General features: G+C 37.7%; 2 protein-coding genes across 8 annotated transcripts; one reads left to right on the top strand and one right to left on the bottom strand.

Annotated features, from left to right (window-relative positions):
- Positions 1 to 40,644: 40,644 nt before the first annotated feature.
- Positions 40,645 to 97,634, top strand: OSMR (oncostatin M receptor). Of its 3 annotated transcripts, none has more exons than XM_081230397.1 (18): positions 40,645 to 40,755; positions 55,368 to 55,453; positions 64,609 to 64,781; positions 70,132 to 70,303; positions 74,336 to 74,611; positions 75,923 to 76,052; positions 76,601 to 76,752; positions 79,277 to 79,419; positions 79,724 to 79,877; positions 82,664 to 82,740; positions 83,821 to 84,043; positions 86,717 to 86,896; positions 87,944 to 88,048; positions 89,520 to 89,696; positions 90,325 to 90,492; positions 93,951 to 94,032; positions 95,023 to 95,095; positions 95,418 to 97,634. In XM_081230397.1, exons 2-18 carry the CDS (start codon positions 55,381 to 55,383, stop codon positions 95,991 to 95,993), a joined length of 2,934 nt encoding a protein of 977 aa, XP_081086523.1. In that variant the 5' UTR covers positions 40,645 to 40,755; positions 55,368 to 55,380; the 3' UTR covers positions 95,994 to 97,634. The 3 variants fall into 3 exon arrangements, with proteins under 3 accessions (XP_081086523.1, XP_081086525.1, XP_081086524.1); XM_081230398.1 differs by lacking the exon at positions 40,645 to 40,755 and adding an exon at positions 40,790 to 41,121; XM_081230399.1 differs by lacking the exons at positions 89,520 to 89,696; positions 90,325 to 90,492; positions 93,951 to 94,032; positions 95,023 to 95,095; positions 95,418 to 97,634 and adding an exon at positions 89,186 to 89,312.
- Positions 97,635 to 101,460: 3,826 nt separating this feature from the next.
- RICTOR (RPTOR independent companion of MTOR complex 2) lies at positions 101,461 to 223,489 on the bottom strand. Of its 5 annotated transcripts, XM_081233209.1 has the most exons (40): positions 223,409 to 223,489; positions 223,190 to 223,237; positions 190,625 to 190,722; positions 175,294 to 175,358; positions 174,326 to 174,457; positions 168,266 to 168,329; positions 163,291 to 163,417; positions 159,216 to 159,385; positions 154,146 to 154,213; positions 151,200 to 151,267; positions 143,545 to 143,627; positions 142,384 to 142,471; positions 141,757 to 141,847; positions 141,578 to 141,644; positions 141,353 to 141,433; positions 139,593 to 139,693; positions 137,559 to 137,724; positions 137,160 to 137,261; positions 136,992 to 137,038; positions 135,334 to 135,469; positions 134,742 to 134,941; positions 134,325 to 134,451; positions 133,773 to 133,937; positions 133,524 to 133,600; positions 132,992 to 133,070; positions 127,000 to 127,109; positions 126,197 to 126,284; positions 124,891 to 124,983; positions 124,425 to 124,531; positions 123,722 to 123,951; positions 122,135 to 122,296; positions 121,288 to 121,375; positions 120,930 to 121,001; positions 117,291 to 117,468; positions 116,433 to 116,517; positions 115,411 to 115,644; positions 107,952 to 108,107; positions 107,491 to 107,614; positions 106,083 to 106,221; positions 101,461 to 105,959 (listed from the first exon to the last, which is right to left on the bottom strand). In XM_081233209.1, the coding sequence occupies exons 1-40, from the start codon at positions 223,455 to 223,457 to the stop codon at positions 105,885 to 105,887; spliced, it is 4,440 nt and encodes a 1,479-aa protein (XP_081089335.1). In that variant the 5' UTR covers positions 223,458 to 223,489; the 3' UTR covers positions 101,461 to 105,884. The 5 variants fall into 5 exon arrangements, with proteins under 5 accessions (XP_081089335.1, XP_081089333.1, XP_081089331.1 ...); XM_081233207.1 differs by having other exon boundaries at positions 115,411 to 115,530; positions 121,288 to 122,296; XM_081233205.1 differs by having other exon boundaries at positions 121,288 to 122,296.
- Positions 223,490 to 234,594: the final 11,105 nt, after the last annotated feature.

A 234,594-nucleotide genomic window follows, 5' to 3' on the forward strand; every position in this document is an offset into this window, starting at 1 on the left:
CTTTTCTTTTTCTTTCTTTCTTTCTCTTTTTTTCTCCCTTTTCTTCTGAGCCATGTGGCTGACAGGTTCTTTGTGCTCTGGCTGGATGTTACACCCAAGCCTCTGCTGTGGGAGAGCTCAGTACAGGACTTTGGTCCACCAGAGACCTCCCATCAACCACTTAATATCAAATGGCAAAAGATCTCTCAGAGATCTCCATCTAAACGTGAAGAGCCAGCTCCACTCAACGACCAGCAAGCCACAGTACTGGACGCCCTATGTCAAACAAGTAGCAAGACAGGAACAAATCAGCAGAGAGGCTGCCTAAAATCACAATAAGGTCACAGACACCCCAAAACACATGACCGTATGCGGTCCTACCCACCAAAAAAACAAGATCCAGCTTCATCCACCAGAACACAGGCACCAGTCCGCTCCACCAGGAAGCCTACACAACCCACTGAACCAACCTTACCCACTGGGGGCAGACACCAAAAACAATGGGAACTATGAAGCAGCAGCCTGCAAAAAGGGGACTCCAAACACAGGAAGTTAAGCAAAATGAGAAGACAGAGAAATACACAGCAGATAAAGAAGCAAGGTAAAAACCCACCAGACCAAACAAATGAAGAGGAAATAGGCAGCCTACCAGAAAAAGAATTCAGAGTAATGATAGTAAAGATGATCCAAAATCTTGGAAATACAATGGAGAAAATACAACAAACGTTCAACAAGGACCTAGAAGAATGAAAGAGCAAACAGAGATGAACAACACAATAAATGAAATTAAAAATTCTCTACAAGGAATCAATAGCAAAATAACTGAGGCAGAAGAATGCATAAGTGATCTGGAAGATAAAATAGTGGAAATAATTACTGTAGAGCAGGATAAACAAAAAACAATGAAAAGAATGGAGGACAGTCTCAGAGACCTCTGGGACAACATTAAACACATCAACATTCGAATTATAGGGGTCCTAGAAGAAGAAGAGAAAAAAAAAGGGACTGAGAAAATATTTGAAGAGATTATAGTTGAAAACTTCCCTAATATGGGAAAGGAAATAGTCAATCAAGTCCAGAAGTGAAGAGAGTCCCATACAGGATAAATTCAAGGAGAAACACACCCAGACACATATTAATCAAACAATCAAAAATTAAATACAAAGAAAAAATATTAAAAGCATCAAGGGAAAAGCAACAAAGAGCATACAAGGGAATCCCCATAAGGTTAACAGCTGATCTTTCAGCAGAAACTCTGCAAGCCAGAAGGGAGTGGCAGGACATATTTAAAGTGATGAAAAAGAAAAATCGACAACCAAGATTACTCTACCCAGCAAGGATCTCATTCAGAGTCGATGGAGAAATTAAAACGTTTACAGACAAGCAAAAGCTAAGAGAATTCAGCACCACCAAACCAGCTTTACAACAAATGCTAAAGGAACTTCTCTAGGCAGAAAACACAAGAGAAGGAAAACACCTACAATAACAAACCCAAAACAATTAAGAACATGGGAATAGGAACACACATATTGATAACTACCTTAAATGTAAATGTATTAAATGCTCCAACCAAAAAACATAGACTGGCTGAATGGATACAAAAACAAGACCCGTGTATATGCTGTCTACAAGAGACCACCTCAGACCTAGGGACACATACACACTGAAAGTGAGGGGATGGTAAAAGGTATTCCATGCAAATGGAAATCAAAAGAAAGCTGGAGTAGCAATTCTCATATCAGACAAAATAGACTTTAAAATAAAGACTATTACAAGAGACAAAGAAGGACACTACATAGTGATCAATGGACCAATCCAAGAAGAAGATATAACAATTGTAAATATTTATGCACCCAACCTAGGAGTATCTCAATACATAAGGCAAATGCTAACAGCCATAAAACGGGAAATCAACAGTAACACAATCAGAGTAGGAGACTTTAACACCCCACTTTCACCAATGAACAGATCATCCAAAATGAAAATAAAAAAGGAAACACAAGTTTTAAATGATACATTAAACAAGATGGACTTAATTGATATTTATAGGACATTCCATCCCAAAACAACAGAATATACTTTCTTCTCAAGTGCTCATTGAACATTCTCCAGGATAAATCATATCTTGGGTCACAAATGAAGCCTTGGTAAATTTAAGAAAATTGAAATCAAATCAAGTATCTTTTCTGACCACAATGCTGTGATACTAGATATCAATTACAGGAAAAAATTTGTGAAAAATACAAACACATGGAGGCTAAACGATACACTACTAAATAACTAAGAGACCACTAAAGAAATCAAAGAGGAAATCACAAAATACCTAGAAACGAATGACAATGAAAACACGATGAAACAAAACCCATGGGATGCAGCAAAAGCAGTTCTAAGAGGGAATTTTATAGCAATACAATCCTACCTCAAGAAATAAGAAACATCTCAAATAAACAACCTAACCTTACACCTAAAGTAATTAGAGAAAGATGAACAAAAAGTCCCCAAAGTTAGCAGAAGGAGATAAATCATAAAGATCAGATCAGAAATAAATGAAAAAGAAATGAAGGAAACAACAGGAAAGGTCAATAAAAGTAAAAGGTGGTTCTTTGAGAAGATAAACAAAATTGATAAACCACTAGCCAGACTCATCAAGAAAAAAACGGAGAAAACTCAAATCAATAGAATTAGAAATGAAAAAGAAGTAACAACTGACACTGCAGAAGTACAAAGGATCATGAGAGACTACTACAAGCAACTCTATGCCAATAAAATGGACAACCTGGAAGAAATGGACAAATACTTAGAAAAGCACAACCTCACAAGACTGAACCAGGAAGAAAGAGAAAATATAAACACACCAATAACAAGCACTGAAATTGAGACTATGGTTAAAAATCTTCCAACAAACAAAAGCCCAGGACCAGATGGCTTCACAGGCAAATTTGATCAAACATTTAGAGAAGAGCTAACACCCATCCTCTCAAACACTTCCAAAATATAGCAGAGGGAGGAACACGCCCAAACTCATTCTACAAGGCCACCATCACCCTGATACCCAAACCAGACAAACATGTCACAAAAGAGGAAAACTACAGGCCAAAATCACTGATGAAAATAGATGCAAAAATCCTCAACAAAATAATAGCAAACAGAATCCAACAGCACATTAAAAGGATCATACACCATAATCAAGTGTGGTTTACCCCAGGAATGCAAGGATTGTTCAATATATGCAAATCAATCAATGTGATAAACCATATCAACATATTGAAGGAGAAAAACCATATGATCATCTCAATAGATGCACAAAAAGCTTTTGACAAAATTCAACACCCATTTATGACAAAACCTCTCCAGAAAGTAGGCATAGAGGGAACTTACCTCAACATAAAAAAGGCCATATATGACAAACCCACAGCCAACATCATTCTCAATGGTGAAAAACTGAAATCATTTCCACTAAGATCATGAACAAGACAAGGTTGCCCATTCTCACCACTATGATCCAACATACTTTTGGAAGTTTTAGCCATGCAATCAGAGAAGACAAAGAAATAAAAGGAATCCAAATTGGAAAAGAAGAATGAAAACGGTCACTGTTTGCAGATTACATGATACTATACATAGAGAATCCCAAAGATGTTACCAGAAAACTACTAGAGCTAACTAATAAATTTGGTAAAGTAGCAGGATATAAAATTAATGCACAGATATTACTTGCATTCCTATACACTAATGATGGAAAATCTGAAAGAGAAATTAAGGAAACGCTCCCATTTACCACTGCAACAAGAAGAATAAAATACCTAGAAATAAACCTACCTAAGGAGACAAGAGACCTGTATGCAGAAAACTATAAGACACTGATGAAAAAAATTAAAGATGATACAAACAGATGGAGAGATATATCATGTTCTTAGATTGGAAGAATCAATATTGTGAAAATGACTATACTACCCAAAGCAATCTACAGATTCAATGCAATTCCTACCAAATTACCAATGGCATTTTTCACAGAACTAGAACAAAAAATTTCACAATTTTTATGGAAACACAAAAGACCCTGAAGAGCCAAAGCAATCTTGAGAAAGAAAAACGGAGATGGAGGAATCAGGTCCCCAGACTTCAGACTATATTGCAAAGCTATAGTAATCAAGACAATATGGTAGTGGCACAAAAACAGAAATATAGATCAATGGAACAGGATAGAAAGCCCAGAGATAAACCCACACACATATGGTCACCTTATCTTTGATAAAGAAGGCAAGACTATACAATGGAGAAACGACAGTTTCTTCAATAAGTGGTGCTGGGAAAACTGGACAGCTACATGTAAAAGAATGAAATTAGAACACTCCCTAATACCATACACAAAAATAAACTCAAAATGGATTACAGACCTAAATGTAAGACCAGACACTATAAAACTCTTAGAGGAAAACATAGGAAGAACACTCTTTGACCTAAATCACAGCAAGATCTTTTTTGATCCACCTCCCTAGAGTAATGGAAATAAAAACAAAAATAAACCAATGAGACCTACTGAAACTTAAAAGCTTTTGCAAAGCAAAGGAAACTACAAACAAGACAAAAAGACAACCCTCAGAATGGGAGAAAATATTTGCGAATGAAGCAACTGACAGAGGGTTAATTTCCAAAATTTACAAGCAGCTCATGCAGCTCAATATCACAAAAACAAACAACCCAATTCAAAAATAGGCAGAAAGCCTAAACAGACATTTCTCCAAAGAAAATATACAGATTGCCCACAAACACATGAAAGGATGCTCAACATCACTAATCATTAGAGAAATGCATGTCAAAACTACAATGAGATATCACCTCACACCAGTCAGAATGGCCATCATCAAAAAATCTACAAACAATAAATGCTGCGTGTGGAGAAAAGGGAGTCCTCTTGCACTGTTGGTGGGAATGTAAATTGATACAGCCACTATGGAGAACAGTATGGAGCTTCCTTAAAAAACTTAAAATAGAACTACCATATGACCTAGCAATCCCAGTGCTGGGCATATACCCAGAGAAAACCATAATTCAAAAAGAGTCATGAACCACAATGTTCATTGCAGCTCTGTTTATAATAGCCAGGACATGGAAGCAACCTAAGTGTCCATCGACAGATGAATGGATAAAGAAGATGTAGCACATATATACAATGGAATATTACTCAGCCATAAAAAGAAATGAAATTGAATTATTTGTAGTGAGGTGGATGGACATAGAGTGTGTCATACAGAGTGAAGTAAGTCAGAAAGAGAAAAACAAATACCATATGCTAACATGTATATATGGAATCTAAAAAAAAAAAAAGGTTCTGAAGAACCTAGGGGCAGGACAGGAATAAAGATGTAGGCATAGAGAATGGACTTGAGGACCCAGGGAAGGGGAAGGGGAAGCTGGGACGAAGTGAGAGAGTGGCATGGACATATATACACTACCAAATGTAAAATAGATAGCTAGTGGGAAGCTGCCGCATAGCACAGGGAGATCAACTCCGGGCTTTGTGAGCACCTAGAGGGGTGGGATAGGGAAGGTGGGATGGAGACACAAGAGGGAGGAGATTTGGGGATATATGTTTATGTATAGCTGATTCACTTCATTATACAGCAGAAACTAACACACCATTGTAAAGCAATTATACTCCAATAAAGATGTTTAAAAAAAAAAGATCCAGGCTTCCCTGGTGGCGCAGTGGTTGAGAGTCCGCCTGCCGATGCAGGGGACACGGGTTCGTGCCCTGGTCCGGGAGGATCCCACATGCCGCAGAGCGGCTGGGCCCGTGAGCCATGGCCGCTGAGCCTGCGTGTCTGGAGCCTGTGCTCCACAACGGGAGAAGCCACAACAGTGAGAGGCCCGCGTACCGCAAAAACAAAACAAAACAAAACAAAAAGATCCAATACAGCCATAAATAAATAAATAAATAAATATCAAGAAAAGAAAAAAGGAAACCAACTGACCATAGGTGTATGAGTTTATTTCTGGACTCTCTCGGGCCCATGTAACTGTGGTTGAGTGAGAGAAGAGTGGTGGGAGATGAGGTCAGAGGAATCAAACCTGGATTGTTCAGGGTCTTGAAGGCTGTAGAAAGGATTTTTAAAAAAGTAGAAAATGGGCAATTGTACAAGAAATTAGAAAAAATACATAAATTAAAGCTTCCGTGATCAGATAACATTTTATAGTTACCATACATACAAGAAGTAAGAATCCTGGCAATACCCAATATTACTGAAAATACACAGCAATAGTTACACCACTTGGGAAAATAATTTGGCATCATCTAGTAAATTAGGAAAGTAGCAGAAATCTCGGACTCATTAACTGCACCCCAAGGTAGAGTCCCTAAAGAAACTTTTGCACGGTGTGCTAGGAGACATACAGAATAATGTTCATAGCAGAACTGTGTTTGTAATTGGAAAAAAAATTGAAATCAGACCAAATATTAATAAACAATAGAATAGATAAATAAATCATGGTGTTTTCCCAATGAACAAATCAAAAAGCTACACTCACCACTGACAGAATTCAGAAAGGAAACACCGAGTAACAAAGCAATTCGTAGTAGAACACAAGCAGCATCATTACATAATATTCAAGAACACTCAAAACTAGACAACATATTCCTTGGGGATTTAAATGTATGAGGTAAAACTACAAATAAAAGCAAAGGGATAATGAATATAAAGATCAAGGTAGTAGTTATCTCTGATGAGACAGAGGAGTGGGAGGAAGAGAAGGAGTCCAGAAGGAGTGCTTTGAAGGCTTCCAGAAACAATGGTAATGCTTTCTTGCTTAAAGTGGGTGGTTGATAATGGATCTCTCTTGAGTTATTAGTCTTTAAACGCCCCCCCCCTTTTTTTTTTTTTTTTGCAGTGTGTGGGCCTCTCACTGTTGTGGCCTCTCCCATTGCAGAGCACAGGCTCTGGATGTGCAGGCTCAGCGGCCATGGCTCATGGGCCCAGCCACTCCACGGCATGTGAGATCTTCCCGGACCGGAGCATGAACCTTTGTACCCTGAATCGGCAGGCGGACTCTCAACAACTGCGCCACCAGGGAAGCCCAACGCCCCAATTTTTAAAAGCTTTTTCTTTTTATACTCACATAGAAATGTCAAAAAGAGCACAGAGTTCCTATGTATCCTTCATCCAGCTTCCTCCAATGACATCATCTTACATAAGCATATTTCAATGAGCAAAACCAGAAAATTGACCTTGGTGCAATACTATGACATAAACTGCAGACCTTATCCAGATCTCACTAGTTTTTACATGTACTCTTTGTGTGTGTGTGTGCATGCATGAGTGTGTGAGTGTCTGCATGTGTACACTTTATGAAGCTTTATCCCATGTATAGATTCTTGTAATCACAACCACAATCAAGATACAGAACTGTTCCATCACCACAAAGAAACTTGATAGTTACAACCTCCCTCCAACACCAAACCATGGCAACCTCTTGTCTGTCTTCATTACTATAATTTTGCTACCCTGCACATTTTTAAAAATATTATTTTGTATCTATTTAAAATCTTTTAGAAACTTATCTCAGATGGGGAAAATCCTTAGTACCTATAAAGGTGATCCCCATCATTTATCCCTGGCCTATGTGGTAAAATTTCCCTGGGATTGCTGAACTGTTCACCCCAACTCATTTCCGTCACCCCTGCCAAAGGGATCAAGGGGAAAGATACGTACAATTTTTTCTCCTCATGAGAGAGCCGTATTAGAATCAGGAGATTACCTTGTCTTCCCCAACCTGCCCCTCCCACTTGACCTCAGGCTACTGCTACAGGTGGCAACTTTTGTCAGTCTCTGTTTCAAAGGATGAAGTTAGCCCAGCATGGGGAAAGTTACCAAACAAATCAAACACAGAGGGAGAAGTTACAAATACACTGAGAGTCATTTGATCTTGACTGACAGCCTTAGGTGTTACTAAATCATGCTTCACAGTTTTCATCCCTTTCCCCCAGTCTGGCTCGTTCCTTTGGAAGCAGAGTCCCTGGCTGATCTCAGACTCCTGTTGTCCAGCTTCTACAGGTACAGCCAGTTTAGTTTGAAACAAAATGCTGTAATCCACCTGAACCCCAGTCTTGTCTCCTGCCTCTCCTGGAGGCTACCTGACCTGTCCTTTAACGCACCTAATTTCCCTCCACCCATCCTACTGGGGATAAAGCCATCCCCTACTCTATTCCTTTCTATGTAAAAATGAACAAAACTGTTTTCCATCTGGACCCTTGTAATACCCCTGATGTTTACTGCATCTTTCAAACCTGGTTCTAAACAGCCTCCAGCCCCTCCCTTCTTTCTTCCCCTTGTTTTCTTCTTTCTAGTTAGGGGTGTTTTGTTTTGTTTTGTTTTGTTTCCATTTTACAGCACTCAACCAGGCATGTATAGGCAGACCTTGGTTTCGGCCACCATCAGTCAGTACTTGGAATTGTCCTCCTAAAGGGAATCATATTTCCTTTCAAGAACAATGCTGGAATTGGAAGTTGCATTCCTGAAGAAAGCCCAGCCACAGTTAAATAGGTGTATTAAAGTGTATTCTTTAGGATATTATCATGTGATTTGAATGTTGTGGACAAGTAACTCTGGGAAAGACAGGACTTAAAGTTAACCCCCAGCCCCTGTCACTAAAAGAATGCTCAGATCTTTTGGGGGTAGAAGGAGGAGTTTCTTAAGGGCAGGCTACTTGAATGTAGAATAGCTACCAAATTATAGGAGAATAATGTATCATTTTTTTTAAGGCAAAGTTAAAAGAGCCGAAGGCACTCTTCTCTAGCCCCTGTAAAACGAGCATAAACATGCTGTGTGTGATGATTAGTCCTGCCTGCTTGCAGATCCACCCTCCACCTTGCCATCTCCCTGTGGGAGCTGACCTGTAAGAGCAGGTCCCTTTGCTCTTCACTCAGCCCTCTTCCACAAGTTGTTGATCCAAGAGCCATCCCAATAAATGAGCTCCAGAGAACTCAACCTGTAATAAGAGCTCTATTAATCTTACCAGAAGATCTTACCCTTCCCTCTCATTTCCAGAGGCGATTAGTTTCAACTCTTTTGATATATTCTTTGCATATCTCTGGAAAAAAATGCTTATGTTGCTACTTTTTGATAATTTGTTTTGGACATTATTCATCAACTTTCCTCTGTAGAGACTGAAGATGTTGTTCTTTTTTATACACACACATACACATACATATACACACACAAACACACACAGTACATTTTCCATTCACCCATGGTCCAGTAAAGTTAAAATCAATACTCAGTAAATGTATTATTATGACTATACGTAAATGATAAAGTTCAGCAATGTAATATACTATGATTGCTTTTTTCTACCCACGTTTCTCTCTCCCTAAAGTTAATATATGTCTTTCTTTTCCATTTGATTATTTTTCTATGTATTTATTACTAATTTATTTCCAAACACTCCCCCTTTAAATCTCCTTTGGATATATTCAAACAAATTAAGTACTCCATCAATTTCATCTTCTTGAAGATGACTCTTCTAAAGCCTTCTGGCCTGCAATTATCTGGGTGGATTGATTTCTAAGACTACCTCCTGTTTTCTTGGAATATCCCTTTCTTATCACCCGGGGAATTTCCTTTATATCTCTTTTGGATTGGGTTTCTTGCTTTCCTCTTTATTGGTTTACTTCCTTGTTTTGGCAGACCATACTCTTCAGTAGTTTCCTTAGAAAGAGTTCATGGGAGGTAAATTTTTTGAGATCTTGCTTATCTGAAAAATAGGTTATTTACCTTTGCATTTGGTTGATTTGGGAAGGTGGCTGATCTAACGCCTCCTCCTTCTTTAAACAGATAACTCTGGTAAAATCTTATCAACTCTGGTAAAAATCTTATCTCTTATACAGATGAGGAAACTTATACGGATGAGGAAACTGAGGGCTGGAAATGTTGGGACATGCTTAGTGATAGAGCTGGTTTTAAATCCAGCAGAGTTTCCACTGCAGAGACAAGAAAACTGAAGATACCTTTGGAGTAAAGTACACTAAGTCCCCTACATATGAACCAGTTCCGTTCTGAGAGCACATTTATGAGTCAAGTTTGTTCATAAGTGCAACAAAGTTAGCCTAGGTACCCAAACTGACACAATCGGCTATATAGTACTGTACCGTAATAGGTTTATAATACTTTTCACACAAATAATACATAAAAAGCGAACACAAAAAATAAAGAAAACATTTTAAAAATCAATTTTTAGCTTTATTAAGAGTGATAATTCACACGATTTAAAAAATAAAATGATACTACAAAACTTATAAAAACAGCAAAACCCAGAAGCTCCATGCTTCCTTCTCTACCCCCATTTACTCCCCCCAGAGTCATCCTCTACTCTGAGCTGTTTCTTTTGGTATTTACATTACAATATTTACATTCCTGTAGGGCTTTAACTTTGTTGGGTTTATTTTCCCCACAATGATTTCTTCAAATTTTCTTTGGTTTAATTGTTTCATTTCTTCCATATTATTTAACAACTATAAAATCCCACCCCATACTGTTTTCCACATAATCAAATGTATCAGGAATCTATTAGATGTACTTATGTTGTTTTTGTTTGTTTTTGAATTTTATTTTATTTTATTTTTTATACAGCAGGTTCTTATTAGTGATCCATTTCATACATATTAGTGTATATAAGTCAATCCCAATCTCCCAATTCATCACACCACCATCACCCCCCCCTGCCGCTTTCCCCCCTTGGTGTCCATATGTTTGTTCTCTACATCTGTGTCTCAATTTCTGCCCTCCAAACCGGTTCATCTGTACCATTTTTCTAGGTTCCACATATATGCAATAATATACAATATTTGTTTTTCTCTTTCTGACTTACTTCACTCTGTATGACAGTCTCTAGGTCCATCCACGTCTCTACAAATGACTCAATTTCATTCATTTTTATGGCTGAGTAATATTCCATTGTATATATGTACCACATCTTCTTTATCCATTCGTCTGTCGATGGGCATCCAGGTTGCTTCCATGACCTGGCTATTGTAAACAGTGCTGCAATGAACACTGGGGTGCATGTGTCTTTTTGAATTATGGTTTTCTCTGAGTATACGCCCAGTAGTGGGATTGCTGGGTCATATAGTAATTTTATTTTTAGTTTTTTAAGGAACCTCCATACTGTTCTCCATAGTGGCTGTATCAATTTACCTTCTCACCAACAGTGCAAGAGGGTTCCTTTTTCTCCACACCCTCTCCAGCATTTGTTGTTTGTAGAATTTCTGATGATGCCCATTCTAACTGGTGTGAAGTGATACCTCATTGTAGTTTTGATTTACATTTCTCTAATAACTAGTGATGTTGAGCAGCTTTTCATGTGCTTCTTGGCCATCTGTATGTCTTCTTTGGAAAAATGTCTATTTAGGTCTTCTGCCCATTTTTGGATTGGGTTGTTTGTTTTTTTTAATATTGAGCTGCATGAGCTGTGTGTATATTTTGTAGATTAATCCTTTGTCAGTTGCTTCATTTGCAAATATTTTCTCCCATTCTGAGGGTTGTCTTTTTGTCTTGTTTGTAGTCTCCTTTGCTTTTCAAAAGCTTTTAATTTTCAGTAGGTTCCATTTGTTTATTTCGTTTTTATTTCCATTGCTCTAGGGAGGTGGATCAAAAAAGATCTTGCTGTGATTTAGGTCAAAGAGTGTTCTTCCTATGTTTTCCTCTAAGAGTTTTATAGTGTCTGGTCTTACGTTTAGGTCTGTAATCCATTTTGAGTTTATTTTTGTGTATGGTATTAGGGAGTGTTCTAATTTCATTCTTTTACATGTAGCTGTCCAGTTTTCCCAGCACCACTTATTGAAGAGACTGTCTTTTCTCCATTGTATAGCCTTGTCTCCTTTGTCATAGATTAGTTGACCATAGGTGCGTGGGTTTATCTTTGGGCTTTCTATCCTGTTCCATTGATCTATATCTCTGTTTTTGTTCTAGTACCATATTGTCTTGATTACTGTAGTTTTGTAGTATAGTCTGAAGTCAGGGAGCCTGATTCCTCCAGCTCCGTTTTTTTCCCTCAAGACTGCTTTGGTTCTTCGGGGTCTTTTGTGTCTCCATACACGTTTTAAGATTTTTTTGTTCTAGTTCTGTATAAAATACCATTGGTAATTTGATAGGAATTGCATTGAATCTGTAGATTGCTTTGGGTAGTATAGTTATTTTCACAATATTGATTATTCCAATCCAAGAACATGATATATCTCTCCATCTGTTTGTATCATCTTTAATTTCTTTCATCAGTATCTTATAATTTTCTGCATACAGGTCTTTTGTCTCCCTCGGTAGGTTTATTCCTAGGTATTTTATTCTTTTTGTTTCAGTGGTAAATGGGAGTGTTTCCTTAATGTCTCTTTCAGATTTTTCATCATTAGTGTATAGGAATGCAAGAGAATTCTGTGCATTAATTTTGTATCCTGCAACTTTACCAAATTCATTGATTAGCTCTAGTAGTTTTCTGGTGGCATTTTTAGCATTCTCTATGTATAGTATCATGTCATCTGCAAACAGTGACCATTTTACTTTTTCTTTTCCAATTGTATTCCTTTTATTTCTTTTTCTTCTCTGATTGCCGTGGCTAGGACTTCCAAAACTATGTTGAATAATAGTGGCAAGAGTGGACATCCTTGTCGTCTCCCTGATCCTGGAGGAAAGGCTTTTGGTTTTCCACCATTGAGAATGATGTTTGCTGTGGGTTTGTCGTATATGGCCTTTATTATATTGAGGTAGGTTCCCTCTATGCCCACTTTCTGGAGAGTTTTTATCATAAATTGGTGTTGAATGTTGTCAAAAGCTTTCTCTGCATCTATTGAGATGATCATATGGTTTTTCTTCTTCAATTTGTTAATATGGTGTATCACATTGATTGAGTTGTGTACACTGAAGGTTCCTTGCATCCCTGGAATAAATCCCTCTTGATCATTTTTAACCTTACAGTACAGTACCTTGAAAAGTACAGTAGTCCAGTACAACAACTGGCAAACAGGGGCTGGAATCAAGTGAACAGGCAAGAAGAGTTACTGACTGGAGGAGGGAGAGGAGGTGGGAGATGGTAGAGCTGAAGGATTGTCAGCAATAGGAGACAGAGGGCAAGCTGCAATTTCACTCACACCTGATGTTGACGGCACAGATTCTGGTTCCTTGCTGGACTCAATTCTATCTACCCTCTTGAAAAAAATGACCCAGTGATGTCTGGGTAATTCTGTACCAGCTACATCACTACTGCTTCTATGCTCGCTTCTGCACATCCTGGCTTGAGATAAAGATACTGTACTACTGTACTCCCTCTATACAGTACAGTAAAGTAAACAAAAGTGCTACCACTTGTAAAGGATGCAGGCACGTGACAATGTATGCCAGACACATGAACTAACTTACATGACTGGGCATGTGAATGCACACTCGCATCTTTGAAAGTTCACAATTTGAAGGTTCGTAGGTAGGGGACTTACTGTAATTTATCTGGAGGTGGGATGGTGTGAAGCATTCGAGGAGTGCACAGAGCAGACAGATGCCAAGCCTGAGTGTCCTAATGGAGTTCTCTGGCTGGCCTGCTGTCTAAGAGCCACTTCTGAAGTGGCTGCTGCCTGGTCTGTGAGCAGCTGAGATGGCAGGTGTGGACTCTCATCATCTTCTAAGAAAACCAGAGAGACCATCTCTTTGGGAAAGCACTTGAATGATGCCAAAGGTACCAGTCAAACCGGACCTAGATACGTTCAGTTGTGAGCCTTGCAAGAACTGCATCTGCTATAGTCACCAGCACGCCCTCTGGCCACCAATATTCACTTCTCTCTGCCTGTCTCTGCCTCTGCTCTATGCTTCAGGCATGGGACAGTGAGGCTGATCCTGTCCCAGAAAGTCACCTTGCCTTCTTGAGTGACTCCTTCCTGCTCTCTCTTGCCCCATTAGGATTATAAAATGTGCAGTGGTCTCCAGCGGTCTCTGAGAAAGCCCTAGGAGGGTGATTCTAAACCTTGTTTTTGCTTCAAGATATCCGAGAGACAGGATACACTCCTGGAGTGGGGTGTCCTGGGGAGCAGAATCCTAGAGAGAAACTACAAGTGTAGTCAAAAGCGTCCAGGACACTGTGACTGTGATTCTTCTCCCTTCTCCCCACTTCTCATTCCCCTCACTCCACTCCATAGCATAGGGAAAGTGGATGCAAGCAGGGAAGTGGGGAAAAATGGTAAGACTCTGGCTGGGAAGGGTTCACCAAAGGACTGTCCAGGGTTCACCAAAGGTTCATCCAGGCCAGGGTTCAGCAAAGGACTGTCCACAGACCACCCATTGTTCACAATACAGTTTCAGGGAAAATGGGGATTAATGTCCTTAATTTTTAATATTATTGCAATATTCACAAGCTTACAGAAAAACTGTAGGTACAGAAGGAAGAACATTTGTTTCCTGAACTATTTAAGAGTCAGTGGCCAACCTGAAGCTCCATTACCACCAAATTCTTTGGTATGTTTTCTACAAAGGGCATTTTCCATGTAAACAAATACAACCACCAAAATCAGAATATTGACACTGATATGTTATTACCACTGAATCCTCAGACCCTATTTGAGTTTCACCAATAGACCCAAAAATGCCCTTTACAGCAGAAGGATCTAGTCCAGAATCATGTGTTGCATTTGTCATGTCTTTTTAGTCTCCATTATATTTGCAATAGTTCCTGAATCTTTGTTTGATTTTTATGACCTTTACACTTTTGAAGATTACTGGCCAGTTATTTTTCAGAATAGCCTTTAGTTTTGGTTTTCCTGATGTATTCTCATTTTTAAGTTCATACTTTGCATCTTTGTCAGGACTATCACAGAAGTAATGCTTCTCATGGAATCCTACCCATGAGATGGACACACAATTTCCATTTGCCCTCTTCTTTATATCTGCCAGGTTCCTCCACCATATAGTTACACTTTTCTCATTTGTAATTCATAAGTATTTTCTAGAAAGGTATTTTGAAAATATGTAAATACATCATTCCTTATCAAACTTTTAATCTATTCATTTATTTATTTACACTCATTTTAAAAATTTTATTCTGTGGTTTATAATTGACGCTATCATTATTTATTTTATTTTTCAGATTATCCCTGATTTGACTAGTGGAAGCCTACTCAAGCCTATCATTCAAGTGTTTTCTAACTTTTTGGTGCAACAAGGTGTCCCAGGTTTACCTTTTACTCTCCCTCCAACCACCATGAGATTAGTTATTTCTTCAAAGAGTCCTGGTTCTATTTAGTGAAGATGGTATTTAGAAGCCAAGACCTAAGTACTAGGGGTGCTCATTGCTATTGGGATATCAATGCTCCTGGGCCCTCTGAGTGGTTAGAGCTAGGGAATATATATCTATCAATGTATCGAACACCTATTTATATATAGAGAAAACCATGAGTTCACACTGATACACTCATTTCCAATCCAACACCGTAGAGTTCATTCTAGTTTGCTCCCTTTCCAGATTTTTAATTGCTTCCCCAACAGTGAGAAACATGGTTTCTATCATCCTTGATTTCCTTATTTGATCAAAATATTTAACCAGTCTCCCATTTCCACCACACATGGGCATCTCCCTCACCCTGATATGGCTCTTACTCTCCATGCAAGATCAAGGCCGTCCCTTAGAACAGACTCTCAACTCACTCTGCTTGGGCTCTGACTCTCCATGCCAAGCCAACCTTAGTAAGAACACTTTCCTCACCCTGCTGGAGCTCTCACACCCCACATCACACCACCCTCCCTGGGGATGCCTTCCTTACCCTACCCTGGCTATGACTCTCCCACTTCAGCCTTCATATGAACACCTTCTTAACCCTACTTAGACCCTGACATCCCACTCTGAACCACCAGGTCTCTCCTGGACCCCCCAACCATGGACTGTATCTTGCTCTGTCATATCTAATCACTTTAGGACTGAATTGTTTAGGAAGGAAAGAGGAAGAGAATGAAAAGATGGATTAAAAAAATTTAATGGTTATGTGTTTATATCAGTGTGTATGAAAGTATGATTAGTACATCAAAGCAGTGGTTTCATAGATATTATTGCTTAGGACAAGGCTAAAGTAAGTTTTTTTAATCATTTAAAAATATTAATATTAACTCAGCAACTCCTATCTGTTCCAGAGGATAAAAACATGGCATTGTTATCATTCTTAGTATTTTACATCAGGGTGTTTTGTCCCCAGAAGTAATCTGTTGGGATGAAGGTATTTCCAAGACAGGCAACCTATTAAGCCACTATCACCCATTAACCTCACAACACAACTGGCATATCAAGTATTCCACTTTAAGTTTTGGAAAGCAGGTTGGAGGTCTTTGAGGGAATAGGAATGCTATAGACTGAATGTTTGTGTCCCTCCCAAAATTCAAATGTTGAGACCTAATTCCCAAGATGACTGTATTTGGAGATAAGGCCTTTAGGAGATGATTAAGTCATGAGCGTGGAGCCCTCAAGAATGACATTAGTGCCCTTGTAAAAGAGGCCCCAGAGAGCTCCCTTGTCCCTTTTGCCATGTGTGGTTATAGTGAGGAGACAGCTGTCTATAAGCCAGGAACTGATCCTCACCAGACACTGAATCTGCCAGCACCTTGATCTTGGACTTCCCATCCTCCATAACCATGAGAAATAAACGTCTGCTGTTTATAAGCCACCTAGTCTATGCTATTCTGTTATAGCAGCCCAAACAAACTAAGACAAGGAATTAAGTACAGCAAAAGGCATGGTGTTAGAGTGGACCAGCAAGGTAGAGAGAGATTCAGAAAGCAGTGTTAAGACATATTTCTTCATTATAAAGGCACATGTCAACCTCTTCATAATTTCTGAAAGGCTATTGCAATAAGGGTCAAATAATTTTAAAGAAAAACAAGAAAGAGGTATCATGGCAATGAAAATTTGCAATGTTGATTTTTTAAACTAGTTGGCAAGCCTCTGATGCTTAGGGCTCAAATGGGAGTGCTATTGATCACCCTGAACCTCTCCAACTATACACTCACACACACCACCACCATCACCTTATCTTCGATAAGCCACTTGGGAAATGCTGATGATAATAGTATTAAATGGCAAATTCCCTGGTGGTCCAGTGGTTAGGACTCAGCGGTTTCACTGTCATGGCCTGGGCTCAATCCCTGGTCAGGGAACTAAGATCCTGCAAGTCCCGTGGTGCAGCCAAAAAAAAGAAAGAAAGAAAGAAAGAAAAAACAGTATTAAGTGGCTTGGAGTTAAAAAATTTGAAACTTGTTGGAAAGGCAACAATAGAATGCTACAGCGACAGCCCTCAAAGTTTGATGGCTGGCTAGTGAAACCAGCGTGAAAATGTATCCTGATGTATAAGGAGAAAAGAAAGTTGATTTGCAGGAAAATGTAGAGCTCAAAGGACATTTCAACTAAGATACTGGGGAACACACGATTTTCTCAAGATGGATAATTCCCTAGAAAAGTATTCAAGAACAATAATAGGTAGAATTTAACAAACTGGCAACTGAGCAGGAAACCTCTTGTTTTGAATTTATTTAAAATAAATAGAATCAAATGGTTCCAGTTACAGTAGCTGAAACAATATGTTCAGTGCTAAGTTTTATAGATTAATGCCTCTGTGGTTTACGCTCTGATACCCATAGAAAATGATTGTTGTAGGTATTTGAAACAGTTGTAAATAGTGTCTTACCAAAAAACAACTTTGCTCCTTAATAGCAATTTATACATTATGTTTATTTATTTTTTAATTTCTTTTTCTTTTTTTATTTTTCTTTTCTTAATTATTATTTCCTTCTTTTTTACAAACCCATGTGTCAAGGGCTGACTTTCAATAGATCACAGCAAGGGAGCTGCTCTGCTACGCATTATGCTTACTTAATCTATAATATTGATCCTGACTATGATATTGGATTTTTTAAGGAACCCTTGTCTTTTAGAGACAATACTAAAATATTTGCATTTGAAATGATAGAATTGTTTCAGATTTGCTTCAAAGTTGTCAAGTAGAATGGAGGACAGTGACTAGACATAGAAATGGTGTAAGATTGGCCAGGAGTAGATACTTGTCTCAGCTGGGTGATGACAACATGGGTTTTGGATATCATTTTTCTTTAATTTTGTGTGCATTTGAAATTTTCCATAATACAAAGCTTTAAAAAATAAGATTAGATCCCTTAGGTAAGAAGCTGGGGACTTTTGGTGGTTTTGATGGACGTAGTCTCTAGAGAATAGAATTAAATTCATCCCTCTGAGGGGTGGCACATGAAGTCCCTTGAAAAGGTAAAGACACCAAACTTGGCCACAGACTAACGGGCCTTCATCCTAGATATCTTAACCCTTGGTTCACAGAAAGCTCCTCCATGACTTCTAATTTTCATGGGCATGGGCTGCTCTCACCTCTGAGTCAGGGGTTTTCCTGATTCAGCTTAAGTGGTAAGACTGATTTGGGAAAAGTCAATTGTATAAGAAGGAATACATCTATTTTTTTAATAGATTGTCTAAAAAGAGCTTATTCCAGAGGCTTCATGTTTTCATCTAAAGCAATTATACACATTAGCAGAAACCCTGAGAAAATGTTGGTGGGAGCCTTCGGAACTTCCTTATTTATCTCTCTCTTCAGAAAAAAAAAATACTCAAAATCAGATGCATTTCCAGATGAAAAATTCATCATACTTTAACATTTAATTTGGGTGATTAATTTGAAAACATAGTAATATAATAAAAGTTATTTCAGGCTGCTTGTTGACTTTATATCTTTTTAAATGGCAAAAGAGATTTAATTTCTTTCCAACAATATATCAGTATTCATACAAGACCTTTCTTTCTTTTCTAGTGGGGTTTGTTTTTGTTTGTTGTATTTTTCATAGAGTTGAAGGTTCAAGAGGGGGAACTGTGAGAGAGAAAAGAAAAAATTAGATCACCAAAGCCTTTTTTTTTTTTTGGCTGCACCTCACGGCATATGGGATTTTAGTTCCCCAACCAGGGATCAAACCCCTGTTCCCTTCAGTGGAAGCATGGAGTTTTTAACGACTGGACCACCAGGAAATTCCCAATCACTAAAGGCTTTGATTGTTAAATTTCCATCCCCATTTAAAGGAATCTTTAGTCGTCCACACACATGGGTCCTAGCCCCTCTCTAGAACATCCTTTCTCTGCAGAAGTCAACTCAATCTTTTTAGCTTTTCCTGCTTTATTTTATGAACTGGCAGTTATTAAACAGTAGGTAGGACATGGTCATCTTTGCGGGCAGCCTTGGAAGCAGCATCAGCACAGAAAAGATGTCTCACATCTGGAGCCCAAGAGCAATATTCTAAGCTCAGTATTTACATTGGAAGTTGAGATAAATTTGATTAATTTTTAGAAAGTATGAATCCCCTTTCTTCTCCCCTGGAGGACAAGTATACCGCCCTACCACACAGACTTTGGGCTTGACCAGGTGAATCTCTTTGGCCAAAAAATGTGAGCAGACATGATGAGAGCAGAAGTTTTAAATGTGCTTGTGTGATTTGGCTTCTCTTAGGCTTCTGTGATCTGCCATGGGAAGAACATACCCTGAGTAACTGTCTATCACAGAGAATGTGAAGACACACAGAGCAAAACTGAACCCAGCTGAAGCCTGAAGCCAAGCCCAGGTGACCAGCAGCCTGAAGCAGAGCTGTGGGCAAAAAAATATAGAAGTTCTTTTTGCAAGTCACTGGACTTCATGATGGTATGATATGCAGCATTATTGCCTCAGTTGGTGACTGACACAGAAATCATCTACATACACAAGGAAATTGAAACCTGAGAGTGGATGCATTTTCTAGGAAGACTGTAAAGCAGTGACTCTTAACCTACTTTAGAGTTATGGACTTTCTTAAGATTTCAATAAATACCTTGATCTGATTCTTCTCCAAGCTTCCTTGATTCCTTATGTCTCTCCCCAGGCTTCCATGTGAATCCACCTGATTGGAAAAATCTAGAACATGTCTGAACCACTAGCTGCACAGGACTTGGGGACATGTCATATTAGCCCTATTTAGCTATCTAGCCATTGAAACCTAGGAGGAGGTTGCAGTGAGACTTGAGGGGGCCAACGTACTCTTTCTAACACATCAGCCTGAGGAGGAGTTGTTTAGGGAGAAGGGGAATGAGAAAGTGAAGCCAGGGAGAATTAGGAGAACCTGGTATCCCAGAAATTATGACAAGAGGCAGTATGAAGAAGTGAAGGGCCAATCACTTAGATTAAATGATGCAGAGAAACACTATGTAAGGTTGTAAAGAATCTGTTGAATTGGGCAATAATGATACCCCTAGAGGCCAGAACAGCGACTGCTTCCCTGGGATGGTGAAAAGCTGAGAAGGTAGAGATAAGGAGTCCCACAATAGAACTCTTTCCAGAACCTTGGTTGAGAAAGAAAAAGGAAAGTTGTGGTTACCATCCATGTGTTCTTGTGTAATAGTAAATCATTCCCCACTGAGGGACTGGTAAAGTCAGAGACTAAAAAAGTCTCAATCTCTCTTCTTTGTCATTTTCTTCACTGTCTTCTCCTCATTCTCTGAATGAAGGGGTCTTTTCTTGGGTCTCCCAAGTCTTCTTGTGAGTCAACAGAAATGACTCTCATATGTATTCTCTGTGCATTTTCTTGTCATCTTATCAGAGCCCACAACTGTGGGAAAGTTCCCTGAAACAGCTGCCATTGCTGTATCTGTGCTCCACTCTCTCCTGGCCCCGTACAGCCTGTATCTCATTACTACCTCCTGGTAATGTCTGTCCCTCACTCTTGCTCACCTTCTTTGCCCTGCAGTTCATATTAATTCTCACACTGCGCCCACAGATCTCAGGCCTCACAGTTTTTTTTAAGTCAAACCCTTCTTGGCCTCAGGGTGTTGGTAAATATTGCTAATAGTCTCTCAATATCCATCTTCTCTTCTTCATTTTAGTAAAAGAACCTCCAGGTTTTCCCTGAGCCTAAACAGAGACTAATGAGTCGGCTTCTCAAGCAGCTAGATAGGACCATGTGATTACATGTGAACCAAAGGGAGTCTCACTCCTCCTTCCTTCCAGGTGGAGAAAGGTGATGGCTGGAGCACTCCTGGAAGCCATGCATTTAACATGTCAGACCTGCCTTCTACCCAGACCACTCACCTCTAGACTGTCCAATAAGGAGAAGATAAAGTTAGGTTTTAGGCAGACCACAGTGTTTGGTTTAGACTGTGCATTAAATGATACAACAGGCACAAGACCTATCACTCTCCTTAGTCACAATGACTGCATGGCCGGGCTGCCAACCTCTAGGGATGGCTTCACAGTGACCACTGCATCTTTCTGGTCTGACCTCTGGTCTGATGGTTTGTTCTCTTCCTCTTATCAGTCTCCTCTGACTAAAATAACATCTAAAGATGTTTCTCATTTATTATGATATTTGGAGAATTGGGGGCAAGAATGAATAGCCACTGGTAGGATTCCCCTGGAAGCTTCGTTCCCTTGGGAACAATATACACATTCTCCATGATCCTCTGGCATTGGCATCAGTCAACTTGCAACAAATCCAAGCTCTACCACTTAACAGTAATGCTAATTAACCTTCCTGTGTCTCAGCTATAAAATAGAGATAATAATTGTACCTGTCTATAAAAAGTTGCTATGATGATAGTTTTAAGCGATTACAGTTCAATGACCTTATTATTGCAAATTTTGTGGCAAAATATGACCATATGAACCAGTGCTTGAACCCCTCCCTGGATCTTGGGAAAGATTAGCTTCACAGGAAGCCCATCTCTGCCTACCTTATAGGGTCATTAGAAAATGACACAACGTAGACCCAGGGCCACTAGCACATAAGGCACATTTGTGCTTCTTACATAAAGGTAAGAAGCTCCAGACACATGACTCAGGGCTTCGCCAGCAAGCCCTCACTCTTCCCTTGGCTGGGTGCCTTCAGCATCACACAAACGCAAGGCTGATGGTACACTTGTGAGGTGGGTGTATTCCCCAAGGTGCCCGGACAACAGGGCCGGGGGTGACTGGGAACTAAACTGAAGTCCTTTTCTCTTGCCAAATTGTTATGTCTCAGCACGCAGGTACATATGCTTGAGAAGAGACCATTTTTGCCTTCACACAAAGGCTCTGTCTCTCTGCCAAGCCCTGCGCCCACTTCTTGGGAACGTGCAGAGGTACCGTCAGGCTGTGGGTGGCCCAGCACATTACACCAGCACCTGTGGCAGCCCTGATGCCTGGCACCAAATAAGCACTCTGCAAATATCAGTGCTGCTCTCTGGGGCCTCTCATTCTTTCCAGCCTGTGTGATCTTTTCCTTACTTGCTCACTCTTGCATAACTCAAGGTCAAGTTAATTTGCATATTTTCAAGGAAGCAATCGGATACCTAAGTTGCTCCAGGGAATTGCTTTACCAGGGAATTTGGAGTTGCAGCACCCGGGGAACACCCAGAACTCATTTCAGGCAAAGCCAAGCCAAAGGGCTGTTCCTGGCCAGTACCGGAACCTGGAGGTAGGGGGCGTGGGAGGCCAAGTATCAATGCCCTGCGACGTCAGATTTGTCTTTTGGTGCCTTGGTACGAAAGCTTGAAGCATTTCTTAAAGAGCCTGTTCTCTAAAAAGCAGCCACTAGAGGGTACTTTAGGGTCTCTTTCTCTGCAGTCTGTCCTGCTGTGAACTGACAGGTTTGCTGAGCTGCTTTGGACCTTACCAGGCCTGCCAAGGGATTGAGGAGTTTTACCTCACAGGTTAGGGTATGAAGGTGGACAGCAGGACAGCAGAGGCCTTGGGCATCCACCTACATTATTTCTGTCAAGTGAGTTACCCTTAGACGTTCAGTTTCTCCATCAAAGGAAACATACATTTAAAATTTTGAGGGCTTCCCTGGTGTTGCGGTGGAAAAGAATCCGCCTGCCAATCCAGGGGACACGGGTTTGATCCCTGGTCCAGGAAGATGCCACATGCCGCAGAGCAGCTAAGTCTGTGTGCCACAAGTACTGAGCCTGCGCTCTAGGGCTCACGAGCTGCAACTACTGAAGCCCGCACGCCACAACTACTGAAGCCCTTGCGCCTGGAGCCGGTGCTCCTCAACAAGAGAAGCCACCGCAATGAGAAGCCTGCGTGCCACAACAAAGAGTAGCCCCGGCTCGCCGCAACTAGAGAAAGCCCGCGCACAGCAACGAAGACCCAATACAGCCAAAAAATAAATAAATAAATAATTTAAAAATTTTGATAATACAAAGGCTAATTTATACTCCCAGCAACAGTATTTGAAAATTAACTGTTGATCCACACCCTCATTAACGTTGGACATGATCAATCTTGTAAATTTTTCTAACGTGATGGATTTAAAATACATATGGAGCACATTTTCTTGTTTTTAACGAGTATCTCTATTTTGTCTGTTCCTATCCTGTCAATATTCTTTGCCCTACATGGATATTAAAAATGATATGTATTTTTTAATCCACAAAGTCTCCCTGTACAAAGGAAATATGGTTTCCATCTAGCTCTGTCCTACTGGAATACGCTGCCACCTTAGCCCTGTCCTCATTCTCTTCCAAACACACTTTGTCCTTCTTACAAGGACAGTGTTTGCTGTGTGCAAGTGCTCTCTTCTCCTCGTTTTGTGACTGAGCCTGTGGATATGTTAGTACTGTCTGCTGTAGATGAAAACCTCCTGGAAGGCCACACCTGGTTTGCTTACTTGCTCTGTTAAGCAAAATATATGCTACTCAATAAGTGTTGCAATTGACAAAGATAGGTTTCAGACTTGGCTTCTTCCCAAAGGAATAAATCGAATACGTGATTCTGGCCACAATTAATGTGTAAAACAGGGAATTTGGCTAGCATCTATGCCAAAGGAAAAATAAGCACTGAAGCAGGGAGCTGCCCTGTGTTGATTTAAACAAACAAACTTATTAGCCTAACTTCATAGTCTATAGCAACTTATAAAGTAATTGTAAGTGTCAACTCTAGTTTCAGATGATCTAAGGATTTCTTTTTCACTTAAAAAAAGTTTTTCATATTATATGTACTTCTTTTCAAAAACAAATGTGATCACTGAAGAATTTTAACAATTTCTGGAAGCCACGTGTTCCAGAAGCGAGGCTGTAACATGGAAGAAGCCTCCATCCTAGACTCACCACTTAGAAGAGAAAAGATAATCCAATTGGCATCGGACTATGACCTGAGTGAAAAACAAACCTCAGTGTGTTGCTGCACAGAGCCCAGGGATGCGTTAAGTAAATAAGTGAATGGAAGACCCACAAGTTGCTTCCAACTTTCCATTATTGTAAGGAAACAGCAACAATTTGGTTATTGTCAATTATGTTGCTAAAACAAGTAAGAAGTATAATATTGGGTTTTTTTTTCCTCTTTTAAATAAGCAGAGGGCTTCCCTGGTGGCGCAGTGGTTGAGAGTCTGCCTGCCGATGCAGGGGACACGGGTTCGTGCCCCGGTCCAGGAGAATCCCACATGCCATGGAGCAGCTGGGCCCGTGAGCCATGGCCACTGAGCCTGCGCGTCCGGAGTCTGTGCTCCGCAACGGGAGGGGCCACAACAGTGAGAGGCCCGCATACCGCAAAAAAAAAAAAAAAAAAAGTTTAAATAAGCAGATAGTGCTTATTTTCTTCTTTATATTTTCCCATCATTTTATAGTTTTCTACAGAGAACTGTTCTTTTAAAAAAAATAAGAATATTTGGAAAGACATAAGCAGCATTATCTGGAGGATGACTCCTGAAGTTGAGGCTGTTTGGCCGTGGACTTCCTGGAACAGGGCTTCCTCTTTCCCATGGGAGGGTCTGTGCCCCAACCCAGCCCCCTGAGGGTTAGGGGCTCTAGTTCTCCCAGTTCTATGAAGCCAATGTCTAAAACAGCTGCTAGGAGCCCACATTCTCAGACAAGTGCTACACAACCTGCATTGTAACTCAGATTACATGGAGCCTAGGTCTGTCTGTTCACACTGGATGAAGCCCACTGGTTGACATGCTGGACTCATGCATACAACACTTCAGATCAATGTCTCCTTTTTTTGTTGTTATTCATCATGTTTTTTAAAATTTTAATGTTTTACTAAGTAATATATTTATGTGGATAAAAATTCAAAAGATACCAAAGGGTAGAGTTAAAACTCTCCCCTCTAGGAACTTCCCTGGTGGTTCAGTGGTTAAGAATCTGCCTGCCAACACAGGGGACACTGGCTCGGGCCCTGGTCCGGGAAGATCCCACATGACGCAGAGCAACTAAGCCCATGTGCCACAACTACTGAGCCCACGTGCCACAATTACTGAGCCTGCAAGCCTAGAGCCCATGCTCCACAACAAAAGAAGCCACTGCAATGAGAAGTCCGTGCACTGCAATGAAGAGTAGCCCCCGCTCACCACGACTAGAGAAAGCCCACATGCAGCAATGAAGACCCAGCACAGCCAAAAATAAAATAAAAAACAAACCAAAACAAAAAATTCTCCCCTCCATCCCTCAGTTGTCTTCCCCAGAGGCAATTAATTTTGTTTCTTTCATATCCATTAAGAGGTTATAATTGATTATAATTTGAGCATAGCAACCAAAGTAAGTAACAAATGAGGTTCCTTGTATTCTTTGAGTTTTAAAGGTATTTCTTTAAAAGATAAAAACATGTGATAAAAAAAACTAATCTGTAAGACAAAGCTAAAATGAAAAGTACAAGCCTCCCTTACACATTACCCCCCATTTTTATCCCTTCTCCTCAAGAACATCCACAGTCACCAATTTCTTGTAATCCTCCTCAAAACAGGCTCATGCATATATGTCATAAACATCAACAAATTAAACAGATACATGGACGTACCAAATACACATTTCTGACTCTTACATTTTTCATTTAATTATATATCTTGGATGTATTTCCATAGCAGCACATAAAGCACATAATCTTCCTTCTTTCTTTTGAAAGGATGAATCATAGTTTTCAGTATTCTATTGGATGATTTTAGTTTGTTACTAGCTTTTGCTATTACAAACAATATTTTTCCTACCATCTCCCCCACAATGTTTTTCTAAAGAGAGTCTGTGTGTGTGTGTGTGTGTGTGTGTGTGTGTTATAATTTTGCAACTGTGAATGTTTGTAAGCCTAAATTTCCAGGTAAGTGAATATTCTTTATTATTTTTTTTCTTTCTAAAAAGAAGGGGAATTTTCAAAAGAAATTGTCTATTGTCATTCTTTTCCAAAACATTTATACCTTCATCTTTAGGCATCATTTTCCAATTATTTCTAGGAAAACGAGTTTTTATGATTATTTTTGCTACAGAATCTACTAACATTAATTTAATAACGTTTCTCTCCTTCTTGAGTTTTTCATCTTATTTTAGTTTAGCTCGATTATTTTGTGTTGAATTTGAATGAACATTTCTCCCTGGCCTGTTTCCCACAAAATGCCCTTGGAATGTGGAAATTACCTGGGCATTATTCCACGGTGACTACGCATCATCTGATAATATTTGATAATGGACAAAATAGTTGCTGTTGTGTTAGAATTAAATGAAAGAGGCTACATTTAATAAGCTGACAAGATCGAATATAGAAGTGTATAGAAGTGAGTGCCTTTAGGAAGTTTTCATTTCGGTCTAGGTAAAATTAATTTAAACACAAATGGAATCACTAGATAAAGATATAGCTTACCGTAACTCCCTCAAATAAATTTCGTTTTTGGCCTTTGAACAAAGTTCACAGGAAAGTCAAGGACAAGTTTGACCCATCCTTTTCTTGTTCCTACAATTCTTTCCTTAGTAGTATAATGTTATTAATACTCATAAATTTTTATCCTAAAGTGATGTTTAAGATAATAGATTAACCTTACATGATTCCAGTAGGCTTTCATCAATTTCCAGATTGAAGTCTAAGGCAAATATATTTCAATCTTTTGAAAAAATTGGATTGTTTCAGAAGAATATTTTATTGGAGAGAAAACTAACCTAGCAAATGGGGGAAAAAAAAGAGCTCCTACCATTTTCTCCCAATAACCTCATCACTTAGCACTTCAAAATATAACTGTAGGGAGTGCCCTTCCAGTCAGAGCTGAGTGGCTCCTATTAAACTGCCCCTCCTACATATGACAATATAAAACATTAGGAAAAAAAATAAGAAGCACTTAAAAGCAGTGGAGAATTGACAAAAACAGGAAGATTCTGGAAGGGAGTTAACATTTCAAAGCAGGGAAAGAGTAGGGAGGGAGTTTCCCACATTTTATGGCCCTTAGCCTGAGACCACACAAGTCTGTGCAGCATGGGGGTAACTAGAGCTCTGTTAGAAAGTCTACAACATTTCTGGCCTGAAGCACCAGAGGTCAGAGTTTGAGGCAACCACATCCTTTGGAAAATGAGGTGGGAAATGGCAGAAAAGAGATAGCTAGAGAGGAAGAAGCTTATATTCTGTGTTTAAACTTACATCACGGATAGTCTCTGAAGCATGATTGTGCAAGGCAGACTCAAAGGAGCCCAGCTAAAGCCAAAAAAACAACTGAACTCAGATTTGAGCTTCTACTACTGCGATCAATATCATGTTTGGAGTTTGAGTCTCACCACATTTACTGCCCATTTAAAAAGAAAATCAATACCTTGGAGGAATGTAACAGAATCCAGTTTTCATAACATAATATTTACAACATCTAGGTTGCAGTCCAAAATTACTTGGCAATCCAGAAATGAATAAATAAACAAACCAGGAAAATGTGATCCATTCCCATAAGAGAAACAATCAATAAAGACAGGCACTAAGGTGTCTAAATGTTGGTATGAATGAGGAACGCTTTAAAAGCAGCAACTAGAACTATGCTTAGTGAGGTAAAGGAAAATATGCCCATCATGATCTAAATGATAGTAAATATCAGTAAAGAAATAGAAAATGTATATAAAAAAGAAAAATTTGAGAACTGAAATTTGCACTATCTATCTATTTAGAAGATGAATTTGATAGCAAAATTAAGATTATAGGATAGGAGTCAGTAAACTTAAATACAGTTTGATAGAAGTTATCCAGTCTGAAAAACACAAAGAAAAAATTGAAAACAATTAATAAAGCCATGTGGGTATTTGGGACTATATGAAGGGGCCTAACATATGAGTAATTGGATTCTTAGGGAGAGATGAGAAAGGTAATGGAACAGAAAAATAAAAAATTGAAGAAATACTACCTGAAAATTTCTCAAATTTGTTAAAAGACATAATTTTGCAAATTCAAGAAGCTCAACAAATGTCAAACCTGATGAATAATGATAATAATAATTTTTAAATCTCTAGGCACATCATTGTCAAATTATTGACAACCAAAGGGAAAGAAAAATTTTGACAGCAAACAGAGAAAAATGAAACATTATATATACAGGGAAACAATGATTTGAATAATTGATCATTTCTCATCAGACACAATGGAGGCCAGATAACCACGAAACAACATTTTAAAAGTGTTGAAAGGAAAAAGCTGTCAACTGAGAATCCTATACCCAACAAAAATATCCCTCAAGGATGAAATGAAGTAAAAACATTAAAAAAAAGACAAAAACAAACAAAAACAACAACTAAGAGAACGTATCTCCAGTATACCTGCACTAAAAAAATGCTAAAGGAAGTTCTTCAGGCTTAGGGAAATGAGATAAGATGAAAACTTAGATCTCTGGGAGGACTGAAGAACATTGGGGTAAAGGTAAATATGTGGGTAAATATAAAAGACAATTTTTCCTCTTAATTTCTTTAAAATACATATCACATGCCAGTTTTATCTTGTCATAAAATAAATGCAATACATTTTACTACTGTAATGTAAAGGACAGGAGGCATGGTTAAATGGTAAGTGAAATGGTACAATATTATCTCAACCAAACAGTAAAAATTAAGGATGTATATTGTAATCCATTAGGGCACACACCAAAAAATCCTGTCAAGAGGAATAACAAAAACTCAAAAGGTAAATTTAAAATAAAATTCTTTTAAAAGTCATTTAATGTAAAAGAAGGCAGCAAAGGAGAAACAGAAGAACAAAAAGCAGAGGGAACAAAACAGAAAACGTATAGTAAAGTGGTAGGTTAAACCCAACCATATCAATAATTACCTTAAATGTAAGTGTGCTAAACACTCCCTATCAAATTAAAATGCAGAGAATGTACTTTTAAAAATGTCCCAACTACATGCTGTCTATAAGAGATGTTGTTTAAATATAAACATGACTATAGACTTATTTTAGGTCAAGCTTAGCAAATCGTTTTCAAAAGTTCTCAAAGTTCCCACTTAACTCTCCCCCAAAGTACTTCCTTCCTAACTGGATTAATGTTCTATCCTGTAGCATTAATTATTGCACTCATTTTTATTAATCCCCATAAGCATAGGTCAAGAGAATAAAAGCAGCTATCTAAGCAAACACATATTCAACATTATCTCTAAAGCCCATGGAGCAAAAAAAAGATAAAGATCCAAAAAAGTTCTCCCCACTGTCTGGTTTCTGATGATTCTGGAATAAGGTGTGAACATAACTGCAATATCCAGGAGAGGGTGGAATATGTAGAATCAATCAATTCATCACCCAATCTTCCAGTAAGATTTAGTTCAAGCAAGAAACTCCTTTAGAACTATTAAGGATGATGTTATCCCTCACTTAAATTCACTTAACAGACATTGAAGGAAAGCAATTCTCAAGTATTGAGAATTGAATCAAAAACTCAGGTACTTATAGGGCATCCTCTGAAATTACAAAATATGAAAGCTCCACGTGGCCCCCTAACACACAACATCTTGCTTTGTCATTGCCAGCTCCCTTGTTTTACTTGCTTTTGGATATATATATATATATATATTTGGAAATAATAGCTATCTCTTAACTAACCAAGCTTTATGATATACTTTAGATTAGAAACTTTTCAAAAGGCCTGTTTTTCACAATACAAGAATACATTTACAAAATAACATTTTAATTTCCATTAAGTTTACTTAGAAATAATGCCAGTATCACCAATATGATCATAAACACAGCAGCATGCTTTAAGACCTAAAAGTGAATCTTTACTATGTCAAATGTGATAACATGCCCCCCAAAATAGAGAATTCTTATCCATGAGGGTAATTGTAAATCATCATCTAGTACTTACTTGATGAAGCCACTTTCTTCAGAAAACTCCCAGTTCCCTCAAGTTGTATCAGTTTGGTTACCAGATACTGCCAAACATGTAATTACAGATATTTGTAGCAGTTGAAAAAATAGAATAATAATTATATTTCACAATTTACATAGCTGATTTTATATACCTATATCTATATCCATAGCCATATGGATATAAGTTACTAACATTTATAGAACTATATTTCCCCTGAGAAATTTCATAGGGTAGGGCTACATTCCATTCATGCCTCCCCTGTCATAGTTACATATATGAGACTTTCTGGTGGAAGATGGCAGATGAAGGAGGATGGATGAAGGGTCATTCCCAGGTTTTTTGATTTGGTACCTGAATTAAAGTGTTGGCCATTCACTTAATACAAGAGAATCAAAGGGGGAAATGTGAAGTGTTTGAACCTGGACATATTGATTTTGAAGTACAAATAAGTTGGTCTAGAAGTTCAGATGTAATAATTGCAGTGGAGAGGAAGATTCAAGGGTCATCAGAGCACAAGTGACAATGGAAATCAGGACCATGGACGTGATCGTTAGGGAGACTGTGCAGATTCAGAGGAGAGTGCCGTGGATGGGGCCCTGGGACACGCCAACATCTAGGGGACACATGGAGAACAAGAAGGGGACAGGGAAATGATAAAGGAAATTTTCACATATTAAGGTATGAGGAAGTCACTCTGGCTTATGCATGAGTTAACTTGAATTTTATTCTAATTAAAACAGCCTGTTTGTGGCGTATCAAACATACATTATACATCTGCTTTAATTATGAAGGAAAAGGGAGCACTGACCAGAAGTAAAGAATGTCCATGTTAAAAATAAAGATTAAATGCCTTCCTTCCTGGGAGGCCAATGCTGGTACTCCTTCAATGACAAGACTCCCTCCCCAGATGCCAAGGCCATACTAACTTCCTGTGTACGTGCTGATATGGGCTTTTTGAAACCTTGAAGGAATGTATCCCTGACTTGTTTAATGTTCTTTGTTCTGACAACATATGAAACTGTGTTTAAAACCATGCTTCCCTGTACCTTTCTTCTGGGCTCTGCTGGTGGCCAGCAATCCTTGACATTCCTTGGCTTGATGCAGAATAACTCCAATCTCTGCCTCAGTAGTCACATGGCATTCCTCCTGGGTATCTGTGTCCAAATTTCCCTCTTCCTATAAGGATAGCAGTCATTGGGTTAATCCAGTCTGACCTCATCTTAACTTGATTAAATCTGCAAAAATGGTATTTCCAAATAGGGTCATATTCTGAAGTTCTGGGTGGACATGAATTTTTAGAGGACACTATTCAACCTAGTACAGCATCCTAAGGGTATGATCACAGATTTACAGGTGCTACAGTAACTAGTCTCTAGAAAGAGGAATATATTCAAGAAATTAGAATGGTGCATAAAATAAATGAATTTTATGTGGGCACCTGTTTGAGGATGTCATTTAGAGGACATCACCTCCAGTTGACCCTCCAACCCCAGGCAATTAGAGCCTCTTTATCCCCTCCCCTGTCCTTGGAATGTATGTTCTGACAACTGTTCCTGTACCAGGAGCCATTTTCAAGGATGTAGCCTTGAGAGAGCAGTGTGTTGTTGAGATCATGTGGTCTGTACACTGGACTGAACCCCATTAAGTCTTCTATGTAAACTTTTAAGATTCTGGCAGGCAGGAGAGGAGATGTATTTATCTTGCTGCCTCCTGAGACAAGCCTTCTATGTAAATTCCCTGCCTATTAACACTGCCATCTACCAATCTGAATGGGTCTACCTCACCTTGACCTTTGTGTAAGGGGGCAAGTTTAGAATTTCACTAGGGGAATTCCCGGAGGTCATGAACCAACAGCACCGATTTTTTGTAACTCAGTTTCTTTCAATTGTTATAGGAGCCCAAAATAAGTGAAGACTCACTTTGCAGAAATTCATCACACTCAATATTTTTTATTTGGCATCTCATCTGCTCTAAGAAACACCCCTCTGCATTTTCTGTAAAGCAGAAATTAACATTTTTTTTTCACTCAGTGAAACAGAGAATCAGAAAGCCTTCCTAATGCTTTGGGACCTGGTCTGACAGAGCTTCAGTAGCCACGCAGATGGCTAAACTAATGGACTCTAAAAAAACTCTTGGACTCCATTTAAAAAAAACTCTTGGGGGGACTTCCGGGCAAGATGGCGGAAGAGTAAGACGTGGAGATCACCTTCCTCCCAACGGATACACCAGAAATACAGCTACACATGGAACAACTCCTACAGAACACCTACTGAATGCTGGCAGAAGACCTCAGACCTCCCAAAAGGCAAGAAACTCCCCATGTACCTGGGTAGGGCAAAAGAAAAAGGAATAAACAGAGACAAAAGAATAGGGACGGGACCTGCACCAGTGGGAGGGAGCTGTGAAGGAGGAAAGGTTTCCACACACTAGAAGCCCCTTCGCGGGCGGAGACTGCAGGTGGCGGAGTGGGGAAACTTCGGAGCCACGTAAGAGAGCGCAGCAACAGGGGTGTGGGGGGCAAAGAGGAGAGATTCCCGCACAGAGGATCGGTGCCGACCTGCACTCAGCAGCCCAAGAGGCTTGTCTGCTCACCCGCCGGGGCGGGCGGGGCTGGGAGCTGAGGCTTGGGCTTCGGTCGGAGCGCAGGGAGAGAACTGGGCTTGGCTGCGTGAACACAGCCTGAAGGGGGCTAGTGCACCACGGCTGGCCAGGAGGGAGTCCGGGAAAAAGTCTGGACCTGCCGAAGATGCAAGAGACTTTTTCTTCCCTCTTGGTTTCCTGGTGCGCGAGGAGAGGGGATTAAGAGCGCTGCTTAAAGGAGCTCCACAGACGGGCGTGAGCCGCGGCTGAAAGCGCGGACCCCAGAGATGGGCATGGGACGCTGGGGCTGCTGCTGCCACCGCCAAGAGGCCTATGTGTGAGCACAGGTCACTGTCCATGCCCCCCTTCCGGGGAGCCTATGCAGCCCGTCACTGCCGGGGTCCCAGGATCCAGGGACGGCTTACACGGGAGAACACACAGTGCGCCTTGGGCTTGTGCAACGTCACGCTGGCCTCTGCCGCTGCAGGCTCGCCCCGCACTCCCTGCCCCTCCCTCCCCACCCTGGCCTGAGTGAGCCAGAGTGCCCAAAGTGGCTGCTCCTTTAACCCTGTCCTGTCTGAGTGAAGAACAGACGCCCTCCGGCGACCTACACGCAGAGGCGGGGCCAAATCCAAAGCTGAGACCCGGGAGCTGTGAGAACAAAGAAGAGAAAGGGAAATCTCTCCCAGAAGCCTCAGAAGCAGCGGATTAAAGCTCCACAATCAACTTGATGTACCTGCATCTGTGGAATACATGAATAGACAATGAATCATCCCAAATTGAGGAGAGCTGTGTGGATGAAAGGTTCTTGGTGCTGCAGCCAGGAGTCAGTGCTGTGCCTCTGAGTTGGGAGAGCCAACTTCAGGACACTGGTCCACAAGAGACCTCCCAGCTCCACATAATATCAAACAGTGAAAATCTCCCAGAGATCTCCATCTCAACACCAGCACCCAGCTTCACTCAACGACCAGCAAGCTACAGTGCTGGACACCCTATGCCAAACAACTAGCAAGACAGGAACACAACACCACCCATTAGCAGAGAGGCTGCCTAAAAGCATAAAAAGTCCACAGGCACCCCAAAACACACCACCAGATGTGGACCTGCCCACCAGAAAGACAAGATCCAGCCTCATCCACCAGAACACAGGCACTAGTTCCCTCCACCAGGAAGCCTACATAACCCACTGAACCAACCTTAGCCACTGGGGACAGACACCAAAAACAACAGGAACTACGAACCTGCAGCCTGCAAAAAGGAGACCCCAGACACAGTAAGATAAGCAAAATGAGAAGACAGAAAAACACACAGCAGGAGAAGGAGCAAGATAAAAACTCACCAGACCTAAAAAATGAAGAGGAAATAGGCAGTCTACCTGAAGAAGAATTCAGAATAATGATAGTAAAGGTGATCTAAAATCTTGGAAATAGAATAGACAAAATGCAACAAATAGTTAACAAGGACCTAGAAGAACTAAAGATGAAACAAGCAACGATGAACAACACAATAAATGGAATTTAAAATACTCTAGATGGGATCAATAGCAGAATAACTGAGGCAGAAGAACGGATAAGTGACGTGGAAGATAAAATAGTGGAAATAAATACTTCAGAGCAGAAGAAAGAAAAAAGAATGAAAAGAACTGCGGACAGTCTCAGAGACCTCTGGGACAACATTAAACGCACCAACATTCTAATTATAGGGGTTCCAGAAGAAAAAGAGAAAAAGAAAGGGACTGAGAAAATATTTGAAGAGATTATAGTTGAGAACTTCCCAAATATGGGAAAGGAAATAGTTAATCAAGTCCAGGAGGCACAGAGAGTCCCATACAGGATAAATCCAAGGAGAAATACGCCAAGACACATATTAATCAAACTGTCAAAAATTAAATACAAAGAAAACATATTAAAAGCAGCAAGGGAAAAACAACTAATAACACACAAGGGAATCCCCTTAAGGTTAACAGCTGATCTTTCAGCAGAAACTCTGCAAGCCAGAAGGGACTGGCAGGACATATTTAAAGTGATGAAGGAGAAAAACCTGCAACCAAGATTACTCTACACAGCAAGGATCTCATTCAGATTTGATGGAGAAGTTAAAACGTTTACAGACAAGCAAAAGCTGAGAGAGTTCACCACCACCAAACCAGCTTTACAACAAATGCTAAAGGAACTTCTCTAGGAAAGAAACACAACAGAAGTAAAAGACCTATAATAACGAAACCAAAACAATTAAGAAAATGGGAATAGGAACATACACATCGATAATTACCTTAAATGTAAATGGATTAAATGCTCCCACCAAAAGACACAAATTGGCTGAATGGATACAAAAACAGGACCCATATACATGCTGTCTACAAGAGACCCACTTCAGATCTAGAGACACATACAGACTGAAAGTAAGTGGATGGAAAAAGATATTCCATGCAAATGGAAATCAAAAGAAAGCTGGGGTAGCAATTCTCATATCAGACAAAATACATGTTAAAATAAAGACTACTAGAAGAAACAAAGAAGGACACTACATAATGATCAAGGGATCGATCCCAAGAAGAAGATATAACAATTGTAAATATTTATGCACCCAATATAGGAGCACCTCAATACATAAGGCAAATACTAACAGCCATAAATTGGGAAATCGACAGTTACACATTCATAGTAGGGGACTTTAACACCCCACTTTCACCAATGGACAGATCTTCCAAAATGAAAATAAATAAGGAAACACAAGCTTTAAATGATACATTAAACAAGATGGACTTAATTGATATTTATAGGGCATTCCATCCAAAAACAACAGAATACACATTTTTCTCAAGTGCTCATGGAACATTCTCCAGGATAGATCATATCTTGGGTCACAAATCAAGCCTTGGTAAATTTAAGAAAATTGAAATTGTATCAAGTATCTTTTCCAACCACAACGCTATGAGACTAGATATCAATTACAGGAAAAGAGCTGTAAAAAATACAAACACATGGAGGCTAAACAATACACTACTTAATAACGAAGTGATCACTGAAGAAATCAAAGGGGAAATTAAAAAATACCTAGAAACAAATGACAATGGAGACACGACGACCCAAAACCTATGGGATGCAGCAAAAGCAGTTCTAAGAGGGAAGTTTATAGCAATACAATCCCACCTTAAGAAACAGGAAACATCTCGAATAAACAACCTAACCTTGCACCTAAAGCAATTAGAGAAAGAAGAACAAAAACACCCCAAAGTTAGCAGAAGGAAAGAAATCATAAAAATCAGATCAGAAATAAATGAAAAAGAAATGAAAGAAACGATAGCAAAGATCAATAAAACTAAAAGCTGGTTCTTTGAGAAGATAAACAAAATTGATAAACCATTAGCCAGACTCATCAAGAAAAAAAAGGGAGAAGACTTAATTCAATAGAATTAGAAATGAAAAAGGAGAAGTAACAACTGACACTGCAGAAATACAAAAGATCGTGAGAGATTACTACAATCAACTCTATGCCAATAAAATGGACAACCTGGAAGACACGGACAGATTCTTAGAAATACACAACCTGCCAAGACTGAATCAGGAAGAAATAGAAAATATGAACAGACCAATCACAAGCACTGAAATTGAAACTGTGATTAAAAATCTTCCAACAAACAAAAGCCCAGGACCAGATGGCTTCACAGGCGAATTCTATCAAACATTTAGAGAAGAGCTAACACCTATGCTTCTCAAACTCTTCCAAAGTATAGCAGAGGGAGGAACACTCCCAAACTCATTCTACGAGGCCACCGTCACCGTGATACCAAAACCAGACAAGAATGTCACAAAGAAAGAAAACTACAGGCCAATATCACTGATGAACGTAGATGCAAAAATCCTCAACAAAATATTAGCAAACAGAATCCAACAGCACATTAAAAGGATCATACTCCATGATCAAGTGGGGTTTATTCCAGGAATGCAAGGATTCTTCCATATACGCAAATCAATCAATGTGATGCACCATATTAACAAATTGAAGGAGAAAAACCATATGATCATCTCGATAGATGCAGAGAAAGCTTTCGACAAAATTCAACAGCCATTTATGATAAAAACCCTGCAGAAAGTAGGCATAGAGGGAACTTTCCTCAACATAATAAAGGCCATATATGACAAACCCACAGCCAACATCGTCCTCAATGGTGAAAAACTGAAACCATTCCCAGTAAGATCAGGAACAAGACAAGGTTGCCCACTCTCACCACTCTTATTCAACATAGTTTTGGAAGTTTTAGCCACAGCAATCAGAGAAGAAAAGGAAATAAAAGGAATCCAAATTGGAAAAGAAGTAAAGCTGTCACTGTTTGCAGATGACATGATACTATCCATAGAGAATCCTAAAGATGCTACCAGAAAACTACTAGAGCTAATCAATGAATTTGGTAAAGTAGCAGGATACAACATTAATGCACAGAAATCTCTGGCATTCCTATATACTAATGATGAAAAATCTGAAAGTGAAATCAAGAAAACACTCCCATTTACCATTGCAACAAAAAGAATAAAATATCTAGGAATAAACCTACCCAGGGAGACAAAAGACCTGTATGCAGAAAATTTTAATACACTGATGAAAGAAATTAAAGATGATACAAATAGATGGAGAGATATACCATGTTCTTGGATTAGAAGACTCAACATTGTGAAAATGACTCTACTACCCAAAGCAATCTACAGATTCAATGCAATCCCTATCAAACTACCACTGGCATTTTTCACAGAACTAGAACAAAAAATTTCACAATTTGTATGGAAACACAAAAGACCCCGAATAGCCAAAGCAATCTTGAGAATGAAAAATGGAGCTGGAGGAATCAGGCTCCCTGACTTCAGACTATACTACAAAGCTACAGTAATCAAGACAGTATGGTACTGGCACAAAAACAGAAAGATCAATGGAACAGGATAGAAAGCCCAGAGATAAACCCACGCACATATGGTCAACTTATCTTTGATAAAGGAGGCAGGAATGTACAGTGGAGAAAGGACAGCCTCTTCAATAAGTGGTGCTGGGAAAACTGGACAGGGACATGTAAAAGTATGAGATTAGATCACTCCCTAACACCATACAGAAAAATAAGCTCAAAATGGATTAAAGACCTAAATGTAAGGCCAGAAACTATCAAACTCTTAGAGGAAAACATAGGCAGTATACTCTATGACATAAATCACAGCAAGATCCTTTTTGACCCACCTCCTAGAGAAATGGAAATAAAGACAAAAATAAACACATGGGACCTAATGAAAGTTGAAAGCTTTTGCACAGCAAAGGAAACCATAAACGAGACCAAAAGACAACCGTCAGAATGGGAGAAAATATTTGCAAATGAAGCAACTGACAAAGGATTAATCTCCAAAATTTACAAGCAGCTCATGCAGCTCAATAACAAAAAAACAAACAACCCAATCCAAAAATGGGTAGAAGACCTAAATAGACATTTCTCCACAGAAGATATACAGACTGCCAATAAACACATGAAAGAATGCTCAACATCTTTAATCATTAGAGAAATGCAAATCAAAACTACAATGAGATATCATCTCATACCAGTCAGAATGGCCATCATCAAAAAATCTAGAAACAATAAATGCTGGAGAGGGTGTGGATAAAAGGGAACACTCTTGCACTGCTGGTGGGAATGTGAATTGGTACAGCCATTATGGAGAACAGTATGGAGGTTCCTTAAAAAACTACAAATAGAACTACCATATGACCCAGCAATCCCACTCCTGGGCATATACCCTGAGAAAACCATAATTCAAAAAGAGTCATGTACCAAAATGTTCATTGCAACCCTATTTACAATAGCCCGGAGATAGAAACAACCTAAGTGTCCATCAACAGATGAATGGATAAAGAAGAGGTGGCACATATATACAATGGAATATTACTCAGTCATAAAAAGAAACGAAATTGAGCTATTTATAATGAGGTGGATAGACCTAGAGTCTGTCATACAGAGTGAAGTAAGTCAGAAAGAGAAAGAGAAATACCGTATGCTACCACATATATATGTAATTTAAGAAGAAAAAAATGTCATGAAGAATCTAGGGGTAAGACAGGAATAAAGACACAGACCTACCAGAGAATGGACTTGAGGGTATGGGGAGGAGGAAGGGTAAGCTGTGAGAAAGCGAAAGAGAGGCATGGACATATATACACTACCAAACGTAAGGTAGATAACTAGTGGGAAGCAGCCGCATAACACAGGGAGATCAGCTCGGTGCTTTGTGACTGCCTGCAGGGGTGGGATAGGGAGGGTGGGAGGGAGACACAAGAGGCAGGGGATATGGGAACATATGTATAACTGATTCATTTTGTTATAAAGCAGAAACTAACACACCATTGTTAAGCAATTATACTCCAATAAAGATGTAAAAAAAAAAAACAAAAAACTCTTGGACTCCATTAGTTTAGCCATCTGTGTGGCTACAGAACCTCTGTCAGACCAGGTCCCCAAAAGTAAAATAGCTAGTGGGAAGCAGCCACATAGCAGAGGGGGATCAGGTCCCTGCTTTGTGACCACCTAGAGGGGTGGGATAGGGAGGGTGGGAGGGAGAGAGACGCAAGAGGGAAGAGATATGGGGATATATGTATACGTATAGCTGATTCACTTTGTTATAAAGCAGAAACTAACACACCACTGTAAAGCAATTATACTCCAATAAAGATGTTAAAAATAATAAACTCTTGGAGTAATGAGAGGTGTGGCAAAGGACCATTCATTTATTTAGACAAAAGTACCTTTAACTTCATTATCATCAAACATTTACTTTATGGAGCATAGTAATGCTGTCTTTGTGGCACCATTAGATATTATGTGTATTTAGGCCTAAAAAGAATTCTTTCCCTGGGATGGCATTGGGAGAGCAAAAAATGACATAAAGGAGCAAAAAGGACAAACATAAAAGTAACATTTGGGCTGATTTTGGCATTATTTTGAGCCATCCAGTCAATTCCATAAGTGATTCTAAGATGTGATTCATGGGCGACCCTTCTTGATTACTCTTGGCTCCCCCAGTCCCTGCCATCTGTGGTACTTTGCAGCACCTGAATCCCACCAGGGTTAGCTGACCGGAACTAGGCCCCATGGACAAGCCTCCGGAGCTGCGGGTCATCCCTGCCCGACACCTGAGTCCCTCACTCTCCTCTCTGGGTTCAAGTCTACCACCATAGCAACCGTATTCAGTTGGTTTCCATACCAGCTCCAAAGTCGATAAGCCTTTACAGAGTCCATCATATAACTACGAGGAGAGGGCAAATATGCATGTCAAAGGCCCTGTATTTGAAATACGTATTTCAAAGTCTGGATGGCGTTATTAAGAGGAAATGTAAGCCATGCTGCAGCACACACAGCTCTTTGTGAAACTAAGGTTTCAGGACAGTTGCTGCAGGCGAGACTGTGACAGGGCGTTTCTAGAGAGGAACGCGAAGCAGGATCCTAGAACTCTACTTTTAATTTGTATTGCTCTGAACGCTAAACGGAAACACAGTAAGAAGTTTGCCTGGGGCGCTTGTCTTTTACCCAAAGACTTTCTGCCCCGGAGCCCAGGGGTTCTGCCTCTAGGTTGGGATAACAAGTGGCCCCGCGGGAACCCACCGGCTTCGCTCTGAGCCCGCGGGGTGGACGGCCGGCGGGGCCCGCAGCGCGGCACGGGGGCGCGATGCCCGGCCTTCCGAGTTTTCGGTTTCCACTTTTCCTTTGCAGGCCTCTCCCACTTCCTTTCCCCCCGGTCCCCACCCGGCCGCCGCGTCCGGGGGCCCGCACCTCTGCAGGCTCCCGTCCGCTCCCCCCGGGGACCCAAAGGAGGCGAATTCCTGTGGGTCCCAGGAGTGCCAAGAGTGCGCAGCGAGACGGGAAATTGCAAAAGTCCTCGGCCCTCTGCCCGCCCCCGCGCCTTTCCCGTAACTCCCGCCCCTGGGCGCGCGCCCCGCAGCTGATTCATAGCCAGGGCGCGGGGCCGGCCCTGCACGTCCACACCCGCGCTCGCCCCCGCCTCGCACCCCGGCGGCAGCCAAGCCGACGACTCAGCCCGGCTCGCGGAGCCTTACCGCCTGCGGGGTGAGTACCCACCCGACCGCCCGTCCCGCTCCCCTCCGCGCGCCCCGCCTCCCTCCGTGGCTCTTCCGACGGACGGACCCGGGTGGCGTCGGGAAGAATCCGACCCCTTTGCTGCCCCTTCCCGGGTGGACGCGGCCCGGAGCTCAGCCGTCTTCTCCCCTGCTTGGCGCCGCCGAGGCCCCGCGTTTGCTTTGGTTCGGGGTTCGCTCTGCTCCGAGACGGTGCTTTGAGGGGCCCTCACCTGTGGCGCGCCGGCCTGGTGCGTAACACTGGAATACTAATTCTTCCCAGAGCTCACGCTGCTGGGGACACCGCGACGACTCCTACCCTGCTTTTACGTTCGCCATTCCACCGCCTCTTTCGCAGGTAGTTGGGAGTTAAAATTCCCATTTGACCCACTTTTGCCTCTCTCCCAGCACTCCAGAGCGAACTGCTGTCTCCAGCCTCCCCTCACGCTCCCTTAACTCCCACCTGACAGGCATTTCTCTCGCAGTCCGCGATCTCCCTCCTCCCGGTCTCTGTTTACACCTGGAAGCGGGAGGCGCTCACGCGCAGGTGGAGCGGGAAATCCCGGGGAAGTGTCTGGGGTAGACGCTAAGCGAATGCAAGGAGCGCCGAGGTGTCTGGCTGGGCGGTGGGGGCCGTGCATTTGTAACTAACCCACCCCTCATCCTTTTATAGACAAACCTTTCCTAGGCAAAAAGCACGGAGGGGTTCAATAACTTGTCCAAGACCGTAGAGCTGGCCGCGGTGGCACTGACGTCGCGAAGCGCGGGGCTTCGCCCCTGACACCGAGAGCCCTTTCTTGACAGTCCTTGGCCCTCTCACGCATCCATCCGTCCTGCCTGCCTGTCCTATGGTGGGAAGGACAGTGGGCCGTGCCACTGAGCAGGGATGCCTGGTAACTGACAAGCCTGAAGACTGAACAAGCTTATTCTCCAACTCAAGAGGGGTCGATATAAGCAGAGAATATGATAGAACTGAATGTAGTGTATTTCATTTGAGCTAGAAGGAAGGAAGCTCTGGGTCTTATTCTCAAGTCTAAACTGACTTTGGGACTTGGGTCAGGTTAACTTTATGGCCTCAGCCTCTGTCTCCTCGTCTGCGAAATAATACTGGTTCACACTTACTATGGGACCAGGCACTGTTCTAAGTACTGTACATATGCTAGACGATTTAAGCTTCGCAGTGAGGTAGGTAGCAGTTTTCTCATTCTGATTTTATCAGTGAGAAAACTGAGACCCAGAGAAGTTAAGTAACTTGTCTGTGGTCACACAGCTAGTGGGTGACAGTCAGGATTGGCTTTGGAATCTGCTTATAACGACTGTGTTGTGCCTCAAACTCTAGGACCCTTTTTGGAGTGTTTCCCACCCCATCCCACTCGTGGTGCTTCATTATTGTCCTGCTTTGTCTCTCTCCTGGGCTGCTTTAAAATGCACTCAGAGAACCTTGAAGCTGAAGGGCCCCAAAGGGTCATAGTGGCCAGGGTTTCCCAAACTTAGCTGTGTCTTAGAATCATTCTTGAAGCTTTTCAAAGCGCTGGACTCCAGCTTCACCTGCCTACTCAGAATCTTCAGGGCATGCTAAGTTTGGCATCTCCCAGATAGCGTTCAGTATTGTTAGAATGCCTCCAGTGTCAGGGAGCTCTCCAGCTAATGTGATTGTTGGACAGAGCTAATTCTCAGCTGTAACTTGCCTCCTTGTGGTACCTGTTGTGTCTCCTGTTGTCTCAGCAAATGTGTCTAAACCTTCTGTAACAAAGGCCGCCTTGAGAGGAAAGGGCTGGTCTTAGGTGTCCAACGGGGACTGGAGCCACGCTGGGGAGAACACTTACACGCTGGGTCTTTTCCTTCTACCCTGTTCTTTAACCTGAAAGAGCAGGAACATCTACAGGGGTGCAGAGAGGTGTTCCAGAGTCTCTGTTGTTTTTTGTGACCCTTTGTCCTGAAAAAGGAACCAAATCAGGAAAACTATCAGGGTGTTGAAAGAGGAATCAGTGGTGCTGTGATTTGACAAGAGGAAGGTGTGTGTTTTCCTTGTGGGAGGATTTTTGGCTTGGGTGGAAGGAAAACTGAGTGTCATCTTGCTCATTTACAGGAACAGTGAGCCCTGGCTCTCTTTTCCCTGGGGGAGGAAGTCCTCCTTGATTGAAAAAAATATATGAAAGGGGGAAATATAAGACAAATAAGATTTTGTGAGAAATACCTCTCCCTCCAAGCAGCCTTCCTTGCTCTGTAAAGCACAAGTTTCTTCTCCAGCGGCTGTGTCCTTGCTTTTACAAGGTTGTCTATTTTATTTTTGTGTTTTAAAAATAATGCAAATAATAAGTGAATATATATACGAACTATACGAAATGAAATGCAGAACCTTGGTCATTCCTACTCCCACTCAGAAGAGGGTAAGTTCAGGTTGGTACCTACTATTCCAAGATTTCTTCTTTTCTATACAATTGCATAATATGTATATATACACTTATGTTTTTTTAAAGATATTTTTTCTTTTTTAAATTGTACAGTTATCTTTTTATTTATTTATTTTATTTTACTTTATTTTTGGCTTTGTTGGGTCTTTGTTTCTGCACACGGGCTTTCTCTAGTTGTGGCGAGCAGGGGCTACTCTTTGTTGTGGTGCACGGGCTTCTCATTGCGGTGGCTTCTCTTGTTGCAGAGCACAGGCTCTAGGCGCGCGGGCTTCAGTAGTTGTGGTGGGCGGGCTCAGTAGTTGTGGCTCCCGGGCTCTAGAGCTCAGGCTCAGTAGTTGTGGTGCACAGGCTTAGCTAGTCCGTGGCATGTGGGATCTTCCTGGACCAGGGCTCGAACCCGTGTCCCCTGCATTGGCATTTTTTTTATTATGGTAAAATACATAATATAAAATTTACCGTTTTAATCATTTTAAGTATACAGGTCTGTGTCATTAAGTACATTCATATTGTTGTGCAACCATCCCCACCGTCCGTCTCCAGAACTCTTCATCTTGCAAAACTGAAACTGTACCCATTAGACAATAATTCCCCATTCCCCCTCTCCCCAGCCCCTGACAGCCATCATTATACTTTCTGTCCCTATGCATTCAAATACTCCAGGTACCTCATATAAATGGGGGAATCATATCGTCTTTGCCTTTTTGTAACTGGCTTATTTCACTTAGCAAAATGTCCTCAAGGCTCATCCATGCTGTAGCATGTATCACAATTTCCTTCCTTTTTAAGACTGAATAATATTCCATTGTTTATGTATACCACATTCTGCTTATCCATTCATAATGCTTTTATTTATTTTTTAATAAATTTATTTTTTATTTGTGGCTGCATTGGATCTTCGTTGCGGTGTGCGGGCTTCTCACTGCAGTGGCTTCTCGTTGCAGAGCACGGGCTCTAGGCATGCAGGCTTCAGTAGTTGTGGCGCACGGGCTCAGTAGTTGTGGCACACAGGCTTAGTTGCTCTGCAGCATGTGGGATCCTCCCAGACCAGTGATCGAACCCATGTCCCCTGCATTGGCAGGGGGATTCTCAACCACTGTGCCACAGGGAAGCCCAATGCTTTTATTTTTAACTGTCTTTTGCTGCACAGATGTTTTAAATGTTTGTATAATCAACTCTACAATCTCATGCTTTCTGTGCTTTGTCTAGCTTAGAAAGGTCTTTTTCACCTAAAAATTATTTTAAAGTTTTTTTTTCTAATACTTTTATTATTTTGTTTTTACATTTAGCTCTGCAAAATTTCAGATTTTTGTATAAGGTGAAAGGTAAAATGTAACTTAACTTTTTTCTTAAGTTTTAAGCAGTTGATCCAATACTGTTTATATAATCATACAGCTTTTTTCTAACTCATTTGAAATTCTATTTTTACAGTAAAATAAATTCCTATTTATATAAGGCCCTGTTTCAGGATTCTACCCTATTTCACTGATCTATTTTTGTCTCTTCTTCTGCCAGTATCACCTGTGTTAAATGCTACAGCTTGATGGTATACTTTTTTTTTTTTTTGAGGTACGCGGGCCTCTCCCGTTGCGGAGCACAGGCTCCGGACGCGCAGGCTCAGCGGCCATGGCTCATGGGCCCAGCCGCTCCGCGGCATGTGAGATCTTCCCGGACCGGGGCACAAACCCGTGTCCCCTGCATCGGCAGGCGGACTCTCAACCACTGTGCCACCAGGGAAGCCCTTGATGGTATATTTTTATATCTAGGAGTATATATTTGTGTTTTTTTCCCTCAGAACGTTTTTGGAAAGTGATTCTCATACATTTTCATTTTGTATAAACTTTACAAATAACTTGTCAAGTTTAATAAAATCCTATTGGAATTTTTCTTAAGATTTTCTTGGCTTTCTAATTATCAGTAATATTTTTATGCCTTAATGTCAATTGTCGTATGCCCTTCACACATGCAGGAAGCCGTGTGATGTGACTGGCGGGTGACTCACATGGCTCAAGCTCTGAATTGACTGTGTCAACCTGGACAAGTTACTTTTAGCCTTTCTTAGCCTTAATTTCCCTATCTTTGTATGGGGATAATAATTGAACCTCCTTTCAGGGGGCTGTTATAAGGATTCTATTAATGAATGCATGTAAATCACTTAGCAAAGCACCTAGCAGAGGGTTAGCACCCAGTGTGTGCTAGCTGGGATCATTTTCACATTTCCCTTCCTATCCTGCTGTGGGCACTGCAGTGTGCCTTGTCAGAGCTAGAATTGGTAAATCTTCTACTTCATATATCCATAGTGTCCTAGGAGACAAAAATATGTAGTAAATATTGAATATAGTAGTGCTTCTCAAACTTCAGTGTGTATCTGCATCACCTGGGGATCTTGTTTAAATGCAGATTTTTATCCCACACTTTGCATATGTAGTCTCTCACTGATATTTAAAATTAAGCCGCTAGTGACAGTATGTCCTTTGGGGATAAATGTGATTGACATGACTTGTAAATTGCTTTCTTTTAACATTATATGCTAAAGAACTAAATTATATTTAGGTTGTTTCCTTTCTTCCTTCCTCCCTTCCTTTCTTTCTTCTTTTTCTTTCTTTTTCCTTATGAAAAGAGAGTTAGTGAAGGTGCTAAATATAACAACAAATTCTATTCTTAGACCTGAAATCACTGAGACAATTAACTATGTGGATTATTTAAAACTGTTGATTTATGATGAAGACAGCCTCATAAAATATATCCAGTCTGGGGCTTCCCTGGTGGCGCAGTGGTTGCGAGTCCACCTGCAGATGTAGGGGACACGGGTTTGTGCCCCGGTCCAGAAAGATCCCACATGCCGCGGAGCGGCTGGGCCCATGAGCCATGGCCGCTGAGCCTGCGCGTCCGGAGACTGTGCTCCGCAACGGGAGAGGCCACAACAGTGAGAGACCTGCGTACCGGAAAAAAAAAATATATATATATATATCTCCAGTCTGAGTATGAAATGTAAGTCAGCTGATAGGAAAGCCAGAATTACAAGTGTCTTAGCAAAGAGAAAAACATAAGACATAAGGGACACTTGGAAAAACATAAGATTAAATGTAAGATTAAAAAGAACTCTTGGAAAGCATGGATTGAGGTTCTGCTGTGTGAGAACATTGTGTGACAGATCTTGAGAAGAGGTAAATCAGCAGGAGCTATACTCTCATGGGAGTAAATTTCTCACACATCACATTATCTCTTAGTCAATTCTCTCTACTCCCAGTCTTCCTAACAGGGGACTTTGAGCAAGTTAACCTCAATCTAGTGTGCCCATCTGTCTAAAGAGGATGGCAGTATTTTTTTCTATCTGGGACATTGGTTACTTTCTGTTTGAAAATGCATTACTAAAGTGCCTGCATTTTCTCAGGACCTGAGAGATCACACTTTTTTGTAGGGAAATACATGACACCCTCATAGACTGATCCAATACCTAAAAAATATCAACCTTTTTTTCAGGTCTGTTTGACAGCTATGGGCTGGATTTGAATCACAAAACACTTTTGACTAGTTTACCCCCCCTGTTGGGATATATGTGTGGAAATAATGGAATTGCCAGTACTTGCACAAGACTGAACCCAATATTTGTAAAACACGCATACACACACACATGCACACACATGTTTTAAAGAATGCTTTATGTTGCAGAATTACATAACTTGAGAGAGGTCTATAATTTCTCTCATCCTACTCACTTCCCTTCCCCCACACAAGCTCTAAATTTATAACTCTTAGTAGTTGGGTGTGTCTTTTGGGGCCAGTTTGGATCCTTCAAGTAGAAGACAGCAAGGCAGAAATAGATGTGTAGGAGATCTTTTGGGAAAGCATTGTGAAGGATAAAGGGAAAAGGGAGCAGGAATAGGCAGAGAGCACCTCCAAACCCACTGCAGGTCTGAGCCCTGTGAAAGGGGATAGGGAAGAAGGAAGATTGGAAAGGAAGAGCTTCCAGCTACAGTGCAGCTCTGAGAAAGTTCCAGCCAGGGATGGGGAGGCTTTGATCAAAGGTTGTCTATTACAGGAGCCCCGTGTCGGGTGGAGAAGACTTGGTTTGATATATGATGGGAACAGCCAGGGAGGACTGTGGGCTTGGGTGTGAATGTGCAGTGGATCCAAACGTGTGGCAATGGAGGCTGTCAGGAAGCTACGCAGTAGGTTCCTTCGAACGGAGCTCTGAGTGGCATAGCCGTACGATTGCCACACTTCTCTTCTAGAGGTGGTTTTCTGCACACACTCTTCTGAAACTTGCTTTTTCATTCAGTATTTTTTGGACATTCTTCCATGTCAACACATGATTCTAGTTCATCCTTTTTAACAGCTTGATAATATTCTTTTGTAGAAATGCACCATAATTAAATTTTCTACTTTCTTTGGATGGATATTTAGATTGTTTCAATTTTTTCCTCAATAAAAACAATGTTACAATGAACAGAGGACAAAATTCCAGAAATAGTATTTCTGCATCAAAGATAATGCATACTAAAATTTTAATAGATATTGCCAAATTGACCTTGTTCAAGTTGTGCTTTTTGACCATCAGTGAGTAGCAATGCCTACTTTTTCAAACTCTTACCAGTGCTAGGTATTAAGACCTTTTTAAGCTTTGCCAATTGGACACCACACAGACACACACAGAGATATACACAACTACTGCTTTAATTTGCGTGTATTTAATTATTAGTGATAGTGCCCAGTTTTTCTTTTTTATCTTTTTGGTTATTGATAGTTCTTTCTTTTCTGTGAATTACATAATCATGTCATTTGCCAGTTTTTCTATAGAGTTTCTTGCCTTTTTCTTATTGATTTCTAAGATCTCTATATATATTAGGGATAGTAACCTTGTGACATAAGTATTGAAACTATTGTTCCCAGTTTGGTTTTGGACCTATTATATCACCAAAAATTTTCAATATTCAGTTGATTGGTATAGCAGTCTTTACCTTTTTTTTGCTTCTGGTTTTGCATCATGCTTGGACAGATTATACAAATATTCACCTATGTTTTATTCTAGTCACCTTTTTCTTCCATTTTTACTGAGATATAATTGACATACAACACTGTATAAGTTTAGGGTGTACACATAATGATTTAACTTACATACATCATGAAGTGATGATTACAATAAGTTTAGTGAACATCCATCATCTCATATAAATACATAATTAAAGAAATAGAGAAAATATCTTCCTTGTGATGAAAACTCTTAGGATTTACTCTCTTAATAACTCTCATATGTAACGTACATCACCATTAATTATCTTTATCATGCTGCACATTACATCCCTCATATTTATTTGTCTCATAACTGGAAGTTTGTACCTTTTGCCTGCCTTCCTCCAATTCCCCCTCCCCCTACTCCCTGCCTCTGGTAGCTACAAATCTGATCTCTTTTTCTAACAGTTTGTTTTTGAAGTGTAATCGACCTACAACATTATGTTAGTTCCTAATACACAACATGGTGATTCGGTATTTCTCTACATTTCCAATGATTGCCGTAAGTCTAGTCATCTGTCACCATACAAAGATATTACATAATTATTGACTATATTCCTCACACTTTACATTTCATACCTGTGACTCATTTATTTTGTAATTGAAAGTTTATATAGCTTAATCTCCCTCCCCTATTTCTCTCCTCCCCCCACCCCGCCCCTCTGGCAACCACCTATTTGTTCTATCTATAACCTTGTTTCTATTTAATTATATTTGTTCATTTATTATAGTTTTTAGATTCCACATTATAAGTGAAATTATGTGGTATTTGTCTTTCTCTCTCTGACTTATTTCACTTATCATAATAACCTTTAGGTCCATTCATGTTGTTGCAAATGCCAAGATTGAATTCTTTTTTATGGCTAAGTAATATTCCATTGTGTACATATGTCACATCTTCTTTATCCATTTATCTTTTGATGGGCACATGTGTTGCCTTCATATCTTGACTCTTGTAAATAATGCTGCAGTGAACATAGGGGTGCATACATCTTTTAAAATTAGTGTTTTCATTTGTTTCAGATAAATACCCAGAAGTGGAATTACTGGCTCATATGGAGTTCTATTTTTAATTTTTTAATTTTTAAAAAATTTTTTGAGGAACCTCCAAACTGTTTTCCATAGTGGCTGCACCAATTTACATTCCCATCAACAATGCAAGAGGGTTCCATTTTCTTCACATCCTTGTCAGCATTTGCTATTTGTTGTATTTTGATGGTAGCCATTCTGACAGGTGTGAGGTGATAACTCACTGTGGTTTTGATTTGCATTTCCCTGATGATTAGAGATGTAGAGCATCTTTTCGTGTGCCTATTGGCCACCCGTATGTCTTCTTTGGAAAAATGTCTATTCAGGCCCTCTGACCATTTTTTAATTGGGTTGTTTGTTTTTTTGATGTTGAGTTTTATGAGTTCTCTGTTTATTCTAGTAAAGCTAATGGTCTTTCATTTACATCTTTGTTCATCTGGATTTTATTTTGTTGAAGGAAATGAAGCAGTAGCAATAATGATCAAATTAACATTAATTGGATTTACTGTGTGTATATTCTCATAATCTTATTTGATCCTCATGGCAATCCTATGAGGTAGGTTACTTATTCTCATTTTACAGAAAAGAAAATCGAAGCCTAGATGGTTTAAGTAACTTGTCTATAGTCATATAGTTATTAAGTGCCAGAGGGGGGATTAGACCCTAAGTAGTCTTATGTCAGAGCAGCTGTACATAACTGTTACAGCTTCCTTTTCCCATACATGTCTGGGTTAGTACATTGTTCCAGTACCATTTGGGTGAATAATGTATCTTTTCTCAAATGAAGTATCACCTTTAGCATTTACTAAATGCCTACATAGTCTTTGCATCCAGAATATTCCTCGGATCCAGGTTTTCCAGTTCTTTCTTTGACTTCACATACAACTTAGAGACTCAACTTTACTCCTATCTGGAATCACAGATTCCAAGAATCATTAACTAAACATTGCTTAAAAAAGAAGATGAGCTGTGAGTCAATTCAGTCTCATAAATCAGGATTGAGCTTACAAAACTAGTAGAAACACTTAAGTGGGTAGGTTTAGAGAGCGGGGAAGAAGTGCTTGAACCCTGAGCGTGCCTCTGAGTGATGGATACTTAAGGAGGAAGGGGTGGTGGAATTGGGGTGAAACCTTGTGGGTAATCAATCCTATGCTGTAATGGTGGAGGCCCTTTCAAAGGGGCTCCAAAAGACAAATGGCAGTGCTCTTAAAAAAAAAGAAAAGAACAGAACCTGGAAGATGTGGGCATCCTCCATGAAGTGGCATGCAACTCTTTGTACTGCCACATAGAACTCTTTCACAAGGTACACACACGGAGCACGTGTCCTACTTGAACAGCTTCTTCTTTAAAATAGTATTTGCATATGACATCATTGGGGCACCCAGCCAACTGTGAAGAGTTTGGCAACACACCCATGTTCTTGGGAAGCAAGTGATCGATTAAGCTGCTTCCCATGGAGATTATTTGCGGTGGGGAAACTTCTCAGGAATAAATATTTCAGTAATGACAATAAGAAGTGCTGGTGAAGAGGGGCAGATTTTTCCAAAGCTGTGTTTTCATTACACGTGTAGTTTTTATTACACATACAGTAGATATTAGAATATCCCTCGTGTGTAGTATTACACACGAGGGATATTCAAAGGCATCTTCTTTTTGCAAAGAGACAAGGTTTGAATGAGGAGTTCTACAAAAGGAGTGGGTAATTTTTCTTTTCTTTCCTCCCTTTTTCTTCCAGAGAAGGAATGTCAATGAAAGACTATGAATTTGGCAACCTTTGGCAACAGAAAATGTAGAAGGGCCTGAAAAAGAATCTATTTTAATTAAAATAAAATTGAAAGCAAGGAAGAGAGAATGCAAGAAAATTGGTACAAGTTTTTGTTCCTTTACTGGATATTGACTGGGTAGCAACTGTGTTCTGGTACCGTGATAGACATGGGGAATAAGATCTGGACCTGTCCTCAAGCAGCTCATAGTCTGGGTAGGAAAAATGGAGATCTGAAAAATTTTAAAAAAGAACAGATTTTGTCTGGATTTGTTAATCCCATAATCCTAAAAGCAGATACAAACTACTATATATAAAATAGATAAGCAACAAGGAATTACTGTGTAGCATAGGGAACTATATTCAATATCTTGTAATAACCTATAATGGAAAATAATCTCTCTCTATACACACACACACACACACACACATACAAACACACACACATAAACTTACTGTATGCCTGAAACTAACACAATATTGTAAATCAACTGTACTTCTTTTCTTTTTTTCTTTTTGGCCGCACTGTGCACCTTGTGGGAATCTTAGTTTGCTGACCAGGGATTGAGCCTGGGCCCTGGCAGTGAGAGTGCTGAGTCCTAACCACTGGACTGCCAGGGAATTCCCCCAACTATACCTCAGTTTTAAAACACTGGGGAAATTTTTTTAAAAAAGAGAGAGAACAGATTTGGGAAAGGACAAAGTCATGCGGATGAGGCAGGAAAGTATTTTTCCTTTCTGAATTCTGCCACTTCGTACTTCCCAGACTTCCTTTTCTTACTGGAAAGTGGACGTGACAATGCTCCTTGCTCATGGTCGTGGAGAGAGAAAGCCTGTTGAATGAATGGGAGAGCTGGGTAGCCTCTCTCGGGTCAGAAGCAGAGCTTCAGAGGAAAAACCAAACCCTGCTTGGTGCACCCTGAGCATCTGTAGGGGATCGTGCCAAACAGCCGCCTGATGCTGAAGGACTCACCAGCCCTCATCCTTAAGGTGATGTGGGAAAGCCTGGCCTAATCTTGGATTTTCATTTTGATCTGCATAAGGGGGCGTAGTGTAGGGTGTAGGGCACCCCAGAGCTATGTGCTCGGACCTCTTTCTCTTTTCTGTCTGTACGCCCTCTTGGAGATCTTCCAGTCCTATGGCTTTAAATTTGTATTTGTATGCACCAAGCATGCCTGGATTTATACCCCCCACCACGACCCCTCCCATGGCCCCTCTACATGATGTATCCAGCTAGCTACTTGACATCTCCACTTGGCTATCAAGTGAGCATTTCAAATTGAGATGTCACAAGTTGGGTCCTTGATACAGCCCACTGAATCATTCTTCTGCTTCTCCATTAATGGTGATTCCATTTTCCCAGGGACTCAGGCCAAAATTCTTGGAGCCATCCACGATGTCTCACTTTGTCACCACCCCGCACACCCTGCCAGCTCTATCTTTAAAATCTCTCCCATTTCATCACCGTTCCCACAGCCACTGCCGTCCCCCCCGTCGCCGGGTCTAAGCCAGCATCAGCCTCCCCTGGACTATGGCCGTGACCTCCACCTGCACTCCCTCATGCCACTCTTGCCCCCTTCAATGTCTTCATTACGGGGTCCTTCCTGTACAATATAAGGTAGACCGTGTTACTCCTTTGTTTAAAACTACCCAGTGGCTCCCATCTCAGAGTAGAAGCCGAAGTCTCTAAAGCGTTTTCCCGCATGCCCTGTGATTGCCCCGGTCACTCACCTCCTCGGCCGTGCCAACCCCCGGCTCCGTGTTGTTCCTTGACTCTATGCCCAGCGCTCTGCCACCTCAGGATCTCTGCACAGGTCGCTCCCTCACCCCAGGCTTTTCACTCTGTTACTGGGAGGTCTCACAGGGAAATAGCTGATGCACTCAGAGTCCGATAACTCGAGGAAGATTGACGTAGGAGGCGTGGAGGGGAACCACGTGGGCTGTGCAGCAGTCACCTGAGGCTTGGAAGAAGCTGGCCCAGAGCCCTTGGTGTCTGTGTTTTCCCAGCAGCATCAGGCTCTGTGCCTACAGGAAATCTGTTCATAGGGCATTTCCCAAAGTGGGTTCCACAGGGGTCTCTGGGAGGTTCTCCCATCTGCTGACTCTTGTTCTGCAGGTTTTGATGAACTGTTTTGATTTTAGGATTTCAGACAAGGCTAGGACTTGTAGTCCTTCTTCAAAAGGTCCCAAGGTGGTCTGGAGCCTGAAGTATCGAGATGGTGGCTGCCCGGTCACAACACTGGAAATAAACACTTTGCTCTGTGCAGACAGTGACCACTGGGTCACGGCTACCACCTGTCCAGCATGTGTAAAACCATGCCCATCAGAACTGATGAAAGGAAAACCAGGAAATCTAAGTGGCTGCTGGAATTAAGGTCCTCAGCTTCACAACCTGCCGTGTGTGAGATGGTGGGAGAGGGCAGGGCTTCAGACAGGACTGTCCTGGTGATTCTCAAAGACTGTCCTGAGATACTCAGACCTTAGAAGTACATCCCTTGTAAATACTCTTATCTTTCAATTTTGTTATATGACAACTTGTATTCTTTAGTTTCTGGTTACCCTTAATTGGTAGGTGGCCTCTAACTTCTAGTTTTAAGTTTCTCTGCCCCATGACTTGCTTAATTTTTGTGACATGTAAAATATTTGATTTACTAAAACTCCGCCTTTTTACAAACATCTTAAATAACCCTTTCATGCAGAGGACACGAGGCAGCGTGCATCTCACCCCTGGAATCACCTGCTTTTTTTTTTTTTTTTCACTTGGGGTATAGTTGTTTTACAATGTTGTGTTAGTTTCTACTATACAGCAAAGTGAATCAGCCATATGTACACATATATCCCCTCTTTTTGGGATTTCCTGGAATCACCTGCTTTTGAATTGCAGGGATGAGCTGTCCTCATGGTGGTGGCTCCTGTGTTCCTTGGGTGACATAAATGCCGGGAGGATGGGACACTGTGCCGTAGACCAGGATTGGATGGATATTTGAATGAACAGTGAGTGTCAGACACTTCACTGTGCCATTTTCCTTTGCCTCCCCTTTGGTTCTCAGCAGAAGATCTTTTCTCTTGAGTCAGTTTTCCCCTGGCTTTGATATGCAGTTGTAATAGGAACCTATCTGAAGTTGCCAGTAGAGACTTTAGTGCGGTATGGATGACCTGTTGCCAAAAATTGAAGTAGCAGAAAGCAGTGCTTAAAGAATCAGGAAGTAAAGCTGTCATTTGCAGACTTGTGCTCCTATGTAAGCAGGTTTGACCACCCCAAAGTAATTGAATGGTTTGGTTTACCCTCTTCCTGTCTTCACTGTCGTCCCCATTTCTTGTAAAATGCCATTTAAAGGAAATAAATGGAGGGTGTGGGCAGTGAAAATGAGTGATCTGGTTCATGGAATTTTGAGCTTTTGATGAAGCCCAAGAGGACTAGATGGAGGCAAAAGATGATTGAATTTTTCTTTGTTTCTCTCCATGATAAGTCAGAGTTTGAAGAAGAAAAGTGACATTCAGTACTTCCCCTGACTAAACATTTATTATGAAATGAAGAACATATTAGCCTTCTTGAGGCCATCCAGGCTTATTCTTTGTGCCCTCGGATTGTCCAATGGTCTGAGGACCTGATGAGTCAGTGAAGCTCCTTGGCCTGTAGTTCACAACCCTATTCTAAGGCAAGGAAAACCGGAAATTATCTTGAACAATGAAACTCTGCCTGTCTCCATCAGTGGCAAGTGCTCATTTCTTTCAGGTGACATTTTAAGGAGGGAGACAGGGAAGAGTGGAGATGACTCCCCCATGAGGAATTCATTCCAATGTAGCTCTTCTGAGACTGTGACCGTTTTTTTAATATTTAACTTTTGTTTCTCTGCTTTATCTTTCTTCACCAACCTTTGCTTGGTTTGAAGAGATTGGTGGATCGTTATCTCTTGCCACACAGACTCATGGCACATCTGGGAACAGCTTCTCTGGGCTGGGGCATGGCCGGCTGCTGGCTGACCGAGGCTGGCCCCTGCTGGAGCAACTCAGGGGCTCAACTCTGCCTCATGTTGCTTGTCCTTCTCCTAGGTCTAATAGAATAGCCCAGAAATGCTCTTTTCATGCCAAAGGTGGAAACACAAAAGAGCAAGCAGCAATACATAAAGTCTCTTGAGGCCTAGGCTCCAAGCTGTCATACCATCACTTCTGCCTCATTTACAGGCCAAAGCAAGTCAGATGGAGCAGGGAAATTGACTCATTGTGGGGCGAGGGGGGACTCCAAATTCACAGTGACGGGCGTATGGACATAAGGAGGAGAGAAGAACGGGAGCCTTAATGCCATCATCTTCCGCAGGTGGTTCAAAGAAACTTGCTCACAGCTAAAATTAAATAAAATTTCCCTTCTTTGCAATTTATCTTTTTCAGAAAACCAGAACCTATGGCTCTCTTTGCAGTTTTTCAGACAACATTCCTCTTGGTATTGCTGTCCTTGAGAACTTATGAAAGTGAAGGTAAGAAGTGGAAGGAACAGTAAAAAAAAAAAAAAAAAAAAAAAAAAATCACCTAGGGGAAAAAAAAACAAGTTGACAGGTACTTTGGAGAAAAATCAACAGGTCATTTTTCTTTGAAAATTACTTGGAATTGGTAAGTAGCAGTGATTACCTTAGTCTTGAGCTTCCTGATCTTGATGGCTCATTGTAGTAAGCTGTACCTTAACCTTGATTTCCCGGTCAATGGAGTAAGCTATACCTTAACCTTGATTTCCCGGTCAATGGAGTAAGCTATACCTTAACCTTGATTTCCCGGTCAATGCAGTAAGCTATAACTTAACCTTGATTTCCCGGTCAATGGAGTAAGCTATACCTTAACCTTGATTTCCCGGTCAATGGAGCAAGCTATACCTTAACCTTGATTTCCCGGTCAATGGGGCAAGCTATACCTTAACCTTGATTTCCCGGTCAATGGGGCAAGCTATACCTTAACCTTGATTTCCTGGTCAGTGAGATAAGCTATACCTTAACCTTGATTTCCTGGTCAGTGGAGTAAGCTATACCTTAACCTTGATTTCCTGGTCAATGGTAACTTGTCAGTGAATCTAGTCCCAGAGAATGTCATGATCAATATATGGTCCATGGCCATTGCCAGAGGAGTTCCTTCTAAACTTGCTGGGTAGAGATAGGTTATGTGTCCAGTGTCGGCAGCAAGGTTAGAGCAAGTTGGGATGTCTCACAACTATGTTTGTTGAGAGGCTGTTACCTGCAAGATAATATGCTAAGTGCTGAAATGCTGTTTATGGGTAAAGAAATAGTATTTGTCTCTTAGCTACTCCCACAGTGAAGGTATTTGGCCATAAATCAACTTTGTAAATAAAGTCAATAAGAATTCAATACCATTAAAATGTTTATGGATATTTTATCACTTTGAGCCAATTTGAAGACAGATTCAAACTTGAGAGAGTTTCTATGGGTTTATAAAGTTTGTGTTGCTTTTACCTGTATTTTATAAAGCTTTACCTTTTCCTCTTTCTGCATTTATTCTTTGCTGTATACTCCCTTTGTACCAGAGGGCACAGGCATATGCTCTTAGTAATTACTCACACAATTCCTGTCCATGGATTCATGAAAATGAAGTTTGCAAGAAATATCCATAGAACTTTTCCATTTCCCTTGAAACTCTGTGATAAGCTATTTGGAAATAAAAGGAAGATTTTGTTCTGATAAGAGCTCAATTATCCGTCTGATATTCTTTAGGCCTGCGTTGTTTTTTATTAGGTTCAGGGCACATGAGAAGGTGCTACTTTTATGGGTTCTTAAAAATCATAGTTTGGGGCTTCCCTGGTGACACAGTGGTTAAAAGTCTGCCTGCCAATGCAGGGGACACGGGTTCATGCCCCGGTCCGGGAAGATCCCACATGCCGCGGAGCGGCTGGGCCCGTGAGCCATAGCTGCTGAGCCTGTGCATCCGGAGCCTGTGCTCTGCAATGGGAGAGGCCACAACAGTGAGAGGCCCACGTACCGCAAAAAAAAAAAAAAAAAAAAAAAAAATCATAGTTTGATTGTTGGTTTCTTCCATAATCTGGAGCTGAAAGGTGGAAATGAGGAGGACCCCTCTTTTGTAGTATTGATACCCCTCACTCCATCGATCTTACTTGCTAAAATCTAAGCATGACACACTGGGGCTGAGTGGGTGGTCTGTACCCTAAGAATGTCTAGGCTCAGTTACAGCTCCTGATTCCCAGACAGACCCAGGGCCCCACCTCCAGGCTCTCTAGAGAATCCGGGTGTTTAACCCTAAGCTTTTGGCCCAGCTCACTTCCCTAGTGAAGTCTCAATGTCTGATCTGACAACTGTTTACTGTGAGCCTTCTACTTACAAGGGACTCTGCTCTCAGGGCAAGCTCTGCTGCTCACCCTTTCAGCTTCCTTTATTTAGATCAGACTTGCATTTACCTGTTTTTCTCTCCACCAATCTTTGTTTCTGCTTCCAGCTTTCTCAGTTAAGCATGTCCGCTTTGCAAAGTGATCCTGCTTTGTCCTCACCTTAACTGCTTGGATTTCTTGTCTCAATTTCTGCTGCACCTGACCCAATACCTACTAAATGTCCACTCAAACCAGTGGGCTTCTCATTCAATCACCCAGCCAGGCTCAGGCCTGAGACTTCCTTTCAGGTAACCTAGCTTCTCCTGTCCAATGAGATAGAGCCAAGGCTCACTTCCCGTCCGCCCTAGGCTTACTCTCCATCAGCCAGAGATCCTGACTAGCATTTGGATGTATTTTCTTCCAGGCTCTTGTGTGTATGTATGCACAGACACAGAAAGAGATACAAATGTGTAGGGTTTTTTTAATAGAGGTAAAATTATACTATATGTACACTGGGAGTATTTATACTATACATACTTTAATAAGTGTATATAGTATAAAGTTTATATATAAAGTATACTTATTGAAGTATAACTAGTGTAAAGTATATATACTTATTATAGTATATATGGTATTATAGTATATCTAGTATAAAGTATATATATTATATGTAATGTAATATATATACTACGAAGTTATACTATATATACTTATTAAAGTATATACAGGTAAATCATTAAACAAGTAAAGTATATATACTTTAATAAGTTTACTTTCGTATATACTTATCAAAATAATTAATACAATATAAGATGAGAGTTTTTACCTTTGATGTTAAAAGTTTTTCTAGAAATAACATTATATTTAATGGCTGCATGGTATCCCATCTTACAAATGGGCCACGGTTTATTTCCTTAAGTAGCGTTGTTGGGACCAGACAGAGAAACAGGTTGGGGAAAATAGGAGGAGAGTCTGTGACTAGATCTAGGTCCGTCTGATTCCAAGCCTGCCCTTTTTGGCCACACTCCAGAACAGCGTTATAAATTAAAGAGTTGGGCCAAGAGCCCTGGATTCTGGTTGGGTTGTGTGGCCTTGGGAAAGTCACTCCCCTTTTCTTAGTTTCAATTTCCTCATCTGAAAAACATTGGGATTGGACTGACTAATCCCCGAGGTCCCTTTATCTCTCTGACTTTCCCTTGGCATTTCCTGCTATTTCCCAAGGATGCCCTAGGTTGCTTTCCACCCAGTTATTTCTGACCGCTGTCTCTCAAGTACCTGAGTCACTCAACACTCACCAAGAGCATATGTCAATATAAAGAATTCCCCTTTTGTCTACAGCATCATATGGCAGCCTTCTAGAGCTTCCAGAAGTAAAGTTGATCCTTGTAGGTGACTCACTCATTCAGCCAGCAGCCACAGAGTGTCTATACCGTGGGAAGTACGTTACGGTTCCAGCGAGCTGAGTAAGACTCAGTCCCACCCGTGTTCGGCTCATAGTCTGTGGAGAGACAAACACAGAACAGGCTATGACAGCAAGCTGAGATCAGGGCTCACACGCTGGGTGGGAAAAGCAGCCCTGGGGAGAGGAGAGTGCAGGAAGGACGAATTATTAGTGAGGGGCTGCTGGTCAGGCAGGCACTTGATATCATGGTGATGCTGGATCTCTGTCATTTGAGATCCGCATCTGCTGCGGGTAAGACGTCATGCCAAGTTCTGGGGACAAGAGTACGTTCAAAGGTGCATAAGCCTCCGTCTCTGTCCTCCAGGAGATTTGAATCTAGAGTGAGACTGACAGCAACGAACGACCATACAGGCAAGATGAAATGAGGGCTAGGAAAGGTGGGGTGACTTTGCATGCACCCTGCTTCCCTGGTGCTGATGGCTCCATGGCTACTAAAAAAACTTCCCCCGTTCCATAAGGGATCTGCCCTTTCATCTCTCCCCATCTCCCTCTAGTTCACTGTATTAGGCTTGGAAGACACAGGTTTAGGGAGAGGATGAATAACAGCTGTTGCCTCTAACTAGAGAATTGAGACATTTTATTCACAAAGGAGATAAAACCTCTAGCCAAATAACAATAGAAGGTGACCACCATGTTTGGGCTTTGAGCATTCAGGAATTCCAACTTACTTCATTTACCTTTGAGTGAATAGGGCCTGATAAATGATTCACTCTGCCCAAACTCGTTAAGAATCAGAATGCCAATTTATTGGGCTTCCCAGGTGGCGCAGTGGTTGAGAGTCCACCTGCCGATGCAGGGGACACTGATTCGTGCCCCGGTCTGGGAAGATCCCACATGTCGCGGAGCGGCTGGGCCCATGAGCCATGGCCGCTGAGCCCCCGCGTCTGGAGCCTGTGCTCTGCAACGTGAGACGCCACAATAGTGAGAGGCTCGCGTACCACAAAAAAAAAACAAAAAAAAAGAATGCCAATTTATTAACTTTCAGTGGGGAATAAAACTGGAAGATAACTGCGGCTCAGCCTTTTGGTGTAAATTTAGAAGACTAAATTATGCATTCTGCAGTGTCATCGTAGCGAAGTGAACCAGATATCTTAATATTTCTTTTAAAATCTAGCATATTAAGCTCAATATCAAAAAAACAAACAACCCAATCCAAAAATGGGCAGAAGATCTAAATAAACATTTCTCCAAAGAAGATATACAGATTGCCATCAAACACATGAAAGGATGCTCAACATCACTAATCATTAGAGAAATGCAAATCAAAAATACAACAAGATATCACTTCACATAGGTCAGAATGGCCATCATCAAAAAGTCTACAAATAATAAATGCTGGAGAGGGTGTGGAGAAAAGGGAACCCTCTTGCCCTGTTGGTGGGAATGTAAATTGATAGAGCCACTATGGAGAACAGTATGGAGGTTCCTTAAAAATCTAAAAATAGAACTACAATATGACCCAGCAATCCCACTACTGGGCATATACCCTGAGAAAACCATAATTCGAAGAGTCATGTTGGGTTTCCCTGGTGGTGCAGTGGTTGAGAGTCCGCTTGCCAATGCAGGGGACACGGGTTCTTGCCTTGGTCCAGGAAGATCCCACATGCCACAGAGCGGCTGGGCCCGTGAGCCATGGCCGCTGAGCCTGTGCGTCCGGAGTCTGTGCTTCGCAATGGGAGAGGCCACAGCAGGGAGAGGCCTGCGTACCGCAAAAAAAAAAAAAAAAAAAAAAAAAGAGTCATGTACCACAGTGCTTATTGCAGCTCTATTTACAATAGCCAGGAGATGGAAACAACCTAAGCGTCCATCAACAGATGAATGGATAACGAAGATGTGGCACATATATACAATGGAATATTACTCAGCCATAAAAATAAACGAAATTGAGTTATTTGTAATGAGGTGGATGGACATAGAGTCTGTCATACAGAGTGAAGTAAGTCAGAAAGAGAAAAACAAATACCATATGCTAACACATATATATGGAATCTAAAAAGAAAAGGTTCTGAAGAACCTAGGGGCAGGATAGGAATAAAGACGCAAAGGTAGAGAATGGACTTGAGGACACAGGGAGGTGGAAGAGTAAGCTGGTATGAAGTGAGAGAGTGGCATGGACATATATACACTACCAAACATAAAATCGATAGCTAGTGGGAAGCAGCGCATAGCACAGGGAGATCAGCTCCGTGCTTTGTGACCACCTAGAGGGGTGGGATAGGGAGGGTGGGAGGGAGATGCAAGAGGGAGGGGATATGGGGATATATGTATACATATAGCTGATTCACTTTGTTACACAGCAGAAACTAACACACCATTGTAAAGCAATTATACTCCCATGAAGATGTTGAAAAAAACTAGCATATTATATTGTTCTGAAAGTAATACATGTTTTCTAATGAACATTCGCAAAGTACAGAAAAGCATAAAAAAGAAAGTTAAAATCACTCAACCTCACCATCCAGAAATGACTGTTAACATTTTAGTTTTACTTCTCTTTATAGCTTTTTAAAAATAATATAAGTACTTTAAAAAATATAAAATGGAGTGCATAGTTCAATATGATTTTTTTAAGTGTATGGAAAAAAGTCAAGAAAAACATACATGATTTGAACTTGGCAATGGAGAGTGGAGTTGGTAGGATGCTGGGGATTCAATTTCTGTATTATTTGAACATTTTTATCATGATCATGTGTATATATATATATATATATATATATATATATATATATATATATATATATTTGGTTTTTTGCGGTACACGGGCCTCTCACTGCTGTGGCCTCTCCCGTTGCGGAGCACAGGCTCCGGACGCACAGGCTCAGTGGCCATGGCTCACAGGCCCAGCCGCTCCGCGGCATGTGGGATCCTCCCGGACCGGGGCACAAACCCGTATCCCCTGCATCGGCAGGCGGACTCTCAACCACTGCGCCACCAGGGAGGCCCAATCATGTATATCTTAAAAATAATTTTTATTGAGGTGAAATTCACATTACAGTATTAATCAGTTTATGGTTAAAGTGGACAAATCTTTGACATTTAGTACATTTAATATGTTTTACAATTACCACCTCTATATAGTTCCAAAACGTTTTTATTATCCCCCACGGAAACCCTGTAATCATTAAGCAATTATCCCCTATTCCTCCCTCCCTCAGCCCCTGGCAACCATCAGTATGCTTTATCTCTCTATGGATTTATCTATTCTGGATATTTCATATGAATTGAATCATACTATGTATATGAAACCTTTTATATCTGGCTTCTTTCACTTAGTGTAATGTTTTCAAGGTTTGCCTAATTTGTATCATGTATCATTCCTTATTCCATTGAATGTATATACCACACTTTGTTCATCCAGTCATCTGCTGATGGACATTTGGGTTGTTGCCACCTTTTGGCTATTGTGAATAGTGCTGCTACAAACATTTGTGTACGAGTATTTGAGTCTCTACTTTCAGTTCTTTGGGATATATACCTAGGAATGGAATTGTTGGGTCATATGGTGATTTTAACTCTTTGAAGAACTTCCAAAATGTTTTCTACAGTGCTAAAGCCATTTTACATCCCCACCAGCAATGTACAAAGGTTCTAATTTCTCCACATCCTCACCAATGCTTATTTCCATTTAAAAAATTATAGCCATCCTGTGAGTGTAAGATAGTATCTCATTATGGTTTTGATTTGCATTTCCTTAATGACTAATGATGTTGAGCATCTTTTCATGTGCTTTTTCATCATTTGTACATCTTCTTTGGAGAAATGCCCATTCAAGTCATTTGCCCATTTTTTAAATTGAGTTGTTTGTCTTTTAGTTGTTGAGTTGTAAGGGTTCTTTATATATTCTGGATGCTAGATAAGTGATTTGCAAATATTTTCTCCCATTCTTAGTTTTTTTTCACCTTCTTGACAATGTCCTTTGATGCACAAAAGTTTTTAAGTTTGATGGAGTTCAATTTATCTATTTTTTCTTTTTTTGGCTCATGCTTTCATGTCATATCTAAGGACCCACTGCCAAATCGAAGGTCATGGGAGTCCATACTGAGATTTTAATTGGTACCCCAGCCATCCCCAGCACTGCCTTACAAAATATTACAAAGGATGGGTATCTTTTGGGGAAGATAGTCATTGATGGCTAATAACTTGGATTTTATGGACACTCTTGTTAACCTAACTTTCATAGAATGAATTTTCTGAGATTTTTAAAAATAAATTCTGAGGCTAATGCTGTGCTTGGATCATGAACCTGTCTACCATGTGGACCATTCACCTGAAAAACTTCATGCTTATATCTACCATGAATGCTTCTCAGCTTATCTGGCTGGGTCCAGAGCCCCATCCTTATCATCTGTATCCTGAGTTTAGCAGGACATGGTGGGAGCCATGAAGCACAAGTCTCAGACATTCCATTCCATGTGACCTTTGATTGGGCAAGATGCTCCTGCCTTAACAGTTGGGGGGCAGTGCAATAAAGGGGAGCAAGGTTTTGGTATTAGAGAGATCTATACTTAAATCCCATATAGCTTTGTGTGAATCATTTAAGCTTACTGAACTTTAGTTTCCCCATCTATAAAAAATCACTGTCTGAGTTTTACAGTGGGCATTACACGAGACAACGTATGTAAAGCACCTAGCACTGTGCCTGGTAAATAGTACGTGTCCAATCTTGTTGTCGCTGTTATTTTTACCTCTCTGTGAGAAAAACAGCACATGTAGAATGGCAGTTTTGGAACATTTTTTCCAGTATTAGAGATTCTTTCCATTTTTATTCTCAAAAGAACATACTCTCTTGCCTTTTAAACTAAGTGCCAGAGGGTCTCAGATCACTAGGGGAAACCCCCAAAGAACTAGAAAAATGAATGCTGAAAAGATGATATCTGCTTCACCATGGACCATCAATTACCAGTTGTTTTTATCTATACAGTCTTAATCTTTTCAGTACCTTTGCACCATTCCCAGTTTACTTTAGACTCCCTCAGAAGGGAGTGAAACCAGTTGATTCGGCAATACACAATTCCTTTTGAATCTGTACGGCATTTCCTCTGCTTATGTAAAAAGTGGTGCTTTGTTCTTCTCCAAGAATTAGCAGTGATCTCACTCACTCCACCAGGCCCCATCCTGTCTCTGGGCTGTTTCCTAGCTCACTGAACTCAGCAAATCTGTTTCATGTTTGAATCTCTACTCTTTGACAGACTCTATCACACCACTAAATATTCTAAACTTGCAATGACTCATTACTTCTTACGACTCTGTTGTATCCCTCCAGGTAGGTTCCTTCCTTGAGCTAGAGACCTTGTAACAATTATTTTATTTCACACTAAGTGCCTAGTCTCATCTGAAGAGTCCAGTGAATTCTTGCCAGAGGTGTTCTAAGTTCAGTGCATTGAGATTTAAGCAATAATGTCTAGAGATGGAACTTGCTGTCACTTTATAGCTACTTAATAAACTATGAAATATTGACTTCCAAAAAGAAAACTTTCGTTTTAGATGTCCAGAACTATGAAATTTATAGCAAAAAGTCCTCTTTCTTTACTCAGCCTTATTACAAATTTCTGAACCATTTAGATTGTTCTATAGAGTATCCTTTTGTCTTGTGAAACTCTTTATCAATTTATTAATTTGCTGTGTATCATTGAGCAAGTCATTTCATTCATCTAGGGCTTAATTTCTTTATCTGCTGATTGATTTCTGAATTCCCTCCAGGTTTTCAAAGTGTCTAATTCTAGAATGTATATGTGAGCAATAATTTCCACAGCTAAACAATGATGATATTGAACAGTTTAATTATCTGTGACTATTCAATCATACTCCTATTAAATGTTATTTCATATCTTATTTTGGCCTTTCAGTCTGGTCTGAACCTTTACCATTAACTCCTGAATCGCTGAAAGTTTCTGTCAATTCTACATATCAGTGTTTGCATTTACAATGGACTGTCCACAGCCTCGCTTATCATCAGGAATTGAAAATGGTTTTTCAGATACAGATCAGTAGATTTAAAACATCCAATGTCATCTGGGTGGTAAGTATTTTTCTTTTTGGCTCAATATTTAAAAAATCCTTTTCTGACACTGTGTTTTGTCTTTTATAACATCCCCCGAAATCCCAATATGGAAATATTTGGGCAACTCAGAATAGTTGTCCTAAATAATTGCATTTCTGTGTTTTTAGTTAAGAGGGTCCAGGACAAAGTAACATGACAATTTTGGTTTGGTAGGTTGGATGGGCTATGCTCTGAATCAGATCATTTTCTCAGTTCTGCTCTGTTCCCTGTGGAAGCTGTTGGGGTCTGTCCATGTGAATTCCATGATTCCAAAAATCCATGAAGGTCAACCACCTTATTCCTCTTCCTTCTTCCTTCCCTGTCCACCAGAGATCTTCCTAAATCAGATGTAAGAGTTTGGCAACATTTTTCATGCCACTGTGGCTCGCAGGCAGTTTCTTTACTAATGCTATGCTGAGATGCAAGGAATAAACAATTCTAGCATTTTCTGTCCTAATCAGCAAAGAGGTTCTCCATGGGCCATGTTGGACAGTAACTTACAGTATCCTTTGTTGCCTCATATGTGGCTTTTTCTACAACAAATTACATTAAGAAAGTCTTGAATTTCACACACTTTTTGCCTTTGAATTATTTGGGATTGATTTTTCACTTGTCTGGTTTAAATCATGGTTGTGTCTGTTTTGCCTGATGTTTCCCCATCTAGTGCATTGGGGCACTTTGGTAGTTTGTTTTTTTTTCCTAACATCTTTCTTGGAGTATAATTGCTTTACAAACTTTGGTAGTTTCTTTCAATTACCATTTATGGTGCAGGGAACCTTAATGATCTATGCCCACATCATGATCCTTTATTAGCATGGGATGTTCAAGGAGAGTGAAATATTTTCCCGCTGAAGGGAACAGAGAATATGCATGGAGGGAAGGACAACACAGGGCTGTGTCATTCCTGGGGACCTCCGTTTGCTAGTGGACGGCCACTCTTCTCTCAGGTGCTGGAGGCGTGAGTACAGGGAGCCAGGTGGTTAGTTCCTTTAGTGAAGCATAAAGGCTACTAGCTTTAAAGGCTCCAGTTACTTTCCTTATCCATCACTGCCTTTGAGATCTGAGTGAGTGGCCTACATTAAATATCATTCTGACTGTTGATTTAGGATTGATACCAGGTCTAGAATTCCACCCCTCAAAGGGCAGCTTCCCACCATGAGAGTTGTTCAGTGTTGGTTTTTGTTTTTTTCTTTTTTTGAGGCCAAAAGTAGTTTATTTGGGGTTTGTTAGTTCTGCAGGCCAGGAGACACAGATCCAAGAAGCACCTGCATTGTGTTCCCTGGTGTTCTGACTTTAAACAACAGCAATGCTTATGTATAGCTGTTCCCTCCCCACCGCCAGCCCATCTTCCCACCATCCCCCTCATGCTAATAATTTTTGTATTTTCATATTTTTTGTATTGTTGATGGGTACACTGGTTGTTGATTTGGACCCAGTACAACATCGAGCAGAGGTCATATTGAGGCTAAGAATTATCTAAGAAAAAGAAATTTGAGAGAAGAGCTGGAGGAGTTCGTGGAAAACTAGCACTTAACACCATTAGCGAAAGTAACATTAACCATAGACCAAGTTGATCCCATTCTTTATTTTTCTAAAAGACAGTTCTTTCTGCTTTCATAGTAGAGAAAATAACAAGAGCAACATGTGAACAGACAGTTGTTCATATCTGTTTACACCTTTGATTCAGGTAGTTCTCTTTTCAAGGTAAAGCCGCTGGTGAAACCTCCTTGTGTAACCTACCAAGGCTGGAGATGTTTGAGGGTAGAGTTTTGCCTTGTCGGTTATACGGTCCCCATAACACCCAGGCCAGCCTGATCCCAACAGAGGAGAAAACTAAGTCACAGAGAGGTTTGTGGTGCTGCTTTTTTTTTTTTTTTCTTCTTCTTTTTTCTGTCATTTATTCATTTGACAAAAGATGATCATACCTGCCTATGCCAGATGTCAGGAACAGGAAAAGAAAAAACACCTTTGACCTTGAATTGTTTACAGCACAGTTGAGAAAGTCCAGGACACACACAGCAACACTCAGAGGACAATTTAAGAAACACTGAGACGGCCTCACCCTGACCATGTCCACACAGAACTCTCCCTTTTCCTGCTGGGGTTGGGTGGTGTAGGACCTGCCACACCAGAGGAGGGAACTGCCCCTCTCAAGGCAGCTCTGTTTCTGGCTGGAGCCCTGGGCCCCCCACAGGGGTGACAGCCACATGCAGTCTTCCCAGGTCATCAGTCTCCACGTGTCCCAGAACAGATGACGCCAAGAGAAGCCCTTGTCTGAACCTCTCAGGCCTGAAGTCAAGGACAGGCATAAGGTCCCCCTCCAGTTAAGGGTCAGACAAAGCAGCTGAGAGGTCGCTTCCGTCTGGACCGTAATCTCCCTTTCAGAGGGCAGGTTCCTGTAATGCACCCTCACTCACGCTTCAGACTTGTTTTGTTCCCAAACAAGCCAAAGGAAAAGCATCTTGACCGAGGCTGTCACAGCTGGACCAGGGACTCTGAGCTGCCTCCTGGCCGGCACTGGCCACTCAAGCTGCACTACGCGCTCTCACCCTGGCTAGGGTTCTGCCCGCAGCCTTTCCAGCCACTTGCTAAATTTATGGTTCCATCAATGGCAGGAGAAGGCAGAGTAGAGTAACAGCTCAAGCTTGGATGGGGGCCTGGAGCGTGAGTCAGCGAGGGATGAGCTCACTTCTCAGGAACCAGTCAGTGACCTCAGTTGGACTTCTGTGTAAATGCCAGTTTTTTATAACATACTAATGTCTGCCAGGGCCAAATTAAACTTGCCACTTCGATGAATGAAAACAGCCCAGACACAGTCATCACATTTTTAAAAGTTGCTGAATTGATGCATTCAGCGCAAGTTTTATCTCCTCCACAAGAGGCCTATAAAGACCACAAAGCACAACTTGTGGTTAGACAGAATCCACACAAAGGGTGTCTGGGAAAAACAGAGCTCACTGCATATTAATGAACTGGTGAAATCCTTTAGCACATAGTTTTAGACTGTGGGCTCAGGTCCAGGCATTATTCCAGGCCTGGGGCTGTGAGCACTGAGCAAAAATAAGGAGAGGATCACACAGTTCAGAGCATCCTAGGCGTGAGGAGTGCAGGTCGCTGACACGGGGCTGTGGGGTGAGATTAGGCCTGACCTTCTGCAGCACCTTGGAGTCAGGGCAGTTGGAGCCAAAGTAGGAAAGAAGATTAGAAGCTAATTTAGCATGGAGCGTGAAGAGGAATGTCCCAGCAAGATCCAGCTGGGGTGAGCAGAGGCCCTGAGTGGAAGGGGCTGGGAGCTCTCAGGCCTGAAAGCACAGGGCATGTGGGGTGGGCAGGACAGGGCTAGACCACACACACACACCGAGGGTCGTGCCCAGCTGCTGTTTTCTATCCAGGGAGCAGTGAGAAGCTGAGTGATGAGCTCTGATTGGAAGCCTTAAAGAAAGCTCACTCCGGCTACACAGTGGAGAGAAGTTGGGAGAACTGGAGGAGGTGAAGTGTGACCAGTTGGAAGCAAGCAGTGGGGTTGGTCCAGAGGAGAGGGGCCTGGAGTGGGGGGTGACCGTGGTGACAAGAGAAGTGGCTGATTCCCAAGAGATGGGGGAGGCAAAATCCAGCCGGCGGCTTGTTGACATTACAGCGAGGTCACCAGGACTGACAGAGTTCCTTTTATTTATTTATTTATTTTGGTATTGGTTCTTAAATAATAATTAAGAAAAGGTACCTGCGATCGCTCATATTAAATAGTAAAAGTTGCATGGATCAGGACCACAGAACTTGCAGTTAAAAAAGTATGTTTTGTAATCTAGGGATAAAGGAATACAATAAGCTGAAATAATAGAAATGTTTTACACATGGGAGTTCTGCTTAGCGTGAGAAAGGACGTGCATGACTAGATGCCTTTCAGGTGGACGAAGTGCTTCTCCTTCCGGGGCTGTGTTTGGTTCGGCCAAGGCCACTGTTTAAGGTTGGCGGCCTGGGGAGGGGAAGGCACAGGTGGAGGAAGGCCTCCGAGTCTGGTTGTGTGTGACGTGTGTGCTGCCCCCCTCCTCTTCACTGTAGGACTTGCCATTGGCCCTAAGAAAAATGGATGCAGACTCAGTTTTCCCCAGGAAGGGCAAAGCTTTTTTTGTCCCTGTCTCCCAGCTGTGGGTGCAGAAAGCAGGCGTCCTGGAGGGGCCCACTGAAAGCATGGGTGCCTGGGGCTATGGTCCACGAAGAAGAATGAAGCCCAGTCCCTGCTTTCTGGGTGCCATACTTGAGTCAGTGGCATAACCACAGATGAAATGCCACCAGCTACCCCCAGTATGCAGGGGAGCTCGGGCAGGGGTGGGGATGGGAGGAAACCAGAGGAAAGAGCAAGAAAGACTTCATGAAGAAGATGGGGTATAACAGGGGCTTGAAGGTTGGGACTGATTCCCAATTCAGAGGGAGAGTTGGGGACACGAAACCAGGTGCTGCGTGAGCAAGTACTGAGGAGTAAAGCATACAGCTCTTCCAGAAGTGTGGGGCGGACCACTGTGTCTGGAGACAGGAGTCCTGCAAAGGAGAGGCAGTTGGAGTCATACTGTAAATGGCCTTGGACAACAGGGTCAGGTGTAGAAGGAGCTGTTGAAGTTTATTGCGTTAAAGAATGACGATACCACTGTCTTAGAAAGATTAAGACTAAAAGCTGTGCAGGAAAAACAAATTACAGTACAACTTGGACAAGCTTCCCAAGAGCACGGTGTAGGGCGTTGCCATGTGGTTGACATCTCTGGGACTAAAGATTCTGAAGGTTGGAGCTCAAGGGAGGGGGGATGGTCCATGTGGCCACCGTATCTGAAAAGACAAGAGACAAAAACCAAAGCAATCATTGGGAGCCATCTGTTGACTTCTGGGAGACAGTGGAATTCCTGGGAACCATGAAGGACTGCCAGCTCTACTGAGATTTGGCCGACTTGATCTGATGAATATTAGAAAATTCTCATCAATCTTGCTTATTTTTAAAAGGGTGCCTCAATTAATTCTCTAGTGTGTAAGAATCTTCTTAGCACGCTCTTGTGACCAGCACTGTGTGCACAGCTTCTTTCTCTGATAGTTTCCCCCAAGTCTCCAGTAGCTTCTGTTTTCTCTCTCACTGGAGCCCTCTGGAATTGGAGGGCAGGAGGCCAAGGCTGGTTCCTTGCTGGGCCGTCAGAGCTCAGGAGCTGGCTGGCTGGGAATAGACTGCACTTGTCCATATCCTGGAGTTACAGTGGACTCTTAGGTGTGTGCTTTGGGATAAGTCCAGCCAAGCCATTTCCCAGGACTGCACGGCTATGTGTTTCCAAGTTTTTCTCTTTATTTCTAGGAGAACTACAGCACCTCTGTGAAGTGGAACCAAGTCCTGCATTGGAGCTGGGAATCTGAGCTCCCTCTGGAATGTGCAGCACACTTTATAAGAATGAGGAGTATGGTGGATGACGCCAGAATTCCCAAGCCAGGGATCTGGAGCAACTGGAGTTCATGGGAGGAAGCAGATGGTAAGAAGTGAGGGGATAAAAGAGTGAAGGGGTTTAGTATCTAATATTTCTCGGGGACCAGTAGTCAAATAGTGGAAATCCCTGTTGAGAAACTCTGGGTAGACACCAGCATTATTTTTCTTTGGCTCCTATTGGGTCTAAAAAGCATGGGTGTGACACTTGCCACCAGGAGACAGAGGTCTAAGGATTTTCCCTCTGAATTTATTCATTGAGGTAATTATGCAAATTCAGACAATTTAGTGTTCATTTTCCATAGGTGTGAAGTGTGTGCATTATAGAATGCTAAGTGAACAAAGCAGGACATAAATTGTACATATGTTTTTATTAGAACAACACAAAATGTGTATTCATCTAGAGCAGAATTTGGGAAGCTTTTTCTGTAAAGGGCAAGGTAGGAAATACTTTAGGTTTTACAACCCTACATTCTCTATCGTGACTATTCAACTCTGCCATTCTAGCATGGGAGCAGTCATAGGCAGAGTGTAAATGAATGAGTGGTTGTGTTCCAATAAAACTTTATTTACAAAAACAGATGGTGTCTGGAATTGGCCCATGGGCCATAGCTTGTCAACCCCTAATGTAGAGACAAGGGAGGGAAATATGGAAAACTGGAAGCAGTTCTTCATTTGAGACCATGGATAATTATGAGAGAGATCGTGGATAATGAGATCATGGATAATTATGTTTAATTATTAAAATATCTCTTAATTTTGATTATTTTGTTATCAAAATTTAGCATTTTGCACAATTTCTTATGCTTCAGCTAAGCTATAGGTTAGTTTTAAAGCACTGGCATTTGGTGCTCTCAACTATATACGTTGACAGATTATCTGAAATTCCTGTCAAGAGAACCATCCCTTAGCTAAGTGTTTATGCAAATTTATTAATTCAAACTGATAGCATGTTAACTCATGAGAGGCCCAATGATTAATTTAATACTAATAATAGAATCAAATCTGCATTCTAGTCACTGCTTTCAGCACTATATGTATTAATTTCGTCCTCACATCAGCCCTATGAAATACATATAATTCTTATCCCTACGTCACAGATGAGGAGACTGAGGCACAGATAGCTTTAAAAAAATCCCATGCAAGGTCATCAGGCCACGAAGTGGTAGAATCAGAATTCTAACCTGGACAATCTGGCTCCAGGGGCCATTCTCTTAACCATCACATCCTATTGCTGAGAGACACACTTAACAGAAAAAATAGAGATTAAAAAAGTAGCAATAGAGAAAGAAAGAACAACATTATCAACAACTTTGGTACAATGGACTAGGTTTATCAAAACTATAACCTCCAAACTAACTCAAGAATTGATAGAAAAGCTGATTACTCCTTAAAAATTTTTTTTATTGAAGAATAGTTGATTTACAATATCCTGTAAGTTTCAGGTGTACAGCACAGCAATTCAGTTATACATACTTTTTTTCAGATTTTTTCCCTTATAGGTTATTACATAATATTGAGTATAGTTCCCTGTGCTATACAGTAGGTCCTTGTTGGTTATCTATTTTATACATAGTAGTGTTTATATGTTAATTCCAAACTCCTAATTTATCCCTTCACCCCACCCTCCTTTCCCCTTTGGTAATCATAAGTTGTTTTTTTTTTTTTTCCTGTATCTGTGAGTCTCTTTCTGTTTTGGAAATAAGTTCATTTGTGTCTTTTTTTTTTTTCTTTTAGATTCCACATATATGTGCGATCATATGTTATTTGTCTTTCCCTGTCTGGCTTACTTCACTCAGTATGATAATCTCTAGGTCCATCCATGTTGCTACAAATGGCATTATTTCATTCTTTTTTATGGCTGAGTATTATTCCATTGTATATATGTATCACATCTTCTTTATCCATTTATCTGTCAAGGGACTTTAAGTTACTTCCATGTCCTGGCTGTTGTAAATAGTGCTGCAATGAACATTGGAGTGCATGTATCTCAAATTATGGTTTTCTCTGGATATATGCCCAGGAGGGGGATTGTAGGATCATATGGTAGCTCTATTTTTAGTTTTTTAAGGAACTTCCATACTGTTCTCCATAGTGGCTACACCAACTTACATTCCCACCAACAATGTAGAAACGTTCCTATTTCTCCACACCCTCTCCAGCATTTATTGTTTGTAGACTTTTTGATGATGGCCATTCTGACCAGTGTGAGGTGATACCTCATTGTCATTTTGATTTGCATTTCTAAAATGATTAGTGATATTGAGCATCTTTTCATGTGCCTTTTGAGCCATCTGTATGTCTTCTTTGGAGAAATGTCTATTTAGGTCTTCTGTCCATTTTTTGATTGGGTTGTTTGTTTTTTTGATATTGAGCTGCATGAACTGTCTGTATATTTTAGAAATTAATCCACTGTTGCTTGCTTCGTTTGCAAATATTTTCTCCCATTATGAGGGCTTTTTTTTCATTTTGTTTATGGTTTCCTTTGCTGTGCAAAAACTTTTAACTTTTAATTAGGTACCACTTGTTTATTTTTGTTTTTATTTTCATTACTCTAGGAGTGAAACCAAAAAAGATAGTGCTGTGATTTATGTCAAAGCGTGTCTTGCCTATGTTTCCCTCTAGGAGTTTTATAGTATCTGGTCTCACATTTAGGTCTTTAATCCATTTTGAGCTTATTTTTGTGTATGGTGTTAGAGAATGTTCTAATTTCATTTTCTTACCTGTAGCTCTCCAGTTTTCCCAGCACCATTTATTGAAGAGACTGTCTTTTCTCTGTTGTATATTCTTGCCTCCTTTGTCATAGAATAAGTGACCATAGGTGTGGGTTTATCTCTGGGCTTTCTATCCCTTTCCATTGATCGATATTTCTGTTTTTTTGTGCCAGTACCATACTGTTTTGATGACTGTAGCTTTGTAGTACAGTCTGAAGTCGGGGAGCCTGATTCCTCCAGCTCCATTTTTCTTTCTAAAGATTGCTTTGGCTATTTGGGGTCTTTCGTGTTTCCATACAAATTTTTTGTTCTAGTTCTATGAAAAATGTCATTGGTAATGTGATACGGATTGTAGATTACCTTGGGTAGTATAGTCACTTTGACAATATTGATTCTTCCAATCCAAGACAGGATATATCTTTCCATCTTTTCATGTTCTTCTTTGATTTCTTTCAAGGCTGATTATTCCTAATCCCCAAAGCACTGATTCTCAACCATGGCTGCACATAGAATCACCTGGGGACCTTAAAACAAAATCCCACACCCAGTCCACTCCACTTGGGTGACCTTAGTGATGGCAATTTTAGAGCCCTGTTGGGCCAGCAGCCAGACTGCAGGGGCCTAGGTAAGCAGGGGGTGATTGACAGCTGAGCGATGGGCACAGGCAGGTCCTGGGGGAGGCTGGCTGTGGAGGAGCGGGTGGAGAGGAGGCTGGAGGGAGGCATGGAGGATGGTGAGTTTACCTAAAATGGCAGAGACCTGAGGATTCTTATGTGCTGATGGGCCACACAGAAGAAAGATGGAAATGAAAGGAGCTCTTTGGGTGAATGGCATCTGAGAAGGTGGAAGAGGAGTGATCTACAGGACAATTTAGAGATTATGAGGGACATGTGGCTTGGGAGCTGGGCAGACCTGGTGGGTGTGAATGTGGCTTTGCCACTTGCTGGGTGAGTGAACTTGGGCTCAGTCCTGCCCATCCCATTGCTGTAAGGTGGTAAGGATGACAAGAGAGAATATACATAAGCACTTAACACAAGGCGTCCCACAAGGCTGGGATTAGTACAAAGCAGCTACTGCTGCCCTAATAACCTATAAGCAGGAATAACACGATCATCCACAGAGCGACAGTCATGGTGCAGTCTCCATAGTAAGAACAAGAGCAGTGGTATTATCGCAACAGTAGGAGTGATGGTACAGAGGATTGTTTTGCACACACCAAAGTTTATAGATTTGCTGTAGAAATTTTAGGTTCCTGTTTTCTCCAGGAGGCAGAAAAAGCTAACGTTATCTGTTGAGAGTGAGGCAGGAGGGGGCTGGTTTGACTTTTGTGCCCAAGTCTAACTGAGCTGTCTTCTTTTATCTTGCAGCACAGACTTTGCTTGGACATGATCCATTGTTTGTTTTCCCTAAAGATAAGCTGGTGGAAGAAGGCTCCAATGTCACCATTTGTTACGTTTCTAGGATCCATCAAGATAACATATCCTGTTATTTGGAAGGTGTACAGATATATGGAGAACAGCTTGATCGAAGTGTGTCTGCATTCGAGTTGAAGAACGTGTCTTTTATTAGGAAAAAAGGGACAAATGTCTTCTGTAAGGTGGACCAGGGAGGTATTTTGGGAGGCATCGTTCTCTTTGTCTCAAGTGAGTATACACATCTCTGTGCCCCCCTGTCCCATTTCCTGTGGAATAGATCAAATTTCCTTTCCCAGAAGACAAGGAAATGTTTCCACTCGTGGCCTCAATTTTCTTTTGTTTCCCAAGTCTTCTAGGAGAGACTCTGGCAAAGACAGTCTGAAGCAATACTTGTCGGATTTCCTGTTGTTTTCTTGAGTTTACTGACAGTTTTATTCCTAGGAAGCAAGAGCGTTCGGGAGAAAGTTCAGGTCATGACCTGGGAAGGTGTCCTGCTTTGCGTTAGCCATGCTGGAATGGCTGCAGGCTGGGAGAGGGAGGAGAGGGGCTGCGGGCTGGATGGCCCTAGAGAGACAGCCGAGGTGGTGGCCAGAAGACCCAGGTTTGACTCTGCTTCCCATGGCTGGGAGTGCCTTGGCCAAGTTTCCCAGCCTCTTCAGCTCAGTGTCCTCCTTTGTGAATGGGCCCAGTAACGGCTGTTGTGAGGGTTACTGCATATGGCCAGGGCCCCGCCCCGGTACAGTGGCCGCACGCAGTAGGACTTCCGCAGATGAGGCCGCTGCTGTTCTTAACTGGGTGCAGAGGTGTCAGGTACCTCCATGGGTGATGGCGAGGGGAGAGAAAGCAGCATTTCAGTTTCCCTGTAGGTCTCAGTGTGCTCACCCAGTGGCCTCCCTTCCCCTGCACAGTGAGGCGGTATCTGCAACTCCTCCCTCCCTGCTTCCCCTGCCAAAGGCTGTTTCTGGTATCCCGGACGCTTGGTCACCTGTGCCTCTTGGTGTGGCCCCCAAGAACTGGGGTGCCTCGGACACTTGGTGGTGCTGCCCGTACATTTCTTGGAACTCTCAGCCTCCAGTTGCTGAGTTTAGCAGGGTCCCCAGCTCTGGCTTCCTGGCATCCCAAGCACAGCCCAGGTTCCCTGTAAGCCACGGCATCTACAGTGAAACACCAAGCTGACTCCATTCATTCATTGTTCTGTTCACTCTGTCTGCATGTAGCAATACTGTTGAATGCTGCTAGCAGGCACTAGGGCTACAACTTTCATCAGGTAGACAGAATGCAGACCACATGCAGTACACGCCTGCCATCCTCAGTGATACCCCAGCAAAGCACCAGCGAAGGAAGGAGTAGGGGCCAAGATGAGGTACCCACAGGGTGCCTTTCTGGAGCTGCTGATGCGTTGGCCCCCATTGAAGTAATCTTTTCATTGTTCAGAGCAACTCTGTGGCCTCAGACCCCAAAGAGAGTTTTCCATTTCACTTGTCTTTCAATAAAGAGCTTCAGCTAGGTCTTTCATCTGTTTTTTCCTTGTACGGACAGAAGTGCTTGAAGAGCCCAAGGACTTTTCTTGTGAAACTCAGGACCTCAAGACTTTGACCTGTACTTGGGATCCCGGGACCGACACTGGCTTGACTAAACAGCCTTCCCAAAGCTATACTTTATTTGAATCGTAAGTGAGCTTTGGTTACATTAGTGACGGATTCTTCCTTGTTTAAAGTACTTGTGACAGTGTTACAGAAAATTTGAACAAATATTTTCAAACCACCTGCCAGGGTCAGGAAGAAATCTTTAAGTGGTCTCAGGTATACAATACTTTCTACCTGAGTTTTGTTAAAGGACAACGTAGCATAAAAATGATAAGAAAGGCTGTTAATGGTGAATCTTGATATGAAAATAGTTCTATGTGGTGATCTAGGTCTACCTAATTTCTACCTTTTTAAGAGTATCCAAAGTAAACTAAGGAAAGTTTTCACCACCCAAGAGGAGAAGTCAGCAATTCATCATTACACATTTAACCACATAGGTCAAATTTCTTGAAACAATATTTTCATCATTGGTATTTGTTGGTGACGGATGGATGCTGTTGTGTGGAACATAGTTTGAAAGCCACTGAGTGTGTCTCAGGAATACTCAGTGGATTCAGGGATACATATCTGCGTTGACAAAAATGTAAACCCTGAAATTGTTGTGTGGTGTTTTGTTTTTTTTTTCTTTAAGATTTTCCGGAAAAAAGACACTTTGTAAACACAGAAACTGGTGTAATTGGCAAGTAGTTCAAGACTCACAAGAAATGTATAACTTCACACTCCTGGCTGAAAACTACTTAAGGAAAAGAAGTGTCAGTATTCTTTTTAACCTGACCCAACGAGGTGAGACTTGAGTGTAGCCCACTGTGGTCACGAGCATATCTTTGTTTGACACACTGTGTGATCAAGTAAATGTGCCGTAGATTTTCACCTAATTCATATCCTAAGTGAAGGTTTTAGTTTATAACTTGTTTGTGCCACACTTCTCTTCATGGGTGCGTGCATGATCTGTGGTCCCCATTATTTGTTTATTTTGATAATGTAATAAACACCAACGAGCTTACCTCAAGTTCAAAATAGAAATCTGACAATAACTTACTTCATCTCCCATCCCACAGCCCCCCACTCTGCTCCTTCCACTAAGATAACAGATTTAAATCATGTGTGTGCATGTGTATGTATTCTCATTTTCTTATGAAATCCCCAAAATACTGTTTTTATTTTGTTTTAATGTATATGAGACATCAAGCTATATGTAATAATGCTAGTAATTGCTTTTATACAATATTAAATTGCTAATATTTACCCATATTATTGAGTGTTGTTATAGTCCATTTTCACTGCTGTAGAGTATTTCATTGCATAAATATACAGTGTTTTATTCATGCATCTCTTTTGGTGGATTTTCAGATTGTCTCAAGGTTTATGCTCTTGGATACAGTGTTAATAAGAGCATTTTGATATACATATCCAATACACACCTAGAGTTGTAGTTGTTTTTCTTGAGTATATACCTATATACCTAAGAGTGGAATTGGTGAGGACTCAGAAAATGTGAATGTTCTTCAACTTACAAGATATTACCAAATTCGCTTCCAAAGTGGTTGTACCAATATATTCTCTCCAAGTTGGTTTTGTCACCCTTTGCATTTTTGTCAGTTAATGGATGTTAAGTGGTATTTTGCAATGGTTTTGATCTACACAACCCTGAAGTTGAATATCTCTTTCTATGTTTTGACCACACCCCTGCCTCTTTTATGAAATGCAGCATCTTTAAACACATTCATTTTTTCTGGAATTCTCGTACTTCTCCTTTGCCTTCTTAATTCTACACCTCATTCAGATTTCAACTTAATGATCACTTCAGTCACCTAATTACAGGGTGCCACCAATGTAGCAGGCACTGGGCATCCAGCAGTGAACAGAGTTGAGTAACTGCCCCTAATGTGTGTACATGCTAGTGTGTGTTTGGAGAGAGGGTTGAGAGTGGGGCATGGAGGCACACAGTAAATGTGTAAACAAGTTAATAACATAATTTCAAGCATCGCTAAGTCCTGGAAAGAAGATAAAATTCAGGTGAGGGGTAGAGAATGCCTGGGGTGCTGCTTCATTTGGGATGAGGGCACTGAAGGATGAGGAGACAGAAAACATCTAGAGTGTTTGGAGCAAAAGAACAGGATTTGTAAAGGCCTTGAGGTGGGAACATGCTCTGGGTGTTTCAGGCAGGAAAGAATATCCTTGTGTCTTTCCCGTGAGGGAAAGGAGATTGGAGTGGTAGGCAGTGGTCAGGTCACACAGCAACTGTGGAAGTGAGTAAGGTGGAAGGTTTTTTTTTTAATTTCAGATATACTATTTTTCGGTTCTAAAATTTCCATTTAATTCTTTTTTTAAAAAAATAGTTTCTATTTCTCTGCTGAGAAGTGTTTTCCTTCTATTCATTTCAGATACAGTTACTTTTTGTTTTTTTAATAAATTTATTTATTTATTTTTGGCTGCGTTGGGTTTTCATTGCTGTGCGCGGGCTTTTCTCTAGTTGTGGCGAGCGGGGTTTCCCCTTCGTTGCGGTGCGCAGGCTTCTCATTGCGGTGGCTTCTCTTGTTGCAGAGCACGGGCTGTAGGCACACGGGCTTCAGTAGTTGTGGCACATGGGCTTCAGTAGTTGTGGCTTGTGGGCTCTAGAGCGCAGGCTCAGTAGTTGTGGGGTACAGGCTTATGTAGCTGCTCCACGGCATGTGGGATCTTCCTGAATCAGAGCTCGAACCCATGTCCCCTGCATTGGCAGGCGGATTCTTAACGACTGCGCCACCAGGGAAGTCCCTGGATGCGTTTACTTTTACCTCATGGATCTGTTTTAAACTCTTTATCTAATTGTAGCATTCTAAGGGAGTCATATTGAGGCATGGGTCATCTCAAAGTTGACATCTGCTGATTGTCTTTTTCCTCGAAAATTGGTGACATTTTCTCTTTTTTGGTTTTGTTATGTATGTCTAATAATTTTGGATTGTATCCTTGACACTGTTAATGTTACTTTGGTTAGACTCTGGGTTCTGTTATATTCTCTTTGATGGGTCACTTCTCCAAATTTTGACTCCCCTCTACATTCTTGCCTGCTTTTGTTTAATTTTAAGAGTCCTCAGTTTCTTTTTATATTTGTTCAGAGTTTCTAATATAATCAGTGAGAGAAAAGGCTATACTTGGCTTACTCCATCTTGGCTGCAAGTCTGGTTTTGTTTGCCATTTTCTCAGAAATAAACAAAAATGCTTATTGAACAAATCAATATAAAAATGAACTGCCTATTTACCAGTCTTTTTGGATCTGTGCTTGAATTTTTTTCATTTTTTCTTTTTCTTTTTTTTTTTTTTGCAGTTCATCCAATGACTCCCTATAACTTATTCCCTAAAAATGTTGGTGCCACAAATGCCACCATGACCTGGAAGGTACACTCCATTGGAAACAATTCCACACTTTTGTGTCAGCTTGAACTCCTTGCTGAAGGAAAAGTGATACAAGTAAGTGTTCAACTTTGTATTTTCAAAAATTTCTTTGTGTCTAAACAGAGAGACTGGTGAGTGAAATCTCTTTAAACTCTTATTTCTATGTGTGTTCAAATGATATGGGTCATCTGTTTAAAAGGTCCAGGAAATTAATCATAAACTTTTAGAGTTTAGAGATTTTTTTTTTTTCTCAAAGAAGAACTAGTCTTACTCCAAATCAAGTCTTACTGTGTGTGTGATTTGGCTTTGCAGTGAAGTATGCTCACCAATACTTCTGTCTTCTTCTCCCCCCAACCTTTTTTTATTTTTTTTAATTAAGCAACACAATGTTTCCATCAAGGTGAATGGTGAGTACCTCTTAAGTGAACTGGAGCCTGACACAGAATATGTGGCCCGAGTACGCTGTGCTTATACCAACCACTTCTGGAAATGGAGTGAATTGATTAGCCAAAAATTCAACACAGCTGAAGCTGGTACGTTCGGCTCCCTGACATCCCAAGGATCCTAACTGACTGACAGGAGATGGGTGGGCTTCTCTGAGAACTTTTGTTTGTACCAAAAACTCAGGGGAAAGTATAACAACAGAGGCTTGGTACCACCTTTAAAAAAACAACACCAACAAAAAACTAAATTAAATGCCTAATGAAATGTGAGTGGGAAGATAGATACCTCAGACATTTGCCATCTGAGTTATTTCTACTGAACATTTTCTCTCTGATCTTCAGTTTGCCAAAATGGCTTCTAAACTAAAGGTATTGCTGGATTCCCGTTGGATCTGGGGCTATGTAAATTAGTATAAACTTTTAATTCAGGGCTGGGGACAAACAGTAGCGTTTGTTCTGAGGAAAGCACTGATCTCATACTAAACAGCCTCGGGCTGTGTTTGGAAATGTAATGGTATTTGGAAACTTAATCATCATTGTTAAGTCGTTTGTTCCCACGTGACAACAAACTGGGAGCCTTCTTATGCTCTCAGGGGTCGTTTCCTCAATAATGACTGAACAGACTTTTTCCCCCAAATAACTGTGTCTTAGACCTCAGATAAACCTCAGGAGATGAGATGGCCCAGCCTTGCTTTCACCTCCTTCCAATCCCAGATGATAAAGTCTTACTGTTGCCCACTTTACACATGAAACAACTTGGGCCCCTAAACTGGGGAGACAGGCCTGGTTTGCAGTTAATGAAAGGCAGAGACGTGACAAAAGTAACCAGGGCAGTTACCGTTTATCTAGTGTTTAGTATGTGCCAGACACAGCTCCAAGTGCTTGCAATGTTTTCCCCTCAAATCCTCCCCCCATGCAGTAGGTCCTGTTATTCTCCTCACTTGATAGATGAGGCCGTGGAGGCACAGGGAGGGTGAGGACTTTAACTGGCCCCGCTAGCAAGGGACTGAGCTGTGACTGCAGCTCAGGCCCAGGCCGGCTGACTCCAGAGCTCCACCCTGATCTGACCCAGATTGGCATCTGCATGGTCTGTCTCTCGGGGGTGTCATTACAGCCTGGAGATCTTTTTGATTCAAGTCCTGGCTATTTTGCTGCCTAAGGAAGGATTATATATATTTATTTTATTCCATCTTATTATTTGTGTTTGTAAGCTGGTGAGTTCTTTCTGTTTCAGCCTGGGGGGAACATTTTAAAGCAGTGACTCTGATTGGCGGGCTGGCGAGGGCAGTGCATGAAAACCCACAGCCAGGGCTGGTCACCAGAGGTGCTCAGCAGGCCTCCTCCCCTCATCAGCACGCCCCAGCTCCCCTCCAAGACTCCAGTCATTTTTCATAGGGGTGTAGTCCCCTCCAGAGCCCTGTTCCTGATGGTAATTTGGTTTATTCCTCAATTGTGTTTCATTAAAGAATTTTTACTTTATTAATACTGCATTGCTTTGGGATTTTTTTGCAAATTTATTCCAACATTATACCTAAAATTTAGTGCAATGAAAAATAACAGAAAGATGGCATTTTTAGTAAATAGGTTTTTTTAGATTATAGTATCATAAACCTGAAAAATACTTAACTTTGCTTTCGATGATGACAAGAAAATGAGATGAATCTACTGATGGTGAATCCATAGATTTTTTTTTCACCTTGGATAACACTTTACTTAATGCTGGCAAAGTCAATGTTTATGTGTATTATAATCCTACTTAAGCAGAATCATGGTGAGCAGAGCTAAATGACACCATGGGAGAAATTATTTTGACATAAAGATGGAGCACCATCAACTGTGCTGCAATTCTCTTTTCTTGCAAGTAGTCATGTACAAACCAGCTGAAGATTCTGCATTGAGTTTGGGGGTCTCTTATTGAGTATTTCAATATGTTTTTGATTTAATATTGGCTTCTCCGACGGCTTGTTGAAAAAATTGAAATCTGCCTCTAATAGATCTTAAAAATATATGATCACCTTTATGTTGAGTAGAAAGTGTCAGCAACTAAGGGGGAAAAAAAGGACTTTCTTATATTTCAATTATTGGGGACTGTAAACTATATTTTTATGAAACAGAGAACTAAATTTTTATGTGTTATGTTGCAAAACAATGCTTCTTGCACAGAGATGTGTTGAAGCAAAACATAAATCACTGGTCCTACAGTTTACTGGCAAGAAAGACAAGGAAGCAAGCTCTTCTAGAACAGAGTGGGGAGAGGCATGCCGGGGAGAGGCGTGCAGCCAGTGCCCTGAGGGTCCACATGCAGGCAGCTGGCCCAGGCCAGGAACTTGGGGGGTGGGCGTGCATGGGGAGGAGGGTGACAAGGAAGGGGTCCCAGGCTCTGACTGCAGCGACAGGCCAGCCTGTGTGCAGTTAGGAACTCGGGGAAGAGTGCAGCCTTCCCCTGGGGCTCTCTACTTGAGTGTGTCCATTGCAACCTTCGCAAGTGGGGCAAGGAAATAGCAACAGTCTGCTGCTCCTAGAAATTCCAAATATGGGAAATTTACCTAACTAACCTCCTAGAATTGGACTGACAAAGGATTCCAAAATTCCTTGGTGGCTTCCAGAAGCTCTGAGGCTTGAGTTCACAAAGGCCCCATGTGATGTCCCATTCAGATGTAGCAGCCCTTTTGTAAAGCACCTACTGTGTGCCCCTTGTGAGGCGAGACCAGTATGGCTGCGGCCAAGTGGGTAGAAGTCACAGAGAGTGAAAAAGCGAGAAGCAAGCTCAGGCAGGACAGGCCGTGGTCACTTCTGTTGACGAAACTAGAGAAAGGTTGAATGTATTGTTGTACGTGCCTATTGTGACCCTAGAGCTTTTCTTTGATTAATTTTAGCTCCCTCAGAGGCTCCCGATGTCTGGAGAAACATGAAGATGGTGTCGGGACATCCTACTGTGAGTTTATTCTGGAAGGTGAGATGCAGACGTTCAAAGAGACAGATTTTTGCTTGGCAGTTATCTTTCACTGAAACTAGACATTGGTGCATTCTTCTGATTGGGAGGACTCTTAACATGAATCCAGTAGAATTTGTTACCCAGTGGAGGAATCGCCGCTCCACATCCGTGTCCCCAGCGCTGGACCAGTAACTCCTTCCTCAGCAGCCTCTTGCACAGGTGGCCAGTTCTGATTGTTAGAACTGCATCTTCTAACTTCTCCTCAGGCCTGCCCCTAACATCTGCAGGGACCAGTTCATGAGTATAAGAGGAGAAATATATACTGTAATTAAAAGTTATAAATATTTAACTATTCAGAGTATTTATATTTAAAAGTTATAAGTCAAGCTAAAAAACTGCAATATAAAATTAATCTTGTCCTATCTTAACTGACCTGCCTTCATGACAACGTGGAAAGCCTGGTTTGTGTTAAGAACTCTCGGATTCCTCAGTGTTGGATGCTAAAGCATGGCCATGCTGAGGGAGCTGGCCCCCGGCCACAGGCCACCCCACTCTTTTTCCCATCTCCACTCCGGTCCTACCCACCAGGGAGGACCCCCATGCACACACATGTGGACATGCCAGTCTATACGTCCAGGTTTTGTCCACACCCCAAGCTAACAGGTGCCCCAGCCCAATCTCAGGTCTGGGGGTGCACACACACCAGGGGCACTGTCTGTCCTCGGGAAGGTAGGCCAGAGGTTCAGGGCCCTCCCGTCTGGGTCTCCTCCTGTCTTTCCCACTCCATACTCACTGAGTGTGTTTTAATCCAGGCTAAAGAGTCCCCCTTTCTCTCTGTTCCTGACTTGGTCACTCCTCTCTGGACACAATATACTCTTGATCTCTCCCCCAGATGATCCTATTCTCTGCTCAATTTTAGTTAGAATAGAATGTCTGATTTCAAGCTTGGTGTAGAAGGTTATTTTCTCTCTTAAGCTGTTTTAATTTGACTGGTGTGTGTGTGTGTGTTCAATCAAGGGACAGAAAAGATGAAAAAAATTAAGCAAACTCTTTTCAGAGGAAAGCCCATTTTGAAATGATTGTCAATATTTTTTTCAGCCACTATCAAAAGTGCATGCCAACGGGAAGATCCTATTCTATAATGTAACTGTAGAAAATCTAGACAAGCCATCCAGGTCAGAGGTCCTCTCCATCCCTGCTCCCACCAGCAGCACAGAACTAACCCTCAATCAGTGCTCTTACCAAATCCATGTCACAGCTCACAACAGTGTGGGCCCTTCTCCTGCTTCTGTAATTGTCGTTTCTGGAGACCCTGAAAATGGTGAGTGTTTTTGGTTTTGTTTTTCTTCTCTAGAAAAATGTTGATGGTGTTATTAGGCAGAGATGGATAAATCAGAAAGGCAGTAATTTGGGGAGACCAAAGATCTAGCTGCCAAACACTGTCCGTCATTTTCTTTGGGTTCAGGCATGTCAGCGGGTTTCTGGTGCAGTCCTCCTTTGTGTGGGAAGAAGATTTCAGCCATAGCTCAGGGATTCTTCCACCAACTTGGGAAATTGTCTCAAATTTATTCAAATAAATGCAACACCAACAACCAGTCCCAACTGAGAGTTAGAGCTGGTATGAAAGTGCTTTGCGGCTTATGAAATACGAGGTGCGTTTATTATATGGCAGAATATTTTGTCAGTCTTGGCCACCTATAAAGAGCCCAGGAACATTTCTGGACATCATGAGGAGAGCTAGCATCATCTTTTGAGAAGGGCTTTGTCAAAGCTCTGGAATAAAATGGTGATAACTGGCTAAACCCTTAGCCTGTGAGAGACCAGAGAAGGTGGAAGTGACCTTACATGTACAATTAATAATGGTGTAAATTTCCTTCTTGGAAGAGCTGTGCAAAGAGGTTGGCTGCACTAACCCCGCCTGTAGCAGTACACACTCTGAGACACTGCACACTTGGACATGACCCAACAGACATCCTAAGGTCATTCCTGAACCTTGCAATAATGTCACCCTTCAGTTACTGCTATAAAAATGTTCAGACCCTGCTTGTAGGGTTATGTCACATTGCTTTATACCTATCATTCAAATTAGGCTTAAATTTAGGTTAAGTGGGCTAGATTAGAGGGTATTATTATTTTGTTTTATTTATTTTGTTTAAGAACTATCCAGTGTGTCAAGTAAGAAAAAGAAATTGGGATTGTGCCACAGGAGAAAAACTAAGGAGTTACTTAACATAATCTTTGCTTGTCAAGAACTGTATTAGAGAAGGAAGTGAATAGTTGTATTCTGTCTTTATTAGCGCCAGAATGGGAAAGGTGGGCATTTCATTCACCCTGGGGGAGCTGATAGATTAAAAAAAACACTGCCTCCAATGAGGCTCAGCTCAAACAACTCTGCTAAACACTATTATCTGTTTGGGGTCATCCCTATCTGTGGGTTCCTACCATACCTTCCTTCCCCATGCCCTGCCTTTAGAACCCATTCCTTCCCCTTGTGAGGCCCTATCCAGCTTTCCTGATGTGGTCCACATTCTTAAGTCTCTAGAGTGGATAAAGGCACTGATGTGCTATGAGACAGACCAAGGAGGTTTAGCCAATTCACACTAGAGTGTGAATGGCTGAAGAAAAAAAAATAGATTCCCTTTCTCTTTCCCTCTACCTCCACTCCTCAAAACATATTTGCAATTTTAAAGAAGCAGCTTAGTAAGAGTCATGCTTCTAAGTTTGGGGTGAAATTTTAGTCAGTGTGAATAAGTGAAGTAGAAAATGTCAGTTTTAATCTGAAAGAGATTTGTCTCTCTGATGAAGGTTTGGGGAACCTCTCGCCTCATACCTGGGGGCTGCACATTCCTTTCGGTGCTCCCAGCCGGGTGGTAATTTGGTGCCCTAGAAAATGTAATAGCACCCTGCTTTCGCATCAGTGTTCAGCTGTAATTAGAATTGCCAGATAAAATAAAAGATGCCCAGTTCAATATGAATTGCAGAGAAGCAACATGTACATTTTGAGTGTTAAGTCTGTCCCGTGTAACATTTGCGCCACACTGGCTGCCTCTCTGAACAGCTGCTTGCAGGTCCACCCCTTGATCAGAGTCTGCTTTTACTCAAGTGACCACCAGGGACCACTGCCCTCTGAACAGTGGCAGGCTGTGGAGACAACCTCGGAAATAGGAGAAATTCTCATCCCTCAATATCTAGGCTGACCCACTTGAAATCAGTAGAACTGTAGTCCATTGAGACCATATCACCTTTTTCCCAATTGTCAGACCTTAGGACAACTACCCTGGTGCATAAAATATGTTGAGGTGGTATCCTAGGTCATAAGTAGTGTGCACATCCATTCATAATCTGGCTTAGTACATACCTGAATTGTTCTTTCCTTTTTTCTCCACACTCACCTCAGTTTCTGCCCCTAACATCTAGGAGACCGTAGTTAGTTCAGGGGCAGCCAGCATTATGTGGGACAATTAAGCCAAATTATTCATCCATTCAACAGATGATTTTTGAAAGCAGATCAAGTACCAGACACAGTTCTAGGTCAAGGGTCAACAACTTTTTCGGTAAAGGGGCAGAGAGTAAATATTTTAGGCATTGTAGGCCAGACAGTCTCCAATCTATATTCTGTATTCTTTGTTTGTTTTTAAAAACTCTTTAAAAATCTTAAAACCAGTCTTAGCTTAAGGGTCATATAAAAACAAGCTTCCAAGGCTGGATTTGTCCTGCTGGCAGTGGTTTGCTGATCCCTGTTTTAGGGGCTGATGTCCCTTTGGGTCTCAGAAGATCAGGACAAGGGGCATCTGAAGGGCAGGTGTGAATATTTGTTGGGAGTGAGAGGCAGGAAAATATCCCTCCTGCCCTAGCCCAAGCCCCATAGCAATTGAAGAGGTAGGGCTCTTACCTGCTAGATACGCTGCACGTTCAAGTTTATTTTCTTCTGTAGATATTTTTGCAAAATGTATGATTAATTAAATCTGAAGCATTGCCCTCTTTGTATGTACAGAAGAGGTTGAAAAAGGAAGAGTTAATGGCACAGGGGATGGATTTTCTGTGTCTTGGAAGCCCCAATCCGGAGATGCCACAGGCTACGTTGTGGAGTGGTGTGATGGTCCCCAGGACCTGCCCTGTGTTCTCCAGTGGAAAAACCTAGGCCCCAATACAACAAGCACAGTCATTAACTCAGGTAAGAAGAACCTTCTGTATTACCACGCTGCTCCATTCACCTGGCAGCAACTTCAACAGGGATTTCTGGATCATCTCAGATACTTTGTGCTCAACTGATAACTACAAATCCAGCGTGGGTCTTGGAGTTCAAATTTTGCAGTGATGTGGTCTAAGTTTTGACCTTTATATCTACTTTTACAGAGACCATCTGGACCGAAGGCTGGAACAGGTGTTCATGAGTCTCATGAATTTGTTCAGCAGTGAGTCAGCAGTCTCAAATGAATGGCAGAGGGACATTATAACAGTTGTCCTGAGAGTTTTTACAAAAGCAAAGACGTGTGTGGATTGGGGAGACATAAGAGTAGAGCTGATGGGAGTCGATTATCAACTTCAGTTTCAATGGAACATGTAGAACTTGGTCTCTTTCCTCCCACACTGGATTTGTCATTTCGAGATTACTAGTGTAGCAGTTGAAGGAGCCTAGGTTTGTGGCTTGATTGGGGGGGTTGGTGGCGCCATCTGCTGGGCTCAAGATAAAGATGTGGGAATTGTCGGGGTCCAGAGGGTGATTGACGAGACTCCAGGAGGGCATTCAGTGACTGGTGGGGAGTGAGGAGGGGAGTCTTCCCTCGGCTTGAGCAGTGTCAGTGGCATGGTTCAGAGCTGTGGGGTGAGGGGAAAGTGAGGTACTGGAAGCAAATCTTCCAGACGCTTGCCCTTCATGGGCAGAGAGAAGGCCAGTCGCTGGCAGGGGATTTGGAGTCAAAGGAGAGTTTTACATGGTTTTCTGTGTCTGGTTGAATTCTGCGCCCAGTTGCATGCACGTGGATAAGGGCATGTTTGCGAGCTCTTGATCAAGAGGAGGATGTAGAGGACAGTCGCCCAGACTTCGTGGGAAATGCTGGAGGACTCAGGGGAAGGAGGGAAGATGGTGGAGGTGAAGGGCAGAAACCCCGAGGAGGAAACTCTTAAAGGGACACACATTCATTTTTCATTCTTCTTCTTTTCAGAAGTAAAGAGAATGGCATCCTGTGTTATTGAAAATCTGTTGACTTTTCTTCTCTAGGTGCTTTTAGACCAGGGGTTCGATACAACTTCAGAATTTATGGAATTTCTACCAAAAGGATGGCTCATTTATTAGAGAAAAAAGCAGGATACTTGGAGGAACTGGGTAAGTTTAAAGCATTTAATGTGTCCATTGTTCAGAACAACCCAGAAACTCTTCACTTTGGGTTTAGGAAGATTACAGCACCTTTCCTAAGTTTCAGTGTCCCGTTTATTCTGGCAATGGGGTTTTTTAAAAAGTTATTTTTTAATCATATAAATATAAAACATTTTCATTAAAGACAATTTATAAGATGTTATGCAAAAGAAGACAAAATCATTGCTAATTTTACCACCCAAGGGCAAATATCGGGAGTTAATATTTTATGTGTATCCTTTCTCAGTACAGATATACACTTTTAAATAAAAATGGGATCTTTTTTATTACTACTCTATGCAGTTTTATAAAGTGCTTTTTGACTCATGTCACTAATATTTAACTGTATCATTTTTTAGTACTGCAAAGTGCCTCATGGTTTGCATATGTCAGATCACCTGTCGTTGGACTTTTATGATGATTACAAAAATATTTCTCAATTAAAAACTATAAAATTCACCTTCAGTTATCTTGCAGTCTCAAATACCCAATGTCTCTCTTCTTTCTTGGCCAAATCTCTTATGCCCTATCTGACTCACCATCATTTTATCTGAATCTTTGTCCATTGCTCTGATAATGGTTTTTCAACAAAGTCCCGGAAGTAGAATACTTGAGCCAAAAGGTTTGAACTTCTTAAATACAATTTTACAATTTTTAAGACTTTTGGTAGATATTGTGAAATCGCTGCCCCCCCCCAGAAATTGTACCATGATCCCACCAGTAGTGTGGGGGAGTTTTGATCCTCCCATGTGGTTGCTAATTCACCTTCTCGGCATCCAGGGTCTCACACCCACTGGAAGCTGGGCAGCTGTGTCCTTGATTGCCTCTCACCAATCAGACCAGCTCTTGGGGTTCTCCGTTGGGTGGGAGCTGCCCCAGAAAGGCGGGAGGGGTGTGTTGTGTGTTTTGGCGGACATAGGTCAGGTGTGCACCAGCGTATGTGCTGAAACAGGCTCTCAGGGAAGCCTCAGAATAAACGCTTTCCAATTCTCCCTGTGACACTTGGACAATTGTGCATTGCTACCACCTGGGAACTAGAGTTCTTCAAAGTTGCCCATACCTCTTCAAACATAACCCTTCCTCCTCCTCCCTTCCTCCCTACTTCAGTTCATCCTCCCAAACACTGTTGAGAATTCAGACTCAGAATGAAGTCTAGGAAAGCCTTTCTTTTTTGCTGTGTGACCTTGCCAAGTTACTGAGACTCTCTGGGCATCCATTTCTACATCTGAGAGAGGTAAGGCTTGAACAACATGATTGCTTAACTCCTTGCCAGCTCTCACGAACTAAGTCAGGGCGTACATCCTCTAGAGAAAAAGATGAGACTCCTTCACTTGGCACACGCACCTACAGAGTGGGCCATGCTTCTGCTTTCAGTTTACACCAGTGCGCTGAGACTCTTTCTAAATCGTAAATCTTACATTATCCCAACTTCCTTTTCTAGCTCCTTCAGACAACCCTCAAGTGGTCATGAGTAACTTGACCTCCCACTCCTTCACTCTGAGTTGGAAGGATTATTCCACTGAATCCCAACCTGGCTTTATACAAGGATACCATGTCTACCTGAAACCCAAGGCGGGGGAGCAGTGCCACCCGGCATTTGAAAAGACAGTTCTTCCAGGTGACATTTTTTTGTTTTTGTTTTTGTCTGTTTACCGTTTCAAGGTCTCATTATTTGAAATCATTGGAAAGGCTGCCGGCTGTCTCTGACTGTGGCCAGGTTGAATTCTGTGCTCATGTGCTTTTATGACGGAATGGTGTTCTTAAACAAGTTAGTAGGGTGGACAAGACCATGGGGGCCAGGATTTTAACTTACTTAAAAACAATGTGGCCCAGTATTTTTAGAAGCACCTGAAATACCCTCAGCTCCTTAAGAAAACCTACCACTTAGGAAACGTTCTTGCTAACCTCATTTTCTTTTTTTCTTTGACGTCATTAAAGTTTATTAAATGTAGATCTAAGTAGCACGGGCAGGCTCTTACTCTCTCTCTGGCAGGTTTGAGTGCTTCCCCTGGGTCAGGAACATCCCTTGTTTAGCAGGGTGCTTGCTTTGCCTGCCGTCTCCCAAATATTTTACCAGTGTCCCCAGTGTGATGAAATTATGATTTCATTTTTGGTTGGTTTGGAAATGTTGGCAGTGCCAAGTCAACAAGAGTATTAGTGCATCACTGTCTCACAAGATCTTTATCACGCTCTTAATAGTTTTTTCTTCGTGGAAAAAAAAAATTTTTTTTTTTTTAAACCCACAGAAGATTCAGTATGTTGCAAATACACAATTGACAACCCGGAACAAAAGACATTTGTTGTGGAAAACCTACAGCCAGAATCCGTCTATGAGTTTTTTGTCACTCCTTACACAAGTGTTGGCGAGGGTCCCCTGGATGCCTTCACAAAGGTCACAACTCTGGATGAACACTGTGAGTTTTTCCAAATCAAAACTCTTAGCAGTTCCTGGGAAAATGACACACACCATGGGCATGGGTTTTGTCTAGATTGGGAATTTTTAAACCTTTCTTCTCTTTCTGTGTCTGTCTCTTTCTTTCTCTAGATGAAACTCACCAAAAAAGGAAATGTTATGCAGAATCCCACTACATAAAATAGATAAGAGTGAAGCTAATCCAACTGATCTATAACCTGGAAGCTTCCTCTTGCCTCTCTCTGGCCCCTGCAGCACTTCTCTGGAACTCAGTCCCAGAATAGTTTGAAAATCACTGATGGCGTATTTTAGTGTTGACTTGGGAAGAGCCTTATGAGTTCTGTCTGGAGAGGGGTGGGGATGTTTTTCTCAGCAGAACTGCTCTCTGCAGCCAGCCTTCTGGCTGGTTTCTCTCAGTGGCAAATTACTGGCTTCCTGACCTTGCCTATCTGGGGATACTAGAAGGTGCGGTGGGGCAAGCAGTGTTGGTTCACGAACCCCGTGTTTGCAGATTTGATGGGGAAAGGGTGAGATAAAGAGAGCCATCCTTTCAAAACGCATTTGGCTTGAAAGATGGAGAAAGAAGAGGAAGGGAGAAGAATAGCAGGTTACTGGTAAATAAGATTCTGCCAGTAAATCCTGCCCTCCAACAAAGAGGAAGGTGGTGGGAGAAAACAGATACTGACGGAGGAAGCGGGGAAAGTAGGTAGCAGATAGAGCATCATAGGAGGTCCATGCTGGAAAGGACCTCTCAAGATACTCCTCCATGAAAAACAAATAGGCTAAGATATCTGCCTGAGTTGCCAAGTAGCGGAAGGTGGGGCTCTGGGGATGGGGTGGGCTCGTCAGGTAGAACCACTGGACCTGGCTGCCTGACTGGTGGTGAGGATGCCCATGACCACAGTGGCAGGTTGGGGCTGAAACATGGCCCCAGGTCTCTAAGCCAAAGGCCAGAACTCTCATAGTCAGGTTAAGATTCCAGTCAACAACTCCCATTACTTGAGCATGCTTGCCATTTTAGAGTTAATTTTAAGTTTATTTTCAGGCTATTTTTCTTCCAGCTTCAGTATTTACTTGGCTGGTAGAGGTGTGTGTATGTGTATGTGTAACACACACACACACATATAATACATATGATTATCTTTATCTCAAGTATATTTTCTAGATTTCATTTATCTCCCTTACTCCCTTAGCCTTGGCTGTGACTCAATTCTATTGATTATTATGAAAAAGTAAACTAAATTGCTGCATAATTGCAGCAGTGAGAAGGACAGTCCACAGTCACAAAAGTAGTATGGAGGACTCACAAATGCAATGGTGAGTGACAGAAGCCGGGCCCTACTCTTGCTGCACAATTCCACACATAGAGTATAGACAGAGGCAAGTGCTGTTTATGTGGCTGAAAGGCAGGATAGTGTTTACCCTGGGAGGGGAAGATGCCTGGATGGGGACACTGGGGGACTCTCAGGGGAGCTGGTAACGTTCTTTTTCTTGATCTGGGTACTGGTTACGTGGGTATGTTCAGTTTGTGAAAACTCATTGAGCTGTACACTTAGGAGCACTTTTCTGTATGCACATATTATACTTCAACAAAAAGTTTAGCAAAGCCTGTCTGAAGTTTGGAAACTACTATGGGTAGCTCCCCAGGCTTCTTCTCAGATACATTACAAATTTGTAATTTAACCAAATTTTAAAACCAATTGTAGTCATCAAAAGTACTGCTCTTGGGCTTCCCTGGTGGCGCAGTGGTTGAGAGTCCACCTGCCGATTCAGGGGACGTGGGTTCATGCCCCGGTCCAGGAAGATCCCACATGCCGCGGAGTGGCTGGGCCTGTGAGCCATGGCCGCTGAGCCTGCGCGTCCGGAGCCTGTGCTCCGCAACGGGAGAGGCCAGGGCAGTGAGAGGCCTGCGTACCGCAAAAAAAAAAAAAAAAAAAAAAAGTACTGCTCTTGAGAGCAAGGTGTTCTTTTTTTTTTTTAAACATATGTGTACTGATTTATTTATTTTTATTTATTTATTTTTGGCTGCGTTGGGTCTTCGTTGCTGCATGCAGGCTTTCTCTAGTTGTGGTGAGCAGGGGCTACTCTTTGCTGCGGGTGTGCGGGCTTCTCATTGCAGTAGCTTCTCTCGTGGAGCACAGGCTCTAGGTGCACAGGCTTCAGAAGTTGTGGCACGTGGGCTCAGTAGTTGTGGCACACGGGCTCTAGGGTGCAGGCTCAGTAGCTGTGGTGCACGGGCTTAGTTTCTCTGCAGCATGTGGGATCTTCCCAGACTCAAATCCGTGTCCCCTGCATTGGCAGGTGGATTCTTAACCACTGCACCACCAGGGAAGTCCGAGAGCAAGGTGTTCTTTAGTGGTGTCAGGAGGAGTTTCTTTCGCCTTACCTGTTGTCAGGGATAATTTTAGGCCAGTTGTTGAGGTGCTTTCTCTGCCACCCTCTTACCTTTCCATGTCCTTTTCTCCAGAGCCCTGTGCTTCCTCAGAGCACTGGGTTGGGCCTGCCCTCCCTGACAAAACTCCAGCTTTATCCACCAGCACCACAAGTCAGGCCCCATTCCTGCAAGACAGCTGGGGAGGGGGATGAGGAAAGCAGGGAGGCAAAGGGATTGAACAGGAATATATATACATGTGAATGACTGTCAGCCTCCAAACCCCTTCGTGTGATTTGCTTTTATAAAAGAGGATGTTTACCAACCCAGCTGAACTATTCTTTGGTGGATTTGCAAGCAGTGAGACCAGGAAGATGGGCATTTATGAAAATGAAGTACAGGTTGACATATCTGAGAAATAAAAATAGAATGATTATCCCGGGTGATGACTTAGGTAATTTTCTCAGAGCCTAACTAGAAGGAGTGCATTCGTCAATTTTTGACGTGTAATAAAATACCTCAAAATCTCAATGGTATACAAAAACAGATCTCTCTTTTGATGCTCCTGGCTTGGCTGATGTAAGCTGGGCCAGGTGGGACTCCAAGCTTCAGGCAGGTTTGCTCCATGTAGCTTCAGCTTAGGCTGAAGGGACAGTGGCTCTGAGGGACCAACTCTTCTCAGAGTGGGTCACAGGAACACAAGAGAGCAAGCCAACTACAAGCACACTGAACGCAGCTACCAACCAGCATGACAACTACTCACCTCCCATTGGCCAAACCAAGTCACATGGCTGAGCCCCCAAGTCAAGGGTGCGGAGTATAATTCTCATACAGGGAGGGAGTAAAGAATGGGGAGTAGTGATCCAGTCTGTCAGGAGAGGTAATGAGTTTGAGTCACAAGTGTTGAGGGCAAATGGTTCCCTGTGTTAGCTGGTTGGTCTCACTGCCCTGCCCCCCAGCAGTCAGACAGAACTCATATTGAATCTTGTACAAATGGAGTTTTGAGGAATAAAAGACATGTAAAACTATTTTTATTCCTTTGAGGGAAAAGCAGTCATTAAAAATATCCCTTTCGTTTTTCTCTCCAGCCCATATACTGATACGCATCATCCTGCCCATGATTTTCTGTGTTTTGATGGTCATGATAATTTGCTACTTAAAAAGTCAGTGGTAAGTGTGCGGGGAAGGTTTAATCCAAGAAGGAGTCAAAGAAAAATCTAGAAAGGAGATAGAAGTCACACCTGATAATATGAGGAAAAGTGCTGAAAAGGAAAGAACAAAGGAGGATTTGGTGGAAATATGATAAGTTTTAAACAATCTTGTTTATCAACAGATAAGCAATAAATCAATACATAAGGAAACCAGACTTCCCTGGTGGCGCAGTGGTTAAGAATCTGCCTGCCAATGCAGGGGACATGGGTTCGAGCCCTGGTCCAGGAAGATCCCACATGCCGTGGAGCAACTAAGCCCACGCGCCACAACTACTGAGCCTGCGCTCTAGAGCCCGTGAGCCACAAATACTGAGCCTGCGCTCTAGAGCCCCTGAGCCACAACTACTGAGCCTGCGTGCCACAACTACTGAAGCCTGCGCACCCTAGAGCCCATGTGCCGCAATTACTGGGCCTGTGCTCTAGAGCCCACGTGCCGCAACTACTGAAGCCCTTGCACTCTAGGGCCCGCATGCCACAACTACTGAGCCTGCGTGCTGCAACTACTGTGCTCCACAACGAGATGCCACTACAATGAGAAGCCCACGCGCCTCAACTAGAGATAGCCCGCACACAGCAACGAAGACCCAACGCAGCCAAAAATAATAATAATAATAATAAGGAAACCAACTATTTTAAAATGTTGCAAAATTTGTTCATAGCAATAGCTAATATTTATATTTCACTTACCATGTACTTGGAAGTGTTCTAAGTGCTTTACATATAACAATTCATTTAATGCTTCCAACACCACCATCACCACCGTAATGATCTCCATTGCACCAGTAAGGAAATTAAAGCATAGAAGGGTTAAAAAGCTTGCTTAAGGTTACAGTGTTAATGAGTGATTGACAGAGCGCAGATTAGAAACCAGGAATCTGACTCCAGCGTTCTCACTCTTAACCATTCCACTATATTGCAAAATTCAGTCTAATTTTCACTGTTTTTCTAGGCTGAAGGAGAAGTGTTATCGTGACATTCCAGACCCTTACAAGAGCAGTGTCCTGTCATTAATAAAATCCAAGGTAAATGCTGGGAAATTGTATGGATACTCATATGCTTGTTAAAGACCAACCCAGGGCTGGGGTTATAACAATCATACGCTCCTAGACCTTCTCAGGAAGATGTCACAAAGCAAAAGCCTCTTCTCCCATAGCCATGAAAGGGTTGAACGCAACTTTGATTTCTTCTGTCGGGATATCTTTTGGTTTTCAACATCACCTCCAGTTAACTTGTGACCAGGATAAAACAAAACAAAAAAAAAATTGAAGCTCTAAGTGCGTTTCACATACTGTATATACTGTGATACACACACACACCTTTGCACACTTTCTGTTTCTGTTCCAGGAGAATCCTCATCTAACGATAATGAATGTCAACGACTGTGTTCCAGATGCTATTGAAGTTATAAACAAGCTGGAAGGGAGTAAGATACAGTTCTTAGGCACTAGGAAGTCACTCACAGAAACTGAATTTACTGAGCCTGCCTACATTTACCTCCTTCCGACAGAGAAGAACTACTCTGGCCCTGGACCTTGCATCTGTTTTGAGAACTTCACCTATAATCAGGCAGCTTCTGACTTTGCTTCTTGTGGACATTTCCCAGCAACCCCTCAAGCCCCACCACATCAGCTGGGACCACTGACTTCACCTGAAAATTTACTAAAGGCACTGGAACAAAACTACATGAATTCCCTGGGAGAAATCCCAGCCGGAGAAGCTAATTTGAATTATGTGTCCCAGTTGGCTTCACCCACCTCTGGAGACAAGGACAGCCTGCCAACAAATCCACCAGAGCCAGCACTCTGTTCAGAGTATAAAATGCAAATGGCCATACCCCTGGGTCTTGCCTCCGCTCCCCCAAGTGAGAACAGCAGCCTCTCCTCCACTACCCTTTTAGTTCAAGGTGAACACTGCCGCTAAGCAGTGTACCCATTTCATATCCTTATGCTACACAGACCCTAGGAGAAGCATAGCCGGCACCATTCCATCACCAGATACCTCGGGGCCTAATCCCAGTGCGGTAGCATCACCACTGTCAGGTCTGATTTATATAGTCCTGCTAGGTTTTGAAGGTCAGAAGCTATGAAACTTAACATTAACCCTTGGAGCAGGCTCACTGTAGAAATGGCAGGACCATGGGAACAGGCTTACCTTGCTGCTGCGTGTTCCACATTCACCTTTATAACAGCAGACTTGGCACTTGACATAGGGATAGACCCCATCCACTCAGTACTGGACAGGTCCTTGAAGTTCAGTTTTTAGTAAGAAAGTATTTCCATTAAGTTTTACCCCACATTTAATATCGTAAGAGTAAAGGAACTAGATTTCAGGCTTTAATAAAGGCTACAGAAGATTCGTTACTGGAGCATAAATTGTCAATGTTAATGTATTCTGGGTGTGTTTAATGAAGAAGTCACAGATATTTGAGACCAAAACAGATTTTAGACTTGCCTTGAAGTGATGATAATTTGTAGCTCATTGATGTAGTAAAATGAACTCTTCCTATTAGACCTTATCTAATAGGTAAGACATGCGAATGAATCGATGAGATCCCCACAACTGTCCTTCTGTTTAGTTTACCACGGTTAAAGAGTGGGACTGGCATGGAACCCCTGCCTCAGTGTCAAGATTATAGCACTCCTACTTAGTAGGCACGTCTTCTACCACAATTTTTGATGACTACCTCAGAACAGATAAAAGGACAATGTCATTAATTCCATTCACATTTATGGTTCCTCTTTTTTTCAAGAACTCTGATATATAAATGACCTATTTTCAGTAAGCATCTTTTGGACTCTGCAGTAGGTTGTCTGGGTCAAGATAATGCCTTCACTGTCTCCTTATATTCCTATTATGCTAACATGATAAAATGAAACCTCATTGTTGAACATCATTTAGATATAACTGCAAAAGGCTAAATGGAGTGGGAACTCCTGTAGTGGCTCAGCAGCAGCTTTGTCTCTTTGAACCAATATATGCAAAGCACATACCTGGTACATAGCAGGTGTTCAATCATGCTAGAGTTCTTTTCTTTCTGCCCGACAACCGTTAATGTTTACTTATCACACTTCTAAACAAGCACAGTTAGGGGCTCCTTTTTCTTTGTTGTGGTGGAGATGACGCTGCCTGTGCTTCTGGTACCGAATGCCCTGTGCTGTGCCATTCCACGCCATGAAGAATGAGAGAGAAGGAGCCAAGCTGAAAGGAACATGGCTGTCAACTGACCTAAATATACACAAACCCGGACTTCTGTTCAGGCTTTTCAACTTTTTCCTTCCATATAACTAAGCCTTTGGCTGAATAATGGGCTATGTACACCTAACACAGTACAAACGAGTATCTTGATTAAGTGTTCTGAGAAGACTCGGGCCAGTATTGTTATCATTTAGCCTCTTTGAGTTTGTCATGATGCAATTATAAAAGTACATAGAAACATCAATGACAGTGATGATTGATTTGTAAATAGTATCTTTCATGAAGATTAAAAAAAAATAATAATCCACAAAACCTTGAAGTCATTTTTGTTGCAATAAGCTTTAATTAAAATATTTCACCATTGCATTATTTTGTTTTCTCTACCTCAATGAAATGAAAATCTTAACAATTATTATAGCCGATAAATAAGCTTACTAGAAATGTAAATTCCTGAGTACCAGTCCAAATCTCATAACCTGAATCTCTGTGGCCCAAGGCCTGGAATTCATATATTTCATAAGTTTCCAGGCATTCAGATGCACACTCGACTTTGAGAATCATTGGTCTAAGTCAAATGAAGATGTCTTTCTGAAATATGACAACATACCAATAGGATAGGCTGGGCTATATAACTTTGTCCTTACAGTATCACTATGACTATAGTTTTGGCTGTAAACATTCTTCTCCCATCTTTGTAAATAACCAAATAACTTAGTACTTGAAACCTATATGCCATTTAACAGCATCATTTTAAGAAGTGTTATTCAGAAACTTTGAAATTTGTATTCATGTGTCAGAATTATTACGATTAAAAAAAAACCAACTCATGGAGAATTTCAAATATATACAAACGGAGAAGAGTTTAGCAAACCCTTATGCACTGTCATCAATCCGAACAGCCACTAAACCATGTTTGTTTTAGTCCATCTATACTCTTATTCAGTCTCCCTCCTGATATGATTTTGAGGCAAATCATGATTTCATCTGTAAATATTTCTCTAAATAGGGTTTACTTTTTCTAATACAGCCATAATACCTTTTAAAAAACATACCTATCAAAAATCAAACAACCCAATCAAAAAATGGGTAGAAGATCTAAATAGACATTTCTTCAAAGAAGACATACAGATGGCCAAAAAGCACATGAAAAGATGCTCAGCATTGCTAATTATCAGAGAAATGCAAATCAAAACTACAATGAGGTATCACCTCACACAGGTCAGAATGGCCATCGTCAAAAAGTCTACAAACAATAAATGCTGGAGAGGGTGTGGAGAAAAGGGAACCCTCCTACACTTTTGGTGGGAGTGTATATTGGTACAACCACTATGGAGAACAGAATGGAGCTTCCTTAAAAAACTATAAATAGAACTACCATATGACCCAGCAATCCCACTACTGGGCATATAGCCTGAGAAAACCATAATTCAAAAAGATACATGCACCCCCAATGTTCACTGCAGCACTATTTACAATAGCCAAGACACGGAAGTAACCTAAATGTCCATCAACAAAGGAATGGATTAAGAAGATGTAATACATATATACAATGGACTGCTAGCCATAAAAAAAAAACCACGAAATAATGCCATTTGCAAGAACATGGATGGACCTAGAGGTTATCATACTAAGTAAGTCAGAGAAAGACAAACATGATATCACTTATATGTGGAATCTAAAAAAAAGCTGATACAAATGAATTTATTTACAAAACAGACTCACAGACTTCAAAAACAAACTTATGATTACCAAAGGGGAAAGGTGGGGGGGGGGTTGGGAGAGATAAATTAGAAGGTTGGGATTAACATATACACACTACTGTATATAAAATAATCAACAAGGACCTACTGTATAGCACAGAGAACTCTATACTCAATATTCTGTAATAACCTACATGGGAAAAGAATCTGAAAAAGAATGGATATATGTATACGTATAACTGAATCACTTTGCTGTACATGTGAAACTCACACAACATTGTAAATCAACTATACTCCAATATAAAATAAAAAATTAAAAGAATTAAAATTCAAAAAAAATCACATCTAAAACCTAGTTAGTAATATTCCTTAGCAATATCAGGATATTTTGATGGTGGGAAAAACTGGCAACTGACCTACAAATAATGCCTCGGCCTGATGACTGGTCCTTAGCTGCAGGTAGATAGTCTGGGAGCAGGGACCTAGTCACACAGCAGAGCTATGGACCTGCTGAAAGTGCCTGCTGACATTCCAACACCTGACTCATACTAATTCTAGTGAAACTGATTCTCCACTAGAATATGATTTATTAAGAAAATCAGGTTGAATTAGACAACATCAAATATTTCTTCTAAGAGTTCTGTGGAAAGATTAGCTTTCATCTCAAAAAAATTACAAAACATACTAAACATTTTGCATAAAGTAGGACTTTGAAAATCTTTGAAGAGGTACTTCCCTGGTGGTCCAGTGGTTAAGACTCTGCAATTCTACTGCAGGGGGCGCGGGTTCAATCTCTGGTCGGGGAACTAGGATCCAGAATGCCACAAGGTGCGGCCAAAAAAAAAAAAAAAAAAATTAAAACCTTCAAAGAGATACAACAGAAGATTAAAAGCCTTCAAAAGTAGCAGTTAAAATAATACTTACAATGACTAAATCTATTCAATTTAAAGGACTAAGCAAATGTAGTCGTCTTTGTCCTCTAAGCATTAAAGAAACAAAGTTTTAGTACATTTGGATTTTTTTGAAATCAAAACAAAATTAGTTGCTATGGTTTGAATGATGCCCCCCCCCCCCCAATTCCTATGTTGAAATCCTAACACCCAAAGATGATGGTATTAGTAGATGGGGCCTTTGGGAGGTGATTAGGTCAGGAGGCCAGAGCTCTCATGAATGGGATTAATGCTCTTATAAGAGACACTAGAGTTTCCTAGTCCCTTCTGCCATGTGAGGACACAAGACACAAGAAGTCTGGGACCTGAAAGAGGGCCCTCACCCAAACATGTTCACACCCTGATTTCAGACTTTCAGCCAACAAAAGTGTGAGAAATAAATTTGTTGTTTATAAACTGCCCAGTCTGTGGTATTTTGTTACAGCAGCCCAAATGGACTTGGACAGTACTTTAATTTTTAAAAACTTTTTACTTTGTATTGGAGGATAGCCAATTAACAATGTTGTGATAGTTTCAGGTGCACAGCAAAGCAACTCAGCCATACATATACACGTTTCCATTCTCCCCCAAACTTCCCTCCCATCCAGGCTGCCAGGTGACACTGAACAGAGTTCCCTGTGCTATACAGTAGGTCCCTGTTGGTTATTTTAAATATTGCAGTGTGTACATGTCGATCCCAAACTTCCTAACTATCCCTCCTTCCACACCCTTCCCCCCGGTAACCATAAGTTAGTTCTCTGTGAGTCTGTTTCTGTTTTGTAAATAAGTTCATCTGTAACATTTTAGATTCCACACATAAGGGATATCATAGGATATTCTTCTTTCTCTAGGACGGTACTCTATATACCAAAGAGTTTTAAAAGGTGAAACAAACTGAAGTTCAGCTATATCGTCACAGTTTTCAAAGGTGAGCTGCGTGATGATGATTAAGTGTGCTTTTTAGTTTATTTGGGGGCCAACTACGTTTCTGTTGAAAAACAATAGTAGAAGGCAATATGAAAATGATACACATGTGCTTAAAAACCAAACTCTCCAAAACAAATCTATTTCTGAATACATTTTACCACATTTAATCAACTGTAACAGACCCCAGCTTTGACACTGAATTTTATTCTCCAGGCTTGGTAATTCCCCTTGTGGTATTTTCTTTTGCCACTAGGTGGCTGTAGGTTAGCTTACCTGATCCAGGCCAGTTTCTGTGTGAGAAATCAAATAGCTTATACAGAAAATAGCTTATATATCATACCATCATTGCTCATTTTGTATATTAATCACTAAAAAAATCAGAATTGTTCTATAGATCGATCCACTTTTTCAAGCCCTTTACAATAAACTGCAGTTAAAAAATAAAAACTAAAGATATTTGATTAGATTATGAAGTGTTTAGAAAGTATAAATAGCTATTTTAAAACATCTGGAACAAGCTGCTATGTGTTACTGAACCAGATTCTTATCTATGGTACCTAAAAGTCACTTTTACCAGCCTCAGTGGTACATAAATCAACACTGATGGTTTTAAAATTTCAAATAGAATGACACAAGTTTAAGAATTTTTAAGTACATTTTATTAAGAATGTATCCCTTTGATAAGATTATGCTTCAGGAGGCTTTTAATGCCCTTGACATAAAACTGTACACATTATACAAAAACAAGAAAACCACAAAAAAAAATCAAGGTGAGCAAAACCATTAGAGGACAAACCTTATTTAAATTATACACAACTCAATGAAATATTCTTACGGAAAATATATAAATACTTTTTCTTTCTATGTTACAGTTATACAATATAAATCAGATTTCAATGTCTGTTCAGTGACCTACAAACACCAGAACCTCCAAATATGTAGCAGCGTATTACTAAATAAAAAAGAAAATTTTGTGGTTAGGGAGCATTAAGTCAGATTTTTTTCACAATCCCTAACCACTTTTCAAAACTAATTTACACCATTTGTTTTACAATGCAGCTTTAGGGTTTCTGACAGGCCAATAATGGAACATTTTTCAACTATTATCTATGAAAGTTTTAATCTCCCCCCTCCTTTGCCCCAAGACTTTGCATTTTGTGCTAAATCAACCTATTTAGTGGCAAAATTACAAGATATACTTTTTTGGCATAAATTATATTTTTCAAATTAAATATTTTATAAAGAAGGTCAAACAAAATGTGCAATTTATGCATGCTGTGGCATAGCTATCCACCTATATTACAAAAATACTCTAAAGGGGAGAAAATCCACATTCTGTGTGAGTCATAAAATACTACTATGAATGAAAACTACCCTGGGAACCTAAAAGAAAAAACAAATGCTCCTAGAAAGATTCTCACAGATTTCAATATTGTCTGATAAGCACTGCTATTTTTACTGGTATGCTTTTATAATCAAACTCTCACTGTAGTGATACTCTTGAAATGAAGCTGGTAATAATGTGTTCCCTGAATGGGGAGACAAGGGAGACCTTTCCCAACTTACATTTTGGAAAATGTAAAATGTTCTTTTATTCCAACAGCTCTTCTCATAAAACTCTCTCAATTAATTGTTTCTTTTTTCCCATGTTCAATGGATTGTGAATTTGAGACCAAACTGGAAGCATAGGACAAAAGGGGAAAAACCTTCCTTCCAAAGGACCTTTCCCAAGGTAGTTTACAAAGCTCCTCTCACACAAAATTAGCACCTCACTCTTACCATGCAAAAGTAACTGCAGTTATAATTTGGATGACAATTTGATTGCTTTTTATTGCTTAATGATCTGTGCTTTAATGTGGGAATAAAAGGCATCCTCTGAATGGAATGAAAAAAAAATTATATAAATAGCAGGAGACAAATCTAAATAAGCACTCCCACCTCACTGCTGAACACTCTGCCATTGTAATATGCCCAGAAAAACTCAGCTTTAATTACCTCAAGCTCTGGATAAAAGAGCTCAAAACTATTAAAGCCACCCCATTTCAAAAGGAGTTATACACCTGATGTTAGAGTAACTACCATAATAAAGTATATACCTTCAAAGAGCCTCTTTCAAAGTGAATGTCTTACAGAATGCCCTTATGCTACCAATCTTCATTAGAAAATTTTTTATTAGGGAGAAAAGACTTTTGCCCCCCTCAAGTCTATCTAAGCATAAATAGGAAGTAAAAGTATAAGAAATTTTAGACCATATTTAATTACAAATACTAATTTCTAATTTCCTTATTTATCAGTATTTACTTATTAGTATGTGAAGCTGAAACCTGTTCTTGAAAAAAATTTCGATTAGAAATGACAATTCACTTTACAATTAGAAATTCACAGTTTACAACCAGCACAACTGCCCAAATTCCTCCAAATTATTCAATAATTACCAGTAGTACAAATTTATATAGACTAATAATTCTAAAATCTTGAAAAACTACAGTATTGACATTATTTTGGTATTTTATAGTCTGGTAATATCTATTACATATAGGTGCTTTTCTCAATTATTTCTATTACCACTGACAACATTCCTAACCTTTTCTGCTATAATTTAATATTTTAAACACTTAAGTAAATCACTTGGCACCGCATGTGAGCATTTTTCATCATAGAAGTCTACTTTTATACAAATAAGTACTTTAAGGAAACATATTAGACCTGTCAGTGAAACATGGATAAACCAAATAGCACTATACATTTAAGTATAGACATCTTTTTTTCTTAGATTACTGAGAACCACAAAGCTCTGTCTCCCCAAACTAAGTGCTATAGGCAAATATTATGATATATACACACGTCTTTCAAAGTAATAATCCAAAAAACTGTTCAGGCTAATAGTAACGAAGACTTCATTTCAGGATGGATGAGTGAGGTGGGGTCCAGGGATGGGTGTATGGGTATGGGTGTGTATGGGTGTGTATGGGTGTGTGTGTGTGTGTGTGTGTGTGTGTGTAACAAAAAAGAATTTACTGTTAACTTTTGAGGGATTAAACCACAGATTTTATATTAACTGAGGTAGTGTTTAAAATGAATGTCTAAAATATGTTAATCCCATTATTAATAAGATTACTACATCACCTCCTTTGGAGTTTTTAATCACTATTTGGTCTAGTATCTCTGACATTTGGTTCTCTGGAAGGCAGTTTAATCATCCAAGACCAAAGACCAAGGTGACAGGCAACGTTCTTAGAAGTACTGTTAACATTTAAATAAACACTTGGGTTCAGTGATAAATTAAAGTTAAAAAAAAAAAGCATTTCTTTTATCTTCAATTGGATTTTATGAAAGAAAGTCTGAAGAACCACTTTTTAACATAAGCAGAAGCTTACAGCCCTTATCTGCTTTGTTATAATGTAAGTTGCTACACAGTGCACATAAGAACAATTCACTGAAGTGCAGTCAAAGAGGTGTTATGAAGTGAGATGAAATGCTTCATCCCAATTGGAACTTTCAGTGCCAGTATATTAAAAAAAAAAAAAAAATCTCTGTGAGTAATACGTTTTCTAGTTCACAGGGTTCTTTACAGAGATCTCAAAGAAAAAGCCCATTATAAAAAGGATCTGTAATATGGGAAGATATTAATCCATGTACTATGACTGTGTCAGAGCTGATGCATAACTGTAAAAATGGTCTAAACAAATGAATTAAAAAAGGGTCCTAATCAGTCCAGCTGGATTTTTTTCTATTTATATACAGACCTCAAAAAAGATAATCCTTTCATTTACAAGCATTCTAATGAGGATGGCCATGCTTTTTTATGTACAAATTTGCATATGTTTAATTCCTGTAAAGATTTCCAAATATTTTTAGACATACACAAATTAAACACACAAATAAACAAAACCTTGCCCTCATCAACTTAATTTTGCAAATGTGATAAAGGCAATTACTGTACTCATAAACTCACCTATCACTGCATTTAGTTTGTGCAAAACAAGAACACTGATATAAAAATTAAATTACTGCTGCTTTAAAATTTGGTACTTAAGGCTTTTCACTACAATTTTTAATCGTAATAGTAAGTTTCATTAATGATTTTTTTAAAGGAACTATGGCTTTTCTTTTCCCATGGAATGTATAAATTGTAGGCAAACTTATCTTTTCCTCAAGAGATGCAAGATTTTATTTAATGCTTTCTTTTGCTTTAGGTCTAAATTAATAGTGCCTGTTCAAGTTACGGTTTAAAATGGTGATATGGGAAGCTGATGAAAATGTAAGTCCACTGAAAATATATGCATTCTATGAATGGAAAATACTTTGAATTATAAAATAATTTTCTGATTTTAATCAGGAACTGTAGTGAAAAACCTTAATTAGTTCAAATAGCCTACGATAACACATTGCAACAAAACTGAAGAGATGGAAAACAAATAAGAAACTTTATGTAAGTTTAGTAACATAAAAATAATTTATAAGTCCTGGTTGTTGAGGCTCTTCTTTTGCTGTGAGGTTACAAACCTCTGAAGTAGTGTTATAAACATGAAGAAAAAAGTGGAAGGGCCAAAGATCCCCCTCTAATACCAGCAGTTACAGCACACCCCATTGTGCTAATAGGATGCAGCCTCAGAGACACTGATTCCTAGTTTCCACAAATTAGTTAACAAACAAGGCATCTTTATATTTACCCTAAAAAAAGAATTCAGAAATAACGGTGTGAAGGGTGCTTCTGCATATCTTATTATTGTTCCACTGTTATTATGCTCTTAAAATGAAAAAATAGAAAACCTATGTAGGTATTCAGTGCTTGGCTCTTGCATACAATGGTAACTAAAACTCTTAAAACTGTGGTAATGAACAATGAACCCCCAAAAGGGCTCAATGGGGGAGAGAGGAAGTTGTTTCGGTTAGGGAAGTCCGCAGTTCCAACTGCTTATGTACCAGTAATTGCTGGAACAGCATATAGAAGATACTCCTATCTTTGCTGCCCAGTCAATCGGCATTTTCTGAGGCTTTTAGAAGTCCACAAATATGAATATATATAGTATACATCTATGTACATCATAAATATGAGGTCAGGATTCAACAGACGTATCAACTATAGGTTGCTTTGGTGGTATTGCCAAGACAGCCTCTGCTTCTTCATGCATCTAGAAAAGAAGTGGTAAATTATTAATGACTTTCTAGTGTATCAACAGATATAATCTCTTTTAACTTAATTCAAAGAGAATTATTTTTGAAAGATAAAGTTCAAAAGTACAAATCCTACTTACTTGTAAAAACTGTACATCCTGAAATAATTCTTGTATGAACCTCCGACATGGAAGTCTAAATGTGCAGTGTGACAGCAAATGGGAAACCTCAGAGTAAAGGCATATGTCATCAAATGTTTGAGGATACTTCTCCTTAATTCTAAAATGAAAGAAAAGACTAGGATGTGATAAAAATTATAATAATGACTTTGCTATTTTCTTTCAAAATATCACTTTTTAAATATCTTTTTCCTCCAGATATTGATTAAGTGGCATATCTGGGTGATGGCATAAGAATATAAAATAGTAAATATTCCTACCTCACACTTACATTAGCTAATTTAAGTTTGGGATTATCTCTTAAAATGATAAAAACACAAATACTTCTTGGAAAGTTAGAAATATTCTTTTTCACTGGCATGAGAAATTACAAAATTTATTTATCAGCCTAGGATAACTCAAGTATTTTCAAAACTAAGTTTTAAAATAGAAATAAGTTTTTAAAGTTAGACTGAAATTATTAATATCCTTGACTGGGCTTGCTCTCTGTATCTTTCAACCTTTAACAGTGGCTTTTAGCTGGCACAGCATCTCAGAGTCAATAGTGGTGTGGGGTAATACACAGATTAAGGACACACTATACTTAGAGCTTCTGGCCAGGAGGTCTGCAGTGGGACCCTGGCATCTGTGTTACTATATTTTGTAAAGCCCCACAAGAGACCCTGAGGTGCATTTTTTTTTTTTTTTGAGGACCACTGCTTTAAATAGTGCAAATCAAAGATGTTGAAGATTGCCTGAATTTTCTTTTATCATGTTGCTGTGATTTAGAAAAGCAATAAAAATTCTGCAACTTTTATTAAAAGAAAGGAGTAAAAATAGGGAAAAATTAAACCAAGAAAATATCACTTATTTTTATGTATGCCAGCTTTTCTTAAGCTTTATGGTCTCAGGATACCCCTACTTTCTTAAAAATTACTGAGAACCCCACAAATCTTATTTTTTGTGGGTGATAGCCATCAATAATTACCATATAAGAAAGTAAAGTTGAGAAAATTTCAAAATATTTATTAATTCATTTAAAAATAAAATTATTACACGTTAACATAAATACATATACTTTAATGAAAAAAACCTATATTTTCCAAAACTAAAAAAGTGAGAAGACTGGTATTGTTTTACATTTTTACAGATCTCTTTAAAGTCTGGCTGAATAGAAGATAGCTGGATTCACATACCTGCTTCTGCATTCAATTTGTAACCGTATGTTAGTTTGGTTGACGTATGTAAAGAAAATCTAGTCTCACTCAGATATGCCATGCAGTTGAGAACCACTGATGTAAGCTAATTAGTCTAACTTTTGAAGTATTTCAAATATCTTTTTCACCATAAAAAGCAGAACAAAGAATACTCATGCTCATAGCTTACTTACGTTAAAAGCCCAGTTTCATGACATTTAGTTGAAACTGAACTACTCAAATTAATGACTAATCTCAGAACTTCTTTGCGAAGGAGTATACGGCACATTGGTGTATCATCTGGAATTGTTTTAACACCTGAAGGGAAGATTAAAATATTTTATCTATATCACAATAGAAAATTATTATAACTCATGGAATTTGTTTTTTCAACTCTACCAAAGATATAAAACTGAGATAAATTGCACATGACCTGCCAATCATTTTGGGAGCAAAATTCTTTCTAATGAAAGCAGATAGCTAAGAGGGTATGTATCAGCAGCTGGTATAGGTGCAACAGTTATCTAAACATACCTCAGTAAAACTGACTTATCACAGTTATGAGACAACTTTAATTAACAGTATGTATCTTACAACAACAACAGACTAAGTATAGTTATATTAACAGGGCTTGGATTTAAATCTGAAAACTTACCTAGTAGCAATTCTGTGCTTTTGGTGCTGCTGGCTGATCCTTCTTGAGACACTCCATCACTGCATCCAGAAATGCCCGAAAATTTAGAGGGAACTACTTCTAAGGGATTATGGATAGTCTGCTCACACCAATCAGAATATGGAATGTCTTGAAGGTCTGAAGAAAAAATTAAATCAATTAACAGATCATAATGGCTTAATTCCTATGCTTGCACTGTATACTACAGAAGAGATGATTCCTTGTAATTTCTTTCCAGTCTTCAATAATTATTTTCCTTGATGAAGATTTTCAAAGTAAATTCAGACCACTCAGATAGTAAAATTTGTTAAATTCTAGACATTTATACATAAAATTTTATACTCCTAAATTATAAAAAATACATAAATATATTTATTTAAACAATTCAAATAAAGATGTACACAGAATAAAAAATGAAGGTACCTTATCTACCCCCTCTCCCATCCCTCCCACCCCCAAACTAAATACCCCTCTCTTAAATATATAAAAATTCAGATATTTGCTATTTTAAATTTCTCCTTCTTGCTCTTTTGGTGTGTAAGTGGGATTATACTGTATCTATTGTTCTATCACTTGCTGTTCCCACCATTTAATAATTACCAATATTAGAATCACAGTTCCCTGGGCTTATCAGTTCCTTTCTTAGAGTTAAATTTACTATACTACCCATGCATTGCTAAGGTATACTCCTAGATGGGATTTTAAGGTCAACCAAACATCTTAGTGCTGTTAAAATGACATCAATATTTTTTATTTAAAAATTTCCTGAGCACTTTAAGTGATTAGAGCAAATGGAAATCAGAAAGTCTTTGGTTATCCTTTTAGGAAGTAACATTGGGCAACCCAGAAAATCATGCAACCTCATTAGCTACAAAAGAGATTGAGAGAGAAGAGACACTTTAAGCCAGAAGGTGAGACCTCTTGATAGCTAGTTCAGTCCTCTTTCCACTACAACACATTGTCAGAGTATTAAAAAGAGCTTTTAAAAAAGCTTTTTAAAAAGTCCAGGAAACTAGACCAATGTAAACACACACTACCTCTCCCTATGCTGTTTTCAACAGAATAGATATGACCACCTCATCTCATCTTTAAGCACTTCCTAAGATTAATATTTACATAGTACTAAGCGGAATATGCTTTGGTTCCTCAGAAAATCAATTTAGCTATAGCTTTAATAATATTAAGGAAATCATGCATCTGTCAGGCACTTAAAAGTAATGTATGGCATTTAAATTATACATTGATTTAAAATATAAAACTACTGCCAAAAGATCTGAGAACTAAAGATGTACTTAAAAGCCAGCAATGCTGAATAACCAGGTAAGAGATGACTATGTTATTTTAGACTCAGTTGATGAGCTTCCCAGGGAGTAAAATGAAAAAATATTCCAGTGCAAGTAACAATAAGAAAATTATACTTCTTTTAATCAACATGTTTCTGAAAAGTTATAAACTAATTCATTTCAGCCTCACCTTCAACCAGTGATGACTCCTAACATTTCTAACCTGTTACAACCACATCTTATTTCTAAAGATATCATTCATTCTCCTTAAAAAAAAAAAAAAATCATGCCTCTAACTAAGCCAGGCCAAAAGAATTAGTTTCTCCCACTGGAAGATGTGAAAAAGCATCCTAAGTGTAGTGATAACAGAAGGCTTTTACTACATGGGGTATTTTTTTGTGTGAAACCTGCTATAAACCATATGAATAAAATTTTTAATGAAATAATTACATGTGCTAAATGGAAACTTCAGAGAACAAGTGGGTAGAATATAGGCACTATTTATAAATTGGCAGGATAAGGAGAACCAAAACTTCTTGAAACTGGGACAGGAACAGCTAGTTGGCCTCCTTCTTATGCATGGAAAGTAATGCCTAGGACTCTGCTGAAGGCAAAACTGTGCATACTATATTGATGATACTGACTTTTAGGGACCTTTATTTTCTATCTTCTCTTAAAAAGTATTCAATGCAATGACACTTACACTTTTACTCAACACATTTTATTTCAAGATTATTTTTAATTTGGATGAAGCATTATGTCCATAAACTGAACCATTTTATGTATGTGATTGATGTTTAGCTTCTTCACTGTAGTTGTTTGCTTTTACTGCTTCCTCTCTTTTTAATTAACAATATTATAGCTCAGCTTTATTTTATCTTTTAATTATAAATGGAGACATGAAGCATAGGACAGACCAGACTCTAAGAAACTGGATAGATACCTTCTTTATTCCCTGTATCTGGGCATAAGGCTGACTCCAGCCACTATATGTGGGAAAGAACAAAAAGCTCTAAGCAAAAAATTACATAAGTCCATATGGTTTAATTCAGAAAAATCATAAGCTAAATTTTTCCTATCAGAAAGTAGTCAAGTCGCCAAATAGCTTATCTGAAATGCTGAAACAATTCTTTATGAAAAACATTAAGAATTTCTGTGAGGAGCTCTGTCTCTGGTAGATATACCCACCTGATCACCAATTCCCCTTGGCAGCAGGGATGTAAAATGAAATGAACAAGGAGATTTTCCTTAGGAGCACAGTAAGATCATTCTAACTGACGTATCAGAATTTATGAAAGGATATTATTTCTAACATAAACAACTTAGTGTGAGTTACCATTAACGGAGAGCCTACTGAATGTTAATCTTACATGTTAGTAAGTACCAAAACCACACCATAAGGCAGGTATCATTATTCCTATTTAGAGATTTAAGAAAAAATTAAAGTAAAGCTCAGTGAAACTAAGTAGACTGCCCAAGATCAGATAACTAATAAGATGGAAAAGTTTGGCTTTGAGCCTAAGTCTCCTTGATACCAAAACTCACACTCTGCTATGTTTACACCAGGGGTCTTCAGTGTTTCTTGAAGCCCTGGCATTTCCTAGCCTCCTCTACCCCCAATTTTATACTTGGGCAAGGTCAGTAGATGGGGTGCCACCCCACTGTTCCCCTTACACCCTCATCTGCATACCACTGAGCTTTTGTATAGATTTTGATTGAAACATGGGTTTTGCAGCTAAAATAATTTTGAAAACCATCACTGTCTCTTTAGGGCCTTCCCCTACCCCATGTAGTTTCTACCCACTCCTCACAAATTTGTCAGTTTAATAACCTAGACATTCAAACTGATCTCTTGCCATTATCTTTTATAGTTGGCTGATTTTTTTTCCAGTGCTCTCTCTTTCACAGATGGACTGGTCTAAAACACTTAGAAGGTTTCCCACTCAGTTGGTTAGCTACACTAGGGCAAATGTGGTGGTATACATAAAAGTGGACCCAAAAGAAACATATAATACTAAATGTTAAAAGGCCAACATGTTGCCTTGCACACTAAACAATACAATGCACATGTATCTGTGAAGGTGGTAGACACAGAATAAAATGTTAGGAAATATCCTAATAGCCCTTCCAGTGAGCTTTAACATTTTTTGAACAACTACCACTACCAACACTACCAATACTGCCACCAGACTGAAAGTTTCAAAGAATGAAAAGTCTTGTGTTCAAGTCCTGACATCCCTTTAAAATGATCATTACATAGTAGAGGGACAACTTCAGACTATTAACTACAAAGCTACAGTAATCAAAACAATATGGTACTGGCACAAAAACAGATATATAACATATAGATAAATGGAACAGAACAGAGAGCCCAGAAATAAACCCATGCACTTATGGTCAATTCATCTATGAGAAAGGAGGCAAGAATATACAATGGGGAAAAGAAAGTCTCTTCAATAAGTGGTGCTGGAAAAACTGGACAGCTACATGTAAAAGAATGAAATTAGAACATTCCCTGGCACCATATACAAAAATAAACACAAAATGGATTAAAGACCTAAACTCCTAGAAGAAAACAGAGGCAGAACACTCTTTGACATAAATTGCAGTAGTATTTTCTTGGATCTGTCTCCTAGAGTAACTGAAATAAAAACAAAAATAAACCTAATTAAACTTAAAAGCTTCTGCACAGCAGAAAACAAAACAAACAAAAAAACCCAAGAAACAAAACAAAAAAAACACCCCATAAACAAAATGACAACTTAAAGACTGTGAGAAAATATTTGCAAACAATGCTACTGACAGGAGATTAATTTCCAAAATATACAAACAGCTCATACAGCTCAGTATCAAAAAAAAAAAACACCCAAATAACCCAATCAAAAAATGGAAGACCTAAATAAACATTTCTCCAAAGAAGACATATAGATGGCCATGAAAAGGCCAACAGGCACATGAAAAGATGCTCAATATCACTAATTATCAGAGAAATGCAAATCAAAACTACAAAGTATCACCTCACACCAGTCAGAATGGCCACCATTAAAAAGTCTACAAACAGTAAGTGCTGGAGACGGTGTGAAGAAATAGAAATGCTCCTACATTGTTGGTGAGAATGTAAATTGGTGCAGCCACTACGGAGAATGGTGTGGAGGTTCCTTAAAAAACTAAAAACAGAGTCACCATGTGATCCTGCAATCCCGCTCCTGGGCATATATCTGGAGGAAACTCTAATTGGAAAAGATACATGCACCCCAATGTTCATAGCAGCACTATCTACAATAGCCAAGACATGGAAGCAACCTCAATGTCCATCAACAGATGAATGGATAAAGAAGATGGAATATTACTCAGCCATGAAAAAGAATGAAATAATGCCATTTGCAGCAACATGGATGGACCTAGAGATTACCATATTAAGTCAGAAAGAGAAAGACAAATATATGGTACCACTTACATGTGGAATCTAAAAATGATACAAATGAACTTATTTACAAAACAGAAATAGACTCACAGACATAGAAAACAAACAATGGTTACCAAAGGGGATGAGGGGGGATAAATTAGGAGTTTGGGATTAATATATACACACTATTATATATAAAATAGGTAAACAACAAGGGCCTACTGTATAGCATAGGGAACTATATTCAATATCTTGTAATAACCTACGATGGAAAAGAATCTGGAAGAGGATACACATACACACACACAACTGAATCACTTTGCTGTACACTTGAAAGTAACACAAATATTGTAAATTATCTATACTTCAATTTAAAAAAATAGTAGAGGAACTATTTTTTAATTATCTGCCATGGAAAATAAAGACGTCTCCTTTCTAATACACAAAATACTTAATATGGCTGATACCAGTGCTTCTCAAACATTAATGTGTACATGAATAACCTGGGCATCTTGTTAAAGTGCTGATTCTGATTCTGCATGTGGGGCAGAGTCTGCATTTCTAGTAAGTGCTCGGGTGATGCTGATGCTGCTGGTCCGCTGACCACACTTTGGGTAGGAAGGGCTCTGCAGGACCTGGCCCCTACCCGTTTTTCTAGGCTGATCCTGTATTTCCTCTCCCTTTGCTTTCTGAGCTCCATTCCCACAGGTGTCTTTTTAGTCCTTTCTACTTCCCATGCTTGCTCCCATCAGAGAAGACCTTTGCTCATGTTGCTTCCTCTCTCTCAAAATTCTCTATACTCCAGTCTTCACTTAGTTAGGTTCTATTCATTCTTTCAACCACTGCTCAATAGCAATTCTTTGGAAGTTTCTTCTTTGATCTGCCTACTTGGTTCTATTACTTTGTTAATACCATGTACCTATCCTTGATGGTGCTTGTTACAAATGCAGTATTATATTAATGTTTGTGTACTGATTGATCGAGTGGTCAGTCAATCCATTTCCTTCTCCATTGGATTAGAGCTCAAAGAGTGTAAGAATAATATCTTTCTATTTTTCTCTCTCTCAATTGTTTTCCTAGCATCTAGTTTAATGCCTGATCCACAGTAGTGGTGTAATAAGTATTAAGTTGAATGCATAAATCCGTAGAGGTTCAGTGACTTTTTAACAATTAGCCTGCCTCCCTTCATACCTCCAAGAGGGGTATCAATAGTAAACTGTAATCACTTCCCAATTAAGAGTTATTCTCCCCACTTTGTATCACTAGAACAACAGGTGGAGGAGGGGTTCTGATCCTGTGCCATGGTGAGAGCCTTGATGACTGCAGCAAGTCTTCCACAAGTCCCACACTTGATGTGACTCCATTTGATTACTAGCTCAGTAATCACAAATGGATTAGAACTAGCTGGGACTGTCTTGTGACTGGGTAATTAGGGGGCTGACTTCCCTATTTCTTGTTTGATAAATAAAGAGAAAACACTTACATAGCAAAACTCCACAGTAAGTGCTTCATAGGTATTTGTTGAATGAGTAAATGAAGAAACAGAACTTAGAAGAACTAAAATATCATTAAAAATGTATAGACAAATGACTTAAAATAGCATCTTCTTTACTGTGTACAATACATCAGAACAATAATGCCCAAACCTTTCGCTCACAGAAAATGAAAATAATTATAGCACTCTGGGTCCCTGGACAGGACTGTTTACAGTGGTAAGTGCCTAGTCCAAGGGTTTGTCAAACCCAGGCCTGATTGGGGCATGGAACCATGGAGGGGATTAATCTCTCAGCACATCCATATCCTATTTGTGGATGTGGTACAACAGTGTGCCGCAACCCATCAATTGGGAAGTTCTGAATCAGAATGCCATGGAGAAACGTGGATGAATGACCCAGAGAACTTTGGTTATCACTAGGTTTTTTTTGAGGGTGGCTAAGTGATATTCACCAAGAAAAGCTATCTACAGTAATACTTTAAACACACATTTATAAAAAAGCTAAATCTGGATCTGATTCATTCACTCCCTCACCAAAAACATATTGAGTGCCTAGTATATAAAGCAGTACGCAGCTGGGTATTAGAAAATAAAAATGAAAAGGCATGACAGACCATACCCTGAAGGAACTTACTGAGTAGAAGGGAAGAAAATAACCAAGCAGTAATTATCGTAAGAGATCTATGTACAAAGAGCAATGAAAGTAAAGAGGAAGAAGTGTCAACATCTGACTAAGAGGGTCAGAGAAAGCTTTGAAGATAAAACAGTCCCAGCTCTGAGGATGAGGTGGGCTTGCCAAATGGACTCTGTGTGAGCTTGCATGTGTGTGAGGAGGAGAAGGTGCAAGAGGGAACAGTAGGGAAAACACACTCTTCATGCCTAGAACCATGAAAAAGAGCACAGTCTGTTCAAAAAACATCTAGTCAGTCAGTAGCAGTGTATCAGTTATAAGATAGAACGGTAAAAAAAAAAACAGTAGACAGATCACACAAAGAGTCTTGTGTGCTGGACCTGAATAGGCAGTAAAAAAAACTGTCAACAGCCTAATCCAAGGCAGTAGTATGAAAGATGAATTGGAAGGGGAAAAAACTGGAGACAAACTTACTAACATTCCCACAGGGAGATGCTGAGTGACTGTACTAAGGCTGAGGTAATGCGAATGGAGTAAGAGGGATGATCAGTAGGGCTGGGAGATGACTTGTGACTGGAGCAGATTCAAAGGCAGGTGGATTCATCTTGAAGGACATAATCACTCACCTGAATGACTACATATTGCACTCAGTTGGTTACTGGGCTGGAAACCCAGAATTTCAATACAGACACAATAAAGGCAGTTATCATCTGTATGTTCCTGTAGTCCAGTGTCTTCTGTGCTTTCTAAAAACAGAGAAGCATCTGAATGGATTGAATTCATTATTTCTGTAAGACTCATCTGCTGTCGTAGCAAGTGAAAAGAGTTTTTTACAAGACCTCCAGTTCCAGATGGAAGACCTGTGCGTAAGTAAATATAAAACATAATCTGATGAAGATGGTATCAGTGACACCTCTTTCAAGGTGCCTTAAACTATGTGAAATTTTAAAGAAGGGAAATTAGGGAAGAAAACCAGAACTCCTTTTATGATTCAAAATCTAACCTTAACTGGGGAGAAAAACAGGATAATTTGCTTTAAATTATGAAAATAAATAACATCAGCAGATATACTTATATTACTTTAATATGGGGTTTTAAATACAAAATAAAAAATTAAGATTATACAATTAGGTATCATTTCAATTCTTAATATTTGTGTAATCAATTCTTAATATTTGTGTAAAGAAAAGTAATAATTCCGAGTATAAAGAGGTCCTTGTTAAGAAAAAATCATCAAGATTTTAAAGCTTTAAATTTGTGGCTGATACGCATATATTAATTAAAATACCACAGCTCATAGCAAAGAGAGATCATGTAATGTAAAAGTACATTTTTCTCTCTCTCCTTTCCCCAAACAGCTGTTGCTTAGACCTATGAGTGTAAGTGTTAAAATTTTTTCACGTATTATTTGTTTAAAATAGAAGCAACTGATCAGGTTTTTGTCTTCTTGAGAGGCTTGGTACTTAGTTGGAAAAACACTTTAAGTCTCTCGCAAAAAAATACTGTGGTTTAATTTTAAATTGACTCAAACAATTATCTTGCTATAATTTTTTAAGTTGACCCAAAAGTAAGTATACCTGAATTTTTAGTGTCATCCTACTTAAAAGAATTTTCTTTTTAATATAAAGAGAACAAAACCATGCATTACCTCCTGCATCATGGGCAAACACTCTTGCACCTCGATCATCATGTGGAGGTATGTTTTTTGCCTGAAAATAGGGAATATCCTTTACCTAAAATAGATATGTCATGGTAAGTCCTGTTATAAAAATTCACTTTATGTATATTAGCAAAATTAAATGAAATGTAATTTAAACAGAATTACTATAGCACCTGAACCTATAATGAAAAGATACTGAAGAAGGTTAAATCACCAAAACTTGACAAAATAGCATAAAACCCGTAAGGTCCTTATCTATTCTGGTGATTTAAATGGATATTAAAATAATTATTTTAGAATTTATCTAAAATGTTTTTAGACTTCTAAACAAATGTGTATTCTTTAGTACTATCTACCTTCTAGAGATTTGTGAGTATTTCGTGGGATTAGCATAACATGTGGCTGCCATGTTTGGGATAAATAGGATCAAGGATTAAATAAAACAAGGAATACGTTGTACATTTCAAACTTATACAATGTTATATGTCAGTTATATCTCATTTAAAAAAAAAACAATAAGGAATAAGTCAAGTGTGACTAAAAAGCAAGATTAGGCATTAAAATTTCTATAGAGAATATACTGATAAAGACATCAAACAAGATGCTGATTTAGTGTGAGGAAAAGGATAATGTGCTGGGGACTTAGCGATGCTAAATAGAAGAGTATAGAATAGTTGAGAAAGGTGAAATAATTCTCATGGTAAAATTTCTTTAAATAACACTGCCAAAAAATACCACCTTCCCCCAAATTAGTATTTTCTCTAAATTATAATTTCTAGTAAGCAGTTATAGAATATGAAAAAAACCGTAAACCAACTCATAAGAAAACAATAGAATTTATGATACCTGGAATATATCATTGATGTCTACTGGAAGAGCAAGACCAATATAGTCATCTGAGCTACCATATGTTGCACTGGACACCATGGACCTCACTGAGGAGGATCGCTGCAGGGTATTTTGGTTAATAGGACTTAATAAATCTTCTTTATCTAGCGAAGCATAACTTAAAGCTTTCATGAACCTATAATACCATTAAAAAAACTATATTAGTTTCTTGATTTGTTATAGCAATCATATAAAGAATTATAGTTTATTTTCATACCTTCATAAAAGAAAAGAAGCTAGTCAAGTACTGAACAGTGCCATCTTATTTACTGAGAACATATGAATACTTGAAAATATTTCTCTTATAAATTGATATATAAAAGGTCATCGGTAATGTTGACTGTTGACCAAAAACAACTGTTATGGTCTCCCAGGTAAAAGTGAAAAGGTGAGCAATTAAGATAAGTTTCAACGTCTAGCAGTAAAAAATAAATAAAAATAAAAAACTGACCTCAGAAAACAGAGGTATTATCCAAGAACTAACTTCACAACCATTTGAGACTGCTAGATTTGCTATCATACAAGTAAGGGCACGTCTACTAATTCTATTTAATATTATTTTATTAAAATAAGGATAATCACATTCTTTGTGTGGTAATTACTTTATCAACATAAGATTTTGTAACACAGAAGACAGACACAAAACAGTAAAAATGGGACTCCCCTGGTGATGCAGTGGTTAAGCATCCACCTGCCAATGCAGGGGACACGGGTTTGATTCCTGGTCGGGGAATGCCACAGAGCAACTAAGCCCGTGCGCCACAACTACTGAGCCTGAGCTCTAGAGCCTGCGTGCCACAACGACTGAAGCCCGTGCACCCTAGAGCCCGTGCTCTGCAACAAAAGAAGCCACCGCAATGAGAAGCCTGTGCACTGCAACAAAGGGTAGCCCCCGCTTGCCACAACTAGAGAAAAGCCCATGTGCAGCAACAAAGACCCAACACAGCCAAAAATTAAAATAAAGTACACATCTAAAAAAAAAACAGTAAAAATGGTATCATATATAAATATTACAAGAGACAGCTTTATACGAAGCACTGATATTTCCTCAATGCATTCCTTACCAGTGATTCCATAACATGGAATAATGCCATTTCCATAAGATACACCTTTCTTATACAGATTTTTATTCATGCAACAGACATGCTAAAATATTTATCATACGCCTGCTTTGTATATACAAGGCAATACCCAAGGTTCCACACTATATGTATACTGCTATTTGAAAACTCAAGTCATTTAAAATGTAGTAACATACCCTGATATTAAAACGAAGAATTATTTTGAAAAGAACACAAAATAATGTTTTATAAATAGTAGCTATTAAAATTATCATAGCAAAACCCACTAATTTCTACGAATTTCCACCTAAAAACCACTCATAATTGAAATTTACAAATTTTATAAAATAGGTCAGTAGTTTTTAAATTGTACTCTGTTATACCTCTGTGATTCCACAGAACTCTTCAAAGACTACTGGAGTGAAGCGGAAGAAATTATTGGAATACTCACCTCCACAATACCTATTTCAACCAGAATAGCTCTGTTTTTACATATTCTATGTATTGGGTTTCCATAGCAATGTTTTTGTGAAGAAAGGTTTCTCTACTTAAAAAGCGACATTTAAAAAAAGCTTAAAACCACTGATCTCGTTCAATCTCCACTAGATTAGGCAATTGAGGCCTACATATTTCAAAATTCATGAACTTTACCATACAGATTTACCACGGTAAACAATTGAGAGGTTTGCCTGGGTTTGTTCTGGATTGATGAGGCTTGCAAAACTTTTGAATTCAAAGCAGACGAGACATTACAGAATAATTTATGGAACTTTTTCCAAGTTCATTCATTCAGTGCCAGGATTAGAACTCAAGATTAAGGATTCCTACTTCAGTGTTTTTTCTGCTATGCCCCAAGGAAATATCTCAGTTAGATATGTTTTTTAAGACTGCTGGATTCATGCTAACCATTATACCATAGGTATCAGTATGACTACTCTTCTAATTTTATAAGAAAAAAAAAATCTTCTCAGCCTAGATTCCAAACTATTATTTTACAGTAAATGTGTAGTTATCGTCCATCATTTTCCTTTTCTCTGAACTAACCAAAGGAAACAAGTGGGAATAGGAAGACTAATGTCTACACAATTTTTTCCTCCATGGAACCCAGTACACAGTTAAGTACTAAACACAGTTTGAAGAATAAGTGACAGATGTGATGAACATGAGATTTTTGTTAAGCCTTCATGCCTCTATACAGCTGCTTCTGTTTCTCTTGACTGCTTTTTCTTTTTCTTTTTTCCCCTCCCAAGAAATTAAAAACATCTATTAATCCTTTATAGTGCTGATAACTTGGCATTTTATTCCAGGAGTAAAATTTCCAAATATCCTTCTCTTGATCTAACAGAGAATACAGGAAATAAGATCCGAAGAACCCAGACTGATTAAGAAATAGTGATTTGGAATAGTTGTTGTTTCTGGTTTATTCTAATGAATATTTAAGCAATGAAACTTTTTATCTGTGCTTTAATCAGTTTAGATAGAAATGCCTGCTTCAGTGAGATAGAATAACCCTAACTGGGTAGTTCAGAGTTAACAGCACTTTGGTTATTGTACTGAGCTCTAAGATGGTGGTACTCTTACTGCTTATTTTGGTGTGCTACGGTACTGCCCCTGGCTGAATGCTACTAGCTGCTGTAGTCTCTGAGTTTCCAAATACTTTGTTGTAGTATAAAAGTTTCCTCCTTTGCCACCAATTTTATCAGCTCTCCTTTCCTATCACAGTGTCCCTACCAGTAGAAGCTTGTAACTGTTGCTTATATAGGCCTGAAAATCTGATATACAAACTTGTTAGAATAAACACCAACAAACTACGAATGTGGGTCAGAGGTACTTCCTTTGAATAAAATTTGTGAAGTTCACTGCATAGGTTTATACTAGTGAGCTGTTGGGAGGGATGAGGCTGTCAGGTAGATAAGATGTTACTGCATAATTTATGAGATTCTACCAAAGGGAAAATAATTTATTATTTGCTACAAGGGATCTCTTCTACTAAATGTGTTAACATTCCTGAAACAAAATTGCTTAATAACTTAAGAATTTGGTTATATAAGAGCCAAATGGATTACATGAAAGAAATAACTCTCAATAATAATAGTGATGATGATGATGATAACAGCTAACTTTTATTGAGCGCTTAATATATGCTAGGCACTAGTCTCAGTACTTGACAAATACTAATCGATTTAATAAATGAAAATGAACAATCTAAAGAAAGTTTTTAGAAGTATTTGGTCCAACAAAAAAAGAAGGTATAGAAATTTTTGCAACAATAAAATTTAACACTGCATATCTTTAATAGGTAAAATCTACTACTTTGACCAGCTTGATATAATCTTTAGATATGGCATAGAAATCTCCCAAATGCTCCTGAGCACAGGCAAACTACTACTGCTGAATTCTGAGGGCCAAGTAATTCATTTAATGTTCATTTGGTTCCTACTTAATAATCACAGCTACTTAAACTGAAAAGAATTATACTGAAATTTTCAGTTATCTTAAAAAAAAAGTCAACTTTTGGAGCCTTAAATTGACCTACCTGAAAAGGTTGTTTGTTATTGTAGGTCTTAAGCTCCTGATTCCCCCGACATGCTTCTTTTTAAAATCGATCCTTGCAGAAGCGAGAAATAAATAAAAAAAAGCTTGTGACTTATGTGTCATTGTAAAGCATATATGTTTATTTTCAGGGCCTAAAGGAGTTTCTTTTCCCCCCTCGCAGCTGCAAGAATCCATTTCAAATCATATCGGGTAACTAGGAGCTTATAGCCTACTATAGTAAACAATTATAATAGGTCAGTTCTGAGGTTTACGTAGATGTAAAACCTGGCTAATGCTTTACGTTTAAGTCTGTTAAAATGCAAACATTATTGTTCATTTTAAAATGTATATTTGCTCACCTGCTTGGTGTTAACCTGGACTCAAAGCTGTTGGCTTTCATGGTGATGGTATCAGTAAACAGCACATCTTTTGCTGGAGACGCCAAAGCTTCAGAATGAGATAAGGATGGATGCATTCTTTGCTGCTGTAATCTTTTCAGTGTAGCGTAGCCAAAGGCATCTCTAGAACTTGTGTAACTAAAGTTACAGTCTGCTAGACTTTTAATTGTAGCAATAGAGGGTGCTTTAAGGGACTGTGCTCTTCTAGGAAGTGTATGAGAAGAACCTGGAGGCACCAGGGACACTGAGTTTGATTTAGAGAGAGAGAGATGGTTAGACTGTGGCGTCAAATAGTGGCTTGTCTTAACAGTTTTAGTACTTACCACAGTACTCATACTTCCACAGTCAGTGTCCACAGTCGTAGCATCTACACCTACGGTCTCTCGTGAAGGACTTGAGCTCATTGAACTTATGCCACTTGTTGTAGTGTCTGTATTAAAACTTTGGCTACGTATCTTCATATGTGAGCTCGCTGAACTTTCTACAACTAACCTCTCTCGGCTTGTGTTTTCTCTGTGATTCTCTGTACCAAGACTCTTGGTGAATTTTAAGTCATTCTCTCCAATACTTGGAGTACTACCAGTGTCTTCAATGTGCTTATTCCCAACAAATGAAGTTTCTAATTGTAATGTTTTCTGTACTGTGGATATGGGTGTGAAATCATCACTATGATTAAAGTCAACACTGGGCTCTGTAAGCGTTCTGATCCGCCTGTTGCTTGTCTTATTTTCAGATGACAGTTTCCCTCCTTTTGGATCACTGCTACTACGATGTTTTTTATTAGGCAAAGTAAGTGAATTTAAGATACGATTCTTCACAAGTTTACTAGAAGCAAAGAAAGGGAATGAATTTTTATCCTTCATAGGTCCAGATCGATCATAAAATGCCGGCTCTGCATCTTCATTGATATCAAGGAAAAATGTACTAGTAGAGCTGCTGCCAAACCGGTCATCTTCCATTATGAACATACCTATGATCAAAGGATTAATAAAAGCAGATAAAAAAGGACAAATAATCATAGTAACTATTAGTGACATAATTCAGGAAATTTTTGTTTAATAGTCACCTGGGGAAAAATTTTTCAAAAATAAATAGTTAGACTGCTGAGCCACATAAAATGAGCTTCCTTGAGACCCAGAATTTGTCCTTGAATAAAATATAAAATTTGTCATTATGATGATCTTCTGTTATTTCCAAAGAAAAACTATAGAACTCATTATGTCGCAGCTTACATAAAGTTTCTTTTGATTATCTCAGTGAGTTTCCAAAACCTCCAAATATTCAAGATAAAATTAAAGGCAAAAAGGAGACTTGACCCTGGATATTTACTCAGTTGGTACAGATTCCTGGTGGTTTATTCCTCAAATCACAATAGGCAAGAAAAATCAATCTTATAAGAAATGAATATCCAATCTTAAGCAAACTATACTTACAAAGAACCGAGTCGCAACATTTTAAATTCATGTTTAAACAAATTATATTTATTTCTCACTTTGCCTTAGGTATTAAGAAACTCATCTAAATTCAGGGCCTACCTCTAATAAAAGACTCAATCCAGGTGCCTGATGACATCTATGGGATTTTATTCTATTTTTATTTTAAATTTTCTGTTGAATAGTTATAAATTACTTCAAATATATTCTGAAAGAAGGCAAAATAAAATCTTAAACTTGCACACTGCACTGTATTTCCATATTTTGCCAATTCTAAGATGCACATTTTTCACACTTAAAATAAATCAGCATGCATCTTGCAATAGGCAGCATTTTTTTTTCTTAAACAGTGGTGTATATTATAATTTATGGTATCTTAGATCTGGTGAAATATGGTTTGATAAATATTGCACTATCTTCTTTAAAAAAAAAGTGTCTTAAATTTTCTGCACCTAGAAGCATTTAGCACAGGGTTTAAAACCACAAACCATTTTTCATTTAATTGATTTTTGATACTCCATCTTTTAACAGTTTCGCTAATTTTAAAATTTAGCTCTTCTTTCAAAAATGAGTATATGAATATAATATCTCTTAAAAATATTCTAGTTCAACAACCCTATATCTGAAAAATGAACAAAAGATTATTAGGTAAATGAAGAAAGTAGATGAATAAACATTTACTTATTAGAAATTGCAAAAAAGGGGAATGGGTCTTCTGGGACATGGCTTATTATTTAACTCTGTAAGTAGGATTTTCCAAGGCCTACTTAGAAAGCAAAGAGAGAGAACAATGTAGGTTGGTAGCTATACTCCTTGTTGTGAAAAGATATGCATTCTCCAAGACGCTATTACTGCCAAATTATCTCATAGAAAAGTAAATTAAGAATGTAAAATTCATTTAAATTTCGATATCACAAGTGTTAGTTTCAGCTAACTTTATATGACCCTGTCACAATACTCACTTGATGGCGCAGATTCACTTTCACTATTATGTCTAGAGCTGGTTGACTCTGAGTTCAAACTCAGGGTGCTTGGAACAGACGAGAGTTCATTACAGAGTTGTTCTACATCATCTGGAACCACTGGCCACAGATGTTTGCGACTGTGCCTTACAGCATCCCAGTTGTGACATTTTAGAATATCACAGCCTTGTTTGGTTTTGGCTATGAGCCCAAGCACATATACACAGGTCCTGTAAGTAAAAGATGCAGTAATGACAGTTTATAATTCCAAACTGAGATTTCTTAAAGCAACCATAAAATATTAGTTTGCTATATGTACATTTGTGTTTTCTTTAATAGCCATTAAAAATAACATGAAAACCTTCATAATAAAAATATTAATTACAAGGAAAAAATCTAAAAGAACATATTGTGATCGGGGAAAAATATATATACATTAGCTTTTCTGAAATAAATTTGGAATATTTGCACTAATGGACTACTAGATTATTTGGACACACTATACTCTCACTGTTTATCTGCAAGGTAAATGTCAATATTACAATGATAAGAATAAAATATCAATAATATTAATAAACAAGTAGTTCCTTAAGATGTTTAACCTGATGCACTGAAAAACTGCAATCATAAAATACTCTTCCCTCACACCCATCTAAGAACAAAAATATACACTTCAGAAAGATTTCTGAGTTAAATGACACACCCTCTGATGGAAAGAACTTCACACTGTTTTGCAAGTTTTAGTATATCTGGAATCACATTTTCTTCCTGTAGCAAATTGAGACCCCAATTTGATGAGCCAATATTTCCCTAAAAGAAAAGAAATCACATATCAAATATATTTAGAAGGCTAACTCCTTCAAGAGATTTGGAAAGCTACCCAAAAATACAAAAAATTTAACCACGTCTATAAGAGAGAAAGAACTGTGAAAAAAACCTCACATAAGGAATTTTAGGAATTAAAGTTCCATTTGTCTCAGCAAGAAAACTAATAGTTTAATCATTTATTTTCCAACATAGAATAAAATTTAAATGGGAACAATCTTTGTTTTAGAATACTAATCTAAGAACACGTTCCAAATAAAATTATTTTTATTTATTTAATATTAACAGGAAAATGAGTAAAATCTAAAAATTAAGAAGATCTTACAGAAGTGTTTATTACAAACCAAGGCCCATAGAGATGCTTTCAGTTTTTTAATTTCTTCCCATTTATCCAAATCTGGTGTACGGACACTGTGACAGAGTTCTGTAATAATATTCTGGAGAGAGAGAAAAATACTATATGATTAACAGTATGTCTTTAACATATTTTCTTATTGTATCTTAAAACCAATTTAAGGTTTGTATTTAGTAATTTCTGCATATTTAAAATCCTAAAATAATTTTATGTCGAATTTCTTAAGAAGCAGCATTAGGACATGGCCCTGAATTCATATACTAGAGTTAGAACTTATTAGCTAAGTGGCCTGGAGCAAGTTACTTAATCTCCCCATGTCTTGATTTCCTAAACTCTGTTTCATAAAGTTTAATGATTTAATGAATTATTACATAAGTGTAACAAAGTACTTGGGACTTAGTATTAGAAAAATGTTAGCCATTAACGATCATTATTTCTTTTAGATAGAAAATAACAAATTAACACCTAGACTTTATCATACTATGTAGGTAATGACACTGAGAAAATCATTTAAATTTTCAGTGAGTTTAAAAAAAATTAATATAAAGATACACACCTCAATAGTCTTCACAGACAGTATAAAAATACATGAAACTGTGGAGTATATTTATGCAAAACTTTTGCTCCTGAAATGAACACTGATATGAAAAGGAACTAAACTGCTAGGTTACTATAGGTTACTATTGTTCAGAAACACACACAAATACTTCTATAACCATTCCTAAAATAAGAAAAGGGTTACATTTATTGAAAACACCTAGTAGCAAGACATATTCCCAGCCAAAATCTGGCGTGCATACTATACTCAAAGAACAACTGCTTGTCTAAGCCTTACATTACATGAAATACATGAAAATAGTGAGGCACTAACAAACAGCAACTGATACTTTCAGTTTGTTGCTCACCAAAGGTAAACTGAACATGTTTCAGGTTCAGTTTAACTTCCCAAAAAGAGGAATGAAGAAACTCAATTTTTCAGTATGTTTTTACTAAGGCGATGAACTTCCCCAATGAACTAGAAAGAACTCAGACCTTCACTGGATTACTTACTCTACATAACAAATTAGCTATGCAAATAGTCACATGCAAGTCAGGGAAATACATGCAAGCCAGTAATATCTCTAAGGACTGCAAACAAAGAATGCTAAGTCAATTACAAGATGGATGGCTTTAAAAGCAACTATGCCACTGACTTTCTGAAGGCTTTTGAGAAGTTTTTGAAAAGATAATACTTTAGCAATACTAAGATTTTTCTACTACTGTAGCTATTTAAAATAAGCAAATTATGTTTTTACCTGTACTTCCAACAAATGACAGCCTGTTTTGTGGTGTACCAGTTGTCCGTAAAGGTGTACAGGTAGGTAGACATGAGGTCGCTGTAATCTAGTATAATATAAAAATGATTGATATACCTATTGGTTCATTTTAAATAAGCTAATTTAAAAAATGACTTATAATAAAGTAATAGATAAACAGAATTAGACATAATCACTCAGCATAAATAAAAATATGGAGGTGGAAAGGCATGAGAATTCCTCTAGAAAAATAATGGTTTAGCTGGTCTCTGAGTAATGCTAAGAGAACTAAGACAAGAAAGACACACTAGGGTAAGGACATGGAGGGATCTGAACACTATGCTATATTAGTCAGGGTATTCAAGTTATGAATGCCACTGAATTTTTGAACATTCAATGCTGTTCTTTAAAAAGACTTTTCCTATGTCAGTGTAAGAAACAAAATAACCAACAACTCAGAAAACTTTAAAAAGTAATGATTTATAGGGCTTCCCTGGTGGCGCAGTGGTTGAGAGTCCGCCTGCCGATGCAGGGGACACGGGTTCGTGCCCCTATCCCGGAAGATCCCACATGCCGCGGAGCGGCTGGGCCCGCGAGCCATGGCCGCGGAGCCTGTGTGTCCGGAGCCTGTGCTCCGCAACGGGAGAGGCCACAGCAGTGAGAGGCCCGCGTACAGCAAAAAAAAAAAAAAAAAAAAAAAAAAAAAAAAAAAAAAAAAAAAAAAAGTAATGATTTATAATAATTTGGTTTTAAATTTTATGGTTGAGGACTAGCAATAAATTATTCCATTAACTGGACTATACCTTTGGTTACTCCGACGAACATAGTTGTCACCATCAATTGGCTTTCGGTAAGTAGTAAGTGCTTCATTAAGTTGTTCTTCAATCAAGTCAACATATTTTGAATTATATTCCTAGAAGATAATATTGTTTTAATTATATATATCATAACAACATTCACTAAATTTCTAATATGTTAGGTACCTAACAAAACTTTGGAAGCATAAATATGAGAAAAATGAACATCTGTTCATTTTTCATTTAAGAAATTTTTGAAAAGAGTAGATAGAACAAGGTATTATAAATGCAAATGTCCTATCACATCCATACCTATAAGCTTTCTGCTTACACTCTTTTCCTCATTTTCAATTAATATTTTAGGGTCCACACAAGTAAGCTAAAAAAACTTTTATCATATTTGAATTCCTGTCCCCATTAAAAAAAAAAAAAGAACAGCTTTTTATTTATTTGTTTATTTATTTATTTTTGGCTGTGTTGGGTCTTCGTTGCTGTGCACAGGCTTTCTCTAGTTGTGGCGAGTGGGGACTACTCTTTGTTGAGGTGCACGGGCTTCTCATTGCGGTGGCTTCTCTTGTTGCAGAGCAAGGGCTCTAGGTGTGAGGGCTTCTGTAGTTGTGGCATGCGGCCTCAGTAGTTGTGGCTCACAGGCGCTAAAACAAAGGCTCAGCAGTTGTGGCGCACAGGCTTAGCTGCTCCGCGGCATGTGGGATATTCCCAGACCAGGGCTCGAGCCCGTGTCTCGTGCATTGGCAGGCAGATTCTTAACCACTGTGCCACCAGGGAAGTCCCAAAACTAGCTTCTTAATATGAAACCCTGAAGATATTCACTAGAAATTTTAAAAGGAAATTAACTGAGTTTTACCATTTTAGCACCTTTTGGTAAGAAACAATCTCTCTCCCTGCAAATCAGGTCAAATGTAAAAAATATTTCCAACTAAACTTGGAAAATTTCTAGCAAATTCTTTAAACCGAGACAATCACACCACCATCTTTATTGCAAAAGATCTCCACTTTAAACTGTTTAGAAGGAATTGGTAGAAACTCTGAAAAGCAATTTGGCAGTATTTATCAAAACTTTACATTCACATACTTTTTGACTCAACAATTATACTTTAGAAATTTGTTCAAAAGATATATGCATACTTGCACAAGTATGCAAAGATATACATGCAAGAATACCCAGCAAACACTGTTTACAAAACTAAAAAGTTGGAAACAGTCTAAATGCCCATAATACAGGAGTGATTATAAAAATTAGGGTACATTGCTATAATTTACTATGCAGCCATTAAAGAGAATTAGACACCTCTAAATGCACAGCTCTGAAAAGATCTTTTAGATATACTGCTAAACAAAAAAATTAAATACAATTGTACTTACAGCTGTGAATGGATTCATTTGTATTTTTATATGAAGAATATATACTTATAGATGTACAAAACATCTTTCAATGCATACAAAATATTAACAGACATTATCTTCAGAAAACATAGAAAAAGGGGGCAGGGAGACATTTTTCATTTTAAACCATTTTAGACTACTTAAATTTGGTGGGTTACCTTAACTCCCTACTTAGAGACTCTAAAAACTTACTTCTCCTGCTTTTCTTTTAGGCTCTTTACTTTGCAAAAGTAATAAAAGATTTTAATTATATTATCAGCATACCAAATTTCTACTACTGCTACTACAACCACTATATTACTCTATATACTATACTACCATAATCTCCTCTATACATGAACATCTCAGTACAAAAATTCTAATTAAGGAAGGTATTTTGAGCTTTATGCAGGAATAGTTACATTCACGTGGTATTGCTTGGTTAGTCTTTTGACCAGTGGCATCCATGTGGAAAACAATAGCAAAGTTGAGGGGTATGGTTTATAGCTATGAAATGCACTGAGTTTCTGATGTGGATCATCTTGAGGATTCTGCCCAAAAGGACCTACTGGAGGTGCAAGAAGACCCCAAATGAGGGTGAACCTCTAGCTACTAGGAGGTATTGTAAGTAGGCAGCCAGAGGAGCCATTGATCCAGTCAAGGGAACTGCAAATGAAAGATCCCCAGAGTGAGGTCTTTGAGGAATTCATGAACATAACCCTCGAGTAAAAGAATCAACATCTGAAATCTGCCCCGCTCAAAGCTAACAACCCCAGATAACAGTTCCATCAGTTGAGTAAGACTGTCCATGACCCTGTACCCCCTCCTCCTCCTGCTCTAAAGCTGGAGAGCCTCCAAATTTGCAGCTAGTAAATGGGGAGGAGATAAATAACAGAGTGATGAAATGAACCATATCCTCCCTCCATTGCAGGTTTCTAAGTCTATACCAAGCCTGGGCTAGGGATGAAAGTTTTAAATTGAATGAGTCAATTTTCAATATTATTCAGGCCTGGATGCTTTATTACCTAGAAAAAGAGACAGTCTCAACTTCATCTTGGCATGCTGCAAGCTACTGGGAGGAAATCACATATAGTGGAAAGAGCATGGGCTTTGGAATCAAAAAGTGCCCCTGTTCTGTTATTTTCAAGCTCTGTGACCTAGGATAAATTAGCTTACTCATCTTAGCTTCCACATTTTCATTCACAACATAGAAATAATACAAAAACATTTCACAGGGTTGCTGTGAGGATTAAGTGAGGTAATACTTGAAAGGCACTAAGTTTAATTGCAGGCAATCACTAAGTTAGTTCCCTTCCCTTTCTCCCTTTCTCTAATTAATTTGAGAGAGTAGACTATACTGTCTTTACTTTTACATCTCGCATTTACTGCCTAACTAACTGCAATTCAGCATCTGTTTATAACTTGTTACTGAAATTGCTCTAGCAAAATTCACCAATGACCTGTCACCTTTAACAGGCTTTTTTTCTAGTGTTCACCTTACCTGACCTCTCTCAAGAATATATACCACTGGCCTCTCCTTCCTGAAGCATCCTTTAGTGAAGCCACGCTGATAATTTTTTCCTCATTGTCCCTGTCCTTTTATTCCCCTCATTAAAGCAGAGTGTTTGGGCTTCCCTTGTGGCACAGTGGTTAAGAATCCGCCTGACACGAGTTCAAGCCCCGATCTGGGATGATCCCACATGCCGCAGAGCAACTAAGCCTGTGCGCCACAACTACTGAGCCTGCGCTCTAGAGCCCGCGAGCCACAACTACTGAGCCCGTGTGCCACAACTACTGAAGCCCGCACGCCTAGAGCCCATGCTCCGCAACACGAGAAGCCGCCACAATGAGAAGCCCGCGCACTGCAACGAAGAGTAGCCCCCGCTCTCTGCAACTAGAGAAAGGCTGCGCACAACAACGAAGACTCAATGCAGCCAAACATTAAAAATAAATAAAGTTATATATTAAAAAAAGCATAAAGTAAAAAAAAAAAGCAGTGTTCTCTAGGGAGCAATTTCCAGTTTTATTTCTTTGTTCTTTACATTTTCCTTGGTGATCTTACTCAATTCAAATTTCAATTACTACTAATTCACTGACAACTCCCAAACTTCTATCTTCAGCTCATATCTGAGCTCCAGATCCACATTTCCAAATATTTTCTGGATACTATCACTTGCCATACAACAGGCAATACCAGTTCAACTTATTCAAAATTCATTATCCTCATTGCTGCAAACCACCTTTTGTAATCACAATCTTTTAATGGTAAGCCATTATGTATTCAGTCATTCAAATCAGAAACCTTAAGTGTCAAGTGGGACCCCTCATTCATTACATCCAATCAGTTCACAAATCCTGTCCATCTTATTTCAAAAATGTCCAGAAAATGTGTCCCTGACTATTGAACCTAACCACCACTGAAGTCCATGCTCTTATCAACTTTGCTTCTAAACTAGTCTCAGTATTCCTAGATTCCTTTACCTTTGATGATCAAACTTCTGCTACTACACTGTGATCTTTTTCTAAAGTATAGCTCTATGAATATTCTTTACACTTGTAAAGATTCCCCTACTTCCTACAAAATTGAAATCCCTTAGGTTGACATAATGTGGCTTATAAAAGCCTAGTTCTAATTCTAATCCAATCTAGTTCTAATTCACCATTCCATCCTCATCTTGCCACACCCCACTTATCCCAGCCCCAACCGCACTGGAATACGGCTTTCCTCACAAGTCTGTGAAGTTTCAATAACCTATACAGAGTTATTATCCTGCTCCCTCATCCTTGAACATCCTTCTTCCAATTTATTTGACTATTTACTCCTCAAGACCACTTCAAATATCACATCCTCTCCTCAGCCTAACATTTTTTTTGCTAATCCCTAAGGCAGAATTATTAACCCTTCTTGTTTCCTTATACACGACACATGATTTTGTTGTATCAGTTAATATTTTGTACCTACTATCTGAAAGTGCTGTACCAGATTTGCTAAGCAATTTCCTAATATAATTTGTATAATAAGGTGACCAATCTTATTATGGTAACTAGTTTAAACATCTTCTATTTAGAAAATAAAACCATCATATCTCGTTTTTTTTTTTTTTGGATGCACTGGGCTTCACTGCTGCAAGTGGGCTTTCTCTAGTTGTGGCCAGTGGGGGCTATTCTTCATTGCAGTGTGCGGGGCTTCTCATTACGGTGGCTTCTCTTGTTGCAAAGGATAGGCTTTAGGAATGCAGGCTTCAGTAGTTGCAGCACGCGGGCCCCAGAGTGCACAGGCTTCAGTAGTTGTGGCATGCGGGGTCAGTAGTTGTGGCGCACGGGCTTAGTTGCCCCACAGCATGTGGGTTCTTCACAGACCAGGGATCGAAGCCATGTCCCCTGCACTGGCAGGCGGATTCTTAACCACTGGACCACCAGGGAAGTTAAAAACTATCACATCTTTATTTTAGTTTTCTAATTCACCAATTACTGAAAGACTTCAGGCCTGAAGTTGTACACTTTATAGTTATAGTATTTTTTTCCCTTTTTTTCTTCCAGTTTTATTGAGATATAGTTGACATACAGCACTGTATAAGTCTAAGGAGTAAAGCATAATGATGTGACTTACACACATCATGAAAGGATCATCAAAATAAGTTTAGTGAACATCCATCATCTCATACAAATACAAAATTAAAGAAATAAAAAAAAATTTCCCTTGTGATAAGATCTCCTAGGATTTACTCTCTCGACAACTTTCATATATAACATACAGCTGTGTTAATTGTATTTATCATGTTGTACATTATATCCCTACTACTTATTTATAACTGGAAGTTTGTATCATTTGACTACCTTCATCCAATTTCTTCTCCCCCCATGCCCCACCTCTGGTAACTATAACTATAGCTATAGTATTTTTTAAAAATGAGAATATCTTATGAAACATGGTTCAATATAGACAATATAAATAATGATCTGAAATAATGGAAAATCTGAAAATCATTTACATTAGGATTGATTATTCCATGAGTTTCTAAGATGCTTTGACAATTTACAATGCGTCAAATGAAACTGAAGTCACAGTGATGACCACCTAAAGGAAAGCTAGGAAGTTAACTAATACCTTCAAACTACCCCCTTCTTCCTAGATTTCCCTATTATATACAACAGCAAGAAATTTGCTCTCAGATTTATGAAAAGTACACCTTAAAATGAAGTTTAATTAGATTATTATATCTGCTTGGTAGAACTGCTTTATAATCTTCATTTAGGAAAATTGTTTTAGTTTCAGCTTAAAAGGGGTGTGAAAGGAACCCAAGAATAAAAGAAATGATGGTAAGTAGGGTTGACAAATGATACCAATAGATTATATCAATTAAATTGAAAGCAAAATTTCAACAGAATTTACACAAAATCAATAGTTCACTATAAAATAACTATAGTTTAAAAAGTGGATAAATATGAATACAAATAATTATACAGAATTTTAAGACTTGACTTCACATGAATGTTTAAATATTTAACTTTTTTAGTTTCAAAATACTGACTATATTTTAAAAATCCTCTAAATTCACAATCTATTTCCCAAGATAAAAAGATACAAATTGAAACTTATTCAATAGCAAGTTACCTTGTGCCACTTTTCCAACTGTTTTGCTACATAACCCCTTTCATTCAAATAGGAAAACCCTTTTGGAATGGAGAGAAATCTGTAAATTAAAACAGACAATAGTTTAACGTTGAGTCTCGCAAAAAATGTTTAAGGAGCTAAACATCTCAAACAAAATATGTTAAGGAGGTAAAAGACTTTAAGAACAGCTCCTTCCTAAAACTAAAAGGTCAATTATTATTCATTGTAATTTCAAATACAAATAAATTTTCATAATCTTTGCAAAAACACATGAATCCAACCACAGTAAAGAAAATGTCATGAAAAGAATGAGGACACATAGAAATGTAAAAGAAACATTTAGAAAAACAATGAAAAGACAGAGTTTCAGTATTAAAGGATGCCCAATATTCTAAAATAGGCCTCTTTCAGAAGTTAACAGCTAAACTCTTTAGAGTGCTTCCTTTACAGATTTGAATCCAGCTTTAATACACACTGCCAGGGAGAACACAACAGAAAACATAACTATAAGAAAAATTTTCTTAAAATTTACCTCAGGAGGAGAAGCAAACCCTTGTCCCCAAGGTGAGATAAAGCTGGCTTCATCTGAATAAGAGCATGGAGGTTGGCCTAAAAGAAATAATTATTAGGCAAATTAATAACTGCATGAAGATACTAAATTCTCCATTTCTAAAACCACTATATTATATACATTATAATTTCACATAATTTTCTATCAAATTTGAATGTTTTAATAAAAATTCATGTCTAAGGGTTTTATTATAAAATAATGAAACTTTACCTTGTCTTCACATGCTTCATCGAGAATATCAAGAGCTTCAGAAGAAATCGTTTTGTTTTTATCATGCAGCTGGGTCACTAGTAATTCAATTCCCCAATTATTGAAGAATTCAACATTAGCTCTCAATAATACTCTTAAATGTTTTGTTGCATACAGCCTGCAAGCCTATAAAGATAAATAAGAACATTAAAAAAAAAAAAGAAAGAAAAAAACCACCACCCAAACTTCACTATGGACGGTCTATTTGACTTTATTTTGGGACGGTTCTGCTACTTGAAAAGGGCAGAAGGACTGGAATTGATTGTCTAGCCCTTGATATGAATATTTTTTTAGTCCAAGTAAAGTAAAATACTTCTGTTTCGATCTAGCTGCTTCTTTCCCTTTATATAAAAATGTGTACTGTATCGAGTTCTTTGGAGGAACTAAAATTTTAAACTAAAATTCCATCCCATAGTCTTAGAATTTATAATTAGTTTTATTAGGCCAAAATTTATAAAATACTGAATTAACTGGTTATGAAATATATAGTTTTATTGCCTATGTTATACTCACATCAGTGGCTGCCGTTAAGATTTTGGAAAGTATGACCCTAGCCAATCCATCTCTGCTATAGTCCAAGCTCGAAACAGTCAGTTTCAGCAAGTGATCTTGGTTTTTCAAGGAGCAAAGGTTAAGTAAACTAAAATAAGGATGAAAATAATGAAGGTTACTAGAAATTACTGTATTGATTCATTAATTCAACAAATATTTAAAAATTCCTAATAAACAAGCATTTCTAAAAGAAAGCACTTAATAAATATCACATTTTAAAAAAAAGCATCAGAGCATCAAGACAGCTCTAATTAAATATTTTTTTGTATTTTAATAAAAACTTAACAAACACAGGTACACAGACTAATAAGCATGCCCTTTCTGATCACATTAAAAATAGTTTAGGTATATACTGAAACAGAATTTAGGAATGCTCACCACTGAAATACACTGCATTTTTCCAGCATTTTGACTCCATGAGGGTGGCAAGAAAGTGTTCCAATAAATAAAAAGTAGTGTTGACTAAGAGTTGTCAATAAACCATTATTCTGAAGACTTCTTTCAGGTTTCATGCCAGATGAAGCATTCAGCCACTGAACAATATCCTTTACTAGATCTTCTAAGTATCCTTGCCCATCCTAAAAGCAAATACATTATGATATTGCTAGAAAAGGACTTAGTGCCTACAATTAGAAAAATCAACTCTAATCAAGTCCAATAATTTTAATGATAATGATGAAGTTACTAATAACAGATATCAATCACTGAGTAGCTGTTCTTTTTAATCCCATTCAACACAGTGCTGCATGAGATGGTATGTTTTCCATCTTACAAGGGGAAAACCAGGTCTTCTAGAAGGCAAATTAATTGTCCAAAGTCACATAAGTAGATAGTGACTAAGTCAGGATAAAAATCTAGGTTTGGTCTCATTCTCGATGTTTCTAAATATAGCTTATGCCTCTTCAGAAATAAAAGGGGGCAAACTCAGTGAAAAACATTTACTCTGGAAAATATACAAAGTGCTTATTACCTCTTCAGACTCAAGAAGAAATTCTGTAAACTGGCAACCCACAACTGTGAGCTGCTTGGACTTGGCAAAATCCAGATCCAGATTGGCATATAATTTACTGCTGGGCTTGTAAAAATAAAGTAGTCTTCGTACAAACCTAAGATCACAATAAAAAATCAGCAACAAAGTAATAAACCAAATAATTCTTTTAGAATCTTAACCACAACTTATGATATAATAAGGTTTTGAATATGTTTTGGGTTTAAACCATTGAGCTAAATGGCAAGAAATTTAATAAACACATTTGGTACATTCCACACACAAACCAACCATAAAAAACAACAAAAAATCCCCTTCATTATAAAAAATATCTTTGGGAAATAAGAATTTTATGGTGAGATGCCTGACAGAAATAGTGGAGAAGATGCTAGCAGGAAAAATGCAGATATAACATAGCTAGAAGATACAGTTGGAGAAATATGAGGAAGCCACCTGGATATAAATTTTCTTTTTTTTTTCTTTTGAAATGCACATATTTTATTTTACTATCAGGTCTTTTTTTCTTTTCAACTCTCTTTTAATCCAGAATATATAAATTTTTTTCTACTGTACTTTATCAAGAACTTTGTCCCATGGCTCTATAAAATAATCTTATACTAGATAATTGTAAGCAAATGTTACCACACTATGATTTTATCAGTTTTTCACAATTAGGCAAAAAAGTCAACCATAAAAGCTCCAGGTAAAATTTAAGCAACTGAATTTATAAAGCAATGGATGATATTTCAATGTTATAATTTTCAACATTATGTTCTAAGCTTCCATGGAATTTAATTCAATTTAATTTCGAGCACTACAATCCAATCTAATAAAGGTGCCAGATCCAGGAGTTGGAGAAACAAAGTTGAATGAGACTTCACCTCTGTTCTCAAGGAGTCTGAAAAGTTAGTGCTATGCTTCTTTACCCCAATGTAATTCTTATATTCTATATATTTCTCAAAACTTAGTACAGATATTAAGTTAAATATCACTGAGTAGATGAATATAATCAATTATAATGTCAATGATATGAACTTCTCAAAAACATGAAGTAAAGCCCCTCTTATCCAATGAGATCAACACTGGTGGTTGGTTAGTCTAAACTCAGAAGGAGTAAAAATGCATGGGGTACTACTAGAAGACAGCACAATACCCTGAAGTACTGTATATGCTATAAACATTAGCATGTTTTATGGAAGGTGTGGTTGGTTATGAGGAGTGTAAAAAGGAAGAAGAATGAATAACCCTTCAAAGTCAGATGCAAAAGAAAGTAGAATTGGAATATTTAAGATGGCCATCATTTTGAAAGGGAGACACTATGTCCTTATTATGTCATTCTCATACATTAGGGCTAAGATATGTACATGGCTGATATTCCTCAATTTGAGAAACTTTAATCTCAAGTATTTCATTTGTTCCAAAACTAAAACCAGAATGTAAATAACCAGCAAAAGAATTAGCTGATGCTTTTTGGTTGTAAAATACAAACTATATACAAAAATATATATATGTACCTACTGAATACCAACTATTAAAATGTATGTATGTATCTTTAAAACATCAATTATTACTTTTAGTAGGTATCAGGCATAATATAATTCAAATCTAAGTTCTTTAAATGCAGAACAATTCTTACATACCTGTGCAACTGTTCATCTTTATAGTTTCTTAGATTTACATTTGGCCACTAGAAAAACATAATACGTTATATTATGTATTTATCAATTCCTAACATATAATTATGATGAAGTACAATGAATAAGAAAATGAAAACAATCAAGTCATTACCAAGAAGTATCTTATCATACCTTAAGAATGGTCCCTATAAGATTCCAATTCCATTCAAGATTCTCTTTATGTTGAAGGACTTGGCTATCTCTAAGGTTCATTAAAAGAGCTTCCTCTGTATCCTAAAATCACCAGAAAGTAATATGAAAAATTAAGACAAACTGGCCTCACGTCAAAAAACTAACTTCAAATTTTAAAAACAAAATGGAAGGTTTTTCATTTAAGGAAGATTATCAAGGTTTTCTAACTTTAAAAAGTTATAAAAACATAGCTCCACTGCCTAGTCATTATAAAACTTAGAAGCCTTCTGAAAATCCATATGCATGAATAAAACCGCAAACTCAAGCATGTATGCCTACTAAAATACAGTGGTTAAGAATTAGGAAATAAAATTGAAAATTGCATCTTCATATCAGTACCTTAAGAACAAATATATCTTTCTGAACTCGGAGATATTGATCCCGTTTCTGGTGTGTTGCAATTGCTTTCTGAATAATGTGATCTAAATGAAGGCTATAAGGCTTAGGTCCTCGTTTCTTCATTTCATGGAAGCGTTTTAAACAGTTCAGGGCTGCACTGGCTCGCCTAATGAGAAAAAAAATTAGTACAATTAATACAAGACTAGGGTAATTTTAAAGAGATCACTTTGGTAAATTATTCTATTAAAACTTACATAAATCCATGTTAGAGAGTGTTACTAAAGAGTAAATTATTTAACCAAATTTGGAACCACAAAGAAAAAAAACAAGAACACAGCTGATTTGTATGAAGAAACACTAATTATTTAGATTCAATGAAACATACTTACTAATCTTTTCTTCTATGGTGGTGGGTACTTTTTGTATGTTAGTTTTAAGAACTCCTTCCTCAAGGTCAGAACCTAGTGACCTTACTTTCTTATTCAAGTTTTAAAACCCTGCTTTTCATATTTAAGTCCTTAATCCATATGAAATTGATTTTTGTTTACGATATAAGGTTGGATAACCAATGATTCCAGTATCAACTGAACAGTCTCTATTTTCCCCACTAATCTGCAACTGTAAATGGGATCCTTTTAAAAATTATTTTATTTTTTAAATTAATTAATTATTTATTTTGGCTGTGTTGGGTCTTCGTTGCTGTGCACGGGCATTCTCTAGTTGCGGCGAGTGGGGGCTACTGCTCATTACGGTGAACAGGCCTCTTACTGCTGTGGCTTTCCTTGTTGCGGAGCACGAGCTCTAAGAGCACAGGCTTCAGTAGTTGCAGCTCGTGGGCTGAGTAGTTGTGTCTTCTGGGCTCTAGAGCGCAGGCTCAGTAGTTGTAGCACATGGGCTTAGTTGCTCCGTGGCATGTGGGATCTTCCCGGACCAGGGATTGAACCCGTGTCTCCTGCACTGGCAGGTGGATTCTTAACCACTGTGCCACCAGGGAAGTCCCTAGAAATTATTTTAAATTCCCTTTTTGTGGTGCATAAAATACAGTTTTCTAGAATTTGGTAGCAATCTAGTCTCAACTTCAGAAATTCTGGTAAATACAAATCAGATTTAAAATTTAAAAACCTTAGGATGTGCCCAGATTGGCAAGTACTTATCAGTAAAGAGCTTACCGAGCTAAAAAAATCATTCTTAGATTATTACTGGAATTTTGAAGGTAAATTTGAATTCCTGATGAACACTAAATACCATGGCCATAATCTGACCTAGAGAGTTCAGGTCTATCAGGCTTTGGGAAAGTACATTTTTCCATCAAGAAACTACTAAAATAAAAGTTGAATGCCACCACTACCAATGTAAGCTTAAGAGTCAAAACTGATAGTCCCTAATGCCCTCAGTGTATAATACAACTTCAGTCTGTTAAATAATAGTATTTTCACTGACAGATTTAAAGCTAATAAACAAAATATTATTTATTTATAGTGAGGCCCTTATGTGTACTTTTGAATTAATAAAGCTAACTAAACTTTTGAGAAATGTATTATAACTTAACAAAAATTCCTAGTTCTGAATAGCTAATGAACTACATTTCAAAACATTACAAAAAAAATGAAGCCTAAATATATAAATTCCAACTTTCTTTTTCCAACATTTTAAACCACACATACAAAAGAATACACTGTTAGTCTTAGTGCTTTAATTTGAAATAATTCAGACATTGAAAGAGACTGAACTCTTGCTCAAAACATAAAACAGTCCAAAAAACTCTCAATCCCAATATTTTTACTGATCTCGTAGAAAGTTTACGTCCTTGTCCAGAAACATGCTAGAAAAGGGTTGATTTTACTAAACTAAAATACTCTGTAGCCTAAAATACAAATTATTTTTAAAAATTGTGGATTTTCCTCTTACCCAAAGGCTTCCCTAAATAATTCCCAGGTATAACCTATATATACTACTTTCTTATAAAGAAGATAAGGTCATCTAAGTGGGTATTAAATATACAGGCACAAGCTTTGCTAGAGCTCTGATACTTACAGTCTCTTTTCCTTAGGGATATCAAAGGATGCAGCCATATTCATTAGGGTTGGCAGGCAGTGCAAATGATGGCTATGTGAATGAGGAAGAATTGTGTTTGCCTAAAATGAACCATAATATTTTTGAAAAATAGAGTATTTTATGTTACAGATTATCCACAGATATAATGCTAAAAGGTTTTACTCATGAATTATTCATTTTCTACTATATACTTATAGCTAATTTTTATCTCATCTACTTTCAACAAGGATGAGTTGTAACAAATATAAAGATACAGGCTCATATTACGTTAATAAAACTCTAAATTTCATACATCCTTTATTATAACATTAAATTATAATTTTAAGTGGCACCCAATTAAACTCACTTCTTAAATAATCTAAAAGGACTATATGTCAAAACTTGGATCCAGTGTTATAATGTTATGTTAAAAGTAGCATTTAAACTGCTGGATGCAATAACATAACTTATCAGTTGACTTCTTAGGTTTAAAAACCACCTTCTCAAAACAGGTTTGTCTCATATTCCAACAATCTTTAAATAAGAAACTTGTCTTCTGCTTTCCAAACAAAGTCCTACCACCCAATCTGCTTTCTACCAATAAAGACAAATTAATTAAATGTGGAAGCCAGAAGATGTAAGAATAACAAGCAATGAACTAACACTGCTATACTCAAAATGACTAGCTTTTGTATTTCAAGGGAATCACAGAATTCTGGTGTATGGGGGAAGGGAATGGATGAAATTTATTAAAGAGATTCCTTCACATAAAGGCAAATAATTCTGGATATTGACATCCTTACAGAAATGGTATCTTAATTAAAATAAAAATAATTACACCTGAGATTCTGCAATATTACAATTATCTCATAGATGGACTGAAGGAAAACAGAGCAAGTGGCTAAATAATTCAACTGTCTAACAAGACAGTTTAATCATTAAACTCTGTTTAATTCTCTTTTGCTCACTCACAAAGCCCAACTGCTATGTAGGAAAAAAACCCTGGTGATGGAGGGGACCAAAAACAACTACAAAAACAAAAAATATTCTGCCAATAATAAGCCATAACATAATTTTAAAAGATTTGCCATAAGTTTTCTTAATAAGTTTAAAGTGGTTCTTTTTATTGTTTATTAACTAATCGGTGACAGAAATATAAATTTCTAATTTGCAAATAATCAGAGTACCCTCACTGCTTGATCTGCTGGGAGTAGAGAATGATCAGATTACTTTGCTAGCTCCTCGTTTCCAGAAGTTACTGATGTCATAAAATCATGGCCCCCAAAAAAGATTCCCACCCTCCAAACCTAAACTTACAAATTTACAGAGAAGTATGTGTTCAAATGAGGCAGTTATATTTATACTTTTTTCCACAAAGTTTTCTAAAATTCAGGCACCGACTATTATATATCAATTCGATTTAGCTGACTGAAGTAATACCTATAGTTTTGTAATTTCATGCTTTTTAGGTAAGAAGTCATTCTAAGAGAAAGACTTTTAGGACTCAAAATGTCAGCATCAAAAGTGAGTATAATAAAGCAATATTCAGTTCTCTATTTTTTATATTTATTCCATTTACAAAACCAGCCTATATATATAAGATACAAGGTATCAAGGGTTCTTTTTAATGCAAAGATAAACATTCAAATAAATGCAAACTTATTTTTTTGAGATAATGCAAAGTAACATCGTTAAAATAGCCTGTTTCATAAATTAAAACATTAATAGTATGAAACATAATCAGAAGTTGTTAAACTTACCATATGTAAAAGCTCTCCTAAAAGGATGGTAGCTCTCACTGAGATATGGTCATCGCTGTTTGTTATCACCTCAACCAAACCCTTTGAAAATAAGAAGAAAATATCATAGTTGCAAAATAGTATATATGAATATAATTATGCATCATATGTTTGTTGGTCTGAAAGAATTCTGTTAGAGAAAATAAAATAAATAAAATAGAATAAAATAAGGTTTATAACTCTTACCTCTAAAAGCCCATTACGAATAAATGCTGAGAGTATTAGTGCCAAATAATTATCCATGAGGTCTGGCCTAGAAATAAGCACGGCACAGAAAAATTTAAATATTGTTCCATACACTACAAAATTTAACATAAAAATAGTAATTGTAATAAATCTGAACTATTTCTATATCTGAAGTCTACCTGGATCTGGCACGATGAGGAAGAATAGTTTTTGCCTCAGCTGCTACAAAGCCATCCGAAAGCCTCCAACTGTCTTGGAATCTACCTGGATCTAAAATAGTTAAATTTAGATAGTTAGAAGAAAATAATATACCAATGAAACACTTCAAATAACCATCAGCTAAGCAGGCTACAAATAATTTTCTTAAATGTTCGTTAAAAAAAAAAAAGACTCAAGAAGGCATACAGAAAAAAATGATTTATGTAAATGAACACAGATTTAACTTGCTTCACTGAGGGACTCAGAGTCATGTGGGCTAAAATAAAATAACAAGAATCAAATAATCTACTGTGAGAATCACATAAGGTTTCTTATTAACTCCTCTCTTCCTTTCTTAGTCCATCCTTCTATTAATTTCACTGCTCATTTCAGGAGCTAGGGTGATGGAGAAGAAATTAAAATTTCTTTTTAGAAATTTATCTGAGGTTTTATTTTTATATTAATTTCAGGCCACAAATAGGCAGTAAGAAAAGAAAATGATATTCAATATTTAGTTCAGTATTTTTCCTTTGAGGAACTCTGTCTCCATTAGATAATCCATTTAAAAAATTATAATATATGAGTAGTGAATGCACTTCAATACTTACCTACACTGAGCAGTGCTTCTATGAACTCTTCCGTCACAACAGGTAGAGGAAGACGAAATATATCATAAAGCACTTCAAGGAGACCTCGCTGCAAGTACAAATAAATACAGTTCATTTATTTTTATGGAATAAATCTTTGTTTGCAATTTTTTTAATGTCCTATTCACAGATTAAAATTGATAAAAACAGAACTACTGTATTTTAGAAAGCTATCATTATCAGGCCTATATTACAGAAGAGATAACTACTGAATGCTTACTACATATACATGATGTAATCCTGTCAATAAATCTTTTATTATCCCCACTGTACACATGAAGAAATACATTTAAAGGTTAAAAATAATTTGCCCAAGGTCATGGAGCTATAAATAATAAAACCAGGAGTCAAACCTCAGTCGGCCAGACTCAAAGGACCATGTTCTTTCACCATTTGCTGAGTAAGAAGTCAACTGAATTGGAACCTTTCCATCTATAATTACATCCTTCCATGTTCTAAATGCTTTTATTTTTAGTTCACATTTTAAGCAAGGCACCTCTAGCTAATATTTACTACTAATAAGAAACAAAGGGGCAAATTTTGTCCCTTTGAACAAAATTAAAACAAAAACATTAAAGAGGAAAAGGAAGAACCACATGAAGAGTTAATTTTTTTCCTCTAATTTCAATTTGTTTTAGTTGTTTAATACAATTCCTATACACTAATAACTTAGAACTATGTCTAAAAAAAAGGATATAAATACCCCAATTTTAATCAGAGCCACTACTCATAACATATAAAAACACAAGTTAGAAGGCATAAGTTGCATAAATACTATATTTACTTTTTAAGTATATTTTTCTGTACTGCTTGAACCTTTTACAATGAGAATGCCCCTGTGTATTGTTTGCACTTTTTATTGAATAAAGCATAATTAATTTCACATTTTTAATCTAATTTTAATACAGCCCTAGTTCCTAACAACAGCAGTGTTTCAAATGACTCATATTATATTCTTAGGGTTCAACTAAGTAGTAAATATTTATTCATGTATTTTTAAAATGCTCTGTGATACAGATTAACAATTCATGAGGAAAAAGCATTACCTGAAATAATTTTTTTCCAATTAATTTCCTCCACTAAAACTCCACGAATGAAACAATCAGAATAACTTTTACCTACCCTTATTTCCATATTTGGAATGCAAAGTACTCCAATTAGAGACTGAATCCCAGAGTTTCCAGGTTTACATAAATTAATAATACCTAAAAAAGATAAAAAGAAAAAAAAATAACTGATTTGAATTTCAAAATAATTTTCTATAGTAATGTATCCATAATACAAAATGTGACACTTTTCCAAGCCAAATTACACTATTACATTATTTGATTATCATAATTGATAGTATATTTCAAACATTCTCTGAATTTCCCAATTAGAGGTTATCAATAATTTATCCTTTAAATTACTTCTTCTGTTTGTTTCATACCCAAAAAGGTTTCATGAATCTGACTGCCTATTATTCCCATTTTCTGATGAGTGATTCTCAGGGATATTGGAGAGAATAAGACAATGTCTTGCTTATTTAACACTTTCTCAACCTAAACTGATAAACTTTGCTTGGCATTTGCCTTTTAAAAGTTTAAGTCTAAAACTTAACGAATGCACAGAAGAGTATAACCAACAGACTTCAAATAAACTGCATGGATCAAAATATTAAGTGAGAGAATTTACTCAAACAATTTAAAACATATTACACCATGTCACAAAAAAAGATATGTATCAGTAAGTAGCCAATAAACACAAAAGTGTTCAATATCATTAGTCACTGGGGAAATGCAAATTACAGTCAAAATAAGATACTGTCACACACCCACTAGAGTGGCTGAAATTAAAAACTGATAACACCAGATGCTGGCAAGGATGTACAGCAACTGGAACTCACATACCTAAATGATAGGAGTATAAAATAGTGCTTCAGTATTTTGAGAAAAAGTCTTGCAGTTTCTCATAAAACTAAACATATATCAGGACTTCCCTGGTGGTGCAGTGGTTAAGAATCCACCTGCCTATGCAGGGGACAGGGGTTCGAGCTCTGGTATGGGAAGATCCCACATGCTGTGGATCAACTAAGCCCATGCGCCACAACTACTGAGCCTGTGTTCTAAAGCCCACAAGCCACAACTACTGAGTTCGTGTGCTACAACTACTGAAGCCTGAGCGCTGCAACTACTAAGTCCGCGTGCTGCAACTAATGAAGCCCATGCACCTAGAGCCCGTGCCCTGCAATAAGAGAAGCCACTGCAATGAGAAGCCCACGCACTGCAAAGAAGAGTAGCCCCTCCTCACCACAACTAGAGAAAGCCCGCGTGCAGCAACGAAGACCCAACACAGCCAAAAAAAAAAAACACCATATATCCACCCTGTGACTCAGTAGTTCTATTTGGTATTTACCCAAAAGGAAACAAAGTTTATATCTGAAAAAAAATTTTACAATGCTGCTCACAGTAGCTCTATTTAGAATGGTCAAAACTGGAAACAGGTCAGGTATTCACTAACAGGAGGAAGGCTAAAAACACAGTGATATATTTACCCAGTGGAATACTACTCAGCAATAAAAAGGAACATATTACTGATATATACAACATGAATCAGTAGCATTATGCTGAGTGAAATCAGAATCATTAAGTTGAGTGAAAAAAGCCTACACACAAAAGTATACATATACTATGATTCCACTTAAATGAAGTTTCAGAACAGGCAAAAATGATTTGTGATAAAAAATAAACAGAGCAGTGGTTGCTTCTTACAGGAGTGGGGTCAGGGATTAACTAGGAAGGGACATGAGAGAACTTTCTGCGATGATGGTAATATTCTATATCCTAAAAAGAGTTTGGATACACAGGTATAAGCATTTGTCAAAACTCATCAAATTGCAGACTCAAGATTTGTGCATTTCACTGTAAGGGGTAAATTTTACCTCAAAGCATCCCCCCAAAAAAAACCCCTCAGAAACAAACAAAAATAACCAAATAAGAACCCTAAACAAATACTGAACTTTAGGTAATAATGTGCATGCTGAAGTGTTTAGGAATCAGGAGCACTTAATTTTGCAACTTCTTTAAAATGCATTAGAATAACATGAGGACTGATGAATTCTCAGAGGACTAGGCAGATGGGTAGATATGTAATAAAGCAAATAGAGCAAAATCTAAGTGGTAGGAGTATATGGTGTTCACTGTATAATTTTTCTGTATAGTTGGAATTTTTGATAATAAAATGTTAGGGGAAACATTTTTAAAAAGTAAAGGAAAACATTTCTAAAAAGTCATATAGGATTCTGAAGTTCCCTGTTATTTCTAGCTAAGCACATATATCTATATTTATGAATAATATGTATCTTCTCTTTGCACTTAGGTTCAAAATTAAAATTAAAACATAATAGACAGACTTACTTAAAATACCAAAATAGTGTTTCTCAAACTTTGATGTCTGACAGTAATTTGAGAGATTATAGCTTAAGATACAATGATCTGCAATCATAGTCTGCACTAATAGGGAAAACAGGCTACTGTAACTCAAAAAGAAACTGTGCTCTAAAAGTTCATTTTTCAGTCAGTTTTTTGGATTTTGAAATATATGGCAGAAATAACATTACAAACATACAAAAGCTCATTTAACCCATACACAGTATCACAGAATCTAATACTATTTAGGAAATGATTTCTGTGAGAAAATGTTTTCAGAATTCTAACTTGAATAATATTCCAGTTCTTACTTCAATAGAAGGGAAGAACACTCCGACCTTTTAAGTTTCTAATGATCACTGCATTAAAGGACTCTAGGACAAACAGAAGCACAGCAGAAAAATGTTTAAGAGAAACAAGAGACTGACAGAGATTAGAGGTACAGTGACTGGAGAGCAGAGTCTACAGTAGGGAGAATGAGAAGACAATAGCTAGGCTGTACTGGTGGTCAGAGTTGGGATAGAATTCATTCTTGGGGGGAAGAAAGAAACCACTCTAATGGCAAGGAAGCTGAAGAATGGTGAAGGACGGTAGCTGTAGCTACAGAAAATAAAGTTATAAGTGATTTCTGAGGCAAGGGCACTGACAGTTAACCTTGGCAGGAGGACTGTGTTGGTTTTCTACGTTGAAAGATGTGTGGAGGCTAGTAAAGTATAAAAAATGATGTGTGATGGTTGAGCCCTCATAGAATCCTAGGTTGTCCATGAGGATAAGGGGAAATAGGCAGTCATGAGGTATAGGTTGGGATTTTTACCAAAATGTGAGAGGCCGGAGGAAGTCCTTGTACACATATTGGCTAGGGGCCAAGTCTATAGCTGGGATAGTCATTTTTATGGAAAAGATGTTAGCTGGTTACTTAAGTATACAGAAATGTTCAAGTAAATTTTCCTGTTCTATTTATTGCTATACTCCTTTGTATGCTATCCCTTAAATTATTCTGCAAAGTCAAGAAGGAAGAGGTTGGCTTCCCTTGTGGCGAAGTGGTTAAGAATCCACCTGTCAAGGCAGGGGACACGGGTTCCAGCCCTGGTTTGGGAAGATCCCACATGCCGCGTAGCAACTAAGCCCATGCGCCACAACTACTGAGCCTGCGCCCTACAGCCCGCAAGCCACAACTACTGAGCTCACGTGCCACAACTACTGAGGCCTGTGCTCCTAGAGCCTGTGCTCTGCAACAAGAGAAGCCACCACAATGAGAAGCCCATGCACTGCAATGAAGAGTAGCCCCTGCTCGCCACAACTAGAGAAAACCTGCATGCAGCAACAAAGACAACGCAGCCAAAAATTACATAATAAATTTTTTTTAAAAAGGAAGAGGTAATCATTAATACAAAATAACACATTTAGTGGTGGTATTATTTTAAGAAAAATGTTTGCTTTTTATTCCATGGAGAAGTAAAACATGTATAATCCCTCCTTTCAAGAAATACTGGACTACTAGGCAATAGAAATAAAAGCAAAAATACAGTTTTCTCCAGGTATATGCCCAGGAGTGGGACTGCTGGGTCATATGGTAGTTCTATTTTTAGTTTTTTAAGGAACCTCCATACCATTCTCCACAGTGGCTGTACCAATTTACATTCCCACCAACAGTGCAAGAGGGTTCCCTTTTCTCCACACCCTCTCCAGCATTTATTATTTGTAGACTTTTTAATGAGGGCTATTCTGATCAGTGTGAGGTGATACCTCACTGTAGTTTTGATTTGCATTTCCCCAATAATTAGTGATGTTGAGCATCTTTGCATGTGCTTTTTGGCCATCTGTATGCCTTCTTTGGAGAAATGTCTATTTAGATCTTCTGCCCATTTTCTGATTGGGTTATCTGGTTTTCTGATACTGAACCGCATGAGCTGTTTATATATTTTGGAGATTAATCCCTTGTCGGTTGCTTCATTTGCAAATATCTTCCCCCATCCTGAGGGTTGTCTTTTTGTTTTGTTTATGGTTTCCTTTGCTGTGCAAACACTTTTAAGTTTAATTAGATCGCATTTATTTTTGTTTTTATTTTCATTACTCTAGGAGGTGAATCAAAAAAGATCTTACTGTGATTTATGTCAGAGTGTTTTGCCTATGTTTTCCTCTATGAGTTTTATAGTGTCCAGCATTACATTTAAGTCTTTAATCCATCTGGAGTTTATTTTTGTGTATGGTGTTAGGGAGTGCTCTAATTTCATTCTTTTACATGTAGCTGTCCAGTTTTCCCAGCACCACTTATTGAAGAGACTGTCTTTTCTCCATTGTATACTCTTGCCTCCTTTGTCATAGATTAATTGACCATAGGTGAGTGGGTTTATTTCTGGGCTTTCTATCCTGTTCCATTGATCTATATTTCTGTTTTTATGCCAGTCCCATACTGTTTTGATGATTGTAGCTTTGTAGAATAGTCTGAAGTCAGGGAGCCTGATTCCTCCAGCTCCATTTTTCTTTCTCAAGATTGCTTTGGCTATTCGGGTCTTTTATGTTTTCATACAGATTTTGTGTTCTAGTTACATGAAAAATGCCATTGGTAATCTGATAGGGATTGCACTGAATCTGTAGATTGCTTTGGGGAGTATAGTCATTTTCATAATATTGATTATTCCAATCCAAGAACACGGTATATCTTCCCATCTGTTTGTGTCGTCTTTGATTTCTTTCATCAATATCTTACAGTTTTCTGAGTACAGGTCTTTTGCCTCTTTAGGTAGGTTTATTCTTAGGTATTTTATTGTTTATGTTGCGATGGTAAATGGGACTGTTTCCGTAATTTCTCTTTCTGATCTTTCATTGTTAGTGTAAAGGAATGCACCCCAATGTTCACTGCAGCACTATTTCCAATAGCCAGAACATGGAAGCAACCTAAATGTCCAACAACAGAGGAATGGATAAAGAAAACATGGTACATATATATAGTGGAATATTATTGGCAATAAAAAAAATAACAAAGTAATGCCATTTGCAGCAACAGAGATGAATCCAGAGATTATCATACTGAGTGAAGTAAGTCAGACACAGAAAGACAAATATATGATATCGCTTATATGTGGAATCTAGAAAAGAAAAGGGGGGGTACAAATGAGCTTACTTACAAAAACAGAAGTAGAGTCATGGATGTAGAAAACAAACTTACGGTTACAAGGGGATAAGAGTGGGGGAGGGATAAACTGGGAGATTGGGACTGACATGTACACACAACTACATATAAAATACATAACTAATAATAACCTGCCGTATAGCACAGGGAATTCTACTCAATACTCTGCAATGGCCTACATGGGAAAAGAATCTAAAAAAAAAAAAAAGTGGATATATGTATAACTGATTCACTTGGCTGTACACCTGAAACTAACGCAATACTGTAAATCAACTATACTCCAATAAAAATTAAAAAAAAAAAGACAAGCAAAAATAAACAAATGGGACCTAATGAAACTTATAAGCTTCTGCACAGCAAAGGAAACCATAAACAAAATGAAAAGACAACCTATGGAGTGGGAGAAAATATTTGCAAATGAGGCAACCGACAAGGGATTAATTTCCAAAATATACAAACAGCTCACACAACTCAATAACAAAAAAACAAGCAAACCAATCAAAAAATGGACAGAAGACCTAAACAGACATTTCTCCCAAGAAGACATACAGATGGCCAATAGGCACACGAAAAGATGCTCAACATCACTAATTATTAGAGAAATGCAAATCAAAACTACAATGAGGTATCACCCCACACCAGTCAGAATGGCCATCATTAAAAAGTCTACAAATAGAGCTTCCCTGGTGGCACAGTGGTTGAGAGTCTGCCTGCCGATGCAGGGGACACGGGTTCGTGCCCCAGTCCAGGGGGATCCCACGTGCCGCAGAGCGGCTGGGCCCGTGAGCCGTGGCCGCTGGGCCTGTGCGTCAGGAGCCTGTGTTCCACGGCAAGAGAGGCCACAGCAGTGAGAGGCCCGTGTACCGCAAAAAAAAAAAAAAAGTCTATAAATAATAAATGCTGGAGAGGTTGTGGAGAAATAGGAACCCTCCTACACTGTTGGTGGGAATGTAAATTGGTGCAGCCGTTATGGAAAACAGTATGGAGGTTTCTTTAAAAACTAAAAATAGAGTTACCACATGATCCTGCAATCCCATGCCTGGGCATATAACCAGAGAAAACTCTAATTTGAAAAGATACATGCAGACTGTTATACAGAGTGAAATAAGTCAGAAAGAGAAAAACAAATATTGTATATTAACGCATATATGTGGAATCTAGAAAAATGGTACAGATGAACTGGTTTGTAAGGCAGAAATAGAGACACAGATGTAGAGAACAAACGTATGGACACCAATGGGGGGAAAGCAGGGCGGGGAGGGGATGAATTGGGAGAGGGACTGACATATATACACTAATATGTATAAAATAGATAACTAATAAGAACCTGCTATATAAAAAAATAAAATAAAAATTAAAAAAAGCAAACATGAAAATAAATTTAAATAAATAAATAAAAGATACATGCACCCCAATGTTCACTGCAGCACTATTTACAAAAGCCAAGACATGGAAGCAATCTAAATGTCCATCAACAGATGAATGGATAAAGATGTGAGATACACACACACACACACACACAAAATGAAATATTACTTAGCCATAAAAAAGAATGAAATAATGCCATATGCAGCAACATGGATGGACCTAGAGATTATCATCATACTAAGTGAAGTAAGTCAGATAGAAAGACAAATACCATACGATATCACTTATATGTGGAATCTAAAATATGATACAAATGGATTTATTTATGAAACAGAAACAGACTCACAGACAGGGAAAACAAACTTATGGTTACCAAAGGGGAAAGGAAGTGGGGGAGCAATAAATTAGGAGTTTGGGATTTACAGATACACACTACTATATATAAAATAAACAACAAGGTCCTACTGTATAGTACAGGGAACTATATTCAACATCCTGTAATAAACCATAATGAAAAAGAATGTAATTTGGGACTACTAATGGCCTATCTTGTTTATTTGGTATTTATGACATTCTACATTATATTTTTAGGAACAAACTTTAGTTACATATTCAACTAACACTCTTAAACATTTTTTTTGGTATAGATCTTGTTTAAGTTTATTTTAATGCCCAGGTTATCATTAGCACATTGACTGACAAATGGTCAATTTTAAGACTTGTGTACAAACCCCTCTTGGTTCTAATGATAACATATAAAGAAAGACTAGGTTAACATCTAAAGCAGATGCTACAATAATTATTCAACATTTGAAAAAATAGCCAAGCTTTTCTTATTGGATGTTATAAAGCAGCACAGAGGAACTTACCTGCCCATGACCGGAATGTTGCTATGATTCCCATTTTACTTGCTAGAAACCTTGCTTCTCTGTCTTCTCTGTTGGGTGAGGTGGTGGGGTAGGGGGGTCAAAGAAATTAAATGTTAAAATAAAAAGTGAGTTTTTCCTACCACTATCAGAATAAGAGCTATCATTACTTAACATTTAAATATTTACATAGGAAATTCAACAATATATTAAAAGAAAATAAAGATCAGATCTACCTCAAAACAAATTACACAATTATGTACTGATCACACCTCCCCCTATTTAAAATTCACAACATCTTTTAAAACAAATTATAAATTCCGCTTTCCCACTGAGTTCTACTTTTCCTGCTCTTTCTGAAAACTATTCTTAGGTAGCTCACTAACACCTTTAATTGAGCATTAGAGACAACACCAGCCTGCTTAATAAGCATCTCTGTCAAAATACTGCCCCTTAGCAAAGAAAATTACCACATAAACCTCTTACTTTTACCACATGTATTCTCTTTACTTCAAAAATCTTGTCCCAAATTTATTTGAGCATTTCTACCAAGCAAGCTCAACAACTCAGATATTCACCGAGATATTATTAGATAACTAGATATTATTATTGATCTATTTCTAAGCTCATTCAGGTTGTTGGCAGAATTCACTTCCTTGGTGTTATACAACTGAGGTTTCTGTTTTCTTTGTGTCAGCTGGGGCCTACTACCAGTTACTTTCTTCTTTTATAACTGGTATCCAATCATCTCACTTGTTCCTTTCTATGTAATAGTTTATGACAATTAATTAACCAGTAGTATTACTTACATTGTTAAACATTTTCCATATATGGTCTATGGCCAGTTTTAATACTTAATAGCAACCTTGTACTCTTTATTTATGCCACCTCAACCATCTCTACCCTGTCAACAGTCCATTTTTTTTCTGTGCCATCTTTTTTACTTCCCTAATGTTAAAGTTCTTAACAGTTGTGAGAATACAGAAATCCAGAGAACTGGGAAAGATAAAAACAGAAGGGATAAAGAACAATGACAGAAAATCAAATTAAAGAATGGTAAGCAAGCAGATAGTTTACAAAAGAGAAATGAAGCAGTTAAAAACATCCCCCACACATACAAACCAACCACACTAAGCTCTGTTGTACTAATCAACATGACACTATAACAGAAACTAAAATGGTGGGGGGGGTTGGTGGAAGAAATGAGAATCAGACAACTGTGTGATTAAGCTTTTGGTGTTCCTTCTCTTAAAAATGTTTGTGACATACTTATACTGATTGCCTGGTAATCCAATCTCTAACCTATTTGATAAGTTAGTAGTATTGTAAAAAAAAAACAAAAAAAAACACCGATTTCCTTATTCCCTAGCTATAATGTACCCATGTTCCAGAAACTGCCCATACTCCAGAAACTTGAGGAAAGCAAAGTACTGAACCAAATAGAAAAGAAAGGATTTTGGTGTAATGTACTCCCCTCTCCTCAACTCTAAAAAATATCCAGATTCATCTCTTGCTTATCCTGGTAGGCAGAATTCTAAAAATGCCCCTATCCTCTCAAGATTCTAGGTCTTATTCCCTGGATCCCTGTGAATATGATATCATTGCCATGATTGTGATTATGTTTATGTTATATAGCCCAGCAGACCTTAAGATAGGGAGATCATCTGGTGGGCTTGATCGAACTGGAGAGCTTTCTCTAGCTGGAGGCAGAAGAAAAAGTCAGAGAGATTCAAAGCACAAAGAGTCAAGGAATTCCTGCTGTGTTTGGAGATGAAGAGTACCGTGCGCCAGGAAATGAGGGTGGCCGTTAGAAGCTGAGAGTAGGCCCCAGTTGACAGTCAGCAAGAAAACAGGAACTTTAGTTGTATAAGAGCAAGGAAGTGAATTCTGCCAACAATCTGAGTGAATCTAGAAATAAATGGCTTCTTCACCAGAACTTCCAGATAAGAACCTGCCAGACCTCTGACTTACTGAACTGTGAACTAATAAACGGATGTTATTTTAAACTGCTATATTTGTAGTGGTTTGTCATGCAGCAATAGAAAATGCATACATTCTTCAACAATAAAGAGCATGCTCAAGTGTCATAGGAGAAGCCAAGAAAGGGGCTTAAGAATCCCAATTCATAACTTAGTTAGCAAGAATAAGGTCTGAGAAGTCTGAAACAGAGAATGACTATTCTAATTTCTTAGCTCAGGTCATGATGTTAGCATGCAATGAGTCCACAGTGATGGAGGTGATTAAAGATATGAAACCACTATTTTTAATTCAGGAGAAAAATGAAAAACAACAAAAATATGCCCATTTCACAATGTTCCCAAGCTTAGTGAGCAATTTTAAAAACATACTATCTCTCAAAATAAGTGTGTCTACAATCCAACAATCCTACGACGCTACACCTGATAGCATATTTATTGGAACTGTGTCATTGGCAAAATCTTCACAGACAGTTCATTATTTGCTCCATAAATCAATTTAAATACAGTTATCCCAGAATACCTAGTGAACATGTGCATTTCTCTCCAGAAAAACTGAAAATTATCCTGCCTCATTTCTAGAAAATAATCTTTACTCTATCTCCTTTTACTTCCCTATGAACCTTACTCTCAAAATTCTACACAGTATATTTTTCTGCTTACTCAATTTAGGCCGCTCTTCATTCTACTCACTATTAATTCTTTTAGTCTCTCAATGTAATTGCGCTAAAAACATGTACAATAGAAAAATGATTAAAGATCTAGGTTTCTACTCCCACCTATCTTATATTTTTTAAAATAAGAAACTAATTCCAAGTCTTTAAACTTCCCGATGCTTACTTTTAATTTTTTAAACCACAGGTAATTACTATAACTCCATGAAATAGGAAATTTACTTAAACTCATTTTTCTCTGGCTCTATGTACAATCAGGCAAATCTAAAAGTTTTAACAATAACATGCATGGTACTTACTTAAGCTGTCCTTCAGCTGTATCTGGACTATGTCTGTAGTGAAAATCAGTATAGGGTGCTAAAATTCGCTAATAAAAAGAAAAGGCAAAAAAAGAAGAAAAAGAGTCCTTATTATAAAATGTATTCTTCCTGTAACAAGCTAAAATTAATTCCACTTCTCTGTATCTCTAACTGGGTACACTGCTTGAGAGACTTATTTCTTCAAACTCATCATCAAGGAATATATTTGAGTGATTTTTTTAAATGTACAAACTGAATTTTTGAACTTCTAAACTGACGTTTAACATACATATAGCAGTGCACAAATCATGAATGTGAAGTTTGATGGATTTTCTCAAACTAAGCACATTCCCTATAATCCTCAAAGCCTCCTTATTCTCCCCTTTGTTCTCACCCCAGGACTACTATCCTGATTTCTAACACTATGACTTGTTTTGCCTACTTTTGAACATTATTTAAATATTTTTACTTTATAAATTACGTTCTTTGTGTTACTAGTATAAAGAAATCCAAGTTATTTTTGTGTATTGGCCTTGTATTTAGCAACCCTGTTAGGCTCACTCATTTTAGAACTTAAACCACTGTATCTCATTTACCAACTCCCCCATCCCCGCCTTGTGCTGACTGCATTACTGTGGCCTGAATTTTAATTTTAAAATAATTTAAAATACCTAAGACATTACAAATATTGTTTTTGACAATGAGTAGTCTTTTATATTTTGTCATGTGTACCTTTTTTACCACCCTTCATTCCTTCCTGCATTTCCTTGTTTGTCTCGGATCATTTTCCTTTTAAGGATTCTCTTTAACCTTCCTTTCAGTCTGTCTCATTTTTTAAAAAACAATAAATATTTATTATCTCACAACGTTTCTGTGAGTCAGGAATCTAGAAGAGTTTAGTTGTGCAGTTATGGCTCAGGGTGCCTCATAAAATTGTAGTCAAAATATTGGTCAGGGCTGCAGTCATCTCAAGGCTTGACTGAAGCCGTAGAATCTGCTTCAAGATGGTTTACTCACAACGTGCTAATTGTTGACAAAAGGTCTCAGTTCCTTCCCACGTGTGCCTCACCATAGGCCGCTTTACTGTCTTCATAACATAAAGGCAAGGAATCCAAGAAAGAATAGTGTTTCTTTAAATTTCCTTGGGTCTTTTTTCTTTAGTCTAAAAAATCTTTATTTTACCTTTGGTTTTGAAAGACATTTTCTCTGGGGTAGGTCGACATTTTCTTTCTGCACTCTAAAGATGCCATTCTACTATCTTCTGGTTCCATTATTTCTGTTGGGAAATCAGCTGTCAGACTTGTTCCTTTGAAAGTAGTCTTTTTTCTCAAGCTGATTTTAAGATTTTTATTTATCTTGGTTTTCGACAACCTTACCATGATGTGCGTACATGTTGTTTTCTTTGTATTATCTTGAGTTTTCTGAGCTTTATGAAGTTTCATCAGTTTTAGAAACAAAAGTTTTGACCACTGATTCTTTGGATATCTGCTTCTGCTCATTTTCTCTCTTCTCCAAAGACAACAATTATGTTTTATCCCTTTTGTTCTGTTCATTTCCTTTCTCTTCCCTGCCCGCCAATGTTTTACTCGATATTTTTATTGACTTTTCTTTCAATTTACTAATGATATCTTCTATCCAAAATGGATTTTTAATTTCATTGAGTTCAGAATTTCAGGTTTTATATTTTTCTGTACTAGTTCCATTTGATTCATTTTGCACATTCCAATTATATGGTGAAATTCTCCATTATTTCATCTATTTTCTTCTTCTTTTTCTCCATTTTCCTTAACAAGTTAATCACGGTTGTTTTAAAGTCTTTTCCCTCTAGCTGTAATACCTGGATCACCTGTGGACATGCTTCTATGGAATTTCTTTTCTTTTGAGTTTTCAGTTACATAGTCATGTCTTTTTGTATGGCACTCAATCAAATTTCTGACTAAATGTCAGACACTGTAAATTTTATTAGAGGTTCCAAGTGATGTTATCTCCATCAGAGACAGTTTATCCTTTCCTCTGTTAGTCAGGTAGATAAAAGGGACTGATGCGCTTATCCTACTCACCAACTTAGTTAATTGAGACTATGCTGCAATTTTGTTAAGATTTGAATGTACCTTTGGTTTTCTTGTGTTTCTAAAGTATGGACCTCCAAAACTTTCAAGAGACTTTGGCAAGTTTTTTTTTTTTCTCCTTAGCAGTGAGAAATTGGGGATTTTTTCTACATACTTCATAAGTTTTAAACTTAGATCTTTAGGTACTCATCCACAATTACTTCAGAATTTGGGACATGTCAAGAATAGGAAATCAGCTATGAAATACCCAGTTTGTCACTTGAATACTACGTAACTGCCAAAAGCTGTTCTGATTTTTCAGGTCCCAGGAAAAGCGTACCTGGATTTTCAGCTTCTAATTATGTCCTAATCAGTAAGTGACCCCAGGGAAAAAAAGCAACTGCATATAATCTGTGTAAATTCACTACTTCTTAGAGGCCTTTCAACTTCTGCCCATGACCCCCCTTCCTGGGAGGCCTCTGTGTCCTATGCACTGGAGACCATAGCCTATTCCACTGTGTTTTCCTCAGTGGAAACATTTTAACTTCTGCTCTCCAAAGATTCTTATCTCAGCAAACTTCTAGAAGGGTAAATCAGACTTGATCTGGGGACTTTTCACGTATCTAGGCTTGTCATACACATACACATATGCCTGCCAAATAGTCTGGTCTTCTACCTAGGCCTAGGTCATATTCTTAACCTCTAGTCTGTGGCCTAAATCTACAGTGCCCCCAAGGGCATCTCTAGATTTTTCACTCCCTCTGGTCCTTATTGCTTTCACAGCTCTATTCTGCTTTAAATATATGATTTCCATAATTATTCAACTTTTCTAGTTTTCCATAGCAGATGCTATGAACTACACTATCCTACTCTGAAGTATAAGTTTAAAAATGTTGTTTTTAAAATTTACTATAAAAAATTAAAATTAAAATTTTACAATCCTTACTGCCTGCCTATTCTAATAACATTATCATATTAAATGTACTTTTTTTTTTCCTGTGTGAGGTCAAAATATATTACAGATTATACAAATAGAAGCCAGGGTAAATTTTAAAAGGGATTTTTTTTTTTTTTAACAGAAGAAAGATTTGGGCCTAATGAGACAGTAGCAATGAAAATAGTTCCTTTGTATGTGGAAAAGAAAAACCAAAGTTATCAAGTTAGAGTGAAAATTTATAAAATATAATTAATAAAAATGAGGACAATATTCTTATAACAGCAGACTCTAGGATGAAGATAATGATAAAGTAGAAGATGATGATAATGATTAATATCCAAGGCAATCAGTATTTATTGAATACTTATTATATGCCAGGTACTAAACAAAACATTTATGTAGATTAGAATGAATATATGTAAAGCACCTGGAAATATTGCCTAACTCATTATAAGCTTTACAAGAGTGTTAGTTGCTGCTATTACTACTACTACTATTATTATTATAGTATTTATTCTTCACAATAATTCTTTAAGGTAAAAATCATGACTTTTATTTTACCTAGGAAAAAAATGGGTCCAAGAGAGGCTAATAACTTGCCCCAAATCATAAAGCTAGTAGGTTACAGAACAAAAAAACAAAACCAGATTTGTATAGCCCAAAGTCTATGCTCTCAATCACTATGCTACTTTAGGGGGCTCTTGTTAAGGAAAAAAAGAACATTTGTGGCTTTAAAGAACTTACGCAAATATAGTCATGTACTTAAATATCTACCATATACTTTTTGAGGTTTTTTCATTTACACAAAGGCTTTACTAATCTGATGCACAATTATATAGGAATAAAAAACAGGCCCATACACAATATCTTCCTTTATTGCAATCATCTCTCCAATCTTAAAATATCATTTTCTCCACTTCTCCACTTAAAATATCCATTTTCTCCATAAAGAAAAAACTTAAATCAAAATACACTGTAAAATATCAAAAATGCCAGCTTATTCCCACTGGACTCCCATGAATAATGTATTTAAAATCACTTATTAAGGAGAATATTGTACCTAAATTCGTTAGTTAATGATACAGGCTAATGTCAATTTTATAATCTCAAAATATTTCTAGTAGCCCTAATAAAACCAGAACTATAACATTTAAGACGTTTCACAAAATGATTTAAACAGGCAAAGTAGGGAACAATAAATCTTTTATAATTTGCATAATTTCATACCCAAATAAAGCCTTGGTTTAAACTTACTCTGAATGATATCTGCAACGGACAACAATGTAATACATTCACGCAAATAAACTATAAGAATACATTTTGTGGTAACTCCCTGGTGGTCCAGAGGTTAGGACTCCATGCTCATACTGCCGAGGGCCCAGGTTTAATCCCTGGTCAGGGGAACTAAGATCCCACAAGCCACGGGGCATGGACAAACATGAGGGGAGAATAAAAAAAGAATAAAGTTTGTGATAATTCTGTTCCAACCTCTACTACATACTTTATTATAGAAAAGGGTATATGGTAGCCTTACTATTTTAGACCAACTGTAAAAACAACAAAAAAATCCCTGAATTCATAAAAAGAAAAAAAAAAAGAAATTGTAGAGTATTTTAAAAAAGATATGTATTCTATTTCTTTCAATTATATATGGTCATTAGTTGCCAACAAGTGTCTCCAAGTTCAGAGAGTTTTAGCATGGTTTAATAAATAAATAGTATATAATTAGCAGGAGCTATTCACACACAATTAACATACTATAGTCCTTAAAAAGAAATGGTCTTCTTAAATAAATATGTAAATGTCTATGAAACCTTACTTGTGCTCTAATTTGCTCAGTCAAGTTTTCATAGATAATAAAAAAAAATAAACTTCACTTTACATGTTGATGAAATATTCTTAAGAATTTTTTCAATTCAGTCCAAATTGAATGAGCTATAAAATACTGCTGGGATAAGCGAATCTTATTAGTTAATTTAGGTTTAATAATTAATGTTGTGCTGCATATTAACTTTAAAATTTCAAAGTAAGAGTATGTATTTAAAGTCATATTTTAAAGCTAGAAAAGAATATTAAAGTTCCTACCTCTAATTCTACATCAGCTCGTACATACTGTCGGGTCTTTGGATGATTAAGGAGGTGTAAAATTGTAGTAATGAGAGCCTCATTTATTCGACTTAATTGGCAATCGATCACATTTTTCAAGATGGTGTTTAGTCCACCTCGAAGGGCCACCACCTCTGGATTCTGAAGTGCTAAAATAAAAAAGAAAAACTTAATATATAGGGGATAATTAATAAAATATAATCAGAAATCTGGGATTTTAATACTTAATTTCCTGACTTGAAAAACTTTCTACTTAATGACATTTAAAAGGACACGTGGATAAATTACCTAATAAGAGTCACTGAACATACTTCCCAAAACTCTGATTTGTTTCTTAATGTCTCTGAATTTTTTCGTATCTTTTGTTCATGTCTTACTGAATGGTTCTTCCTTCCTATCAACTGCAAGGAGTTCTTTATATAGTGGGAATATTAGCCTTTTATCTGTTTCAAATCTTTTATCTGATTTGTAACTTAACTTTAGATTTTAAGCTCAGAAACTCCTCCCTTACTTCAAAGATCAGGCATTTTCTTTGTATGCATGCACACCCACGTGTGTGTTTTAAATGAGTTAACGATTAACATTTCAGTTTTCAATCTGTCAGGAAATAGACTTTGGCTTAATATTGATAAGCTCATTTTTTCCCAAATGTTTATTCAACTATCCCAGCATGCTTTCCAAACTGATTTTCATACTTTTGATATACTGAAGTCTTCTATATATCAGGGTCTGCAACCCTTGATTCTTTTTCATTTTTTTCTCTCTTAATAACCCAGCTTACATTTTTTAAAATATGAGAAAAAAATCTTTCCCTTCTCCTCCATTTAAACTTTTTCAAAAATGTTTTCATAGTTGAATTTTTCCTGTTTATTCTAGATGAACTTCAGATTCAGGTTTCTTCGCCATTTTTTCTAAATTGAGGTATAATTACTTACAGTAAAATACACAGATTTTAATGGTATAGTTCAATAAATTGTGAACAATATCTATACCCCTGTAACCAATACCTCAATCAAGGTATAGCACTTTCATCATCCTAGAAAGTTCCTTCACACCACTTTTCAATCAGTCCCCCTCCACAACAAAGGCAACAAATATTCTCATTTCTACCTATAGATTAGCTCTGCCTTCTTGAAAATCAATTAAACAAATTGAAAAGTACCACCTAAACACACACACACGTCTTCCACATTTCTTATTTTTATTTGTTATATATAGTTTTCTTGTCTACTTTGGAAATAGTATCATTTTTTCCCCATTATATTTACTGATTATTGCTGAAACACAAAATAAATCTATTAAATCTATATTTTCAGGTTTCCACTGTACTGAATTACTGAAGTTGTTCTTCAGTTGATTCAGAGTTTTCTAGATATATCATCTACAATGTATAATGCCTTCTTTCCAATATGTAAAACTCATTTATTATTTTGTCTTGCTAACCTGGTTAAAATGCTAATTAAGAGTTTTTAAAAGGATGTAGTATTTATAGAGATCCACTATTAAGCATATGATTGGTGGACTTCCCTGGTGGCACAGTAGTTAAGAATCCGCCTGCCAATGCAGGGGACATGGGTTCAAGACCTGGTCTGGGAAGGTCCCACATGCCACCGAGCAACTAAGCCCGTGCGCCACAACTACTGAGCCTGTGCTCTAGAGCCCGTGAGCCACAACTACTGGTCTTGCATGCCACAACTACCGAAGCCCATGCGCCTAGAGCCCATGCTCCGCAACAAGAGAAGCCACTGCAATGAGAAGCCCGCGCACCGCAAGGAAGAGTAGCCCCCACTCGTCGCACCTAGAGAAAACCCGCGCTCAGCAACAAAGACCCAATGCAGCCATAAATAAATCAGTAAACAAGTTTATTAAAAAAAAGAGTATGAGTGGTAATTTGAGATAAATATTCTACAGTGTTAACATAGTAGCATTCTTTCATTTTATGTATGCGTGTATTTCTGTGTATGTGAATATCTGTGTATTTATGTATATAAAATGCTAGTTTCATTTAAATTAAAATTGGTAAATTTCCATATCTTTAATGCTCTCAATTAGATTATACTATATGAGAATTATTTGTTCCCTGAAACAATTTTTTTAAGACAAAACTAACTGAATGAGTCTTTTTGGAGGCAATTAATTCATCAAGTACTTCTATGGTTTTTGATCCATCATGTGTTCTACTTTTTTGAGTCAACTGGAAATTAAAATTTTCTCTGAAAACCCATTCTGAATCAATAAGATTTTCAAATATATAAAAAAATTATCTCATAATTTTTAAAACTCCTATTAATTCTTTCTCATTCTATTAATCTTTTGTTTCTCTGACTTTTGCATTTTTCAAACAATAGTGTATGTTTGCCTGTGTATCATTTTTTTCTTCTTCCATTAATACAGATTAGATTAAATAATCTATCTTGTTCTCTAAGACTCAGAATCATTATTGCTTTCCTCCTGCTTATGTTAAAATTTATTTATTTTTCTTCTTTTTCTATTTCTTGGGTTCACTCACTTATTTTCATTACTTTTTGCTTAATTATAAAAGCATCTTATAGTGAGAAGTTAACTCGAGTATATAACTTTCCAGGCATCCCATACATTGACATGTAGTCAAATTTTTATTATTTTTCAGAATTTCCTTAATCAAATTTCTGACTTTTTCTCTAAATCAACAGGTATTGTGGACAGTATTTTTAGACTCTCAATGATAAGGCTTGGCTCTTTTGTTTCTTTAAACTTTTGTTATTAATTTATTTATTATATCAAGAGTGAATGTAACCTATACCATTCTGCTTTTGGTGGGGAAAAATATTATCTTCTCTTGTCATTAAAAATTATTTATTTGGTTATAAGTGAGGTTGAACTTTTAAAATACTTTGACTAGCCATGCATTTCTTTGAGAATTACTTATTTTTCCTACTGATCTGTATATAAGTAAGTTCTTTACCTGTCATGGTAAAGAACTTATTTATTACATTTATTTTTTCTTTGTTCTGGTACTGCACGTTTTCTTATCTCCTTATAATAAAATCTACAGCTGCTGAAATCTGTTTGATTTCTTTTGATAATTCAAAACTCCTTTTTTTGTTGTTGGTTTTTTTTTCTTTTTTTTTAATTTATTTTTTGCTTTATAACAAATTTAATCAGTTATACATATACATATGTTCCCATATCCCCTCCCTTTTGCGTCTCCCTCCCACCCTCCCTATCCCACCCCCCCAGGTGGTCACAAAGCACCGAGCTGATCTCCCTGTGCTATGCGGCTGCTTCCCACTAGCTATCTACCTTACGTTTGGTAGTGTATATATGTCCATGCCGCTCTTTCACTTTGTCACAGCTTATCCTTCCCCCTCCCCATATCCTCAAGTAGGTCTGTGTCTTTATTCCTGTCTTACCCCTATGTTCTTCATGACATTTTTTTTTCTTAAATTCCATATATATGTGTCAGCATACAGTATTTGTCTTTCTCTTTCTGACTTACTTTACTCTGTATGACAGACTCTAGGTCCATCCACCTCATTACAAATAGCTCAATTTCATTTCTTTTTATGCTGAGTAATATTCCATTGTATATGTGTGCCACATCTTCTTTACCCATTCATCCGATGATGGACACTTAGGTTGTTTCCATATCCTTATGTGATCAGATAGTCATCCATTCCCCCCCCCATATTTTCCCCATTTTAACTCTTAAATCCTTTTTCATTTAGAATTCTTTTTTAATGTAGAGTGAATTGTTGTTTTGCACTCACATCAAGATACAGTGTGGTTAATTAATGTCTGAGAAAATAAAAGAGATTTTATTCTAATTACTGGAATCTGGACAATTCCTATATATTAAATTTCATGACGAGTAAAACTTTAAAATTTATAGAATTTTAATGTCACTTTGAAATGATTTGTTTAAACAACAAGTCCACTACTTCCCTATCAGGAATGTCCTACTTTTTCATATCTTTTTACCAATACCTAAAGAATTAATGTATTAAAGGCATTAAAAAGTGTTATATATTCTTTCTAAAATACTACATTTTCATTACTCAAAGAAAATTCTGACCTAGTTCACAGATAATGGCAATGCATGCTCGAACCATTCTATCTCTTTCTTGGAGTCCATCATTTCCAACTGCTATTAATGAGTTGGCCACAGAGCTAGGAAACAATGAAGCATTCACAGTAATCATCTGTAACAGGGAGAAATCAGAGAAAGAAGTTACTTCATAATGCATTTTTAAAACCTATTTTATTCAGACTGAGGTGTTTAAGACCGTAGAATATTTATAAGATCCAGGCACTAATTTTAATCGTCTGCTTCAAATGAACATGTCAAAGGACTAATATAACTAATAACTGATGCAATAAATGTTAATAATCATTACCATGGAAAAAAGTGTCGGCTTTTTTTCCCTAATAGTCCAGACTATAAATTAGTTGACTACCAATATATAATGTTTCTGAGATTCTAAGCTCCTCTAGGATAGGAACTCTATTTTAAACAACTTTTCAGTAACTAGACAAAGTAAATCAGTGGTGACAACAGCGGCAAACAGACTACTGTACTACTATATTCCTGACTCCTTCCCTATATATTATCACCACTGCATCCTATCAATTTACCTCATTAACTCAACTCTTTCCACCAACAAACTCTGATTTGGGTCCTCATTCTTACTTTGATTGCTGCAACCGATGCCTCATCATCTCGCTTTCTCTAACCCTCACTTGTTGCTATACTGAAAGGCAAACTTAATAATCCATAATCTATTTTTTTTGAAGTCCCCATTTTCTTTTCGGTTGTTATGGGAACTGCCCTCAGCTCTTAGAGGTTGCCCTCAGGTCCCTGTCATGGGCAGCTCACTCATGGTTATTTGCTACTTCAAGGCAGGCAGCAGTCTCTCCATAATCTATTTTTAATATTTCAAAAACTGATGGAAACAGTATATCTCTGGTGATAAAAACTTTTGTTGAATCTCATTTTAAATGAAAAGTTTAATTGGCAATAACATATTTGGAATACTGAAAACAGATAACATGTATCTTCAGTTTGGAAAACAGAAAGAAAAATTATGTAGTTAATTACACTTTAATAAGTAAAAGACTATTTGGTAGATGAAGTATTTCAAAATAGCAGGTCCTTGGAGTGGGAATAGAAGAAAATGTTTTATTCTGTTTGGGTAGTGATAAATACTGGGGATAATTAATCTGTCCTGGGTGTTATTATATATATCCTGTTGAAAAATAAGACCTATACTATGACACAATTAGAGGACACAATATAACTAAATTAATATCCAGTTAAATCCTATAGAGGCTCAAAGCAGAGATCTATATTGGCTAGAGTACTTGTAAATGGTTTACCTCATTTAAGCAGCATTATGTGATATGACAAGTTTCAAATGAAATTATAGAATACTGTTCCACAACCATAAAATAGATGTCTAATAACCTTAGAATCTACAAAAACTTTCACATTTGTTTCTAAACAGTATTTTTCATTAATCAAAAATGTTGGAGAAGAAAGAAGAGGAAAGGGAAAAGAGGTATAAGAAACTGATCTTCCTCAGAAAATTCTAACTTCTTATGATATTAATTTGTATTTTAGTACTTATTGATCTATTATTATACTTACAAGGGGCTTGTAAGAAAATTCCCAAGACAATAAGACGTATGTAATGTATTTTAAAAAGAGCTGGCTAGAAGCCAGACCAACTGGCTTCCAGGGCCGAATCTGCCATTAATAAACTGTTACCTTGGCAAACCAATCCTCTCTGTGCCTTAGTTTCCTCATTTGTAAATGAGGATGTATAGGATCTGATGATTTCTAGAATTTCAAGTATAAAATTCTATTCTATGAATCTCAAGTATAGAGCTATGAAATGGATATTGGTAATTTAAAGTTTTTATAAATGAAATCACTCTTCTTATTTTTCAGGAAAAATATACACAAAGAAACTCTTAAATTCTGTGTAAATCAGAGAATACTTTTCTCATAAATCAGTGAGTAACCAATGAGGGAAAAGTCATAGAATTTAGTCTCTGTTGAAATAAGAGTTTAATCATCTTTTTTGCATGATAGAACAGACATATATAAAACAAATCAAAGATCATAAGTAGGTAATAAATTTGTAGAACTGCTATAAAAGAATTAGAGAAACACTGAGTTCTCTAAGGGAAATATTTTAAATTATAGCTGAGACTGCAAGGTGAATATAATATAGAAAGGGATGGAAATGAAAAGAATAGGATAGAAACAGTGATCACAGCAGTGATGGAGGGCAGCTTGTCTACACATATAATGGCATAATGAGACGGGTCATAATTGGTTGCCCTAAAAGTGGGCTCTGAATGCCAAGATAAGCAGGTTGTGCTTAATACCAAAAGGATTCGTGGGCCAGTGTAGGTTTGGAAATTTGGAGAATTGGATTTTTCACGCTGGCTTTGACAATATCTTGCTGTGTATCAAGGGCAAGTGATTCCTTTAAATGAATCCCTTTCAGCTATTAAAAAAAAATCTGTGATATATTAATCTCATATTACATGAATAAAGAAATGATATATGAAGAAAATAATGGCTTAATTAGGCAGACAGTAAGAAAAATTTAAGTTGGATAAATAGTAGCAAGAGCTGACTAGTGTGAAAATAATACAGATAATGAGAGAGACAAGAATCAGGAAGGATTGCCTGGATTAGAGCAAGAAAGAGACATGAAAAAATCAGAGACATTGAAAAAAAAACCAAGCAAACAAACAAAATCTCCTAAATGAATGAAATAGGTGAAAGAGAAGAAAAAGTAACATGAGTATTCCTTAATTATTCATAAAGCAAGTTATCCTAAAGCAACAAATGTTTTTGCTTTTCCTTTAAAAAACATTATTACTTTCACAGAAAATTTTAAAACTGTTCTGAATGCATACAAAGAACCCACAGTGACCTAGCAATTATATTATTAACATTAATTTCTACTAGCTCAGTTGCCAAGATGTTGCTGGAAAAAAAGAAATATGTGCTTCAATTGTTAAAAGTATTAGTGAAATTATAGTTCCTCTGGCCAATAGAGGCCACTGTTCATTCAGCAACCTTGCTTTCCCTTTTACTCTAACTGCTTTTAGCTAAACCAAGGAGGAATCCTGTGACATAACTCTATCTTTGAGCCTGTATTTTACCACCAGGTACAAGCAGTTTTCCCGCCCTTGAATCCACAAATGATATCTGCCTTCTTCAAAAGATAACAAAATAAAATTACATTTTTGTTATGGCATTTCTGAATTGTTTCAAGGGTCTGTTTATTTTTACTGGGCTATTTTATAAATTAAATTGTAACTTGTACAAAACACTGTACAAAACAGATATAAAATATTTAGTGAATAATTCAAAGAAGCTGAATTTAATTTAATCCATTTGGGGTTCTTTTTTCATCTGAACGCAGTTTCTAAGGCAGCAACTCTCAAAGTGTGGTCCAGAAAATTGAGGGTCCCGAGGATATTTTCAGAGATTCTGCAAAGTGAAAACTATTTTCATAGTAATTCGAAGACATTATTTGTCTTTTTTACTCTCACAAGTACATATGGAAGTTTTCCAGAGGCTCCACTGCATGTGAAATCACAAGAGACTGAATACAAAAGCAAATATGACAATCCAGGTATCTTCTATCAGGACAAACACTAGAGAAATTTGTATAAATCTAAAATAATGCCACTCTACTCATTAACTTTCTTTTTGGAAAATATAGTTATTTTTATAAAAATGTTATGTTTACTTGTAATGAGTTTGTTATTTTTTAATGTTAATATATTTTTTAATTTCTCACTTTTAATTCCTAGTATGATAAATACTGACATATATATAACTCAAATAACCAAAGAGTTATTCTAGGTTCTTCAGAAACAAATTTTGTTTTCTTATCTTGAATTCTCAAGATCACGCAGTAGAAGAGATTGTATGTATAAGTAAAAAACATAACCTAATTTTTATATTTAAATATGAAGAGTCAAATCATGGTGCCAACATAACAATTTACCTACTATAACAAACATTTTTAAAATCTATATCTCCAATATCACTCTTAACTAGAACTGCAAACTTCTTTTAAGACAACTCATCCATTTACTTCTTCCTTACTATGCTCACCTGTGGGTACTATTACTAACCATAAGCTGAACAACTGGAAGAAAAAGGAAAAAGAGGAGATCTAGTTAATGCACAAACTCAACAGTCTGCAATTCTGGAGCATGCACTGTATTCAAAGGTGGGAAAAAAGGAGAAGAGCTAAAAAAGTTAACTGTTAAATAATCTTAGATGTTTTTACATTAAAACAAACATACACTGCAACAGTCTTATGAATTTTTAAGATGAAACATGATACTTTATGACGAAACATGATAAAGTTCTTACACAAACAAAATTAACTCTCAGTTTACTCTATTCCTCTGCCATTAGGGCATCACATCACATTAAATAACAATAAAAAAAAACTCCTGGAAGGCCTCTCATTAGAAGCATTATGGATTATCCTCAACACCCACTCTTGGAGAGTCTAGATTTTGACCTTTTATCCTGTACAATGGCCTGAATTGTTTATTCCAAGTGCCTACTGATGTATCCAAATTCATCTTCAAAACAATCAGCCTGTAATTATTTTTGACATTCATTTAATAGAATTAACTCCAAGCATATAATTAAGAAAAAATAAGGGTTGGGGGCAAGTAATCCTCTTTCTCCAATAACATATCAAAGCAGTAATTTCATTTATATGCCTACTGCAGGAAGAAATATTCTTTACAATAAACATTTTATAAAAAATACTGACCTAGCTATACCCAATCACATAGAATAATTACACAACATATCTATGCTTACCTTGAAGTTGTAATAGACTTATTTAACTCATATATAATTTTAACAAAATAAAAATGTTTAATGAGAATTCAGTCTTTCAATTTTAATAGAAAGATTTCACAGTCTAAATCTAAAAATGTAAAATGCTTAATATGAAAATCATAAATCTGCCTTTACTCTCAGACATAGAGCCTACCTTTCTGACTAATCGAAGTGCTTGTGTCCTCTCTACCTCGTTGCTCTGCTGTATGTCAATGCACCTAAATAATACATAAAATATTTAATTATTGATAAAAATCTTATTAAACAATTTTTTGTATAATACCATGATCAGACCCATGTTCATGTCAATACAGTATTTGTAAATGTTAATACAAGTTATTTTTCAGTACCAGCAAATATTTATTTAATTTAATATCTCTAGTGATAAATACTTATTATAATAAAACATTTCAAAACTATTTCACTTAAAACTCCAGGAAAGAAGAATATAGTGAGTAATTTATAGAATTATATACATCTATACAAAAATAATAAACATTTATAAAGCAAAATATCAGAAATCTACTGAAAAAATATTCACCTATCTTTGATAAAGTTCACAAATATTTTATAAAAATTGTGAAGGAAAAATATTTCAAAGCCTATGTTTTAGTTTAATTGTGATTTTAACCAGAGCCTAAATTTTACATGTTATAACTAAGTTAAAAGTCTTATATTAGCCACAGTAATTCTATTTTACCAAAATATAATTTGAAATGTGACTGTACTTCAAAAATTAATGCTCATATATCACTTAACTGACATTTCTCTGTAAAATTTATTAAATTATTCAATTTCTAAAGTCGTTGGTTTATGTAGAAGAATAATTCATTTTTACTTATGTTTAGACAGTTCACAATTCTAATCAATACTTTGTATATCAATACATAGATAATTTGCTATTCAAAAGCATTTCTGCTATCTGAATATAATTAATCTAAAACAACTTTAATAAGATGCAAACAGACATATAATTTCATTTCTGGCCACAAGAGATCAGACCAATCCTCCTGCCAAAAATAACTATAAAGGCTAAATATAGTACTTTGTAAAGCAACTGTTAAAAGGGCAATGGATAATAATCCCTGGAAAGAGAAGCACAAGCTCCATATCCACTCAGGCTTTGTCCCTGGGGACACTTGCCAATCCCCAGTTTTAGGGGAATAGAGTCCTAAAAGAAAGCAAAAATCTTCCTGTACTGGAGACACAGACTGAACTTTAGGTCAACCAAAGTGGCTGGGACTTGAGGGGAAAAAATCTCAAAGAAAAGAAAATAGGAGCATAAGCAAGAATCTGAGTGCCATCCCCTTTCCAACACACTTGCCAATTTCTATGTTGTACAAATGCAGAGTTAAAGTCCAAGAAACCAAGCAAAAAGCTACTGCTGAGAAGCCAAGGAACTGAGCAGAAATTTTAGCAGGTACATAATATTCTAAGAAAGATGTTAGGGCTCAAGGCTGGTCGGGATGAAGACGTTCTGCTAAATATCTACATTTTCACTTGAGACTCCATATAGCCACTTCCTAGAGCAAAGGCAAAGGAAAAAAAACAAAATTTAACACAATCAGTGTGATAAGCCAACATTCCAAAATAAAGCTTAACTCTTTTAAGAGAAAAATAACGATCCAGAGCCAAAAACTTTTAACATACAATGTTCACATCCAATCACATATAACATGAGGTATGCTTTAAAACAAAGGGTCGAGTAACCAAAAACCAAGAAAAGAAAATGATAATAGAAACAGAACACAGGTGATTCACATACTGGAGTTGTCATAAGAGGGCTATAAATAACAATGATTATTATGCTCAAGAAACTAAAGCAGAGACCTAGAATGTTTAAGTAAGAGTAAAATATAAATCACAGAAATACAATAACTGAAATTAAAAATTCAAGAGACTGGGGGCTTCCCTGGTGGCGCAGTGGTTGAGAGTCCGCCTGCCGATGCAGGGGACACGGGTTCGTGCCCCGGTCCGGGAAGATCCCACCTGCCACGCAGCGGCTAGGCCCGTGAGCCATGGCCGCTGAGCCTGCGCGTCTGGAGCCTGTGCTCCGCAGCGGGAGAGGCCACAACAGTGAGAGAACGGCGTACCACAAAAAAAAAGAAAAAACAAAAATTCAAGAGACTGATTTAGCAGCAGGATGGAGGACTATTAAAAAAACAAGTAGGGCTTCCCTGGTGGCGCAGTGGTTGAGAGTCCGCCTGCCGATGCAGAAAACACGGGTTCGTGCCCCAGTCCGGGAAGATCCCACATGCCACGGAGCGGCTAGGCCCGTGAGCCATGGCCGCTGAGCCTGTGTGTCCGGAGCCTGTGCTCCGCAATGGGAGAGGCCACAACAGTGAGAGGCCCTCGTAGCGCAAAAAAAAAAAAAAAAAAAAAAACAGGTAAGTAGAAAGTCACAACATTGAAGCACAAAGATTAACAACAAAGACTGAAAATACAGTAAGGGCATTAGAGACATGTGGCACAGTGAACAGATTCAACACTCTATAGCTGGAGTACCAGGGGATAGGAGAGAAAGTAACAGGAAAAAAAACCTTTAAAGTAGCCAAATGAGAAAAAGAAGCAACAAGAAGAGACAACTTACTGTTCAACAACAAAAAAACCCAAAATCCAGAAGACAATAACTTATTGAAAGCATTGAAAAATAGTAACTGGTCAAAAAATAGCCTTCAAATGGGAAGGGAAATAGAGGATTTATAGACAAATAAAATATGAGAGAATTCAACTCCAGTATACCTACACTATGAGAAAATAGTAAAGGAAATTCAAGAAAGTGACACAAGATAAAAGGGTGGAAATGCAAGAAGGAAGAATATTGGAATGGGTAAATAACATAGATAAATATCACTAGTTCCAATTTAATACAATAACAGGACTATCCTGTGGCGTTACAAATATATGTAGAAATAAGGCAGAGGGGAGCTGATGGTCAAGCTGGAAGAGGTTTCCTGCACTGTTTTGCTTGTAATAAAAATGGTAAACCTTAACATATCGAGGATAAATGTAATCTCTAGGGCAACTGCTAATAGAAGAAAAGGCTTTAAAACCAAGACATTAATAGAAGAGGAAAAAAATTCTTGATTATTCCCAAAGAAACAAAAAAGGAGCAATGCAAGAGCAAAGAATAGACGTGACAAATAGAATACAAACAGCAAGACAAATATATGAGAAAACTAATGGCAAGATGACAAACTCATAAATATAATTACATTAGATAAAGCACATAGACCTTGCATATAAAAAACCACTAGACATAGTCTAATCCAATTAGAAGACAAAGATGGTCAAACTAGATTAAAAAAAAATCTATATGATGTTAACGGGAGAGAAACTTAAATGTAAGAACAACAAAAAAAAAGAAAGTGAAAGGACAGAAGAGGATATACTGTGCAAACCCTAAGTAAAAGAAAGTTGGTATAGCTATATTAACATTAGATAACATGAACACTCATAAAAGAAGTATTACTAGGAATAAAGAGAGACCTTTCATAACTATGAAAGGATTAGCCCAATGAGAAGGTTTAACAATTCTAAATATGAATGCAATAACAAAGCTTCAAAATATATAAAGCAAGAACTGACGGGGGACTTCCCTGGTGGCACAGTAGTTAAGAATCTGCCTGCCAATGCAGGGGACATGGGTTCGAGCTCTAGTCTGGGAAGATCCCACATGCCGCAGAGCAACTAAACCCATGTGCCACAACTACTGAAGCCCTCGTGCCCTAGAGCCCGTGCACTGCAACTACTTAGCCTACATGCTGCAACTACTGAAGCCCACATGCCTAGAGCCCATGCTCCGCAACAAGAGAAGCTACCGCAATGAGAAGCTCACGCACCGCAATGAAGAGTAGCCCCCGCTCGCCGCAACTAGAGAAAGCCCACGCGGAGCAACAAAGACCCAACGCAGCCAAAATAAAAAAAAATTGAGTCCATAATATTAAAATTTCCTAAAAAAGAAAACCCCAGGGCCAGACAGATTTGCCGGTGAACTCTACTAATCATGAAAGGTAAAAAGCAATATCTTACATAAGTTCTTACATAAATTCTTCCAGAGAATATAAAAAGGGGGCAACATTTCCTTAGTTGTTTTATAAACATACTCTTGATACCAAAACCAAAAAGAATATTAGAACAATGGAAAAATATAGGCCAATACCTCTCATAAACATAACTGCAAAAATTTTTCCACAGAATATTAGCAAACCCAATACAGTTATATGTAAAATAAAAAGACATCATTAAAAAGTGGTGGTGTTTACTTCAGGAACGCAAACAAGGAATATAAAGAAATCCACTAAGAGTCTACAGCAAGTATCATAAATAATGGCAAAATACTGAACACTTTCAACTTGAGTTCAGGAGCAAAACATAGTTATCCAATTACCATTTCTAGTCAGTGCAATATTCTAACCAGTGCGATATGGTGAGGAAAAGAAAAATATAAGGATTGGGAAGGAAGAAACAAAAGGGTCATCATTTGCAATTAATGCTAATGTACACAGAAACTCTAAAATAACCTTAAAAACAATTAGAATTAAAAAGTGAATTTAGTCAGATCACCGAGATAAGAATATACAAAAACAAAACATAAAATCCTACAATTATTTTTCTATATATTAGCAGCAAAAACTATGAAAAAGAAAAATTTTAATTACATTAATACTATATCATCTAATAAACGCCTTAGGATAAACCTAACAAATATGTGCAAGACCTCTCTGCATAGAAAACTACAAAATGTTGAGAGAAATTAAAGTTCCAAATAAATAAAGGTTTGGAAGATTAGATATTATTACGATATCAATTCACCCCAAATTAACACAGAGCTTCAATGCAATTACTATTGATATCCCAGAAAGTTTTATGGAAATGAACAAGTTGATTTTCTAAAATTCACATGGAAATACAGAACCCAAAATAGAAGAAAAGCTGGAGGACTTATACTAATACATATCAACACTTACTGTCAAGCTGCAGTCATTTAAAACAGGGAGAAAATGGAGCAAGAATAGACAAATAGACCAAACAAAGAGAATAGAGAAAGCAAAAACAGATCCATAGTTATCAGTTACCTGACTTACAACAAAAATGAAACTAATTTAGACATGAAAGGAGAATCTTTTCACTAAATGCCTCTAATATTTATTGGATATTGATAAAAATGAATTGTGACCTGACACCTATTTCAACATATACGGAATAAAACCTTTAGAAGAAAAAATAGGATATTATCGTCCAAAGAGACCAAAAACATTAACTATAAAATAAAAGACTGCTATATTGGATTTTATTAATTAAGAAGAGTAAGAAGACAAGGTAGACTGACTTTGGGAAGATATTCTCAATACGTATACTCGAAAGGAATCATATCCAGAAGACATCAAGAACTCCTATGCAAAAAGATAGACAATCCAATTTATAAATGAGCAAAAGACAAAGAGGATATCCAAATAGTCAGCAAGCAAATGAAAGGGAAACAGAAATTAAAACCACAATGAAACTCACAATGAAAACCACAGCAGAAAACGGTATAATTAAAAACTGAAAAGAGCAAATGCTGATGAGGATGTGGAGGGATTGGAACTCTCAAACACTTCTGGTAGGAGTGAAATCAGTACAATCACTTTGGAAAACTGTTAGGCAGTAACTACTAAAGTTAAATATACATAAAACTTATCACCCAGCAATTCCACTCCTACATATATACCTAAGAGAAATGAGTGCACACGTCCACTAACAGACTTGTGCAAGAATGTTCAGGGCAGCTTTATTCAAAATAGCCAAACACTGAAAACAACCAAGAAAAAAACCAACAGAATGGATTAAATAAATTGTGCTTTATTCACAACATAAAATACTACACAGAAATTTTTTTTAAATCAACATGGATAAATCTCACAGATAACACTGAGGAAAGAAAAGAGTAATGCATACTTCCAATATATGATACTCAAAAATAGGAAAAACTAGTCTAGGATGAAAAAAGTCAGAGTAATGTTTACTACTGACTGGGGACACAAGGGAACTTGATTGGGATGCTGAAAATGTTCCATATCTTATTCAGGATAATACGGTACTTGGTTGTATCTACCTGTAAAAATTATCAGGCTTTACACTAAATATCTGTATACTCTATGGTAGGTATGCTAAAACTTAATACACAATTTTAAAAAATATATAAAAACATAGGGAGCTCTAAGAAAATTACCTAGCTATTAAATAGTCCACTTTCAATTTTAGCACCTTCTGCAGAATACTGGAGTCTTGGATGAGATACCGAAGAGCTCGTAGCCCTGCTGCCCGCACTTCTTTTGCTTCATTCAATAAAGCTAACCGCAAGCTATATGAGAACAAACAAACAAAAAATCTTGCTGCATGAGTTTCAAATACACATAAAATTATGGTACCAAATCCTTCTTCAGTTGAAATAAGCAAAGATACTTGTCATTTTACATATATAAAAATCATTCACTGTAAGCCATGGAACTTCACTAATATTATTTTTTAATTTTTGCCTCCTTGGTATATTCCTACCAATCAAGAAAATGTTAAGAGTTTTGTTCTACCTTCTGTAGTTTATTTTATATAAACAGTGGGAAATTAAATATGCCTTTTTCAATCTGTATCACATATGCCTCTACAGTCTATCCCTCTCTATCTACCTACTTGTTTCACTTCTCCCAAAGAATCATTGGTTTAAACCAATAAATAAAAATACTTTATAATGACAGTAGGAAGAAACTACTTATACCAATTTTAAACAATGCCAAAACGATGACTATGGAACTGTAACATTACGCCTCTCGTGGGCTTGAGCAAATCAAGTTTGCCATAAGCACACTGTGTCTTAAGTGAGATCTAGAGATAACTGTACAGGTTCTTCTTGCTCTTGGGAATAATATGAGAACTTTTATTCTGCGATTTAACTTAGAAGTTTAGACTGTAGAAGTCCACGTACTTTTCAACATTAGCTTTGGTTCTTTGTATTTGATAATTACAAAATATCAGTAAGAACAACAGGATAACAGTTTAAAATGTTGGAATTTTTCTAACATTCACACAACTGTTTCTATAAAATCAAAACAAGGTGTTATACTCTATTTTTAGTTTAAAATTACTAAAACTGAAATTACTAAAATCCAGAAGGGATGAGGAAGGCAACTGAACTATACTTACCAAATTATGATATCCTCATAGTTAAAACCCAGTTTTTCTTCATTGTGGCCAATATCACAAAGCAGCTGTCAGAAAAACACAACAAGTATGCATAAACATAAGCATGTATTTTTGCTTATTTAATACAGTACCTTTTTAGACTGGAAAAAAAAGGTATTTTTCTCTAATAAAATTTTGAAAAATATATGATTCTACTGTCTAAATATGACTTATTTCTATCATCTTATTGTTTATTTGACCTGACAGTTCTAGGTTTCTTGCCTTTGTCTGAATTAACCAGCTGTTTTTTATTATTCTTTTTTTCCCCTCCATACCGTTACTGTTTTAAAAACTATTCCTGGGACTTGCCTGGTGGTCCAGTGGTAAAGAATCCGCCTTGCAATGCAGGGGACATGGGTTCGATCCCTGGTCAGGGGACTAAGATCCCACATGCCATGGGGCGACCAACCCTGCGTGCCACAACTACTGAGCTCACACACCTCAACTAGAGCCCGCATGCTGCAAACTACAGAGCCCATGTGCCACAACCACAGAAGAGAAAACCCACACGCCACAGCTAGAGAGAAGCCTGCGTGCTGCAACAAAAGATCCCGCAGGCCTCAATGAAGATCCCACATGCTGCAACTAAGACCCGACGCAGCCAAAAATAAATTAAATAAATAAATAATAAATTAATCTTTAAAAAACAACTATTCTTTTAGTGGTTACCATAGAGATTATAACACACATTTTTGACTTATTACAGTCTAACAGAAATTACTACTTTACCATGTTCTCAATAATATGAGACTCCAATACTTCAACTCCATTTACTCCTCTCACCTTTCACTTTTTGTTTTTTCTATCTTTTAAGCCCCATAAGACATTATTTTTGTTTTTAGTTAATATTTAGTCAATATAAATTTATATTTACTCTCAAATTCACCACTTCCATTATTCTTCACTCCAGTGGTACCTTTATGGGATGTCCTCTCTTCTGCCTAAAGAATCCTCAGTTCATTGTTGTTGATCTGTTTTATTGGTATCTTCATTTGTTTTATAGCCAAGGTTGCTGGCAATGGATTTTTTTGGTTTTTGTCTGTCCAGAAATGATTTTTTTCCACTTACGTTTTTGGAGGACATTTTGCTGGATTTATGTAAATTGTTAGGTTTGCTCTTTTCTTAAAACAATTTCAAGATGGCTCCCATTGTTTGTTGAGAAGTCTGATGTGAGTCTTACTGTTGCTCCTTTGAAGGTCTTATCCTTTTTTTTCAGATTCCTTTCAAGATTTTTTTATCTTTTATTTCAGCACTCTTGCTATTCAAGGGTGGTTTTATTTGCATCCCTGCTTAGGGAAAACAGAAATTTCCAAATCTCTAGGTTGATATATTTTATCAGTTTTAGAAAATTCTGTATCTCTTCAAAAGTAGTTTTGCCCAATTCTCTCTCCTCTTTTTCTGGTAATTCAAGTGTTCAATCTTTTTGTGTATACCACAAATCTCTAAGTCCTCTTTTCTGTTTTCTCCTTTTTTTTCTGTCCTTCAGCTGGGTGTTTCCTATTTATTTATCTTCTGATAAGTCTAATCTTCTATTATACCTATCTAGTGAATTTTTAATTTTACATACCATGTTTCCATTTAACTTTGTACACATCCAACATCATAATGAAAAATCTTCATTTTTCACCTATTTTCTCCATAGTTTCCTCTATTTTCTTGATATATTAACTACATTTTAAATATTTAAAGTGCTTATCATCTAAATGGATATGAATGATGTAGATAATCTCTGAGTCTGCTTTTATTACTTGTTTTTCCTTTTGCTCTGGTCATGTAGTCCTTTTGGTGGATCCTATAATCTTCATACATAAAAACTTGCAGAGATTCCTGACTATGTCATCTTTCTCCACAAAGGGTTCATCCTTCTCTTTGTCAGGCCAATAGACAATGGTGAGTCCACATTAGGCTGCTGCCCTGGTAATACTCAGTCTACCCCTGGTTTTTCCCCCAGGTTTCAACTGAAAGCTTGTTGTTCAGGGGACCAATCTCAAGAGGATGACATGTCTCATTTCTGTTTTATAAAAACACTAGAAAGCCCACCTTGATTTTCAAAGATTTTCTGCTTAGGATTTTATATTTCCCATCCCAGGATTCAACAAATAAATGTACTGAGGGGAGAATCTCCTTTTACTTGATTTCTCCCATTTGATGGTCTCCATCAAAAGCTCTGTGCTGTTTTTCCCATGTTTCAGCAGTAGTACTCCTGGGACTACAGTCTAAATTTTTAGCTTCCTGTCTACATTCCACATTAGCCAGTATCCCCCAGGTAAATGTTCCTGGAGAAGTTAGATCATCTCCACAAGATTCTCTCTTCTCTGAAGTCTTGGTTCCTACCCCACTTACAGCCAGAGTAGTTGCCTGATGCCTTCAAACAGGCTTTCCTTTTTTTTTTTTTTTTATTAAGGATACTGATCTAATACTAGCTATTTGCACCCCACCTGGATGACAACATATCATGGTGATCTAGTCTGTTTTGAAAACTGACTTTTATCTACAAGTTACATAAAGCTTCGCAAGTTATTTATTGGGCCTAACTGAAAAGGATTAAAGAGAAAGTTGATCATTTCATTAACATGAAGGACCAGAAGGGTCTTCAAGTGCTATTAATACTCTTCCTCAGTATGAAGTTATGAAGTTAAAAACCAACCAAAGTGACCAGCACATCTGCCTCTGTGAAAAGCACAATATTGTAGCAAAAAAACTAATGATATAAACTCACTGTTCTATTGGTAGGATCCTTGTAAAACTTCCTGTCCAATTTCTTCTTCAGAGGCAAAAAAAAAAAAGAAAGATCTTGCAAATAGAACAGGGTAGGGGATAGGAATACAGGAACCCTCAGATACTGTAACATTTTCAAAGCAGGGGAAAAGACTATAAAAATGATCACTTTATGTGGCAGGAAACTGCTGTGTAAATAGGTAAATAAGCAAAACAAGCTAAAAAGCTTTCCTTCACAGGCCTTTATCCAAAATGATTATACTGGTATCCCTATAAATTCCTTAAAATTCTGAAATATGATAAACAAAGAAGGTTTAGAGTGTCAAAGAGTATGAAAATTTTTTTATTTATTGTTTTTATTGTGTTTTGTTATACAATGTTGTAAGTACTTAAATACTGAGAAGGATGAGACTTTTTATACATACGTATATCAATAGAACTAACACACCACTGTAAGCAATTATACTCCAATAAAGATGTTTAAAAAAATAATAATAATAATGTAAGATTTCCTAAGCTTTGGGACAAGACAGGAAAATTTCTATACCTCTAGAAAACTAATGGCATACCTAAAATTAAAAGTTAAATAACATATTAGTCAAAAATAGTTGGAGGGCTTCCCTGGTGGCGCAGTGGTTGAGAGTCCGCCTGCTGATGCAGGGGACATGGGTTTGTGCCCCGGTCCAGGAAGATCCCACATGCCGTGGAGCGGCTAGGCCCGTGAGCCATGGCCGCTGAGCCTGCGCATCCGGAGCCTGTGCTCCACAACGGGAGAGGCCACAACAGTGAGAGGCCGGCATACCGCAAAAAAAAAAAAAAAATATATATATATATATATACATATATATATTTGGAAAAACATAATAGGCAAAAGGTTTAGGCCCTATATTAGTTTGCTAGGGCTACTGTGACAAATAACAGCAAATCTGGTGGCTTGTAACACAAAAATTTATTTTCTCATGATTCTGGATGCTAGAAGTCCAATATCAAAGTGTCTTGACAGTTACTTTATTCTGAGGGCCTCGCTCCTTAGCCTGTAGATGGCTATCATCTCTCTGTGTCTTCACATGATCTTTCCTCTATGTGTGTCTGTGTCTTTATCTTTTCTTATCAGTACATCAGTCATACTGGATTAGGGACCACCCATATAATTCCATTTTACCTTAATTACCTTTTTAATGGAATTATCTCCAAATAGAGACACATTCTGAGGTACTGGGATAGAGCTTCAACAAACAAACTTGCGGGGAGTGGGCGGAGGATGGAGCACAACTCAGCTCATAACACTCCACCTTCACAGCAAAGTAATATGGGCAGGACCTTATAATGTGAAGGTCTAAACAAACTGCAGAAAGAATTATCAGAAGAGGCAAATAAAATGCACAAAGAATTTACTGAAGAAATAAAACTGATAAATAAACATGACATATTTCCTATTTCCTAAAATCTGAATCAAATACATTGGAAAATGCCATTTAAATAAAGCTTACCAAACTGGCAAGAAACTGTTTTTTAACATGATTAAACCAGATAAGAAAATACACTGTTGATGGAATTATAAACTAAACACATATTGTAAAATAAATTGGAAAAATGTACCAAAATCAGGACCTGCTTTTGGTGATTTATATTAATAATTTAAAATATAAAGTAGGTTCAAGTGCAAGATCCTTATGACATAATTTACAATAATAAGGAACTAGAAACAAAATGTTCATAAAGGAGGAACCTTATGCAGATGTTAATATTACATAATACTGAAACACAAGGAATAACCTGCATAATGTATTGGTGAGTTAGGGAAAATATTCTAAAAGATATATATTTTTTAAAAATATACACATTTTTAAAGTACATTTTTAAAGAAGTCTGTACATCAACATTTTAACATCAAAAAATGAAAGTACACTAAGGATCTGCTGCATAAAAAAAATAAATAAAATTCAAAATAAATAAATAAATAAATAATGGGGAAAATTGAAGTATCATAGGTGATTTATTTTCCTTTTTGTGCTTTTCTGTATTTTATAAATGTTTACAATGAATATCTATTACTTACCTAATCTGGGAAGGGTTATACATACAGTACAGTATTCATAAATAGTAACAGAAATAGCATTTATTGACTATTAATCTTGTCAACCCTAGAAAGTAAGTAATATTTTGGTAAATAAAGACTACTGAGGCTAGGGATGCTAATATGACTTCCAAACACCACAAAGCTATTAAGTGGTAAAGCCAGAAATCAAACCAAACCAGTCTAAGTCCAGAGCCCAGTGAAATGTGACTGTACTTTAGTATTAAAATTATCTACATGGGAAAAGAAAAAACAAAAACAAAAACAAAAAATGTACATGGGGGAAGGGGGTGGATTTAAAAATAGAATAACTGAACATTACCATCTTATTTCATTTCTCCAGCCTCAAAAATGGTATGAATCAAGAGTCTGGAGAACCATACTCTGGCTATAAACACATAAAATGAGTTAAGTGAATTTATTATTTTTTTCCCAGAACAGCTAACTAAAAACACACATACAAATATTGCCCATTTCAAAGGATTAAAACACATACAAAAAGAACCTTATCACTACACTACTAAAAATAATTTAGTATTCATTTGAGATTCCCCAGATATTTCAGATTACTAGCACTGTCACTATATGGTACCATATATTAATGAAAAAGAAAAATAAAAGGACTCCTTAACATGGTGTTATCACTTAGACCTTGGATGTATTCTAATTCATAAACTTAAAAAAAATTCTAAGCTTCATTTTTCTTCATTTTTCTATTATTAACATTATTAACATATAAGATACTGTGCTTTTAAAATGGGAGAAATGTTGCTTTCTTAAAACAACTCCATTTCTAAAAAGGCAGCATTTCCATTCTTCTGCTACAGTTTGTTAATAAAATGAAATGCTTTGAAACGTAGAAGTATAAAAAATCTTAGCCTGTCAAGAGTTAGTTTCTCCCCTAAGTATGTACTTGGTTCTCTTTTCCTGCATTTTCTTTTTCACACTTACTAGATATCCTTGCAGAAAACTACAGATTCAGAGAAACATAATTTCAAAATTACTCCCCTTCTCAAACCACAAAATGTATAACTGTTCACTATTTAACATTTGCTACAATTAGCAGGTTTGTTGAAAAGGTAAAAATTTTTTCAAAGTTATTATTATGATTTCCAAAAAGCACACACAATTTGGAAATTATTTAGAAAGGAGTTTCATTTTCTGCTACCTAATATAAATGTATTTGAACTGCAAGAAATGTTTCTGAGAAAAATGTCCACTCAGTTGGAAACTGAAAAATCACCAGTAACAACTAAAAAACACTTTGCAATGAAACACAGTATATTAGTCAGAATCATCTGCCTATTTTCCAGGGACAGTAAGAGATATTAGGGCTATGCTTTCAATGGTGCCTAAATTGTGCTGTCATACTGTTTACAGAATTATAGAAGAGGGTCTTATTAATCAGTCTTAAATGAAAATATCCATTTGAATTAGAATTATCCCAAATAGAAACTAAATTTTCTATATGTAAATAATTCACATACATCAGGAATAAGAAATCAGAGAAGGGCTTCCCTGGTGGCGCAGTGGTTGAGAATCTGCCTGCCAATGCAGGGGACACGGGTTCGAGCCCTGGTCTGGGAAGATCCCACATGCCGTGGAGCAACTAGGCCCATGAACCACAACTACTGAGCCTGCACGTCTGGAGCCTATGCTCCGCAACAAGAGAGGCCCGCGCACCGCGATGAAGAGTGGCCTCCCCTTTGCCGCAACTAGAGAAAGCCCTCACACAGAAACAAAGACCCAACACAGCCAAAAATAAATAAATAAATAGATTTAATTTTAAAAAATCAGAGAAGACGTTGATAAGATTCTAAATCTTCGATTATCAAAGACACATTACGCTTTTACTTTTAATCACCAGGAGTTCATCTACTGTTAAGTTCCAAAATATTAGGAATAAGAATAAATTATTTTAATAAAAAAATTTTGTAGTGAACTGACTCACTACCTTACTAATCATCTACTGATTTAAATAAACAAACCCTACAAATCAAACACTTTAACTCTTTTTTTAAACATCTTTATTAGAGTATAATTGCTTTACAATGGTGTGTTAGTTTCTGCTTTATAACAAAGTGAATCAGCTATACATATACATACATCCCCATATCTACTCCCTCTTGCATCTCCCTCCCACCCTCCCTTTCCCACCCCTCTAGGTGGTCAAAGAGCACTGAGCTGATCTCCCTGTGCTATGCGGCTGCTTCCCACTAGCTATCTATTTTACATTTGGTAGTGTATATATGTCCATGCCACCCTCTCACTTCGTCTCAGCTTACCCTTCCCCCTCCCTGTGTCCTCAAGTCCATTCTCTATGTCTGGGTCTTTATTCCTGTCCTGTCCCTAGATTCTTCAGAACCATTTTTTTTTTAACATTCCATATATATGTTATGACTTAGTCTTGGTCAGTTGTATGTTTCTAGTAATTTATCCATTTCTTCTAGGTTATCCAGTTTGTTGGCATACAATGAATCGTTCACAGTACTCTAATCTTTTTTTTAACATTTTTTTAACATCTTTATTGGAGTATAATTGCTTTACAATGGTGTGTTAGTTTCTGCTTTATAACAGAGTGAATCAGTTATACATATACATATATCCCCATATCTCTTCCCTCTTGCGTCTCCCTCCCTCCCACCCTATCCCACCCCTCTAGGTGGGATCAGCACCAAGCTGATCTCTCTGTGCTATGCGGCTGCTTCCCACTAGCTATCTATTTTACATTTGGTAGTGTATATACGTCCACGCCACTCTCTCACTTTGTTCCAACTTACCCTAACCCCTCCCCGTATCCTCAAGTCCATTCTCTAGTAGGTCTCCATCTTTATTCCTGTCTTGCCCCTAGGTTCTTCATGACCATTTCTGTTCATTTGTTTTTTAGATTCCATATGTATGTGTTAACATACGGTATTTGTTTTTCTCTATCTGACTTACTTCACTCTATGACAGACTCTAGGTCCATCCACCTCACTACAAATAACTCAATTTCGTTTCTTTTTATGGCTGAGTAACATTCCATTGTATATATGTGCCACATCTTCTTTATCCATTCACCTGTTGATGGACACTTAGTTTGCTTCCATAACCTGGTTATTGTAAATAGAGCTGCAATGAACATTGTGGTACATGATTCTTTTTGAATTATTGTTTTCTCAGGGTATATGCCCAGTAGTGGGATTGCTGGGTCGTATGGTAGTTCTATTTTTAGTTTTTTAAGGAACCTCCATACTATTCTCCATAGTGGCTGTATCAATTTACATTCCCACCAACAGTGCAAGAAGATTCCCTTTTCTCCACACCCTCTCCAGCATTTATTGTTTGTAGATTCTTTGATGATGGCCATTCTGACCGGTGTGAGATGATATCTCATTGTAGTTTTGATTTGCATTTCTCTAATGATTAATGATGTTGAGCATCCTTTCATGTGTTCGTTGGCAATCTGTGTATCTTCTTTGGAGAAATGTCTATTTAGGTCTTCTGCCCATTTTTGGATTGGGTTGTTTGTTTTTTTGATATTGAGCTGAAACCCTTTAACTCTTAACTCTGGGAAAGAGATAGGCAAAAATAACAAGAACGCTGAACTGGTAAATTTAAACAATGGGAATCTCATCCTGCCTCAACTACTGACTGAATTACTAATTAACCTTCAATCATTAGGTAGCAATTTCTTCAATTCTATCTTATAACAATGCCTGCCCTACCACATAGGTTTCTTTTTTTTTTTTTTTTTGCGGTACGCGGGCCTCTCACTGTTGTGGCCTCTCCCATTGCGGAGCACAGTCTCCAGACGCGCAGGCTCAGCAGCCATGGCTCACGGGCCCAGCCGCTCTGCAGCATGTGGGATCTTCCCAGACCAGGGCACGAACCCATGTCCCCTGCATCGGCAGGCGGACTCTCTACCACTGCACCACCAGGGAAGCCCTACCACATAGGTTTCTTAATATTAAGAATAAATTACTGTTGATGCTTAGAAATCATTAAAGACCTTTCAAAATGTAAGAATTAGCATCCTAACAGTTGCTTAAAATGCTAAATTATTAGACATCACATATTTCACTGGAGTTCAGTCACTCCCCACCCCATGTGTTTTTATGACTATCAGTCACAATACCTAGCTTAATGTCACTAAATAGGACCAGAATTCATGTAGAAGTTGTAAGAGAGGGCTACCCTCTCCTTTTATGACTGAAAGCTATAAAGATGATGTATCTTAGTCATATGGAAAGTGTTTGAGAATGAAGCTAACCTAAAAGAAAGAGCTGAGAAATGGAGAGACAGAATGCAATTAACATTTTTTCAACCTCTAGGTCATTCTGCCTGAAATTAAGACCTGACGTGTGGTCTTCCACATCATGAGAGTAAATAACTCCCTTTTATTGATACTTTAGCTCAGTTGAATTAGGTTTGTTACATTTGTTACTTATAAACCAACTTAAGCATTCAATATCATAAGTCCGCAATTATTTTATGAGCATAACTATTAAATTTAATTTTTTAATATAAACAAAACAAATACTGTTACATAATATCTTATTTTTAAATGGGGTATGGGGCTTCCCTGGAAGTCCAGTGGTTAAGACTCCACGCTTCCACTGCAGGGAGCACTGGTTCGATACCTGGTTGGGGAACTAAGATCCAGCATGCCGCATAGCATGGCCAAAAAATAATATGAATGAATGAATGAATGAGGTAAAGGTTTTGATAACATGTCACTGGCATATTTTGCCTATTAAAATCCATGTGCAACATCAATCTATTTGTTATCATTAATCCACAGAACTTTCTTACAAATACTAAAATAATCAAAGGGGGCTATCAACAATATTATATTCTGACAAAGTTAAAATAGAAGTCTAAACCGTCTCTAGGTAATAAAAATGTCTGAGCTGCTTATTAAAATTATTAACTTTAAAAAATATATAATGATCAGTTAAAACTGGGCAGTTAAATGCTATTCCCATTTTACTTATATGTCTCTGAAGGTTAACTAAAGAGTTCTCCTCAATAAGCAACAGAAAGAATAATCCAAACTTCAAAAAATCTTATCACAAATTAGAATTCCACAGCATAGTCTTTTCAGAAGGCAATTATAAGTAGGTTTTAAAATACAAAGTACAAATGCTCTTGGCTAAATAATTACACTTTTAAAATTCTATCCTACACAAGACATTACACAAGTGTTACTAATACATTAATTTAAAATGCAAAAAGGTGGAAAAAACTTCTATTTTCTAATGATGGAATGATTAAATAAATTACGGTATATGTATTATGCATATGTATGTATACTTGGATGCACATACATATACATACATATGGATGGATATGCACACACACATACATCTATCAACACACATATGCAGCTACTAAAAAGTAGATCTACATTTATAGAAAAGGAAAGGACTCTATGATATATTGGAAAGTGGAAAAAACACAAACTACAAATCAATAAATCTCAAGATCTCATTGAAAAAAACCTTTATGTATACATATAATAAATGGTAAATAAACTGAGCACTATATTAGACACTTCGTTTTGTTTAGCTTATTTAATTCTCACAACCCACTGAAATACACACACACACACACACACACACAAACGTATTTATAATTATACCGAAGAAGAATAAATACTTTCTAGTGGTTACCTGTGAGGAACGGTATTTTTGTCAGGGTAAGAAGGTAGATGGGAAGGAGATGTGAGAGAGGAATTTCACTTTTTACCATATATTGTAAATTACCATATTAAATTACCATTTAAATTTTTATATTTAACTTATATAATTTTGAAGTTTTTAAAAACAGAACAAAATAAAGATTCCTCTGGAGCTTTTACTATATGAGATTAAATATAGGAAAAGAGAACATTAAAATGTAAAAGAGCTAAAATATTTTCATCTTTAAAAACAGGTCTTTAGATTATGAGCATGTTGTCAGTTTTAAAAATAGAATACTAAGATTATATTCATCAGCAGCCTGTTATACACATTACTTTATCTAGTGAAATGATGTCAGAAGGCAAGCATGGGTGTGTGACATTCACATGGTTCTAGGATCACAACACTAGCACCCTCTCTTTATACCTTAAAAGGAGGTTTAATTCTGTAGATAAAGGCCACCCTCTACAACATTTTAGTCCCATTCATCTACTAAATTAACTTAATCCTAGTTTGTTTTGTTACTTAATAACAAAACAAATGCTAGTACAACAAAAACTCTTATTTAAACTGCAAAATCATCCCAATGTAATACCATACCTTTAATTAAACACTTGTTATGTGCCAGGATTTGGGGAAGAGAGGGATATAAGAGTAAAAAATTAAATACTACATATTTCTTGTATTTAATAAACTCAGTTTAACAAGATAGTCACACACAATAAATAATAATGATAAAAGAGCAGATAAAATTTAGTAGACACATATATAACCTATTATAGGAACACAGTGAAGGGTGACCAACTAACTCCTGTCTAACCGGTCTCCTGGAATCATAATCCTGTTTCTTATTTTCTTATTCTATAAAGCTATTCTTAGAGATTTCTAAGAATTTACAAATTTTACTCTGTAAGTTAATGAACTTACAGATTTTAAAAGAATACCAGCTCTGTAAATATATATTAACGTAGCTCGCTAACAAAATGGAATTCAAAGACACATTATATTATGATTAAATTCAATAAGCATTTATTTTGTGCTAGGTATTTGGAGAAATTTTATAATAAAACCTACAGACCTTTATTAATCACCTAGGGGATGACTCTGTTTCCTAGGAAACATTCGGCAATGCTTTGAGACATTTTTGCTTGTGACAACTGGTGGAGGTGTGCTACTGCTATCTAGTGGGTAGAGGCCAGGGATGCAGCTAAACACACTACAATGAACAAGACAGCTTCCCCAAACAAGTAATTATCTGGCCCAATATGTCAATGTTGCTCATGTTGAAAAACCCTGTTACAGTAACAGCTTACCAACCTGCAATTCAAGCTATTAAGCAGACTCACCTTTTTAGAGTCAACAAAAATTCCTGAAAAGTGGCAAAAAATGCAAAAGAAAACAAAAAACAAACCCTAGGTTGTAAGGCATTACCTGTTATGGAGTATATATTATGTACCAGGCACTGTACTGACACCTTGCTTCTAATTGCAGCAAAATTATCTCTGAGTAAAGAAATCTGCCCAAGACTGCCTTGTTAGGGTCAGAGCTGGGCTGTAAGATCCCATTTACTTGATCTGAAGTTCATGCTTTCCTCACTGTATCACCAGGCAGCCAAGTAAGTTTTTATCAAGTCTCATGTTCATGGATTTTACTAACTGAACAGCCCCTCACACCCTGACCCAAGGTTTAGTCCCTCATATTGTAGAAAAATTCCAGTAAGTATGTTTATCTGATTTTTAAATCCATAAATAATTTAAAACAGCGTATAAGAGGGCTACTACAGCCCTTTTCAGAGAGAATTATAAAAACTGTAAACAAAGGATATGGCAAAACAAACAAGAATATGAAAAGCTCAAAAGCCTAGGGCCTTCATTACAGAGATGCATCATTCTATACTCTACAGTGGTGTGACGGCGGAAGGAAAGGAGAGCAGAAACAGGTAAGGAAGGAGGAATGGGGGAAGCGGATAGGGAAGGGTGAAGAAAGAGGAGATGAAGCAGGGAAGGAGGTAAAAGGAGAGGAGGAGAGTAGAAGAAAGGAGAAATGGGAGAAGAGACTGGGAGAACACAAATCAAGGAGACCAAGTGGAGGGAACAACTTAGTGAAATACTATGGGAAAAATTCAAAAAAACAAAGAAATGGAGGAGGGAAAAAGGGAGAGAGGGCAACTGACCTTAACCCTAGAGAAACTGGGATCTAGATAGAAATAAATGGAGAATAGACAAGGGAAAAAGAAAGGTGTCCAACAGATTCCTAGAAATAGATGTTTAAACTACTCCTATTCCAAAAAGTTCTGTATGTACACTGTCCATTATGGTTAGTAGTTACTAGCCACACACAGGTGGCTGTGAGCATGGAAATATGGCTAGCCTGAATTGAGATGTGCTATAAGCATAACATACACACTTGATTTAAAAAATTTAGCATGAAAAAATATTAAATATCTCATTAATATTTTATACTAATTATGTAAAATGATAATAATGTGGATATACTGGACTAAAGAAAATATATATTAAAAATAATTTCACTTTTACTTTTTTTAGTGTGTCTACTAGAAATTTAAAATTACATATGTGGCTCACATATATGTCTACTGCATAGTGCTGCTGTAGATTTTTAAGACTGCTTTAGTACCCATTCTGGTGCCAAAGTGGAATAACAGAAATCACTGCCATTCTTACATTCATTCCCAACTTTCAGAATCCCAGTTGTCAAGAGATTCGGAACTACATATCTAGATGTCAACCTGGTTGTGACAGGAACCATGAGTTCAAACAGGACAAAAACCTCTACTAATTGTTTTTAACAGTTAAATCTAGGCAAGTGGTAAGACGTATTATTATTAGGGTTGGGTGAAGAATGATAACATAAAACTGGGAAATTTAATAGAGGGAGTGAAACCAGGAGATGCCATTTGCAACTGTGGAACAACTCTAGGTCTTAAAAACTTGGTATTATCTGACTAGCACACTGAAGAAATGTATTTGAAGACTTTCATTACATTGATAAAAATTAAAATATACACAGGGATTTTTTTTTAAACATCTTTATTGGAGTGTAATTGCTTTACAATGGTGTGTTAGTTTCTGCTTTATAACAGAGTGAATCAGTTATACATATACATGTTTTCCCATATCTCTTCCCTCTTGCGTCTCCCTCCCTCCCAGCCTCCCTATCCCACCCCTCTAGGTGGTCACAAACCACGGAGCTGATCTTCCTGTGCTAAGCGGCTGCTTCCCACTAGCTAGCTATTTTACGTTTGGTAGTGTATATATGTCCATGCCATTCTCTCACTTTGTCATAGCTTAACTTACCCTTCCCCCTCCCCGTATCCTCAAGTCCATTCTCTAGTAGGTCTGCATCACAGGGATATTTTTGAAAACCCCTTCACAAGCACTCATTCAGTGTTTTTGAAAGTTGTTTTTAAAAAAACCACTTTGTCATCCCTCATACAAAATAATTTTCTCATCTGTTATATAAAAATAAAATGCCAGAATATTTCAAAGTTTCACTAAGAAAAAATAAATGCATATGTATGTTTCCCTAACTATGAAAAGAAAAAAAAAACTAATCTATTTTGTAAATATTTATCACACAGCACCATATTGAAAAAAACAACTTGGTTACATAGTGACTATATTCTCGTCCCCTTCTACTTCTATGAAATAAAATCAAATCCAAGCCACAGTCTAACTACCAGGTAGCAAAGAATTAAACATTTTGGAAGGATTAAAACAGTGCCGCTCAAACTTTAATGTACACCCAAATTCACCTGAGATAGTCATTAAAATGTAGATTCTCGTTCGGTAGGTCTGGGGTGGGGTCAAAAACTGTACATATCAAACAAGCTCCAAGGTGACACCAATGCTGATGGTCTATGGATCACACTTTGAGTAGTAAGGGGATAGAACAAACAGTTATTCCTACATTTAAAATGTACAACAGAGAACTATACTCAGTATTTTGTAATAGCCTATAAGGGAAAAGAATCTGAAAAAGAATACATATATATGTGTATGCATATATATGTAATCTGAACCACTGTGCTGCACACCTGAAACATGACATTATAAATCAACTCTACCTCAACAAAAATTTAAAAATAAAAAAATAAAATAAAATGTATAACAGTTTATATTTAGTAAACTAAAAGGGAAAAAAATTTTCCCAAAGAAGGCATTTTGCTCTCTATCTATGGCATCACCTCAAATAACAGGCATTTTAGTGTTTCCAAGAGTTGGCTGTCCAGCATTACCAGGCTCAAAAGCACACCAATCCATCTATCAAACTTGGGAATTCTTGTCTGCTAACAGAGATCAAGTCAATATTTATCTGAGACAAGGGCCCCTACATTTATCTTGAGCTCTAATTGAGATCCAGATAATGGGAATAGAGTATTAGGGAAAGAGAGAGGAAGTTGTAATTCTTCTCTGGAAATTATTACACCTATGAAAAGCAACACACAGGTACTTATGTACAAACATATTTATCCTATAATATCACATAAAAATGAATATAAAAAGGCAAAAGAAATACATCACTCTGTGAATAATAGTGGAGATTGAATTATGGACTTCTCAGTGTTTTTTTTTCTTTATTTGCTTCTGAACCTACCAATTTTTTTACAACAAGCATATAATGCTTCCCATTATTCAAATATACTTTTAAATTTTAAAACATATGACAAAAATCCATGAGAAGCAGCAGAGGAAAGCACTAATACTGAAGGAATACTCAAGAATTTCTTGTTAATGGTGGTTAAGAAGCATCTAATAAGTACAATAAGGAAAAAAGAATTTAAGATGGTAATATAAAGAATGAAGTTACTTACCTTAGTAAAGTTATTCAGATGGCCTAGCTTTCTCATATTTGATACTCCTTGCAATTTGGCCACATTTTGGAGAATCTCCCTTAAGTTATCAGAAGGTTCTAGAACAGACAAAAGAAATTTAACATAATTTTAAAAGAGCATTTTCTTAACCAAACACACAAACCGTGTAGTATTAAAACTTCACAACTTTGGCTCTTGGTTTCTTTAAAGTCTTACACTCTCTCTCAAATCTAGCTACTTAGGAGACTTCAAAGTCCACGTGGATGACTCACTGAATGACCCTCACATCTCTACTCCACTTATACCTATGGCACAACTCTGTGTATCATCACCTGGAATTATTCAACCACTTATTCTTAAATTTCAACCCCAACCCCAAACACAACTTTCACTTCTGGCCACAATGTACTGACACAATAGTAACAGGCATCAAAAATACTGTCCTATTTGAATCAACCAAAAAACTGAACAAAATATATAAAATGATAGTTCAAGACACTGGACATCAAGAAGTAAAGAAAAATAATCCCTGAGAAATGAGAAATAAACAAGCATGCTCTACAACTGCCCCAGCTTACTGTCTTTAGAGAGTTTCCAGGCCTTGGTGCTGAGGGGAGAAACCCAGACAAACTGTCTGAGTTGAAGAGACAGAGCTCAGAGTCCAAGGAGACCAAAAGGTGTTAGAGAAGAGAGCACTGCACAGAGACAGAACACTGGACACCTGCAAAGGGATCCCTTATGTAGTCAATATAGCAATGACTGGCGCATGTTTGTGAGGAAATTACCACTCGAAAGAATTAAAGGGATGAGTACCTTGTGTTCACACAGGACAGGGAGCAGTGCTTGTTCCTAATGGCCATATTGAAAACCTTAATAGTGCATGGGGCATTGGTTAGAGTATTCAGAAAAGTCTTGGCTTAGTGGTGGGCAACAATCAGATATAGACTAAACATTTCTTTGATCCCACCTAACAAATCTCCAAAGCAAGACTTGAAAGAATTAAACTGTTTCCAAGTGACTGAAATGTGTCTCAGACCAAAGCTCAAGAAGAATCATAAGAACAGAAAAAATAGGGAACACCTAATGAAGCAAAATTTACAATGATTAGCATCCAAATATCATCAGACATACAAAGAAGCAAAGTCATACTATGACTCATAGTAAGCAGAAAAATTAATCAACTGAAAATGACCCAAAACTGAACTGTTAGAATCAGCAGAAAAGGACATTAAAACAGTTTTTAAAACTGTAGTCTATATGTTCAAAAACTTAGGGAGAGGCATGAAAAGTGTAAAAAGCACTCAAATTGAATTTCTGGAGATGAAAACTACAATGTCTCAGATGTAAATATACTGGATGGGAATAAAAGCATAATGGCTTTTATAGAAAGTAAGAATTGTGAATTTGAAGACAAAGCAATAAAAACTATCCAAAATGTAACACAAAGGGAACAAAAAATAAATGAAAAGACTATCAGTGAACTATGGAGCTTCAAGCAGCCTAACACAATTACAATATGTGTAACTGGAGTCCTCAAAGGAAAAAATTAGGTGATAGAAGAATTAATTGAAGAAGTAATAGATGAAAACTTCCCAAATTTGATCAAAATAAGCCAATAAATCCAAGAAGCTCAATCAATGCCAAGCACAAGAAACAGGACCAAAACTAGACCAAGGCACATCATAATCAAACTGCTCAAAACCACTGGTAGAGAAAAGTCTTAAAATCAACCAGATAAAAAAAGACAAGTTACATACAGAGGAATAAGAAGAATGACAAATTTCTCGTGGAAAACAGGCAAACGAGAAGACAGTGGAGCAACACCTTTAAAATACTGAAAGAGGGACTTCCCTGGTGGTCTAGTGGTTAAGAATCCGCCTTCCAATGCAGGGGACATGGGTTCAATCCCTGGTCCCTGGGCTCCCTGGGGAACTAAGATGCCACAGGGCAACTAAGCCTGCACGCTCTAGAGCCCATGCACCATAACTAGAGAGACCTGTGCACCGCAACTAGATAGAAGACCATGTGCTGCAACGAAGAGCCCACACACCACAACTAGAGAGCCCACGGACTCTAGAGCCCGCACGCCACAACTACAGGGAAGCCTGCATGCGATGAAGATCCCACATGCCGCAACTAAGACTCAATGCAGCAGGTATAAATACATAAATTTTTTTAAAAGGCTCATCTATATAACAGGGCACTATGCAGTGATTAATGACCTTGTGTGAGATTATTTCAAAAAAAAAAATACTGAAAGAAAAAAAAAGCTTTTAAAATGTAAAAACCATTCTTAGCTCACTTGTTTTACAAAAACAGGCCAAAGCCAGAAATTGCCCTGCAGTTGGTAGTCTGCCAAACCCTGGAATAGAGTGTCAATATTCCTCAAGCTATTTTCTATTAATATATTCAGCATCCTATTTGCTTTAAACAAAAGCACAATCTAAAGAAGAAAAAAAAACTGTCACATTACTGATATTTTAGTTTAAGAACCATTATGCCTTCCTTTGAGATATTTAGATGTTAACACAGAACTAAGGGGCTATATGTTTTGAATCAGTCTTTTCCTCAGCAAATGAAACTGGTCACATTGTTCCATAAATTTAGCTTGCATCTGCCTACATTCCGCCATTCTGTTATACTCAGTGTAAGCCATGACAACCACAAATTGGTTAGTGTCAAACCACTAAGCATATTACATAACCCAGTTATTTCCAATCACTTTGAAATTACTACATACTCAGATCATTCATTTGATTTCAGAGCATTTCCTACAAATTTCTGATTTTTTTTTTTAAACTCCAATGAAATTCGATCTACTTTTAAATGGTTCAGGGTATGTCTTTAAAATTAGTGACTCTTTTAGGTTGTCTTAAATATGGAATGAAAACAGCTCACCATTGGGTGGGATCAGAGCTCATTAAAAAAACTGCAAGGGACCATGAATAGATCACTGCTAGTATTCAGTAATATCTTTTTGTTATAAATGGTATCTGTTTGGAGACACTGAGGAAGAAAAATTATGAGTAAGCCAATGATTTTTAAATGATTTAACTATACTTGCGAACTTAATACAATTTTTATAACAACTCTTACAGCAATTCAGAACCTACAGTAGTGTGCAAAACCAGAGTTAAGGATCTTTAAAGCCAGTGTGAAATCCACCTAATGGAAATATATAACCTAACCATTTTACACCAATTTATAATTAAATTGTCAGGCATCAAACATTTTTGCTAACGTAAGGACACAGTTACTACTATGCAATGTGATAGGACTAAGAGTTAAGATGATTACTCTGAAGATATATTCTTCACAAAGGCTTGCATATTTCTAATTATTGCCTATTTTCTAAGTACAAACTGATTGCAGACATTTTTGAAAAGCCACAATTTTGTGACAAAAATAAAATCCCTAGTCTGAGTTCATTCGTTCAGAAACATTAACTGAACACCTATATGGCCAGGTACTGTTTTAGGTACTGGGGAAGTACATCAATGAGCAAGACAGATTATTCCTTACTGGACCTTACATACAAATGGAAGAAAACTGATAAACAACAACAACAAAAACCCCTATGCACACAATATGAAAATTGACAGGTAATGAGAAGCCAATATTGGGTCAAATGTTTGCCTGATGAATAATGACATAAAATGAACCTAACATACAATGCAGGTGCTGTTGTCAATCCAAATCAAAATGAATCAGCCTTTCTTCTTCTTTGCCCTCTTTACCCCTTTCTCTTTTATATAATTAATTACCAGGAACACCCAACTAGAATTGTAATATGGAAGAATTTCAAAGTTTCTTCATAATATATTTCCTGAAAGACAGAACATGTTTCCTCCCAGAAGCTATGTTACTTCCCAGACCAATTCAAAAATAGTATTCAGGGCCATTTTAGACATGAAATACTATGTAATGCTCATGTGCTACAATGTTCCTATGAGGAACTCTAACTTGAAATAGTAGGGTAAAGTTCCCCTGGTAATGAAATAAGAAGTCCCTGGTTTCTTCCTTACATGCTAGATTAGGAGTATACAAACTTTTTAATTTAAAAAGGCCCAGACAGTAAGTATTTTAGGCCATAAACTCTTTTCTTCTGTTGTAACCTCAACTCTGTTGTAACCAAGAAAGCAAGAGTAGAAAATACATAAGTAAATGAGTGTGGCTATGTTTCAGTAAAACAGACCTGGCCTCATGAGCTGTAGATTGCCAACTCCTATGCTAGACAGTCAGAACTTAAACTATATGAGCAAGCTGAGATCAGTGTTTTTTTTATTGGCTGGGGGGTGGGGTGGGGGACGGGGACGAGACTTTAAGGAGAGGTTTACCTCTCTTTATTTCTTCCTATTCTCACTTAATGTTTCCAGTTCAGCCTCTCCAAAACTGTGCTATGTGAGAAGTACTGATATAAAGCACAAATGAGATAATCCACTAGGATTTCTCTGAAGCCCAGTAGTTTAGCCCAGAGCTGCATTAAAGGACAAAGAGGGGCGGGGGGCAGGGGGATGTGGCTAGGAAAAAAGAGAAAAAAAAAATTGTGGCTAGCTGGCGATGATGGCCAACCATTCAAATGCAAGGAAGCAAAACACAAAAGAACTGCTAAAATTACAGTTGCTCTTTTCCTCTTATTGTGTAACTTCTAAGTCCTATGAGTGTTCCCAATGACTCTTTCTGGAGGTAATGGAATAACTATAGTCAATATCCAGCAATTTAATATTATATAAGCACATACATGTATATATACATATATACATACAGAAAACCACCAAGAGAAAACTACAGTAAAGAAACCTTTCATCTATATCTCTATACATCTACAGACATATATACACATATATATTCTTTCCCCCTTTAGCTTAATTCTCCATGTATGTGCACATATGCACATGCACACACGTATATGTATATATATGTGAGTAAACATGCACTTATTTTAAAATGTTTTCAATATATACTGCTTTGTAACATGCTGCAATAAATCATATTAATAGCTTTACCTGTCAAAAAATATACAACATAAAATTGATTTTTAAATAAAGTTAGTTTCAAGTACACATAGTAAATTAATGACCAAAAACTACTTGCATACATCTATTTGGGAATAATAGAAAGAACTCTGAAATAAAAAAGAACTGGATTCAAATCTAGCTTAATCACCTACAAACCATGTAGCCTTAGACTAAGTCGCTAAACCTGACAGGCATCCATTTTCTCATACCTATAGTGAATATACTAATTACCTAACCTTGAAGGCATTGTTACAAGGTGTGAGGTGCAACTTACTTAGTACAGTGCCTAGCCCAGAACAGATATTCAATAAATAGTAGCAACTATAATTAAAATTAGTTATTATTTGTTTAGCAAAAACAATTTTTATGGATCAATCATGTGAAAGTTATGTGGCTAGCCCAGGCAAATGGTTAATTCACATATTAGTGTGTCTAAATTAATGAATTTTGCTTACATGTTTTAGTGCATTACTTTTATTTTTTTAATTTTTTTAAATAAATTTATTTTACTTATTTATTTTTGGTTGCGTTGGGTCTTTGTTGCTGTGCGTGGGCTTTCTCTAGTTGCAGCACGCGGGGGCTACTCTTCGTTGCGGTGCGCAGGCTTCTCATTGCAGTGGCTTCTCTTGTTGCGGAGCGCGGGCTCTAGGCAAGCGGGCTTCAGTAGTTGTGGCTTGTGGGCTCTAGAGTGCAGGCTCAGTAGTTGTGGCGCACAGGCTCTAGAGTGCAGGCTCAGTAGTTGTGGCCCACGGGCTTAGTTGCTCCGCAGCATGTAGGATCTTCCCAGAACAGGGATCGAACCCATGTGCCCCGCACTGGTAGGCGGATTCTTAACCACTGCGCCACCAGGGAAGTCCCGTGCATTACTTTTATGATCCAAGATCTGCTCATTTTTGAAGTAAAACTTTTGTTGTCTTATTTGCCTTCTTGAAAATGTCAGAGGAATTAGGAGTGGGAGCAGAGGTGAGCAATATTTTCTGTGATCTATTTGTGAATATACATGAACAAATGCTAATAAGAAACAAGCTAGAAAAGTTGGGTGCATAAGAATTTAACAAAATTAAACACGACTACATAAATTGGGTATGTATTTAATTATATATTTAATATTATCTATGATTACTGTGAGCAGACATAAAGGATTAAAAGTATATGGCATAACTATAGTTGGTATTACCTCTGTAAAAGCCAGCAGCAAATCTGTCTCCTCTACCAGCAAGGACACTGGGAGTACATCTTCTCACCATTACCCACAGGTCCAAAAGTTGAGGAAGCACCGCTTCAAACTCTCTAACATTTCCTGAAATTCTAACAATTATTAATATCAAAGAGTTATATAATTTAGTAGGGAAATGATCTATCCCAATGATAGCATCCTGGAAAAAGGGCCTTCCTTTTACCTCTAATGCAGAGGAACTCAAAACTTACTAAGAGAGCCTATTCCATCTTTGATAGAGTAGTCAAATAGTGTCTCTTATACTGATGCCAAACTCTGTCCCTTTGTAATTTTCATCGATTTGTTCTGGTGTAACAATCTGGAATGCAAAACAAGTATTATCTACCCTCACATACTGAAAATAATAATTTTTCCTCTCAAGCAACTGTAGCAGATAACCTTTTTAATCACTGGTATATTTTAAATATAAATACTGTCGTAGAGATAGGCAAGGAAAACCTATCAATTACTACTGCAAGTAAATCAGTTTAGTTATAACTTTTTTTTTTTTTGCGGTAGGCGGGCCTCTCACTGTTGTGGCCTCTCCCATTGCGGAGCACAGGCTCCAGACGTGCAGGCTCAGCGGCCATGGCACACGGGCCCAGCTGCTCCGCGGCATGTGGGATCCTCCCGGACCAGGGCACGAACCCATGTCCCCTGCATCGGCAGGCGGACTCTCAACCACTGCGCCACCAGGGAAGCCCTTATAACTTTCTTAAATGTTAGGTTTATTATACTAAAAACTGAACACTTTCGTAGGGCTACTTTAGAAGAATGATGGACATGAAGCACCTCTTGAGAGTGAATGATGCGTACAGAGGCAAGACTACACAGACAGCAAGATGGCACTAGGTTTCTTCAGCCTGGCATGCCCTTTGTTTCCCTACCCAATTTGGACTAAATCCTCACTCTTCAGAAGTCTTACTCAGATGTGTAAAGGTTTTCCTTAACCTACAAGCTCCCTTCTTTATGTTCTCATGATACATTCTTCATACCACTATTGCAGCAGTTATGACAGAACATGTATCTCAACTGCCTAGGTTCTAACTTATACCTATTGTGCCAGTGTAATTATTAATACCACCTCCTTTCACTCCCCAAAGTATTCCAGGTTGTATTATAAATGATATAACCACCATAAGAGTAGACAGTTAAAATTCAACGACTGTTTGTAAAATTTTCTTACAACTAGATCTTTTCTCTATCTCCTTTTCCCAGAGGCTGGAAGAGAATAGTTTTGTTTGGGTTCTTGTCCCAGTGTCCTACTCTAATCAATACAATTTTGTAAGAAGAGGTTAAGGCAGCTTCCGCTGATCTGCAACATTTTAAGATTGTCTTCCCAGTGACCCAGGGGTTCAGATCTCTTTTCCTCCACTTCAATTTTGGATTTAAAATTACCTCATTTTACACATTCCTCTTTCTATTTTTACAAAAATATGTCTTTTTTTCTATAATCCCAAAGAATTGCTCATTTTGAATGATTTCAAGGGAAAAAGATAAAAACACTAATGGGGGGTGGCAGAAATGTCCTTCTTGAGGCTTCTCATTTGTACCTTTGACTGGATAAATTAAACAAGTGACATCTACCAGTTCACTGATGTGATCATTTAAAAGTTCTATGAACAAAACCATGTCTTTAATTGCTTTATTACAAGCATGTCATTACATAACTGTAAGATACAGACCAGGACTGACCTAGGCATAAAACATTAAAAATAAAGTCAGCTGGAAATAGTTAATAATTCACTTGAACAGAACTTCTATTAAAAGTTGTATGGATGGGGCTTCCCTGGTGGCGTAGTAGTTGAGAGCTCACCCGCCTGCCAATTCAGGGGACACGGGTTCGTGCCCCGGTCCAGGAAGATCCCACATGCCGCGGAGCGGCTAGGCCCGTTGAGCCATGGCTGCTGAGCCTGCACGTCCGGAGCCTGTGCTCTGCAATGGGAGAGGCCACAACAGTGAGAGGCCCGCGTACCGCCAAAAAGAAAAAAAAAAAAGTTGTATGGATATATAATATCAATAATTAGAATACTGTCTATAATCTTTATTTCAAATCATTATTTTGAATAAATCACAAAATAAATTGATATAAATGGCTTAAAATACTTTTAAGTTTCAAATGACAGAATATTCCTCCCAATTTTCCTTAAATATTTTCTGTAAAGAATAAAATAACAATGACGTTATATAGTGGGGACAGTATAGTGGGAACATAGGTTTCCCCTCTAGATTGTATTTAGTCATTTTATTACTTATATAACTGAAAGTACAAATGTCTCCTGTAAAGTATAGTTTTGATCTATCCTGGGAGTAGCTTTATATTTAGATTCCTAAGTTTTATTCAACTGTACATTTCAGGGCTCACCAGAGGCCATATACTGTGCCAACTGCTTAGGTGAGGAATATTAATAAATACAAGATACAGTCTCAGACCTGGAGATCAAAATTAAATGGGAATAGAGGTATATATAACACTTCATAGTAATACTATAGGAATAAGATAAAAGGAGGCTGTTTGATAGAGACTTCACTTAGACTGTATGACAAGTGAAGACAAGAAAACTGTCTTGTTCACACATGCATCCCTGGCCTGGAAACAATGCCAGGCACATGGTGGGTGCTCAATAAACACTGGGTAAGAAAGATTGAGCAAGAGAGTGAGATAGTTATTTGGGGATGGATTGACATGGGAACTGATTCTTGACCATAAGCAATAAGTTTTCTAGGCGTATACGATAGGAAAAAGCAGAATGTACACAACAAGTAAACATGAAAAAAAATATGGTATTTTCTCAAGGAACGGCAAAAAATTCAATATTCCCAGAAAACAAGATGATAGGAAATATAGGAAAGTGGAGCTGCATTCCAATGGCCTTATAAGATATACTAAGAAATTTAGACATCTTTGGGCAATGGATAATTATTAAGGAAGACATTTATGGAAGTGGATGGCATGATCAGCTCTGTGTTTTAGAAAGACTGTAGGGGAGAAGAAAGGCAAGTTTAAATAGAGGTTACAAAAACCTTCCATGTAAGAAACTTCATCAGTAATGGATTAGAGCTGGAAGGAAAGGTAGAAGGAGGAATCAAGGAGGAATCCAGGTTTCTAGATTGGATATACTGATGTATGACACTATTTACTAATAAGTAATCCTAGAGCAAGTATAGATTTAGGGGAATTTTTTTTTACCATTTGTAGTAAGCATATGCACCAAAAATAACAAAAAACACCTTACATGTTATACCTTAAAATGATGAGACAAAATAATTGACTATTTGGTCTGCATCAGAAACAGACTTACAGACCAGTGGTTTTCAAACCTGTGTTTCTAAGAAATACATGAATTATAAGAAATACTGATTCCAGAATCAATATGCCTGGAAAGTGACCCACATTTGTACCATTTGTAGGAGGCACCCCAGTCATTCTTATGCACACTGAAATTTGAAACATGCTATAAAGACTACCACAATGTCATGTAACTAGATTCTCATATCCCTTTGGATTTATCTGATCTGAACTTTTGAAGAACAGATAAGATCTACTCTATGAAATATGCTTCTGTATCATTTTCAAATAAGAATATATTACAATGTGAAATAATATCCACTGACACAAGAATAATAACTATTAGTACATTATATGCTACAATATACTGTGCTAATATTTTTACATGAAAAACCTGTTTTAATCTCCATACGAACCATAGAAGGTAGGTACTATTATTATCATCCTCAAGCTAAAAAATGAGTCTTAGAGACATTAATTCACTTGCCTGAAGTCACACAAATACCAGACACGGTAATAAGATTTGAACCTAAGCAATCTGACTCTAGAGTCTATCTCACTCCCCAAAATGCAATCGCCCTACAGTCTACCTTATTATACTGTTCTGCCTTTCAAAGGAGAATGCACCTTCAGTGTACACACCAGTTTACAATTATACATCTACTTGTATGATTGGATGACATTTATCTCCCCATAAGTCAGCTTTGGTCACCATTATGGTGTCACCCTAATACCTAGAATGATGTCTGACACACAGTAACCACCCCCAGCAAAATTTATTGAATGCCCCAGGTCACACTGTGAATATTAAAACACAAGAATTTACAATGGAAATACTGTCTTATGATTATAATAACAATAACTGTAGTAGAGATGTATATAAAAGAGGAGCAAATAAGAAAGATCACACTGCTTTAATGTCTCTATTTTTCAAATTCTGAGGACCAAAACAAATTTACTCCCCCAAAACCTAACCATAAGTAACATCTTTCTATTGCTTTGAAAAGGGATCTCACCTTCTAAGGTAAGAACATACCTATTTAATATAATTAGCAATGTAACTGTCATGACCCATTCAAATTTGTCAAGTATAAAAATTTTAAATGACAATGTCTAGAAAAGGTAGAAATTTGAGCCTGCCATCTACCTTCAGAAAATCACCTTCCTGATCCTTGTCTACACACCCCCTCCCTCCAAGCATTATATCGATATTTACATTCATACCAGCACTAGAAATCATGTCCCCAGGCTGTACTAGTTAGATAAAGAACTAAAGCCCAACTATTTACCTAATAATCTTCTAATCATTCCATCATTATCTGTTTTTAAATGGTAAGTAATTTGTGAATTTTTAAAGATTTTTCTGGTAAAGATGGCTTAGATGTTTGTGGTGGAAAATGAAGAAGAGTTGCTTGTTAGGAAAAAAAATATGAAGTGCTTTCTTAGAGTTCATCTCTTTCCCTTTTTCACAATAAAATTAGAGATTAGTAGAATGCCTGGGCTTATAATACTTGCTATGAGATAACTGTAGTACAGAACTGTAACCAAATTCACAAAGCACTTTTACTTTGTACACACGTACAAAGTATACACAAGTATATACAAAGAATACACAAAGGCCATTCACCAGGCTACAGAAAAGATTCAAAGAATCTTTGTCATGGCATTTATTTTAATGCTACTTTTCTGCAGAAAAACAGTATGAAAAGTACTGTCTGCAATTAGAACATTCTCTAATGTTAGTAAAAATAACTAAAAGCAATTATTATATAAAGATTACAATCACTGGATGTTCTGCTAAAACTTCTATGTCTTAATCTATTAAATCATTAGGTTTCCACAATCCCCTAATTAGAAATCTTTTATTGTAAGAGAAAAATTCTGTTTCTCTCTGAAACAATTCACTATGTAAATGAACCCTGTAAAAGAACTGAACAGCTGTGCCTAAAAGCTGAGGCAATTAATTGTTATATACACCCAGCCTATTAGATTTATTTACAAAGTTAGTTGTACATTTTGCTTGTACAGCTACTTTCATGTTTTTTATGAAACATGACTATAGTTCAGATCACTTGTCTGACAGGTGGCTTCTATGAATGTAATTAAGGACTTCCCTCTTAGAAACTAATAAAGGAGCAAAGAGTACAAATACACTTTGGCTGCAAGACACAATTTGAGTGTGGGTTAGAAATCTGAAAAATGCTATTACAATGTTATTTTCTAACTTTTCCATTTGTATTCTTGGTTCTACATCTTACTGCCTAATTCCAGTACTTCCATCATTTAATTATTCACTATTTCTCATTGACCTAAGTCTCTCACTAGCTTTTACCCATCTTTAAAAAAAAAAATGCTTCTGCCCACTGTTTCCCATTTTTTGAAGTGACATTACACCTTTCTTCTACCAAATCTCTCTGAGGCTCAAGTTAATTAATTCTTACCTCATCTTCTAAATTCTACCCATCAGGTATCTAGGCCACCATTCCACTAAAGTTGTTCTCTACGAGTTTACTATTTGCCCAATACAAAGGCTTTTTCTCAGCTTTTCAAACTCCCTGACTTTTCCATTATAGAACTAATGACCAATGCTAACCAAATCCACCTTCTCTCCCTTGGTTGCTATAATTACAGTCTTGGTCCTCTTCATACCTATTTTTCACTGTTGCTTGTGTACTTCTCTTAAAGGTCTGCATTCCCTCCTCCTATTTTATACTCTTTGATATTACCTAAAGTTGTATCATTTGCCCTCAGGTTTCTCTTTTCACTGTCTCCATAACTCTATCTACTTCTAATTCAGTATGTCCTGTAATCAAATTAATTCATCCTTTAAGAAAAAAATAAAGCTTTCCAAAATTTCCTTCTTTAGGCAATAGTAATATTATCTGAACTAGAAAATTACATTCAGGTAGTCAACAAATATCACTGAGACATCTTAGCATATGTATCTTCAGCACCTCTTCTACAGACTATATCACAATAGTATCTTATTTTTATAATACTACTAAGTTCTGAATCAGTGCCTTGCTGATACTGCCGTATTTAGCATTGTTTATGTTTTTATGGTTATATACATCAAAGCAGACACACCTCACCTAAAATTATCAAGACAAAAACATATTGACTAATCTGGAGTCCCATGCATATGGGAAACACATGATAAATTAAGCTTTTTCATGAACCTTGGGCAATGGTGATCTTAACTGTGCAAAAATGCCATAATACACAATTGATCTGTGTAATTCAAGTGCAAACAAGTCCTCTAGTTACAAATTTACTACTTGTTATTCTTCTGTACATTCCACTTGGGCATGCATAAATAATTGCATTAACACCAATAATCAAAATCTAAAAGTAAATTTACAAATGCTGTTTGAATTTTAACCTTTAAAAGCTCTGAACTATTATAAATATAACAATATAATGCATTTCTTTGGTTATATCTTGCATGAACAGGAGGTCTGAATATGATCCACCCTAACTGCTAATATATTTATATTTATTTATGCATTCTGATAGTGCTTTTAAACATAATTCTTTCCATACTTCTACTATACGACCTTTAGATGATCCTTCATAGGACATGCTGGGGTTAGATAGGTTTAGGAATTCAAAATTTTTTAATTTTAAAGGTAATATACCACAGATTTAACAATCCCAACAAGGTTAGGGGCAGTACTACATACTCACATACAGTAATATTTTTTAGATGAAACGTGAGGAGACACACTGAGATAATATAAATTCTGGTCAGGTTTTGCTGCCAAATGAGTTTAGGTCAGGTTAGGTTTTGTCAGGTCACATTATTTCCGAAAAACAGCTTTCATTTTCAGTGTTTTTGGTTTTTCAAAATTGTGGATAAGAGACTGTGGGTCTGTACAATTAATATTACCAACAGTCCAGATCCTTCATTCTTTTCTACAACAAAGTCATTGAAATTGTCACTTTTTCCATTCTCCCAATGACACAAAATATGCCAATATTGAGGTATAAATTTAGATCTCCTCATTCAAGTTGGATAAAGTTTAATACGAAATAAACCATATCACTCCAGGAAAAAAAAACTTGTCTGTCAGCACAGAGAATTTAACCCCCAACAAAAAACTTTTCTACCAATTCAGAATAAAGACTTGTTGTTTATGATAAAAATACTATTGGAAAGAAAGACTTCTGGCCTTCAGGGCAACTACCTGGCTACTAAAGTACATCTGTGAACTACCGACATGGGTACCTGGCAGCATGTTAGAAATGCAGAATCTTGGGCCCTCCCATACCTACCCAATCTGACTCTTCACTAAATCAACATCCCCACGTGCTTCATTTGTGCATTTACACAGAAAACGTTAACCTAACAGGCCTAACTGCTTTTCCTTAAAAAGGTCTGCTTACCAGGTCAGTCACTGGCTTACATCTGGAAAAATACTTGCAGAGGTTTCCTACCACCCTAACTGCTAAGAGTGGCTCATTGAGCCTAAACCATTTATGCAAACAATATGGTTTATGCCAAACGTCTGCTTTCATTCTGTTAGTCTGGAATTTTGTTACCTGCCAGGCAGGCTGCCTACTTCTCAAGTCCTCAGTAAAAACCCTGGGGCTGAGTCTCTAACAAACCTCCCTGGTGGACAATATTTCACGTGTTATCACAATGCATTGCTGGGAGAATGAAGCATGTCCTATGTGACCCCACTGGGAGAAGACACTAGACTCTTGTGCCTGGATTCCCCCAGATTTCACCCAATGTACCTTTCCTCTTTGCTAATTTTGCTTTGCATCCTTTTGCCATAATGAGTCTTCCTAGCAAACTACTGAGGTCGTGGGGACCTCCAAAACAAGACTAGAGCTTGAGAAACACTGCTGTAGAGCTTAAGTGCATGACCTAAAGAGTGTGGGCTTACCCACACTAGTGCAAGACAAGCAATTCATCAGCCATAAAGTCTGATACACTGAGAAGGACACTCATGCAAAAGGGGCAGAGAACAAAGAAAAGTATCTCTGGGTAAAGCTGAAAACAAAAACAAAACAAATAAAAAGAGAATTTCCTAAGATTCTAAGCCAACCACAGGTGTCTTTGGAACCTAGATATATTCTTTTGCATGATCCAAAAAAAATCTCAAAGTGAGAATTTTAATTTAAAGTAGCCCTTGGTATACCATATTCCTGGGCAGCAGAAGCAAATTCAAACATCAACCACCACCTCAACCCACCCACCCACCCACCCAACTAGGTAGCCACCCTTAGTCTGAGTAACCTAAAATATTTAAGTGCACAAGCAAAAATCATAAACACAGAAGGAAACGTGAAAACAAGCCACTATCAACAGAAACAATAAACAAAAAAATCTTAAAAGACTATAAATATTAGAATTACCATATACATAATACAAACAACGAAATAATTATGTTTTATATATCTAAAGCAGGGAGTTTGGCAAACTTGTTCCATTAAGGGTCAGACTAAATATTTCAGGCTTTGAAAGCTATAAGGTCTCTTTCGCAACTAAACTCAGTAGCCGTAGCACCAAAGCAGCTGTAGGAAATACTTAAATGAGCACAGCTATGTCTCAATAAAACTATTTACAAATGCAGCATCTGTAAGCCTTACTTGCAAAATTTGCAGGCCATAACTTGCAAGCTTCTGGTTTAAAGGAAAGAAAGGACTGAAAATATGATTCAAAATTTACAAACATCCAAGCAGAACTTCTTGAAATAAAAATAGCATGATTGAAATTTTAAAAACTCAGTGGGGGAATAAACAGAATAAACACAGCTGTGGGGAGAACTAATGTACTGAAAGATACATCTGAAGATATTATAACATGCTCCCCAAGAAAAAAAGGAGACAAAATACATGAAAGAATTTAAAAAACAAGAAAGATAATGAGAAAGTCTAACATGCATTTAATAAGACTTCCTAAACAAGAAAAAACGCAGGAGATGCACTACTCAAAAAGTCAGATTGAGAATTTTTCAAAATTGTTCAAAAACATGAAAAATACTTAGAATCAGGATGCCCAATGAATTTCAAAGTAGGACAGATAACCATCTAAACACATTTTATTCAAGATGTTTCAGACCAAAGCAAAAGAAATACTACAGACTGAAAAGACAGATTATGCAGAAAGAGAAGCAATGTGATAGACATATTAAAAAAATTAAAAGTGTGTGAACCTTGTGTATGAATCCTGACTCAAAATGATATCTGTAAGACAATCAGGAAAATTTGAACACTAAATACTAGATGATATAAAGAAATTATTGTTAATTTACTTAGTTGTGCTAATAGTATTACAGTTATATATTTAAAAGTCCTTATCCCTTAGAAATACACACTGATGTATTTACAAATTAAATAATACTTGCCTAGGATTTGCTTTAAAATTATCCACAAAGGGAGGAGGAAGATATACACGAGATAAGACTGCCCCATATGTTTATAACAGTTGAAGTGGGATAAAGCGTACATGAGGGTTCCTTATATTTTTTCTCTGCGTATATGTTTGAAATTTTTCATAATAAAATATTTTTAATGAAAGTCTGATAATCCCAAGTGTTGACAAACGTATGGATCAAGAGCAACTTGTACATATTGCTACTATGAAATACATATATTTTTTCATATAAGCAGTAATTCTACACCAAGTTATATAACCTAGAGTAACTTACGTATGAGTACCAGGATTCATGTACAAGACCATACATAAAATCATTGTTTATAAGAGCAAAAAACTACAAACAACCAAATGTCCATGATTAAAAGAATGGATAAATCACTATTATTTATTTAATAACATTTGCCTTCTGGGTTTTCACCCTAGCACTTTCCAGACACTACGCTAGGGTCTTTGAACAAATTTTCTCATGTAATACTTATACTTCAACTATACTATTCCTTGCCTACCTCTTCTAGTCTCACATCCTCCACTCTTCCTCTCCTCAAGCACTTTCTTTCTCTGGTTCTTTCCTACCTCTGGGCCTTTAGATCAATATTTTATGTTCCTTCTACTTGTTGAAGACTTTCCCCCTACTTCTTCACTTGGTGCCTCCCCATTAGTCCTGGATCAACTAAATATCACTGCCTCAGAGAAGTTTCCTCTGACCAACCCCCTAACCACCTATCAACTCTCTTTCACATACTCCAATTTTACATTATTCAGAGCATTTATTCATACTTAAAATTCTGTGTTCACCTGTTTACTGTCTGTGTTCTCCTTACTAGAACATAAACTCCTCAGGGGAAAGATTCAATGTTTTTCACCGCTGAATCACCAGCAAAAGAACAGTACCCAGCACACAGTTAAGGTAAATAAATATCTGTCAACTATGACTGAGGGAGGCAGGAGTGAACAAATTATAACAATATTACGAGAAAGGTAACATACAATATACTGTAGAAGCCCAAAGAAGGAAGATATTCCACCCAGCTGAGGAAATTAAGATTAACTTTGTAGAAAATGTGTTTCTAGCTAGAGTGAAGAGAGTAGATTGGGAAAGGATAGAACTAGAACAGGGATAGTAGTTATGAAGCCATTGCAATCACCCAAGAAAGAAAATGAGGCCTCAAGAACGGCATAGCAACAGAAATGGAAAAAAGATTTTACCAGTATTTCAGAGATAAAATCATTATTGGGCCTCCCTGGTGGCGCAGTGGTTGAGAGTCCGCCTGCCGATGCAGGGGATACAGGTTCGTGCCCCGGTCCGGGAGGATCCCATATGCCGCGGAGCGGCTGGGCCCGTGAGCCATGGCCGCTGAGCCTGCGCATCCGGAGCCTGTGCTCCACAACAGGAGAGGCCACAACAGTGAGAGGCCCGCGTACCGCAAAAAAAAAAAAAAAAAAAAAAAAAAAAAAATCATTATTATCTGGTCACAGATTTGATGTGTAGAATAAGGACAAAGAATGAGGCTAGAATGTCTCCTGGGTGTCCTCCTTGGTGACATGGTCCCATTAAAGTAATTCTCTTAAAACCCAAATGGAAAATATAGAAAGATTTTTAGAATAGTAAGATAATTAGTTAAGTATGAAACACAGAAAGCTTGATATACATGACTACATTGTTAAGATATTGAGTAAACCATGAAAAAATGGGCCTGGAGCCCTCAAGCTAAACACAAATTTGATGGTCATTTATTCAGCCAATAAAGACTTATCAAGCACATATAATGTGCTGGAGCTGTTCTAGGCTCTGGGGATACAATGGTGAACAACACAAAGTGCTTGTCCTCACAAAACTTACATTCCAGGGAGACAGACAAATAATACTGTAACTGGCAGCAGTGACAAGGGCTACAGAAGAAAACAATATAAAAGAATAGAAAGTGATGGAGATGAGGGCTACTTTAGATAAGATGATCAGAGAAAGCCTCACTGATAAAGTGATATTTGAACAGAGTTATTAAATAAAGTGAGGGAGCAAGCCTCCCAAGATTAGGGGAAGAATAATCTAGACAGAATGTAACAAAAGTACGAAGGCCCTGAAAAGAGAATAAGAGTAGGAATGAATAAAAAAGGAGGCTGTTTTGCCCAATATAGTGAACAAAAGGAAAAGAGTTAGTAAATGACAACGGTTGTGAGGAAGCCAGGGACTAGATTATAATGGCAGTCATCACATATAGTGGTTGTATATTTTTTAGAAAAATTATCTTCTCACACATATTCCAGTACAGTGCTAAAATACAGCAGATGCTCGATGAATTCTTTTCAAATTAATGAGTGAATAAATCACTGAGTTAATGAATTCCCACTACATTTGAGTCCAATTTATATTTAACCGTTTCCTGAACTCCAATTCATCCCAAAGGACAAACCAAATACCAATTTAAAAGTCTAAATTTTAAGCTTTAATAATCTTCAGAAGCAGAATTTTTAAAATGTTTTGAACAGTGACATCACCACTAGAACAAGTACATGCCCTTCCAAGAGGACTGCTTAGAAGGAAAACAACATCTACTTCGAAGTATATAATTTCTAGATTGCCTGCTAAAACAACACATCATTTGCTAAATCCTTCACACAATTTGAAATGTTCTGATAATCAAAATATCATTTTAGACCAAGTTCTGATCATATTAGACAGCAAAAAATTTACCACACTAGTTCAGCTCTAGGCTAGGAAAAATCATTTAAAATAATTTGGAAAAAAAATCATGTACCAGTAGGTACAAGAGCAATAACTAATATAATCCTGAAAAAGATGGTTAAAAATATAGATTTACTGCATTTTACCATTCCTAATAGAATCAAACAAGCAATCACTCAAAATTCACCACTAAAAACAAGTATTCTTTCTTTTTTTTTTTTCTGGCTGTGTTGGGTCTTCACTGCTACGCATGGGCTTTCTCTAGTTGTGGAGAACAGGGGCTTGCAGTGTGCGGGCTTCTCATTGCGGTGGCTTCTCTTATTGCAGAGCATGGGCTCCAGGTGCGCAGGCTTCAGTATTTGCAGCACACGGGCTCAGTAGTTGTGGCTCATGGGCTCTGGAGAGCAGGCTCAGTAATTGCGGTGCACAGGCGTATTTGCTCCACAGCATGTGGGATCTTCCCGGACCAGGGCTCGAACCCATGTCCCCTGTATTGGCAGGAGGATTCTTCAGCACTGCACCACCAGGGAAGCCCCAAAACAAGTATTCTTTTGGGAGCTAATAATCCACACTCAGTTTAAATCTGTTCAGTGAACTGAACAGTCTAGACTCAGAATCAGCAAGGATATTCCAGGGTTATTAAATGTTCCCACCTTCAGGGAATTCCAGTCATTGTTTTCCATAATTCCAAAGAGTAGATGCATAAAATATTTTAAATGGAGTGAATACTAATATCTTTAAAATTACCAACATTTAGAAAATGCACTTCATCAAAACTTCTTCACCTTCAGTATAGTTGAATATTTTTGTTTCACTTTCATAGTTACTCTTGCTTTTGCATATTGAAATAAGTAAAATGCTCTTTATTTTACTCATCTATGCTAGGCACATGTTGCCAAGTTGCTGTCAAGTATTTAATCAATTTTCTATGCAATACTCAGTTCTCATTTCTTGGGGATATGCATACCAAGAGATGGGCAGTGGAATCTTTTTCTAACAAAGCATCACCAACTCAGAGACAAAAACCTAAAATTCAATGAAGAACTAATTGAAAAAAAATTTTAACAATTAAAATTTATTTTAAATCAAGGAATATAAAACACTATTAAGTACGGGAAAAGAAAAATGTGAAGAGTCACCAGAAGACTAGAAATAGAATAAGAGAAATACAAATCGATAAGAGAAATTGAAGAAAACAAGGGAAAGACGGAGAAACAATCACACGAAGATATTAATGATGTCTTCCACATGAGATTATTGCAGTGAAGACCAAGAACTGTTTATCATCCTCCCTTTTTCTCCATAGAAATACTAAGCCAATTTCCGTAACCATTCCACCAATTTAATTAGGTCAACACAAAACTTTTATTGGATTGGAATTCTAGTTTTTCCAACTTTCTAACTGGTAGCTTTTAACTCTTTATGGTGATTTGATTATCTATAATTTTTATTTAAATAGTCATTATGAAAAAAATTAAAGAAAAAAAATTCACCTATCTAGATGTTTCCATGGCTAAAACATTAAAAGGTCAGGCTGAAGAGGAAAAAACAGAGATATTCAGAAAATGATTTTAAATGTTTTAAATTGGAATTAGTGTAATTATTCCAAACTCTAACCACTCATATAAATCCACTGCCCATCCAAATGAAAAAAATCCATACACATCATGACATACCTAACACACATAAGCAGAATTGGATTAAAATAACTATAACTTTACATACAACACAGTGATACAACATAACATTGGGCATTGAAGTCAAATACAAAAGGGTATATTTAGTGTAGGAGAAAATTATATAAAGTTCAAAAACAGGCAAAACTAATCTATGGTATTAGAAGTCAGAATAGTGGTGTCCTTGGTGGGGGAAGTAGTACCTGGATGGAGACAGAATGGTAACTTCTAGGGTACTGCAATATTCTGATTCTTGATCTGGGTTGTGATTATCAATTTGTCAAGTTTCATAGAACTGTACATTTATGACAATTTTCAGATTTATGCTTTCTTTCAATTAAAAAATGTAAATAACATTTACTGCTTTCTCACTATATTAAATATTTTAACAACAAAAAAAGGAGGTTCTAACATCTCCACGAGGCCCTCTAGCCTACAATACCCTTATCCTACAAATCCAATATGAATACTAAAATTTTGTATCTTTCTTATTCTGCTCTCAGTAAAATATTTCATGTCTTTACTCACGCCATATTCCTCTTGATTTAACCACATTCACTCACTCAACGTTGAAACAATTTTTCCCAGCTCTAACACTTAATCTCCCCCTCCTCTCATCTCCTTTGCTTTAACAGACCAGATAAAGAATACTTAATATCTATTTATATCTAACATGCCAAAACTGTAATAAATATTTTACAAACATTTCAATCACTCCTCAAACAACTGTCTCCAACAGAGATGAGAAAACATGATCAGAAAAGGCAGCTTGGGGCTTCCCTGGTGGCGCAGTGGTTAAGAACCCGCCTGCCAATGCAGGGGACACAGGTTCGAGCCCTGGTCCCGGAAAACCCCCACACGCCACGGAGCAACTAAGCCCGTGTGCCACAACTACTGAGCCTGCGCTCTAGAGCCCGCAAGGCACAGCTACTGAGCCCACGTGCCACAACTACTGAAGCCTGCGTGCCTAGAGCCCATGCTCCACAACAAGAGAAGCCACCACAATGAGAAGCCCACGCACTGCAACGAAGAGTAGACCCCGCTCACTGCAACTAAAGAAAGCCTGCATGCAGCAACAAAGACCCAACACAGCCAAAAATAAAATAAATAAATAAATAAATAAATAAATTAGGCAAGGCAGCTTGTCCAGAGTCAAAAAATTCTAAGAGGCAAGGTCAAGATTCAAATCCAGATCTATCTGGTTCCAAAGCTCAGGCCCTTAGTTACAGTGTTAGACTGTGTATCATGCAGTTAGCATGTTATTAAATGTTATTTTGTCCATCTTAGTACCCTACTATCTATCTTTATACATATAATCCTACTATCCATATTGTAGACATATATAACAACTTTGTCAAGTCATACCTCACCTACCTTGAACTATGCTATGAAGCAATTACCTATCTGGAAAACAACCAGGATGCAAAAGCAAGCACTCCAAAAGATACCAATAAAAATTCAAAGTATGTATCATCACCAAGTTTATTCACTACAGTTAGTACATGTTACTGACAGCAGAGCCCCTTAATTCCTCATAATCACAACCTATTTATCCCTATTTTCCATATAATGTTAATAAGTCCAGTTATATAGTTTGTATTTTACAGCACAGTAAAAGTAAAAAAATAATTTTTAAAGTAGCTTCCATATATGCTTAAAAATAGAAATAATATTTATACACACACATCCTGCCCCAAATCTACTCATATTCAAGTACCCCCAGTGAATATTTAGTGGTAATATAGTTACTTACTTTAAAAATAGTTACACTTTTTCCTCTGGTACTTTTATAATAGAGACACAATTACTGATAAAAGTAAAAAAATTTTCCTAGGACTCAAAAATTAAATCTAAACTTTTTTTAACAAAACAAAATAACTATTACAAGAAACAATAACATAGCAAAAGGCAACTGCCATAGTTTATCCAAATCTCTTAATCTTTTTATTTCCTTTTGAAAACTAACCAGCATTTTGAAAAATTTCTTCTGTTACGCTAGGTAAAACAGTATACACTTATATATTCAAAACAATGTTGAAACATGAACACACAACACTGAATTCTCCCGTGACAAAGGAGAAAAGGGCTATTTTAAGGTTTATTAAAAATAAAAAGTGATTTAAACTTTTTTAAGACTACACTAATCTAAAATTATAACTTTTTAACTCATTAAAATGTTATAAAATCTTATGTTAAGAATTATTCTTAAATGACATACGAAATCTCATACAACATAAGAATTAATCCGACCTGCTTTATACCAAGTTATGACATTCGAAAATACCATTAGAAATTACAACCTATAAAGTAAAACCACAAGTCACTCTAAATAAACAAGATAGGAAATAGCTATCTGTATTCAAATATCCCATTACCACGATTTTATACTAATGTTATGTGACAGATATGATTAAAATCTTACCTACAACACATGTGTTAAATAAAACATTCCACAATATTCCACTTGCCACCCCAGATACTGCTGTGTAGCTAAAGGTTCGAGTTCACAGCTCACCTACCTCCAACCTGGAGTCTTCTCACTCTTTCTGCAACTCTATTCCCGTCAGTTTTTCTTTTTCTCTTTTTTCCTGGGGGAAGGGGTTGTGGTGATGGTGGTGTGGTGAAGGTTTGGGAGTGTATTATACAGAATTATGAGTGGAAAAAAAACCAGGGCAATTAAAAGTTTTATAGGGATGAACATTAAGCATGGAAATAACTAGCAATACTATTTTAAGATGTGATTTCTCAAAGTATGAAACTATTGATAAAAATATATATGTACACACATCTAAAAACAGTTAAAATACACTTTCAACTGGCAAGTTGTTTCTTCTTAGCAACTAAAAGTAAGTTACTTGGCAATCTTCTTTGTTTACAGCTTCTGTGTCTCTTCACTATTTATTCATTATAAGAAACATGTAAAATTAAACTGGGTTCTGAACAAGATTACTAAAATCCCTGAAAGTGGCAGTTCAACTCTCGTTTTGCTCCTTTAATAGAGTGTTAATTTCCCCAAACACTGTTTATCCTTTACCCAAATAACTAGAGGGTAGGGTGTCTGGATTTGGCAATGAAACAGTCCATGTTTTTCAGGATAAGCTTAACTTCAAATATTCTCTCTCAAATATAAACTGTCAGGCCACACGTTTAAATTTTGAAATCAGAAAATACGGTCATTTTAGCATGGAAAATAACAAAAACACTACTCATCCCACTTATAGTCTCTATTTCCAAACTGCACACATCTAGAAATAAGTTTGATACAAATTTACAGAGCCCTTTGAACATGCAGTATTAATGAAGGGGATAGGAGACACATATACTACAAAACAATGGAAGAAAAAAATCATTTATGCTTGGGTTTGGAATGCAGCCAAGCATCTATATACTCTTAATGAGAAGCACACAATTACTTCACAATATGCCTAAAATCTCTCACGTCCAGTCCAGCACTACCTTCAAAGGTTTGAAAAGCCCTAGCCCAAAATACAATCAGCCTTCAATAGTTAAGGGATTTATATATAGAACTCATCACCAACTCTTTCTCAACATTATCTTCAAATACTGAATAATATACCAGGAACATGTTAGTTCACAAAATAAAGCATGATTTTTAAAACACTGATCCAGGGCTCTAACCATTCAAATACTACACTTTTATGCAAAGGTGTTAACAGGTGTCAACACTTCTATGAGGACTCTCCTCTAGGTCATTCCTTACCTATCTCCCATTTTTTTCTGAATTCCTCTGGCTTTTGATTCCTTTATAAAGATAATTGGCAGGTACTTCAAATACTATGCCCTGATACAGGTATATCCCAAATATAGTATAAAACTCCTTAAAGCCAAGAATTATGCCTTCCTGATTCACATTAACACTTACTAACCTGATAATAAACTAAAAATATGCTGTCTTGACATTAACAAACCACTACAAATCCAAATTCTTCAACATTTTGGGATTAAAAAAAGGGCAGAGTAATTGAAGGGGCCAGATTCTTTAAAATCCAGGCAATTAAGGTTAAAAAGCTCTTCTATACTGCTTACTAAACTCAACTGACTCCTTGAACAGGCATGTTTGAAGCCCTGGCACATCCTCAATTTTATTATATTATATATAAATTTCATCATTACTAGGCACATTGCTCTGTTTATGCAATCTGTCTGGCCAGAGGACTTTGTAACAGGAATTTTAAGAAGGTACTTAGGTTTAGGTTCTCTTTCAACCCTATGACTCTGAACACATGAATGTTATATTTAGCTAGCTTTACACAATTATTTTCAATTTAGTTTGGCATCTATATAATCTTGTAAGTACATTCATTATAGTGATATAATTTTAAAGTAGCTATTCAGCTTTAACCTGGCCACACTAACAAAAAAGCACAGATAATACAAAACAATGGATGATCCAAAAAGCATTAACAGTCAACTCTCAACTATTCATATTTGGATTACCTAATAAATTTAGCCTGTTTACATCCACTATTCTAAGAGCATTTGCTTAGGAAATAAAAATTGATGCTAATAATTCAAATGAAAGATACATCAATCTACTGTAGGGGAAGAAAGAATATAAAATCTTCCCAAACCATATATAAATAATGCTATTGAGATTATATTTAGCAATCTTCCACCATTATTCACCTTTTTCTTAAGTGTAGGTAACTGAGAGTGGACTGTATTTAGCTTGTAATAGAAGTACAGATACACAGGCACGCAAACCAGTCACTCACCCCACTGTGCTTTTCACAGCCCTATTTCAGTAGCCTGAGACCTGAGAGGGGGGAGGAGGCAGCAAGTCACTGCAGATGATCACTTACAAGGAAACTGAGAGTTGACTATAATTTACATTTAAAGTGCTATGAAACACCATACTGCTACATGTATTCATTGCTGTTTATGGGAATCCTTCTCACAGTAATTTAACAAGAGATTTAACAAGGCTTTCTCTTTAACCTTTCAATATCCCCGAAACATCGTGATATCTGAGAATCACAAAGACTGATGGTGAAAGTGCTACGCATGGAAAGTAGTACACATTTCAGAGATCAGGAAACTGAAGCCCAGAGAAAGTAGCATGCCAAGATCATCCTCAGATTAAGGAAGAGAAGAACTGAGTTCTCCAGAACCCAACTTCAGTGCTACAGTCTCTCAATCTCTTCAACCCAAAATTCTCCACTTGGCTTCAAAGATCACAATCTTACTAATTTTTAACTTTCTTCTCTTTTTTTTCACCCCTTTCTTCTTATTGATTCCTATGCTGTGACATATACTCTAATCGGCTTATCCTCTAACATTCAGACCTTCAGCTCTTCAGCTCTTCCTCCATTTACATTCTTCCCTCTCTCAAGGCCCTAAAGCAGAGAACAATCAGATCACAAGAACAACTACAAAAACATCCATTTCAGCATTCGCTACCTCTTACACATCTCTGACAGAGTCAATCATCCGACACTTAAAGTGAAAAGTTGAACTCATTATCATCTCTTCCAAAATGATTTCTCCATTTCTTGGCACCATCGCTTTCATTGTCCCTCAAGTTTGCAAACTTAAAATACTCTTTTACTTCTACTCTCCTTAATACTGTGCTCCTTTTCTCACCTCTCTCTCCATTCCTCCTTACAAGAAATGTTTCGGTTATTATCAAATGATATACGCTGGGGAAGAAGCTTAAATTCTAGTGAGAGAAGTAGTGAACAAGGAACTTAAATAGGCAATGGTAAGTGATATTTAGAAAGTAATAAAAATGTGGAAAAGTAGAGGAGGAAGCAATGAATTCCCACTGGGATGATAAGGAAGGATTTTCCCAGAAGTGGCATATGACCTAGACCTTAAAGAATTAGGATTTCTCTAAAGAGTGCTGAAAATGGAATTCTTGGCAGAGAAAACCACCTATGCAAAGAAAAGTAAATAGACACTGCATGCCATGTGCAAGGAAGAACAAACAGTCGTCTTTGACTAAAGCAGGGATTCTCAATCACGGGCATAACACAATCTCCAAGGGGAAAGAACAGGAATGGGGAGGTAGGTACTTTAGGCTAGCAAATTCTCCCCAACCCCCTTTGAAAATCACTGTGTGAAAAGGAGGGAGGGAGCGCGTTACACAAGTGAACTATGTGGAGAGACAGACTGATTTAGAATAGTATGGTTAAGATAGTACAGAAGAAAATAAGTCCAGAATAAATCATAAAAGGCCTTCAAAGCTAGGAAATTTGGACTTTATTCTGTGAGCAAAAATGAAACCTGTAAAGTGTGTGTATACAGTTTTTTGTTTGTTTGTTTTTGTTGTTGTTGGCTTTGTTTTGTTTTATGTAAGGGAATGAGATCAGTTCCAGATTTCAGGGAAATAATCCTGGCAATCATATAGCAGAGGGAGTGAAAAAAAGAGAAAAAAAAATTTTACTGTCAACCAAATGAGATAATGAGGATGTGAATTAGACCAATGACAATGAGAATAGAAGGAGAGAGAGATTTCAGAGGCAAATTGAGGGAACATGGCAAATGAACCAAGAAGATGAGCAATAGGTCTCTAGCTTGAATAACAGAGGACGGTGGTGGTACCTAGAAAGTGAAAGGTGGGTAGGCGTTGGAGTGCAAAATTTTATAAACCACAACTCTGAGATGATTACCAGACATACATGCTAATATGTTTTGCAAGCTTAGAAGAGAAAGTATGAATAAAAATGTAATTACTGTAACCATCTCAATTCATGGATTCTTGAACCCATGAGTGAAAAGGGTGCTCAGGGAGCTAGCATCGATAAGAGAGCAGACAAGAAAATCAAGGACAGAACCTTAGGGCACACTTGCTTAAGGAGCTGGAAGTCCAGCCAGTAAACAGAGAAGGAGAGGTAGGAAAAGAACCAGGAGTTGTAAGAATAGCAATAGTGTAGTAGCTACAAGTGCATGATCTGCAGTTAGTCACTCACTAGCCCTGTGACCCTGGCTGAATAACTTACCTTTCTGAGTTTCAGTCTGTTAGAATTTGAAAGCCTATACCTTCAACTGTAAAATACGGATACTAGGAGTACCTCAAAGAGTTGTCGAAGATTAAGAAAAATAATATGTTTTAGTGCCTGGAACAAAACTACTAATACAGTAAGTAGTACTAATAATAGAATGGGGAACTTAAAAATACCAATGAATTTTGCATGAGGTTACTAGCATCCCTTAAGAAACTATTTTAAGTACAGGGGGAGAGCTGTGTTTACAAGACTAAAGGAGTTAAGGAAGAAAACTGTGGAGTGAAGATAAACTACTCTGTGTGTAGAGCCTATGAAAAAATAACTGTTTTGAAATCTTTGTCCTTATTATTCCACGTGTCTCACCATCATTCCATGCTTAGCAAAGTACCTGCTCCATATGAATACAACAACAAATGCTGAATATGAGAAAACTGAGCCAAAAGAAGGAAGAAATGAAAAAGCAAGAAATATTAGTTCTACAAAGAATCTTAGGGGAAACAGAATTAGGAGCATAAAATTCCTTTCCAGTTTAGCCTTGGAAATGAACAGAGATGCTTTATCCTCTGACTCGGGAAAACAGAAGGTAAGTATAGGTGAAATACAAAGGGGAGAAGACAAGGGGATTCACATTAGACAGCTTCTGTCATCCTAATAAAGAAATAACAGTTCTCTGAGCAGAGTACGAGGATTCCAAAGTCAGTTTAGAATCTGGAGAAAACAAATTAGTTGGTTCCTCCATTCCAATATATATTCAACTTCATTTCTGTCTCCAATACCCTGGTCTAGTGTCCCATGATCTCTTAGATTCTATCAGGGGCCTCCAGAGCAGCTCCTCTTCCTACAGACTTTACCTTTCCCAAGGTGTGGTATATTCTCTTGAGAGCCCACATTTCCTTCCACTATGTCTACAATTCTTATGAGACGTCAACCCCTCTGTGAAGCTGCCTGATTCTCTACCCACCAGAGTTAATCATTCTCTCCTCTAGGCTACTTCTGCTTCTTGTACAGTTTGATTACTCAGTTTATTGTTGCGTATCGCAATCACTTCTTTATGTCTGTTCCAGTAAACTCCTAAAAAGGGAGTAACATCTTCCTCATCTTTACTCCTCCAGCACTTAATTCAGCATTTATTATATAAAAAGCAGTCAATGTTTGTTTTGTCTAACTGAAGTAAGGGATTACACAACACGAGTAATCTCCAGACTAGAAGGAATCACAAAACAAAAAGTTAAGTGTTCAAATCTGCATCATTCAGATAACCCTCCTACTTTCCTAGTTATTAAACAGCAGCTAAGACAGTCAATCTTTTCCTACTAATGGAAAAGTAAAAGGATTGGATAGTCAAAAAATACAAAACTCAGGGCTTCCCTGGTGGCGCAGTGGTTGAGAGTCCGCCTGCCGGTGCAGGGGACACGGGTTCGTGCCCCGGTCCGGGAAGATCCCACATGCCGCGGAGCGGCTGGGCCCGTGAGCCATGGCCGCTGAGCCTGCATGTCCGGAGCCTGTGCTCCGCAACGGAAGAGGCCACAACAGTGAGAGGCCCACATACCGCAAAAAAAAAAAAAAAAAAAAATACAAAACTCAATACTTAAAAATAAATTATATTCTAAGTTATATTTGAATATACATGTTTCCATGTCCTGGGAATTCACCTTGAACACAATAATTAAATTATAGTAGGAAGGGCTTACACAGTAAGAATACTCTGTCTCTCTTCAAGTTATTCAGTACCAGGAAGAGATGTACTAGTGGACTGATAAAAAAAACAGACTATCCTTGCAGTGGAAGTGGTTAAGGGAAGCATTTTGGTTTCAAAATAAATTGGCATGCAAAACAGAGAGTATTTAATGATACCAATAGCAAGTATCAGGGACTTTCATGATTAAGTACAGTAGTTGTCTGAACAAAACTTAAAGCAACAATCACCAATATATCAACTATAGGATCTCCTACAATAAAATTCCTGAACTAGATCAAAATTAATCCAAAAACAATTTTTAATTAAAGCACTTTCGTATAAACCATAGCACTAACATCAATACGAAAACCAAAGAACCTTAAGCCTCTCCTGGCCTTAAAGATGCTTGCAAGGCTGGCCACGTCTTATTACTAAGAAATTTTCTGGAGTCAGGGAGAAAACTTCTAAGATTCTATTAAAGAAAATATCACATTTTTTCTTAAGTACATATAATAGATTGTTCCTTGCTTAGGCCTAATTCTGGTAATGTTACAGTTTTGTTTGTTTGTTTGTTTGTTTGTTTTTTACAGTTGTTACATTCAAGAACTTATACAGCGCTGTATGTCAATTACGTCTCAGTAAAACTGGAAGAAAAAAATGATCACAGTTGGGGTGGGGGCACGAGGAAACTAAATGATGGGGGACATATAAGAGCTCCTTATATTTATTATATTCATACATTCACATATACTTTATACATTTTGAAGCTTTTCTTAATAAATTAAAAAAATAAAAAGAACTCTAGTTCAGAAAGACTATACCCAACTAACTGTATGTCTCAAAAAAAGAAAGCTTCACTACCATAATTCCTTATTAACAAGTTTATAATAATCAAAACAATCATCTGAAATATTTTAAATGTGATATAAATAATTCTGATTTCATAGTTTATGAAAGCAACTAACATTTAGTTAACATCACTCACAAAGGACTAGGTCCCATGCTGAGTACTATATGGCCTAGCTGATTTACTTATCACATTCTTAACAACCTTCAAGAATAACCTGAAATTAATCTTTTTTTTTTTGAGCTGAAGAAACCAAGAGTTAATCAAGGTCAAATAACCTGCCCCAAATCACCTATTATGTATCACAGCTGAGATTACAACTCAGAACTATTTGACTTTATACTACACATTGATGGCTCATTCAGGAATTACAATGACCATGGCCTCTATTTTATAATGAACTTTGTTATACAGCTACACAGTGAATTTCTCAAAGCTTACATAAAAATAATGAGAATGAGAGCAAACACTGCCTTAGCATTAAAAAAATTTTTGGTTACCCACACTTTATCTAAAACATGCCGTAATCCAATCCACAAACAGCTGCAACCCAGACTGCCCCACAGTTCTCAAATGATTACTAAAGTTTAATTCCTCATGAACTTTCTTCATGTTAGATCCACAAGCCTTCTTCTAACAATGAATGTTTGTCAGAATAGCAATTTCTCAAACAATAGAGTCACTATACAATGAATCTAACTCAGATTACTTTTTCAAAACTTCCTTAAGACTCTGGAACACAGTTCTCAAATGCCCTCTCACTCCTAGTTGTATATTGCTTTTGCAATCAGATTCATCGGGCTGTGTATATTTCATTCCAAACTGAAATACATCTTGTCAGGGCAAGCAGAAATAGCATTTTCTGCACTATCTGTATTATCCCAGAAACACCTAAGGACATAGGTGTTTACTAAATTCTCAGGAAATATAGCATTTTAAATAGTAAATATACAGTTATCTGTATACTTGAGTAAAACTGGAGTAAACCAAAGGTATCAAATTTGTACATAAGCTCTTTTACAACTCATAATTTTGACACGAACCAGAGAAACCACTATATATAGGAGCTCAGTGAAGTCAATTTAAAGCACAACTATAACTTATTTCTAGCACCACATTCAAAGAGGTCTTTAATACACAAATTAGACCCACGATCTATCTAATAAATGGTCTTTTCACCTCCATCTAAAACATATGCGCATGTATAAATTAAATCACTAAAACTACATCTGTTACAAAACTCAAATGCTAAATTGAGCCCTGTGGGAATTTCGCTTATTTTGTTAGCAAATTTACTAGAAAATCTTTTTCCACATATATTTCATATAGACTTTTCAATATGTGTGTTATACACAGTCAGGTTTCCAAACAGTTACACTAGTCAAAAGTTTTACATCTCCCTACATTAATATTCAAACCCTATCTGCTGAAAAACTGTTCTAATTTAGTGCATTAGTGATCTAATTAGTTGTCATTTCTATTACTTAAGCCCTATTTTATTTTAGAAACTCTTCTGCCTGTAAAAGGACCTAGTTCACCCGAAACAAAGTCCTAGAACTTTCAGAATAAAATATTGTTACAAAAATGTACTCTTGTAGCTAAATAAAAACTAGCCTTTTAGTTTACAAAACAGTAATCTTACATTATGATACACAAAATAAAACAAATTAGAGAATGCGCTATGCTTTAAATACAGAGATGATCCTCAACAATGAGCCCGCATCTAACAAATACTGTAGATAATAGTCATTATGTTAAGCAGAACGTAGGTTAAAAAAATTTTTTTTAATTTTATATAGAATGTTTAAAACGACGTTTTTTTAAACTTCCTACAGTGCTTTTCAGATCTCAAAAAGGAAACTGATTCTATACAGCTGAACCAGGTTACACGCTAAGTTACAGCCCGCGTGAAACACGACTTCTTCGGAATCAATAGACCAAATCTTGTTTACCGTGGAAGAGAAAAGAGAAACCTTGTATATAACTACTAAACGCTCAACGAGATATTGTCGAATAAACTCCAGTACGGTGACTGATAGAAGATATACTGGCCAGTAGCCGGCTGGGGTCCTTAAAAAATATAGCAGGGGTTTACCCAGTTCCGAAGGTGTAAACAAACCCATCGCCACTGAAGGAGGTAAACAATGAACCTGCAACGCGGGTGAGGGGCCGGTTTTTGCCAACTACAGTCTCAGAGGCCCGGGAAAGGGAAACAAGAGGGAAATACAGCGTAAACCAGACACTTCGCAGAAATCACGGGCTCCAGGTTTCACTACCGAGTTATCTATGCTGCGGGTCCCCCAGGGCAGTGGGCAAAGAGAAAAACAGTCACGCAGTCAGCCAAGGACCGAGCAGGTCCGGCTTCGGCGCTGGGGGACGAGGAGGGCAGGATGTGGTCGCTCTTCCCTCAGACGTCCTCCGGCAACCTAAATAACAGCCTCTACCTCCCTCCGGCCGCCCCTGGGATTCAGCTGCTCGAGCTCCGGGACAGGAGGACAACGCTCCCCCGCGGGTCTAGAGAACCCAGAGGGTCGGCGACTCCGCCGAGTCCCGCTCGGTGCTCCCCGCAGCACCCAGAGGCCCGGAGAAGGGCTCGGAGCGAGCAAAGCGGGCACGGGGAAGGGGGATGGGTCCGGGGAGACTGCCCCCGGCTCGGCTCCCGCGGGCCGGCAGGCGGGGCTCGGGCTCTGCCTCCCGCACCCCCGCGGGTCCCGTGCGGGGCCGGCCCCTGCCCACGGCCCCGAGCCCCCGGCTCCTCCCCACTAAGATGCCCTCGCCGGCGCCCGCAGCGCCCCGCGTTACCTCGGGTCAGATCCAGCGGGACGTTCTCCTCGCCGCTGTCATTCCGCCCTGCGCGAAACAGACACATAGCCCCAATTAGGATTCGCTCCCAGGCCAGCGGAGGCAGCCCTGGCTCCGGCCAGCGCCCCGGCTCGTTCCCCCCGCCCATGACCAAGGGGAGGCAAGTGCCAGGGGTGGCGGTTGCCCGGCGGCGAGGGGTGAGGGCCGCAGCGGACTTACCTCGTATTCGGAGGTTCTTCAGCGACCGGCCGCGGCCGACCGCCGCCATATTGACGGGTTTCAGTCACAACACCGGAAACCTCGCCCAATCGCGCGAGAACCCCTTCCCCTCCCCTCGCGCCGCGCCCGCCCCCCGCGGCGGCTGGCGGCGGGCGGCGGGTGGTGCCGGCTTAGCCTGGGGCGCGGAGGGAGCGCGGTGCCAAGTCGGGATCTTGATAGAGTCTGCGGAGCGCGCGCGCGCGCGCCCGCCCGTCCGGGAGGCGGAGGGCGCGGCGACGCGCTGGGCCCTCCGGGAGCACGTCCGCCAGGAGGGGGCATTTCCCACGAGGGGAATCCCATTGATGCGAGTTTGCAGCGTGGAGGATGCTTCCCCTCCAGCCGCCGCGGAAACCGTAGTCAAAACCGACACGAAGTGGGAGGAGGCCTTCATGCGCCAGGCTGGCCACCTGCTGAACCATCCTGCATGATTGTTTTCAAGTCCTGAGATAGCCCTCCTTCCTTATTCGTCAACTAAAACGATTTTATTAAAACAACAACAACAACAACAAATACAAAACACTGCGCAGTTGTAATGTAACTAAATCCTGCCTAGAGTCGCTTTGCTCCAAGCAAGTTAACACGTAACAAAGTTTGTCTTCCAACCTCACTCTGACCACCGTGCTAAGCAGCCTTGCACTTGATCTTCAAAGCCACACTCAGCCAGGCTGGCTTCTCTAAGTGGAAGTAGTCGGGTGGAAGTTTTGCTTTTCACCGCTTGGCGTAGGACCCGAGAACGGGGTGAAAAGTCGGGAGTGCCGGGTGGTGGTCCCTGGCGGTGGGTGGAATTGTTCCCGCGCACGCGCGGGCGCCAGGAGGCCCGAGGAGAGGGTTTCCTCTCTGCCTGGAAAGAGGAGAAGCTGCTAAAGACTCTGACTGGGTTTTCCCCTCTGTGTAGCTCCTGAAACAATGGGCAATGTGGATGTTGTGGATTAATATTTTTTACAGATGAACCTAAGAAGTATTAAGTGTAGAGACTTTAATCAATATATATACACCTGGCCCCTGACCCAGCAACTTTCTCTTAAACTAGATTAACTTTGAAGAGAGGGGTGAGCGTTTTGTCGCCTCCTGTTCCTCAACACTTGTCTTTCTATATTCCATGAGACTGGAGGTTAATTAACAGTGGAGATCTTGCCTTAACCTGTCTTATCCCGGCTACCAGTTAATGCAGTGCCCAGCATAAATAAGTGTTCAATAAATAATGAGGTAGCTGAGTAAATGCCCTGGATTCCTTCTTTGTTTCAGTGCTCTTTTTGCTGTTAAAAAAAAAGCTATTTGGAGATATCAATTGCAGTCGTTAAAAATAGGTAGGGAACAATTGGAAACACTTAAATAACCAAAGTAGGGATTATGCAAATTATTGCAGCCATGAAAAATGACGATGCAGGTCTAGTTTATAGGAAATACTGTTCATGATATTAAATCAAGCAAGAAATTACAAAGTTCCCTTTTTTATAAACACTTAATATACATAACAAATTAAAAGTATACTTTATAAAATATCTTACATGTCTATGTATGGAGAGAAAAATCTGAGATGTACCTCAAAAGGTTAACTTGTTTTTCCTCCTTAAATTTTGGAATTACACATACAGTTTTTGTTCTTGTTTGTCTGGACTTTTAAAATGTCCTATAATTAATTCATATCAATTGTAAAATAAGTAAAAACTTTAACGAGAAAAATAAAAGCAGCATAGGGTAGCATCATCAAGAAAATAAAAGGAACACCGCTTCCTTAGGATACTATTCTCTGTATATTCCAGGTCCTTTTCTTAGGAGAGCTGCGATCAGCATCTGCTGCTGATACTGCTCTTAGATTCAAGGAGGCAACACAATTAGAGTGCATTTTAAAAATGTCCTCTGACATTACCAAGCAGTTACAGCCTAAGGCAAAAATCACAAAACTTGAGGTCTGGATAGGACATTAAATTTTTGTATTTCATCTCTTCATGTACCACATTTCACCATTTTAGAAAAGTAGAAAATCTGTCAATGAAAATTCTACCAGATTCTTAGAATGGTTTCAATTTTCAACCAACCCCTTTTACCCTATTTCTGAAATTCCTATCTATTCTGAATTAACCCTTTCCCAGTACAATTTAACTTCATTTTCTTTTTCAGTCTTCGTGAAAACTGAGTACAACTGATCCACTTTTAAATTACTTAGGGTACATGAGAGCCTGAATCTAATAGTCTTTCATCTCTATAACTTTATGCTCCTATTTAAAGATCATTATTCAATTACTCCATCTCTTTCAGGAGAAAAAAAATCATCTTTCTCCAAGACTTACATCTTACAGTGAAACTAGTTTTTTCCTCTGTTACTATCCCTGCCATTTGACTGGCTGTGATCTCCATGTTTGTTCTTAAGGTGAATGGCATTTCTGGTAAAAAGAATACGTTTTTAGTGTTTGCAAAAGACATTCAACTAGGAAGCAGGAGTTTCTGTAAATTTTAGTAAGGAACACATTTTACAATGTTATGTTTGCTTTTTAAACCATAACACTACATTATCGATCTTAGTCAGCTTGTTGTTAAAATCTCCAAGTTATTTTCTAAACTTGCCAGTAGCTAGCCATTCCTCTTTTTGAAACTTGTTTTTCTTCCCTGTTTATTTTAGCCCACCCCTCTGTCTTACTCATTTTGTTTACTTCTTACTACTTCTCCAATTTTCCAGATCATTTTGGTTCTAATCTGGTCATTGAGAATGTGACTTCCTCTTCTTAGTTTTCATTTCCCAATTAGGTTTCATTTACTGTGTGAATGACTGTTTTTTCTCATAGTATTAGTCATTGATAAAAAGTGTTATATGAGATTAGGTCCAGGACCACACCTCTAAAAGATAACTGCTTGTTTTGGAAGATACAATGACTTCATTGATAGTCACTCTGGTTTCTATTCCCTATCCAATTACATACAGTTAATAATTCTAGTTTATACACCAAATTATATGTTTCAAATACAGTGATAACATTGAAGAGAAACAAAGCCTTGCCAAAAATCTTTGTTCCCTTTATCTATCTGCCTTATTACATAGGCCATACGAAGATAAAGCAAGCCAAAAACCACAACATTTGGTCAGTCTATTTTTTGGTAATTTCTCCTCTTAGTTAAACCACACATTTAACATCTAGATAAAGGCCATTAAAATGACAGGCAATAGACTAAATTAAACAGATATTATAATCCTACACAGGGTTAATTATGAAGATTCATCCTTGGTCACAGCACAAAGTTGCCTCTTAGTATTGTTCCTTTAAATTTTAATCTCTGTCCCAAAATCTCGTGTAAATTTAATTTTTAAAAATTCTGTAAGGTATAAAGGCCCTCAATGAAAACAGCTTTAAATGAAGTATAAGCATATGTTTGTGAAAGAAGATGCATAAATTCATAAAATCTGGAAGGGTATGCACTAAAATTTCAACAGTGATTATCTCTGGTTGGTAGAATTTTGAGTGATTTTATCTTTCTTTTTTCTCATTTTAATTGTTCTAAAACAAATTTTTACTTGTGAAAAAAATTTTTAAGGAAAACTGTTTTAGAGAAATATTGTTGGCTACCCTAAACCACAATTATAAACATTTGATTATAATAATTTGTTAAGCAGTGGACCTATCAAAATTTGTTTGTTTATGTATAAACAAACAAATCATTTAAAAAGTGCATTTGTGCACATACTCCAATACATGTGTATTAACTTTCTTATTTACTAAAATATAAAACATAAAGATGAAATTAAAATGGTTCAAAGTAATTTTTTATGTTGCTTTACTAGTGGCAAAAATAAAAGCAAAGAAGCTGAATATACTTCATTATTTTAAAAATCTGTTATTAAAATCTTTGTGGTACAGCAATTCAAAAGTCCAATTCTAAGAAGAGTTTATTTGGATATTGAGTTTTAGTGGCTGGAATCACAAAATACAAAGTTAAAAGTGGAAGAATTACTCTGTTGGCTGCAGTTTCTAAATCATAACACTCATTTTTCAAATCCATCCAAACTCCATCCATTCAAAAAAATTTTTAATGTAATTTGGCTACTAAATGTCCATCTTCCCTAATGCCAATTCATTTTCATAGCAAACTGGAAGGCATAACATTTAGAAATGTTTAGCAAATGATCTCAAAATGGTTTTGAAACTCTTAATCTGAGAGGTTCTAAGCATGTTAGAAACTCTGTTTCCATGATTTTTAAGTGTAGATATAAAAATTTATGTAGATGACACATTTATATTTTTGTTTTCAGAAAAAACCCACAAAACTGTGGAAGTGTTTCCAAATGCCTATTATCTAAATGCTCTCTTCCTAGCACAAATTTCTCTGGAAATTAATAACTTTCTTAGCTATTGTTATCACGTTTACCTTGAAGGGAAAGTTTAGATTTAATATTTTTTTAATTTCTTTTAAGATACAGTGCTACTGGAAATCATCAGTCATCATGAAAAACAGTTTGGCACTAAATAAATATCAAACATCTGCATGGTACAAAAGATTTTCATAGTCACTCCTCATTTCAAAGTGTGTGAAAACTAAACTGCATTTTTCTATTCTTCTGTGAATCCCTTTTAAATTATCATTTATAACAACTGCTTTGTTGATTTTTTCATAAAACATTGTTTTTATTAAGGAAGTTGTTTACTGATAAGAATATATATTCTTTGATACATCTTTACTTTGGTCATGCAGAAAAAGAATAGTTATTGGTATATTTTACCACTGAACAGAATTTAGCAAACACCATAAACTGAGATGTGTAGAAACATCTATGCTTCCATCCAACTGCACTGAAAAGCTTCCATAATGCCTATTTGTTCAAGTACCTTTTTCTTCAAATCTTCAGTTTGTTTTTTCTTTTCCTTTTTCTGTTTTGGTTGATCAATGGGACTGCATTTTAGTTTTGTCAACAAGTTGTTTTCTTTGTGTGTTTCTTAAGCTATTTTTTTTTTTTTTTTTACCATAGCGGGAAATGCCACTATATTCCCCACTGGTATGGACCTCTTTGTTGATAAAAAGAAGGGTCTTTTTGCAAAGCAATGAATTCAATACTGCATGGCTTCTAACATTACAGGAAACAATTATTTTCATAATATTTCAATTATCTGCATAATATTTTTAAATATTTTGCTAACCAGATAGCTTTATACTATCATTAGCTAACATCCTAAGGAACAGTATGCACTTAGAGTTAAATAATATTAAAGGACAATGTGCATAAATTTATATTTCACACAATCTTAATAATTTCAATATTTTTAAATGTTGGCTGACATTGTGACATCTGATTACATTTTCATTGCTTTTTCCTTGTAATGATGTTTTTAAAGTGCTAATATCAGGCATAAGAATATCTGATCTTCCATATTTTAAAATCTTGTGCTTGTGCTTTCATTCTTTATGTTACATACACATAGTTCCTTTGCAAGATTCTTTATAAACCATGTATCCACTTTGTTAAAGATAGTTTAAAATATACTCCTTAAATCCAATTATCTGGATGTGATATATGGACATATGCCCAAGTGAAAAGACTTCCTAGGCCAGTGTTGTGAGCTCCCCTGAGTTGTAGAACCCCCAGTTTTCCCTCAGGATACATTACATGACTCATGCCAATATAACCTACTAATCAAATGACAGGTTGATTGTTAATCTGTATAATAAATATCAATAGCTTAATTTATTCTTTCTTTTCTTTTCTTTTTTTTGGCTAAAAAAAAATCTCCAAAACTTCTCCACCAAAAACCGAAAACCTAACACTGTACTAAAATTAGAAGAACACTGAACAACTAGAAAACTGGAAAAGCCCAGCTATCTAGAGGGCAAATGCCAATAGTATACCTGGGCTTTGAAGGTTAAGCAACTACCAGAAGGTAGAAAAGCAGAACATGACACTTCTGTGTTAAACCCAATATCCTAGAAGTGGACCGAAGTGGACCCAGGTTGGTAGTGCCCCCTGGCTTCCAGAAGTAGCAATTACAAATCCTTTCTGGAGAAAAATACCCACTACATAACTCCTAGGCTCTTCACATTTAAGATCAAACAAATAAAAGTTCATGGTCAAAGATCATTAAACTCATAGGAAAAAGTAAGAATCAATAGAAATAAAAATCAGCAGAATGATAGCCCATGAACTTCAGATATCATGATCAGAAGCAGAATATAAAAAGATATCTTGATAGATAGATAGGTAAATAGGTATTTTTTAATGAACAATTTCTGATTCCATCCATGATGGAGAAGAGGTATTGAATTTACTTTCCCACAATAAACAACTATTAATCTAGACAAAATATATGAATGACTGTTTTTAGGCATTGGACAATAGATAGTGTGGACCATGACCTTGAGATAAAAGAAACAAATAGGGTGAACTCAACATTCTCTCTGGCTTTTTGCCTGAGGACACCTTTCAAAATAAAACACAAAGCTGTGGAAACCAAATAGAGAACAGTCGTCTCACTGAATAGAGGAAAGAAAGATTAAAGTGAAGATTAAAGATTAAAGAACCAAGTGAAAATTCTAGAAATGAAAAATACAATATTGAAATTGTAAAACTCCATTAGATGATGACATATTGGACACTAAAAAAGAAAGGAATTTGAAGACAGACCAATAGAATGACTAGAGAAGAAAAAGAAAGAAAGAAAGAAGAAAGAAAGAAAGAAAGAAAGAAAGGCAGGAAGGAAGAGCAAGCCTCTGTGATCCATATTTAAAAAAAAAAAAAGGAAGTTTGATAATCTAATCTGGTTGTTTTAGACACTAAATAAATTTTGTCCACGACTCACTCACAAAAAAAGGCCCCTCATTACTGGCAAGTTGGATAGCTATAGAGTGGCCTGTGCTCCACCTATTTCCCATCATAAACGGCTGACATTACAGATGGACCCCATGGGTCAAATCTGACCCATAATAATTTGGGATAATAATTAGGATAACCTGTTTGGTCTGAATAGTGCTTTTAAGAAAACTTGAATCAGCAGTAAAAAAAAAAAAAAAAAAAGTAGGAATTATATATATAAACTTTGATATCGCTTCTTTTGAAAAATTGGAGACTACTGACACCAGGCCCATAATCCATCAGATTTGAGTCATATATCAGTAGGGCCCAAGTGGGAAACAAATGGCAAACTCAAACTGGGGAATTTGAGGAAGGCTTAATAAAGGGATTGATTACACATGTGAGGACAGTGTGTTGGGAAACCACAGTGTGAAGAGCAGTAGCCTGGAACCGGTATAACCTCAGGGAGCGATTGCAATCTCAGAGGAAGGAGAGGGAGAAGCACTGGAACCAGAGAGGCAGCACAACGGAGAAGGCTGTCTGGCAAAGCTGTGACTTTGGGTGAAGGACACAGCTAGCTCATGACAATGCCTCAGGGAGGAAGCCAGAGGAATAAATATACAAACCTCACTGTCTGTGTCTGGTAGTGCTCCTCAATGGCTGAATGAAACCAGAAGCTGTAAGTCAAGGGAGCCTCTTGAGTCAGCCCATAAAGGGTAGTCCTGAGGGGCACAGAGCAGGGTGGAAAGGATTGGAGGGGGGATCTCGAGGGCCAAGCAGGAGATATCCAGTATAATCAGCAACTCACTCCTGTAGACAGAGCTTATATTCTACTGTTTGCCACAGTCCCTACCATTCTCTATTGTCCCCACATCGAAGATGAGTATCGGTTGCCAGTGATCATCAGGTTGGCACTATGGTGTTTCTTATAGGACAGAACCATTGTTCTATGTCTCTATCAAAAGTGAGCAAGGAAAGATAGAAGACCAAATTCTTCAAGAAAACTGAGAATATATATATATATATATTTCTTGTAGAAGAGAAATATTACTATGTGTTTAATATATAAACAAAATATATCTTTGTCTTTCATATAAATATATAAAACTAAATATATATATGTATATATATATACACATATACACACATACATACCTTGCCTGCTTTACTGACAAGGTTAGGTCCCCTTTTCTTGGTAGCACTCTGATTTTTGTATTGGGAAATTATCTTGAGTATAGTCTTGCTTGAGAGGATAATTCTAGGTGACTCTCTTTCACTTGGGAGCCAAAGCATTAGGAGCCTCCCTGCCCCCACCATGTGGGCAGGCACATGACTTAACCAGTCAATGGAGTTCTCTCTCTAGGGACTTTGATTCATGAGTGAGTTATGTAAAGGCAATAGTTAATTTCTGTTGCTTGTAGCCAAGAACTCTGGATCTTTATCTAAACTTCAGTAGGAAGACCATTAATAAGTTGGTGTTTAAACATGCTTTTGACATTTGGAAAACTCTTCTAATTCAATAGGCTGTGGAGACAGAGAGGAATTGCTGCATGCAGATGAACCCCCAGAGACGAGAGGTGCCTGCTGCCCATCCATTATTTTCCCAAATTTGCAGTTAAAGCTGAAGACTGTGACTATGCCCCAGCCTACTCTAGGAGAACATATACACAGCCTAATATTTTCCTCAATGAAACAGGGTGAAAACTGTCACTGAATTAGAAAACAGATGTTTCTATTATGAAAACCAGGATGACTGTCTCCCTAAGAGTTACAGGAAATATCAAATAAAAAAAGATGTCCACACTGTAACCTGAAACTCAGATGCAGGAACTAGACCTGGCTCAGACATTGGGTTTATTTATTATTATTTTATTTTTGTTTATTGTGTTTAATCTTAAGTGTTTCTATATTACTCTCAAATACCAGCTGGTAAATAACTGGGAGTCAGAGCAAGTTTGCCATCATTAAAATAATGCTCAACTCAACAGAATTCCATTCAGTTGACATGTTCAAAGCGTATAATAGCAAACAAGCAAGCAAGGTGATAATGATAAAATTAACATGGGTCAGGGACTTCCCTGGTGGTCCAGTGGCAAAGAATCCGCCTTCCATTGCAGGGGACAAGGGTTTGATCCCTGGTTGGGGAACTGAGATCCCACATGCCTCGGGGCAACTAAGCCCGCGCATCACAACTATTGAGCTCGCGCACCTCAACCAGAGAGCATGTGTGCCACAAACTACAGAGCCCACGCACTCTGGAGCCTGTGCACCACAACTAGAGAGAGAAAACCTGCACGTCACAACTAGAGAGAAGCCCGAGCAGACCGCGTGCCGTGATGAAAAGATCCTGCATGCCTCAACAAAGACCCCATGTGCCACAGGTAAGACCTGACGCAGCCAAAAAAAATAAGGAAAATAAATAATAAATAAAATAAATAAATATTAAAAAAAGATAAAACAGTGTATCTAGATATCTTTGAGAAAAAGTTAATATGCTGTACTAAATGCTTAAGTACATAGTTTCAATTAATTTTCACAGCGCTGTAAAGTACATACTTTCATATTTTATAAATGAAGATCCTGAGTCTTAGCAAAGTTTAGATTCTTATTCAAGGTTATGTAACTTAGCTGATAATCTCAAGAAGGAGGCAGAAGAAATGACATACGTAGTCACTAAAATAAACCCTTAAGTATGTGGCATAATTGTGACAAGCATCAGCATGTATTTCAAAATTAGTCATAATAATAATGTGATAATATTTGAGTCCTTATGATGTGTCCAGAACAATGCTTAGCATTTTACAGATGTAATGACACATAATTTGCCAGGGAAAAAAAATTGTAATTTGCAGTCTATTTCTGTCCAATCCTCCATCTTTTTACCTTTTTCTCCCAACTGGATCCTTCCCATCTGGTTTTGAATAAGCTCAAAACAAACTTTAAACAAACTATTCCCCAGAACAAAATAATAAAGCTCTTTCTTCACTTTATTTTCCCATCTGGCTATTACTTATATCATTTTCCTCACTTTTACAGTAAAATTTCTGGAAAGAGGTGTCCATTATGTCTGTCTCAATTTTCTAACCTTCCATTCACCTCTCAGTCCATTTGTGGACATGGCCTGCTAACCTCCTTCAAGGAAGTACTCGCTGCCCAGCTGAGGGGATGTGGTCTGCAGACTGCCTCAAACTGTCTGCTTCTTCAGGGTCTGCCTCAGACTCAGTGTCATCTTGCACAAGGTCATGACCTTCCCAGGGTGGCCCATGTATGGTGATGAGTGAGGTAAAAGGACTGGCCATTTTGGCCTGAAGGGTGATACAGCTGATGGGTAGAGTTTATTCCGAAGGCCCCCATCTGGTTGGCTGAGGATGTTGGGCTTGGATCCCAGTTTAACTGCTTTCTCTGCTCAGTCATGTTTCTTCCCCTTCCTTTCACAGATATTCATCCCTAATAGATACTCCAAATTCTATCCTAGAATCTGCTTCCTAACACAGGGCACCATTGAAGTCAACTTGGTCTTGATTGCTTCAGTCTTTCTAAGGTCACCTATTATCCACATGTTGATAACTTGATTTGGCATTTCTCAGCCATCAATTTACTCAACCTCTTATGGAATTTGAAACAGCAATTAAGGAAAAATTACAGTGGCAGCCTACTGGATTAACACATTCTTTGCAGGCATCACTTATACTTTCATTGTCAAATATATAATAAAAGACTTCAAATACCATGTAAAGTATAGGAGTATAAAACAAGTAAGACAGAGTCTTTATTTTGGGGACCTCTGTTTAATTATGAGTCATTGGACACTGAGAATGAATGAGCAGAAGCAGAGAAACTTCTGGTTTTGAGCTTGGGCAAATGGATGATACATTTGTCACTGAGATAGAATCTACAAGAGGGATCATCAACTGAAAGGGGGAAGAGAATGAGCTCAGTTTTGAGTCATGTGAGTTAGAGGTACTTGTGGGATATCCACATAGAGCTGACTTGAGAGTAATTGCAGCAGAGATCAGACTGTAGCAAGTTGAAGATTGAATATAACTTGAGAATGTGGCAGAGGGTGAATAGAGGCCAGGGGTTCCCAAACCTGGCTAAGCATTAAACTCATATTTAAAGTTAATTAAAAATGATTGAAACCAGCAAGGTTCTACTGTATAGCACAAGGAACTATACTCAATATTTTATAATAACTTATTAGGGAAAAGAATCTGAAAAATAGATAGATTATATATATGTAAAACCAAATCACTTTGCTGTATACCTGAAACTAACACAACATTATAAATCAACTATACTTCAATTAAAAATAATGATTGAAAAGTTTCTTCCCCAGAGATTCTGATTCAGTTGATTTGAGGAGTATGTGTATTTT

This window comes from Mesoplodon bidens (genome assembly GCF_964165515.1).
Source record: "Mesoplodon bidens genome assembly, chromosome: 4".
Classification (NCBI taxonomy): Eukaryota; Metazoa; Chordata; class Mammalia; order Artiodactyla; family Ziphiidae; genus Mesoplodon; species Mesoplodon bidens.

Excerpts from the sequence above, each read along its gene's own strand:
- OSMR (XM_081230397.1), top strand. The coding sequence starts at position 55,381 with ATGGCTCTCTTTGCAGTTTTTCAGACAACATTCCTCTTGGTATTGCTG. Across the intron at positions 74,612-75,922 it reads CATCGTTCTCTTTGTCTCAA|AAGTGCTTGAAGAGCCCAAG; the intron begins GTGAGTATACAC and ends TTGTACGGACAG. Across the intron at positions 86,897-87,943 it reads AAGCACAGTCATTAACTCAG|GTGCTTTTAGACCAGGGGTT; the intron begins GTAAGAAGAACC and ends TTTCTTCTCTAG.
- RICTOR (XM_081233205.1), bottom strand. The coding sequence starts at position 223,457 with ATGGCGGCGGTCGGCCGCGGCCGGTCGCTGAAGAACCTCCGAATACGA. Across the intron at positions 142,472-143,544 it reads TTCCAAATATGGAAATAAGG|CGAGGTCTCCTTGAAGTGCT; the intron begins GTAGGTAAAAGT and ends TTGTACTTGCAG. Across the intron at positions 115,645-116,432 it reads GTTTGCCCATGATGCAGGAG|GTCTTCCATCTGGAACTGGA; the intron begins GTAATGCATGGT and ends ACTTACGCACAG.